The following is a 288,358-nucleotide window of genomic DNA, read 5'->3' on the forward strand; positions in this document are numbered from 1 at the left end:
GCAGATTTTGAAGCAGTGTCTGATTTTAAAATATGGTGAATACATTTAATTAATTTCATATTGTGGAACCCACGCTTTCTTTTTACTTAGAAAAGGGGGGGTGGGGGGGCGACAAAAAAAAAACAAAAAAATGTATTCATTGTTCAGTATCCTAAATTAATTGGCATTAGTTTTATCAGGATGTGGATTTATTACATTGAATCAGTTCTTTCAGAGTTACTGGTATTATTGCATGCACTTTAAAAGACAAATTCAGGTTGTGAAGTGGAGCATGAATCTGTCAGAGATTTTAGCCGTGTACAAATAAAAGTGGTCATAGCAGTTTTGTTTTCATGGCTATTGATACTGAACATAAGCTTTATCTTTGATATAAATACCCGCCAAATTGCCAGATGCCTTTAAGTTATGTTGATGAATGTTTTTCTTTTCCTTATTTTGCACAATTTGTTGAATTGTGATTCATTCAATGTGGACTTATCACTGCTCTTGTACAGGGAAAATGTTGCAATTTGTGTTGAACAAATTTTATATAAATATTTGTATATGATAACCTAAATAGGGTTTACATATGTATTGATCAATCATTGCCAACAAAGATCTATGGAACTCTTGTTCAGTGAAGGCAGAGGAATGCAAACTTATTTTTGTAAGTAAAACAGAAAGTAACTTATATTCTCGTGCATCATGTGACAGCCTACATGTCTGATGGAGCTATAATGCGAACACCTCTGTGTAACAGAGTTCATGGCTTGCTGTCATTTAAGAAAGACACCACTCCAGCAACTAGTAGAAGGGGTTCAGTTGATTCTAAATTCACAACAACATGTACTTTATAGGCAGATTTGTGGTGTGTAATAAAAGATTCTTTTGGCCTGACCAACTACTATCTTTTATAAACTCTTGACATTATTCCTGAGTGTCTCATAATGTTTTATCAGTGATGATCGGGATGATTTCCTGCTACTGTCATTTAAGGCCTCTTCTCCGGCAAAGCCATTGTTTAAACTGCAGTTGCACAAATGAAATCATGTTTAAACAAATAAACACAATGAAGTTTTGATCGGCTAATGGCATGCTGAGAAATATTGAGCAGTTTCTTTAAAGCTAGAGACCAAGGCTAGGTATTTATTTATTGTGGTTGCTGATCTGCATTTCTGTGTGTTTTCTAGTGCATACTGTTCAGTAGTTATGTCTAGTGCATGATAAATGTTTGCTTGTTTGTTAATGTAAAAACCTATAAATTAAGGAAAACTATAATACAGAACCTTAATAGGCCTAATGTTTATATAATAATCACAGGGTTTAAATAATAATAATAATAATAATAATAATAATAATGTGAACACCTGGGAAAGATTATGGGCAATATATTTTATTATTAAGGTGTTTTACCATCATCCAACATTCTCAGAATAGATTCATACAACTTCTGAATAGTAGAATGTCGTCCATCAAAAAAACTGCTAATTGATTCAGAGAATCAGCTTCTTACTGTTCTCTCCAAAACTGTCTACAGTGGTTTGATGATTTTCATGTCAGATGATTTATCTGGCCAGGGCAGATGCTAAATTTCATCTTGATGATCCAACTGTCCAGGTTTTAATTAATCTTTTCTGCTCTTTATTACTGGTGTCTGTGTTTTAAGTTTTAGCATTTGCAGCTCTTTCATGGATTAATTTTTTTTTTTTTTTTAGAAACTTTAGTGTGAATGATTTGCTGTCACTCTTGCTGCAGTAGTTCTGTTATTTGGACACAGTCTTTCTTATAGTGTTTGAAGGTCCCTATCATTCACTTTCAGTTTTCGCTCACTATTCTTCTTCGCTGATGAAGTCTTCCTATGCTTTGTGTAGACAGTCATAGACAGTCATAATCATAAAGACTGTTGTTCTTAAAACAACAAACACTCAGGCTGATAAAGGTTTACTCATTCATTTCATTTTAATTTTTTCACTCATTTTACACATAGCCTACATTACTACAACACACACATACATTACTAAACACTGCTGAACACAACTATATACAAACTACAGAATATAGATAATAAAAAAGAAAATAGCAACGTTTTTTTCCCCACTGTAGTCTAATCAAATGATATTAACCCCTATAAAAATTAGTGTTCACATTAATAAATCGAATATGCAGCCCCTCCACTGACCACAAGATGGTGACATACCTTAACAATGAGACAAGAACCATCTACTTGGTTCACTGATTACAGAAATAGAAATATTCATACCTACCTCAAAACATCCAGTTTCTTTCTAGAGAAACTTATATTAGCAAATACAAAATGTAATTAGAAGGGTAATGTACATTTAATGGTTCAGTTGCAATCGGACAGTGCGTGGTTGCTATTTCTCAGAGCTGGTCAGAATTAACTTTTCACAGAGGTTTCTGGGGTGGATTTCCAATGATATTTCATGTACCAGTCCTTCGACTAGTTGTATGCACTGTATAGAAAATAATATGTGATTTAAAGTAGTGTTTGATTTTAAGTTTTTTTGTTTAAGTATGTGACTTTCTGAGGCCCCATTGCGCCCCAGCTGGCGGACATCAACTTTCTCTTTCCAACAGAAATGGCTGCAAGCGAGTAAGATTTGCCATTCAATCTAATGTTTCCTTCCTCACAGTTACACTAGTTGACCACACGAGGGCGCAGGCTAACGTTTCTTTAAAAATGTGATGTTTACAAGGTTCCAGCCAAAAGTTGTGGTACGCTCGACTAAATATGTTTCTAATTATTTGAGCCTTTGAAATACTTATACTTGATGCTACACAATATACTATACTATATACTTATATATAAATATGTATACTTAAATGCTTAAGGTTTAAAAAAAAAAAAAAAAAAATGAATTTAACAATTTAAGAATGGATTTAATTATTATTTAATTATTACACTTCTATTTTTTTTCTTTACCATTATTCTTAAATATGGTCAAAAGTAAAAATGAACATGATCTTTTTTTCTTTAATATCCTTATGATTTTTGGCATAAAAGAAAAATCAATCATTTTGACCCATACAATGCATTTTTGGCCATTGCTACAAATATACCCCAGCGACTTAAGACTGGTTTTGTGGTCCAGGGTCACATTTACACTGCAGCAGTCCACTTATTACCTCAAGTGTTGAAGTGTTGAAATCTTTCACTAGAGGTTTACTCATAAGCAATTGTGCAACAAATTAGACTGATTAGTTCAATACAACAAAAATCGTGGGTTTGAGTCTCTGTACCAGCAGGGATTGTAAGTGGGGGGAGTGAATAACCAGCACTGTCTTCAACCCCCATTACCACGACTGAGGAGAGATCCTTGAGCAAGGCACCGAACCCCCAACTGCTCCCTGGGGGCCGAAGCACACGGCTGCCCACTGCTCCGGGTGTGTACTTGGATGGGTTAAATTCCAAGTATGAGACACCATACTTGGTTACACTTCACTTTCACTGTCACTTTCACCTAATATAGAGTTTAATATAGTCTATACTGTGTCTTTAGGCTTATTATCAATACACTGAATTTGTAAAGGTCCTCAGACTTTATCATGTTATAGCATCTGTTGCTATTAATAATTTATATTAAATTAATGATTTAGTGTACAAATATGCAAAGCTCAGAACTGCAGTAAACTAAGTTAAGCCATATCTATGAAAGGTAATGAGTTGATGCTGAGCTAAGCTTGCAGCTGTTTGTTCGAACTCCATGTTAACAGTTGGCGTGGTCATAAATAAATGTAGCTTTGACAGCGGAAACCACATAGGGAAAAGTATGTCAGGTTCAGATGCTTTTCACACGTCAGGAGGCATATAATTAGGGTTACTGCACCGTATCGTAATTCAGGTCCTTGTATGGATCATGGCCAATTAAAGCAAACCCTGGATGTCTTGATGACTGTGGTGATAAAAAGATTTAGACTTTTTCCCTTCAAACATGTAAGATACACAAAAATAAAACATTTAAAGCTTAAAGAAAATGTAGACTAAAAAGATTATTCTGTCTATTGCAACCTTATGCAGCTGAATTATTCAGTTTATGGATGATAGTTTAAAAAGTTGACTTTGATTTAAAAGTTAGCAATGGTTACAAAGCAAAATGATAACTTATCAGCTCTAAGTGAGGGCGCTTCCATGGGTTATGACACTTAACATTTTACAATATTTAATGTACTTCTTTTAATTTAAAACCTTAATATCACTATATGCTCTCTATAAATCATGTTTTGCTTTAGCTGTTTATGTTGGAAATAAACACTATATCCCCCCTAGGTTATTTAAGACCGTGAGTGATGAGAAGCTGGATAATCGTTGGCTGGTTTGTGGCTATCAATTATTGCTGTAGAGAAGCCTTGATGGCCTGCTGATCTCAGACTATTTACAGCTATTCCAAACAGTAAAACACAGCAGGTGTGAAGTTGTCAACTTCATCCTAATGCATTTTAAATTTAAAGTCTGTAAAGCCAAGCTGCCCACTGCATACTCCTCCAAAGCAGTTTGCCACGTTACTGACAATGCTTTCATATACAGAGTTCTTTACAGCAGACTATGTGAACACACCCAGAGGGCACTGAAATTCAGACCTGAATGTACTCTACTTGGCACACATCTACAGCTCATTCACACTATTGTGCCTTACAAAAATTGTCACTAACATGCCTTGAAAATGACTTTCAGAATTATTTACCTACTCTTTGCCTCAAATGAAAAACAATTTAAATTTAGTTTCAGGCAGGATATAACCGCCATAGAACCATTGCCACCAATGATCTCTACGATCAAATTAGCTCACAATTCTTTTGAGAAATGCATCCCAGAATAGTGGTTGATACTTAAACACATTTTCATATATTTTTCTTTAGGGTTGTTCACCATAAATGAACAAAGATTGACCCCACCCTCTGACTTTTTTTGAATCACTTGCACCGTACAAACATATGTAACGTGTCCTGTAAGAGATATGGACATGTGAGCAAGTATATATATAGTTCAAGTCTTTTGTAGGCTGTTTGGCTCAGACAAGACTGAGCTGCGTGGGACAGCAGAGCGGTCGTCATGGTTGGCATTTGGCAACATTTGCAGGAACATGCAAATAGGATGCCAAGCAAATTTTGAAACATTCAGGAAATAGCTTTTTAATGCGGTAAAGAGTTTAAAGCATAGCAGTGTCAACTTCTTTAATAATGTTCAAGTTTTGCATGGAATGACAAATGTAGTTTATTACTCAAAGCCAATTAGTATTGAATGCACGAGAAAAAAATATTATTAAAACAATAATATTTTTATTTGATCATACTAATTGGCAGTATATATATATATATATATATATATATATATATATATATATATATATATATATATATAGTAAAAAGTGTGATATATGACTTTCCCACAGTAACTGTGTGTTTTGTGTGTAGTGTGTTTAGTGTTTGGTGTGTTGTGTATTTGTGTGTTGTCTGTGTAATGTTTGGTGTGTTTTGTATTTGATGTGTGTGTGTGTGTGTATAGAAAAAAGTATGTATAGAAACATACAAACAATTATTTCACAGGAAAAAAAAATACATTTCATTACATACAGTGACCATTTGTTATTGTTGTTTTTGTTACATTGTTCATTTCATTTCACAGTAACTAAATCTGTTGCAAAATACAATTTGTAAAAGTAAAAAAGTGAAAAAAATAAAATACAACTAGAATTTTGGAAAGAAAATGTTGCATGCCCTTGTGAATCTCACTGTTACAATGCTAGATTGTTCTGGGTGCCTGCCAAAGTGTTACTGTCCAGCTGCTAAGGTGTTTTTAGTTGTGGTTAGTATTTTAATGCAGTTGTTACAGTGTTCTGGGTGGTTGCTGGCCCAAGTCAAAGGAGCCCACCCCAAAGTCTCAAAGACATTCCCTGTATTAGATCTGGCTTGGGCCCCTCCTTCAATGCAAGTACGAGTACATGGGATATACTGTATATATTTTTTGAAAGGTTTTAAATGTGAGTGATTGTTTTGGACAACAGAAGATTTGTAATTATTGATTTGTATAAAATTACAACAGAAACAAATAAGAAAAGTGTGTTTTTGTGTGAATATGATAAATCAGTGTGACAACTTATGAGAACAATATTCCAAATGTTCACTTAAATGGTTAATAATATAGTTGAGCCTTGCCTTAAGTTAACTCAATAGTGGTTACCATACTCTTTTGCTTAAATTTGGAAAAATGTATTTTAAATCAATGTAGATAACTTGCTAGGCAAAAAGCATTTATGCAGTAGGGTTTGGGCACAAATATGTATAGACTTGTCTCATAGGAGTACACATATGCCCATGCACTAATAGGATATGTGGCCTTATGTTCACTTCTAAGACAAATGGTTCTAAAGAGTGTTAGATTAAGGTTTTTCGCTTGTTACACAAGCAGAACCCTTTTAAATGCTAAATAGAACTCTTTATAAGGTTCAATAAAGAACCATGTTTTGAAAATGCTATATGACCTTAATGGTGAGATAAAGAACCTTTTAAATAATAGATTGTGTTTTTTAACCCCTCTGTCTGCCTGGTTTTATAAGACCTTATAGCCTCTATTTAGGGTTTTATGTTTAAAAAAAGTCATGTCAATTAGGTCTAACAACAGTTATTAAATGATTACAACTGATAATTGACAATGAACATGAAGAAATACATGAAGAAATAAAACAAGATAGAAAATCTAAATATATAAAAATGAATGCCAAGTTCAAGTGAAATATCTTCACAATCCTCTATAATGTCTTTACATCCATCATTATTTGTGTATTTTGGTGTAAATGAGTGGCAATCAGTGTTGTTAGGTGTGATTGTCATCCCTCTCTTCCATTTGTTTAAGTAAAAGCAGTTGTTTTTATGAAGGCCAAAAGTAGCCACTGTGAATGGACAGTATGTGAACTCTTCACAATGTTAAAAGAAAATAAATAAATAAACAGTCAGAGGATAGCTTTATAGAGTTTATGCTTAATAAATGATCATCAATTCAATATCTGAGGGAAGTTGTGGCCTAATGGTTAGAGATTTGGACTTGTAACCCGAAGGTCACAGGTTCGAGACTCGGTGCCAGCAGTAGTTGTAGGAGGGTGGGGAGTGAATGTACAGCGCTCTCTTCCACCCTCAATACCCATGGCTGAAATGCCCTTAAGCAAGGCACTGAACCCCCAGTTGCTCCCCGGGCACTGGATATAGCTGCCCACTGCTCCGGGTGTGTGTTCACAGTGTGTTCACTTCTCACTGCTGTGTGTGTGCACTTGGATGGGTTAAATGCAAAGCACCAATTCCAAGTATGGGTTACCATACTTGGCAAATGTCGCGACTTTCACTTTTTCACTTTTCATCTCTGGGGGGATTGGTAGGAAACCAGTAACAATTTTAAAGTTAAAATTTGTCAATTTAAGAAGGATATCAAGTATCTATTAAGAGTGTTAACATAAAATTTTCCGCATAAAAAAGTTTTTTTTCAGGATGATATGGTTCTAAATGGAATTATCACTACATGTAAGGAACCTAAGGAACTAGACTGGTCTGCAGACACTCCAAGATCTGAACACCGACCCCATCACCCAACGTCAATGCTTGATCTTCCTGATGTTCTTGTTTCTTGTTAAACATTTTATTTCAAGCACGGCAAAAAGCATTAAACCTAGTAAACCCATTGGGGATTTGAGCAGGTCAGTTAAGTTCTTCTGCTCTAGACTTAGTAAATTATTTTTACTGTATATGGACCCAAACAGTCCAAACAGTTGCCTCAAAGTTGAAAGCCCAAAATTCTCTAGAATGTTAATTTATTGGAGCATTCGAATTTGCGTTTTTTTTTTTCATATTCATGATGGCGTTTTACTATTATTATTTGATGTATTACTGAAATAGCCCAACCTATTATTTAGAAGGGGGTGTCCTACTTCTGGCCAAGTGTACATTTTCTATTCATGCATGCAAAACATTTTGCTGCTGCAACAATACGGCCAATTCACACTGCACCGACAAACAGCATCAGACATGTTTGTCCGGTTTTGTCTGATCAGTGTGTTACCCCTGTCTGTGTCCAGCATCTGTTGTGAATTGGCCTAAAGATGTGTAAAGCTGAAACTATACACTTACAAATAAAGTGTTTTTTAAATGATTATCATTATTTTTATCTTCAACATTATTAACAGAGGTACATTTGTTTAAGCTCCATGTATATACCAGACAGACAGACTGACAGAAAGTTCACTGAGTTCAGCTGAAGAATCATCATCTTTTCCAGCAACTGCAGATCCCAGTCAGATCAGAAAGGGGGCCTTGGAAAGAATGTGTGTTTTAACCTGTTTCAGGGCCCTGTTGCATATTATTTAAAATGTTCACTAAATGAATGACAGCATGACCAGTATATCAGGTGTATATACTGCTGAAATTGATGAAGCCATCAGATATTTGATCAATGTTGACTAATAACATGATTAACTGTTTACAAATGATTGTTGTATTTTTCCATGCAAATCATGCCTAAACTTTTGCTCATTTCTTCCTCAGGATCATGTTCTCATTGGTTATAAGCTAAAGAGTTTTTTTAACAACATATAAGAAATGCCAAGGCATTCGTTCAACAGGTTAAGCATCAGGAACAGAAACCAACAACTTGAGTGTATCCCTGTACCCCCCCAAGGATCATAAAGACTGTCTGTGTCAGTTTCCAGCAGCTGAAGTTTAAATTGGAATGAACTAGATACATCGTTTAAATCATTCTTTTATGGCTAAAACTCTAAAAGGCAATGTCCTGGTACCCTTGCCTCAAGTAACATCAGGTCATTTTTACCATCATGCAAATCTTTACCATCACGTATGTCCAGTGTCCCCTGTATCAATCAACCCCTGCTGTGATGATTACCTTTCTTTCACATTCATACTGTACATGTCCAGACAGTCACTAGCTGCTTGATGATTTAGCTACTGTATTAAAAAAACTATTGAGTATAAGACCCTTGATATTGTAATTATGATAAACTCACTGAAGGTCCATGTTTCGCTTACAGTGTATGCTGGGTTTTACCATCTACATTAAAAAACTTTAGTGCAAGATCTTTTGAATCCAAAGATAGTTCCATATTAGTGCCGATGCCTTTCACTGTGGTCAGTTGATTATTTTGTGTGTCTTTCATAGCCAAACAAAGTGAAACACACACAGCAAAAAAAAATGTTAATTTAACACTCTGAGTGTGGACTCATATAAACACTGAAGTAGTGTTAAAAGTAACCCTGAAGCAGTGTTGAAGTTAATAAGATAATTAGGTGATTAATTGAGTGATGATTTACCATTATTGAAGACACCTGATGTTAACAAGCAGAATCACCAAAGAAGAAAATCACAATTTGCTTGTCACCATTATAGTGGTCAGTGTTTGCTTTAGTTGGGATCTTGACCCTTGACTTTTTAACATGAAATTTTGTTTGGCTGATATAACAGACAGATAAGCCGAGAGTGAAAGTCATCAGGTTGTGATGATTATGTTTTAATGTAATCATTATTTGACACTGAATTCATTCAGAGACTTTTCTCTGAGTTATATTTCCTTGATTGAATATAACAACTTTCGTTCCACAGTGAAAGAGTCTGTGTTTACTATACATTTTGTAAGGGTCCCTTGCAAACTGTTCTGATTTTAAAACATTCGTTGTTTTAGGCACACACAGACATCAAGAATCAGTGTATGAATCTCAACAACGGTGACAAACAGCATATTCAGATAAACAGATCAACTCTGAACATCACAAAACTACATACTTAAAAGTCAAATAAAAACTGCAAAAATTATGGGTTTTTATTGGTTATAACATGCTTTTTTGATGGTCACCATTGTTGTGATGCTCACGCTGATTCTTGATGTCTGTGTGTCTAAATAAAGAACTCTTTATTTATGTAGAAGTAACTTTTAAAAACATCTATCTGATTAGGACAAAAATGAAAGATATTGTATTTTTTTTAACCTAGTTTATGTAATCAATAAAGAAAACCCAACTCAGGTATTCATGTCACTACATGAAAATTAGTCCAAATCATAATAAATACCACATGATCACATTTCCTCTGGTTTATCTGTCTGTTATAACCTCAGTTATCACAGCCACACAAAACCTAAAGTTAAATACTTAAGGGTCAAGATCCCAACTAAAGCAAATACTGACCACTATAATGGTGACACACAAATTGTGATTTTATTCTTTGGTGATTCTGCTTGTTAACATCAGGTTTCTTCAATAATGGTCAATCATCACTCAATTAATCACCTAATTATCTCATTAACTTCAACACTGCTTCAGTGTTACTTTTAACACTACTTCGGTGTTTATATGAGTCCACACTCAGAGTGTTAAATTAACACTGGAGATTTTGCTGTGCATATAACAAATGTGTTGACCAGACTGCTTAAAAACCTATTAGGAATGACTTTTGTTACTGAGAGACTTTGGTTTGCCATTTTATTCATGCAGTGTTATATGACTTCTTGTACCTTTCTATTTCTGGTCATTGAGTCTGCACCTGTTTTGTAGATTAGGCAGGAGAATGTCTTTATTCACTTGCTGTTTGAACCTAAATAGAATTTCTTACAACAGCTGACTATGTTCTGAAAGTCTGCTTTGCTCTCCTGCAAGGCTGCAACAGCTTTTACTCTCACTAGGTTTAGTTTTATGGTTTTGCTAAAATCAGGATTCAGTCAGCATGCTTGTGTTTAGCATTTGGTTTTATGGTGATCATATACGATCAATTTTGAGCATATATTGAGCATACATACAGTGAATCATTGTTGTACTTAGTTATACTTTCAAGAATGATGAAATGGGTTGCATGCTGGTAAGACAACATTAATTTCAGCACATCCTTTAAGTTCCAGAGTACATAATAAATTTGTGCATTGGCAATGCAAAGGCTTTCCCAGGCTTTTTGCTTTCAAAGGCTGATGATAATCATTAAATTATAACAAGGTGAGTTTCTGTTGAAAAAAAAAAAAAAAAAAAAAAAAAAGACACTTTATAAGAGATTTAAAAAAAAATAAAGGTTCAGAATTGAGGTAGTTCCAATTTTTTTTTTCTACTCCAGCAATGTTTTTTTTTTTAGGACCAGATTTTATTAAGTTGATCTGCTATTTAAGCTTCTTCTTTTTCTTCTTCTGAGCCAAAATTTAGTCAGTATCTCCTCCTAGAGCTTATCTATCTATCTATCTATCTATCTATCTATCTATCTATCTATCTATCTATCTATCTATCTATCTATCTATCTATCTATCTATCTATCTATCTATCTATCTATCATGTAATATTTCCACAGAAGGGATGAGTACCAGTGCATGACCCAGAAACACATGAAAGGCAACACTCATTTCACTAGAGAGAACTGCCAAAGAGAAAATGTCAACACAGACTCCTTTCTCTTTAGCAACAACCTTTCCCAGCTAGGTGATTACTTGTTTAATAGGTTGTCTTGACGACACCCAGATAAGTATGTCTTTCTTGCTCATAAATACTTTCTGTATACACATTGTTAAACAACATTCAGCTTTTTTACTTATTTACTCAGTGCAGCTTATAACATCCAAGTGAAAGATATAACACGAACATGTCAGAAAAAAAAAAAAAAAAACAGAATTACTGAGTTGGAAAAATTATCACTCCCCTCTAGGAATGGGCATGATTAATCGACGATCGATAATTGATCGTTAAGAATTTCGTCGATCACGTTAATTTCTTATCGATTAATCTAATGCATTTTTTTTTGTATCTAATGCAGGTTGCGTAGTGTGAGTCTTGAAGCAATTAAATGAATTTCACTATGTGGCAGCAATTAAATATTTTACCACCAGCGTGCAATATTTGACACCATACTCGGTTATCTGTGATCTTCCGTTTTGATTTCAAAAGAATAATCATGAAGAGGTCACAGCGAAGTGTGTCGTGGGACCATTTTGATTTAAAAAGCGAAATAGTTCACTGCAAACATTGCGATGCCGTGTATAAGTACAACACGGTCACGACTCAAATGATGTACCACTTAAACAAAGTGCATCCGTCCCTGGTTAATGTCGGTGGCGGTGCATCCTGCTCTCAGTCTCAACCTAGCACCAAGTCGGCGTTAGCAAGGACTCGGAGCTGTGATGCACAACGAGCAGAGAAAATTAAATTACGCAAGAGATCTGCAAGTTCATTGAGATGGATATTCTGCCCTTAAGTGTTGTTGAGGGCAATGGTTTTCGAGAACTGATACATTTATTGGAACCAGCATATCAAATTCCATCACGACGTAGCATCACCAGACTGGTAAAACTCACTACGAAGAACGAAAGCAGCAGCTGTTAAAATAATTACGCGAAGGTACCTGTGCATCCCGGCAACGTCAGTCCCCTCAGAGCGGGTGTTTTCGGCGGCTGGACTGACGGTAACCAGGTTGCGGTCGCGTCTGACCCCAGATCATGTCAACATGCTTATATTTCTCAACAAAAATCAGTAGACTGGTGCAGAAGTTGTATGCCAGTTACTAAAGTTAATTATTTTTCACGAGGCTTTAAGTAACGTTAGCCTAATTTGTTAAGTTAGCCTAATTGTTAATATCTGGCCCTTTCTTCTGGCTTGGATAGTTTTGAGTTACATTTGACAAAACCTGTCAGATCTAAGTATTATTATGTTTTTTGCTTAAGTTATTGTTTAACATGATTCTTTTTTATTATTATTTTGGAACAAATGAGGTCTCTGTTTAAGAACGCCGGCTCGCAATTGCAGGTTCCGCTGCTTAGAGCACCGCATATGCACGCGTATATATGTTCGGTTTGTCTAACTGAACGTAGTTTAACTGTCTGCCACAAGTTGATCTTGTAATAAAGGTCTCATCGAGGAAAAACATGCTGTATTTTTGTATTCATTGCATTTTTGAATTATAAAAGTTAAATAATTAATTTTGTTATAAAATATTAATGATTAATCGATAGTCGATCGTTAATTCTCCCGACGATCGACTAAGAAAATTTAATCGAATGCCCATCCCTACTCCCCTCCAAATGAATTGTAACTCAATCCGGCGTAGCTAATCACCTTCTCAATGGCACACAATGCCATTTGACTTTCAGCTGTGATCAGCTGTGTCATTTCAATTAGCTCAGCTTGAAAAGCGCTTTCCTGAAGCATTTCAGTACTTGGTAGAGCAACTAAAGTAAAGAATCAACTATGGGTGGGAAGGCACAGTCAAAAGTTCTCCGGGATAAATTTGTGGACAGACACAAGTCAGTAGATACAAAAAGATACCAAAAAAAAAAAAAAAAAAAAATTGGATGGATTTATTTGTGTATAGAAGATTTGTGAGGTTTTTTATTTGTATGTGGGAGGTGTTTGGTATATTATTGACCCTCCCTGGATCAGGACGTCGCTCCAAACTGGATGAAAGAGCAGGAGGAAACTGGTCAGAGAGGTTACCAATAGGCCTACAGCAACTCTGAAGCAGTTGCAGGAATTTATGACAAAGATTGGTCATTGTGTGCATGTGAGAACAATATCACAAATTCTCCACAAATGTGGCTTGTATGGGAGGGTCGTGAACCTAATGAAAAAAAAGCCACTCCTCAAGAAAGGCCACATGCAGTCACGACTGAGCTATGACAAAACACACCTTGTAGATTCTGAGGCAGATGAGACTAAAATTGAATTATTTGGCCTCAACATCAAACCATACGTCTCACTGAAATCCAATACAGCTCACCATCCAAATAACAGCATTCCTGCGGTAAAGCATGGAGGTGGTAATGAAAAAGTAAAATGTGTTCTGATTCGAATAAAAAGAAATAAAACGCTGTTTAAGATTTTTTTTTTCTTTTTCAATATTTTTATCATTGTTTTTAATAAACAGGAAAAGTCATACTGCAACTCTCAATGAGTCACTTTACTTCTGTACCTTAAATGCTGAAAGGTTGCATTTATCACTTTTTAAACAGGATGTGCCGAATACAGAACATAACAGCCAAGACTATGCTAAGTGTGATTCATGTATCAACACTAATGAGTTCTGAATGTACCCATTACATTTCAGATGGACTACTTAGTGGCGTTAGTGAATGTCAGATGCTCTTTTAAAATAATAAATGAAAAGATTATAAACCAACTGTGAGATGGAAGCTGCAACCTTTAATAATTAGAGGAATATTTTTAACCAATAAAATTTGACACATCTGATTCCATCTGGTAGGCTGTCCATAACTTTTTCATAAAACATTGTACATGTATAGATTTTGCTTAGTGTGCATAATCAACTTGAATAAAAGCTAAGTGGAGAGAGCACAAGAGCTTCAGAGGAGACTTCAGAAGTGGTAAGCACCTGTGCTGACTTTGACTGAAAGGTTTCTAGATTATAATCATCATTTATGCACATGTACTTTAAGTAATTTTGTTTTTATATAAATACATTTTAATGAATTGTTTGTTTTAATTGAAGGGTGGTGAAAATGTCATCTGGTCTCACAGGACAAAAGGTAAGCAAGTTTATGATTCAGTGTGTGAGCATTATGGTAGAGGAAAAAAGTTGGTAGAGTGTGTATTATAGAAGACAACTGGTGAAGCATGCTGTTTTCAAAAACTTTATTTACAAAGAAATTATTGACATGTATTAGTTAGCCAAATCTGTCCTAGGCCCTCTGGTATTCTCAAAATACATGTTGCCCCTTAGTAATATTATTAGAAAATACGGGAGTAGTTTGCATTGTTATCCTGAGGATGCTCAACTATATATTTCAACAAGACCAGATGAAGCTTCTAAATTATCTAAGCTAACAGAGTGTGTTAAAAACGTAAAATACTGGATGACCAATAATTTTCTCCTATTAAATTCAGATATTTTAGTTATATTACTTACTGGACCAAAAAACAGTACACAGAATCTCGTAGATTACAATTTACATCTTGATGGATGAACTGTTACTCCCTCTTCAGTCAAAAATCTGGGTGTTATATTAGACAGCAACTTGTCTTTTGAAAATGATATTTCCCATGTTACAAAAACAGCATTCTTCCATCTTAGAAACATTGCCAAGTTATGGAACATGTTACCTGTTTCGGATGTATGATATTTGGTTTATGCATTTATGACATTTAGACTGGATTTTTGTGTTTGTGTGCTTGTTGTTTGTCCTGCATCTTCAATAAACAAGCTACAGGTAGTCCTATCTGTTAGAGTCCTTACCAGGTCAAGAAAATATTGTCATATTACTCCAATTTTACATTCTCTGCACTGGCTACTTGTTAAGTTCTATGTCAGTTACCAAATATTTCTACTTACTTTTAAGGCCCTTAATGGTTTTTGCTTTGTTGGAACAGCAGCTACGCTAATTGTTCTCTATTTCCTTCTCTGTTGTAACTAGGAATTACACAAGCTTCGGTCTGTATCCAGCCCTTACAAAGACCTGAGATGACCAAACACCTGAGAAGAGATGATGCCAACCACCCAAAAGACCTCAGATGATGCCAAACCCCAGAAAACATACAAAACTACCAAATTTTGTTACAAGTTTGATCGCAACATATAATCATTGCTGTTAATAGTGTTCACCGTCTGTTTGATTACATGACATTAACTAACTGCTTGATTCTTACCGTACATTTCTGCCATATGGACATCAACTTGAGATAGTCACCACTGAAAATCTATTACTAAATATAATGCAGAAACTTTAATTTTCTGTAAAGCTGCTTTGCAACGATTTGCATTGTGAAAAGCGCTATACAAATAAACTTGAATTGAACTGAATTGACAAATCTTACTTCCATAGAATATTGTTTTTAAATTAACTTATAGAGATTTTTACATCTGACACAGTTCATCTAAATCTAAACAGGTGAGTTTGGCCATCACCTGGACAAGGAGGCTCTGATTTCTCAGCTCACCAGAGGCAAACAAGCTTTCACTTGCAAACTGATGAGCTTAAGAGACAGATTGAAGAGGAGGTGAAGGTAATACATTTTTTCATACTTTAAATACATATTTTCTACCAACTTTACAACATAGCTTATATTATATTATGTGACTTTGTCTCCTAGGCTAAAAACGCACTGGCCCACGCTGTGCAATCAGCCCGTCATGACTGTGACCTGCTCCGTGAGCAGTTTGAGGAAGAGCAGGAGGCAAAGGCTGAGCTGCAGCGGGGAATGTCAAAGGCCAACAGTGAAGTTGCTCAGTGGAGAACCAAATATGAAACTGATGCCATCCAGCGCACTGAGGAGCTTGAAGAGGCCAAGTATGAACTGTACACTATCGCAACACAACATAAATATCTGGTGTAAATTATTAAACCAAACCATATCATTTACCATGTGTTTAATTTAAACTCTTAAAGGTTTTATAATAGTAAAGAAAAGATTCCATAAAAATATGAAATTTCATCTTTATAGAATGTATTTGCACAAACATTTTTGATATAAAGTTTCCATCCTTGGAAACGCTATATTCCTCAAGCAATTTCATAGAATAATCAACTCAGCCAACATTTCAGTAGTAAAAACAGAAATCAAACCATACCTGTCTGTATATAATGTAAAGCTTAAAACTGGACTACTGGACTAGTGTTCTATTAAAAGTGTGAAGTGATGTGACATGTAGCCAAGTATCGTGTCCCATACTCGGAATTTGTGCTCTGCATTTAACCCATATAGTGCACACACCCACACACACACACACACACACACACACACACACACACACACACACACACACACAGCAGTGAGTAGTGAACACACACACACCAGGAGCATTTGGCAGCCATTTTTGCTGCAGTGCCCCAAAGAGCAGTTGTGGGTTAGGTGCCTTGCTCAAGGGTCTCACCTCATTTGTGATATTGAGGGCGGAAGAGAGCACTGGTCATTCACTCCCCTCACCTACAATCCCTGCAGGTACACAGACTCAAACCCACGACCTTTGGGTTACAAGTCCGACTCTCTAACCATTAGGCTCACGACTGTTAACTAGCCTTCCATTTAGCACAATTAAGCCTCTACAGATGATCCAGAGATCTAACAGATGAATATATTATTGGGAGAAAGTTATCTGTTAGCATTCCCATTCATCTCATAGCAGTTGCTTCTGTGACACAGACCCCCTGCAGAAATATGCAATTTGAAATCTGATGGCTCATCAGTCATAAATGCAATGTGATTAAAGATTCTAGACACTCCCTGGCTGAAATCTCTTTTCTCTTCTGCATTTACACTTATGCTTATCTTATCTGCCAGTCTGGTTTGAATTTTAAAATGTAGTATTCCCATATTACTAAAATTTCCAAACTGCTAATTGAATAAATGTAAACACTCACTATTGCTCTTTGTACTACAGCAATATGATCAACAAACTACAAGACAAGAGCTGAGGTCAGTGCAGTTGCTAGGTTTTCTTGTCTCCTTTATATAGTTTATTGCATACGGCCCCTTGTAATAGCAGTCTGGGGGGTTGGTGGAAACTGTGGTGGCCCTGGGGGAGGATCGTTTTATGCATATGATATGTTTACTAAGTGCAGCTTACGTAACCAAATTCATACTTTGGGTCTAATTTGCCCCTTCCTCATTTCCCAAGCCAAATAAGAGTGAATCTTTAAAAGTTGAGCAATGTTTTCCCCCTAAGTCCTATAGTTCCTTTTATTACCACATAACACTATCTTTGGAATTTGAGGTAGGACATAATATTTTACTGAAAGACATGTATAAATTGTGGGATGACTAATTGTAACAATATTAATAAGAATAATAATTTTTCGTATTAACTTCAAATTTTTGTTAAAGTATAGACTACTTTGAATTAGTGCAGATTGTATGACCATAGTCTACTAATTAAGTTTAAAGATGCCTTACATTAAAATGCAGAGACACTGCAGTAAATAGCAATAAAACAGCAAATGAATGAATCACTAAATCTTTCCCCTTGTCAAGTAATATAGTTTACCCATCCCAATCATAAAAAGGATCAGTTTGGATTAGGTATAAATAGACACTTTAGTTCTCATAAACTGGCAGAGAACTAACTGTATTTTTTATGAGAGAAATAACATTTATCTATATCTGCTATATTAAATGTTCATGTGTTACAAAAAAATGAGATCTCAAATGAGTCATATGTTTTGATATAATTCCAATTTAAACTACAACAAAAATTATTATATAATATATTATTAAATCATTTAATTTCCCAATGAAGATAATTAAAAGCAATTACAGTCCTATGCCTATGCAGAAAGGAAATTTATTTTCTTGTTAGTCAATTTAAAATGTAAGAATATAAATGTAAATATGTAAACAGATATGGAAAAATATGTAAATGTAAAAGTATTATATGATGATTCTTATGAAAGATAACTATATTTAAACTGATCATGTAATTTAATCCAAATGTGAACATCTTTTTGAAGTATTGTGTGTCAAATTCATGGGATAACTATAACTGTGTTAAAGGCTGTCATATATGTTGATAACTCAGAATAGATGTAGCTTCTTACCATAAAATAAGACTCTAAAGCTTGTCTATATATAGACTCTGCTTGGTGTGCAAAACTGACCTCAATAAAAGCATAGAGGAGAGCATGACCAGGTTCAGAGGAGACTAGTGGCATTCCAACTTGTGGTAAGAGGCTGAAGCATTTTGTATTTGATATTGTTATGTGTGTGAGATTGTACTAAACAAATTGATATGACAGAGGATAAAGTCTTTAATAAGATCATAATTTTAAAATAAAATAAACATTTATATTACATCCACATTCATATAAACCATCTATGTCTAAATGTTGTTTATGTTTAACTGAATTTCTTGGCAGGGCTGTAAAACATTCATCTGGTCTTAAGAAGCAGGAAGGTAGGTGGTGAAAATACATTCTGTTACTGCATTGGAGATTTGGTTGAATATTAGTAGGTCTTTGGTCAAATGCATGTAGACTGATTATTGTAGATGTGGTGATGTTTTTGGATAAATGAGTTCTAAGTGTTTTATACTTGTCCAAGAGCATATTTTAAGTGGGACTTGTGACACTTTTAACACATAACATATGTGCACTGTGGTACACAGAACTGAAATAATAATAATAATAATAAAAAACAAATCTGTTTAATTTGTGTTTATACAGTTTGTTTATGTGTTACAATGCACCAGAAAAAATGCATCTTGTGACAGCAGAGCTAATCAAGGACAGAATCAATTAAGGACTAATGTGTTCACATTTTCTTTTTATTATTTTAATAAACTTTTTTCTTTTTAATAGACGTGACTTACATAAGACCCTAGTTATTTCATTGATCCAAAAAGCACTACAATGTTTCTTTTTTACAAATTTTAGTGAGCCGCCACCATGAGTACGGACGCGGAGATGGCCGTTTATGGCAAAGCTGCCATTTTCCTTCGTAAGCCAGAGAAGGAGAGAATCGAGGCTCAGAGCAAACCATTCGATGCTAAGAGTGCCTGCTATGTGGTTGAGCCTAAAGAGCTGTACGTCAAGGGAACCATCAAGAGCAAAGACGGTGCCAAAGTCACTGTTATTGTGAATGATACTAAGGAGGTGAATTTTTTTTTACATATTTAATTTTACACATTTTTCTGGTCTTTCTGAAATCTAATGGATCAAATTTATAGGAGAAAGTTGTTAAAGAGGATGAAGTCTTCCCAATGAATCCTCCCAAGTTTGACAAGATTGAGGACATGGCCATGATGACCCATCTCAATGAACCCTCTGTGCTGTATAACCTCAAAGAGCGGTTATGCCGCGTGGATGATCTACGTAAGTTCTGGAGCAAAGTAAAACAGCATTTACATTCATTTTGTCAGCGTTGTTGCAATCTGACCACGTCTCTGCTCATTTCAGACCTACTCTGGGCTGTTCTGCGCTACTGTGAATCCCTACAAGTGGCTCCCAGTGTATGATGCAGAAGTGGTGGCTGCCTACAGAGGCAAAAAGCGTATGGAGGCCCCACCTCACAACTTCTCTGTCTCTGACAACGCCTATCAGTTCATGCTGACTGGTAAGACCTTACGGAATTTAATTCTATAGATTTAAATAAGAGTTGCTGTTAATAAAAGAGATTTACTGGACATTGTACACATTGCAATCAACAGATAGAGAAAACCAGTCTGTCCTAATTACGTAAGTATTTTCATTTCATTGTTTGGCAAATATAAAGTATATATATATATATATATATATATATATATATATATATATATATATATATATATATATATATGGAGATGTTTACAAAATAGAATATAAGAATATACTTCTGTATTCTTTAATAAACCAGTGGAGAGTCTGGTGCTGGAAAGACTGTGAACACCAAACGTGTCATCCAGTACTTTGCCACAGTTGCAGTTCATGGTGATAAGAAGAAAGAGCAGGGCCCCAGCAAAATGCAGGTATGAGACTATGTAAAAATATAAGTGTACTTAAAAATATATGTATATTTTTCTGAAATAAAGACAGTTATACTTGTCACACACAATATTTAATATATTGAATTTGTGAAATGGCTGCAAAGAGTATTTAGAAATTATATAACAACAACAACAACAATAATAATAATGATGATGATGAATAATCTTTAAACAAAACAGGGCTCTCTTGAGGACCAGATTATTGCTGCCAACCCTCTGCTTGAGGCTTATGGTAATGCCAAGACTGTGAGAAATGACAACTCCTCTCGTTTTGTAAGTTTACCACTTTATATTTACATACAGTAGAGTACAACAGAGATTTCTATAAAGAGATTATTATTAATATTATTTATGTATTATCTTATTTTGTTTCAAACAGGGTAAATTCATCAGAATTCACTTCGGTACATCAGGAAAATTGGCTAGTGCTGACATTGAGACATGTAGGTGTAGATGATTTCATTTACCAATCCTGCACTTTTATCTTTGTCTGCCACTCTTCAGATGATTGTGACTCAAGTGCATTCTCTCAACAGATCTGCTGGAAAAGTCTAGAGTGACATTCCAGCTTCCAGATGAGAGAGGCTACCACATCTTCTACCAGATGATGACCAACCACAAGCCTGAGCTGATTGGTAGATACACATAGTTTTATTCAGTGTCTCAATGCTTGATAATAATTATTGTAAGATACTTAAAACCAACAACAACAATAATAGTAAATGCTCTGTGTGTTTTACAGAAATGACGCTTATCACCACCAACCCCTATGACTTCCCCATGTGCAGTCAGGGTCAGATCACAGTAGCAAGCATTGATGATAAAGAGGAGCTGATGGCTACTGATGTGAGTCAATGCTGTTTGAATATTAACATATTCTATATAAATATGACTGATCAACGAGCTTATTCTACTCTGTAATTTCCAGTCTGCTATTGACATTCTGGGCTTCAGTGCTGAGGAGAAGATGGGCATCTACAAGTTCACTGGAGCTGTGCTCCATCATGGTAACATGAAGTTCAAGCAGAAGCAGCGTGAGGAGCAGGCTGAGCCTGATGGCACAGAGGGTGAGACTAAATAATACCAATCTTTGTCATCACACACAGTGCTTTGATTTGAGAGATCATTGTTTCTATTGAAATAAAGAAAAGCTGGGGTTAGTTTTCAAAACAAGAAAAGGAATGGATATTTTTGTAACTTTTTATTTGCAGAGGCTGACAAAATCGCCTACCTTCTGGGTTTGAACTCTGCTGATATGCTGAAGGCTTTGTGCTACCCCAGAGTCAAGGTCGGAAATGAGTTTGTGACCAAAGGCCAGACCGTACCACAGGTATGTATTAACATATTTCCAGCTTGTCAATGTATTTAACCTGAAAATTTATTTTTACTAAAAATTTCACTCTATTCTACTTACAGGTTTACAACTCTGTAAGCGCCTTGTCCAAATCTATCTATGAGAGGATGTTCTTGTGGATGGTCATTCGTATCAACCAGATGTTGGACACAAAACAACAAAGAAATTTCTTCATTGGTGTGCTGGATATTGCTGGCTTTGAGATCTTTGATGTGAGAATGATTCTTTTATAATTTTCATGGTAAACTGTGTCATATTCAGTAGTAAGTAAACTGCTTTTCTTCCTGCAGTTCAACAGCATGGAGCAGCTGTGCATCAACTTCACTAATGAGAAACTGCAACAGTTTTTCAACCACCACATGTTTGTGCTGGAACAAGAGGAGTACAAGAAGGAGGGCATTATTTGGGAGTTCATTGACTTCGGCATGGACTTGGCTGCTTGCATTGAGCTCATTGAGAAGGTTTTTACTGGTTTATGAACTTTTCAGTTTTCATTTTTCATTCTCAAAAATCACTTATTTGTAGCAATAAACAACATTCTTTTATAAACAGCCCATGGGTATCTTCTCCATCCTTGAAGAGGAGTGCATGTTCCCCAAGGCTACAGACACTTCCTTCAAGAACAAGCTGTATGATCAGCATCTTGGCAAGTGCAATGCTTTCCAGAAACCAAAGCCTGCCAAAGGCAAGGCTGAGGCCCACTTCTCTCTGGTCCACTACGCTGGAACTGTGGACTACAACATTTCTGGCTGGTTGGACAAGAACAAGGATCCACTGAATGAGTCTGTTGTGCAGCTTTACCAGAAGTCTTCTGTCAAACTGCTGGCTACTCTCTACCCACCCGTTGTTGAAGGTAATGAGGAAAAAAGTGTTACTAATATAATTACGGACGTTAATTTAACCAACCTTTGACTCAGTTTTGCACTTTCGTTCTTATTTTTGCACTTCTATTTGTTCATTTGCATTTTTACCTCAATAGAGACCGGCAAGAAGGGAGGCAAGAAGAAGGGTGGCTCCATGCAGACTGTGTCCTCCCAGTTCAGGGTATGATGTCACAGCAATATTGCTGTATTTGAAGGGAAAAAGAAAAACAAAGCATGATGTCCCTTTTCTGTTCTCCACAGGAGAATTTGGGCAAGCTCATGACCAACTTGAGGAGCACCCACCCTCACTTTGTGCGTTGTCTGATTCCCAATGAGTCCAAGACTCCAGGTAAAGTAATAAAGGGCTAACAGATATTCTGGCATTAATACAATATTTCATATTAATCTTAATTTACCTAGCTCATGATGTAAACTGTTTTCTACAGGTCTGATGGAGAACTTCCTGGTTATCCACCAGCTGAGGTGTAACGGTGTGCTGGAGGGCATCAGAATCTGTAGAAAGGGCTTCCCCAGCAGAATCCTCTACGGTGACTTCAAGCAGAGGTAAATGGGAACGCATGAAAACACCAATTACTGTATGAGGCTCTTAATTTAAAAATATGAAGCATTTTGTTCAATTTAACACAGATACAAGGTGCTGAATGCCAGTGTAATCCCAGAGGGGCAGTTTATTGACAACAAGAAGGCCTGTGAGAAACTCCTGGGATCCATTGATATTGATCACGACCAGTACAGATTTGGACACACAAAGGTTCATATTCTACTTTACAGCCTTTCAAAGATTCATTAATCATGATTATTAAGCCTATACAGGTAAATCAATGTCCTATGATTTGCTGTTATGTATAAATGTAGGTGTTCTTCAAAGCTGGTCTTCTGGGTACTCTTGAGGAGATGCGTGATGAGAAACTGGCTGCTCTGGTCACGATGACTCAAGCTCTTTGCCGTGGTTACGTGATGAGGAGGGAGTTTGTGAAGATGATGGAGAGGAGGTGAGTAATCTCATAAATAAAGATGACTATGTGATAACTGTGTGAATGGTAAATAATGATGATTATGGCATTTAATGATGATTTATTCATAGGGAGTCCATTTACACCATCCAATACAACATCCGCTCATTTGTGAATGTCAAACACTGGCCATGGATGAAAGTTTACTACAAGATTAAGCCTCTGCTGAAGAGTGCTGAGACTGAGAAGGAGCTGGCAACCATGAAAGAGGACTTTACAAAATGCAAAGAAAATCTTGCTAAGGCTGAAGCCAAAAAGAAGGAGCTTGAAGAGAAGATGGTGGCACTGCTGCAAGAGAAAAATGATCTGCAGCTGCAAGTGGCTTCTGTGAGTTTTCCTTATTCAATTAACTGAATTTTGGCTCCATTAAAAATAGCAATGTGGTTTCCAGTGATTATAGTGATCTATTTTCCTAACAGGAATCTGAGAATCTCTCAGATGCTGAGGAGAGGTGTGAAGGTCTGATCAAGAGCAAAATCCAGCTTGAAGCTAAACTCAAAGAGACAACTGAGAGACTGGAGGATGAAGAAGAAATCAATGCTGAACTGACAGCCAAGAAGAGAAAACTGGAGGATGAGTGCTCTGAGCTGAAGAAAGACATTGATGACCTGGAGCTCACCTTGGCTAAAGTGGAAAAGGAGAAACATGCCACTGAGAATAAGGTTGGAGTTTGAGTTGGTTTAATCTTGGTCTTATATGATGATATAGAAAATGAATTGTAAAAAAATAAGCTCATTTGGAACAAAACAAATCACACAGGTCAAGAACTTGACTGAGGAAATGGCATCTCAGGATGAGAGCATTGCCAAACTAACAAAAGAGAAGAAAGCTCTCCAAGAGGCACATCAGCAGACCCTGGATGATCTTCAGGCAGAGGAGGACAAAGTCAACACCCTGACCAAATCCAAGACAAAACTTGAGCAGCAAGTTGATGATGTGAGTTACTAATTAAACAAGTCATTAATTCATAAATTCATACAAGCTTTATTTTTATTTTTTGGCCCTGAACATATTTTATATATCACTCTCCAATAGCTTGAGGGTTCCCTTGAACAAGAGAAGAAGCTCCGCATGGATCTGGAAAGAGCAAAGAGAAAGCTTGAAGGAGACCTGAAATTAGCACAAGAGTCCATCATGGACCTGGAAAATGACAAGCAGCAATCTGACGAGAAACTTAAAAAGTAATTAAATTAAGTCTTTGAAATCTTTTATTGATAACTTTTTTGTTGTTGTTGTTGTCTTATTGTTTTACAAAATATTTATTATTGAATAACCACAGAAAAGACTTTGAAACAAGCCAGCTGCTCAGCAAGATTGAAGATGAACAATCTCTGGGTGCTCAACTCCAGAAGAAGATCAAGGAGCTTCAGGTATTTCTTTAGATTTTTTTTTTTTTTCTTTAATATTGTTGAAGAAAAAGGTAAAATAAAAACTAATAAGATTTCATTGATTACTTGCCACTGTAGGCTCGCATTGAGGAACTGGAGGAAGAGATTGAGGCTGAGCGTGCTGCTCGTGCCAAGGTTGAGAAGCAGAGAGCTGATCTCTCCAGGGAACTTGAGGAGATCAGTGAGAGGCTTGAGGAGGCTGGAGGAGCCACTGCTGCTCAGATCGAGATGAATAAGAAGCGTGAAGCTGAATTCCAGAAGCTGCGTCGTGATCTTGAAGAGTCCACCCTCCAGCATGAAGCTACTGCTGCAGCCCTCCGTAAGAAGCAGGCAGACAGTGTGGCTGAGCTGGGAGAGCAAATCGACAACCTTCAGCGTGTCAAGCAGAAGCTTGAGAAAGAGAAGAGTGAATACAAAATGGAGATTGATGATCTCTCCAGCAACATGGAGGCTGTTGCCAAAGCAAAGGTTGGTAATTTTGTGTCTAAAGTATATAAAACATGTCTTGATGTTTTTCAGACATCTAATGACTTCTGTATTTGCAGGCTAATCTTGAGAAGCTCTGCCGCACCCTTGAGGACCAACTTAGTGAAATTAAGTCCAAGAATGATGAGAACATTCGCCAGATAAATGACCTCAGTGCTCAAAGAGCGAGACTTCAAACTGAAAATGGTAACCCAATGACAATCATGATGAAATTAATACTACTTCAGTAGTAATTGAGTATGGTGTATCAAGATTATTTAGCACTGAATATCTGACAAAGTCTTATTAAAGCAAGCACACATAATTAAATTTTGCTTTCAAAGAGTTTGTTTTGATTTTAACTAAAAGAGATTTTGCACAGTCTGACAGAGTGAATCTAAATCTAAACAGGTGAGTTTGGCCGTCAGATTGAGGAGAAGGAGGCTCTGGTTTCTCAGCTCACCAGAGGCAAACAAGCTTTCACTCAGCAAACTGAGGAGCTTAAGAGGCAGATTGAAGAGGAGGTTAAGGTAATACAGCATGATCAATACAAACACATATTTTCTACTTACTATACAACAAAGCTAATATTATGTGACTTTGTCTCCTAGGCTAAGAACGCACTGGCCCACGCTGTGCAATCAGCCCGTCATGACTGTGACCTGCTCCGTGAGCAGTTTGAGGAAGAGCAGGAGGCAAAGGCTGAGCTGCAGCGGGGAATGTCAAAGGCCAACAGTGAAGTTGCTCAGTGGAGAACCAAATATGAAACTGACGCCATCCAGCGCACTGAGGAGCTTGAAGAGTCCAAGTACGTAGATTACTGAATATTATTCCTGATTCTCACAGCTGTTTTATGGCTTTGAATACAATGCAATGTGTAATGCTTAACAGGAAGAAGCTGGCTCAGCGCCTGCAAGAGGCAGAGGAACAAATTGAGGCTGTGAATTCCAAATGTGCATCTCTGGAGAAGACCAAACAGAGACTCCAGGGTGAAGTGGAGGACCTCATGATTGATGTGGAGAGAGCCAACTCTTTGGCTGCCAACCTTGACAAGAAGCAGAGGAACTTTGATAAGGTAAACTCTTTGGCTGCCAACCTTGACAAGAAGCAGAGGAACTTTGACAAGGTACACTTTCTCTTTTAAAATTGCAAATGAAACCTGACCCTAAAATATCTTCATCTAAAGGTCCTGGCAGAATGGAAGCAGAAATATGAGGAAGGTCAGGCAGAGCTGGAAGGAGCCCAGAAAGAGGCTCGTTCACTCAGCACTGAGCTGTTCAAGATGAAGAATTCCTATGAGGAGTCTCTGGATCAGCTGGAAACCCTCAAGAGAGAGAACAAGAATCTGCAGCGTAAGAATCAAACATTATAAAGTAAACATATATGATTACTGAATATTCATAATGATACAGATTATATTTTTCCTTTGTACAGAGGAGATTTCAGATCTGACAGAGCAGTTAGGTGAGACAGGTAAGAGCATCCATGAGCTGGAAAAGGCCAAAAAAGCAGTGGAGACTGAGAAGGCAGAGATTCAGACCGCCCTGGAGGAGGCTGAAGTGAGTATCTGAAGATCAGTATTTAAATCTGGCTAAAACCATTGTACTGTCTTTCAATGTTGTTTTTATTATTAATAGGGCACTCTGGAGCATGAGGAGTCCAAGATTCTCCGTGTCCAGCTTGAGCTAAACCAGGTCAAGGGTGAGATTGACAGGAAGCTTGCAGAGAAGGATGAGGAGATGGAGCAGATCAAGAGGAACAGCCAGAGAGTCACTGAATCCATGCAGAGCAATCTGGACTCTGAGGTCAGAAGCAGGAATGATGCCCTGAGAATCAAGAAGAAGATGGAGGGAGACCTTAATGAGATGGAGATTCAGCTGAGCCACGCCAATCGGCAGGCTGCTGAGGCCCAGAAACAGCTCAGGAACGTTCAGGGACAACTCAAGGTATGTGTCTTCTCTTTGACTTTAAGTTGCATTAGTATGTTTGTATAATCTAGCCTATGTTTAGTAAAGACCAACAGAAAGCACACTGCAAGCTTATTGTAAAGCTATTGTTATGTTCAGGACGCCCAACTGCACCTTGATGATGCTCTGAGAGGACAGGAAGACATGAAGGAGCAGGTGGCCATGGTGGAGCGCAGAAACACTCTGATGCAAGCTGAGATTGAGGAGCTGAGAGCTGCTCTGGAGCAGACAGAGAGAGGTCGCAAAGTGGCTGAACAAGAGCTGGTGGACGCCAGTGAGCGTGTCGGGCTGCTGCACTCACAGGTAAGGGCATATTGGTTTTACAATGAAATGAAGGAAATTGAGAGCCTCATCTAAAATACTCATGCTGTTGCTTTTCATGTTGCAGAACACAAGTCTCCTGAACACCAAGAAGAAGCTTGAGGCTGACCTTGTTCAGATCCAGAGTGAAGTTGATGACACTATTCAGGAAGCCAGAAATGCAGAGGAGAAGGCCAAGAAGGCCATCACTGATGTGAGAAACAGTAGCTGCCAAATGTTTCACAAGAGGTGTCCTGAAAAATGTGGATCTAATGAATTTCTGTATTTGTGCAAAGCTGCAATGATGGCAGAAGAGCTGAAGAAAGAGCAGGACACCAGTGCTCACCTTGAGAGGATGAAGAAGAATCTGGAGGTCACAGTGAAGGACCTGCAGCACCGTCTGGATGAGGCTGAGAATCTGGCCATGAAGGGAGGAAAGAAACAACTCCAGAAACTGGAGAGTAGGGTAAAGATTTTTTTTTTTCATATAAAATATAATTTTAGGATAAAATCTCTTGAAGATGTTGCTTAGACCTAAAATTAAAAGCACCATCTCAGGTTCCAAAAGTAGTTACTAGGCAATACCTACTCAGGTGTACACTTTGTCTGAAACCTTGTATGTGCTGTCAAAGGTCCGTGAGCTTGAGGCTGAAATTGAAGCAGAACAGAGACGTGGAACTGATGCTGTTAAGGGTGTCCGTAAATATGAGAGGAGAGTGAAAGAGCTGTCTTATCAGGTATGATCATACCCAACCAATTCCAGAGATTTATCCATGCAAATCTATGAAATATTTTTTATTGTTTGTAGACTGAGGAGGATAAAAAGAATATCAACAGACTTCAGGATCTGGTTGATAAGCTGCAGCTGAAGGTCAAAGCCTACAAAAGGCAGGCTGAGGAGGCGGTATGTTAAATTTATGAACTTTTATTAATTCATTAGTAATTTATTTACTGGTGCAATATCACTGATGTTCCACAGCTCAGTTAACAAACATGGTAAAATTGGTACTCTTTAGGAGGAGCAAGCCAACTCTCATCTGTCCAAGTTGAGGAAGGTGCAGCATGAGCTGGAGGAGGCTGAGGAGCGTGCTGACATTGCTGAGTCTCAAGTCAACAAGCTCAGAGCCAAGAGCCGTGATGCTGGAAAGGTCAGTTTCATAATAACAGAGTCTGAACTAAGTACAATAAATGATTTCTTGCACTTACTGAGAAGAAACATACAGTATTCAGCTTATGTACTGATCATTTACATGACTTCTGTATGCCCTTTTTTTCTGTCTCAGGCCAAAGAAGAGTGAAACCCTCAAACCTGATGGAAGGCTCTACTGAAGTCATATAATATGATTGTTCTGTAGATTTACATGTAATATTCCTTTTTAAATAAATCTGTGCACACTAGATACTTGTTTTGGAGTGATCTTTAGATGAATTTTATTCTCAAATAAATTAATTTTAAAAATGACATTATCACTTAAATATTGAAATATTCTAAAGTTCTAATACACATTATAGCCGTGTCAAGAATGTAAAAAAGCTTGTTCATAAAGGTTTCCTCCACTCGTGCAAGAAAAATAGTAGCTAAGTCATGAATGGATAAAACATGCAGACTATACATTGAATGTAATGTGTGTTGCTTTGGATAAAAGCGCCTGCCAAATGTAGACTAAAAATGTAAATGTTCAGGTGGAAATTCTGCTCCACACAAAGGTGGATGACACTAGCTCCACACTAGCTTACTGGAGTTGTTGAATTAATATCTTGGAGGGCACAATAGTGGACCCTTATGAGCTGAAAAACAGCCCATTAAAGGGATAGTTCACCCAAAAATGAAAATTTGATGTTTATTTGCTTACCCCCAGGGCATCCAAGATGTAGGTGACTTTGTTTCTTCAGTAGAACACAAACCAAGATTTTTGACTCAAACCGTTGCAGTCTATTAGTCTTATATAATGTAATATATAATGTAACACATACAATAAAACTAAAAAAAAAACATACACAAACAAAACCCAAATTAAACCTTGCGGCTGTATAAAAACATGGACACAGTGTCCATGACGTCACCCGCATATTTCTGAAGAGCGTATTTGAAGCACATAGTGGGCAGAAAGATTTTTGTGCTGCTGGGTTACTGTGCAGGATCGTATTTGTGTTTGGGTATGACTGCAATTCATCGACTGGCCGCTTGAGGCTGGCTGCAAAAGGGAGTCAGTCCCATAGACTCCCCATGTTAAAATTTTTTAAACCATAGACTCCCCATGTTAAAATGCCCAACTTTACAGCAGAAAAAAACATGTTTACAGCCTGGTGCAAAAAAATGATTTTGGTCGCTGAAGCCACGCCCACCTAGCTCGCCGGCATTGTCAGCGGCCACGTCCTTAATTATGCAGAACTTTAAGGCTTAATATAATTTAAACAGATGAGTTATAAAAAAAATTCACCCCCCTCACAGTTGTCACGAAGGGCAAAAATAGCTATATAGACCAAAACCACTTTTTGTAACAGGCTGTAAACACATTTTTTTTTTTCTGCTGTAAAGTTGGGCATTTTAACATGGGGAGTCTATGGGACTGACTCCCATTTGCAGACAGCCTCAAGCGGCCAGTCGATGAATTGTAGTTTTAGTCACTTCCTTGTTGGCTTCATGAGAGAGAGCGCAAGGTTGCTGCTCGGCATTGATCCAGACTTCAAAAATCGACCTGAAATAGTAGACCATCCGTGAACCTTTGGCATACACTTCAACATACTATGCTTTGGGGCACACTTATTCTAATCTTACATACTATTTAGGATGGATAAATAGTATCCCCCCCCCCTAAAACGCCCAAACCGCCCAAGCCTAAAACAGCCTGGGCTCAAATTGACTCAAAACGTAATAGAAGGGTTACATAAACATGCTCTTACACACTAAATGTCAGTCATTACACGCGCTACTCCTAGACCCGGAAAAAAACATTTATTTATTTTATTTTTTTCGTTTTTTTTAACCCCCCATGTCATCACATTGTTTAGAGCATATAAACAAATGGTAAAAAAAAAAAAAAAATTATTGAAAAATTATATTTTATTCATGTTATGCTATGGTCACTGGGACTCAGTTGTTTAAAAAATAAAATGACTTTAAATTATATGTATAGGCAAAAACAATGGGATTTTATTTTTTAATCATCAAAAACTTTTTGGGTTTCAGGATATTTTTCAACCAAATTTGCATATTAATCTAAATTTCATGGAGGAACCATTAGCTCTTTGGTTACTGCCTCAAATTCTATGCATGACACACTTTTAGTTATGACTTGTAAAACTATACTTAGCATACTGTGTAGCAAATAAATAGCAAATGTTCGTCTTTAACCTACAGATTTGAAAATGCCGTTGGTTATTTACAAGGCCTAACGTTAAACCAACTGATGGAAATGATAACTGAACTTGTAACAGTTTTATTGCAAAGCACAATATTATAAATTAGATCTCGTGATTGAGTTGAAACCAAATTATTTTGTATAAGCATAGCAAGCATCATAGCAAAAAGGCTAACAAAGAGTTATACCCACCACCAATTAACATTAGCCCTTCATTCATGACATGGATACTGTAATCATACAGAGAGAGAGAACATAGTTGCATACCTTTATCTTTTGCTCGTTTCTCCTCTTCTTCTTTTCCTTTTTTTTTCGAAATTGGGCACCTGGTAGCTTTGACCTTTTCTTCTCCATCTCTGTTTATTTTTTTTGGAAATTTGGAAAGTTTTGGCTTTGACCTTTTTTTCACTCACGACCAGAAGTCAAGACTAAACCAATTCACCTTGATGACCGCATAATCGTTTTGTATTACCTAGTTTCATTTGCAGGAACTATAGGCCTGTATTATAACATTATGAATGAAATGTGCGTTATTTGGAAGAAAGTCGAGGTGTGTGACTGACTTAGCCTATTATTAATTATATTACTAGAGTGGATCCCCCGTCCCCGTCCGTTCCATTTGAGAGAGACCCAGAGGTGAAATGTCGCCCGCGCCTCTCGCCCCACCCCCTTTTACACTTCTCTCACAACACCCAGCTTCTGTGCATGGTACATTTTCAGCAAGCAGGGGCGCTGGCAGCTGCAGGGAGCGCCAATTTGACAATTCCACACACAGTGAAATTATATAAATGATGAAAAACCGCTTCGCGACGCAGAGGATTTTTTTTTTTTTTTTTTTTTTAAATCTGCGCGTGTGCTGCCGCCCCCAATGTGTCACGAAAAAGGTTGGGAAAATGGCGGCTGGGGAGTTCGCCCGTGCCTAAAACCGCTACTGGATACTATGAACATTGAGACGCAGGGTCAGTGTTGTTTTCACTGCTTTCAGGTTTAGTCACTAAAATCACAGAAATAATACCTACAACTCTTCCTGACACTTTCTTACATGTGACTGACACGTTTCTTTTCAATATTTACTTTACAGAAATGGTTTAGTGTCTTCCCTTGTGAAAAAGAAGTGTGTTTAATTGTAATTGTATACTTCAAATCTTAAAAGTATACTTTTTAAAAAGTGCACTTGCAGATAATATAATATAATTTAAATTAAAGGTCACTAAAGAGAACTTAAAGAGAGTACACTTTAAAGACAATAGGTCTTAACATACTTAAGTGCACTTTATAAAAATGCACTTTATGATAATGTCTAATTAAGTATTATTTAAACATAGATTTTACATAATTATGATTTTATTGTTTAAAATAAGTGCACTTCTTTTAATATATTTATCAATATATTAAAGCACATGTGAAATAATTTTAATTTCAACTTAAGTGTGTTCTCCAAAATGTCATTTGTTAATGTATTTTAAATGTATTACTATTCAGTCTATAATATATACTATGTGCTTTAATGCAATTAATAAAAAATTAAAATAAACTTCAATACACTTTCTTATACAGTAGGCTATACTCCAATAAGGCTTATTGTTGAAATTTTCATCACCAGCTCCTGCGCGATGAACTCTATAAAGTTAAATTTTTTGACACATACAGTGTCATTTATGAGAGTACTGTATTTGTATGTAATAGTACTGTAATTTACATCTGTGTACAGAATACTTTCAATATCATTATGTTGTTCACTTAAACACATTTAAGTGCATTAATTGCAAGCAAAAGTTTAACAAATCTAAACTTAATTAATTTGAATTCAAATAGCCTACATTTGGTTTCTATTATAGGCTACGCTGCACTGTAAAAAAATGACTTTTAGTTAGGTGAATGAGTCTAACCATAGTCTTTGGACTAACTACACAACGAACTAGAACAACTTGAACTTGAATAGAAATGGAAAGCTTGAAGTAATACGCAACCACGCAGTGTCTCTTTTGTTTAATGCGCATGCGCCAAAATACTACATCATGACGGCACACAACTTCACCAGAGTTTGAAAAAATTCGCAAAAAAAAAAAGAAAAGTTTGAGAAAATTCGCGTTGTGCCATGTTCGTGTAATCGCGATGCGTGAGGGAACGAATGCTGCATCAAGTCATTAACAAGTTGGCATGTATGTTTTTTTCCTATGTTGAGTAGGCCTACTGGATCAAATTAACAAAGTAGGCTATACGTTAAATCCTTTAGTTTAAATGTCCTCACACGAATAGCCTATATATGGTTCTGTTGTGTTTATTTTGTTTATTCTGAGAATAGACATGATCTTCTTTCCTCACCCGAATTGCTCCCCAACTTGTAACATTCTAAATCAACATTTGGAGTTGATAAATACTAAGGCAATTATTATACAGCATTTTATGCGTGCATTTTATGCGGATGATCAATTTTAAAATATTTGAAATGTAACTCACGTAAAGATTGCTTTTAGTTTAATACTATCTCCAACCAGGAGAGGTCGCTAGTTTCCAGCCGCTCCCCGTATTAATTTCAGTGTAGTAGGTACATGCACTCTAATGTAAACATTCACTAACATTAGCAAATAAAAAATGAAAAACTGACCATGAAAACAGCATTTTCCAGTCAAGATGGTAAACAGGTTATCTTTTTACCAAGTTCAAGGGGATACTGATATGTTTATTTAAATCGTCATCACACCGCTACGCACAAACAACGGGGACGCCAGAGTTGCACTTGCCTCAAATATCAAAAGTAAAATGCATTGTCAACAAAAGCTTTTTGCCAAATGCATGACAGAAATGTTTGCACTGAACTATGTTCTTAGGGTTTCTGCTTGTCCTTAAAAAGTCTTCAGTTAAACCATTTAAATTTAAGGCATGTAAACTCTAAAATTATATAAAGTCTTAATTATAAGAGGTCTTAACTTTGGGGACAGAAAAACAAAAATTGCAATATAGATTAGTATGTAGATTAAACTTCAAAAGGTTATGATTTCACTGAATAAACTTGAGCAATGCATGTTTCAAAGTCAGGCGCGCTGCTTTGTAACATACTGCCGTTACCGGGGAAACTGCTAGTTCCGAAAGTGAAAATTGCTTGCCAGAGAACGAATTTGTTTTTTCAGTAATCCCGTCTACTATTTTTGCTACATATTTTTCAATGTGAACCAGTGGATCAACAAAAAGCTAATGCATTATAAAAATCTAAACAATTAAGACGTCACAATCATGGACTTCTATTCTCCTGTTTCTTTTGAGTTTTCCTTATTTGGTCATGTTCCTTTTCTTGTTTAGTTAATTGATTACTCCCCACCTGTTTCTGTTCTTCTGATTACTTCCTTTGTGTTTATAAACCCGGTCTGTTTAGTTCTACAGTAGTTTGTTGGTTCTTGAAGTATCATAGTGTTAAGTTAGGTAAAGTTATGTATGTGTTTGTTTTTCACCATTGTCATCATTAAAACCTCCCTATTTTCGTCTGGCTCCCTTCATCTGAAGACATGCACTTGTTACAGAAGAACTGACTGAAACTGAAAATGCAGGCTGAGGAAGAGCTAAGGTGTTTGAGGCAGAGCGGTTGGAGGTTGGGACGATAAGTAGGGGATGTCCTCGAGCTCGCAAACCAGGTGAGTTATCACGACTTGTTCCTGGGCGCTTGTTTTTTGCTGGACGAGGACCCAATACGTTGCACTCTTCCAGGTGGTGATTTCCCCTTGATTGAGCTTATTAATCTGGTCCTCTGGTTAAACAATTAGGACTTCGAGGTGGAAGAAGTTCATGAACAGCCAAAATTTCCTCGTCCAGTCCCCTCAGGAATGAGCCGTGTTGCGCCTGCTCACTCCGAGCAGGGAACCTCTACATACCACTCCAACAGCTCCTCCCGCCTGCCCAAACCCAACCACCCCAGTAGCTTCTCCCGAACTCCGCTATCTCCCTCAGCCCGCGGCCCGCCAATGTGGTGTAAGGAGTGAAATTATTTCCTTATGAAATTAATTCTTTGTGAAGCCAGACATTCAGGAACTCTCGCAATGATTTGATCAGATAGAAATCTGATCTAGAAGAAAGACCATTTATTTTTTTGATCTCTTCACCCATCCTTTCCCCCTGGGTACATGGTCCAGGTCACTAAAAGTTGACAGAAATGCCAAGAACTCAAGTTACTATTCTCACATAAAACACTTACTATATCTTCAGGATTCATGATTGTAAACTTCATGTTTGGTGTCATTTTAAAGGTCTCTGTGTGATTTGGTAAAATGGTCTCAATTTCACAGTAGTCATTTATATTATGAGAAAGATTTAAAACTTGTAGAATTGTGTTCTGCTGTGAAGGGTGTGTGTCCCCCTTTAGGGGTCTTTGAGAATGTTTATCTCCAGCCAGGTGTGACCCTGATGTGATCACGGGAACCTAAAGAACCAAAAGGACTTTTGTTTTTACAACTGATTTGAAGACTTCTTTGTTGTCTTGTCTGAGTATTTAAGGGAAGTGACAAAACACTACTAGGCGATTCTGTATCCAGAAAGCCCGTAGTGTGGAGTGTATTTCATATGCTCCATACTATGTCTCTTCCTGAAGTTAGGTATACTATTATTTATTCAAAAATGTAATTGTGTTAAACACATTGTGCCCATAGAGCACACTGTATAGTTGTTTGTGCTACTACAGTACATGTGCACATTAGCTAGTTAAGTTTATTCTCTAAAACACACAGTGCTTTGCTATGCATTTTAGAGCATGTGTCTTAAATTAGGATAACTGTTACATTTGTGTGCCTCCTGCGAGGATCACTTGGCCGTTCCCCATATGGCTACAGTGTCTATGTGCAGGAGCAAAGTTGCAACACGACTACAATGTGATTCACAATTGCGCTTTTTAAATTGGCTTCTAATTGTTTCATTATGTAATTGACATGATACAGTTTTACCTGACTAATAATAAATTGTTATATTTGATTTATCCTAAACTCTCCTGAAATCATTGACTACTAAACTGTGAGGAGGCTTTTGTTACCGCAAATCTACGACCAGGATAGGTCAAACTGAAGGCTCGAGAATGATAGAAGCAGTAGGCATGTCATCGGAGACCTTCTGATTTCTGTCTATCACTGCTGTTAGCAAGTTGTATGGGAAAAGACTAAATGAACTACACTTTTGTCATAAGCAAGCAGTAGGCGGCAGGCAAAACATGTATTAGTCTACCTACATCCTCTGACTACTGATACATAATCAACCTTTGTGATCGGTTTTTAACTAGAAACATTGTCTAAATTCAGTGATCACATGAAATTGGAGTCAGATTGAACACGGAGCTAGAATAAATTTACACTAAATTCTGAAATTCAGAAGCGCAAGTAAAAGACCGAATACGCATTAAACCTTCAACGCTGGATTCTGCTATTTGGCTGGAGGGTGGATCCTTACACGGCAGCCGGTGGTGAGTCATATGGCAAGCCATATATTAAACCGCCCTCTCCTCCAGATCACCCTCCATCACCAGCCCCCAACTATAGTGTCATGGATATGGCATTACCTCCAGATTTCTCCGCACCCATCCTCTCCCCAGATTTTCCTCGAGCACTTCCCTGAACCTCCTTCACCACGTAAGTCTCCTGTGTCTCTGCTGGTTCCGCCCAGCCTTGAATCTCCTACGTCTCCATTGTTTCCGTCCATCCCTTCCTCATCTCCTGAGCACCCCGATCCCCAGTTAAGCCCAGGATGGGCTCCCGATCCCCAGTTAGGTAAAGTTATGTATGTTTGTTTTTCACCATTAAAACCTCCCTATTTTGGATTTTCGTTTGGCTCCCTTCATCAAGACAATAAGATTAATATTTATGTAATTGAATATAATAATTGACTAATAATACTGTTTAAATTAATAATTGATACTTTTGACTCTTCCCTTTTCTTAAAAATTGTTTTGAAGGCTGAAATATGAAGTGCAGGTCTTAAAAGGTCTTAAAGCTCTCAAATTTTTTTTTTAAAAATCCTGCAGTTACCCAATTATTTTATGTTACCATTTGGAGTAACTATTTATTTTTAATGTTAGAAGTACCTCTTGCCTTCAGTAAAAGAGGCTGTTAAGACCTCCGTTAGAGGCGAAAACTGCGTCCGATTAAGTTTTTATTTTTTTTTTTAGAAGTACCTCTTGCCTTCAGTAAAATACTTTACATTTTTAGCCTTTACTTACCATAATGTCTTTCACTCGCTTCTCACTTTCACGCTGAGAAAATTCTACAATGGGTTACATTTGAGACCTCCTATTGAGTTAAATAGAGTAAATGAAAATCGCCTACTGTGATAAGTCTGATTAACATGGCACACACACAGAATGCCTTCAGTAAAAGAGGCCTTTAAGACCTCCGTTAGAGGCGAAAACTGCGTCCGAGAGAGAGAGAAAGTCACGTGAATATTAAAATTTTTTGATTTTTTTCTATAGATTTAAAAAATATTTTAAATCATACAATAGTACATTTATTTCAATCCCCTAATGAAAAAAAAATTAGAAACCATCACATAATTTTTAATGGTTTTACTGGTTATAATGAAATTGTATTGGTTTTAATGGAAACTGTAATGGTGCCTTTGTTGGTCTCTACTGTTAATTGGTTGCCTTCTGTTGGTGGCTTTTGTTAAAACCATTAAATCCTAATGTAATATGTCCCAAAAAAACACACTACATTATTTAATGGTTTTAATGGTTAAAAGTTGATGGTTTGTAGTGTAAATCATTAGAATTTCTGTGATGGTTTCTATTGTTTTTGTCAGCAGGGTCTGGTTTTTATTGTTATGGGTTTTGTGATTGCTGTAATTTGCCATAGAATGCGACAGTAGTTTGCTGTTATTTGTAGTTTTGTTGGGGTTGTTTGGGAGAAAATGCAGGGCCGTTTTTATATTCCGTGTAAGTTTATTTTTGGGTTTTCAATCATTACCATTAGCGCGCCACCCACAGGATAATGCAAGTACATCTCTGCCAATTTTTTTTATTAGGTCGCCACCCACAGGATATTTTCCATATAGTCCCAGTCCCCCACCAAAATTTACTATCATGCCGTGTAACATACTTTCAGAGATCCGCCTTGTGATATTTAATCAACATTATAACCAGCGCGCCCACCCACCTCAGGATAATGCAAGAATTTGAATCTCTGCCATGTTACTTTTTTTCCATGTGCCTAATATCTTTGTAGAGATTACATTCAGCAGGATCATACAGCTACAAAATGTTTTGTGGAAACACATACCAGTGCTGAAGATTATGACTTAATGAAGAGATTAGAATATAAAGCTTACAAAATGTTTTCCATATATTATCGCACAAACTAAAAGTGCCATTAACCTAACCACAAACCTTTTTTTTTTTTTTGTAAAAAATACATTTTGGGATATTTATCTATTATTTGGTAATTGATAAAGTTGTGTTTTATTCCCTGTAAAGTAGGAATAATAAATGTTTGTAAAAATGTTATCTATTTTTAAAGCCCAGTGTCAGTGTACAGTAGATGGTGTGGTCAGTGGAATTCTGCTGTTTATGTGAAATGTGAAGGAACATATCCCAGCATTCTACCACCCTGTTGCCCTGATGATTGAGGTTACATTAATTCATCTCTTAGGTGATGCAGATGTGGTCAAGTTTACACACCTTGCAGCATATACTGCTTCATCAGGGCAGTAATTGCAATTTACCCTCTTACTGCTTAAATTATTAACATTTTGCTGATGCTGCAAGTTGTATATAAACTTTGGACTGCAATTGTGTCTAATTGCTTTCACTCACACTGGATATGTTTTTTAACAATGGTTGTTCTGTTTTTATTTTTTATTATTTTTTTTTCTTTATTTTTTTTTCTTTCTTTCCTCAAGGTATTCTTTTGACTTTCATGCCTCTTTGGAACATTCCTGTTCACACAGACTGTGGAGAGATGGTGTGCAGCTTCATGAAATTTGAAGTTTACTGCCGATGGAAAGCTTCTGGGACACTGACAGACAGCACTTTCCAGCAAGTTTATTTGGATTTTTTTTATTTTTTTTATTTATTAATTTATTTAGTCAAACTTGCATTCATAAATGCTGGAGTAAGATTTTAGAAGAAAACTTTCTGTCCTGTTTAATGATGGTGCTAGTATAGGTTTGAGAACTAATGGCCTGGTTTCAGTCAGGACATTTAAGTAATTTTCATTAACATGCCTTAGAAAAAAACATTACTGGTGTGCATCTTGAGACAAAACAAAGGCACTGATATTTTTAAAGATCAGTCAGTGCAATTTTCTTTCAGTTGAAACCGCTCAGAATTACATTTTAGTCCAGGGCTGGTCTTAAGCCTTGTCTGTGAAACCAGGAATACAAGTAACGCAGTTTGGTAATGTTTTTCAATAAGGTCTCATTTGTTGTACATGGAATGATAATTCTCTTGATTTTTTTTTTTTTTTTTTTTTTTTTGCATTAAGTGTGTTTGTGTGTTAGTAATCCTATATATTATGGGGACCAAATAACTCTACAAGGATAGTAATACCAGTCAATTTTGACCTTGTGGACATTTCTAGGTCCCCAATGAGGAAACAGACTTATATATCTTACAGAATGATGTTTTCTGTCATGGCGAGTTTAGGTACTTTTGTATGTAAGTGATTTTTCCTTTGTTCTCCAGATTCTTTCTAATAAGTGAGTTGAAGTGTTGTAACTGAGTATAGTGTTGGGTTTTTCTTGTGCATCAGCAAAAACCATTTTTGTGTATTTGTTTTAGAGATTGTTTTGTCAATAAATGTAGAGGGTTTTCCATTTTGTGTTTGCGTTGATTGTAACTAGGTAATTAAGAGATTTTTTATTTTATTTAAATATACTAAATTTAAATTTAATTTCCAGAGATATATGACATTAAAGTATATTTTAGTTCACAGTAATTGCTTATTCAGAAGTACATATCTACCATATTTCAAAGTACATATAAAATATACTAAAGTCCCACTTGAGTGGTTCAAATATCACTCAAGTTCAACTAATTGCAATTAATGTAATTTTAAACTGTAATATATTTGAAATTAAGTACAGATAATATGCATGTATGTGGTCGAAAACATACACAATTAATTAACATTTAAGTATACTGTTAACTGACATTAAAGTGTATTTTAGTTCACATTAATTGCTTGTTAGTACTGTAGTAGTACACTTTAACCATATTTAGAGACACTAGAAGCAATTATGAACATATAATTGTACATATAAAGATGTACTAAAAAGTCCCACTTAAGTGGTTTAAAAAAATCACTCAAAAGTTAAGCTTACTGCATTTTAATATTACGTTAAAATGTGATTAATTTGAAATTAATTACAAATACAATGTACTTAAGCGGCGAAATAACATATTTAATTTGCACTTATGTGTGTTCTTTTAAAGTATATTGTTTCCGCAGTAAGTACACTTTATAAAAGTATACTTAAGTGCACTTCTTTTTCACAAGGATTCGGAAAAAGACAATTAACATCACAACCGTTAACTAACTATACATGCTAACTATAAGAGGTAGGCCAATTTGAGATCTTATTAATGAAAGTTTTAGCTTTTATTCACATCTAATCTAGGGATTTTGTTAATGAAAGTTTTAGTTTTTATTCACATCTAATTTGTCAATTGATAAATGAAAGTACATTAAGCTAATTAATTTAACCTAAAAGTCTGCACTGTCGAGTCTATTGGTGATGTCACTTACACGCAGGCTAAAATGGGCTGAAACTATTTCCAACCACTGTTTCAAACATGTTTTGATTTTTCATTGTAAACAAATAATGATAAAAATTGTACTGTGATTTCAGGAGCATCAGAAAAAAAAAAAAAAAAAAAAAAAAAACTCTTAAACTGAGGAGAAGTTCCAAGAAAATTTCTAATGGGAACTGCTAACAGAGATATAGGATTAGGAAACAGGTAATCTGAAAAAGCTTATTAAATAACTTCATATGCATTTTTCACAGTATATCATCATGCACAATATATCATAATGCAAAATGTGAATTCTGGTATCTTAAGATTTTTTTTGTACGTTTTCCATATTACTCTTTACTATTTCCAATAAACCTGACATTGTATACAATATATTGTTGGCTCCGTGACAAATTGTTCCTATATTTTTCCATGTTGATGGCCATGCTGCAGAGCTAGAGCGGATCTGTTGAAGAACATCTCCAAGGTGCTATGAACCATCTGACTAGTAAGTAGTAACATTCAAAAGTTTATCTAATATTAAAAAAATAAATCAAATAAATATCAGATATTTCCTGTATGTCCTACACGGCTATCTTGTTTAACTCTGCACTGAGGACACTTTATACACAACAACCTACAGAAGGGTCCAACATAATTTGAAATGAGACACAGATGATAATAATAATAAAAAAATCCTTGAAATGAAAATAATAACAGTAAGACTGAACCAGAGTACTGTGAACATGCCTCACTTCAAACTGTAACGGTGTGTAAAGGTTATCATCTGCCAAGCTGGATGGATGCTGAAGGTGAATTTGCCGATCTAACATTAAATGTAACTATAAACTTATAATGTTTTGTATTGTAAAGTTATTAGTTCACAATGTTTAATCTTATAATTTTCTGTGGGTTATTTAGCACGTGAAGCGGTCTGGGTTACAGCCTGAGGTAAAATTATATAGATCCATTTAGTTGTTTAAATATTATTTTCTAAACTTTAAATGCAGTAAGGTGTTTGTTCAAGTAGAATTTGTTGCTTGTGGAAACCTCACGGGAGTCTGAAAGGTACTTAAATCTTAAAGATTTTTTTGCACACTTGAAGGCTGTTCACCAAAGACTAAGTTTCACTCTGGCAGAATTTCCTGCACACTTCACCACCAAAATGAGCGGCAGAGGCCAAAATGAGCATTGTGAATGTTAGAGCCTCATGTTACATTTATAACAATCATTGTTAATGTTTGAATTGTATTTCAGGGCAATTTGTGAAGACAGAATATCAAGAGATGTTGTGACAACCTGTGCAGAAGTCAGTTCCAGATCCACCCTCCACACAAGATCTCGCTCTCATATGGATTGCATATTATGTATTCTCTTCAGACTTAGGTGCATGCAGATATTACTCAGGGCCATGAACACTTGAATGTTGCAAGAATAGGGAAAGTAAGAATTACTTAAGATTTAAGAATTTAATGTTAGTTGTTTAAACATTAAAATATATATTAAAAAATTTACTGTTTTTTTATTTTTTTTTGTCTTGTTTTCCAAAGCACTTAAAAGCCAATTCAAACTGCGATACTCCAACAGGGTGAACACACTGTCCAAACAAAACAAAATAATAAATAATATGTTTTTTTAAATAGTTTTTGTGGCAGTGTAAACTGACCATAATGCTGTATGTTACTGTAGGTGTGAGATTCAACTTGGTTTGCTATAATACATCTATTCATAAGTGCACCAGTGTTAAACACAATTCCCTGCAAATTTGCTTTGTATCCATAAAGTGATATCTTTGTCATAGTATTCTTTGAGTGGTTAACCAACTGATTAATACAGTCTCTGGCTGCCATCTACTGGCATAAAAATGTAACCTGCAATGAAAGAATCCCAGGCATGATATTACTTTTTTTTAATGGTGTATTGCCAATAACAAACAAACAAACAAACAAAAAAATATTAGCATATGATTTTCAATGAATTATTTGACGTGGCATGGTTAAGGGCGTGATTAGCTGATGTATTATTGTGGGAGCATGTGATTAGTTGATGAATTGTGTGCTTGGTTAATGATGGCTCTTAAATATTTAAATGCAGTATGTTGAATGCCTACTAAGACTTGCATATTTGACCTTGGATACTTACAGAAGGATAATCTTTTATTTATGTGCCAGAAACATCATGAGCATTCATAATTTTTGTTGGTTCATGCTGAACTGGTGTTGATAAATGTACTCTTTATATTAATAAGTGAATTCAATTGATATTGTCAGTGTTTTTAAATTGCATTGTCTGGAGATTTTGACATTTTTTTCAGTGTCCAATTTCTGTTTGATTTATTATGAAGGGGCAAATTATAATCTATATAAAATGAAAACATTTATATATGTGTAGATTTAATTTATTTAAACACAGTTTGAGTAAATGGGAATATATTCTGTGAAAACATGTTTAAGTTTATTTACTTATATGCAATGTACAGTAAAAAGGAGCATTAATGGAATATTTAAATGTTTTAAAATATTTTTAAATTTATAGAACTCTAATAATAATAAATGATGAATAATAAATGTAATAGGTAAACAAATATTAGAAATTAATATATTTACATAGTCTGATATCTAAATGTATTTATATATAAAGCAAATAGATATATGTAAATATTTCAGATAAAAATATATTTACATATGTTTAATATATGTGAAAAATATTAAATATTTAAATAAATTTTAAAAATATATTTACATATATTGTATAAAATATATTTTCTTCTATTTCAATTTAAGATATTTAAATATATGAAAATGTATTTATTATTAATTTCAATCTTTGTGGATTGTGTATGGGTAGTACATATCAGTAGACTACCTAAAAGGAACAAAAGTGTACCATCCCAGTGACAACTTTTGTACCTTTACAATTTTTTTCTGAAAGTAGGGGTTATGTAAAATGGATAGAGCCATGAGATTGAAATTTGAGTTGGAGCAGTATCTGCCTGGCATTCCCCATCCACACACCCCTGCTGCTGAATTTAACTGTGATATATTGGCGCCACCTTGTATCGCAGAAATGTATATAGGCTATAAAAAGTATAAAAATGTATATTAAAAGCGAAACTGGTTTGCTTTCGCGAAACAAGAATGCGATATGAGCCATCATCGGTTATGAACATAGACTGTTTATGAATCGTTCAATAAGACTTAGTTTGAATTCATCTAAATCCTTTTCTGAATGCCATATCGTTAGTAACATCGTGTCAACACACACATCCACGCTCATCTAAAACAAAAACAATCAAATAGATGTAGAAGGCATGGATATTAAAAAATGTAAAGTAATTTGTGCAACAATTACAGTGCAGATGTTGTGGTCAGTGGTCCTGTCTCACTGCCCTGGACATCACAGAAGAACCCTCTGAATCCGTCAGAGAGGTATCCATGTCGAGGCCAGTTTTGTGTTCTTAAACATCTGTAGCGTATTAGGGGCGTCGCTGAAGAGGGTAAAGGTGGGACTGGAGTTTCTCTCCGCCTGGCTATCACATAAAGCATTAGCTTGCGTGTTACACAAATAGAAACGCTATAAATCAAATATGCAATATATGGTGTTGAGCTTGTCGTAAATTTAACACAAGACATATATGGTACGAAATGGATCGAAAATATAGGGAATTATGTACATGCCTTCTATATTTCTTTGTTATAGCAGTTCAACTATGATAATTGATAACTGGTAACTTATTTAAATTTAAAACCCTTGATATTCCCGTATCAAAATAATGTATGATATATTTGTGTTTATATCCTATATAAGTTTATGTATAAATATCAATAATGATAATAATTAATTAATAATAATAATGTTCTGCTCATATTTAGTTTAATGACAACTTTATTTATTTTGGAACTGATTTCTAGCAAGGCCGTTATATGCTTTCCTTACTGTGGATGGACAGCTTCTATATACAGTAATTAAAACTGTAATGCCTGTCTATATTTAGTGTCTGCTTAGTGTACAAGTTCAACTCAATATAAGCGTAGGGGAGAGCATGATAAGACAGGAGCTCCAGTTGGTGGTAAGTTGCTTTGCAGTTTATATTAGCACACACTGGAATTGTTATTAATTTCATTTCAAACCTGAAGTGGAAGCAAAACATCTGTTGCTCTTTAGTTTGTAATAAAGCAGCATCAATTTAAATTTCTGCTGTTTATAAAATGTATCACTTATACAGTTTTAAACGTAAATTGTCTTGCAGGGGTGAATAAATTTTATCTGGTCACAAGGAAAGGGAAGGTATGTGGATTTCCCTTACATTGTTTGTGTTGATCAGATTGTTTTCATCTGTGTGTATGTAGCCCATTATTATATGCCAGATGAGTCTTTCTTTTTGATATCTTGGTTAAAATTTTTTATGTCATTTAAAATCAAAACTTCATAGGAAAAAACAGCATTTAAAATGATTTATGAATGTGTTTGTCTGTGTTAATAGATTTATACAGTTATATGGGGGTATGAAATAGTAGAGGGGCTGACATCTCATGTCAGCATTTCAATTGTCATTGCTATAAGACTAGTACTGTGAAGCAGTTTGTTTGACATTTGCTGGCAAGATGCAGGAGTTTTGGAGAATCAGCAGTGTAACATATATTTGAATCTTGTGTTTGGTGCTATATAATTTTATTTATTAAAAACTCTGCAATTTCCCTTTCCAATTACCAGTGAGCCGCCACCATGAGTACGGACGCGGAGATGGCCGTTTATGGCAAGGCTGCCATTTTCCTTCGTAAGCCTGAGAAGGAGAGAATCGAGGCTCAGAACAAACCATTCGATGCCAAGACTGCCTGCTATGTGGTTGAGCCTAAAGAGCTGTACGTCAAGGGAACCATCAAGAGCAAAGACGGTGCCAAAGTCACTGTTATTGTGAATGACACTAAGGAGGTGAATTTTTAACATTACATTAAATTTTTTACATATTTAATTTTAGACATTTTTCTGGTCTTTCTGAAATCTAATGGATCAAATTTTTAGGAGAAAGTTGTTAAAGAGGATGAAGTCTTCCCAATGAATCCTCCCAAGTTTGACAAGATTGAGGACATGGCCATGATGACCCATCTCAATGAACCCTCTGTGCTGTATAACCTCAAAGAGCGTTATGCCGCGTGGATGATCTACGTAAGTTCTGGGGCAAAGTAAAACAGCATTTATGTTCATTTATGTTTGCAATCTGACCACGTCTCTGCTCATTTCAGACCTACTCTGGGCTGTTCTGTGCTACTGTGAATCCCTACAAGTGGCTCCCAGTCTATGATGCAGAAGTGGTGGCTGCCTACAGAGGCAAAAAGCGTATGGAGGCCCCACCTCACATCTTCTCTGTCTCTGACAACGCCTATCAGTTCATGCTGACTGGTAAGATCTGATTTAGAAGATTTCAATTATGAATAAGTTGAATGTCATATTCACATTCATTTTCATTAAATAAAACATTTGCTGAAACATTATTACCTTCGAATTTACAGACAGAGAGAACCAGTCTGTCCTGATTACGTATGTACCTAGCCTACTATTAAAGATTTTGAGAACAGTTATATTTTGCTCTTGTGTAACTTCTATGTGTCTTATCATCTTCTGTCTTTTCATCTTTAATAAAACAGTGGAGAATCTGGTGCTGGAAAGACTGTGAACACCAAACGTGTCATCCAGTACTTTGCCACAGTTGCAGTTCAGGGTGATAAGAAGAAAGAGCAGGCTCCCGGCAAAATGCAGGTATGAGATACAAAACAAATATATTATTCTAAAAGATAGTGATTTACAGTCATCTCACACAATTTTTGATGTGTGAATTTGTGAAATGCCTGCAAACAGTGTTTAGACATAAAACCGAAAATTAATAATAATCTTTCAAACATCACAGGGCTCTCTTGAGGACCAGATTATTGCTGCCAACCCTCTGCTTGAGGCTTATGGTAATGCCAAGACTGTGAGAAATGACAACTCCTCTCGTTTTGTAAGTTCACCACTTTATATTTACATAGAGTCAAGTTGGTCAGTTGTGTTGAATTTTTTCTATACAAAGTTTTTTTTTTTTTTTTTTTTTTTTTTTTTTTTTTACTGTTTTAAAAGCTGGCTTCTTTTGCCTAATAGGAACTCAAATGATATTTTGTTTAAACAGGGTAAATTCATCAGAATTCACTTCGGTACATCAGGAAAACTGGCTAGTGCTGACATTGAGACATGTAGGTGTAGATGATTTCATTTACCAATCCTGCACATATGTCTTTGTCTGCCACTCTTCAGATGATTGTGACTCAAGTACATTCTCTCAACAGATCTGCTGGAGAAGTCTAGAGTGACATTCCAGCTTCCAGATGAGAGAGGGTACCACATCTTCTACCAGATGATGACCAACCACAAGCCTGAGCTGATTGGTAGATACACACATTTTTATTCAGTGGTTTCAATGCTTGATAATAATTATTGTAAGAAACTTAAAAACAACAACAACAATAATAGTAAATGCTCTGTGTGTTTTTACAGAAATGACGCTTATCACCACCAAACCCTATGACTTCCCCATGTGCAGTCAGGGTCAGATCACAGTAGCAAGCATTGATGATAAAGAGGAGCTGATGGCTACTGATGTGAGTCAATGCTGTTTGAATATTAACATATTCTATATAAATATGACTGATCAACGAGCTTATTCTACTCTGTAATTTCCAGTCTGCTATTGACATTCTGGGCTTCACTCCTGAGGAGAAGATGGGCATCTACAAGTTCACTGGAGCTGTGCTCCATCATGGTAACATGAAGTTCAAGCAGAAGCAGCGTGAGGAGCAGGCTGAGCCCGATGGCACAGAGGGTGAGACTAAATAATACCAATCTTTGTCATCACACACAGTGCTTTGATTTGAGAGATCATTGTTTCTATTGAGACAAAGAAAAGCGGGGGTTAGTTTTCAAAACAAGAAAAGGAATGGATATTTTTGTAAATTTTTATTTGCAGAGGCTGACAAAATCGCCTACCTTCTGGGTTTGAACTCTGCTGATATGCTGAAGGCTTTGTGCTACCCCAGAGTCAAGGTCGGAAATGAGTTTGTGACCAAAGGCCAGACCGTACCACAGGTATGTATTAACATATTTCCAGCTTGTCCATGTATTTAACCTGAAAATCTTCAGTCAATCTGACTATTTATTGCAAAAGCAAACATTTTTACTAAAACATTCACTCTATTCTACTTACAGGTTTACAACTCTGTAAGCGCCTTGTCCAAATCTATCTATGAGAGGATGTTCTTGTGGATGGTCGTTCGTATCAACCAGATGTTGGACACAAAACAACAAAGAAATTTCTTCATTGGTGTGCTGGATATTGCTGGCTTTGAGATCTTTGATGTGAGAATGATTCTTTTATCTTTTTTCCTGACAAACTGTGTCATATTCAGTAGTCAGTAAACTGCTTTTCTTCCTGCAGTTCAACAGCATGGAGCAGCTGTGCATCAACTTCACTAATGAGAAACTGCAACAGTTTTTCAACCACCACATGTTTGTGCTGGAACAAGAGGAGTACAAGAAGGAGGGCATTGTTTGGGAGTTCATTGACTTCGGCATGGACTTGGCTGCTTGCATTGAGCTCATTGAGAAGGTTTTTACTGGTTTATGAACTTTTCAGTTTCCATTTTCCATTCTCAAACATTACTTATTTGTAGCAATAAACAACATTCTTTTATAAACAGCCCATGGGAATCTTCTCCATCCTTGAAGAGGAGTGCATGTTCCCCAAGGCTACAGACACTTCCTTCAAGAACAAGCTGTATGATCAGCATCTTGGCAAGTGCAATGCTTTCCAGAAACCAAAGCCTGCCAAAGGCAAGGCTGAGGCCCACTTCTCTCTGGTCCACTACGCTGGAACTGTGGACTACAACGTTATTGGCTGGTTGGACAAGAACAAGGATCCACTGAATGAGTCTGTTGTGCAGCTTTACCAGAAGTCTTCTGTCAAACTGCTGGCTACTCTCTACCCACCCGTTGTTGAAGGTAATGACGAAAAAAGTGTTACTAATATAATTACGGACATTAATTTAACCAACCTTTGATTCAGTTTTGCACTTTCTTTCTTGTTTTTGCATTTATATGTGTCCATTTGTATTTTATCTCAATAGAGACCGGTGGAAAGAAGGGAGGCAAGAAGAAGGGTGGCTCCATGCAGACTGTGTCCTCCCAGTTCAGGGTATGATGTCACAGCAATATTGCTGTATTTGAAGGGAAAAAAAAAGAAAAAAAACAAAGCATGATGTCCCTTTTCTGTTCTCCACAGGAGAATTTGGGCAAGCTCATGACCAACTTGAGGAGCACCCACCCTCACTTTGTGCGTTGTCTGATTCCCAATGAGTCCAAGACTCCAGGTAAAGTAATAAAGGGCTAACAGATATTCTAGCATTAATACAATTTTAATATTAATCTTTATTTACCTAGCTCATGATGTAAACTGATTCCTACAGGTCTGATGGAGAACTTCCTGGTTATCCACCAGCTGAGGTGTAACGGTGTGCTGGAGGGCATCAGAATCTGTAGAAAGGGCTTCCCCAGCAGAATCCTCTACGGTGACTTCAAGCAGAGGTAAATGGGAACACATGAAAACACCAATTACTGTATGAGGTTCTTAATTAAAAAAACATGAAGCATTTTGCTTAATTTAACACAGATACAAGGTGCTGAATGCCAGTGTAATCCCAGAGGGGCAGTTTATTGACAACAAGAAGGCCTGTGAGAAACTCCTGGGATCCATCGATATTGATCACGACCAGTACAGATTTGGACACACAAAGGTTCATATTCTACTTTACAGCCTTTCAAAGATTCATTAATCATGATTATTAAGCCTATACAGGTAAATCAATGTCCTTTGATTTGCTGTTATGTATAAATGTAGGTGTTCTTCAAAGCTGGTCTTCTGGGTACTCTTGAGGAGATGCGTGATGAGAAACTGGCTGCTCTGGTCACAATGACTCAAGCTCTTTGCCGTGGTTACGTGATGAGGAGGGAGTTTGTGAAGATGATGGAGAGGAGGTGAGTAATCTCATAAATAAAGATGACTATGTGATAACTGTGTGAATGGTAAATGATGATTATGGCATTTAACTATGAATTATTCATAGGGAGTCCATTTACACCATCCAATACAACATCCGCTCATTCATGAATGTCAAACACTGGCCATGGATGAAAGTTTACTACAAGATTAAGCCTCTGCTGAAGAGTGCTGAGACTGAGAAGGAGCTGGCAACCATGAAAGAGGACTTTACAAAATGCAAAGAAGATCTTGCCAAGGCTGAAGCCAAAAAGAAGGAGCTTGAAGAGAAGATGGTGGCACTGCTGCAAGAGAAAAATGATCTGCAGCTGCAAGTGGCTTCTGTGAGTTTTCCTTATTCAATTAACTGAATTTTGGCTCCATTAAAAATAGCAGTGTGGTTTCCAGTGATTATAGCGATCTATTTTCCTAACAGGAATCTGAGAATCTCTCAGATGCTGAGGAGAGGTGTGAGGGTCTGATCAAGAGCAAAATCCAGCTTGAAGCTAAACTCAAAGAGACAACTGAGAGACTGGAGGATGAAGAAGAAATCAATGCTGAACTGACAGCCAAGAAGAGAAAACTGGAGGATGAGTGCTCTGAGCTGAAGAAAGACATTGATGACCTGGAGCTCACCTTGGCTAAAGTGGAAAAGGAGAGAGAAACACCACTGAGAATAAGGTTGGTGTTTGAGTTGGTTTAATCTTGGTCTTATATGATGATATAGAAAATGAATTGTAAAAAAATAAGCTCATTTGGAACAAAAAAAAAATCACACAGGTCAAGAACTTGACTGAGGAAATGGCATCTCAGGATGAGAGCATTGCCAAACTAACAAAAGAGAAGAAAGCTCTCCAAGAGGCACATCAGCAGACCCTGGATGATCTTCAGGCAGAGGAGGACAAAGTCAACACCCTGACCAAATCCAAGACAAAACTTGAGCAGCAAGTTGATGATGTGAGTTACTAATTAAACAAGTCATGAATTCATTAAATTAACACACTTTTTTTCCTGAACATATTTTATATATAATCTTCCCATAGCTTGAGGGTTCCCTTGAACAAGAGAAGAAGCTCCGCATGGATCTGGAAAGAGCAAAGAGAAAGCTTGAAGGAGACCTGAAATTAGCACAAGAGTCCATCATGGACCTGGAAAATGACAAGCAGCAATCTGACGAGAAACTTAAAAAGTAATTAAATTAAGTCTTTGAAATCTTTTATTGATAACTTTTTTTGTTGTTGTCTTATTGTTTTACAAACTATTTATCATTGAATAACCACAGGAAAGACTTTGAAACAAGCCAGCTGCTCAGCAAGATTGAAGATGAACAATCTCTGGGTGCTCAACTCCAGAAAAAGATCAAGGAGCTTCAGGTATTTCTTTAGTTTTTTTTTTTTTTTTTTTTTTTAAATATTGTTGAAGGCAAAGGTAAAATAAAAACTAATAAGATTTCATTGATTACTTGCCACTGTAGGCTCGCATTGAGGAACTGGAGGAAGAGATTGAGGCTGAGCGTGCTGCTCGTGCCAAGGTTGAGAAGCAGAGAGCTGATCTCTCCAGGGAACTTGAGGAGATCAGTGAGAGGCTTGAGGAGGCTGGAGGAGCCACTGCTGCTCAGATCGAGATGAATAAGAAGCGTGAAGCTGAATTCCAGAAGCTGCGTCGTGATCTTGAAGAGTCCACCCTCCAGCATGAAGCTACTGCTGCAGCCCTCCGTAAGAAGCAGGCAGACAGTGTGGCTGAGCTGGGAGAGCAAATCGACAACCTCCAGCGTGTCAAGCAGAAGCTTGAGAAAGAGAAGAGTGAATACAAAATGGAGATTGATGATCTCTCCAGCAACATGGAAGCTGTTGCCAAAGCAAAGGTTGGCAATTTTATGTCTAAAGTATATAAAACATGTCTTGATGTTTTTCAGACATCTAATGACTTCTGTATTTGCAGGCTAATCTTGAGAAGATGTGCCGCACCCTTGAGGACCAACTTAGTGAAATTAAGTCCAAGAATGATGAGAACATTCGCCAGATAAATGACCTCAGTGCTCAAATAGCAAGACTTCAAACTGAAAATGGTAACCCAATAACAACCATGATGAAATAATAGTACTTCAACAGTAAGAGTGTGGTCTATTAAGAATATTCAGCATGAATCGTTGACAAAGTCTTATTAGAGCATGCACACATATTTAAATTTGGAAAAGAGTTTGTTTTGATATTAACTAAAAGAGATTTTGCACAGTCTGACAGAGTGAATCTAAATCTAAACAGGTGAGTTTGGCCGTCAGCTGGAGGAGAAGGAGGCTCTGGTTTCTCAGCTCACCAGAGGCAAACAAGCTTTCACTCAGCAAACTGAGGAGCTTAAGAGGCAGATTGAAGAGGAGGTTAAGGTAATACAGCATGATCAATACAAGCACATATTTTCTACTTACTATACAACAAAGCTAATATTATGTGACTTTGTCTCCTAGGCTAAGAACGCACTGGCCCACGCTGTGCAATCAGCCCGTCATGACTGCGACCTGCTCCGTGAGCAGTTTGAGGAAGAGCAGGAGGCAAAGGCTGAGCTGCAGCGGGGAATGTCAAAGGCCAACAGTGAAGTTGCTCAGTGGAGAACCAAATATGAAACTGACGCCATCCAGCGCACTGAGGAGCTTGAAGAGGCCAAGTATGAACATGATAAGAGCTGATTAATATATTCTCATATGGAAAAAGGCTTTCATATTAAAATGTTCACAAATTCATAACAGGAAGAAGCTGGCTCAGCGCCTGCAAGAGGCAGAGGAACAAATTGAGGCTGTGAATTCCAAATGTGCATCTCTGGAGAAGACCAAACAGAGACTCCAGGGTGAAGTGGAGGACCTCATGATTGATGTGGAGAGAGCCAACGCTTTGGCTGCCAACCTTGACAAGAAGCAGAGGAACTTTGACAAGGTAAAAAGTTTGAGTCATTATGTAATATTCTCTTTTTTAAAGTATTGCTGGAATGGACTTTGATCAACATGTTGCAAACAAACCTGACCCTGAAATATTTCCACTAAAGGTCCTGGCAGAATGGAAACAGAAATATGAGGAAGGTCAGGCAGAGCTGGAAGGAGCCCAGAAAGAGGCTCGTTCACTCAGCACTGAGCTGTTCAAGATGAAGAATTCCTATGAGGAGACTCTGGATCAGCTGGAGACCCTCAAGAGAGAGAACAAGAATCTGCAGCGTAAGAATGAAACATTATAAATTAAACATATATGATTGCTGAACGTTCATAATCATACGGATTATATTTTTCCTTTGTACAGAGGAGATTTCAGATCTGACAGAGCAGTTAGGTGAGACAGGTAAGAGCATCCATGAGCTGGAAAAGGCCAAGAAACAAGTGGAGACTGAGAAGGCAGAGATTCAGACCGCCCTGGAGGAGGCTGAAGTGAGTATCTGAAGATCAGTATTTAAATCTGGCTAAAACCCTTGTACTGTCTTGTTCATTTTGAAATTTAAATGTTGTTTTTATTATTAATAGGGCACTCTGGAGCATGAGGAGTCCAAGATTCTCCGTGTCCAGCTTGAGCTAAACCAGGTCAAGGGTGAGATTGACAGGAAGCTTGCAGAGAATGATGAGGAGATGGAGCAGATCAAGAGGAACAGCCAGAGAGTCACTGAATCCATGCAGAGCACTCTGGACTCTGAGGTCAGGAGCAGGAATGATGCCCTGAGAATCAAGAAGAAGATGGAGGGAGACCTTAATGAGATGGAGATTCAGCTGAGCCACGCCAATCGCCAGGCTGCTGAGGCCCAGAAACAGCTCAGGAACGTTCAGGGACAGCTCAAGGTATGTGACTTCTCTTTGACTTTAAGTTGCATTAGTATGTTTGTATAATCTAGCCTATGTTTAGTAAAGACCAACAGAAAGCACACTGCAAGCTTATTGTAAAGCTATTGTTATGTTCAGGACGCCCAACTGCACCTTGATGATGCTCTGAGAGGACAGGAAGACATGAAGGAGCAGGTGGCCATGGTGGAGCGCAGAAACACTCTGATGCAAGCTGAGATTGAGGAGCTGAGAGCTGCTCTGGAGCAGACAGAGAGAGGTCGCAAAGTGGCTGAACAAGAGCTGGTGGACGCCAGTGAGCGTGTCGGGCTGCTGCACTCACAGGTAAGGGCATATTGTTTTTACAATGAAATAAAGGAAATTGAGAGCCTCATCTAAAATGCTCATGCTGTTGCTTTTCATGTTGCAGAACACAAGTCTCCTGAACACCAAGAAGAAGCTTGAGGCTGACCTTGTTCAGATCCAGAGTGAAGTTGATGACACTATTCAGGAAGCCAGAAATGCAGAGGAGAAGGCCAAGAAGGCCATCACTGATGTGAGAAACAGTAGCTGCCAAATGTTTCACAAGAGGTGTCCTGAAAAATGTGGATCTAATGAATTTCTGTATTTGTGCAAAGCTGCAATGATGGCAGAAGAGCTGAAGAAGGAGCAGGACACCAGTGCTCACCTTGAGAGGATGAAGAAGAATCTGGAGGTCACAGTGAAGGACCTGCAGCACCGTCTGGATGAGGCTGAGAATCTCGCCATGAAGGGAGGAAAGAAACAACTCCAGAAACTGGAGAGTAGGGTAAATATATTTAAAAGATTTTTTTTTTCATATAAAATATAATTTTAGGATAAAAAGATGTTGCTTAGACTTATTCCTAAAATTAAAGCACCATCTCATATTCCAAAAGTAGTTATCAGGCAATACCTACTCAGGTGTACACTTTGTCTGAAACCTTGTATGTGCTGTCAAAGGTCCGTGAGCTTGAGGCTGAAATTGAAGCAGAACAGAGACGTGGAACTGATGCTGTTAAGGGTGTCCGTAAATATGAGAGGAGAGTGAAAGAGCTGTCTTATCAGGTATGATCATACCCGACCAATTCCAGAGATTTATCCATGCAAATCTATGAAATATTTTTTATTGTTTGTAGACTGAGGAGGATAAGAAGAACATCAACAGACTTCAGGATCTGGTTGATAAGCTGCAGCTGAAGGTCAAAGCCTACAAAAGGCAGGCTGAGGAGGCGGTATGTTAAATTTATTTGAATATTTTGACACATTTGATTATTAATTAGTAATTTATTTACTGGTGCAATATCACTGATGTTCCACAGCTCAGTTAACAAACATGGTAAAATTGGTACTCTTTAGGAGGAGCAAGCCAACTCTCATCTGTCCAAGTTGAGGAAGGTGCAGCATGAGCTGGAGGAGGCTGAGGAGCGTGCTGACATTGCTGAGTCTCAAGTCAACAAGCTCAGAGCCAAGAGCCGTGATGCTGGAAAGGTCAGTTTCATAATAACAGAGTCTGAACTCAGTACAATAAATGATTTCTTGCACTTACTGAGAAGAAACATACAGTATTCAGCTTATGTACTGATCATTTACATGACTTCTGTATGCCCTTTTTTTCTGTCTCAGGCCAAAGAAGAGTGAAACCCTCAAACCTGATGGAAGGCTCTACTGAAGTCATATAATATGATTGTTCTGTAGATTTACATGTAATATTCCTTTTGAAATAAATCTGTGCTAACTAGATATTTGTTTTGGAGTGATCTTTAGAGGAATTTTATTCTCAAATAAATTAATGAATTAATTAAAAAAAATTACATTATCACTTAAATAATGAAATATTCTAAATTCTTGTCAAGAATGTAAAAAAGCTTGTTCATAAAGGTTACCTCCACTCTTGTAAGAAAAAAGGAAAGTTTTAAATTAAAAGTTAAGCAAGCCTGTAAGAACTCACACTTAGGTGGTCACAAACAGACAGTTGATTATTTAATGGAATTTACCTGAGTGGAAATTCTGCCATTATAGCAATAGCGCCAGAAGAAATGAAGTGGTTGAATAAATACCTTGGAGGCCACAATAGTGGACTCTTTTGAGCTGGAAAACTACCCATTAATGGTTTCAACATATGTTGCTTAATTAAACATTTAATTAATCCATTAAGATTTAGGTGTATGAGTTTCGGGATTAAAATTGAATAAATATGCAGTAAAATTGATCTAGGTTGACATTACATCCATTTAATTCCTTTGAAATACATAGTGCATACAAATAATCTGTTTTAATCAATAAACAAAACAACAACAACAAACGTTTTGTCACACATATTAACATCATGTTCTATTCAATTAGCCTATTCTAATAAAAAAGTATAAATAATAATAATAAAATAAAATAAAAACTATAGCTACAGTAGCCACAATTTGACCAGGGTTTTGCTCACTAACCATAGTTTAATCATGGTATTTAAATATGATTATACGAATAGTAAACCGCAAAAAAAAAAAAAAAAAAAAAAAAAAAAAAAAAAAAAACCTTGATATTACACTTTTACTATAGTATATTAATGTTTTTTTTTAGTAATTTCATGGTTATTTTTTTTATTTTTATTTGTAAATTTAATTTATATATGTATGAGTAAGATGTAAATGTAAGCGCTGGACCTCGGCAGGTTAGTGGGGAAATATATTTATTTATTATTCAGAATGCTTATTTGGAAGAGAAATATATTCATAGGAACATTTCAGCAGGTTGAAAATAATTAATGTTAACGCAGAGAATATGCTTGTTTTTAAAAATTGCCAGCCCTAAAACGTAGTGCTTTCTCATGAGAAATGGTCTGTATGTAGGTGCAAATGCTGACCGGAAACTCCCAAGCTGTACTGTGTAGAACGCAGAAGTATTTGTGCAAGTTGTCCAAATTTGTTGAAATGGGGGTTTAATTATGTGTCTAATCTGTCTCAGGCAATACACATGATATGTCCACTGTGTCATTTGAATGTGAGATTTTGGATATTGCAAGATAATATTGCAAGATTCTGTGAGTGCAGTCTTTATATGTATTAGTTACAAACAAATGTGATATTACAGAAAGTATGAACAAGAGGGTATAAGTTTTTATTACAATATTGCAAGTGTCACAGTTGCTGTGGGTCTTTTACTCAGAGGTCTCCTTACCCTTAATAAAAAGAGATGTCTTAAGGTGATGATATAGACTAAACTTTAGCCAAGGTGAGCTCCAGGTCATCAATGTCTTTCTTCAGCTCAGAGCACTCATCCTCCAGTTTTCTCTTCTTGGCTGTCAGTTCAGCATTGATTTCTTCTTCATCCTCCAGTCTCTCAGTTGTCTCTTTGAGTTTAGCTTCAAGCTGGATTTTGCTCTTGATCAGACCCTCACACCTCTCCTCAACATCTGAGAGATTCTCAGATTCCTGTTAGGAAAATAGATCGCTATAATCACTGGAAACCACACTGCTATTTTTAATGGAGCCAAAATTCAGTTAATTGAATAAGGAAAACTCACAGAAGCCACTTGCAGCTGCAGATCATTTTTCTCTTGCAGCAGTGCCACCATCTTCTCTTCAAGCTCCTTCTTTTTGGGTCAGCCTTGGCAAGATCTTCTTTGCATTTTGTAAAGTCCTCTTTCATGGTTGCCAGCTCCTTCTCAGTCTCAGCACTCTTCAGCAGAGGCTTAATCTTGTAGTAAACTTTCATCCATGGCCAGTTTGACATTCATGAATGAGCGAATGTTGTATTGTTGTATTTAGATAATTATGTCAAAGTTTTTTTTTTTTTTTTTTTTTTTTTAAGGCACTTAGTTTTATTCTGGTCAACAAAATACTTCCTTCACTTTACAGGTCATACATACGTTTAAAAAAAAAAAAAAAAAAACTAAGGAAAATTTTTGATGTTTGTTTTTGTGTGATGACAAAGATTGGTATTATTTAGTCTCACCCTCTGTGCCATCAGGCTCAGCCTGTTCCTCACGCTGCTTCTGCTTGAACTTCATGTTACCATGATGGAGCACAGCTCCAGTGAACTTGTAGATGCCCATCTTCTCCTCAGGAGTGAAGCCCAGAATGTCAATAGCAGACTGGAAATTACAGAGTAGAATAAGCTCGTTGATCAGTCATATTTATATAGAATATGTTAATATTCAAACATTGACTCACATCAGTAGCCATCAGCTCCTCTTTATCATCAATGCTTGCTACTGTGATCTGACCCTGACTGCACATGGGGAAGTCATAGGGGTTGGTGGTTATGATGGTGAGCGTCATTTCTGTAAAACGAGTATTTAATTTTATTGTTGTTGTTGTTTTTTTTTTTTATTATGATGTGGTAGCCTCTCTCATCTGGAAGCTGGAATGTCACTCTAGACTTCTCCAGCAGATCTGTTGAGAGGATGTGCTTGAGTCACAATCATCTGAAGAGTGACAGACAAAGACAAATGTGCAGGATTGGTAAATGAAATCATGTCCACCTACATGTCTCAATGTCAGCACTAGCCAATTTTCCTGATGTACCGAAGTGAATTCTGATGAATTTACCCTGTTTAAACAAAATAAGATAATACATAAATAATAGTAATAATAATCTCTGTATAGAAAAATCCACCAAAACTAACCAGTTGTACTCTACTGTATGTAAATATAAAGTGGTGAACTTACAAAACGAGAGGAGTTGTCATTTCTCACAGTCTTGGCATTACCATAAGCCTCAAGCAGAGGGTTGGCAGCAATAATCTGGTCCTCAAGAGAGCCCTGTGATGTTTGAAAGATTGTTATTAATTTTCTGTTTTATGTCTAAACACTGTTTGCAGGCATTTCACAAACTCACATATCATATATTGTGTGAGATAACTGTAATTCACTGTCTTTCAGAATAATATCTTTGTTTTGTATCTCATACCTGCATTTTGCCAGGAACCTGCTCTTTCTTCTTATCACCCTGAACTGCAACTGTGGCAAAGTATTGGATGATATTGGATTTGTTCTGCCAGCCAAGCAGAAGTTAAATATGGCTAACTTATGTCTAATATGGCATGAATGAGAGTCAAAGGAATTGGTCAGGTGAAGCACTTGGCACTGACAATCATTTTGAAGATGGAAAAGACTAACTGTACTGCATATGTCATTTTTCTTCCAGAACATAAATACTGTAGACCTACTTGTGTTTCACTGTTTGTCTATGAAGTTTAGATATGAAAGTTTATATATAACAAGGCCTATGCCACTGGCCGGACATGATAAAATTTACTGGCCAAATTTTTTTTTTACCGGCCATTAAACACTTTTTGCAAAAACAGGATGTTATTACTATTACAATGACTAAACATATTTACATATTTTTATTTGTCCTGCTGGTGCATTTTCCCTCAATTTTACCTATTAATTATAGCTTTTCAACATTACAGTATAATTGAAAGCCAACATTTTACTGGCTCAAAAGAGGGGGGTGTTTTATGTTATAATACATCGTGTATATACTCACTAAACTAAGAGTGACATCTTTTTAGTGGTTGAGCACTCTTTGCCAGCTTTCTAGTCTATAATCCATTTGAAATGTAGAACTTGCACATACACGTTGCAAAGTTTCGGGAATGACGTCTGCATATTTATGCGGGATTCGCTCGCAAAGCAGCAGTGATTTACATAGCGATTTACATTGAGCGTGTACACACAATATCTGAGCGAGAGCAGAGATCATTCATAAAAGAACAATGTATATTTAAAAGCACACGTCCAGTTTTGTGTGAGTGAAGGAAATCCGCTCGCGAGTGGAGAGATTCTTGCTCGTGCATTACATGGATCACTTAACATTAATGCGCTCTCGATATTAGTCGTTTAGGTCACACTATAGAAACCGCCTAAAATTAAGCATAAAGAGGAGAAGAAAGCGGCCCTAGGTAGCTGCACATGCCAGGATCCGCCACTGCCAGATGCAGTTAGAAATTTACTAAATCAGAATCAGAATCAGAAAACAGAAAACACTAAAAACAAGCCTATCGCAAGACATATGGTAGGGGGGCACCTGGGGTGGCCAGCCAAACATTTTTTTTGGGGGGTGCTGGTCACCACGTAGACACGCCCTTGAACCTACCATGTCACCATACGGGCACCGTACTAAGGCTACAGACAGACAAGTGAGGGTTTTTCAGGGTTGGAGGCTTGGAGCTAAACTCTGCAGGACATCGGCACTCCAGGACCGACGATGCCTTCCCCTGCTTTAAACCTGATATGGCGCAGATCTGACACACATATCCGATATTCTCCCAGCTCCTTTCGGTCATTTAAGACTTTATGACTCATTTAAGACTACGTTTACGAGGTAACTCGACAAAATCGCGCATTTTGACATAATTGTGTGTGTTTCCGTGCGTTGAAGTGCTACTGGTGAGCTGTCTGAATCGTATGTGTACAGCCGACCGCGCACACTTTCAAACTGTACATCTGCACCGTTTAGGCAGCGTGGTATGCGTCGCATCATTATCGGGTTATAAAGCATAAAAAAGGGAAAGGTTAATCTTCCGAAATGAAGCACCAAAATCTTCAAAGTTATTAAAACCGTGTCTCGGGTCAAGCATGATACTTTTGTTTTGAAAAAAATCAATTTTGCAACTGATTTTTGTTGACACTACCTAAAAATATGTAGGCTATGGAATGTCAGCAGATGTATTATGATACACCATTGAGACTGAAAACAAGACAGGCTTAATCATACATGGATTAGTTCTTATTTAATGTTAAATGTCAAGGAGACATATGTATATAACTGCCTGGCTTTGTCATCACTATGCAGCAGCATCACTACTGGATAATGATTTTTTTGTTTGTTTGTTTGTTTGTTTGTTTACTTTTTTAAAGTTTTTAATAAGAAAAGGTTATGGAAATATATTGTCTCAATATTAATTATTTTGTGATATTTTTAAGTATGTTAAGATGTTGACAGCGTTATGTAATTATGTAATTGGGAGTGTCATTTTTACCTCCAGAAAATGTTGGAGAACTAATGTTCAAATGACAGAAATATAGCTTCAAATTGTATAATTCAGCATATATATATATATATAGTGGCCCCAAAAAAACATTTTGAGTTAGGAGACATGTAAGTCACTTTTTGTATAAATTTCATTGCATTAGAAACAATATCAAATCAAGTGGCATCTGTACAACCACAGGTGTAGTTCATCACATTAACTATTATATGTTCTGCTAACATTTGACAACCATAGTGTACAAATACCTGCTTTTTTTTTAAATAGCATATCTATTGTTTAATCATTGTAAACCGTTTTCAAAACTGTCTTGTGAAATGTTTTGCTTAAAATATGTGTGCAATTTTTATTTCTTTATTTATTTTTTCAAAATACCACTTATTTTATTTCGTTATATATTGAGAAAACATCAAATTTGGCTTAAGTGTTGAGAATCATGCTTTCTCATGAGAAATATTAGATATTAACAATATTGTAACATCACCTCATCATATATCCCCCTGAAACGTGTGATGCTCATTCACTCAGAAACTGACATCAACACTAGCATAACATTTGCCAGATTTTTTTATAGCAGGCAAAAGAGTGTAGTGCTGAGCCCTGCACTTTCTCAGCATGCATAGCTTTTAGTAGGTTAGGGCTCTATGAAGATGATCATGGAAAATCCCCATACAGTGTTATTAAACTGGCAGAAACAATCTTTGGCAAGAACAACATTCATTCAGTGTAATTTTATGGTAGGAAATAATATAAAGTTAAGAGTCAATGCCATGCCAACTATTGATAAGCATTTTTTTTTTATCTTCTGAACATACTGTATGTAAGATGTACTGTATGCTATAAGTGAAACTTATCCTCTCACACACACACACACACACACACACACACACACACACACACACACACACACACAAAACACCAACTAGACTACCCTATATGCAAATAACAGATATGTTCACATATTTATGTTGTGCACGTAACACTGAATTGTGAACATGTTGACAAACTAATCTTTTATTGTGCCATAAATCTTCATTCACTCATTACACTTGCTCATACTACAGACGGTGGAGAGTGGCCCCTGCAGTGCTCCCTGGCATTATCACTATTTCAACACCCTCTTTCCTCCTGAATATCTTGAGACTTGTCATGTAATTGGAGACTCCCTGGGCCGTATTTCTGGCATGTCCACCATGTGTGCGCTCAGTAAGTTAAATGAAGGTGCCAAGTGGCGGTTCTACATGCCCTGGTGTTATATGGTGTATATTTACAGGCCTAGTTCCAGCCCTTAATTTAATCTGCCATGTACTAACAGCAATAATCATAAGAATTTTAATAGGCTCAGCCTCTGTAAAATACAACTGATGATGCATTAAGTCATAATTGACTTACCGAGCCAGGAAATAAAGAAATCCTTACTGTCAGGTTTTTAATAGCCGTTTACATTACCTCACTGTAACGTACTGTCATTTGATTGTGTAAATTCCCTCAACAACTTGTAGGAATGACAGAGAAAGCTGTTTTGTGCCCTAAATAACAAATTTAAACCAGCAACAGCTAGATATGAACACATACACACACACACACACACACACACACACACACACATATATATATATATATATATATATATATATACACACACACATATACATATGTATTTATTTATATATATATATATATATATATATATATATATATATATATATATATATATATGTATATATTATATATATATATATATATTTATATGCTTGATTATCTGTCAGCAACACAGATCTTTGAGTAAAAAGGATAAGTCATCTGGCCAATTCATAACTAAATCAAGGTAACAGAAATGGGAAAATACTGAGCATTTGTCAACACATTGCTGTTTTTACTGTGCCTAGTGTAAATGAGACATGTAATTTGATGACTGCTCCTGAGTAATGTGATGAAAGCTGTGGAACACATACAAAAATAGTCAAGGTAAAACTGTGGAGGTAAGGAGAAACCTAGTCTCGCCCACGGCCCATTGGCTGAAGGTCTGAATTCGCGAGACTAAGAGACACCTGCCTCCATACTTCTAAACACCCCAAGAAGGAAACCAAAGAAGGAAGGCTTTGGGTTTCATAACTGACTGTGTCATGACCTGCCTCACAAGCAGTGTAGTAGTGTGAAGTTAAAAGCACTGAGAATCTGGTGTCAGCTCCACAGCTTTAAATACCAGCACCATCTAGAGGATGTGACCTGAAGCTCTACTCAGCTGCATGATTAGATTTAGTTATTTACTTACCTATTTATTGATTTTCCCAGACAATCTTGTTAATTATATTTACATTACTTTATTGTTATATTATTTCCACCATTCTCAAAACAGATGTACTGAAATAGTCTCTCAATATCTGAAGGATTGTCCTAGCATTATATGACACGAGTATGAAGCCCTTTACTTCTTCTTCTTTTTTTTTTAATACTAGCCTGAGAATGAGTGAACTGGAAAATCAAATCTCTCTACTTACTGGTTACACAAATTATGTATTGCATAATGGTATTTAAACCAAAGTAACAGCAGAACTCATCAATTTAGCATATTACTGTCTCTAGTAATGTTTGGCAATAATTCATAACAAGATAAATATTTTCATGCAAAGCCAGTATTTACAAATCCTTCTAATATTAGCTATCAAAAACAAAAGGTTAACACATTCATTACTTTCAACACGTGTACACATACATATTAAATCAGATGGGCTATGCCTAACCCTTAACTAGAACTGCAAGTTACTTGTTACCAGTTAGGCACAGCTCGTCTGATTTTGCAGGTAACTGTTTGTCCATCATGTGAATAGGGATGACAATCTCTCCAGGTAGACTGATATTAGAGCCAGGTAATGGGGCCTCAACTGAGAGAATACCATCTGGAGACAGTATGGAGTTGATCTGTTTTAGGTCTAAGTCAGCTGGAAGCCTAAAGAATTACACAAGAGAAATGAAACCAGCCATGAGTAATGATAGACTAACATGAAATACAAAATTTTAAAATGCAACCCTTTTTTAAATACATGAGAAGTTACTATGAGAACACGAAAATAAAAAAGTAAACCAAAAACTCCCTTACTTGTATTTTCTTGTAAAGCTTCTTGAGATCAACCTGTGATTTTCCTGCCTTTCTTCATGATTACCTATGGAAGAAAACAGATATTGAAGAACATGCCCCTGAAGTCTCTAGGAAATGTGATCTGCATTATATGATGTCATTGCATAGGCTGGTACATTTACATAAATACCCGTGCATTATGAATTCTTCACACAGAATAAAGCCAGGCATATGAGGTTCATCATACCTGTTATCTCCAAATATCCATCCTTGGTTTTGATGTTTATCTCCTCTGGAGAAAATGGACTGACATCTAGACAGACTTTCCAGTTTTGCTGTCCTTTTATTTGTTCACGGACAGTTTCAGAAACACGTCCCTCTGATCCAGTACATGATTTAGGTGGAATCTCCATGCACAAAGAGCTGAAGAGAGGTAAACGCATAGACCCTGGCCAGGTTGAAGTCCCCAATCTTTTCCTTGCTGATTCTATCCAGCTAACCTCATCTGGTTCGAGGAAACAGGGGAGATCAGTGTTTTGGTCGAAAAGGTTTTGTGTCTTTTCCTGTAGAGGATCCCAGCAACCATTTCTTTGAAACAAAGGACGGGGCATCTTTAAACACAATTTCAAAACTGAAAAACACTTGGAACTTTAAGAATTTTCAATGCCTGATGCTGATACAACAGGAGTAAATCTGATTCACCAACTTGTAAAATGCTGCAGAAAGCTGCCGCTCACTTCTTTTATACTGTTCTTTTCTATTAAACCTTTATCCCAAATAATCCAGTTACCCAGTCCCAAACATCAACAAAGAGGCTTGGCAAATCTTTCACCCCTGTGTTACAATCTGACGTACACAGAATGATGCCATCCTCTCTGTATTAATAGAACTGAAAGGGTAATGGCAAATTCTTGGTGCATGACAATGGGCACACTGGCAATAGTGTCATTGCATTAATGGCCTCTGTAGTCTGGTCACATCTTGGAGCTCTTTTTTTCACTATAGTTACCAACTTTGTTGTACAACAGTATGTACTTTCAGCCTTTCTCTCAGCTCTAGAGAATTCCTCAGTCGTGTAAACAACATTTAGAGCCAGATATACCAAGATGCATTGCATAACACTAATAACTGCTCTGATTTTACTACCTGATGTTAAATTGAGAGCAGGTGACAAAAACACAAAAAAAAACACAAAAAAACCCACAATGCCAAATATTTATTCACTTTCTTTAATGACAAATCATTAGGATTAAGCCTTTTTACTTCATCATAAATGCTCGGGATACTTGCATACAGAAAAATCATGTACACAAACATGATCATTATCTTTTATTCCCTCTCCTTTTCTATTATATTCTCTAGAAGAACCCTACTTCAACTGTGCATCTTATTTCATGAGTGACTTGGGATTGAAATAAGTTCATGTGAATGGGCTGGAGAAGAAGGGCCGATCTGTGACCAGTTAGAAAGGCACAGAAAGAGAGGCTACAGCAGATACATAGTGGAAATGAGAACAGCGAAGCACAGAATACAAGCAAAGGGGTTTCTTGGACACATTTCTTTCCCATCTAGTAGAATGCTGATTGCAACTCTACAGTGCTTGTGTGGTCCTCTGGCTCAGTAGCACTGGATCAGTGGGAGTGTACTGAAATAAGAATATGAACAGGTCATGTATTTTTTTAACACATACTGCAAATCATGTTTCTTAGAGACTTATACAATATACAAAATAACCAAACATTTAAAGTAGTATTTAAGTGAGTGTCTTTATAGTTTCTCACCAACAGTGCTAAGGTTTCTCAGGCAAAAGGATTTCCACTAAAGGGGTCTCCAAAAGCATCTGCAAGGGCAGCAGTCTGAGTGGCTGGAGTGCTCTGTGGTAGAAAACGGGCAACAAAATTCATTCAGAAAAATTCTAAAGGTCAACAAATTTGCAATCCCAAAACACAGTATAAACAGGCAAACACAGTTTTACACATAAAACTGTCTTTTCAACACTATAAGCTTTTGGAATTCAAAAACTATGTAAATGTACATACTGTATTCATGGGCGGTGCTCCAAAAGGGTTGGTTCCAAAAGTGTCATCAAAAAGGTTTGAGCCTGCTGTGGGTGTTGGGTTTGAGGGTGCAGGGGCTGGATTAGGATTAAAGGCAGCATCCAAAAGCCCTGTGGCTGGGGCCAGGGTCGGGATCAGACCTGCTCCCTGAGGTACAGGGACTGGAGGAGGGGACTGCTGAGGAGCAAGTTTGGAGGTCCCTGGACAAGACAAAGAACTGCAATTATCAAACCATCAAAATTCCTGTGCCCCATCACTTAAATCATAAGTTACAGCTGTTAATTAAGTGTATACCATTTGAGTTAACTGAGATTTGGTTTATGTCAAAGTCATCATGATCTGCCACCTCCTGAGCCAAGCCAACCTTGCTAGAAAAGTACTGGTCAAATGAGCCATTGGTGCTCTGACCAGTTCCTTGTTCTACTTTCTGGGGCTTAACCATCTGGAAATTTTTGAACATATCTTTTCCGCTTGACTTCTCCTTCTCCCCTAGGGGGTCCAAAGCTGTAAAGGCACTTTTGACCACTGGAGGATCTTCTTTCACTGGAGGACGGGGTGGAGGTCGAGGAGGAACCACTGCAATCTGCTGCATACCCATCACTGAATTAGGAGGCATCATGGGAGCAAATTGGTTTGGTTGGAAAGGGCTGGCCACAGGACCAGAGGTGGGCCAGGCCCCACCAGGTGCTGCAGTTCCTGGTTGACCCCAGGCTTGAATGACAGCTGGTGGACCAAAAGGAGAAGCTCCTTGCTGCCCCCATGCAGGTGCAGGCAGTCCTCCAAAGGCAGATGGTTGAGAAAAAAGATTTGGTTGTCCTGGAACCGTTACTTGAGGAACACCTCCTTGAGGAGGAAACATTGTGGGAGTCTGACTCCATAGAGATGGAGCGGTCCCAGGAGTTTGAGTGACAGATGTGGGGCCCAGAGACAATGACCCTACAGAACACAATTACATGAATTACAAACAACATCAAAAAATAAAATCATGTTCACAATGTTTGAAATGACATGCAATAATGTTCCACTGAAACTGGGTTGTCAATCAACCCAAAGGGTGCTAAGAGAGGAAATTCAGGAAAAAAATGGTGATCTTACCATTTCACATGCGCATTGTTAATTTAAATTAATTGATAACATTTACTGAAATTAAATAGTTTTTATTCTGCTTTTAGAAATCATGAAATTTACTTACAATATAAAAGCAGATTATTTAGTTTTAAAAACACTGTCTTCATAACATAAAATATAATTTATTCACATAGTTTCCTCACAAAGTAGAAATGGGTCTTTATACAGGAAAAAAAGTACATTTAGATAAAGGTTTTCAATAGAGAGAGAGAGAAAGAGAGAGAGAGAGAGAGATCAGCCACTTCAGTTTCATAAGTGTACCAAAAGCATGCATTATACCAAGAGCATTGACGGTGGAGGATGGTGTGGTGTTGAAAAGGTCTGCTGGAATGGATGAGGTCTGATTTGAGGGCTGAGACTCTTTCTGGGCTGGTGGAGCAAAAAGTTCAGCTCCAAACAGGTCATTTCCAGGTGACTGTGGGGGCACGATTTGTTTAAAATCATTATAGTACTATGCTCCAAAGCAAAATTAGTATTACAGTGCCAAACAAGAAACAGCATACATTTCAAAAATTAAGATATAAGGTACTAATGTTGTCACTAAGAAAAAGACCAATTTTAAATCACCAAATTTTTGTCATGGGAAAACAAATCTGTATGTTAAGGATTAGCACACTTCCAGAATGAACATTTTGTCATCATTTACTCACCCTCCACTTGTTGCAAGCCTGTATGAGTTACTTTTTCTACTATAGAAGTCAGTGTTGCTCATCAACTGTTCGAATACCAACATTTTTTCAGAATATCTTCATTTGTGTTCAACAGAAGAAAGAAACTCATACAGGTTTGGAACAAGAGGAGAGTGAGTCAATGATTTTTCAAAACTGTCATTCTGGAAGTGAACTAATCCGTTAAGTCTGATATACAGGTAGACACTTGGTTGAACTTATACTTACCCTGCACATTTAAACTGAGGCACAAGGAAACAAACAAAATATACTGACAATCTGAAGTCTGATTTTCTATTAACTGCTTCTCTGAGTAGAGCTCATGAAATGTCAATGGCATGCAAAGTGAAGTCACAGTATTGCTTTCAGTGACTGTCATGACATTGTTGTTTACATCCATAATTTAATTATGTTAAAACAAGTTGGAAAAGAACCTTTTAGTATTGATGCATAAAGCTACTACTGTTAAGTAGTGAATAAGGACCACAGTCAGTTAGCATAAAACTTGGTAGCATTCTTAATGTGCAAAAAGTATATTATCAGTTAAGACACTGACAATACAAAGACAACAATGCCACGTCCCTCAACACAAGATAATAATGTGGCAGTTTCCATCCAATATTTCCAATGTGCAAAAAAAAAAAAATCTCCTTTAAACACCAAACACCTCCCTGAAAACCATAAATCCAACTATCAGTGATCTATAAGACAAACTACAAGGACTGTTTCTTATAATAATTAAACCATCCATGCATATAGGAAAGTGTGAACAGTAAAAACGTATTCTGTATTTTAAATCTTTTTAAATAAAGTTGCTGCCGTTTATGCCAAACAACACAGTCCTTCTAGTCTCTCTCAGCATTTGGATGTGCAGTAAAACAGACTGAGAACTCAGAAGTTTCTCTTGTCGAATGTTCACCTTCTCTCTCCTCCGCATGCATCCAGACTTTGAGCTTTGAGGTGGGGGGCAAAGGACTATCAAGCCTCCATTTTGAACAGAAGTTGGCAGGATGGTTTGAAACAATTCCACTGATTTACTCGATCCATTACATAAGAGAGGTGTTTGGAGGACAGGAGGACCTGACTTGTATGACATATTTAAGCTTGGTGGGTTGGTCATTGAGGTTCTCAAAAAAGGATTCTGGCTAAAGGGGGAAGTGATTTCATCATTCAGATTGCTTAAAGGAAGCTGGTTTACTTTGCTTTCATGTGACAACTGGGCATTGAACAGTCCATTAAACTGCTGACTGTTTGAAGAGTCTTCACTCAGGCTTTGCTGCAGATCTGGCCCACTCAAGAGGAAACTAGAAAGATCCGACTCGCTATTGGAAGAAAACATGGAATCTGACTGATCATTCAAGGGAGAAAAGGGATCAGAACTAAGAGTTGGGAAAAGATCTGATATGGATGAAACAGGTTTTTTATCTGGTGTATTGGAGAGAGTGGATGGGTATGAGATGAAAGGATTTCCTTGATTGTCATCAATCACAAAAGCAAAGTCAAGGAGCAGAACACTGTCAGGCTGGTTTTAAAAGGAAAAAAGATGAGATGAGATTAGATGTAGATTCTGTGACAAATACTGAAAGAAAATAGTAGGATAGTTAGAAAATGATTTCTGTGACTATAAATCATATAGCATTAATGACATGAACATTTCCATAGGAAGGGTCTCAAACACCAGTAATAGGATGTAATTGAAGAGTTCTCTCCAGATTTTCTTGGGGTTGGGTGCCATCTACTGGCCAATGGGACTTTCCCCAAAAGCATTACTGATAGTGAGGAAATATTTTCTTTGGTCATAAAAAGGAGCCAATCCTAATGCTTGAGACCCTTAAAAGAGAAATAAGGGCTGATAGATGCGTTTGGTAAGTTGGTAAGTGTTAATGAAAGATACTGGCAAAGCATTCAGTATGTTAGGAACTCAAAAAAACAAACAAAAAAAACAACATGCAACAAATCTAGTCCCATATATCAAGTCAAACATTGCTCATTCTAACTCTGGGGATATTTTTAAAATAAATATTTGATAAACCGCTGAAACCACATCAACAGAAGATCCATTGCAAAAATGTGTACTTTAGGGTCATTACCGTCGGAGAGTGAATGTCAGGTGGAGTGGACATATCACCAAACAGGTCCATCTGTTCTACAGTCTGAGGATAACACACAAAACATCCTCTAGGTTATTTTCTGAGGATTTGAGTTGAACTGTTCAATATTATAATTTTATATGAAGTTGCAAGCACGTACTTTTACAGCATTTTCTTTACCATCCAAGGTGAGTAAAGCATCACCACCATTCTGATGACAGAACATCAAGACAAACAAATTAAGGATTACATCAAAATAATTGACTGAAATATCACCCAAAATATTTATACCCACCTCAATCACAGTGCCATTTCCTTCACCCTGCAAAGAAGTAAAGGTTTCAGTCAAAAAAATGCATCCATAAAAACGTTTAGTTAAATATGTTTATGAAAACTGTTTTTCTACATAATTTATTTGAGAGGCATTCAATGTCTGTGAGCTGCTTGAACAAATCTAAATGACTTGAGTACTCAAAATAGCTTAGCTTACCAACAAATAGCCTACAATCTACTTGCATGAAATGTATAGCACCAAATTCATTATTCAATTTCAGACAACATTTACTTAAAACATACTATAATCTAAACAGAATTTCTTTTGTTATTAAGTAATAAAAATATATGCATCACCTTCTGTGCAGCCTCCTGCTCTTTCTTCTTCAAATTCAGTATCAGCTGAAACAGATCTTTCAAATCAATGACCAGAGGCTCAGCCTGTAGGAGAGAGGAGTTAATGCATTCTCCGTTTACACTTTGGAGTACATACCATTCCATTCACATTTACAACTGTAATCATTTTCAGCTGTGTGCAATGTTTGCTAGTGGCACCAAATAGAACGGCAAAAGAATGACAATCTTGCAATGTCTTCTTTTGTTCATTCAAACAGTCAGTTCCACCCCAAACCCACACCATACATTAACAGGTATTTATTTAACTGCACTTGAACATACATTATCCTGCTGTGCCCAGATGTGTTATCTATCATAAGATTTTGTGTCTGATGAAGAATCTCTGACCTGCTGAGCTGTCTTAACAGCAAAAAACTGGTGCTGTCCCTCTGCTCCGCAAACATATCCAAACGCCCGGTTATCAGTGACATCACGAGCAATGAATGAGATCTTATTCACCACATGTTCATGCGTAACCACCTTTGAGACAGATTTTCAATACAGAATTTGATGATAAATGAAGCAGCCAGTTCTCAACTTACAGAAGTATCCACAAAACTACTCACCCCAGTTTTCTCATCAACAATTTTGATTCCCGTTAGAGAGATGTTCACCCATATTCTTTGCTTGTGCTTGCCTTGAGATCGAGCAGCTATTGCCATGCCCTGTATACAAACAAGAACTGAGCACTTTATAATAATATCTGTACCAATAACTGAATAAAATAATAATAATAATAATAATAATAACAATAATCTTCATCATCATCACCACCATCACTTCGCCCCATATCTCCCCATATAAAAAAAAAAAAAAAACACAGAAATGAAGGAAACCATCTTGGATCTGCACCTTTAGTTTCATCATGGAATCCTGACACATTTTATCCCCTCTGGGTTCTGGGACATCATCTACACCAATGAGCTTGGCTTTATATCTCACTCCATCACCCTGAAACCTGGCCAGCAGGAACTCATCTGTCCTCTCTGGGACTGTAGAGGAAGAAACAAGCCTCATTATTTAAATTTATTTAAAACAAACAAGTAAATAAACCAACAAAAACTTTTACATGTTTGCTGTAGGTAACATCAACCCTATTTAAAAATATATTAAAAGAAGAAGAGGCCAGACTGTACTTTTTCTCCTTTCCCTCCAGAATGAAGTTCTGGTGACGGGTGCGGTGGGTGTTGTGGCAGATGCTGGTTCAGTGGTTGTTGCTGGTTCTGCTGGGACCACAGTAACGGGCTCTGCATCAGGCGGCTGTGACATGGTGGTTGCTTCGTTACAGGAGAATGAAAGCAAAAGATGGGACAAATCCCAGCCGAGAGGCAAAAGAAACTAGTGGACACAGACAGGTAGGATATTCAGCAAGCACACATTCTCAGCACTGAGCCTGGATGGAAAGAGAGAGAAAAAAAAGAATATAATAAACAAGAAGCTGATAGATGAGAGAGGTGAAACTTGACTAGTGTCTCTCTTATTCATGACATTCAGTTACATAAACAAGCATTTACTTATAAGCTTATAATCAGTTTATCCGATCCATCTGTCTATCTACAAGTACAAAGAAGTCAATTGTTCAAATTCACATCATTCGTTACATACACATCAAGACACGTAAAACTCTACAGACTATTGTAACTTGGCCCATAGATTCTGTTAGTGACAGAACGGCAGAGGAAAGAAAGAGAGGAAATAATGTCAGCAGAAAAAAAAGAAGAAAAAAAAAACACTTCCTGCTTAGTAGGCAAAACAAAAGTGCCAAATAAGTTTTCCATTCCTGAAATACAGGATTTATAGGAAAATTACATTCTTTACAAGGTTGCAAAGAAATAATCACTCTTTTCATTTTAATTTCTAATCTCCACATTTTAATTCCCCAATTCCAATCAATCAATAAAAATCAATCAATCAATCTAAATTTATAAGCTTTAGAAGAAGAAAAAAAACAGTAATCAATGTGGACTAATTTCAAAGATCAAGGGAAAGGCTGTTCATCTCAACCAAACGATTCACAGTCACATAAGTTCCCCCAACAGATGGATAAACTCAATCAGTTAAATTAAAACAGTGTCTTATTCAATGAAGGAAAGATAATTTGGCAAAGATAAAATATAAATGGTCTGAAAGACATACCTTGAGCAGCCAATAGTGTTTAGCAGTGTATTTCTCAGCAGAAAGTGGAAAGAGACAGCAAGAAAGCAAAGGTGGGCAGATCAAAGGTTGAGCAATTAAAACCTGTTAATCCTTTTCCAGCAGCTCATCAGCCCTAAAAACACATTTCCAATCCCATGATTCTCATGATTGCCCAAATGCTCTCCTTTCAGCACTTGTCTTTGGGCAGAATTACTTTTCCCAGTTTGAATTTGAGAAGAAAATCTGATTTGCTCAGATTATCTATTCCTTATCTGACATGAATCTGCTGTGACCACTATTTAGACCCAAGCTTATGAGTTTACATAATCGTAATGCAGCAGGAACCAAAAGCAGAGACAAGACAATGACAAAATAGATCTGAAACAGTTTTATAATTAACTCTAAGTTCTATTGTCATACAGGACCATGAGCAGCATTTGCATTATCTTTTTGCACAAGAAAAAAATAAGACAGCATAAATACACATTTATATAAACTAAAAAAAAATAAAAAAACAAACTTGGCAAATAATTCAAGAGAGATATAAATGGTATAAATTTTATGAACTCTCAACTGCTAGAAGAGTAACATTTTATGGCACTCAGCAGCTGACAGACAGAGATATGAATAGTTTATCAGTTGAGTTTTAATTATCAAGAGCTGAAAACAGTGGCAGAATTGCTATAAGGCAGTTCTCATTACTGCTCAGTGTTGAGGGTCATACGATGTGAAATGGCCTGTAATGTGGCAACCATAAAACAAGAATGATAAATGAAGATTCTTGTGCAAGACACATAATCATGAGTTTTTCTGCTTTACAAGCACCCAAGAAAATCTGCATCCTGTCTCATACAAGCACACAATAAAATGGTGATAAAAATTCACATAATCATAAAAACTTTTTTGCTGTGAAATGCCAATATAAAAGTTACTTTTAAACATGGGTTATGAGGGGCATTATATTCATACACAGACAAACACAGCAAGAAATCTTATGACTATCTACACATTAACCCAGATAAGGTAAACCAGGTGAGACAAGATGGAAGAGCACACAAGCTCAGAAGATGATGGGACACTGCACTGCTGAATTCTAACTCAAAATTCTTAGAATTTAGAACCAAGACCATACAAATCCCCTGAATGTTTTGAAAACACTTCAACAGATCCAGATGTCTGAGATTGGGATCTTCCGTTTAAAACTGAACACCTTTCAGTGCAGTAACATAATGGGCTTGTTTATACTCATATGTGGACTTGTCTCATAGCCCTGGCTGTTCAGTAACTTAATGAACCCAAAAGTCACAACAGTTAAGATTCATTAAAACAGAGGATTCAGCAACAGTTGAGGGTGTTCATAAACAGAGGCACAATTCCACATCAGCAGTATTACAAACATGGAAGTTACACATTAGCCATGCACAAAATACATTACTAGTAGCTGATTAGCATGGAATAAGAAAACAAACACAATAAAACATAAGTACACTTTAGTATAAAATGACACCTAAGACAACTGATTTTTCACTGGTTTTGACATTCTACTTTTTTACCACTTGATGCTGAAATTTATGGTAGACCAACTTTGTAGTCTACTTTTGTTTTCAAATAATTGAATAATAATTGAAGTTTACATAGTATGTTTCTAAAATTTAGCACATAACTGCGTAGCCTATTCGTATTTAAAAAAAAAAGAAAACACACTTGTTAAAATTGTTTTAGTCTCTCTTAATGAGTAGTTTAAAGGCTGTATTACTCCCGTGAAGTGATTAAAATTGCTAAATAAGACAAGAAAAAAATGCGTTCATAGTCATTTGATTTAATTTCTCACGCTTCAGCGTTTCTTTACTTTTGTTACCCTTCATCACTTTTCCTTGACATCAAGTCAAATACCAACACCTGCCACACTGACAGGTAAGACAACTAAATACATAAATATAAATATAAATATAAATATATATATATATATATATATATATATATATATATATATATATATATATATATATATATATATATAACACCACAGGTATTAAAAAACACCACAGGTAACACGAGGATGAATGAACCACGGAATCCGTCACTTACCGCAATTGTGCATTCTTGAGCTCCACACCCGAAACGCTGATAAGAAACTCCGAATGATGCAGATGAGCGCCGTGGACAGTTTGATCGAGTGAAACCTCCAAACAGGCGGTCCTCAGCCTCCCCAAACTGCTCCCGCTACCGAGCGCCAAACTGACGGAGACTCGAGCGCCTCCCACAGGTACCGCGCACCTTAACACGACCTTTATAACATCTCCTGCGCCTATGCAAATAGCCTACTAGTGATTGATCAACCTTGAATTGAAGATCACAAATTATTTTAGCAAAAAGCTCAACTTGATAATATTGCTTAAATATATTATGGACATATTTTTTTATATGGCAATTTCTCCTGAAAGATTTGTTAAAATTAGCAGGGGCGTTGCCATCTTTTCAGAAGTGAGGGGAACACTACATTTATTCCTATATTTTCCTAATGGAAATTTATTTTCATTTTTATCCCAGAATAAGGCAGAACATATATTTTATAGTTTCTATATACTACTGTAATAAATTCTATGACAGGTGGCACTGCATTATTATATAGGCTAATTTGTTTATTTAGAGACATACACTGCAGGAGAGTGTTTAGCGCTCCATAATGTTCACATCGCCTTATTTTGGATAGGCTACGAATAACATGGCAGGCCGTGCACGGACTATCTTTTCTCTTTCAATTTGAAAACTCTTTAAATATTCTACTCCCATGAAAATAATAGTTCACATAGGCTACATTTACATACTATGCAATGTGCAGATTTCCTTTTCATTAAACCCTAGAACATTCTTAAAGCCAGAAAAGAAATTCAGCTCTCTGTTCATCCTTCCTTCCTCACAACCCTTCCTCTGCTGACACTGCTGACATATAAGAGAAGGAATGGGTAAAGAAAATGCTTGCATAACAAAAGATGGAGAAAGGTAATTATAGAAATAAAACTACACAAACATATCTTAAAATATGTCAGTGCCATGGTATTTGATTTTATAGTTTCTTTTTCTAAGGCATGTTTAAAAGCTTCTTATGTCCTAATTGAGCTATATGGCCTAATCCTGGCTTAATCTAAGCCCTGTCTGTGAAACCAGGCCATATATTTTACAGGCTATTTGCATATGAAGTTCATGTATTTATGTTTTGACCATATAAAGTCTTAATCTAAAATGATCATTCTGATTATTCATAATAATAATAATAATAATAATAATAATAATAATAATAATAATAATAATAATAATAATGCATTTAATGTTTTAGAGCTTTTTCAGGGTTCCTTAAAAGATGCTTAAAGTCCAGGACTGAATAATATGGTTACAAAAAAAAAAAAGAATATTGTAATTCCAGATTAGCTGACAAAGTATTACTGTCTCTATCTATAAGTTTTACTGTAGTTTTGAGGCTCCAGATACAGCCAACATAGTACAAGTCTACTTTAGTGCCCCAAAAACAGGAAAAGAGGAGAGGAGTGCAGTTCATGCCTCTCCACCTTCCTGAGCGAGCTGAGGGGAAATGTCTGAAACATTAAAAAGTGGTGTTCTCAGCACATAGCTGTAGTGTACAGAACAGGATTCATGGACCTCCACTTTGCCTGACCAACATTGCCCTTTGACCCTGCACAAAGACCCTTCATCGGAGCTGTATTGTTTTGTGACATGGTTGAGTTTGATGAGTAAAGAAGTGCAGATTGCTGAAACTCTTACTGTAGTGTTGTTGAATATGACTGATTTGTACTTTATTACAGAGAATGCTAAAAGCATTTTAAAACAAGAATAATTTAATAAGAAAATATAGATTATAAGGTAAAAGCAGGCAAAAACAGCTTGAAATATGTTAGTCAGATAGTTTAACATTAGACAGTTATGGAAAAAGCCATTGCATCACATGATTTAGGATATCTGGGAAAGCACAAAGATTCACACAAACCTTTGGAGACACACACACACACATTTCCAAACCTCCTGTTAACTCTAAAAAGCTTGCCATTAATTATTAACATCAATGCTTAAATACAAGCGTACAAATTCCCACACAGAAAGGACCGCTTCACCATGAAGGGTTTAGCTGCTTTATATGTAACAATATGCATTCTTTATCACGTTAATGGAAAAAGCATAATGGACCATGTATGTATGCACAAATCCACAAAAAATCGGAATGCATGCTATACTGTTAGATTTGGAAAATGTTTCTTTTTTTGTGACAAACCAAAGTCAAGCACTAGAATGGAGTTGGAATCATAAGTGATTATTAAGCGGATCATTATTTATCTTTCTTAAAGGCAAGGGTCAAGACAAGAGGTGCGGAAATGAATGATCCTTGATCAATCAACTGCAAAATGAGCGCCTGGTCCCACTGGACATCCTGCGACCCGTGCACTAATATGATGGTACTCTGTCCCTCTCTCTATTTCAACACCTCTCTTGTCATCTGTCTCACACTCGTGAATGCCTTTCAAATTGTCATGTGAAGTTCTTCTGACTTAAAAATAATGCATCAAGTCACACACAATTAGTCAAAGATGAATAAATGTAAGCATTCACCTGTGTCTGTGTAACACAGCATCGAGGTATTGAGGTCTTTGGGCAGTTTAAAGATAGGTCTGAAGATATTTGAAGGCTGGAGTAATGGATGCTGAAAATTCACTTTGCTCTAAGGTATTGAGGTCTTTGGGCAGTTTAAAGGCTCTAAGTGCCTAAAAAGATCATCAAAGAATTCTGGGGAAAAAATGTATGACCGTTTCCACAAACATATTAAGCAGCACAGTTGTTTTCAATATTGAAAATTATAAGAAATGTTTTTTGAACATCAAATCAGCATATTAGAAGCATTTCTGAAGGATTGTGCAACACTGAAGAATGGAGTAATAGCTGCTGAGGAATATCATCAAACAGCTGTCAGAAATCACAATAACCAAGGTAAGTAAGATTCAGGTTTATTAGTTTATTCCTTGTTCTCTTTTGAGGAGCTATTTAGGAGCTATTTTTTTTGTTTTTTCTTTTTTGTTTTTATATCTCATATTTTTGATCATGATGAGCCATTTGCCTATAACAGGTTGGGTTTTTTATTTAATTGTAAAATGTAAAAAAAGTATTTTGCTCATATAGGGTCCGAGTATACATAACAAAGACTGCCTTCTTAGTCTACTTCTATTACAAGCACATGTTTTCTGACTGCCTTCTTAGTCTACTTCTAATACAGAAGTTCATTTGTAATGGTAATACTTCTATTACAAGCTTATTTTTTGTTTAAGGCAGGGAACATGCTTTACCAAGAATGGAAAGTGTGGTGGAGAATACAAACTTGTTTATATAACGAATGAGGATGTCCTCAGTCTAAAAAGTTAAAAAATCAAATTATTCCCCCCCCCCCTTTTTTTATTTTATTTATAAAATATGGAAACAAAGATGTGATTCAATGACAAGGCATTAATGAGAAGCATAGCACTTTATTTTTTTCACCCTGAAAGTCTCATTAAAAGATGACCTTGACTTTATTTGATGGTTCAACTTTATCTGATCGCAGAGGTCACAGACTCCACACTCAAGAAATGTTTAGAGGTTGGACTTAGGCAACTTCCAACTTTCTGAAACAGCAAAAGCAGAAGGACAAATTCAACCAAAAAATGACTGTGGTACTCTAACAGACAAACCCACAGGTGTGTATGTGTATATGTTTGTTTTAATAGTTTTAAAATAAAATGAAAGTTATGGGGTCCAGTGTTGGCCCCCTACTGACTATTATTGTATGAATAAAAACACTTACTACTACTTTTACTATGTGTTAAAGAAAGTATTATACTTAAGTGTGAGTAAATGAAGACAGAATTTTAATTTTTAATCAGACACAAGCCTTCTGATAATAATAATAATAATAATAATAAAAATAAATTGCTCACAACGTTGTTCACCAGATGACAGGGAAATGAAGGCAGTTATTGATAAATTGCCATTAAGTCTCAGCTCACTAAAGATGGCATTCTAGACTATAATCGGTAGCCTAAGTAGAATGGGCAAAACCCGTCTCTGCTCTGCCAGCTCTCCTTCAGCCATGTGAGACTCACCTCGCCTTAACTTTACTTGCCAGTGCATCAGTGGTAACTGCTGTAATGGAACTCAATTTGTTTTTATTATTGTGTTGACAAGAACCCATATACAACGCGATCCCTTTGGACCTTCCTGATGCTCAGCCGAGGTCTTGGAGTAATCTCAAAAGAAACCCTGGATGACTATGTGGCCGAGGAAAGAGTGTCTAAGTGCAAAGGAGACACAAGCAGTGAAGACTAGGCTACTGCTAGTGCTAGTAGTAATACAAATACACACATAATAATGGAATATTAAAAATGCTGTGTATAAAATAAGATATAAATGACAACTGTACGTACATTCAGATATTTCTCTCATAAAGAGAAGTTTAAAGAAAAACATGTTTGACAACACTGCCATCTTGTGGTAAATAGGTAGTGCAACCCAAAATAGTTGCATTACAGAAACAGCAAGCTTTTCTCAAATTACCTGATTTTTGCCCACCATAGCCGTACATACAGTGATGGTTTCACAAATAAATTTTATGGCACTTTGAAATATACCGTGGTAATTCATACTAAACCACGTGTTTCCTCCTCTACCACACCATATTAGTTGATCTGAGCAAAATCAAAGAAAAACTGGTGGTAATTATCCTTTCTGTCAGTAAAGCCACACGATTTACTCACATAAAGAGGAACTTACCAGAGGGTAAATGTCTGTGAATGAGGCTTTTGCATCTTTGGTCACTTTGTTTGTGAATTAATTGTAACCTTACCAACCAGACATTAAATTATATAACTAGAATCTACTTACACAATACACATTTTTTAATGAATTACCATCCTCATATTATTATACATAATATAATATATTGTATTATATGAATGTTTAATTTATAGAATAGCCTTTTTTAATGAGAATTAGTGTTTGGGAGCACACAATGAATAAATGAATGTATGAGGAATATATGTGATGTTGACGTAGATGGCTCACTTTTCACTCTTCTTGGGCCTCTAGAGGTCAGGTTAATTGAGTAGCACTCTTAACTCCCTATTGAGCCTCTGAGAAGCTCCTTTCAGCTTCAATAACCTTCAAGAGTCAACTTGTGGTGGCAATGGCTTTGGACTGACACCGTTTAAAAACAACACTCCAAACCAAGAAAAAAAATAAGAAAAAAAACATTATATTCGATTCAATTCATGTTTATATGTATAGCTCTCCAAAATTGTTTAAAATCAGCTTTACAAAAAAAAATGCATGTTTCTACATTACAACTAAGAGGAATTTGTTATCAGAGGTGACTGTCAAAGTGATGTCTATATGGCAGAAATGTGTGTATGTGTGTTCAGATGTAATAATATTGATCAGAGAATGAAAAGAGAAAGGTAAAATATCTCAAAGCAATGAGCTAAAAGTTGCACCTCCTGCTCCACCCCCAAAGAAAATAATAAATTGTCCCAGTGCAGTCAGATTCTAACTTCCCTGAGGTCACGGCATCCATTGAAGTTTCTAAGAGTCGTCACGCCACATTACCTTGCTCATCTGTCTCGGAACCGTGAAAATTAAGTTATGCCCCATGTCAGCACAGTTTTGTCTCTCTTCTCGCACTCTTTTTACTGCTCCCCTATTTTTCTTCATCCCCTTGATTGAAGAAAAATGGACATAGAAGAGCAATCAAGTCATATGCACCCATGCAGTCCAGCTCACTATTGCTGACTAAAGTATGCTGATGGTGTGGAGGGGTCCTCTGTTTGTCCATGTAGGGTCATTCAGAAAAGGACCTTCACTGCCTGCCCTTCCCCCAAATTCCTTCTTTTAAGAACCCCTTAAAAAGCAACCCCCTCTTCCCATCCACTGGCCTGACAATCAAACCTTTTCTTTCTCCCACATTCCCCTCTCAAAATGTTTTCTTGTTTGATTTATGCCCTATAGACAACAGCTGAAATGTACTATGGGAAACTTTTGCACAAAGAGAGACTGCTCCATGTGTCATTGTTTATGTAAAACCATAATGTTGATAACTGTGTTCAGCTGAGTTCAGATTTTTATTGCATCCTGAATCTTACATCAAAGCCAACTCCATCTATACACCATGCTGGCACACGTTACACAAGAGTAAAAAATATAAAAGTTATAGGAATCTTAAACAACATTTTCTGCTCTGCTGTGTTTCACTTCCCTTAAACTCAAATCTGTGGACATAACTGGATTAACAACAGTGCTGTCAATTTTAAAGAGGTCTGTTCTCAACAGAAACTGGATGTGACAGGTTCAACACAGCATGCCTGATTTGAGAAATGGCTCTCCTTTTACAAAGTCCCAATGGGGCCCTTCACCTGACGAGGATGAATAGTCAGCTCACCTCATCTTGTTACTTCAAACTGAGAGAAAACAACAAGCGGAAAAGTTCAGTTAGGAGTCAGTATGCATTCTTAGTAAATACACTCTAAATAACTGTTGGGTGGAGTCTGTTGGGTCATATGCTGAGTAGTTTTTGTGTGTTGGTAGCTGGGTCAATCTAGCTGAAACTACTCTCCTCCCCTCCCTTTCCCTCCGACGAAACAACCCACTGCGGGGTTACTTTAACTGCTGTTTGGGTTACAGTCAGAGCGGGGGATTTCTGCATCCTCTTCAGGAGAGAGCGGTTCTCTGCGCCGCTGGACTGATGCACTTCTTCAGTGAAATAAAGGTTTGTATATGTTTTATGCCATCTATAAAGTTTTTACTGTGCTATAAATGATATTATTTTACGCAACGCAACATAAAGGGACGAGATGTCAGTCAGCTAAATGCATCAGCACCGGTCGTTTTGCATGCCTTGCATAACAAACATTTTATTCCTTATAATACTGAATTTAACTTATTTTGACGTTAAAATATGTTGTAATCTCAGTACTGTTTGTATATGGGCAGGTTATGGAGTCAGTCACAGCGTCTTTCAGTGAAACGAGGTTCACAGTTCCCCCGCCGAACTGCAGCCCATCACCGGCTCAGATTTTGGTGACACACCGGCACGAGAATCAAAACTATTTTGGTTAAAAGTGAAAACAGAGAACGGTTGAATGATTTTTTTATTATTATTATTTCTAAAATGCTTGTTAAATGAGTGTATGTAATATTGTTAACTATGCTTTATTCACCCAAATAAATTCAATTTGTCTTTTTTTTTTTTTTTCCATGGGTGTTCTTGCTTATTAATAAATGTTCATCTTTTGATTATTGCAGTTGCTTCTATTAATTCTGTTTTTTTTTTTTTTATAAATGTCCAGCCCATTTTAAACCAGCAATATAGTAATTTTTAAAATAGTTGAGTTAAATAAACACAACAATACAAATAACTCATATGTGTTCAAAATAACCCAGTATGTGTTTTATAAAATAGGCTACTTACCCAGTGCTGGGTTGCCAAATATCCCAGCAATAATTGTTTTTAAAACAGCATTTTTAGATAGCACTTTCAGCATGAAACCTGTTGAAAATAATTGATAAATATCTGGTAACAAAAAATAAAAATGAAAGAAAGAAAGAAAGAAAGAAAGAAAGAAAGAAATAAATAAAAAATAAATACACATTTTCTGATAAAGTTTTACATCACATAATATGAAATCCCAAGGTTTCCTTACAAAACAGAAATATAGAAAAATACTGCTTATTTATGCAAAGTTTTACGCTCCCAAATTTTTTACTTTTTCTAGTAAAATGCATTGCTAACAGGTATAGATACAAATTTTATGGTGATTTTTGGTATCCCAAATTTTTTACTTTTTCTATTAAAATGTATTTTTTGAAGGTGTAGATTCAATTTAAGTGATAAGATTTATAGATTTTAATTAATACTATCTCCTCCTTCTGCTCTCTTAAGAATGTTCACTCTGCTCTTTCTAGAGATGTCAGCTAGAAGACAGAATGAAGTGCCAGGTCATTGTGTGTTGCCTCTATTGTGTGTTTAGTATTAGCATGACAGAAGTGCCACTCGACTTCTCTGTCATTCATTAAGACTGTGAATCCTTGTCCCGCTTCTACCTCGAAATGAACTAAGCACCATGGCTTCCATCTTGGATCTCTAGAACTCTTGAAACATAGCATAAAATTTCAGTGTTTTCTCAGTGATTCATTTCTGTGAGAGGCTGACCTTTTTTAAGGTGTTGCGGGGGAGGGCAAATTCTATTACATTTTGTGGGATAATACCTTATTGCTCTTTTGTATTTGAAATGCTAACTAGGTATCAAGCTGGTATTGTTATATAAAACGTAACTGAACAAAGAGGCATATGGAATCCAAGAGGAGATTTGTACTACCCAAGTGCTACTCACACTGAGTGCTACTCAAATTTTAAGCAGTGACAAGCCCACTTAAACACACACAGTAGCAGACTGAGTGTGTTTTTGATGGCTACTTGGGGCTTCATTCACGCAAACACCGCTTTTTTTTCCCTTGTCAGCCTGAGTGAAGACTTTAAATAAACACTCAAGCTTTGAACAAATAAGCCAGTCAAGGCCTTGCTTGGCTCATGCTCAACTCTGATCCTTTTTAAAGACAACCTCATTTGTTTCCTTAGATGTTGAGAGTCTCTGGGAACTTAAACTAACTCCCTCTGTAAACATTTATGTTTACAAGGTCAAGTGCAGACAGAGCCAAAATGTTTGACTAGCACATGCTCGTGATAATGCCTTTGGTAACATTTACAAACTGCAAGGGATGTCAGGTGGAAATTGCAGCTTTTTTGGTGATGGCAAACTGACAACTGATAAATAATACAATTATTAAAATCTAGCTGCAGATGGGAAATGTTATTAGACTATACACATATACATATATATATATATATATATATATATATATATATATGTATATATACATGTATATATATATATATATATATACATGTATATATACATATATTTATATATATATATATATACACTGCACAGAAAGTCTTAGGCCATTTGTATTTTCACCAACAAAAAATAGTATTAAGTCAGTTATTTCTATCTTTTGCTCAGTGTCAGTAGTTATATTTCTAAAAATTTATTTTGCCATTAATTGGAATAATCCAGTGATTTTATGTATGCACAAGTAGTCTGACAACAGCCAGGAGACCTGTGGCAACAACTCCGAGACACTTTAAGAATCCTACCTGCAAAGTTACCTGTAAAATATGCGCATGTGTAACCTATAGGACAAAAGCCTTTTTAAACGCAATGGTTGGTCACACCAAATGTTAATTGATAAATAAAATCTATTTATGACATTATTTTTTAAAGCATCCTCACTTTATAGCATTTTTACACAAGTGCCTTAAACTTTTCACAGTACTAGCTTTGCAGATTAGGTTTGTTGAATTGTCTTGGAGTAGATGCCACGGTTCTTCTGGATTTAATCTGACTCAGTTTTTTGTTTTCTTCGTTTCATTCCAGATGGACTGGATGATGGTGAGATCAGATCTCTGTGTGGAGCACTGGCTGTTGTCAAACTCCTTGTGCATTCAAAAATCTCAATTAATGGCAAAAGAAATGTTTGGAAATGTAAACTGATATTTCCTACTGACACACTACATCAAAAGAAAGACTTAAAACCATTTTGTTGTTGGTGGTGATGAAAAAACTAATGGCCTTATGCACAGTACTGTATATACATTGTGTTGGTTTGTATAGTGAAATAACCAGACACATAAGTCAGATGATCTTTGGAATAATCTGAAGCCAATCTTTATGAACATTATAAACAGTATTACATGGTTTTGTTTATCAACATTATTCACACAATAATATGATACAGAAACATTATACACATTTACAATAATAATTTTGTTTCCCTACAATTTACACTAACCAATCTTTCATACAAAAATAAACTTCCAGTATTTATCACTTTGAATAGCAGTTTGATAACTTAATATATAGCGGAGCACATATTTCCAACAGAAATTCTTAACATAAAGACAAATTACTCCTTTTCATGGTGTGCAGATTTTGGCAGCTCAACTAGGTTTTGAAAAACAACCTTTTACTATGGGATTCCGGTTTTCTTCGTCATTTTATCCAGTTGTCTATCTCTCTCATGAACCTGTACATTTCAAGCGTACAGTATTTAACGTATTTTAAGACCAAATAGGCCTACAATATGCGAATAACTATTCGAATACCCTACTCTTTCAGGGGGGCTACTTTTACATCAGTAGCCTAATTTATTTATAATATGAGATTCGTCTGGTGCAGCACGTCTCGTGGTACGACCGCACATTCAACTAGACATTTTAAACAAAACGAAAAGGGCCTTGTGATGTGTGAATATAAAATAAATTTTTAAGTTATAGGCTACTTAAGGTGGGAGGAGGGGGGGGGGGGTTGGTCGGAATTCCCCCCATTATTTCCACCCAGGGCAAATATGCAGTTAACCCACTGATCCATAATATAACATTATATAGCTAGCCTAGATCAGTGAGTTACCACTGAATTCTGAAAGCACGCCTTATCTTATTATGACAAGAGGAAAAATTGTCAAAACAGTGGACATCACAATCGAACTCTTTTGTGCTCTTAAATCCCAGGCATCATTCTCCTCGTCATCATATTCCGTCTCGTAATCATCCTCCAAGTCGTCCTCGGTATCTGAAAAGCCACTCCCGCCGTATCGGTCGTTAAAGCAGAAGTTTTTCATGCTGACTTTGACATACTCGCATATGGTCCTCTCTGTGCCGTCGCACACGCAAGTGTCCAGCTGTTGGGCTTTGGGAATGGAGCGCATGTTCATGATGACCCGCCGGCAGTCGTCCGAGCAGCGCTCTCCCCCGAACAGTTTCCTGCAATGATAGAGATAGTCCCGCATGGCGGTGCTGCACTCGGGGTCCTTCTCACACTGCTTGCGAGCTTCGGTGCAGCCCATGTGGCTCGTTCTGGGCATACAGGGCTCAATAGCTCGCTTGGTCATCTTGCATAGAGTGTCCGAGGCGCACTCGCAGTCCTCCAGTGCCGGGCCGTTCACAGTCAGATTAAGCTGAATGATGGAAGAAATGCAATGGCTGGGGCATTTCTTCTTGCTGCCGTTTATCACCGGACCGCACGCGTGTAGATACTGAGTATACGCGTAGTGACACTCCGGTTCTCCTTGGCACTTCATGATGGCTTGCCAGCATATCAAACGCTGATTGTGTGCCGGTGATGCGGTGGATAAACGGCTGTAACATATCAAAGCACAGCCAATGGACAAAATCATTATTTGCAGCCGCAGAATGACTGCAGAGTTGCCAGAGTTTGCCATTCCTTGATGTGCCAACATGCAGCAGGATGAAAGTTAATTTATTGGGTCAAGGAATTCCGTTTGTTGGTCCATAATCCATAATGTTTCTCCGCCAGAGATTGAGACAAACAGCTCCCCTTGTTCCATGCCCGCCGTCTAGCCGCGCTCTTCTGTTGACCCCTTCAAATAGTTCAGTGTGCTCATACTTGTTGCTTCAATATCCGCAGAAACGTGTATCGAAACTCCTCCATGGACAAAACACCAAATGGTTGGAAACTAATCGCTTTTGCTCATTGCCGCGAAAGCAAAACGTGCTGCAACATTTTGACGCGCGACGAGTCTTTATTCTCACTGCATGTTGTTGCAGTAATTCAGCAATAAATCAACGGTTTATAGACTATATCGAAACATCCAAAAAGCGATCTCACACTGCATCATGCTCAAATAACAAACCTTCTAAAAGTTCAGCTCACTCTTGATTCCTCTCTGAGATGTCTTGGTGTATCTGTTCAGTTACCCGGACCCCAGAAGTGTGCATGCAGCACACTATTGGTCGGGACAGTTGTTGTGATTTCTGACGTCACTTTGAGGGTGGAGGTCAGAACTTGATGAAGGTCGAGAATGTGGAGAGGGTGCGGGCCTTAATTTGACTTGATAAAGCATCAGACCCCGCCTTCAGTGACAGTGCTAGAATATTTTGGCTATCATAGTGCATTGCAGGTCTCAGTCGATATTCCTGACCAGTCCTCAGTAAATACAAACAGCAATGCTTAGCTATATTCAGTTCTATGTAATTATGACTAACTTATATGGCCTGACAGATTTTCAGCCTGACTTAAGTGTTTTCATAAGTATTAATAAGTACTCGTAAAATATTTATCTGCGCTCCAGAGAAATATCATGAAGGAAAATTTCTACGAAAATATTCAATAGTTCAAAAGATATTACAAAAGACCATCTGTTAATTTATATATTTTTCTTTGTTGTTTGATTTAAAAATGGAATAGCCATATGTTACTGATTCTTTGAAATCTCAGAAAAATAATGATCAATTACTTTCATTCCTCACGAAGAGGAAAGGAAATTGACATTTTTTAAAGGGAAAATTATCAGGTCAAGTTTGTTTTAAATACCCATTATTTAAGAAAATTAAACAATTCACTTTCTAAATGAAATAACAGATTTGGCAGAGAGTTTTGTGTGTGTTCTTATATTTAATATATGGATTAATTTTACATTGGTTTGTGTTTCTCCATGTTTGTACAATCCATAATGAATTTAACAAGACAGATGTTTTCTTTTGCTTTATTTGGAGAATTGGATTTGTCTGTTTAAGCAAAATCATTTCAAAGATGTTTTTGCAATAATTTCTTCTCCATTTTATGCATGATCGGACTATTTCAGTGTTAATATTCCAGCTTCAGATCCAACCAGTGGATCTCATTCAAGAAGTCCAAAATCTACACAACAGTTAGTAAAGATTTGCCCAAAAGTCAAGGCATCTCTATTGGAAACACTTTGGAAGTTCAAGACATTTTCTGTGATGACATGCATTGGGCACTGCATTTGGTCAGCAGGTGATTGTATGAAACATCCTTTGATCCTCTCTGGTTGGTTTGATTGCCTATGGAGCAAAATAACAGCTGTTCCAACACAGACAGCTTTTCTTTTTTCCTGCTGTTCTCACCCCAAAACTTCTCTGTCCCCTCGTACTCTACAGTATTATACAAAAAGCCCTTGCTCATTTATGCGCAACATCCAGATAGTAGCAAGTTTGCATTTTGAGAGGTTTAATGAGATAAACTATATATTTGATGCATATATCTTTAACATTGACATCCTAATTCATGTGCACATTTATGGAATAATCCTGTGCTTTCCATCTCTCAGTGACTGATTATGATCATCACCTGGCCCAGATCTGCAGGAGAAGGGGCAGTTTTTGGAGAACAGAGCGGACTGTGTTATCCATGCTACATTGACCCTATCACACTGCAGCACTCAAACCACAAAGCTTGGGCAGCTGGCCAAAACTGCCCCATACCCCACCCCCACCTTTCAACATTTTCTCATTTTCCCAATTAGAGAGATTAGATGGCCCATTTGGGAGGAAAGGAGCAAACAGTCTCATGCAAATTCTCTAACATTCCACAGTAAAACTGTAATAGAGCACATTTATTTATAACATAGCTTTTTCACAAGTATGTTGTTGTTGACGTGAAGAAATCAAGTTTTGAACTAATTGGAAATTAGGAAAGTGCTGCAGTTTTGCTATCTGGTGTGATTTACTTTAGGAGAATATGAATGTTTAAAATAACAGATCAATCAGACTTTCTAAAATCGCAAACTATTGCACAACAAGTAATGAAATGCTTGCCGAACACAGTGAGAAAACAGAATATGAACCCTGTACATTTTCCCTCACACACAGGACTCAACGCTTCACTCCTCACAAAGGATGAAATTGTTCAATCCGCTGAGACTATTACTGCAAGATGTTGGCATTTCCTTTTCTTATAGAGAGAACTGCTGTGAAATGTATTCAGAGTCTCTCTGAGGAGTCGGTTGTCCCCTCTTGCCAAGCTGTCAGACCTGTTTATCATTATTTGCTGAAAAGTAGCCCAGGCTTTGCGAACAGGGGGAAAACTAAAAGAGAACTTTCAGTGGAAAGACCTGGACCCGAGATGTGTCTAATTATTTGTATAATTTAAGTCCTAGAAAAGTTCTAGCTCTTTTCATACACGCATGCTGCTGAAATCCAGCCTGAAACATGTCAGTGTTGGACGCAGGCCAGAACTGAAGTGGGCCAAATTTTCTCTCGCTCAGATGAAGTCTGAGGCATGAACAGACAGCTCTGTCCTTCGTAACTTTAACCAGTTCCGTACTTAATACTATTGCAAACTACAAAGGTGTCGTTAGTTTAATCATATTACATTGTACAGTGAAATGCTCATTTTTTTTTATGGTCAAAAGAGCTATTAATGAGTACCAAAGTAAAGAAATCACAATGCATAAAGATATTTACTTTGTATAACACAGCATTTCCTTTTCCCATTGAAACGTTTTTGTACAGTTGCCCACAGTGACAATAAGTCATAACAACTAGAATAGGAATGCTGAGGGTTTTTTTTGGAAAAGGGACACATTGCTTTCTCAGCACTCAAGAAGTCTCAGTCTTCACGTCTCCACCACTGTCACAAATGATTACACACACCCAAGCCACTTTGCCAAAAACATATTCATCAGGACCTCCCTCGTCAAGAAGCTCTCAAAAGCACAGCAATGGCACACTACGACATTAGTTTGTTGCCAAAAAGGCCTGGCTCCACCAAGCTGATTTAATGGAAACAGCTGTTAACTCTCTCCGTTACTTTCACTGGTCTGTGTTTGTTTAACCGTCTGCTTTTTTCATATCTTAAGCAAATGTTTCTGAATGAGCTGTTGCAGCCATTTCCCGGGTCTTTTATTAGGAAGACCCTCTCTAAAGCTCTTCATACAAATACCATCTGTTGAACTGAGCAAATACTTCAGTTGGAATTTCCCTCTTTTAAAGTCGATGATTGTAATGTGTCACTATGTCCCATATCCATCTTGTTTATCATAATAAAACTTTTTCTGTGTGTAAAAATCCATATTGTATAGTCAGCCTTCTCAGCTAAAAGCTTTAAATGGATTGTTGGGCCTTTGCTGTCCTCACTTAGACAACTCGTAATGTGCACTTGACCCTAAAGTGATGGTCTGGTAATATTTAAACAGTATGGTCGTAGTTACAAAGCATCTGTGAAATGAATAGAACAGAACCGAAGGCTGATGTCACAGTCGTAAACTTGTTTTCTTGACCCGATTTTCAAAACATTAATAATGTGCCAAATTTGTAACCGCATGAAAACTTCTTTGTTTAAAGTTTAGTCGTGTGCTAGCCAGAATACATTTGAGCTTACAAATACTAATAAATGGAAGTCCCCAAAATATGCTGAATATTTTTCACTTTCTTTAGAAAACTGCTCATCCTTTTTTGAGATATGATGCTGAATAAAATTGACCCTAGATTCTAATTTTGTTATATCTGTAAATACAGCATTGTTCTGAATAGTCTTAACACACACTTATGCATTTTGAATGCAATTTCGGTTTTTCACATGACTTTGAAAGCTTTTAAAATGAGTCACATGCTTCTTTCACATCTTCAAACGGATGCATTTCAAATCCATATAAACAGTATAGCACATAGCAGGACACGAAGCCCAAAGTTGGCATGAAATGTAAATTGCGACTTTTTTTCTCTATTGTGAATCTAAGAGAAGTGGCTTATCAAACAACACAGAATACAGAGAGGGTCTGGATTTTGTCCAATCAGGAATTAAATGGATCATAGGAAGCTGAGTTGTAAACTAAATGGATGATTGTGAGTGACAGGTTGCTGGGGGGACGGATTGGCCCACATTCATGCTTGTATAAACGTCATCAGAGAAGAGACATGGCGTGTTATTGTATTTAATTAAACCTTGCGGGGCCACATATTTAAAAAATTGTGCACTGATAAATCATTCATAATAAACTCTGCATTTTCATCCATTTTGATGTTATCAAAAGCCTTATTCATTGCAATTGTATAGTTGCAGTATTGCTGTTTCAATATGCATCCGTAAAGATTTTCATATTTAAAAAAAAAAAAAAAAAATGCTATTTCAGTTAGCTGTTGCTAATTAATATTGACATTTAGAACCTTTCTGCAGAATGTTACCGATTTTTCTTCAAAGAGGAGATGAAATGTGTTCCATGTGGGCTAACTGACATCATAGCTCTCGTGTCCCAGGACAGTTTGACCCATTAAGCCTCAGTATGTTTCATGATTAAAAGAGAATTCATGGTGGTCCAGAGCGAGCTCTTATGCTCACACTGTAGATTGCTTTACATTCTTGTACAATTTGTATTGTTAATCTTATACTGTAACATATTTTTGTAAACTGACAGCTGTTTTGTTGGTCGCTTAGTTACAAATCAACACTAAGTTCTGGTGTAAAAATTACTATAGTAACTAATCTCATGATCATCACAACAGACAAAACAAAACAAAAGTTGTACCATAAACTGCCTTCATGTTTAAGTAAATATAAATCTCATATGCACAGACACTGAAAGTAAAGCAGTTAGCTTTAGATTAGAAGCGAGTGTAATAGCACCAGCTCTGTCTTATTAAGCCCATGTTTTTGTTGGTTTGTTTTGGGAGGGGATATGAGATGTAAATAAAGTCTCTGTTGCCTATTGTATCCTGTATCTGTCCCTCTCCGTTCCCTCCCCCTTCTGATTATCATCTCGGCTGGAAAGTTCCCACGCGGCCTGAATGTTTTTTTGTTTTTTTTACCATAAGCCAATCAAGACAGGGCAGTGTGAATGATCCATTGTCTGTCTGTGGAGGGCTGGAGAGAGGGGAGGAGATTGGAATTGTTTGGGCCTTTAGCTCGCCACCATCAACACAGATGACAGAGAGTTTCTGAATGGGTAAACGAATATAGACAAAACTCAGAGATGTTTACACATCTTCATTGCATCTGTGTTAGTTCCTGGCCTGATCATTACAGTATTGCAAAGGAATGGGTTTGAAAGACTGCTGTTTTTTTGAATTAGTAATTCAATTTAAAGGTGCTGTATGTAAGATTTTGACTCTACTAACGCATAACAACACCATAATGTGTTTGCAGATATTTAAGAAACATACTAAGTTAACATACTTGCTTATCTGAAAAACAATGCTACAGTCAGTAATTCTCCTTTGAAAATGTGCGTTCCGGGCCAGAATGTCGGTCTTTGTTTTGGTTTGTGAAACCCGCCCACTGCCAGTCTACCCAATTGTATTTCGGCACCCCGGGTTGCCAGTTGGTGGAAAACACAGCATATTTAATTTCATTCACCGTCAAGTGCACTCGTTCCTGCCTGTGCATCAAGTCTGAGGAGGAGGGGCCGGGTGAGAAAAACCCTCTCCAATATTTTGAATTTATATGCAATAACTAGTTCAACCACTCAGTGTCAATCCTACATACAGCACCTTTAAGTAATTTTTTTTTCGAAGGAATTAGCAGTTAATCTAGACAATGATTTCTTATCAGTAGATTATTCATCAATAAGATCAAGGGACTGAATAATGTTGAGCTATTTCTTAGGGTCGAACATGGTTACAGAGACTTATCCTCTCAAATTGTTCCACCACCTGTATTCTCTACAGCCTTTATCCTTCCGCTCTTTAAAGTCAACATCAGCATACCATGGTTAGATAAATGTCATCACTAGCACTAATAAATCGACGTGTAAGTCTGAGCTTTCCTTACAATACCCATTTGGGTTGTGCATTTGGAATTTAGTTCATGCTTACGTTAGTGTTTCACACACACTGTGGAAGTCTAGCTGCTGTCAGCCATTTTGAAGTGAAACTGCTGGGTACATTTTGTCACTTTTGCACACCTTTAAGGGTGCAAAAATAATCACTAGTACCATTAAAGTGACAACTCTGTACTTTAACTACCCCTAAAAGGCACTTAACAGTACTATAAATGTACATATTACTACTAATATGCACCTTTTAGGGGTAGTAAAGGTACAAAATTGTCCCTTTAAGGGTACTGCCCCAGTGACAAGCTGTTGTACCCCTACAGGAAGCATTTTTGCACATTTTTGTCCTGACAGTGTTGCTCAGTGGTACAGTATGTGCATGAAGGGTTAGACCACGTCTTATGTACATTGTCTCCTATCTGCAAATATCAGTATGCATCTGATCTTGGAGAGGGTTAAAAAGAAACAGAAACAAGTTATTAAATAATTACAGTTACATAAAAGTATTTAAGATGACATGACTGCAGGGGCACTGAGACGTTTTACTTTTAAATTTGATAGGCACTGTGTATGGGGAGAATGGGATTGGGAAATGATGAGCCAAACTCGAATTTAAATTGCCTACATGAGCACTTTATAGAATAACCATTTTGGGTTCTTCTATGTAGTGTGGAGAACATTTTAATAATTTAGAGAACCTTGGTCAACTATAAATGAACCTTTTGTGCAAAGGAAAGTTTCCACGGATGTTAAAGATCCTTCATGGATCCCTAGAAGCCAACTGTGTATTGTACAACATGTCAGAGCACATGCACTGACAACTATGACAGAAATGTCTTGTAGCGATTGCAGTGATTGCCATAGTACTGAGATCAGCTCAGTGAAAGTGGGAATATTCTGTCTGATGACATGCGCACATTGAGGCGAGGAGAATAGAGAGCATGGCTGAGGGCCTAACCGCAATATCTAAATATTGACTGTACAACTTGTAATCATGTTTGGTCTGTGGACAGGGTGAAAATAAACACCAGTGTGTGTCTATGTGTGTGTGTGTGTTCTCTCATCCCATAATAGAAACAGCGCAGACATGCCTTTTCAATATGTTTAGAGAACTCATAATTAAACATGCACAAATCATTAAAAGGATTAGAAGAGATGTATCTCATCAAGACTTAATATGCTATGTTTGCCATTGACATTTGCAATTTTAAGCATATGGAGCTCATCAGAGTGGTGCTTTGCATCGTAATTGCTTGTGGTTTCAGTGCATACTGATATAAATCTTTTTATGTGGGTGGTCTTGGAAATGGGAAGACCTTCTGCACTGAAACAACAACATAAAACTTTTTACTTTCATTCGAGGGGTATGCTTAGCTTTTCAATTTCTTCTCTGTCGTCATATCTTCATAATTCACCCTTTGCGGTGGGCAACAGCTTTCCCTGATCCTTCCAGTGCTGGACTGTCATAGAGCAAACATTTCTAGTAAAACAAAAACAAACAAACAAAACAACAACAACAACAACATTAATTTGGCAGAATAACACAACATAACTTTTAAGTAACTTCAACATTCCCCAACAATACTGTTCTTGCAGCACAAGGAACATATCTAAAATATGGAATCTAATCAAATTAATTTAGAATTTACTTAATTTCTCCAAAATAACAACTAAATACACTACCTCAAGAATAATGTCCTGACCATTAAATGTCAATTCAAGTAAAAACTCTTTACTTACAGCTTTAAATAGTATATTAACTAGTTTTACAATCATGTCTGAATCCCTCCCCCAACAATGGATATAACCATCTTAGCCTTAATAAACAGCATGAGAAAGCAGTTTACAAGAAGGAACCTTTTGAAGTGGATTATAAAATGTAGTTAAATTAAAACTAACCATTTATAAAGCATTTTTCCAAGCATTTTCCTATCCTGTTTGCTCATAGACCAGAAAAAGGTCTATTGTATGGCAAAATGGATGAGTAATTGTGATGTGAATTAAAGTTTTGGGATTACGCCATAATGCTTAGCTTAAATAGCCCATTAATTCTGCCCTGGCACTGAGACACAGGGAATAAGAGAGAGACACGCCATGTTTTTCTTCTGCTTTAACTCCTTCCAATGAGTTTTGGAGGGGCTGAGGGGAGGAGCGCGAGGGGGAGCGAGGGGGAAGAAAAAGAGAGCGAAGAAAGGGAAAAGAAGAGGGGGAATATAAATTAGCTGAGACAATTGAGCAAGAAGAGGGAAAAGTGAGATCAGACAGATTGTAAAGAGAGCGTCAAACTGTGGGAATGACACTAAAATGTGTACAAGCTCAAAATAATTTTGTTATACACACGTCTTCATCCCAGACAGAGTTCACCCAGAAATAAAAATCCATTATTCACTTACCAACATGTAGTGATTTTTTTCATCTATTAAACACAAAAGGACATCTTTTTAGAAACTTTTCAGCAATAGTGTTTTTATATATATATATATATATATATATATATATATATATATATATATATATATATATATATATATATATATATATATATATATATATATATATATATATATATATATATAGCAGCAGCGCCCTCTAGTGTGCAAACTGAGAAAACCATGCTTCTCTTAACAAGAGAAAGGCTACTGTATTTCTGGTTATCATAAAACTGTGACATGCATAGCAGTTCAGCAAACTAAAGATTATGTTGACAAACCTGGAAACCACATAAATCGTAACAGATCATAACTGGATATGCCACATAAGGAAAAAACGGCAAACATCACAAGTCAAAAAAAAAGTCAACTTCTATCATTAGCTACTGTCATTTATTTTTAAGACAGCATGTTATTTTGTTATACAAACAACAGACCTGAATTTTGCTAATGATGGATGGATGCCATTACTGTCTGTAAGTTTGCATTTCAGTGAAGTAACACACGACCGGTGCACACAGACATCATAACCCCTAATGATATTTTCATTTAATCAAAATGTTACCCACTTTCTATTTTCTGAAATGTGTGAGCAATATGAAGAATGCATTAAACTATCAACCCAAAATACTTTGTTTTGATGGCTTGGGAAAATAAAAAGTTATATTAAACTATGTCCCAGTGGGATATACAGAACTACAGAAGCAGCTTTATAAAGTGACAAAGGCTGGTTAGCCATGGATTATGCAAAAATAATATCAGTCTTTAAAAATAAAGATTAAAATTTAACATTCAATGAGATTCACAAGAAATACTTTTGTGTGATCTAGTCTGGCATAGTAGTGGTAAGACTAATTCTTACAGTATCAATTACATTAGGTTAAAAAACAAAAAACATAAAACTTATTCTTCTGTCACTGAGGGAGGACTGGACTTCAAAATGTGACACACTGTAAATGCAAATGGTTAATATTAAAACAAAGGCACATGACTAATAAACTGAATGAAAAATAAAACCAAGGGTCAGTAACAACAAGAAGCCACTTCTGAATGACCTTCATACAAAAGCCATTTGATTCATTCGGATAGCATTTTATCAGAGCCTTTTCAAGACTAAGGACCAAGTAAAAGGACCAACACATATGTTTGGAGCACAAGCCAGCGCCTATAGATGCAGAGGTCTGCAAATTCAATTTCTTCAATAGGAAATCACAGATTTAAGGCAACATTTCTGTGTCCAAAGGAAAATTCTTGACGTGTTAAGAAACACAAACTTGTTGAAAAGGTTACAAAAAAAAAAAATTACTTCATTGTCAATCTTGGTGATTGTGCTATAAAAACACGCCAACTCTACTGCTCATGCTTGCTGTGAAGCCATCTGTGCTCCGGTGGTGCAATGGCACTTCACTATCCCTCACTGGTGTGAAATCAAAAGGAGCGAATCTCTGAAGTTCAGTGGGAAATCTCTCTTAAATCTTCAACAAACAAAGACCTTGGATTGTTCACATTATAGAGAGAAACTATGGTCTGTACTGCAAATCTCCAGCTGTCTTCTTTTCTAAAGAGTGTAATGTGTTGAATGCGTAGTTTACAAGTGACTAAGAAAGAGACTGAAGCAAGAGTGAATCCCTAATGTGAATGGCAACAAAGGCAAGGAGGGGGAAAACACTTTGGTCCATGCATTATCTAACTGGGTTGGCTGTAATATTTTTCAAATCGAGAGCACCCTTTTTTCTTCTTCTTATGTTTGTAAACGTCCCGCCTGCTTTCAAAGCACAGGGCTAGTATTCACCTCCTCTGCCTTTCTACCCATTCTCTCTCCAAAGAACCAGATGAATGCTATGGTCGGGCATGCTGGTGGCAAACACCAGGCCCGCATCGTTCTTGCCGTCCAGTCCGTTGAGCCAGGAGGTGACGCCCGGTAAGAAACTAGAGCCACGCTTGGATTTGCGGTAGGCTGGCAGTGGCCAGCGACCCACAGTGACCTCAGTCCTCAAATCCATAACATAGAGGTGGTGGTTGTCAAAGAGCAGAGCAAAGACCTCGCCGAAACTAAGCAGAGAGAGGCTGGAGGGGTCCTGCTGTGGCTTGATGACTCTGTGAATATTAAACAATCAGTACATTAAAAACAAATGCCTATCTTTTGTTAAAGCAATATATACTTGCATAGATCTGCTTATTTGATTTATCAATAAATAGTGGCAAATATTTCATAACATTTCTCCATTTAAACTTATAGATTTAAATAGAAAAATAAATATAAAAAAAAATTACAGTTTGCTCTCTAAATAAAACTATTCAAAAATTCAAAGAATAATTGATTCAACAGGGTTATTGGCAGCTTGGTTAAACAATTAAGGGACAAATATTAATGTACCTGATGACATCAAAACTTGCGAAGTCCCAGTGGTATATGCCCAAGTCTGAACTACAAACAATGTACCGGCCGTCAAACTGTAATCGCGGCTGCAAGCAGACACTGCGGTCTTCTGATACGGATAGAGTCTTTAAGCACTTACAGTTGATCTCACGGCCTATTGGCCACACCTATGGATAAACAGAATCAAACAAATATTGTATCCATATGAAGTCAGAATATCACATAACTACATCAATGCAACTAAAGGTGTTGCAAAATACTGGTTTTGACGATAACACTTAACACTGGTTTCCACCTGTCATAAAATGGAGAAAAAGATGACAACACTGTTTACCTACTGCTGCCACACAAAATCATGTCAGAAAAGATCACAGGCACAAGCAAGACCTCTACCCACACGTTATTTTGCCAGTGTGGGAGTTTTTTGGATTCCATAAATGATGGTGTGTTAAGGTGCGGTCACATTAGCACAAATTATTTGGATTCCAGCAGTTGCAGATACAGAAAATGGTTGGTGGGTGGGCTGGCTCAAAAAAAAAATAAAGAAAATAAATAACTGGTCCACGTTGGAGATGGATTACAATTTGATCACGCAAAACACTTCAGGAGGTGGTTTGAGACGCATTCCAGACACAAATGTCTGTGTAAATGTATCGGGTTGTTGAACCACATTTTAATTATGCTCCTCCCAAAGATGTGGCAGAGTGTTATATTGTCTCCAGATAGCCAGATACCACTGTGCTACTGCAACACTCATCTCCTCCAAAATTACCCGCTGGAGATATACGTTTCTCGGCAAGATTTGCTTATTTTACCTATTTTTGACATCAACTTTTATGTCAGTCAGATGTCTTTTCAACATCAATTTCCCACTGGGTTGCTTTTGGTGATGTGAACTCTGTTTAATTTGCATATAGTACAGGGTTTGTTTATATTCATTTTGAGGAGACCCATTTATGTCTCCATGTCTAAATGGAACAGTTTTAACTAATCAGATAGCTTGCTGATCAGTAAAAACGCTTCTGAAATTTGTGAGGCTGCTCTAAAGAGTAGATATGTAAGCAACGGCTCATATCAATAGCAGTAGAGTCATTACTTTTACAAATAATTGCAACATCATATTAATAATATTTTAGGGCTGCAACTAACGATTATTTTGCTAATCGATTAATCGGTCGATTCTTTTTACGATTAATCGATGAATCGGTTTATGTACTTATATTTTAGTTTTGCCCATTTTTTCCCCAAGTAAATTATTAACAAAGGGTCTTTATCATTCAACATAGACTTTTTTAGAGATTTTAACCATTTTGCATTGTCATATCCTCATCAAAAACGTACCTGGAGTTGTGTTTTATTATGTGTTGGTTATCCTTTGTCAAACTCTTCTGCAATCAAAACACTGACCCATACATACTCTAGCAAATTTCACAAGGAGGTTTCAAGTAATGTTTTCACCATGACAGTCCTTAGGGCTCCTAAAGTAGTTTAACATCCCGAACAAAGCTTATTAAGGAATCTTTCAGAACATATTTTCACGAAGAATAAGAATAAAACAGAATTAAAATTGCAGTAAATTGCATTTTATTATTTTTTTTCCTGTAAACACACAGCTTATACCTGGGAAACAGCTTTATAGCTTATGCTGTGAAATTGTAAACAATCCTTCGAATAAAGTGCCAATGGCATGAAACCTGAATGGAACTCACATTTTAAAATAAAATTTAAAGTAAAATCCATCAGAAGGTTGTCCAGAAAAAAAATTGGACATACAAAAAACCTGCTGTGTGAAAAAGAGCAGTGAATACTTAGAAAAAAGTGCATTTCAAATACATTTAAACATTAACCTCTCTCAGTCAGTCATAATTAGGCTGCAAGACTGAATTATGAACTGGTAAACGACAAAGCTTTAAATGTTAATTGTTAAAAAGCAATGTTATCAGCTTTTATGACTAAACATTTGCAAACAACATTGTACTGCAGAATCTACACAAATAAAAGTATTTGCACACTGATTTTCATCGGATTTAAATATGTAGTGGTCCTTATAACAGTGCAAAATTCAAAAATATAATAAAGGGATAAAATGTTAACAAAACAGCTTATGCCTGAACTGACAGGAATTCGACTACCTGTGGGAAATGAGGCAGAACACTATTCACTCATTATTTGAGAAAAACTTTGCATTGCAGTGCAAAAAGGTCAACATCATGTCCAAATGTTCAGGGTTTAACAGTTAGGCTTGCTCTCTTTTTAGAGGATATGTTTCCTGTCGCAGAAATCAGCCGCGGTTTACAGGTTACTCTTCTTTTTTGAAGGCTCAAAGTAAAGTGCTCCCACACTTTTTTATGACTTCGTTCGATTAGTTTTATCTTCCGTTTTTTTCTTTTTCTTTCTCGAGCTTACTCCACTGCCGCCTGCCTCACCCATCACGCTGAATGCTGCAGAGACGCTGTGCGGGAAGCACGTGACATAAAACGAGGCCAGCTATTGGCTATTCGCTACTTCTCCTGCTGTACTGGCTGAGTAAAACCTCCGGTGGCTCATTACTGCCACACTTTGGTCACCGCAGATTTAAAATATGCACGAAATGAGCCGCTTACAGCAAATAAAAAATTATTTAGCAACGAATCGATTACTAAATTAGTTAACAACTATTTTAATAATCGATTTTAATCGATTAAATCGATTAGTTGTTTCAGCTCTATAATATTTTGATACAAAAATGTAAATGTTTCTATTAATTTAATAACCTGCATTTATATTGCTTTATTTTGACAAATTATATTTTTGTCCTGCCCATTGGTACTTCGGTCACTCACAAAATTTTACAGCATTTACGTAGACGTTAGCCCTCTTAGCACCACTAAATATAAACCCTCTATTGAAATTCTGAATGAATGAATGAATGAATATATAAAATATAAATTATGACAATCTATAGTATGTTGTAGTTAGCTCACATAGGTCACTTACTTCAGTTCATCGCAATCTCACAAAAGTTATAATCAATGAATCTCTCTACACTGCACAATGACTACTGTATACTCTTTCAACTGAGAATGCATTGCTTAGCACCCCTATAGAGCTGGGCCTGGACAATTGTAAACAGGCATACAAATGTATGGGGCTGCCAACTCTCTCATACATTCATGAGACACTGTTCTCACGCTCTCATGCCACATGACCATTTTCTCACACAGTCAAAAGCACCCTCAGTTAAAACTGGGTAAATAATATGATATTGGCAAAACAGATACAGGACATATTTGTGTTGGCACTCTAGAAAGCATCAACAATTTCTATTTACAATGTATTTTTGTAGCATTGAGCAATGTAGCCAATCACAGACATATCTGTTAATTTCTTGAACACCTGGGATTAGGGCTGAAACAATTAGTCGGCTTTATCGACAACACTGACAATAAAAAATATACTATTATACAAATATTTTGTTGTCAAATAGTCGTTTGATCTCATATGACCTAATGTAAGGGCCTGCAATAACACTGTTTGACCAGAGTGGCGCTGTAGTGCAAAACCTGTCAGCAGAGTTTTGTTTGACATCTGGACACACCTAGTATAGTCATGAGTAGCAGACTACTGTTTTTATCATACAATTCTGTAAAATAACTGTTGCAAACTTCAACACAAGAATACCAATGTGCAGTAAGAGAATTGTAAAATATATAATTACCTTTACAAATAATTGCAACCGCCTTTCAAAAATATTTTGATATAAAACATCACATTTTTTAATTAATCTATTAGTAATCCAAGCATTAACCTTTAACTGTTACTGCTCCGCTGGCGGGACGCCCAAGTTCACTTAAATATATTACAATTAAATCCTAATCTAATCATGACAAACTATATATCGTTGGAAAGGTCCAAGACTCCTAAATAGATATTTTATGATGTTTTTTGTTACAAATTATGTGGGAACAGTAATAGATTAGTTTATGACAAGAGTGCGCTTCTACATCATAACAAATCTACATCATAACAACACTTCTGTCACAAAAAGTATTTTTCATTGCCTCTTTCCATATCTCGTTTTAGTAATCATCATAAATCACATATCATTTGAAAGCTTAAAATCTCAAAATTCATCATGTAAAAACCATTTTGAAATCTGACATTGGGTTACCATAGAAATGGTGCTTCAAAATCTTTTAGAGGCATCCTCCCCCTTAGTGGGGGGTGTCATATTACAAAATGTATTATGATCTTTTAGAATCGAAACGTTTCATAATCTTGACAAAATACATATTGTTGGAAAGGTCAGAGTCTCAAGATTCCATATCTGTGGTTATTTTTTGATATAAGTAATACTGAGAGAAAAATGTATACATTTGTGACAGAAAAAGGCATCAAAAAATTCAATGGAGTTTGGGTGTCACCCGGTGGCTGTTTTTGGTATAACGCCTAAACAAAATTGCATTGGAACCTAATTGTTTTTAAATATCAACTTCAAATTTGGAACACAACTTATTTAGACATATGGCTCTAAGTTTATAACAATTTCGGAATAAAAACTATTAGGTAAAATATTTATTTTATATAAAATATAAATTTTCTTTACAGCAAATTTAAACTTCTATAACTTTTACATACTTTTATTTTATTTTTTTTTTATGATTTTTCTTCTGCTATAATTTGGTAATTGTCTTTTTTAAAAAGAGACCTAGGTCTGTATTCAAAAGCGTCCATGAATTATTATAATTTAAGTTTAGATGTGCACTTTCACGTCTATGTTCAAAAATGGTGGGTGACAGGTAAGGGGTTAATCTATTAAATCTAGCAATTTACCTTGGTTAATACACATCTATTCAGACAAATTATATTTTTCTCCCATCCATTGATGTTTATCTCAATCATTGCCATTTAAAAAGTGAATCCTGCATTTATATGAGGGATGAGGCATTTATATATCACTCCAGAAATTTTTCTGCATGTACAAGAAATCAACAGATATGTCTGTAGCCCCTTTCACACTGCACGTTGGACCCGGAAAATTGCCGGAACATTGCCGGGCCGCCTTCTGTGTGAACGCAAACACATCCCGGGATTGATCCCAGGTTGGGGACCTAGTAACATTGCCGGGTTCAGTCCCGGAATGAGCGCTGTGTGAACAAAAGAGTGAAATTATGCCGTGTCGTAGTGATGACGCACATTATCGCGCGACTCTTTTAGCGTGTTTCGAAGGCAGATCAACGTTTGCGAAAAAACAAATATGTGCAAACTGTAATGAAGCAGAGATCAGTTAGTTCCTCACTTTCCACGCTGAAGCTGAGATCGTTTGCCAGCTTAAGTCAAAGTTAAAGTGCCTAGCATTTTCGACTCGTACATTACACGTCACACCCTGATATCACGTGTCTTCACGGGACCTTTACGGGTTGTGTGTGAATGAACGCACATATTCCGGGTAATCACTGGCAGTGTGAAAGGGGCAAAATCTAGCGACCCGGGAACAATTGCTGGGACACATTACCCGTGTATTTTCCGGAATCACAGTGTGAAAGGGGCTTGTGATTGGCTGCATTGCTCAGTCAATGCTACAAAAATACGTTGTAAATAGAAACATGACGCTCTCCAGGGCACAGACACATATGCATTGGAGAATTTGCCAAATCTCCTTCGCCAACATCCTATTATTACAGTTTCAACCAAGGGTGTTCTTTCATTTCGTTGCTTTCATTTGAGGGTGCTTTTCACTGCGTGAGAAAATGGATATATGGCGTGAGAACATTCTCAACTTCTCAAGCCAAATGGGTGAGTCAGCAGTTGGCAGCCCTGTCAGATAGACCGATAGATATTTGGCAGCCCTGCTTAAAAGCTATATGATATAAAATTAGCAAAGCTATATATCTATCTATCTGACTGGGCTGCCAACTCTCACACATTCAGCTAGAGATTCATGCTATTGACACTGTTCTCACGCCACACGTCCATTTTCTCAGTCAAAAGCACCCTCAGTTAAAACTGTAATAATAGGACATTGGCAAAACAGATTTGGTAAAGAGTCCAGTGCTTATTTGTGTTTACGCTCTGAAAGCATCAAAAATTTCTATTTATGTTTTTTCGTAGTATTGAACAATGCAGCCAAGTCACAGACATATCTGTTGATTTCTTGAACACCTGTGATTGGCCATTGCGTTCAAGTTAGTCAGAATTCACTCAACTCTAAATGCCGGATTTTTTTTCTGCATCAGGCATGTGATTGGCCAAGGACAAAAAAGAATGAGTAGACACTTAAGATTTAAGTGGACACTTTATTCCAGCGTTACTTATAATCAAGTAAGACATTTGTACTGTTTTAAGCCATTAAATCTTGGTGTTAAAGATAATGCAATGTTGCAATTTCAGTCATCCTTAATGAGGCAGAAAGCTGAGGGCGCCAGTAAGAGAGTGTGAGTGACATACAGCCAAGTATGGTGACCCATACTCAGAATTCATGCTCTGCATTTAACCCATCCAAAGTGCACACACACAGCAGTGAACACACACACACCGTGAAAACACACCCGGAGCAGTGGGCAGCCATTTATGCTGCAGCACCCGGGGAGCAGTTGGGGGTTCAGTGCCTTGCTCAAGGGCACCTCAGTCGTGGTACTGCTGGCCCGAGACTCGAACCCACAACCTTAGGGTTAGGAGTCAAACTCCCTAACCACTAGGCCACAACTTCCCTTTTTTATTTTATTTTTTTTAGTCCAGGTGGATGACGATGATTGTGCACCTGATGCGCAATGCCATGCACAATTCAAACAGGATGACGATGACGGTGAGCGAGATACTAACAAATGCAAGAAAATAAAAAGAACATTAAAGAAAAAAAAACATCAGATCTACGTGAATCACATGGGTCGTCCCTCAGAGGTTGGAAAATACGGAAATCTGTAAAAATCTCATCCCTGCTGCAGACTTGCAAATCCTCTCATTGTAACAAGGTTTAGACAATGTAAATAAGATCTTCATTGATTATAATGGAACATTGTGAGATTGCGATAGTGAAATGAGTGACAGCTTTTTTTTAGTGATTATATGGCTACATATAATCCATTCAGAATCTGAACACAAGTTTTGATTTTCGTGTTGCTAACAGGACCAACGGCCACATACCCTGTACATGCAGCAAAGTTTGAGGAGTGACATATATCCCTAAACAAAACCCTCACCCATCTTGCCGTGGAAATTCTCACTCTAAGTTAAACTCAAAAGTTCAGTTTAGATGTACATTCAAGAAAAATCCTCTGCACACAAATGTTGCAATGCAAATACTGCATAACCCTGCCACGGCCTCCTGTAGGGAATCCATGCCATATTTCAAACGTAATAAACTTACTTCCGGTATCTGTCATATGCGGATGGCATTCTGGCAGATTATGTAGGACGCATGCACAGTGCGCACGCCTCTGAGATATGCTAGTCTCGCGAGTTTGTTTATAGGAGCAAAGGAAGCAAAGTTTCCTGTGGACTGTTCAACTGCAACACCCGCAGACTGCAATAATAGAGCTTGGAATAGCCAGGACAATTTTTAATATAACTTCGACTGAATTTGCCTGAAATAGGAAAGTCATATACACCTAGGATGCCTTGAGGGTGAGTAAAACACAGGCTAATTTTCATTTTTGGGTGAACTAACCCTTTAAGAAGTTCGATAATTTTATAGTAATCCAAATTTTCTCTTAGAACAGATGGCTGTTTTTATTATAAACATTCATGGGAGCTGCTAGTTGGAATTTCGACAGACAGAGCTATTGGTGTGAAAATCAATACTACTGGCGTAATGTAACTGAATATACCAATTAGTTAAGTAGTCTTTTTATGCTTTTGTACAGTTATGGTTACAAACCCTCTATGTGACACCCTACACTCATGTTTTGAGTGTGATTCATTAGACAAAAAAGAAAAAACAAAGTTATAAATGAATTAGAATAGGATTATTCGTTACTTTTTTCTTCTTCTACCCCCCCCCCCCCCAATTTCAATAGGTACTGCAATAGCATTTTTATAGTGAATTCTTTTAGCAAACATAATAGAATAGTGAATCTAATATTGCCACAACCCTAAATGCAACAATGAAAACGTGTGACTAGCTTTAAGACACCTTTGTGTTTAATTGTTTTAGATATTAAACTCCACAATGAACAACAACTTGAAAAAAAATCATGGAACTTAAGAATACATGCAAGTGATTTACCTTACCTTTATTTCATACTTATCAACACTCAGTAGTATGTAGTCTCCAGGACTGTGCATCATGGATTCCACTTGGCTTTTTTGAAGGTGCACCTAAACAAGCACAGATGTACCATATAGGTTCAATTAGGAAAACTGATCTACAACTCTAAAATAAAAAAGGCTAAATAAAACACTAGAATATTGCACAATAAAATTTGGCCAAGAGTCTTACCTTGGTGACCCACTCTGTGTGCCCAGTGAAAGTGTTGACACAGGTTCCTGAAGACAGGGACCAGACTTTTACTGTGAAGTCTGCTGAGCCGCTGACCAGGGTGTCCAACTCATCATTGTAGTCTATGCTGAATACTGCAATAACAGCAAATCTTTTGGATTATGTATAAGCTATGTCTTGATGTGATTATACAACCATGAAGGACTGCACTGACTACATAGAAATAATAAGCAAAAACAACTATTAACGTTAATTTTCTTTGTGCCACTAGCTGGGAAAATGTTGAGAACTTGACACCAACCCGCCCCAGTATGTCCTCGAAATTGCTGGATTTTGGCACCAGTGCTCCATTCCCAGCATGCAATGGTGTTGTCAAAAGACCCTGTTACCAGTTTCTGCTCATCAAATTTGACAGTGGCACAAGTGTGGGTCTGGATGCCATAGACACACTGCCCTGTGCGGACATCCCATAGTTTGGCTGACAGGTCATCAGAACCTAAGGGAAAGGATGTCTTTGATCAGTGCACCACCAAACATGATCTTCATTTAAAACAAGTAATATCTTAAGTCTTTTACCCATGCTTCACCAGTAAACCAACTGAATTTGATTGCTTACTTTGCTTCCCTCACAAAGAAGTGTTGCTTTAGTGCCACAGAGCAAATATGGCTTAGTAAAAAGAACAAAAACTACAGCCATATTCAGTTCAGTCTATAAAAAGCCAAGATAGAATAGCTTTACATAAAAAGTACTGGTGTGACCACTGCGCTGTCTAACTCATAAGCACTGCATATGAGAAACATCAAACGGCAAACGAAAGCACGCAACTTGTTTGAGCTGCGCAGTGCAAACCATTTATCAGCTCAGACTACTAACTGAGTGCAACACAGCGCAAGCAAACTGCTCCGAGCTCAGAACAGCTTTAATCGACAACCAGTGTTGCATTCAAATTCTGCACAGAATTCTCTGTAATAAACAGGTCAAATAGTGCTGACATACATCACAAAGTGCTTTGAAAAACAAACTTTTCTCCAGCGACTAAATCACACATAAACAGTGTTCCTTTTATATTCACTGAAGTTATCGGTAAGTTCTGCATTTACTATAGAAGAATAATGGTACATTTAATAAGTGTAGAATATATTAATTTTCTATATTTTGTATATTAATGTTGTTATTAAAAGTACATTTTGTATGCTGATAATTGAGCTCATGTCTGGGTTAAAAAAAAACATTTAATATTGTGTGTAATGGAAGTGGCGACAAATCTTTTCTTTTGGTATTGTGACTTACATCAGAGAGAAACAGACTATCGAAAAATAAAAAAATATGGCAGGGTCTTGGTTCTACTCATCGATAGTTGATTGGATGGAGGCAGATCTGAATGCAAGCTTGAGGTCAAATTTTAAAAAAGGGTAGAGGTGGAAAAGATTGGAGAAGTCTGATGCTTCACTGGAGGATCAAGCTAAAGAAACTGGATTAGAAATAACGAGCTCAATGCAGAAACATATGCATGGATGAATTACTCACAACAACATCAAATAGATGCATTTAGAAATTAGATAGGGACAGGAATTTCAAGCAAACTTTAACATTACAACAGACCTCCTTTTCACCACAAAACCAGGAAAGACAATTATAAAAGTAATGCACCTGTGCAGAGGAGCCCATCCCGGTAGTAGAGAGCATATACCCGAGCACTGTGTCCAATGAGAGAGCTTGTCTCAAAAGCATCCTCCTCCCTTAGTTGCTTCATGCGCAGTTTGGCCTTTAGATAAACACCTTTCCAGTGTGTCGCATCCTGGATGGACTCATCGATGCGCCAGCCGAGGTCTTGACACACACTCTGCCACACTTCTGTACAGGCACTGATGACTTTATTCCACTGCTTGCACACCAGACAGCAGGTGAGCAGGGTTTGGGGGTCCAGCCAGCGGAGCAGATAGAAGGCCAGCTCTAACGGCAGCAGGCGCAGGAAATCCCGCTTCAGCAGCGCTTCCAGCCTATTGGACAGGTGTCGCAGTTGGGCAGCACCGCTCAGTGAGATGAGGTGATCCAGCGATTGGTTGCGCTGCTGGTCACTTAGCGCCAGGAAGGTGGTGGAAACTGAATAGTGCCTTTTTTCGAGAGCGGACTTTTTAATGGGCACATGAGGGCGTCTACCTGTTAACACATAAACCGGTCAGATCAGACTAACTACACTGCATCTGGAAAGCAATGAGGTGGGATAAACAGTGCATTTTATACAAAGCAAAAACAATACTACAATAGCTACATCAAGAGCAATACAAGAAAAGAAAAGGGGAAAAAAAACACTTTCAGATTACATGATGGATGTGATCAGAGAAAACGACCACTTTCCACTCTCATGCAACCTTTGAGTAATGTTAATGTAATCTGCATTGCTTTAAACCCTATAAAACATAATGTAGAGGAACTCATTTATTTGAAGAACCAAAACATGACGGCAAAAGACAAGAGTGCCTCACAGACAAATACGTGAGATCTCCATGATTACTTGGCTGACATGCTAACACAGCTTTCTGCACAGAATATGACAAGCTGTCATGTAACAAGAATACAGCTCTCCGGTTTCCAAACACACCTGCTAAAACAAATTCGCTAGCTGGAAGGCCAGAGACTTAATAAAACAATGATTTTTTTTGGCTAACCCATTCTCAAGAACAGGACCAGTGGCTATTCAATAACAAGTTATCTTATTAACCCAAGCTTAGCGGTAAAACTTAAATAGAGAAGACCAGAAACACTCACCATTTCCAGTAGAATCAGTGTGAGGAGAGCGCTAGCTAGCCGCGCTAGCTAACAGGTGTCAACGCAAATCGATATCGCTCTACAAAAGAGAAAGTTTAATTTCTGCAGCAGAGTGACAATCTGGCCTTGTCGGGTGACGATCTAGTTTTAGCGACACAAAAAAACAAACAACAAACAAAAACAAACAGTGAAACTCCCCGCTAGCTGCCGTTTGGCAAATCTGTAAAGTCCTGAGCTAGCATTATAACATACATAAATACGAATCTAACGGAAACGATTTGATACAGAAAATGAATTAGCTCTCTATTCGTTCACATTTTAACGGCTGTATTATTCTGAAACGTAGTGTCATACGTTAATTTAAAGTACATTTATTGTTGTTCTTTTCTGTTTGTGGAGTTAGCTAGCTAGGCTAAAATAGGGAGCCTCCGTTAGCAAAGAGGAATTACAGCGACAGGAAGTTGCGGGATGAGCACGCGGGAGGAAGCCGGGGGGAGTGTCCGCCGCCTGTCACTTTTTCAAAACATGACATTGAATGAGTTTGCACTCCTTTAATACTGTATGCAAAAAGTCATTAGAGACAAGAGTCATTATGCATGAACCTCATACGATGTTGTGGCTTAAATATTTTAAATGTATTTAAATTGTTTATGTGGCGCACGTCGATTGATGGTCAACAGGGGGCACACTTTGCCAACAAACTGTGAAGTTCAGTCAACCGATCAATGGCGTGGTGGCTTTAATATATATACATTTTTAGTAAACCTAAATACTCGTTATATTTCGTATATAGTTTTTTTTTTTAACGTGCTTAAAAGTAGTCTCCCTATGCTGTCTTGATCAAAGCAACAGTTAGGGCCATAATATTGCAAAATATTATTATAAATAACTGCTTTCGATTTTAATATATATATATATATATATATATATATATATATATATATATATATATATATATATATATATATATATATATATATATAAAGTAAATTAATCTTGTCATGACAGTTCAATTTTCAGCATGAATTTCCCAGGAAGTTCAGGGAAGCGTGTAAGTATTCAGAATGCCTGAGCATCTGTTAAATAGAGATAGTGTCTCTACTGCAGGTAAACACAAAACAGTCCCACCCTGCTAAACTGATACCTACCTACTGTTAACATCATGTCCACTGAGGCATGACATGACAGAAGTGAGGTGACCCTACATTCCAAAGGCTGAGGGTATCTGAGCCCAAGCAGCCCATTAAAATTGATGGGCTGTCAGGTGAGGTGGCTGAGCCCAGATAGCAAGAAAGTGGAGATATCTGGTATAATCAGTCAGTGTAGTTCTCATATGGGTAGGAGGATAGTGGTGTTTGCATATCCACAGGATTTATTTAGTATCATGGCTAACCAGATACATTTGACCATGTGTTAAGTATGGGATCTTGATTGTTTTGTAACACTACATATTTTATACATCTGCTAGTATAACAGTATAGAAACGGTCAGACCAAAGGTTGAAAAGGCATAATTAATTTTCTCTTTCACTGTCTGTACCAGCTTCCTTTATTATTCATGGTTTTCCATGAATAAAATCTGGTTGGTTTAACTGATTATTGAACAATGCCAAGTGTTCCATTGTGTTATGCAAGCAGTGAGGTACTGCCTGCCTGCCAGCTTGAACCTTTTCATCTCCATTTTTGGTCCTTTTAGTCTGGAATCCTTTATACTGCATGTCCATTACACCATTTCTATTGCAGCATGGAGTGTGGATGTTTGAAGCCATCATGCAGAATATATTCATAAGCCTTGACTGAATAATAATATACAGACATTTGACTGAGAGGAAAATTAGCTCCAATCTTAAAATATGATGTTGTGGCCAACCAAAAATGTATTTTCTTTGGTTTGATCATACCAGTATTGTTTCTGTTTCTACACAAATAAGATATTGAATTATCTATTCTTTTAGAGCAAAAGTGGTGATTATTAGATAGAACATGCAATATTCAGGTGAAATTACTTCCTTTAGTGCTATGGCCCACCCACCGTAAACAGACCTTAAGACATTTTTTACTTAAAAACGTTTTTATTTAAAGAGACCCCATTATCATTTCATTAACATTACCCCATAACCACAATATTTCATCTACTGCAGTGTTTCTGACATTAAGACAAACTCAGCAGTGCATTTGCAATTGGAGAACCGATAGACCTTGTAACATTTCCAGATGGCCATATTAGAAAGATGAAATGTTGGGCTTAAAAAAAAAAAGACAGTGCGATTTTAACCATACCCGTAACATTAGCAGTAATCTAAATACACCAACACTTCAAACACTGTGGGCATGGGCAGTGCTGATGAATGCTGTATATGGTATTGGTACAAAATGAATCTCATACTTTCAAACAAGCCAGAGGTGCAACACAATAGCTGTCTGAGAAGAGCATGTTTTCCAGCGCTGATGTCATCACATATACGCCCACACCATCACGACAGTCATATGCAATACTGTAGAAAATTTGCATTCTACATCACAAGGTGTATAGTGAGACTGCCTATGGGTCAAGCAAAGCAGGGGCATGTGAGTAAATACAGTCTCTGTATAATACATCATGGCTGTCAGACATTAACTATCAGGTCTCAAGAATAAGCATGATTTATAAGGAGATTTATAAGTTTTCGTATATTTTTGAAGATTGCTAATTTACATAGAAAGGTTATATAAATAAATACAGCTAGATGCATGTTGTTCAATGCCAGTGCTTGCTGAAGCCCCATGGAACGTTGCAAATGCATCTTTGTTCATCATGTAGTGAAGGCTAGACCAAAACCCGGCTGGGTCTTATGACAAAGTCCACAGCAATATAAGGAACTCATTCATTGGTGTTTCGAATATTTGAGTTTTACATTTAATAACACTGATGTGGATGCCCTCAGAGTCACTGTCCATATGAGTGTCTTCTTCACAAAAAGGGCACTGAACCCATCAGACTCTCATGAGGTTCTTTTACTGTATATTACTCATCCCAAATGAGTTCTGCAAGGGTTCATGTTGTCTTAAGCGAATTTTGGATTTCCAGTGACAGTGGAGATGAGTGACTGACAGTTGATCCCCTCTTAAGAGCAACACCTACAATGCACCTTCATGTTGGCACTTGGCAGGTCCAAGAGGTTGGTGGCAGGTCAGTTTTCCTCTCACAGTGCCAGCAGGATGACAAAAATGGACTGTATTGATTACCTAGTATATGGATAAGAATGAAAAACAGAAACTTTAAATTCACACTGAGTTGGTATATGAATAATGAACTGCAGTAATTGCAGTTAATCTAATTGGTGCTTTCAAACAGATGTGACTGTAAAAGCCTAAAGTGAATGATTTTAAAGGTCCTGACATCATTGCTTTAGAACGTTAAAAAAAGGCAGAGAGCCTCTAACATTTTGAAGTACAACCTTTTCTCTCTTTTTTTTTGTTTGAACTGAAAAGTATTGTAAAGTTTTTTGTAAAGAATTGTGAAGATGTGCCAGTGATGTTCTGTTTATCTCAAATGAAAACTACTAACAATATTACTCTAACTAAAATTAAAACTGATAATAATGAATGATAACCCAAAACAATACATAATATAACAGTATATAAATAATACTAAATTTACACTGATGTGCACATTTAGAATATTCACTGTAGTCAGCAGGCTGGTTCATGGCTGTTCTCAGCATTTGGGAAAATGGGAAATGGGACTCACTGAACGCCACTTTGAGATGGGCCTACACCAGGCCGTCATAAAGGGAGAGTGCTTGTACAATAGAGGGGTCTGCCTTGGAGCCCTCCTGAAACTCATGCAGAGTCAACATCCCATCTGCATTCTGTTGACAAAAGGAAGACAATTAGTCATAAGTCACGTCACTGTTTTCAAACACACATACTCACATTAAGTGCATACAGTTGGTGGTAGAAGATATGCATGGAATCAAGTAGAAAGACAGTTTTTAATGATGAATTCAAATCTCTTCTTTCTCTCTATAGCTGAGTGTTCTTTCAAAGGCTATTTTATCAAAGCTTTCCAAAGGGCCTCTATAGAGCTTCTATTTTGTGTCTTTCATGTGGCACGCCTTCTGTGTTTCTAGTGCCTTCCTGACAATCACAGCAGAAATAAGCCATTGCATTAAACCTATTGTTATGAATATTCAGTCATAGGAAGTCATGGGATTGGAATGTTGTTTAAAAAATGACTGAAAATTCTTATTTCACTATAAATGCAGTACATTTTCCATATTTATTTTTACACATGCAACCATTTCTGCAAGTAATGTTGTGTATGAGAGCAATGAGGCAGCGGAAGACAATAAGTACACAGCAAATAAATACACAGAATTCACCTTATCCATCATAGCAAAGATGCGGTCGACTCTTTTCTCTGGTGTGTTTTCCTCCTCAGGTAACTCCACTGTGTTCCCCTGCCAGACATAAACAAGGCATATAGCAGGATAAGAAACAACCCAGTTGGAAACAAATCATCTATGTGTGTAACCTATCATGGGGGTAAACAAATCCTGGGTGCCAGAAAATCATTTCTGTGTGGAAAATAAAGATAAATGTGGTTATTTTTATATTTTTGCACTTCAGATAAAACCAAAAACAGTTTTTACCAGCCAACTGAACAGAAAGAAAGAAAGAAAGAAAGAAAGAAAGAAAGAAAGAAAGAAAGAAAGAGAGAAATAAAAGATTGCAGTGAATACAAGCAATTCAGCTGACTGCATCAGATCGAACTGAAGGGGAAAAAAATTGATCACTGTAAGTGATATGGTAAATATAGAAAATATGGTGAATTATGTTCATTCAATAGCATCCAAGGGCAAAACACAAGTGTTGTGCTGTTTGTACTGTAAATGGAGCTTCACAGTAAGTGTCTATATGTTAATTTTAATGTATTATGCATTAGGTATCATGAATTAAAAATTAATCATTTTTTATTTATCATAATAAATTTAAGAAAATTCTGCTGTTTAGTATTAATTCAAGTTAGTCCAATTAAACAGTAACTTATATTAATGAACACAACTTTTACAATTCCAATGTCTATAAAAATTAGCAAGATTAATAAATGAATGAAAGTACTGTTTATTATTAGTTCATGTGAACAACCTCATTATAAAGTTACCCTTTTTTCAGTACTCTTAACTTACTGAAAATATTCAAAGTAATGTCTACTGTAGACATGCACAGTATGTAAGATGTTCAGTATGTAATATTCCTCAGGTGTTTCTTGTTTTATATACTGGGTTCAACATATATGCATATATTTGGTTGACAGAAAATGGAGGTGCACAAAAATATGTTTTTACTTTCACAAAAAGCCAAATCTCCTGGAAATGTCTTGTTGCTGTTCTCACAGAAATGAATGGGTAACTTTGATCATTTTTACCACACAGGTGAATGGGATCTCTTTGCCAACTGTATACAATCAGAACACCAAGAACACATCTTGTTTATTAAAAAAGCACCCAATGCTATTATGGAATGCCAATGCTTCCTGGAAGCCAGTGTTTGAAAAGGTATTCATTGCAGGTATTCATTCTTTATCAATTTGACAGACCCTCATAATCAATTTTCAGAGTTTGGCCTTACAATAAACACCATATTGGCCTTCCAAGAAAGCTCTTTCATTAACTCAATAGAAATAAAAAGTTACAGTTCAGTGAGAAGCAATGACTCACCACCATCTGGTAGATGGCGTCCACGATGTTCAGCATCTCATCTCGGGTTATGTAGCCATCATTATCAAGATCATAAAGTTTAAAGGCCCCTGTGACAGCAACAACAAACAAACACATTAAGAAAACTCTCTATCTCTCTCCCTGTCAGTAGTAACTTCAGAAGAGATGACAATAAGGGCAGGTTCTCATTAGAAAAATTATAGACTATTTTACTGTTTATTTTGACATGCTTATCTTTTCATTAGTCATGATGATAAATTAAAATGAAGCGGCAGACTTGTTCAGATCTTTTACTAGTACATTTAGTGTGGGTAACATCTGTTTTACTATTAGACTCTGAAATATCTTCTGCATATAAATAAAAACATCTCTGTTGCACAAACAAACAACTTTCGAGTTACTGCTGACATTACGAGATATATAAAGCAATTCTGGTCTTACATCTGAGTTTTTCATCCAGCGTCCCTCTGGATGTGACGGACAAAGCTTGAATAAACTCTGAGAACTCGATTCGTCCATCCTGGGGATGCACAACAGAAAGACAGCATGAGATCGGTAAAGTGTAAAAAGGAGTCTAAAGGAATGACAAAAAGGGTTGATTTTATAAAAGTTTGTTACAGCCTCCTATCAAACTGAAATAAAAGAGACACCAAAGATGGCAAACAACTGCAGAGTGACACAGCAAAAAACTGCAGTTAAATACAGCAGCAGCAGGGAACGATATTATCTTACCTGTGTTCATTACCATCTCACAGAAGGTTTTACATATTGAAAATGTCATTTTGACATAGTGATTCAAAAGTGTCTAAAGATATGATTTAAGCAGACAGTCCCGCTGAGAATCTAGAAACATCTGAGTCTGAGAATAGTCTACAGGGGCATCAGACCGGCAATGACTCACTCACACACACACACACACACACACACGCACAGTGTTTCTTGTGTGTAATATTCTCTATAAAGCTTTTAAATACATAATTTTTGCTCAGACTTGGAAAACAAATTGTTCTATCACAAAAATAAATTTAAAGTAAATAAATCTGTTCAAGCTACATTTCTACAACTAAAATGGAATGTCCCTGTCGCTGAGTAAATGAAAATGAATGTAGTGTTTACACACGGTATTTTGCTATTCAGCCAAACAGTTCTTCAGGGAGAGTTTCTAGTGGTGATAATTTTCCAACTCGGTAAAGAAGATAATCAAAACATTTGTTGGTAAACTGCAACTTTAAAAAAAGACCCATTAGGCTAATATAACAGTGCTTTCCTTTTAATGACTTTTTTTCAGCCTCTTCTTACCTTGTTTTCATCAAAGACATTGAAGACAAAGGTGGCAAATTTGGTGGGATCACCGAAGGGGAAGAATTGCTTGTAGATCTTCTGAAAGCCAGCGCTGTCCAACTGACCACTGGGACAATCTTTGATAAAACCCTTATACCTGCCACACAGACAGGCAAAATCAAACAAGATAGAAGTGAGGGGGCAGGACTGAAGGAAAAAGAGAGACTTTAAGAATTTTGTATTTAAAGAACTGACATTTTTATTTAGTAAAGTTTTTGAAAATAATAAGTTTTAAACATCATATAAGATTATAGAAGAACACACAAATATACATTATTATTCAAATGTTTGGGGTCAGTAAAGAAATCACTACCAGTGGAAAGGGAATTGGGGGGAAAAATAAACATTTAAAGTGGTGTCAAATACATTACGCTTTTTCTCCACCTAAAGTCATAACACAAGACATTGTTCCTCCAGTATATACCCCCCTGTGAAGATAAAGAGTCTGACTCTGGCCCAACTGTTAGCACTCAGTGTTACAGAACATGTGGTCCGGGTATTTCAGGATAAATGAAACCTCTGTCACTCTATCCAGCAATTTTCCGAAACAACACATCAGCACTGTTTGCTTTCTGTATGCTAATTGATCCCTGACAAATCTGAGAACTATCATTGCAGATCATTTCCGAGCAAATCGAGGCAAAGGGCGAAATGGTTGCCCAGGATATTACAGGGTACGTCAGTCTTCAATTGCAAATTCATTTCCAGGCTCATCAGTTTAGATTCTGCATTTTAGACTTCATTCTAGGAATCTCTCTCAGTATTTGTGGCCCAAACTTGCTAGCTGCAAGTTATGTGAACTGGACTATCTGAAATATTGAATACTATTACCAGTACTAGGATGAAAAAAGCTCATTAAAAACAGTGACATAAACTGAAAAGACAATTTTCTGTGAATATATAGAATTTAGTCATTGTACGAAATGGCCCTCATAATAATTATAAAAAGCTCCAGCATATGTTGCGGTTAAAACCCCCCCACTTAATTAGCTTGCAGCTTGGGCTTGCAGTGCAAAGAGAAAGATTTTTCACATTATGCTAATTTACAGTAGCTTGATGACATAATACTGACATGGCCATATGTGCAGCATAATTTAATAAGCGACTTGGTTTAAATAATCAAAACTAAATAGCTGTTATCAGGAAAAAAAATGTTAACTTGTTTTTCAGATGGACACTTTTTGGGAAATTATGCTATCATTTGTCATATACTACTATCATATATTGTTCGCAAAAATGTTTCAGAAACAAAAATGTTTAAATGATGTTTATTGAACAGTTGTCTAGAGTACTTAATTTGATTTCTATATTTGATTGTTTTCCCACAGACTGACCTCTAAAACTTATACTTTACCGTTGCCCAAGCAACCAATCTCTTAAACAAAGCTCACATAATTTTTAATGCTCATATTTTTTTTTTTTTTTTAATAATGGCTCTTGGATCACTCAATGCTCTCTTTCTATTAACATGATAATAATCTAAATTTAAGCACTATTTAATGTACATTGATTTACTTGCTAGCCATGTAATAAGTGGTATAATATACAGTTAGTCAGTCATTATCGTAAAATAAATGTCTTTAAGATGACTAACTGTACTTTATAACTTACCTAGAATCAAAGATCTTTTTCTAATTTAATCAACACAGCAGCTATAATTCCCAAAACTCTCTTTATGTCACAACAACTCTTATATTAGTTTTGATTATCCCAAGCACAATTCAACCACTTTACCTAAGAATCTATAACAAAGTTTAAGACTTTCAGCTCCTGTACACAGGTTTAGTGCATCTATTGTCAAACAAGTAAACAGACAAATCGCCCCACCACTATTATCTGATGCACTTCCCAAGGAATACTTTGAAAGTGCATTTGTAAGGCTCTGTCTACTGATCCTCTGAGGACTTGATATAGATAGCTCAAAGGCAAGTTTACTTCTGGTATCAACAAACATACTTCTATCATCAGAGAAACAGAAGAAGAAAGTGATTCGCACTTTGAGCTGCGTGTGCGCATGTTTGTGAGCGCGACTGGCAGGCATGTCTATGCTTGCTGTTTAGCGATCTGATCAGCGCTAGACTGAGCTCCAAGGGGCTTTCAACACAAGACAGCTGTGCCTGTCTTTACTCTAGTGAGATGCCAGTGAAGCATATCTACAAAGTAAAGTGCAGTACATCATCTCTGAGTAGAAGAATCAGACAAGGCGTAAAGGTAGGGTGTCTGTTGGCTTGCTCTAATACATAACCATATAAAATACAAGGTTTTCTGAACAGTCACACAAGACTGGCCCCTCTTTGTAAATGTCATAAAAGCAGAAAACTTTCTTTTCTATCCTGTGCGTGCTGTATTTGACTGCCTAAACATTAGTCGCACTTCTTTGTTCCTTAATTTTTGTCTTCTTTTCTTGCTCTTTCATTCTCTCTTTCTCTCTTCATCCTTCACTCTTTCCTTACTGGGCACCCTGCCTAGAGTCAACCATTCCCCATCTGCCATGAGTGGCATAGAGCAGCCAGGAGGAGTATAGATGTTGGCATGTGAAGTTAAGAATTTATGGAGAACAGGGGGGAGACAGAGAGATAGGAGACAAAGAGAGAGGCACGATGATTTAACACAGCCAAAATTTGTGCTCCAAAGAAGCACAGAATATCTACAATGATGTTGTACTTTAGTAAAATATCATCCCCTCCTGAGACATTCTCAAGATGAGTCAGTCAGCATGGTAAAGAATAGAGGTGTTTGCTATTAGAAGCTCATGCGAATCCCCAAAACATAATGAAATTTGTCAATTAATAACATGATAAACAAAAATAAATTATGATATATGATGTATTTAAGTATAAAGAAACTATTTCACCCTCTTTATTTACATTTTCACATTTTTACAAGATTTTTCATTCGTCATTGACTCCCATAACATAAGTAGTGCCAAGTGTCCAGTGAAACCACAACCACATGAATTCATACTGATCTACAAAAGCAAATACTTTCTGCCTATATGTTAGAACCATGCACTCAGTATGGCTAAGAATACAATAATGGCCATTAGTATTAGTAATAATGAAGAAGGGTGGAAAGTTACATCTTTTCAAAGTTTTAGAGATTTGAAATGATTGATTGATTTCCTGTATATCTCTCAGTTAAACTCATTATGAGGAAAGGTAAGAGAGAGAGAGAGAGAGAGAGAGAGAGGGATGGGTACAGAGAGAGGACATAAAGAGCACACTTACCACTGCTGAACTTCCTTCTCTGTGACTGCAGACAGAACAAGAATGAAGAGTTAAAATTTGTCATTCTACAGTGTATGAAAACTTTACTTGCTAGTTTAGGCTGGTTTGTGCTGGGTAATGCTGGTTTGGTGCTGATCTAGCTGTTGGACCAATGTAGTGACTGTGAGTTGAACTGAAAATAAAGTTCCAAATCAATTTCTGACCTGAGGTAGTGAACAGAATGCTGAATTATAATTTGAATTAGATTAAGGAAGTAGAAATAAAATGTGATTTATATTCTAAAGAATACAGAGTCCTGGCATGAAACTCTAGATGGCGCAGTCCGATAGGTCTAACTTAATCTGACCTAATGACATCATTATCACATGGCACAGCTGATTGGTTGGTTTTCTCCTGTATTAGTAGCCAATGAGCTCACTGCTCAATATTCAAATACCTGGCTTTTGTTTGCTGTAGCAACATCTAAGATAACTGAATGCTCTTTTAATCTATAGTGCGTATATAAGCGTGGTCTGCCTAATTGAATACAAAATATGCAACCATATACTAGTTTAAACTAAGTGTCATGTTAGCAGTTTGCATTGTATGCATCAGCAAAATAGTAAGCATTTTAGCAGCAGCATTTAGCATCTGTGTTTACAGCTGGAGCAAAGGCAGTATAGAGCATGTAATTGCTCCGAGGAAACAGGTTAAACAAAATAAGCATTCTTGAGTATGAATTTCAGCTGGGGTTACCATATACATTGGCATAATCTCAATGCTCACGTTCATTTTTCTAAGGTCAGTGTTTTCATCGTGATGAGTGTGTTTTTGATTTCAGCTGCACGCAGCGTCAGAAGCACGTGCTTATCGCAGTCATATCAATGACAGTGTTGCGGAAAGAAGGGATTTTAGAGTTATCGCTTAAGATCACTATCTATCGTGATGTAATCCTGAATGAAATGCATTATGGTTAGTGTAGTTCGGAGAAATGTGCTCGTTGTGACGTATGCTCTAGCTGTGCTAAGTAGTTCAGGAACTGGAGAAAGGACATTCATTTTCTGCTTTTCATTTCATTCCAGTTCAGTCCACCCAGGAGTTTCGTGCACTGTAACCCTAATAACTTTTATCTACACTGGAGAGAAAATGGCATGCATTGGCTAACTTTGTCAGTCTCATCTCATGAATTAACCAGCTGTTATTCTGCTCCTGGGACTGAAGAAGTGTAGAAAATAACAGCAGATATCAAATTACTAAATTATGATATTTGCTCAGGTGGATGCTGAAGTCTTATCTTTTGGATTGCAACATATATCCATTTTGTTAATTAACATTAAACATAGTGCATGTCTAATTAGAGTTAAGCCCATTTGGCTTGGTAGCCCAAGCACATATAGTCGTAGGCCACTATTGTTAAGCCAGTCAGCATGGTAGCCAAGGCTCACATAGTCATAGACCACAAGTGTTAAGCCGGTCAGCATGGTAGCCCAGGCTCACATAGTCGTAGGCCACTATTGTTAAGCCGGTCGGCATGGTAGCCCAGGCACAAATAGATAGTAATACATGCAGTTCACATGGCTCTTCAGAGCAGCAGCAGTACATATGTCTTGGCAATAGATCTGCTTTGTTGGGGAGTGTCTTGTCTTTCCTTGTCTGTTCATCTTCATGTGCGTGGATGTATGTGTGTCCACTGATGCAGCAGTTTATCCTTATATATTTAGCAGCATGCATATATTGGCTTGTATTGTATTGTCTGTTCATCTTCATCTGTGTGGATGTATGTATATCCACTGATGCAGCAATTTATCCTTATATTCAGCGGCATGCATATATTGGCTGTATTGTGTTCCGTGTCTCCTGCTTTGATTGGGGGTTATTCATATGTGTTATATGTGCAGCAGCAGTATTTCCTACATGCTCACAGCAGAATGTTGTGGATGTATTGGCAGTAGCAAGTCTCAGTACTTGCTCTGCTGCAGCAGCAGCAGCAGCGTAGCAGATCTATTCCACCAAGACCAAATACATTAATATTGTCATGTACATTACCATGCCAATCTCTCAGAGAGTTGTTATGACAGAAATACAGAGTTCTGGCGTGAAACTCTATATGGCGCAGTCCGATAGGTCTTACTCAATCTGACCTAATAACATCATCACATGGCACAGCTGATTGGTTTTCTCCTGTATCAGTAGCCAATGAGCTCACTGCTCAATATTCAAATACCTGGCCTTTGTTTACTGTAGCAGTCTGCAGCACACTTCAGAAACCCTCCACCATCCCCAGCTCCACCTGTATAGGTGATTAATGTATGCTATAGGGGTTATTCATATGTGTTATATGTGCAGCAGCAGTATTTCCTACATGCCCACAGCAGCATGTTGTGGATGTATTGGCAGTAGCAAGTCTCGGTACTTGCTCTGCCGCAGCAGCAGTGTAGCAGATCTATTACGCCAAGACCAAATACATTAAAATTGTCATGTACATTACCATGCCAATCCCTCTGAGGATTCTCTGTTATGACAGAAATGTATACAAATAAAATTAATGCAATTTTTAACAAGAAAAGGAAAATTTGTAAAGTAAAACTTTAAATGATGGTTTGGCATAGTGCTATTTGAAGGTTTAAAAAAATCTTGTGGTTTTATATATATCAGAATTTTTGAAATATAACAATGTAAAAGTCTTTACTGTCACTTTTGCTCTATTTTATGCACCCTTGCTGAATAAACTTTTTTTTTTTTAAGATTGAAAGACAGACAGATCAGGGAATGAGTGAATTATTGGTATTGCAATTCCAGTAAATAACCAACATCATATTGCTGCTGAGTAGCTGAATGGAGACTGGGAAACATGGAAACCTGACAGGAGATCTGCTGTTGCTGTCTCTTACTGCTTAGAGGCAGACTGCCATGTCAACACAGCTAACATCAGGCCTATCACTACACTGTCACTACATTTGACAGCCTCTGAGCCACTGCAGAGAGAGGTTTTTCCACAAAGATTTATTCCTCATACATACGCATGAGCAAACCCACACTTTTAGAACCAATGCTACAGTGGATAGACCTGTAAATGAAAATGCAGTTATACATTATATGTATTCATTCAGAACTTTTATCAACTGAATTTCGAGGCTATTTTATACATATGCACTAGCAGAATGTGTTTGGCTTTTTCTGAGATCTCGCTGTATCTAAAGAAACTTACATCATAAGTTCAGAGTTCTTATGTTTACATCTTTGAACAACGTTTCTCGAGATGCCCTAATAAGATGATATATTGGAGGATGGTGCAGATGCAACACTTTTTTACTTATTGACCTGATATTCTCAATATGCCATTGGCTCAGATGGTCATTGCAGTTTGTGTTCATTAAATGTTTACAACTTAACACTCTTGAGTACTGGACACACACACACACACACACACACACACACACACAGAAAAAGCTCTTTGTCTGGGGCAGGAGTATAGTCATTATCAAGGTCACTGATGTGCATCCATGTGGAGCGAAAGGTAGAGCAGAGAAAAATAAATAGCGAAAGAGGATAAATTGTATGGAGATATTAAATATTTCTTTGATTATGGATGAAGAGAAAAAATAATTTTTGAAACAGGGATATGCACAAACAGCTCTTAGACCTTGACAAGGAGAGAGAGCTCTAGCTGAATAAGGAGCCAAATATTATAATAAAGGTATAATGGATTAAAATATTTACGTAACTAAAGGGTAACAGAAACCCAGTGGTATAACAAAAAGATGTCAGGACAGGGAGAGAAGAGGGCAGAGGGCACATGGTAACACAGGTGTATCTCATCAGTGTATATGACCCAACATGACTCCATCTACTACATTCTTCTCCATCTGCTACAACAAAGAGCAAAAGATGAAAAACAAAAACACTAGAAGAAAAACCTCCTTTAAAATGGAATAAATATGTTACTCAAGATACTCCCCACACACCATAATAACTCACACAACAAACCCCCAAACATCTCATCTAATCTGTCTGTCACGCTGCAGGGCACTTCTACTTATTCTACAATACCACTCCACCTCACTGTCAGCTATCGTGGGCCGTGGCAGCAAATTAAGACCAGCAAAAGAACAAGGCAAGAGCAAAAGACAGAGACAAACTAAAAATAATGAACAATCCACTGCCTTGGGATCCAATGCACTGTCAGAGCTTTTTATATGGCTGATTTAAAACTCAAATGAATGGAAGACACACTAGTAAGGTGCTGACACAAAAGCATTTTTGTCCATATATATCTTCAAAAGAGCCATAAACAAAACATTAACTTATTAAATTAAATGATCATTCTGCTAACTACCTGGACCCTTACGGTAAAGAAACACATGTCTTTTTGTAATAATATTTCACAATATTTTTTTTTACTGTATTTCTCTTTAAATAATAGTTTGATCTTACCACTTACAACAGGAGGTGAAAATTAGGCAAATTAATGACTAATGGAAGTTTTCCTAGGAAAATGCACAAATGTAAGACAACAACAAAAAATGCAATCCTACAGTGATCAGACAGCTTCTGTTCATGGGCATTTTTCCACCTTCCTGTGCACTGGAAGTTCTCTGAAGATGACAGTTCCACCTGCAGTCACCCATAAAAATAACAAACAAACAAAAATCGGACAACTTTTGCTACAGCTTACAAACTGCTACAAGCCCCACGGGGAACCCAAACGGTAGCAGGCAGTAGTAAAACAGGCCAACATACAAAATCCCATGAACAGCATGCCTATAAACACCTGGAACATAAAACGAATGGCGGTACTCTCCTCGATGCACAAACAAGAATTACGACACAGCTACTCAGTACTCGATTTATCAATAGAAACACCTCATGAAACTACAGCTAACTGCAGTGCATAGCTGATTCCGTGAATCAGAGGACATCCCCTGCCAGGCTGCCTGGGTGGGCCACATTCTGTGAAGCAGACTCTCGGTAAATCTCCCTCCACATCATGGCTGCTGTATTGCCTCTACCCTGGGCCACCCACTGTGATATTTGATTAAGCCTATTTGTGGACATTAACTTGATGTGAAGGCAGGGAAGGAGACAGGGCTATACTGGAGACTTCAGACCAGCTGACAGACCTGGTTGCCATCACTGCCGGTGAGTTATCCTGTCTATCTCTTTCCGGATCTCCAGATGTCTTCTCTTGACTCTCAAACATACACACCTTTATGCATGTGTATACAAACAAGGTACAGCGATCACAGCATGAGGCAATGAAGGAATAAAATTGCCTTTATCCAAAAGATTTGTCAGATAGCCTCTAAAGGCTTGTTTACACCGAAACAAGTGTCTGGCACCAAAAATTGGTACGATTTAGCAAAACAGTCAGTTTTTGAGTGCAACCAAATCATGGTTTTATGCAACTGCAGCGTCACAGGGCATGTGACAAAAACCACAAATCATATTGGTAGGCCAATTTTCTTTGCAGTTCAATAGAAAAGCAATCATAACCCTCTTTGCGAAAAACAATGCATGTGTTTGTGTTGGTCTAAACCAGGGTTGTCCAATCCTACTCCTAAAGGTTCCAACATTTAGCTACAACCATCTCCAACACACTTGCCTGGACATTTCTAGTGGCTGTTGCCCCCATAACCTCATTCCACTAATATAGTCCAGTTGAAGGAGCTGTCCAGTTGAAGGAGTTTGTGATTGTTGTTTATGGATTTTTTGAATGTTAGCGAAGTGAGGGCTTTTGTCCAACACTACAAATGGCTGGCCCCTCAAATAGTGCCCTATAAGGATAAAGGGAGCTATTTCAGACACAGCCAGTGATTCTGAAGACCATGATTAGTTATCAAAGTACCGCGAGAGCCATCTTCTCACTATAGCTCTCACGGTACTTCGATGTCACCAATCGTTCTGCGCAGTGTAAGCAAAGACAAAACCTGGATATTTTAGGCAATATAAAAACCCTGGCCAGGATGTGTCTGGGAAAAATTTTACATATGTTCACCCTAGTTTAATATGGGTTCATTCAAATTAAAATATTTATTGCACCGAAAAGTTATTGTGTTGTGAACAGGCTTTTAATGCAATAAAAAGTAATGGGACAACATGCACCCTATCTGTGGAATGTACTATGAATCAGTGGCTCAGATAGATGTCAATAACTGTAGTCCGATAAAAACAGCTGATAATTGGCAGAGCAGGCGGAAATACTTCTTATTAATCTGCAGTCTAGCAGGGAAGGAAATGTATCATCCTATTTCTACTAATTGAAACAGTGGAAGATGTACTCACAATCTTTACCGGATATAGCTCATCATCATGGTGACCATAAAAGATAAACTAGAACAGTGTGTGAACTGATGACAAAAACAATCTGAGTAAAATATTATGATATTACAGACAGCTTGTGGATATGTTAGCCTAAACAGACAGCTGTCTGTCTGCAACTAGACAAGTAAATCAAGCTAAAGAAACCAAAGGTTACATTTCTGGATAAGAGAAGGGGCAGAAGATGAACATAGCTGATGTGAAACCAGTGATAATGACAAAGATTGAGAAGTGAGTGGAACAGACAGTGTAGACACTAGGCAAAGAGAACAAGAAGAGACAAGATGCAACCAGGCTGAAAGAGAAAAGAAGAGAGAGGACTGGAGTGGAGAAAAACTGAAAAAGGATGTGAGAACAGAAGGAGAGAGAGAAAAGAGAGGTTACAAGGCCTGTTAATGGTTGATTACAGATCGCTTGTTTGTTTTTGTGTGTGTACATAAAGCTGTTTCTGCAATGCAAATATTTTAATGCTTCATTCACTCTTAATTCTCTGTATGCAACAGAACTGGTATTTGTGTATGTGTAAGGACTCTCTGCAAAAAAAAAGGCTTGTTCCATGATGTGTGTATTCTATTTATTGTAATGACTAAAGGGCAAAGAACTTTATTCCTTAAAATTACAATGTAATGGAAGTAGCAGCAATAAAGAAAAATACATATAGAGCAGGGACTTGATTCTATTGTTTGGTAGTTGATTGGATAGAGGAAGATGTGAATGTGAGCTTGCATTCGATTGTAAGAAAGGGGCAAGAAGAAGCATGTATGGATGAATCGTTCACAATTACTACTTAATTTACTTTCTTAATGCACATTCCTGGTCCTCAACAGAAGACACATTGCTTAAGCAGAAGCAAATCATTGTGCACTTTTTTTCAGAACCCAATAGTTTTCAAAAATATATATATACAACTTTCCTTTTCCACTGACATCACCTTGGCCAAGCAGGCCAAATGGCATTTTAGCCATTGTGTTAGCAAATGATTTGGCTAATTGTCGTATTTAACACCCACTTTTTACAATCCTATCAATTCCAAAATCAAGTCCCACCCTTCATTTTTACACATTGAACATCCTATTGCATTCGGAAAAGCATAATTCACATTACGGAAGTAAAACGGGGTGCAGACATCAATTTACATTGAATTGACTTTGATTATCCTGTTCAGTGGCTCAATATAGAAGAATAAGGCACAGAGACCACAGAGAAAAACGTAACTCAAACTCGATTCTTATCTTGGCACACTTTGAATTCCGAGATGTGATATTAGGTTGATATTCATAAAAATCTAACTTTTCAGTGTAAAACATTCATGTAGATTTTTCTAAATTTTGCTAACAGGTCAGAGACAATTGGTGTACAGCCAGCTCACAGCATAGAAAGAAGAAAGAGGGTTGAAATGGATCTCAGTTAGACCAGAGCACTTTCAAGCAATCTCTCTTTGTAAAAACCTAACCAATGTTAAAAAAAAAAAAAACCTTCTTCAGGTCACTTATGTGACTAGTGCATCAAAACACTTGTTGTCTAAATAGTGACACATGATTCTTTGATGTCTGGCTTCTATAGCAGACATTGTCTCATTGAAAGCCTGTTGGATTTGTGCACTGCTCACACACTGATCTAACCCTGCAGCGAAGGAGCAGGAAATTATTTCCTGACAGCCCTGCTTTACCCCCCACTGTGCACAAAACCCAACCTCTGAAGATGCTCATTAAACATGAACGGTTCAATACCATTCGGAATGTGCTTAAATTCCATTGAAGTTTAAAGGAGAACATGGTAACCAAGTTGATCTTGATCTTTGACAATGCCCTAAGAAACTGATACATTAAATTGTAGGCCTAGTAGAGAATCATTAATTTCTTTAACACCATAGTTACTAACTGCTGAACAGAGATGTAACTAAAGCAGTAGTAAGAAGAAAAATACAAATCCAAGTTGATAGGTCATGTATGTTTTGCAAACCAAAAGGGTCAGATCCCTCAAAATTTAAATTCTGTCACCATTTACTCATACTCATGTTGTTCCAAATCTGTATAAATTTTCTTTCTTCTGAAGACCACAAAAGAAATATTGGTAACCAAATAGTTTTTGTTACTATTGACCAAAAAAAAAAAAAAAACCCAACAACAACAACAACAAAAAAATTATCTACTACAGTCTATATACTACACTTTGCTGCAATGCTGCAAAGCATGCAGCTGAAATTTGTATTCTTTGTATCAAGCCAAGAGGTCAATCTGTGACATTTAGATCCTCTACTGGTCAAATGTCTTTGTGATATAAAATTCACAGGTCAGAGGTTCCCAAACTTGAACTTTGGTATGTTGCTTAAAGTTGTAGTCACAAAAGACATCAAGCTTCACTGACTTCCATTCATATACATGCAAGTTCAAGGCTGAGTGGCTAAATTTAAAAAACACAAACCCCGAAAGCTGCAAGTTTCAGAGAAAGTAGAGATGGTATATTTTCACATTTTAAATGTATTATTTGACTTTTTTTAATTAAATACATAAGCCCTAGAGTACAAAATAATTTCCTATTTACTGAATATTCTGAAAAAAAATGCACACTGTGTAAATGCAACAAATAGTGAAGTCTTTTTGCACATGCTTGTGTTTTCACTCTCTTGTGTTTGTTTGTATGTGTATGAATGTAAATGGATTAAACACAAAGTCTAGTGTGATCGTGGCCGTACACTAAAGCAAAACGTAAACAGTTGTTGCTAATCTAGTATGAAGACATACAGGTAAGTATATCATGATTGTGATGCTTCTCTACCTTCCCCTCTAAAATTTGCTTCACCGATTTCGCACTTTGATTAATGTGCAGTATAATTAAAATAAGTCAAAGCCAGTTGATGTGATAATGATAATGCTAATATGCTTTCTCCACCTCGGGGAAGGATTGTTGCAACACAGTTTGCAGTTAGCCCCACATCTTATTGACAGCTGCCAGCTGTTCATGAAGGCACCTTATCTTCTCACAACATGAGAAGATAAGGTGCAAGCCAGTCAAAACACGCTTAAAGATTATATGATTAGTGATGGAGGAGAATCAATGACCCCAGAGATGAAATGATGATCACATTCAATACAGAGGTACATGAACATAATTGCTCATAAGCAGGCAGGTAGGACACACACACACACACAAAATCAATAGTGCAGTATAACAGCTTGGTTACATTAAGCTTATTCTTCAGTCACATGCAACTTTATGAAATCCACCAATACTTAATTTAGAAAAGACAGTTTTAAAGTAAATACTATAGCGGGCATGTTTCCACTTAAATTTAGAGAAAGAAAAAGGGAGAATAATAATTAGACATGACATGCAATTAACCAGCACACAATGGTACTATACATGGAAAAAAGGACTGAAGAGCAATACTCACAGTAGGTCTTTCTGCACAGCTCTTCCACTACCTCAGGCTTTAGTTTGCTGTTGGATTTGCCCATTTCTCCAGCTGGCCGCAACGGGTTATCCCCACTCCCCCCAATCTCACCTTCCACTTACATTTAAAGAAAGAGAGAGAAAGAAGGACAGAGGGGGAAAGAGGCAGCAGCACAAGAGACGCACAAGTCCTTTTGAATCGTGCCCTGCTTTTTCTTCAGACCGCAGCAGTGTAAAAACAGAGTAGGAAAGGACAAGTAATTGAGAGGAGCAAATTACACAGAAGCAATGTGATTACAGCATGCAGTGCCTAGAGTTGTCTCTCCTCACTCGGAGGGAATGAAAGAGAGAGAGAAACAGAGAGGGCTTTAATCTGTTAACCGGTGTCACTCCTCCCCTTTCCACCACCTCCTCCAGTCCTCCTGCCAGTGTCTGCTGTTCCCCTGTGGAATCAGTGGCTCTGAGCAGCGCTCGAGCCCAGGAGAGGCACTCTTCAATTGGGTGCCTGGCTCGGTCCACTGGAAGAGGAATCGATTCTCTGACTGACTCAAGACATGCATACGCATTCGCTGGCTCTCTCTCTCTCTCTGTGTGTGTGCGGGCGTGTGTTGTCACCACGCTATGTGTTGATGCTGTTGTCCTGGACAACAGAAGCCACTCCCCCAGTGCGCTCACTCCTACTGCCTGAAAATATCCTTGTTTCCCTAAATATGTCCATGACAAAGACTTTCTGGCTTTTTATTGCTAATTTCATTATAAATTTGTTTACTAAAATCTAATGTGATTGAAAGACCTTTGTATAACATTTGACAAATATAAAATGTGTATACACACATATACATACATGCATTTATTTTTGTTTATGTTTTTAAATTAATTAAATTGATCAAATTTAATAAACTGAATCAGTTCAAAAGTATGAACAAGCAAGTTTCTGTTAAAATGCATGAAATTTATAAATAATAACATTTATTGGGATGATAAATACATTAACCTGGTCATTGTGTATTAAACCCTTTGAGGTTATAAGTACTATTACATGAATCTGTTTCTATATGTTTCATTTATTTTATAATTTTTTTTTTATTTTTTTTTTTTTTTATGTTTATTTTTTTTTTTGTTAATAAAAATTTAAATAATATTTTTATATTATATTAAATTAAAAATATCTTAATATTATGCCTAAATATTGTATATACATATATAATACATAGTGTATATATACATTATCATAATTGGTTTTCCTTATATTTTCCAGCAATTACATATAATTTTCAAATGATGTATCTATAACATAAGGCAAAGGATAAAACCTTTAAGGACTTCATATAAATTGATATTCACGTACATTCATAAGAATAATCCCAAAATAGGATTATAGTTGGGATTATAGTGCAGCTGTACAGAGTAAAGGCTCATAGTCTTGTCATATTCTGATGAAGCCACAGCTATAATCTGCTGGCCCAGTTTAAGTCCAGGCCAATTCACTCCTCAGGGGAAGTTTAGTTTGTGCAGTGCTGTTCAAGCGTCAGAAAGAGAGAAAGGCAAATGTTTGATTTTGCTTCTAAATGAAGAAGGGGACGCTGAGTCAGCTTCATGCAGCTCGATAAACACCCAGCAGCCTTTGCCAACAGCCTCACCTGCTAGAGCACTTTCTGAACTATAGTGTAGACATCTCATACCATTTAGTAGTGGAACTATCTTGTAGATTTTAAAAGTAGGCTGTAGTCAGTTAAATTTGTAATCATCCTGTAAACCAAGATACAAGATAACACTAATTCTGTGATGTTATCATTTATAATAAAATAGAAAAGTACCATAGTTAATTCAAAATTAGTTTTTTTGACATGCAGCATGGTATACCAAATGGTAGATTACCATTTAAATACCATGGGATATAAATATGGTATTCAGAATTCAGAACCACAGTACTGTACACATCAAAAAACCATAGTATTACCATTGGATACCCTGATGGTACATACCAGTACCATTTCTTAGAGCAAACTATGAACTACACTGATATTGTAAAGCAGCACAGTGGTCTCTCAGACATATTGTGATTAATTTAGTTCCATTAGCGCATGAATAGCAATGTTCTCAAACAGGATCATTCTGGAAAACAAACAACACAGCCAAAAATAATTTGAAAGGTGGAAAGAGGGAGAAAATGAATCGATTTTCAAATTGACTTATGAGGTATTGCACAGCAGGAGAACAGACTGGAAAGTAGCCAGGAGTTAAAAGACACTTTTTAGTATTTTGTAAACGTCAGGCAAAACAAAGAAAGTATTTTTTCTCATCATAAAATGACATGTTGTGCAAAGAATTTGGCTTGGCAAGCACCACTTTCTAAAATGATGGAAGCTATATTTGGAAACATTAACACAAGACATCTACTGTAGTCTCTCGAGAGAATTTTATGTTAGATGCTTTCCTTTTAACTAAATGTTATGCGAGCTTTTTCCACTAAAGTTTCCCTGGCCCAGAATACAATAGCTTAGTGGAGTATTCAATCTGCGTCCGCACCTCAGAGAGAAAACAATTCTCTCTCAGAAAATGAGACCACAGACCACCTACAATATACCACTCAGCTAAACCAAAATTTTCATTGGGAGGATACGTGTTACATTAAGGTCGAAGTTATTTAGGACCACTTTTAAAGACTTCCTTTCTCGTGATTTGTCCTTGTGCAGATTCAATGCAAACACCCAAAACAGGCATGTGTCAGATATTTCATCTCAGAGATATTTAGTGAGCTTGCCACTTTCCAAACTTTCTGACTGTGATAATGCTTTTAATAAACAAGTTTAACTAACAATTAATTAGTAGTTTAATAAACAATAAATTAATATTGCGTAACTTACATTGTAGACACATTTTGCTCCAAAAGCCAAAGCAGAAGCAACCGTCCATAATTTCAGGGGGCGTGTCATAACACATTTGGACACCACTTGCAGTAATGAGGAAACATTATGATAAGGTAGTGGCTAACATGAATGGAATCTAAAGCCCAAAGTATAATTCAGATTTTTATGCGTACACTAGCGTATGAGTGAAGTGACAGTCGAACGCGCAGCCTTTCAAAATATATAGTCCATTTGATGGAGTGTGAGAACGCAGGCGGTCGACAGATGCGCTCAAGAAAGCTTCACCTTTATCCAGCGTCAGCTCTATTTGTCTCCAGAAGTTATGAACGATAAAAATGTCAGGTTCTGTTTTAAACTAAAGTTGCTGCTATCTCATAACCCTCACACACAAGCGCTTGTCAATGCTTATGATAAATAAGATAAAGTTTTATTTGTATTATGCTTTTTATTGATCGTATTTACAATTAAACATTCCTTTTAATATTTAAAAGAAAAAAATGTTCCAGTTTGCCACTTAATTCTGGAAAATTGTGATGGGGGGGGGGGTCTGTCCAGGTGTATTTAAGGAAGCATTTCTGATTTCTGTATTTAATATTTCTTAATTTGTCCTATTTGGATCATATATATATAAAAAAATGCATTGAATGTATGTATATGCGTATACACATATCCATACATTCAGCGCTGTAGCTGGGGTTTGTGGTGCCCCAATGCAGGCCCTGTTTGAAATCGTATAAATAGCACAAAAAAAAAAAAAAAAAATCAGGATGTTCAAGTGCAGAAACAGAATAATAAAATGTAAAATATCATTGTCTTCACTTACTGTATAAATTAAATATAGATTAATTATTGTTAAAGCTACAAAGTAATTCAGTTAAGAGCAGTGAGTCATTTTCTCTCTTTTATTTTCGTGGATTAACATTAAGGACACCACAGCAGCTAGTTAGGCTCAGTCACTTTAAGAGACGATGCATCTTGTATAATGATTCTTTCTCAACTGTTTTCAGGCACAAGAAGAGGCAAAACTCATTTTGGTGTTCAAGGGCTGTAGGTGAGATGCGTCTCAGTACACAGCACGCAGGTGCTGAATTAAGCTCTTTCGTGTCTTTTTGTGCTTGAATATTTAAATTGATGAGGTGTTTTTGTTCATTCAGTTGCAAGAAGACGCGAAGGAGAATTCAATTAGATGTCCGCACGTCTGAGACGCGGTTCTCTGTGTGTGCGCCGTGTGCGTTCCTTTTCATTTAATGGAAAAAAGAAAAGAAAAATAAAAGATTATTAATAGCTTCTTCCTAAACAGTAGACTTGAAACGATCCTCAAACCTTTTCTCCTAACTATGCTACTGCACAGACAGTTTTAGCCATGCAGACAACTAATCTTCAACCCCATTCACCCTGGGTATTACACTGTCAACCTGGGTCAACTGCTATAATCCTGCTTTTAGTCACTCTCTTTTACACCATGTGCTACGATCACCATCATAAAGCTTGCTAACCCCTGACCTCCTATAGTGGTAAGGTGAATACTGTGCAGTTAGCCTTTTAAGATGATAACCACAGCTTCAAATTGAGTAATTTAGCTTTAAATAATAAGTACAAGTTATTTTAATAATACAAACTTTTAATCAGGCAAGAAAAAAAGAAAACAAAAATACATCACAGCATAAACATAATGAACACATGTTAGCTATAATAATAACTAAAACTTGTTAATCACCACACTGTATAGTTATAAATAGACCATAAAAGTGACCTAAATTTCTCTAATCAAGACTGACAATAAACTGATGAATATGAAGTAATCAAGTACATAATCACAGTTCTTCTGGTAATTGATTATTAATGATTCCAAGCAAAGGACCAAATTTGCAAGACAGAACATCCAATGCATGTGAATGTTTTGTGCTTCACTACATTTCTTCCAAACTGCATTACTGAAGCTTGCATCTGTCCCTATTATTATTATTAAGGGATAATGGATAGGAAATAATTAAAATTGAAAGATTTTTATCTTGCTTTATTTTCTAAGCAGACACAAGGGTAATAGAATTAACATTTGCAATTCTCCTATCCTCAGCAGCCAAAGCTCTTCATTAGTTCCCCTTGACATTTTGTCAACATCATATGCTCTTAATAGCACTTGAGCAGAAGTGAGCACAGCACTTGGGACTTTGTGAATAAATTATAAGCGAGCCCTTTGCTTTAGTGCTGTTAAATGTTTACTGTGTCCAAGCATGACAAGATACCGCTTTATCATTACAGTGTTTGTTACGATCACTTCTTGTAACTATGAAGAGGTAGGGGATAATTTGTCCCAATGTAATACCAGTCCTCTTCTGTGTATACTACATGTTGAAAAACAAAATCTTGATGTACACAAAATGCTTAAAAACGCAGATACAAATTTCAGGGTTGATTTCTGATTGACTCTTTATCATATAGATTATCAACATGTGATTTCACATGAAATATACACACTTCTAACAAAATATAAAAGACAAATACAAATGAAAGCATTGCACAATTTAATACTGAAACACAATTTCATAAAGCTTGCTCAGAGATATCTGAAAATAAGCAAAATATTAAACATCAAAATAAAATCCTCCATTGCATTACCAGCAACCATATATTACAAGATCCCTGAAATCATTTTAATCCATGTTTAATACATTTGAAACAAGTTTCTGGACACCCTGGATCCATTTCATGAAAGTCCTTCGTCATCCATATTTAACAACCCACAAATACTGATAAAATACAAAGCAGCTGTCATCAAATCTGACTAAGCTTGAGAACTGTACATTTTATTTTTTGTAACATTAATCTAGGTTATGTATGTTTTAAGGGCCTGCATATCTACATAAAAATGATTCATTCTGAGAACTCAGAGCAGGAAATAATCACTTAAATAATAGCTGAAAGAGACGTCACTGGCACAGCAGTTTTCTACACATCGCAGTGACCTCACATAGGCTTTCTCTTGACTAGAGTGTACCTGTTAAAGTGCCACAGAGTGTCTAAGATCAAGAAATTCGTAGGAAGGTCATACATTGAAAAACAACCAAATAATAATAAAAAAAGACCCCCACACAATCAAGGTTAAATGAAAAAGCACGGCACCAAGCACATCAATTAAAACTAGAAATCATGGAGTGAAGTATTGTGAGTTCTCCAACTGTCTGTGCAAAATTTACAGAGATAGACATATATACGGATATGGAACACGGTGTCTTCACATGTGATCATGAGAGAATGTCCACTGGGAATTCTGGACATAAAGCCATTAATCGTTTCTTCAAGAATATCCCCCATGTCAGTAGCTGGCCACAAAGTCCAGAGGCACACAGAACCGGCAGAGAACCGTTTTTTCATCATGCAATGCTCTCCCTCTCCTCTGATGGTCCGTTTGACAGTTTCTTCACTTTCTTAACGCCCTCTCGAATGGCTGTTGAGGTAGTTACCCTGAAATGAAAACAAAGAGCAACATTAACAACAAAAACAGGGTTAATTTGTCATTTGCAGGTTAACTTAAATACTTAAATTCTCAACCACCCAACATTCAAGTGCTGAAATGGTTTCTGCAACAGATCTGGTTTTGTGCTTCTTGTAAATATCAGTGTGGACAAGAAAGAAGTTGAATCTTGGTCAGTGCTGCTGTTCTGAAAACAGGACCTCAAATAATTTCAGACTGTCCCAATTTTCTGAGGAAAGCCCTTCAGCGATCTCATGCATGCAACTGTTGTTTAATTCATAAAAGACTGAATGCGTGTCTTTTAAAACACATAGCAAAACAATATTTCTCTTAATCTTTGTTTTCAAAGAAGATTTGAACCAATGTGCAACAATTTTCAAAACAAGCAAAACAATATTTCTCTTAATCTTTGTTTTCAAAGAAGATTTGAACCAATGTGCAACAATTACTTTTGAATCTTTTCCCGCTGGGCCACAAATATTTGAATCACCTAAACCCCAAAATCAAATTTGCATTCATTCTTTTCTGATTTTACAAAAACAGTACCTAATTGATATTCAAGCATTTCCATTAAAAAAGTGACCATGAGTTTACTGGCTAAGCATTCTGCATTGGCGGCGAACATGGACAGAATGTTCTGAGCAGAAACTAAGATCAAGTGAGAGTGACACGCACACATAAACTCTTGCTATCATACTCTGCCCTTCTGTTCCTAATAATTATTTGAGCACAGATTGGACTGCATATGGCCACACTAGTACCAGCAAACTGTTCACGGCTCAGATGCACCACTCCTCTACAGTATGAGCACCTACTGCTGTTGAAGCAACATGACATTTTCTCATTTGAGGTCCATTTTAATTCAGGTCAAATGTATATTAAAGGAGGAGAAAAACAATGGATGAACACAATGTACTAGAGTAAAATTAGGTGCAAACTTCAGTAAGTTGTGAGATACAGTGAAGCAAAATAACCTTTTTCAGCAATTCAAACGCAATACATAACTACTGCTACAGAACTGAATCACAGCAGAGATCAGTTTCAAGTAATTGTGAAGACATTCACCACACGGCCAGAGACCACAGCACCAGTCCAGTTCCCTTTCGAGTGTTCACTCTGCATCAGTGGGAACTCCTCCCCTTCTCCGAAAAACCTGAAACCTTATAGATAACGGCATACTCTGCCATTGCAGTCCCTGGACCGCACGATCTGCGTGTGGCGACAGACTTTGCGCTGATGGCGATAAAGCATTCTGCTCAAGTCATCGGTCATTCCATGGGGTTCATGGTAGTCCTTCACAGGCACCTATGGCTGACCCTAGCTGACCTGAAGGACCCTGACTGCAAGACGCTCCTCATCACTCCGATCACTTCCTTCAGTCTCTGCGGTGAGGCCATGGAGTTGGTTATTGAGAGCTACTCTGAGGTGCAAAAGTGCGGAAATGTGATGAGTCACCTGACGGACCTGCCAAGAGGAGGAGAGAGCTCCCGATCCTGCAATTACATTCCCCTTGTTCCTGCAGGTGACAATTGCATTATTCATGTTTTAGTTTGTTCAATAAAAACACAAATGTCCTCACAAAAAGAGCTGTTTCCTCATTATATGGATACAGCATTACTTGCTCTGCCACAGAGCCGCTGTCTGTGCCTGTTACGGCTTCCCAGTGTTGTTTGGTTCAGATGATTTAGGCATCATTTGTTTGTCATGATTCATTGACTGGTGTGCGATCTCTTCAAGATTCATGGGTACTGTAGTTCTTCACCTTGAATCTGGCTATTAAACATTATGTTTTAAGAAGGAAACTGAAACAGCCACAACAGAAGCCTATCCTATTGATTACTAACCTCTAAGCTCAGGTCATAAATTTTCCCCCCAATAGAAAAGAACATGAATGGGAAGTTACACCCATACCATGCATTCACACCGCTGCCAGCGGGAGAAGTCATTCATTTTCAATGTGAGCTCGCCGCGGTGCATCTTGGACGGTGTGGGTGTCGAGGAGAGTTGAAGTCAGGTCAACTTTATGGTAGTGAGCCAAGACGCGGTACTGCGGCAACCAGTCGGAATGTAGAAGTCCTCCGCGTGAGAGAATTCCAGAGAACGCAGTCATGTAAACTTTGGTTCTGACCACATTAGTTCCCAAGCAAGCAACACTATTCATAGGCAACATTTTTGCACTAGAACGCTTGTCTTTCAGCAGAAATGCAATTCATTCGCTCAAAACAACAATATGGCCAATTGCATTAAGGCTACACTTCAACCAGGACAGTTTGTAATGTAGGCTGTGCACAAATTAATGTTAATGTTAATTAAAGACCAAGGCTAGTAAACGTCTCCTATAAACTGCATGTTGAAATTAGACTAGCACTTAACCATGAACACAAATGCCACACCACACAAATGGCTTTTAATTGATTTATTTTGTTAGCAAACATGTAACTATAATTGTTAATTTCTTTTCATCGATTTCTTACTTTCACATTTAAAATATTTCATGAGGTTAACTTCTACCCTATTTGTGGTCAGTCTGCACACGTTCAACAAGCTTGTTTTCTTTGCTGCCTGATTAAATCAAGTTTACAGGACCAAGCATTCCATCTACGTCATCGCATCCAAAAATCTTTATACAGTATTGCAGGGCAGCCAGAGCGAATTTTGACACTCTTGCTGTGTGAACGCACAGATAACCCAACTGTTCCACTATATTAAAAGGTGTCTGAATGAAAGAATGAATGAATAAAGGCACGCAGGGCAGTTTGGACCAAAACTCTGAATGCTCATGAGAGCAATGCTCTCTATTTTTGTGGTTACCATCATACATCTTATCTGTGTTCTTTGCGAGACTCAATGAGGACAGCTGAATTAGGCCGCATCACAAGTCACCCCAAAAAAAGTTTTTGGGAAAATAGGCCACAAAAAAGACCTCTGCCCATTCAGCTTGGGAGGAATACAAGTGAGAGTACAGCATAATGTCCTGTTCAAGGCAGGTGGGAGAGATACTGTGGGAGGAGGTGGAGGAGAAGAAAAAGAGGGAAAGTGCAAGCAAGGAACAAGGACATAAGGAGTCACAGGGCTATTTTGGGAAATGCCGGGGTGGGGGTGGATAGAGCACATGCCGCCTGAGGGGACGCAGAATGCAGGGTGAATGGGAGATGGGGACTTGGGGGAAGGAGGAGAGGATGGGGGTTGTCAAAGAAGAGAACAAGACTTGGACATCAGGGAGTGGAGAGAAACGCAATCCACCGAGACCTTAGAGAGGAAATCGCAACGATGGGGAAAAATGACAAAGCCTGAAGAGATGAAGCAAGAGAAAGACATTAAAACACACTGAACCATCTGACCTGATGAGGCCACTCAAATTGTGAGCAAGTGGCACAGCTTTGAAATAAGTAGCAAGCGTTTGGGTGTGCGTGTGTAAAGAAACGGGGCATGACAGGTGCTCTCAGCTATAGGGAACGTAATGATGATGGCTACCAGGTCCTTCAATCAGGAGGAACCCCTCTGGGGTGGTCATGGTATGCAAAAGAGCTGCGCGCAAAAACACATATAGAAGAAAGATGCTCTTATTATTGTAAAAAAAGCAAAAAGTCAGAGTAATAATCTTAATTTTAAATTGAGACAGTCATCTGTCATCACTGGCTCTCTGTGCTGAGAGTGAGTCACATTATCTTGAGGAATAAAACTGTCCTGAAACTTTTGAGATAAAAGAATTGTGTACTATGAAAACATGCCATGTACAGTCCATTCACTTCCATTCAAACTTGTGCAAACACTTGAGGGCAGAAACGTTCTTGAAATGTCCTGTCTTTTGTTACACCTTATTTTTCAACGTGGAAGTAAGCATTTTCCTGTGAATGTGCAAGACTTCTGATTCTTTTAGAAGACCAAAATGCAGGAAACAATAAAACGCTTAAAAGGATGATGAACTGAGAAATCAAAATTCTCTTGATCTTTTGACATATAACAGGTCAATGTACTATTAAAACATCCTGTAAGTTTCAAAACTCAAAACTTTTTTGTTAGTTTAAAAACAGCTTTTATTGACACCAAGCTCAGAAAACTACTTTTTTTGGAATGTGCCATTTTATGATGTAATAAGTGTGGCTAAGCACCACCTCCGCAGGAGAAGATCAACACCTGCTTTTACATCACTGCCTCTTTAGCCCCGCCCACTGATACAGGAGAGGAAATACTAGAGAGACGCAAGCACAGGTTTACTTTATCAACAGAACCATACAGATGACATTACAAGATTACAAGACACTGTGTAGTGCAAGTTGTGAAAAATAGTCTTTGAATAGCCTTCGTTGTGATCCTAACATATCTAGATGAGATGCAAGCGCTGTTGCGTCATGTCACGAATCAACTTCTCTTTCAGGTCAGAAGCGGCATGAATGCTTGTATGTCAGAAATAGAGTGAGGCATCAGTTTCCTGTCGGGGATTTATGATGTCAATCTGTGCTGCATTCAGTGTAGACAGAATCACAGATTATAATGGGTTCTGTTGTCTAGTTGCATTGTGCCGCTTGTCTCCAGTGTAAGCACAAGGTAAAATAAGCAAAGAGCTCCAGATCGTGTCAGTGAAACACTGTTTGGTTGTTTGCTTTACTTTGCTAAGGATTCATTTTTAAACAAGACAGTATGATGCAGGCTTTTCAGAGAGAGTGAAAGTAAACGATGATGCAGCGCTGAGTCTGACCAGAGTGGATCTAACAGTAATGTCACAACACAGTGTGACTGTGAGTAAATATGTTTTTACATTATCTATTCCAGACCGTTCCAGACAGTTTTTACCCAAATGACCCAAGTTGTTTTCGGAGTACGTCACAGCAGTCCATCTGTTATTTTAATAGCGAAACTGTTAGCCAATCATAGCAATGGACATTTACTTGCAAGTCTTGAATGCGCTCAGCCTATAAAAACAGACCATTCTGCATCAGTAGCTGTGTATTTATGTATGATTTCTTACACATCGTCCATCTCCACGTCTTCATCCTCCACAGATAACAGTAGGTAGGGGTTGTAGGAGGCCGGCCGGAACTTTTGTCCAGTTAGGAAGAAGAAGGTCAGAGTGGCCAGCTCATCCAGCAGCTACAAATAAAGAACAAAACACTAAATAAAACCTTGAATGGTTATATATATATAGGTGGAGGGCAGGAAATTTTGTAAAGTTTTGAATGGGCTGTTAGCTAACCCTTTTTTTATATATAAAATACAGTAATTCCACAAATATATAGGCCTATATATATATATATATATATATATATATATATATATATATATATATATATATATGTATATATAAAAGTAAAATAAAAAAAAAAAAAAAAATGTATAAAAAAATTATTATTTATAAAGAAAAAGAAAAATGTAATCAAACCAAACTAAAAAATCGTGTTTAAAATAGCAAAGCTGCAAGTTTATTTGGTGAAACCAATAATGACTTCAGTCTCCATTAACTTGCTTTAAATTTATAATGTAATAGAAAAATGTTATAAAATCTTGTTTAAAATCCTACACGCATCAAAAGAATGAGAAGAAATAAGGGCGATATGTCATTTAAAAAAAATGTCAAGTTATAGTGCTGCAGAGATATCAACCTTAATTAGCATTAGCATTACTAGCCACGGCCCGACAGGTGTCGTAATACCAGTTTCGGCCATGAGAGGCGGTATGCGGGCAACATAACCACCAGCCAACCTGCAATACACGAATAACTTACACGGCTTGTGGGCGTACTTGAAGCTGATGTCAAGCAACCGCGCTCGGAATCACAAATCAAATCCGATAAGAAAAGGAGCCGAAAACAGAGTAAACATCGGCACTGCTTTCCATCGCTGGAGACAACTGATGGACTTGAAAAAGAAATGAGCTTCGACTCCGAACTTGCAACATTTTTTTGGATTGGTTAAGTAAGATGCTGGTAGTATTTCGCTAGAAGTTTGTTTTATATGTTTGCGTAATTTTTTTTTGGGAAGTTATAACATAGAAATGTATCGAAGGCTGTTCGATAAACGTGCTAATGTTAGCGAGGCTAACGTAGCTGCGTTTGATAATTAGCTAGCTATAACTTACCCACAGATCCGATCAGGTTTTCACCTGTTATCTACCAAAGCCCGTCTCTACCAAGCTGATGCTAAAATGTAACATTACCTAAGAAGCTTGAAATGTCTTCGATGATAATGAACCCGAGAGAGAGAGAGAGAGAGAGAGAGAGCGCCCCGGCCGCTGCGCGCACTCACTCACTATTTCAGAGCGGTCAAGTTTTTGAAAGCGTGTGGAAAGGAGTTAATTGCGTGTGTCTCACTGTGAATGCTTTGAGAGTTGGCAGCTCTGGTTACGTTGGTTGGCGCTAGCTTGGTCAACATCATGATGTTGACCCATATGATGTTGACAGAATGCTGTCTGTCAAATTAATTTAATTCAAATAATGTGTATATACAACTCAAAAATGTAATCTGAACAAAACGAATATGAACATATTCACTGGTAAAGGTGTGAAGGGGAGTAGCTTGAAGATGTCATGTTTTAAAATCACATTGACATCACTCAACGTTCCTCTGGAGGCAAAACGTCCTCTTAGGCTTCGGCTATGGCTCTAGGGTTGTTGTGAAGGTAGGGGCGGAAGCATAGAGACTATGCCGTTTCTCGTTTGTTACTTGAGTAGACCAATTCACTTTATTGAGGCATACTGCCCCATCTGGTATGGAATGTGGAGTATGACTTGATTTTTTTGCCAGACATTACACATGGCTCCATTAACTTTAAACACTTGCAAAAATGTTACAGATATGTTGGCATGAACTTTTCTGTGATGTGAATGATAAAGAAATATATGCATAAAGATAAAGTCTTAAATGCACTTTTAGTATCCAAATGTTTGCCAGCTATTCAATTTGTTTTGTAAGTTTGAGTAAGCTGCCATCACTCACCTGGTAGAGCCACTTCCACTGGAAAGGAACAATGACCTTGATGAGACTGGCAATGATGCGGGTGAAATAAATATAGCATACAATCTGTGACACAGAAAGACACAGTAAGCAGAAAAGAGACAGAGACAGAGGAGTGATACACTTGTGTTTCAATGTCTCAAATGACCAAACACAATATACAATGTGTTCTAGTCTGATTTTGAGTCAAACAAAGTTACAACAAAATAAAGAAGACATTTAAATTAAGGTTTTGGACTATTTAAGTCAATAACGAATGAAGTAAATGTGACATTGATCAAGTGAACTCCTCATGGTCAGATGTTCTTGATTCCACTGCAGCAAACCACTCAGTAATAACTTACTGTAATTTTGTTTCTATTCTTAAATAAATAAAAAGATTGCTATTAAATGAGAAAAATGTCAAATAAAATAATTTGTTAGTGGTTTCAGACACACTGGATAAAGCTGGAGACACATAATGGCAAATCATGACAGAAGAAGCATTTTGAGTTATCACTGTGAAATAAATTATAATATTGCAATAAAAAAGTGAATTCAATGCATCCATGCACAAACTTTCATGAATAAATGCATTTATTCAGACAGTGACTGTTAAAATCAAGCAAAACTAATATCACTAATAATTCTCAAGCCATGACAGACAGTCAGAATGAGAATGACAGCAAGACAGTGAAGTGAACACATACCATCACATAGTAGTGCCTAAAAAGTTTCAGTTGAGCCAGATTGATGGCAGCTACAAAGGGAAAGAGAAGCCAATCATTACGATTAAAACAGAGCGAGAGAGGGGATGAGCTGTCCTTTCACCTTTCATGCTTCAATTACTGTGGTTCTCACTCCTGCTGTGAAAATTGTTCAAATCAGAAGGCAATCGGAGGGAATATCTTTGTGCCCCGCGAGGGACACGCAGAAGATGAAAGCAGGAAAAAATGTGATAGACAGCAATGAAACTGATTATTTGAGGGGGAAAAAGGAGAGAATATCTCCTCTTCAGTACAGGATTATACAAAGTCATACTACACCAATGCAACATATAGTAGTGCTGCAGTATATGTATCTCATATTGTGCCTAAATATTTCCACTTCTGTATCTTATAATAGTTCATTTTTCTGCAGTGGCAAAAATTGGGACACAAACAGTGGGGCTAAGGGAATAACCTGCTTCATTTTGAGTACTGATCTCCCTCACACACACCTAATCTTGTTCATACAGCCTCTAATATTGGTGGGAAAAAGTTACTGTAAGCATGCTAGCTTGAAAATAGACATCCTCAGGGATCACATCAAAGATCACCAACACCATCAGGCTACCAACCTGAAAAAGTCTCATTCAGCAAACATCACTACTGGAGAAGCACAAGGCACAGCAGGAAATTGTGATCAAGACCTACACATCTCTCTTCATTGTTTTTTTTCTTAGCGTGAGATTAAGGGTTTTATATGTAAGATTTAAAGCAGTGATCTGAACGCTTTTGCGTATTTTAATAAGAGTCAATGCAAAGAAAAAAAAAAGCCCTCTAAGAAAAACATACAACACAAATACAGTTAAGAGATACACCAGTAACTGTAAAAGTGCCCAAGCTATTTAGCCATTTATGTTACTGCTTAAAATAGATACAAACAGATTAAAAGTAGATCAGATTAAATATATATTGTGTATAAAGGTATGCAAGGAGAGCTCGAGGGAGAAAAAAAAAGTCAACTGGAGAGGATGGGTTCATGTAATGGTTATACTGTATGTGTGTGAATGTGACTAATCTTATCAATATCAGCAAGAAAAAAAAAGAAAAAAAAAAAAAAAGGGATGGTGAAACAGAAGTATTAAAGGGATACTCCACTTACCCCCATGTCGTTCCAAACACTAAAGACTGTTGCAATGACTGCTGAAAATTCAGCATAAGAGACTTCTTTCAAAGACAAATAAATAAATAAATAAAATAAAATCTTACCAACCTCATATTTATAATGTAATATATCTAGATGTTTTCTAATACTAAATTGATAAAACATAGGCCAACTAACCCTTAACACCTTATTAAACCTAAAGGGATACTCCACCCCAAAATGAAAATGTTGTCGTCATTCACTTACCCCCATGTCGTTCCAAACCCATAAAAGCTCCGTTCGTCTTCGGAACACAATTTAAGATATTTTGGATGAAAACCTGGAGGCTTGAGACTGTCCCATAGACTGCCAAGTAAATAACAGTGTCAAGGTCCATAAAAGGTATGAAAGTCATCGTAGAATACTCCATCTGCCATCAGACGTGCAATCTGGGTTATATGAAGCGACAGGAACAATTTTTGTAAGCGAAGAAAACTTTATTCTACAATTCCTTTGTCAACAGTCTCCTCTGTGTCTCTCCGTATCTCTGTATGCTGTGTATGCTCTTCTGTATCATCCGCGCCACAAGGATGCTACATGTATTTAGTTTTGATTTGAAAACAGTGCATCCTTGTGTCTGATATAGATAAGATTAAAATACTGTTTTATAATGAGTTCCACTAGGTTGATATATGTATTTTTGTTTGTTTTGTGGAAGACGGAGTATTCTGAGGACGACTTTCATACCTTTTATGGACCTTGACACTGTTATTTACTTGGCAGTCTATGGGACAGTCTCAAGCCTCCCGGTTTTCATCCAAAATATCTTAAATTGTGTTCCGAAGACGAACGGACCTTTTACGGGTTTGGAACGACATGAGGGTAAGGAGTATCCCTTTAGGTTTAATAAGGTGTTAAGGGTTAGTTGGCCTATGTTTTTATCAATTTAGTATTAGAAAACATCTAGATATATTATATTATAAATATGAGGTTGGTAAGATTTTATTTTATTTATTTATTTATTTGTCTTTGAAAGAAGTCTCTTATGCTGAATTTTCAGCAGTCATTGCAACAGTCTTTAGTGTCACATGATCCTTCAGAAATCATTCTAATATGCTGATTTGGTGTTCAAGAAACATTTCTTATTATTATCAATGTTGAAAACATGCTGCTCAATATTCTTGTATACAAAAATAAATAAACCTTTGAACAGTAGTATAAACACAGAAAGGCTTCAACAAATAAGAAATGTAGAAAGATCAGGGCTCCAGACTGCGACCACTTTTTTTTTTCCGGTGCCAATAAATTTTGTGAGCGGTCGCACCGTTTATCAGCTCTGACCAATAATTGAGTGCAGCGCAAGGCAAGCAAACTGGTCTGAGCTGAGAACAGGTTTACTCGGGAACCAGTGTTGATCTCATGACAGCGTTACAGCACAGAGCTGCGAGATTCAGTGAGAAGTGTTTGAATTCACCACAAAATGAATAAGGTTGCTGCGAGATCTAGAGAATTCCCTGTTATAAACAGATCAAACAGTGCTGACATAGAAAACAAGTAGTAGTAATGCTAACTGTAAACATGGTTTTGTGAAAGAAAGAGTTGAATGTCATTACATTATTAATTTCAGGGTTTGTACAACCTTTTGAGAGAGAAATTCAAGCACTTTTCAATGGCTTTCAATAAAAAAAAAAAAAATTGACTTTCCCCAGATGATGGAATTTGCAGAGATCCCTTGCTGCAGGGTCAAATCTGTCTACCCATTTCCTGGATGTGTGGGTACTGGGTAGGATAAAGTCATAACCCTGGCTGGTTTTTCTGAGCTATGACATTTGCAAGCTGCCTGGCATCTGCTGTCACAGCAGGCAGCAATGCACGGTCACAGAGCACATGCCAAAGAGAGCAGCTCTAGCAGGATCCATTTTTCCACCCTAAAACTATCCAAAAAAAAAAAAAAACCCATGGAAAAATAATATGTATGGTTTATGTTAGTAACAAATGTTTGCAGATGCGAAGAATTGCAGATGCAGATGCAGAATACACATGCACTGTTTGTTCAGAAGAATAAAAAACTAACCCTTGACCAAACTCTGACTGGCTCATGCCTGCATTTATAATGAAGACTAGATCCATCAGTGTTTTCAGCTTAGGATTAGTTCATATGACCTATGGCATCATAATACCATAAAATCAATACAAACAATTGGTGCTCATAATGAGCAAATCATTGGGAATGGACTGACTCCAAGAATTCTCCATATACAATGCATTCAAAAGTTTGGGTTCTGTACGTTTTTTTGTTTCGTTTTTGAAAGTAATGTCTTATGCTCACCAAGGCTGCATTTATTTAATCAAAAACACAATAAAGACAGTACAGTATAGTAATCTGAAATATTGTTAGAATTCAAAATAAAAAAATATATTTTAATTTATTTCTGTGATTGTAAAGCTGAATTTTCACTAGCCATTAATCCAGTCTTCAGTGTAATGATTTATGATTCATGGAACATTTCTTATTGTTTTCACAGTTGAAGCAATTCTGCTGCTTAATGCTTTTGTGTAAACTATCACACTTTTTTTTTCAGGATTCTTTGATGAATACAAAGTTCAAAAGAACAGCATTTATTTGAAACTGAATTCTTTTGTAACATACATTATAAATGTCTTTACTGTAACTTATAAATCAAATTAATGCATCCTTGCTGAATAAAAGTATGAATGTGTTTAAAAAAAAAAATCCGAGACTTAGGCTGTAAGTGAGAGCTGTTTTGCATTTACATGGCAGGATGTACTATTTGGTTAACATAGGTCTACAGCAGCATATCTAGAACTGTTGCATTCTGAAAGACAGCACAATTCAATTTCATCCTGTAAAGACCAAGTCTTTTGAACAGCATGTAGAGAACAGACAAATGTGAAGGAGGACAGCTCACATGACTAAGAAAAACATTCGGAAAGATTAAAAATACACACTTTCCACAATATTTCAGTTAAAATGGCTTAAACATTGTGACAAGACTGACGTCTTTTACAACTGGTCATAAAAAGGCCATTGAAAATGGTACATGTGATCATCAAGTTTTATATCAGACTGAACTGTTGACCAGAAAGTGCTCTGATATTGTTATAATCGACATACCTTTCCCATCTGTTGCTGATGCCTCCTGTAAATGTCTTATGGACCTATCAAAAACAAACAAACAAAAAAAAACAATAGTTTTTAGACTACTAAACTACTAACAATAAAAAGCCAAAACAGCCTACCATTTACTCATATAATACAGACATCAGACTCTGGTCTATTTGTTATATAAATTATAAATTATATCATTTATGGTATAGAAAATTAAATCTGGGCCACATCAAATGACAAAGATGGAGAGCACTTACCAGACAACTGGGAAGAGAATAGCCCCGCAGCACAGCAGATCTACCAGAAACAGGATCTCCATCCACAGACCATACTCGCTGGAGCCCTCCTCTGTGGACTCAATAATGATGTATGCCACATTGGCCAGAACCTGATATCACAAGGCCAATAAGATCGCATTACATACATAACTGTATTTATCATAGGACAGCATATAGTTCATCTTAAAAAAAAAAAAATCAATTAACAACATTCTCTTTAAAAAAAGAAAAGAAAAAAAGAACATGTGCTGTCATTGTCTTCCACGTTGTGTAACACTGTACTAATGTATTGACCAAAGTGTTTTAGTGTTTTGTGACCTGTATATGGTTTAATGCATATTCATACACAACACTTTGAGGCAACACTAGTAGAAACACTACTTTAAGATGATGCTGAAAAACAGTTTCAAGTAAAAAACAACAACAAAAAAACAACAACAACAACTAAGATCAATACCTGCATGGGAATGACGATCATGAAGATCTTTTTGTCTTTATCTGAGAGGATATGCTTGACAAAGGCCCAACCAGTTCCTATTAACGCTATAGTGATGAACAACAGCGCCCCCTTCAGCCTGCACAAATGAAAACCTTCAGCAAAAATAAACATCGCCCGCATTTTGCTGAATTGACATTATGACAGTACTTCACCCCATTCCCATCTTATCCAGTTACATACATATCTCTCTCTCTCTCACACACACACACACACACACAAACACACACACGTGCACACATTTTGTATTGGTGAACTTACAAGTGAGTAATGTAATAGACCACAGCCCAGCCTTCAATAGGAAAGCCCTGATTGGAAATGTAGTAGTAATCAATCTGTAAAATAGTTTAAAAAAAAGCAATGTCATGCTGCTTTTTGCCTTGGGTATCTGGCTAAAACCGTTGTGTGGTTCATAGAGCAAAATGGAACTGCAATTCAATCGCATTTCCAACAATTTGTTTTTCATAAAGTTTTTCATAAAAACTATCAAGGTTTGCTAATTTATGATGTGTGATTTGGATAAAAACAATGTTCCTGAAATCTAGAAACTTTTACTTAAAATATAAGCATTTTCCTTCAACATCCACACATAAACAAAGAGGTTAACACTCACTGCATGGAAAATAAGGGAAAGTGACTTTGTGAATGGAAGAGCAGCCATCAGCCAATGAATCTTGTAAACATCAGAACTAAAAACAAGAAGTACACAGTAATCTGTACACAAAATCTGCTTTACTAAATTTACAGGAGACAATCAGAGACATGATTTTGCTGCTCTCTACTGGTCATTTCTTGTAACATGTATGAAACTGTCAAATAGAAAATTTACATAATGTCTGTTATCGTAGCACTTACCTATGAGTACGCAAAACATGAATCCACAGCGTGCCGAGGAGGAAGAAGAACATGGACATGCAGATGTAAAGCTTAGGTAAAGGAATCTCTCCCGCTGAGAGAAAGCTGTCTGGATTCTTCTCCTCGATGTTGATCTGAAATCATACTTACTGCTTGAGTATAGACTGGTACTGTATGACTTGTACTTCATTACATTTATGGCCATTGCATTTTAGAACTCAGAAACACTCACATCAATGCTGAAAGGCAGTATGTCTGACATAGAGCTGTCCTGGTTTACTGGCATGGTGTAGCAGTTGTAGAAATAAAAGTTATAAAGGCCTTGCAGCTCATCTGTTGTGACATTGAAGTAAAACTAAAACAAGAACAGGTCAGTCAGTGGAGTGCGCAATTGGGAAGATGTTAAAAGAAGTACACCTAGAAATGGATAGGTATTAGTTTAGTTTTGATGTAGCCCCATGAGCTCTCAGCAAAACCACTTCATGTCATACCTGAAATGAGTAGATTTTGCCTTCGTTCTGAAGAGGATAGGTATCTTCTGCCTTGTTCTGGAGGGACATACAACATCACAATCAGTTAATGCAGAATTAAGACATTAAGACCCGGTTTCAGAAACGGGGCTTAGCTTAGTTAAATTAAGATATTTAAGCAACTTTTACAAAAATGCCATAGAAGAAAATATTACAGGTGTGCATCTTGACACAGAACAATGACACTGACATATTTTAAGATATGTCAGAGCAAGATATTTTCAGTTGGGACAGCTCAAACATGCATTTTAGTATGGGACTAGCTTAAGTCTTGTCTGTGAAACCGGAGGTAAGAGTTATTTCAGAATAAATGCAGTCATAAATAATTAAAAACAGATCTCACCTCAACATCTCGCTTGGATTTAGAACCTGCTACAAATTAATAGGAGAGAAACACAAAATCTAATTGAAAAGAAGACTGATAAAAACAGGAATGTAAAACCAACATTAAAATTGCATGAATTAAAAGGCTTTCATTTACAACACAAATGAGATGAGAACATATAGACTGTAGACTACTGTTTGAAAAGTCTCTCATGCTCACCAAGGCTGCATTTATTTAACCAAAAAAAAAAAATATATAAAATAAATAAAACAACTGTTTTCTAACTGAATATATTTTAACCTGTAATTCCTGTGATGACAAGCTGAATTTTCAGCAGCCATTTCTGCAGTCTTTCAGTGTCACATTGATATTGTTATCAGTGTTGAACAGTTAGTTGATGTAATATTTACATTTTCCCAGGATTCTGTGATGAACAGAAAGTTCAAAAGAACAGAATTTAGTTGAAATATAAATCTTTTGAAATCTTTATATCTTTACTGTAATGATGATCAATTTAATGCATCCTTGCTGAACACAAGTATTAATTTTATTTATTAAAAAAATCTGACCCCAAATTTGATATTGTACGGTAGTATATCCCATGATGTGATATACAGTTCAAGATAAGAAAGACTTACTCTGAGACTGAGATTCGTCATCTGGCCCCTTGTTTTGGAGATCTTGCACCTTTTCAGCGTGCAGCTCCTCTGCAATGTTTTTGGGCACCACAGGTATGATGTTAGGAAACACGCCAGCCTCTGCTGAAGTCTTCTTCCTCACTCTGAGGATATTGCAAGTCATGACAGAACATTCATAAACTGGATAAAACTCCCGAATTCATCCTAATAGTAAGAAATGAGGAAGAAAAAAAAAAGTTTAAAAAGTAATACTCACAAGTTATTTTTGAAGTCCAGCAAGAGAAGCACCCCTGCAAAATTAGTACCTGGATTCTTTTTCAGGGGACAGTAGTCAAGACCCTCGTCCTGTGTATTCATAAGAGAGGTCATCAATTATCTGACTCCGTTTGATTGAAGATCATACAATGAATGACTGAATGCAATGTTAGCTTTAATTCTAATAATTACATCATACTGCACTGCTATTATATCCTTAACTGACAAGACTGCCAAGTTACAGCAGTTCATTTATACTAATACTAACTTAAGCTTAAACTAACAAAAACAATCTACAGACACATTTAGTACACAACACTGATCCCCAAACTACACAGCAACAGCACAGAAATACATTCAGATGCACATTCAAAGGCAGATACTGACCAGATATGAGGAGAAGCCATTATTGCTCGCACGATCTAGGCTAAAACCAATCTGCAACAAATAAATAAATGCATTTACAATAAAAGACCGATATAAATTAGAAAGATTATTTCAAGAAGAAACCCTACAGCCAGTTTTTCCTCATCAACATACTGCAGGTGACAAATATTTATTTACATTTTCTGACAATGAGAAATTGTCTCATATATGTTGAGATCCATTAATAACATCCAAGACATTTTCATATTGGTTTATTTGATCATATTATTATGGCGCAGTGAATCAATCTCATTTGACAGACAGAGGAAAGAGAGAAAGAGAAAGAGAAAGAGAAAGAGAAAGAGAAAGAGAAAGAGAGAGTCTGACCGTGGAGCTGTCAATGTTGTCCGTCCTGCCATTAGTGAAGCTGAGGCTGTTCATGCTCATACTCATGTAACCATCTTTATAAAAGCCGAAAGTGTTCAGATGGACCCGCTGACGGATGTCATCCTGATACAGAACGAGTCTGTTTAGCGGCGCACGAGATGCGTTTACTTCATCATCTGACTAATGGCACTTTCATTATCACAATAAAACTGCTGTGACTGGTTAATCATAAGACAGCATCCGTTGCATTAAACAATAGTGAAGGAAACACGGAGACTATAATAATATCCTACAAAAAAACATTTAAAGCACAGAACACACGTACCTTAAGTATGAGATGATGGAGTCGACATTGACTTTCTATGATAAGAGCCGTTATAATCGCATTAATAAGTGTAAACATACACCTCCTCCCGGTCGCCATTTTTAAAACCGCTTAAAAAATAAGAACAGGTCAATCGTACTATTATTTCCGGTTCACATGTTTAAAGAACGACGACCTCTAATGGAAGAAAGAGAGAGTTGTGAAATAATTCCAGTCAGTTTGCATATAAAAGTTTCTAATCACCCATTTAGCAACAAAAATTCATTCCAAGTATACGCCAGCAAATGATCTCGGATCAGTTTTCTTAATTTTGTTAACAACTGAAGGCTTTTATTCAGAAGGGATGTGTTAAATTGATAAAAAGTGATAATAAAGGCTTATATATACTTTTTTTTATATTTCTGTTTTAAATATATGCTATTCTTTTTAAATTTATTCATCAAATAATCCTGAAAAAAGTATCACAGGTTCCAAAAAATATTAAGCAGCATAACTGTTTCCAACACTGATAATAAATCGGCATATTAGAATGATTTCTGAAGGATCATGACACTGAAGACTGAAGTAATGATGTTGAAAAATCAGCTTTGCATCACAGAAATAAATTATATTTTAAAGTAGGCCAATATTAAAATAGAAAACCATTATTTTAAATGGTAATAATACTTTACAATATTACTGTATATTTGGTCAAATAAATGCAGCCTTGATAAACAGAAGACACGTCTTTAAAATACGCTAAAAATCTTACCGATCCCAAACTTTTGAACAGCAGTGTGTGTCGATTAAGTGATTAAAAAAAAAAAAAAATTCATTTGTTTGTTATGTTATTGTATTATATAATATTTTTATTTTTATGATGTGATGTTCATGTTTTTGGCAACACCGGAGTCTGTATGTTTTTAAATAATGTTTGTTGTTTGTAAACGTATGTTTTTACTTTTTTGACAATTACCAGAGGATCTCTGCAGACTGTTAAGGTGGACAGACCATACATATCTTACAAATAGCGCATACAGTGGGAGGTGAATATTGTGTTGGAGAATAAGGTACGCTGGAGTCAAAAATGTTGAGAACCACTGTTATAGACAAACACCGTCATACAAAAACTGTTCCAAAATATTAGTTTATTCAAGGCAAAATACTGCATATGGTTCAGATAAAGAGTTTTCTGTCAACAGCTGTAAATTCACGCGTGAAACATTAACCAATATAGATTCAAATTGTCATAAAAGTTATTAAAAGGTTTTACAAACACCATTCAGTGCCATAGACTCAAACTAAACTCTGATTAAACCATCTTAAAAAGGAAAGTTCACCCCATAATGACAATTATGTCATCAATTACTCCCCATCATGTCGTTCCAAACCTATTACTTTCTTCTGTGGACAACATTTTGAAGAGCGGTGGCAACCAAACAGTTTTGGTGACCACAGACAAAAACACAGACATTTCTATAAATATGTTCACCAGAAGAAAGTCAGTCATACAGGTTTGGAACCAAATGAGGGTGAGATTGTGACAATTAAAATTGTTCAGCTATCCCTCTGAGTCTTCAGCACACCCGCTGCTATAAATGAAGCAGTGTGTGTGGTCTACGTTTTTTCTTGATTGTTTCTATCATATTTATTTCCACTGTGATGAAAGCAGTCAGACAGAAGACTTCAAACTTAGAATAAACTGGAGTGTGACACTGTTTGAATATCTGAAAAACTACCATTCGCCACTTTTACATTCAGATTCAAAATAGCAAAGAGCCCTATCTGTCATATTACAACCTCTAGACGTCAAGGAAAACTCCCCTGCTTAAAATCCCAATGTCACCAAGTCTTGTGCCTCTTTTTAAATACGGTGATCAAATTGGCAGTAACACGTAGCTTCTTGTGTAGCTAACTTTGATCTTGACTTGCCTTTGCATATTATTGGCTTCTGAACAAACACATAAAAACACTCTCGTTGAGTGCTCGCAGCTATCTGAGCGCTAGAGTGTGGACCTGGTAGATTTCCTCAGGGAAGTTCTGCTGCTGCTCCTCACAGATGATGCTGAGTCCGGCCCGGGCTACTAGGCGATGTAATACATTCAGGTCCCGACACACGCTGCTGTCTACATCATCAGGTATTACACCTTCATATGCAACATTATCCTTCACCACAATCAGGCCATCTGGACGCAGACCACTCCGGCAACGCCTCAGGAATTCCACCAGATGGTCATCGGTCAAGTGACCTAATGGAAGATTCATTTGGTCATTCTAACCATTCCTATTAGTAACAATTTTAGAAAACTTATCATAGATAATGTAGTGAAAGAAGTGAATAACATGTCTTACCGATCACCCACTGGATCCAAATGACATCGTAGCGTTCTGGCTGGGGCTGAAAGTCTTGTAGGCCACAGCAGAAGTAGTTCTCCACCCGCTTGGCTTCCTCACCCAGGTAGGTACGAGCTTTATCCAGAAACTCCTGTGTCACGTCCACTAGATCCACCGTACGGAAGAGGGGCAGGAGCAGCCGCTTGGTGATACGGCCGATTCCAGCACCACAGTCCAGAGCACAGCCTGTCCCAGTCTTACCCTGGCCTTCCTTAGAGTAAAACAGGAACCCAAATGATTGTGTTTCTCGTGGACTTTTATTTGTGATTAGGTGAAAAGTTGAGTAACTGTGGGAAAGATTACTGCCTTACATTCCTTTCAAATATTTAATTTTAAAAGACCTGATAGTGAACTACAATTCAGAATCATAGACTTGCAAAAAAAAAAAAGAGTTTTTTTTTTTTTAAACATGTTTTTAAAAGAAGTCTTCACCAAGGCTGTATTAATTTGACCAAAAATACAGTAAAACCTATAATACTGTGAAATGTTATTGCAATTTAAAATAACTGTTTTCTATTTTAATATATTTAAAATTGTAATTTATTCTTGTGATGGCAAGAACTCCAGTCTTCAGTGTCACATGATCTTTCTGAAATCATTCTAATATGCTGATTTGCTTATTAAATGTATAAAAAAAAAATAAGAAAAAAAGCTGTGCTGTATAATGTTTTTGTGGATACGGTGAACATCCAGGTTAAAAGAACAGCATTTATTTGAAATAGAAATCTTTTGTAACATTATAAAATGTCTTTACTGTCACTTCTGATCAATTGAATGTGTCCTTGCTGAATAAAAGTATTAATTTTCGGTGCATTAATGTAGAATTACTCACCCCAAGGAATTTTTGAAGAAACTTTTTGGAGCCATTAATGTCGATGCTGGAAATGCTGCCATAACCTCCCAGCATTCCATCCACGGTGGGCGAGACTTCCTTCCAGTAGTGTTCTGCCTTTGAGTAAAAGACTGTCTGGTTTTCTATCAAACAGTCTTCCATCTTTGCACAACGCCTGACCTCAGATATCAAAAGAAGACAGAAGACAGAAGTTTTAGACAGATCTGAGTGAGAAAGTCAGATTTCTTGTTAACCATTTATAATAATTTTTTATCGTATTTGCATATTTGTAAAAGTATACAGTACATGCAGTCTCTCAATTCTGTTGCACATTTCTATATACATTATTTCATTTTTAAAACAATTTCATAAAATTATTTCTGTAATTGTAGTTTCTGTGTGAAAGCATTTATGCTGCCTCTAGGGCAAATGCACCGTTTCGTGGCATATATGTTGCTTCAGATAAAGCTTCTGTGCAGTGTAAAATGCATTTGTATCTAAATGCATAAAATTCATCAGTTGCAAACTTCTTATGAAACTTTTGTCCTCTTATTGTAACTGCTATTAGTTAAGTTTTGTTTAGTGCTTTTCACAATACAAGTTGTTTTAGCTCATATTTACAGAAAATCATTTATTTTATGTTATATGTGGGAAAACCCTGGGCACAACCATCATCATCTAGCACAGCACACATTACAATAAATATACAAATGCCAAATGTTATCAGTTTCATAGTTTATGTAATACTAGTGCGTTCACTGAATAAATTACTTAATGTCAGTATGACAATGTTTGAGTTGTATGGATAATGATAATGAAAACATAATTCAATGAAATAAATGGTCAAGAGCCAAATGTTCAGCCTGTAATGAGACCTAAAGAGCTGAAGCATATGTAGCTGTAACACTGTCATATTCAGACACCTGGGTCCAAATGTAGCTCTGCTGTCTGAGCTCAGCTGTCACTTCACAGCCGACACATGACTGCTAAGATAAGTTATTACAACATGTGCTCTTTCAACAACAAAAATGTAACTACTGAAAAAATATAGGGCATACCGAATATATATATATTCTTTCAACAACAAAAATTTTAATATACTGCATAGACTAAAAAATAGGCATATTTAGAGAGTAATAAATGGTTACTGAACAATGTGAGCTACAGTTAAGTTTATCCTTCACTCTCATTACTTACTGGATTGACTTGGACCAAAAAATATTACACACGTAATCCTGCTACCGTACAGTCGTCAAAGGTATGGGGTCTTGTCTTTCGGCTATATTTGGTGGTGACAAAACGTTACACGTGTTGACACACGGCCAGTTCAAAATCACACGCTTCCGCTGACTCTCGCTGACCTTTTTATGTCTTAACAGTAATTCAGACAGTGAACACTGACGTACCTTTGCTTTCGTGCTCTCGCTGACTGTCGTTTCTTACAATCGGTCATGTCACAACTGAACAACTGTAGCAGAACTGCCCCATGAAAGCTTTTCCAGCTCCACTGGCTCCCCAAAGCAGATATACTGCACACCTCACGTCATTTCCTTATTTGACTCCAGTGTTTCCCTTCAGCGTTTTGTTTTTTATTTGTCTCCATCTTGTGGCCGCCCTTAAACTTGCATATGTGGCTCAGAAACTGTCAAGTAAATATGTTGGGAATATATGAACAAATGAATAAACTTATGATAATATGATTTTTATTTGATGTATAGTAATATGAATTATGTTTTTTTTTTTTTTTTTTTTTTTTTTTTTTTTTTTTTATTAATTTTATGTTTTTATGTGATCCTGTTGGAAGTTTGGTGTTTTGCTTTGTGGGTTATTGGGTCCTGGCTGAGTGACTGTGGAACAGTGGTGGCATAAATATATTCACACAAATATCACAATAAATGTAAATTTTTTTTAAAAAAATGCTGTGCCGGATTGACAAGAAGAATATATATATATATATATATATATATATATATATATGTGTGTGTGTGTGTGTGTGTGTGTGTGTGTGTGCAGAGCCAAAACAGAGCAATATTGACTTTAGAAAAAAAGTCTAAAGAAATTATAGTGCCTTTTGTGAGACACTAAAAGCATGACTTTCTTATATATATTGTTTAAGATAGACTTCTTTATATCCCTTCTTTGCCACCAAAGCAATGGGTTTACACAAAATAATTGGTACTACTGATACTGAATAACTAGTTAGTAATAATTGGTACTATTGATACTGAATAACTAGTTAGTAATAATTGGTACTATTGATACTGAATAACTAGTTAGTAGTGTTACTTTTCTTATAAGGATCAATTTAATAGTTTTTTTGTCAAATTAACAGTAACTTACTGGCAACAATTATTAGTTTTATTTTTTATTTCATTCAACAATAAAATTACTGTAATACTAACTACAGTAGTGTTTAGCTTACTGTAATATTGAATACAGCATTTTACTGTATTTTTTTACCATTTCAAAAAACCGCATTATACTGTTGATTTTTAATAATACTGTATACTATTATACAGTTATGAAATGTTATTTTAATTTTTTTTATAGTGCTACTGTATAACGTTTAGAATTTGTAGAAAACCTGTAAAAGTGCTATTTCAACTGTTAATGGGAAATAGGAAAAAAAGGACAATTGAAGCTTTAATTGCAAAAAAAACAGTTTATTTAAAAAAAATTTAAACAATACATTAGTAAAAAATCAATGACAATAATAAAAATCTAACTACTTAAAAGACCAACAATTTATGATTAATCATTAAAATCACAGAACAATACATTAGTAATAATAATAGCATATAATACAACAATAAAATATGTTTTAAAAACAAGACTAACAATTTAGAATAAAAAAAAAAAAAATAAAAAAAAAATCACAGACCAATACATTAGTAATAATAATAGCATATAATACAACATTAAAATGTTTTAAAAAACAAGACTAAAGAATAATTTATAATTAAGAATTAAATTACCGTGACATAATGCAACAATAAAAATCTGTTTTTAACCACGACTAATTAATTTATAATTAATAATTAAAATCAGTGAACAATTCATGGAAAGATTAATAGTCAAAATACAAACTTACACACAGTTGAACAAAGAAAGAAGTCAAACAAAGAAAGAAGGTGAGGATGAAGGCCAGGTGAGGAGGGCTGGTGTCATGTGGAAAAAGTCGCACTTCTGATAATCCTGCAAGAAATGATAAGCACAAATCAATCACTGAGTCCAAACATACAACTAATCATCAAAACCTCACATTATCAACACCTTTAAATGATGGGCAAAAGCTTGTGCATAGGGCCCCGCAGCCACTGAAATTGACTGAAATTTTTTTTTCATTAATATTTTTTAACTCAAAAGTAAAACATACAATGTACATTTTGATGGATAATTGCAATCACAAAAAAAAAAAAAAAAAAAAAACATTTGTAGATCATCCAGGTAACCACACACAGTATTAAGAATCAATGGTTCACAAACTTTTGAACGGGGTCATTCTTAATAAATTCAGTTATTTTTTGTCTTGTGGACTTAATGTAAACATCCTTTATATAAAATATCTTAACCAGGACAGTACTATATAAAAAATAATTTTGTATGATCTCTTATTCTGTTAAAATTTTTCACAGATTCTGCAAGGGGTTCACAAACTTTCAGTCGGCACTGTAAATGTATTAATCATCGATTTTCAGTAAGATTTACTAAATATAACATTTATGCTATTTTCTTTTTAATTTGAATCATGCTTAACAGATACCGGTTTCTGGCAATTCACTCCTTGATTTGCTTTATAAAAGCAGATATAATGCATTATTTTCAAAGCATTTTTATTGTTAGTGTGGCCCTTAAAGGATTAGTTCAATTTCACATGAAAATTACCCCAAGCTTTACTCACCCCAAGCCATCCTTGGTGTGTATATGACTTTCTTCTTTCTGATGAACACAGTCAGAGGTATATTAATAAATATCCTGATGCATCCGAGCTTTATAATGGCAGTGAACGGGACCAACGAGTATGAAGCTGAAGAAAATGTCTCCATCCACATTCATCCATCATAAACCTTCTCCACACGGCTCTGTGGGGTTAATAAAGGCCTTCTTATGCAAAGTGATGCATTTGTGTAAAAGAATATCCATATTTAACAAGCTATGAAGTAAAATATCTAGCTTCCACCAAACCGCCTATAACTTACGAAGTAAGTGCAAAACTCTCGCATTTCAAAAAGCTTAAGCTATGTCCTATGCCTTCCCTATTTAACTTATGGGAAAAAAGTGTAACTAATGTGATGCCAGTTCGTTTTTTTTCCATAACTTGAATTCGTAAGGCTGTCTGGCAAGAGCTACATATTTTACTTCATTACTTGTTTAAATATGGATTTTTTTTTTACACAAATGCATCGCTTCACTTCAGAAGGCCTTTATTAAACCCCCACAGGAGCCGTGTGGAGTACGTTTATGATGGATGAATGTGGATAGAAGCTGTTTTCATCAGCTTCATACTCTCGTTGGTATCACTCACCGCCATTAATAAATTTTGGATTCGTCAGGATATTAATTAATGTATCTCTGACTGTGTTTATTTTCATTTGAAAGTGAACTAATCCTTTAAAAAGTAATTCACATTGTGATGTATTTGATTGCCAAAAACAGAAAGCAATTAATGTCAAGCAATTTTACACTTACCTCAGGAAAGACATTTAATGAATATATAAACTGATATGACTGATATGAAACATTTTATCAAGATAATTTTTGGCCATTTCAATCAGCCCTATGAAACACAAATGAGTGTAAACTCCATGAATGAAATGAGCACAGCACACCTGGAAATCAAATAACCGCACTGCTGTTTCGGTGTGTCTTTCAGAAATCAGGTATTGTTTTACTTGTTTAAAGAAATGTTACAATTATAATTTAAAATATATATATAAATTCTGTGAGTTATAAAAAGCATATTTGTTAAATGAAAACTGTGATGAGAACAGAATTACTTTTTCAAACAGACTTCTCTTTTTTTTTTTTTTTTTTTTTTTTTTTTTATTTCTGGCCTTTTCCACCATTTTTAAGATTTTTCTAAATATTCAGACACAAATAATTCTGAGATTACTACAGATATTGGCTCCATTGCACACCCCAATTATTACTCTTACCTGAATGATTCTGCCAGTCATATTGTGCAAACTCCCGAATGAAAGATGAAACTTGTGGGTTTCGTCCTAACAATCCTCCCGCTCTTTCTGCTCACCTGGAACCCAGAACTGCATTTCGAATTTCAGGATTTATCCTGACAAGAAACCTGTAAAAAAAAAAAAAAAAAATTAAAAAAAGATTTGTGATCACACTATGTAGCATCATCTCTAATAAGTCATGTCACAATAAGGGATAAGCTCTAAACATTCATTTATGCAAAAGCCCATTGGTGTTACTAATGGAATTTAATTTGTAACAAAAGTGTATGAATGAAGTGAAATTTGTGGAGCCTAGTCGTCTGATCTTTTTTTTTATTTATTTTTTTCAAGATGGAGTCTCATGAACCTAATAATAACATCCCTCCCGACTGGTGTTAAGTTGGGTTAGTTCACCCAAAAATTTAAATATGTAGTTTATTACTCACCCTCATGTCGTTCTACACCCGTAAGACTTTCGTTCATCTTCGGAACACAAATTAAGATATTTTTGACTCAGTGAGGATATAACTATAACTTAATATGTGTTCCGGAGATGATATTATTGAACAGGGGTGGCGAACGCCGGTCCTGGAGAGCCGCAGGCCCTGCAGAGTTCAGCTCCAACCCTAATGGAAAACTCGCCTGTCTGTAGCTCTCTAGTAACCCTTCAGACCTTGATGAGCTTGTTCAGGTGTGTTTGATGAGGGCTGAAGCTAAACTCTGCAGGGCTGCGGCTCTCAGGACCGATGTTCGCTTCGTTACCCCCGTTAACATCAACGCCGCGGGCAGTTAAACTAACATTAACACTATTACTGACATTTTGGTTTGCATAAAAAATAAAGATCTTTCACTTACAGGATATTTATGGCAAACTTTACAGACAGCGACGCGAGGCGAAGGCGCTACGGAGAACTGAAAGAGTTCTTCACAAAATGGCAGTTTTGTGGTTGTGTTTTCGCGGTCATTTCGTATTACTGTATTTAAATTTACAGTAACATGTCGCAGACTACATTGAAAGAGTGCTGTACACAGCTTATACACTAGTAAAATGTTGAGTATAAACCTTGAATATCGAAATCGCGGTCAGTTATTCTAAACTAACATTAAATCTATTAGATAGAATGTCTGTATGCATGAAAATATTAATATTTATTACTCACCAGATGAAGCACGTTTCCAGGTCGCAGAGAAGACACGCTGTTTCCGACATTACAGGAAAAACTCTTTCAAATGCGCTCTCTTGCACCCCCCACTAACAGATATTAAGAGTGTTAATGCATAGCACCCAGTCCTGAATTATTTTTATGTAGAAATAGGAGTTTTACCTGCGAAATTCTGTGTGGTGTTTTTTCGCGGTCAGTTTGCACTGCTGTATTTTGATTTACAGTAATTGATAAATTTCCCAGAATGCATTGAAATTCTACAGTAACATACTGTCAACCGTGTACACAGTACCCCACTGTTGAGAATACAATATAATACTGTGAAAACAACCAAATCTACAGTAACACACTGTACACAGCTTATACAGCAAGAAACTGTTGAGATTAACAGTATAATACTGTGAAAACAACAGAAATCATTTACAGTGTAGGTGTTTGGATCAGTTTTTAAGTAGGTTTTTACAATCCATAGTTTCATCTCCACATTGTTTGTAAGATCTAGATGTTGGGGTAGTTACACTGGTATACTCTTATATACATCCTTTCTCTCTCATTTCCCAGAGATCTCCAGCCTCTTTGATAAATGTTCATCTGAACGGTCCTAGTTTCGATCCTGTATTTGTTTTGAATTCCTTCCAGCCTCTTGTCCAGCCACTGTTGCTTTTTCTTTCTTCTCTTCCCATCTTTTATTTTCACTCCCTTCATTACATGACAGCATGCTTTCTGTCTCGCCTACTTATGCTGGTCTTTCCTCCCCCACAAGGCCAGCATTTCACTGCTCTCCTCACACTCCCCTGGGTAACTCCTCTCTTCCTCTTTCTCCCTGCCGGCTGTGTCTGCTCATCCTCTTTCTATCTCTCCTTCTCAGCCGAGCTGGCAGGGTATACAGATGATGACTCAGTACACTGCCTGTCTGCATCAGACAGCCTGAAGTCAGTCGATATTTAATCTGATCTGCTCTCTTTCACCCTATCTTCTTCTGTCTACTCCCTCTCTGGCTCCTGACACCTTTTACACTCTCATTAGAATTACAAAGAGGCTGGAGAAATGGAGCAGAAATCAACACTTTTGAAATGTCCTGAGTCAGCAGAGCTGGCCGGCTCTTCTCCTCTTCTTTTACCTGTCTCTGCCTGTAGTCCTCTCTATCTCTGTGCCCTCTTCTCTTCTTTCAGATTAATATGTTTGACAGTATAGTCACCTAGATTTGACTTAAAAGGGCGATACATACATAAGATACATACATAAAATATATACAGATACACAAAAGGGATATTTCAGCCCAAAATGACAATTGTCTTAATGTACTGAAGAATACATTTTTAAAAAAAAAATATTTAAGGAAGAAAGTCATACAAGTTTGCAATGACATGAGGGTGGGTAAATGTTGAGAAACTTTTTCATTATAGGGTAAATTACCTCTTTAAGGCGGAGAGTGTAGAATGCAATAAAATTAAGAATCTGTGATTTGTTAATTCTCTTTAACTTTTATTTAATTGACAAAAGAACAAAGAAAAGAGTTTTCAATGACCAACTCTGTATTTTGCAAATATAAACAAATTTTTATTTTGATGGCTGCAACCCACTCCAAAAAAGTTGGGACAGAGACAAAATAAAAGTGAAAAGGGTATAAAATATCCCAGTTAAACTGCTCTGAAACAGTTCACAGCAAGCAGGTGAACTGGTAATATGTGAGTTGGCCAGTGAAAGCACTGGAATTCTTTCCAGTTAAAGAGAATTAACAAATAACATATTCTTGATTTTATAGTATTTCGCGAAACATCCCAACTTTTCTGGAATTGGGGTTGTATATTGTATATCAAGATAACATGCAGATTAGTATGCATATCTCATAACTTTCTCTGATATCAGGTCAGTGTAACTTGTATGTTTGGTTCTGTTTTGGTTTTGTTCTAGGCCTAGTCCATAAGTACGCAGGCATTTTTTTAATAAATGTTTAAAAAAAATCTCAGTCCACATGAAATGGCAAAAACAAATTATGAAGCAATGTCAAGAGCATGCCAAACCAACAGGTGGTGATATAACCCTAACCATAAAGCCATGTTGGCCAATCAGAAGCCTGGAAAAAAGTTTAGCACAATTATTAGCTGCAATATTTTGGCTACGTCCACCATTGCACAGACTCACCTGATGTAAGGAGATAGAGGCGCACAATCTGACGTCAAACAAAGGAGATAATAGTGCGCACTTAAACATCATAAACCAGGTTTCACCAGGGAGATAATAGTGCGCACTTAAACATCATAAACCAGCTAAGCTAACAGTTTACTCTTCATTAAATGAAGCTTCACTGACTAAAGCTACAGCCCTGTGAAATGTAGCAAGCTAAGCTACAACAACACGGCAAAAGTAGTTTACTACATCTAAGCTTTTTTTTAAAAAAAAAATCATTTTTATATTGAACCAACATCATACCAAGTCAATGCTCTCTCAGTGATCAATACAACTGTCAGTCAAGCAGATAGACAGGCATAATAGTTCAGTTTAGTTTTTTATTCAACAGCTGTTCCAAATCAATTTGGCACACAAATATCAGTCTTAACCATCTTCAAAAATCAAGAAATAAAAGACTTGCACTCTAAAAAACTATTTTTACTAACTGCTTGTTTTCTAAAAAAAAAAAAAAAAAACTTAACACTTGCTTCTCTAATCTTTTTGTATTCTATCTTTTTGTTTTCTTTTTATTTCTATACAATTAACAAAAGCAAAAAGGCCTCTAAATTAAAAAAAAAAAAAACCTTGCTACATGTACTGTGTTAAGCTAACGGAGACTTTTTTATAGCACTTATATATCATTGCTCTTTTGTTGATTTTGATTTCTTCCATTGTGCTCATTTGTAAGTTGCTTTGGATAAAAGTGTCTGCTATATGACTAAATGTAAATGGTAACCCTTCACATAAGGTTCATTAGTTAAATTAGTAGTAATTAGTGTAGGTAACACGAACTAAGAATGAACAATACTTACAACATTTACTAATGCATATTAAAATCAAGCTGTGTTTGTGTCATTAATTAATGCACTGTTAACATGAACTACAAATGAACGACTGTATTTTCATTAACAAAGATGAATAAATACTGTAATAAATGTATTTTCATTGTTACGTTCATGTTAGTTACATTAGCTAACATTAATGAAATCTTACTGTACTGTATAGTGTTACCATACAGATGTATAGGCCTACAAATAACTTAGGCTACGTTTATTTGCATCGTTGCATGTGTCATTCATTATATTATTAACGTTTCACCAAAATCAAGTTCAAATACTAAGTTTTTGAATGTTTCGAATGTTTTCCCCCGTCATTAACGCCACATTCGAAGGCAGCATGGGCATCTACGGGCATCATGAACTTGTAGGTTGTACAGTTTTCTGTCGCTATGTGGGCGCTCAGTTTTTTTTCTGTTATTTGGCCAAAGTATCATATTATAAAGATTCAGCGCTTCTCACAAGTCTGACTGTGACTTCACAACAAATGCTAAGACACTCTTCTCCGCTCCTCAAATACAAAAAACATAAGCCTTTATAAATATAGTGTTTCTTGAGTAAAGAGAACGCTGTACTTATTGAACGCCTGTACTTATTCAATCAACAGTTATTTTATTTACCTTCATCCTGCAAAAAACTAAGTTGCGCGCCGCACTTCCATTCACGAGAGAGGCGGGAAGAATAATGAGGTTTGACTGACAGTTTGAGGAGCCAATGACGTTACGAGGTTTAGTGGTGGTGGCGTCACTTTTACTGGTCCAGGATCAGTGATCCTTAGCAGTTATATTTCCGATTTGAGCTTGAGTTTCAGAAATGCTTTGGATATTGTAACGTCAGCTTTTGATGACGCTACCACGCTACCTGATCAAAAAAAGAGCTTAGCTACCGAAAAGCTATTTGATTAAGAAAGCAGCGACGCTACCACCACGCTACTAAGAAATGTAGTTAAACTACTAGCGTCACTTGTAGCGACGCTACTGCCCATCACTGCGCACAATCTGACGTCAAACAAAGGAGATAATAGTGCGCACTTAAACATCATAAAAGTTTTCAGAAAGGTTCAGATTCAGTGGCCTGATGCTGCATTTGCGTGTGGACGAATGGCCAAACCACATAGAAAAAGTTGCCGTTTTGAAAATACCCGTGTTTGTGTGAACAGGGCCCTAGTTTTCGTTGTTCCTGTATGTGACCCAGCTTCTTTTGTTCACATTTTTCCAGTCCGCTGGTTAAATTCTATGGTTTAAGATTAGTTCACACCTGTTTCTGTTCACCCTGATTAGTTCTCTGTGTATTTAAGCCCTGTGTTTGGTTCAGTTCAGTTGTCCATTATTGTTGTGTTTTACTTGGTTCTGTCCTGTGTTTCATGCATCCTGAGTTTTGTTTAATACATTTTAATATTGTTGTAAATAGATCCTGCTTCAACTACTTCTTTTGCCACCACCTGTGACAGAATAACGGACCAAATTATAATGGATCTACCAGCAAAGAAAATCCTTCTTCTCTCAAAGGGTAACCAGGTAACTAGAGAGGCACACAAAGGAGTTTTTAGGCCTTTGCCATCTTGTCCCATATGATGACGACTGCCTGTTTGTTTTTTCGGACAAACCTCAACGCTAAAACGAGACTGCGTGTGCCCGGAAATGAGCCTCTAGGGACTTTCTTGGAGTAAGTGGAGTGGATACTCCTCCACAACGGTGCCCCCTTCACCATCTATAAGAGTGGGGAGGAAGTTGGCGCTTCGGCCACTACCACCACCAGTGATGCCTGAGACCACCGCAGACAATGAGCCCAAGCCTGCCACAATAGGAGAGCCTGAGCTGAAGCCAGAACATGAAGTCTGACCAAATCAAAGAAGTCTGATCAGGTGCGTGAGCTGGCAAAAGTGCCTGTGCCAGTGGGATTACTGGTGGAGTACAGGGGGATGTTATGGAGCCCTACCCCCTCAGCAGCGGCAGAAGATGGAGTGCTAACGGACTGAGAGAGTGAGTGTTTTCTACAAGTTTCATTACCCATGTTTCACCTGGCACCACACTTTGAGTTTGTGTTTCTGCCCTACTCTGAATCTCCTGTGTCCCTGGAGATTCTGTCAGTCTTCGGATTCCACCGGGCTCCATTGTCCCTTCAGCTCCACCTTAGGCAGTTGTCAGCCTGCCTCCACCATGGTCTTTCCACACCTTTGGCTGCACCTTGTCCCTCCATCACTCTGGCTCTGTCGGGTTCCTTCTTTCCTCCATCTCCTCCTTGATCCTTGGTTACACCGGCTATGCCCATGCCTGCCGACCACTGTCTCGGCCTAGGTCCCATGAAACTGTTGCTCCCCCTTGGCCCTCCAGACCCAGGTTTCTGTCTCCTCAGCTTCGCCTGGGTCTCCACCCCCTTTGGCTCCCTCTCCGTCTGTTGTCTCCCTGGTGTTGCCTGGTAGGGGTCCACCCTCCCTCGACTCTGCTGTGGGTCTGTATACTGAATCTTATGACAGGAGTTCCACACTGACTTCTCCCTCCATCTCCGCTCTAGCTCCACCTGACTCTGCTTCCACCCTGGTTTCTCCTGTGTTCATTTCCGCCCTTACTCCTCCTGCCTCTGCTTCTGCCCTGTCTCCTCCTTCCATCACCTTCTCTGTGGTGGATCCCTCAGTCAGTTTTTTTTGTTCTAGTTTTCCTTGTTCCTGAGTTTGACAAAGACGTTTCTTTCATGCCCATTTTTTCCCACCACTGGTTAATTTCTATGCTTTCAGATTAGTTCACACCTTTTTCTGTTCACCCTGATCAGGTCTCTGTGTATTTAAGCCGTGTTTGGTTCAGTTGTCCGTTATTGTTGCATTCTATTTGGTGGTTCTGTCCCGTGATTCATGTATCCCGAGTTTTGTTTAAGACATTTTTATATTGCTATGAATATAGCCTGCTTCAACTACTGTCAAGTTGGGCTCGCTGCAGACCAAAAGATCCTGGGGGCGTGGTTGGATCCACATCTAGGAGGTAGAGAATGGTAGGTTTAGGGGTCAGGGGTAGGTTTAGGTACATGTAAGGTGGGAGTGGTTGGATCTAGATCCAACCACCCCCCCTGGATCTTGTGGTCTGCAGCGAGACGCTTCTCACTGCTGTTGCAACCAGCTGTGACGGTCAGTCAGCTTGAATGGCAGCTATTTGATGCTACCTTGTAACTAATTTACACTTCTAGACACTGGCTATAACACTGATCAGTTACACAACAATGACAACAGTACTACCTTTAACCCTAACCAATAACAGCATTACCAATAGTAGTTGATTAAAATAGCAGTATAAGTGATATTTAAAAAAAAAAAAAAAACCTATCTTTTTTTGTGCTCTAGGATGTGGAGTGATTTTCAGCTGGAGCTGAGGAGGTTGGTTTAAGGGAAAAGTGTGATTATGTGTCTTGCATAGGGTGGAGGTCACAAATAATCGTTCATCTCATCATTCTACTCATACCTAGACCTTCATTCACTCTGACTCAGACACAAGGACATATGTATCAGTCTATAAATATTCTGTGCTTACACCTAAAGCAAATTCACCCTTGTGCATTCTTAAAGGCATTCAGTTCATGTAAGAATGGAAAAACGGCCTCCCTGAAAAAGAAATAGATAACATAAGGGCACTTACAAACACGTGCGCACACCTTCAAACACTATGTTATTATTTGCATTCAAAGTGACTGTTAAACTTACTACTACTGACATGATGCTATACTACTATGACATAGTACTTGTTAAGCAGTGAATGAACCAAAAATGTCTCCTACGTTTCCTAAAAGTCTGCTTGGGTCATTTGTAGGACAATCTAGATATTTCTTTTTTTTTTAAATCAAATGAATTGTACAAAGGTGACACATAAGAATAAAATGTTATGTTATTAATGCAATCTGAATGTGTATATTTCTTATGTGTATGACAACTGTACTGAAACATTCCCCTGTGAAAGTATAAAAAAAAAAAACCCTTGTGCATTCATTAAATGAGCCACGTGATGGCACTGTTGTATTATATTCCAGCTAACTGGGGGAGCTTGAGGTTAAAATCATTCCTTCATTCAGTCAGTCAGTCAGTCATTTATACTTTTGTTAATTAATTTATTCAGTCAATCAACATATTAATTTTTTTTTATATTTAAACAGCCTAGGCACGACAGGATCTGTAGTTCTCTCAAGTAAACTAACACTAACAATAAACACAATGCCCCATAGTGGTCAGAGCTCAAAACACAGTGGATGACACTAACAGTGGTATTTCGGATACAAGTTCTATTTGCCCTACTACCTTGAATTGAACTATATGTTTTATTGAAGACAATATTATGAAATGTATATGTATAACATATGTTAATTGTTACAATAGGTTAACACTTAATTAAAAGTAGATATTATGTAGGTACCCATGGAATTGTGTTAAATATATTGGAATTATGACTGAGATTGAGTGTCTGTCACTCCACAGTTCTTACGTTAGATACCTCTGAGGACTCTTCATGCTAAACCTATTTAGACAGTTAAAATCACAATCTATATAACTTTACAATGCATGGCTGTATTGTTTAAAGCCATTTTATTCAGCAGATGGGTATTGTTAAATAATTCTAAATACAATGTTGTAAAATCCAATACTGAACTTCTATATATAACATAATAAACTAAAATGTGTATATGTGATCCTTATGTCTTTAGTGTAAATTTAGTTTTATCATCGGAAAGCTGAATAAATAAGCTTTCCATTGATAGGTGGTTTATTAGGATCGTACAATATTTGGCTGAGATACAACTATTTGAAAATCTGCAATCTGGGTGTGCAAAAAAATCAAAATACTGAGAAAATCGCCTTTGAAGTTGTCCAAATGAAGTTCTTAGCAATGAATATTACTAATCAAAAATTAAGTTTTGATATATTTACGGTAGGAAATTTATAAAATATCTTCATGGAACCAGATCTTTACTTAATATCCTAATGATTTTTGAACCTTTTTTTTTTTTGGCTATTGCTAAAAATGTACCCCAGTGACTTAAGACTGGTTTTGTGGTCCAGGGTCACATATGTGTAAATATTGCATATGATAGCACAGGCTTTTTAACATAATGATACAAGCTGTTATGAGTGCATATTCCTCCGTGTTTGCTGAATTTGTCTGTTTGTGTTCTTATTTACAGATAAATATGAGACAAACTGTTGTATTCCTGTCTGCCATTTGCTACAGTCATGTGACTGTGTTTGTGCATATGTGTATGCAAATGTTTGTGTTTATACACTTTGAAAGGTCACAAGGAGGTCTTATGCCCTATTCAAACTGAACCATATGGCCAGAATGTCTGTCACAGAGCCAAAAGGCAAAAACAAACAAGCTAACTAAGAAACGTTAAAATATCTTTAAGAGTGTTTTAAAAATGAATGACATTTTTTTTCCCAAAAAAAGGGGGAAAACACACATTGCAAAAGTCTTTGAAGAGAGAGTGTGTGTATGTATGTGTGTTTGTGACACATGACAGCTGTGTGGTTCTTTGATGTTTGGAATTACAGTTGGATTACATCAGGGTAGTTTGGATGGGAGCACCTGTATTGTGATAGGGAAATTTTTTTGTAAAATACACAGATGAAAATAGAGGCTGGACTGAGGTCTCTCTTGAAGCAAAAGAAAACAATAACACTTTTATTTATTTATTTATATAAAAAAAGAGTGTAGAGTTATGCAAGTGTGCATGTGAATGTAGGTTTGTTTCTTTCAATATTTTTGTCCCTGTACGATTTCAGTATCATGTTTGTTTTAGAAGCAGTAGCCATCAGGTAGCTAACTGCTATTATTTACACAGCCCTCTTGAATACTACATTCTAATTGGTCGATTATTAACTTGAATATTTTTGAATGATGAATGCTTAAAATGGATGATTCATGTTTCATGTTCATGTTTTATATTATATTATAATTTATTCAAAACTTCTTCTGGTCCTCAAATCTGATTGGATGAGAGCCTTTTCCAGCCGTGTGATATTCTAGTGATAACAGAACCGTTTGTTTTTATAAATAAAGTTTTTGTGTCATGGAATGTAGTTTTAAGAGTTTTTTAGGCAAGAAAATTGTTGTTTAGACTTCAAATATGCGGTTTGTTGATAAAGATGTGGTCTATTTGAAAATTTGCTTCAACATTTTCGGAGATGTGAGCTCCAGGGTGTCAGCGGCCGTTCAGTGCTCATGAACCCGCCGAGAGCAGCCTCACTTCGGCCAGTTCTTCTGGAATTTGCTGCTGGCTCTGATGTCTCTCTATACTGGTTAAACATGAGCTATAATTAATTTCAGGTAAATCTAAAGGGCAGTTTTTGGTCTCATTAATCTATTTTTTGTTCCACAGCAAATAGTTTTGGCTGATGACAAAGTCTCATAACGTTATATTTTATATAACTTTAATGCTGTATTTCAGAGCGCTGCCTTTGTACTTTTGACTGAATTGCTTATCAATTTTTATGATGGCTGTTGTTGTTTATTAAATACTTAATAAATGAATAATATTTTATATAAATAATAGTAATGTTTAATAACCCAGATAGCATACGTAAGTCTGAAAGATGTCTGTTAAAGATTGCTTCATCTGGAAAGCATCTGTTGTGTACAAACATCTGATAAATGTCTTTAAGATAAGCGGGGCCCATTTGCACCCCCCCCCCCCCCCATATATATATATATATATATATATATATATATATATATATATATATATATATATATAGTTTTAAAATCTCACCTTTTCATATTAATATATCATTTTAGTCCTTGTAGTACAACAATGTACACCATACATCAGCAGCAAACTTCAACCAGTCAACACCAGGCTCTTAATCGAAGCCAGAGCTCTGCAGGGCGTTGAGGTGAATGCTTAATGACTGAATAACAATCAGGACTGGGTGAGAACAGGATTAGTTCTGTCTTTGACGGTCTGAGGTCTGATGTGGTTTCTGGTTTCACAGTGCAGCAGTGCCTTGCATTTTGGAATATAGGCCATGTGAGGGTGTGTGTGTGTGTGTGTGTGTGTGTGTGTGTGTGTTGGAATGTTGTGTGTGCATTTATGGAAGAAAATAGGATTGAATGTTACACAACCCAGCTACACACCTTTAGCCTGTGCTGTGCTTGCCATGCTAGCTTCTTTCTCCCCTCTTTCTGCCTTTTCTCCTCTGATTTTTCCCCAATGTGAGCCTCTGACACCACCATCACCACCAAAAACTCTCCCTCCCTCCCTCCCTCCCTCTCTCTCTCTATCTATCTATCTATATTTTCTGAGATCAGCCCTGGTTGGGTAGATTGAAGTGGACAGCAGTGCAGAGCACACGCTCAATACTGCCTCTCTGTCTAATCCCTGACCTAGAAACAGAGAGAGAGAGAAAGAGAGAGAATACTAAAAGGTTACTGAGAGGATAGAAGTGTGGGTAGCTTTACTTAGTTAGTATTTTACTCACATATGAAAGATGCAAAGAATTGAGTTTGGGATGAATGTAATGGTCTGAATTTAAGACAAAACATATTATCAGAGATGAAACAGTGTAAGGCAGTTGGATCAGCTTATGAGTTACCAAACTACTCAGTTGCACAGGAGCTCCACACCTGGTCTGGAGGAGAATTTACACTCCTGTGAGAATACTTTTGGCTGGCACATAGTTAAAAATGCATAAGCCATTTTCTTATTAATATTTCACACAAGCAAGCTCCCTATCACCAGTGCAGCTGTAACCATGCAAGCAGTACAGAGAGCAGGAGAGAAAGAATGTGAGAGAGATATGGGAAGAGAGACTAAATAAGTATAAAACGAGAGAAGAAGAAAGAGAAGGGAAAGCAGTTAAAAAAAACTATATATGTAGAAGGAAATAGGATGGAATCCTGTTTCCCATTGTTACCAGACTGTTGTAATTAAACCAGTTTTAAGTCGAATCATATGAAACCAAACAAACTACTGGATCCCTCACATCCAAGTCATCTCCTTTTTAAACTTTTGCTGTCTGGCCAGCACTGCAGAGCACTACAGCACTACAGAGAAGGACAGCTAGGCACAAAAAAGTTTCCTCCCCAAGCAGTCTACCTCGTGAACAATTACATGCTCTCCCCATTGTGAAATAAAAATATGTGTAATACCACTTATATTTACTTGATACCACCCATCTTAGTCCACCCCTATCTTATTCCATCTATAGCACACCTGTTCATATAATTTTTGTTTATTTTTTGTTTATATATATATATGTGTGTGTGTGTGTGTGTGTGTGTGTGTGTATGTGTATTTTATTCATAGGCCTATATCTTTATTTTGTATTATCTGTGTGTTGTTGTCTCTGTGTACTGGAAGCTTCTGTCACAAAACAAATTCTTTGTATATGTGCAAACATACTTGGCAATAAAGCTCTTTCTGACTATCCTTACGAAAAAGAAGTTTATACAAGTGTGCTATTAGTATACTTCTGTTAAACTAAAAATAGCAAAGTATGCTTTTAGTTTACTTTTTATGTACTTCTCAGAAATGGATTTTATTTACTTCTCAGAAATATACTTAAAATGACATTTAAGTATACTTGACTTATACTTACAAAAAGTCTAAATATATTTGAACTATACTTGTGCTCCTAGAATCCGTGTTTTCATTGCTATACAGTAGAGGGCGCTAGTACACATCTTCTGTACAAAGTTTCCAAAAAAACACAAGTAAGAAGAAGAAACAACAGATGCCAATACATGTAATCTAACACGGTCATCTGACATGAAACAGCATCAAATCTGTAACGTTATGGAATAAAATGTCGACCGATGAAGAGGTAATAATTACAGTCAAGCTTTGGGGTGTTGATCGACTCCATCTACGTTTTGATTATCATTCTTATCAGTCTTTTTTCAGCTTTTCGTTCAAAATGTTATTTCTTTATTTTTTATGAAACTTACCCACATTAAAGTGTTTAAAAAAAGAATGCATGAAGCTAGAATAATGTTTTTGTTTACAAGCACATACCCTGTTCTTTCTTTGTATGTTTTGTATGTTCAGATATTCATATAACAAAATATATACAAATTAAAACCTATATAAATTATAACCCCCCCCCCCCCCCCCCAGGAAAGACATCTGTGTTTATAGTGCTAATTATTTGATTAAAATCATAATAAATTTCTCTACAAATAAGCAGGCTTGGCGACACCAAGGGAAAAGCTGTGTCCCCACAATTCTTTAAAAATGTCAATGTGTGCTGATTTCACCTGCTAGACACATTCGCTTAAAATCATGTATCTTCAGTGTCCTTCCAGTGACCGTCTCTAGTATAGTTGGTCTTCTCAATAGCTGTTTTTTAGCCATTCCAAGTTGATTTGCTGATACTTTCATTCTAGAATGTCTTTTCGCTAATCTGCAATGTATCTGATTCCAAAACAATAACTTTACACGCTTGCTGCTGTTTGCTGCCACCCTCTCAGTGCAAGTATCTTCTCAATTTAGCTCGGTAGCTAAGCTGAAGAAATACACAAATGAAAATGTGCTTTCAACAATGCAAGTGAAGTGTTTTGCTGTCACTATAAACGTTCATTTTCTGTTGCCAGCAAAGGTGAATTAAACAATGCAGGTCAAGATCAAGAGCATCTAACTGTTATAAGTGGAATTACATTTTATTGTTTATGGTGTCATATTTTGTTTTTGAAATGATTAAATGAGATGTACATAATGCATTTTTTGAGGAAAAACATTTTCTCAAGTTTCTTGCCAAAGAAACTGATGACAATGGGACATAAGATAACGTGATGATCATGACACAAGGAACAGTTGTGCTCATGGAGACTCAACATTTTGGTTCATTTTGCAGGACATACTGCATGATTATGACATAAATCATAATTGTCGATTATTCCCTTGAAATTGTAATTGCGATTATTAATTACGATATCACAATTTACATTGAATGATGTTTATACCATTGTTTGATGTGACTGCATGTTGTACTTTTATATGAAAATAAACAAGCTGAAAACACTAACCGAAAAACATTTAGTGCTTTTCTGTAGTATTAAGCCTCAAATGTCAACTATACATCGGATTGGTTTCTTCTTTAATTTATAAACAAGTAAAAATATGAATGGTATTATAATGTTATACTAAAACTAAAACAATGGAAAAACCCTTAAGACAACATGTAGAAAGAAAAAAGCATATCTTAAGCGTGCAGAATATCATAGGTGGACTTTGAACAAGTAATTGCCGCTTTGAATGATTACGTAATTTTGGCACCCATAATTGTAATCGCGATTAGAAATTTGATTAATTGTGCAGCCCTAGGACATACACACTCATATATGCACAGACATATACAAGAACAATTTCACAAAGAGGCCACTTAAAACACAGACAATTTAACTTGTAAAAACTCATTTGTAGTTGGACATAATGAAGCAACAACTATTTTGACCGATTCATTGATTCATTGAGATTGGACTGATTCAAACTGATAACTCTTCTGAACAAACTGGCTGCAGTTGTTGTGTGCAGCCAGTAAGGATACAATACAAGGATGAATTTCCTTTTTATTTTCTTATTTCATAACATCACCAGAATTTTCTTTGATCTATATATATATATATATATATATATATATATATATATATTAAATGCTGTTATGGATGTATCATGTATGTATATACATTGTCTTCATCTGTATTGCAGGTTCATCAACTGGTTTATCGATAACAAAAGACAGATGACATTTGCAAGTTTTATTTCTTCAACAATTCATTACAGGTAAATATCCACCATATCCAGCGCTCTTGTATTCTGTCTTATAAAGTATCCCATTACACTGTGAGAAACCGCTACAAACATTTCAGTGTGTGAGTGAACTGTCCGAATGAATCAAACTGCATCACAAACAATTTCAGACTTTTTTTTGCAAAACCATTTGACTGATTTGAACAAAAGAGTGATTCATTAGTGAAACTGGCATCGTTCTAGTTCTAAACAGCTGATAGAAAACACACATGGCATGACTGTGGAACTATTATCAGGAAACTGATTGTCAGGTCGGTAATTGGTAATCTATATTGCCAAACAAGAATATTATCATTATAATATTTACCAGAGCACTTAAAGGGTTAGTTCACCCAAATATTAAAATTATGTCATTAATGACTCACCCTCATGTCGTTCCAAACCCGTAAGACCTCCGTTCATCTTCGGAACACAGTTTAAGATATTTTAGATTTAGTCTGAGAGCTTTCAGTCCCTCTATTGAAAATGTATGTATGGTATACTGTCCATGTCCAGAAAGGTAATAAAAACATCTTCAAAGTAGTCCATGTGACATCAGAGGGTCCGTTAGAATTTTTTGAAGCATCGAAAATACATTTTGGTCCAAAAATAGCAAAAACTACGACTTTATTCAGCATTGTCTTTTCTTCCGTGTCTGTTTTGAGTGCGTTCACAGCACTGCAGTGTAGTGATATCCGGTTCGCGAACGAATCACTCGATGTAACCGGATCTTCTTGAACCAGTTCACCAAATCGAACTGAATCGTTTGAAACGGTTCGCGTCAACAATAAGCATTAATCAACAAATGACTTAAGCTGTTAACTTTTTTAATGTGGCTGACACTCCCTCTGAGTTCAAATAAACCAATATCCTGGAGTAATTCATTTACTCAAACAGTAAACTGACTGAACTGCTGTGAAGAGAGAAGTGAAGATGAACACGAGCCAAGCCAGATAACGAACGAAAGATTGACTCGTTCTCGAGTCAAGAACCGTTTCTGTCGGACGCGTCCGATTCGAGAACCGATGAGCTGATGATACTGTGCATGCGTGATTCAGCGTGAAGCAGACTGACACACAGCGCTTCTGAACTGAACTGGTTCTTTTGATGATTGATTCTGAACTGATTCTGTGCTAATGTTATGAGCGCGGGTAAACCGAAGGCTTGAATCAAGGGCAATCATCGCCAATGACGTCATTACGTCGAGCGCAAAAGAACTGGTGAAACGTTTTTTTCAACCGGTTTATTGAATCGAACTGAACCGGTTCGCGGAAAAGAACCGAACTTCCCATCACTACTGGTGATCCGAAAACCAATGCAACCGGTTCTTGACTCGAGAACGAGTCAATCTTTCGTTCGTTATCTGGCTCGGCTCGTTGTTCATTTTCAGTTCTCTCTTCACAGCAGTTCAGTCCGTGTACTGTTTGAGTAAATGAATTACTCCGGGATATTGGTTTATTACACATTACAAAAGTTAACAGCTTAAGTCATTTGTGGATTAATGCTTATTGGAGACGCGAACCGTTTCAAACGATTCAGTTCGATTTGGTGAACTGGTTCAAGAAGATCCGGTTACATCGATTGATTCGTTCGCGAACCGGATATCACTACACTGCAGTGCTGTGAACGCGCTCATAACAGACCCGGGAGAGAAGACAATGCTGAATAAAGTCGTAGTTTTTGCTATTTTTGGACCAAAATGTATTTTCGATGCTTCAAAAAATTCTAACGGACCCTCTGATGTCACATGGACTACTTTGATGATGTTTTTATTACCTTTCTGGACGTGGCCAGTATACCGTACATACATTCTCAATGGAGGGACAGAAAGCTCTCGGACTAAATCTAAAATATCTTAAACTGTGTTCCGAAGATGAACGGAGGTCTTACGGGTTTGGAACGACATGAGGGTGAGTCATTAATGACATAATTTTAATATTTGGGTGAACTAACCCTTTAAGTATTTCACTAGGACTCCTGCCCGCCAAAAAAGGGTCTATCAATGTCCATTTCAGACTGCTGCAAGCTCACATCTCAGCTAATACATCACTTCTGTGGATTCAACACCAGGTAAACACTCTGTTTCCAGATCTGGCTAAACTTTTTTTGTCTTTAAATATTTAATATTTGTAATATTTACTATATATAAAATCAATACATAAACTACCGTATGACTAGTCCATTCTTGATAAAGAGTGACCAGGCTTTTTTTTTTATAATGGTCATCAGACACAATAGCCTCTAACACTGTTATATTTGGAAGTATATTTTATTATTTACGTTGCCATATTTTTAAAAAAAAATTTTTAATCAAACAAAAATAGAACCCTGTATACTACAATTGCCTGCCAAACGTTTTGGTCATCAGGCACTGTTTTGTGATTTAATTAATTATTTCTTTAACTGCAAGTTCACAAATAAATGTCAAAATGTACATTAACAATATTTTTATTCATTTGAGTAAAAAGTTTGAAGAAACTGATTTTTGATAGTGTTATAGATGCACACACAATAAAGAGCTGCTTCATCACTTTTTTCTGAAACATTATTTACTTGGATATGAAATGATTCATAATGATAGAAATAATTATAATGCACAATCACACACACACACACACACACACACACACACACACACACACACACACACACACACACACACACACACACACTCAACCAGCTTGCAAGGCTGCAGCAGTAGAAGTGACATGTCTTGGCATCCTGTTGCAGAACTCAGGCCTGTATGCCTGTATGCCTGAGTAAGTGCGTGTTTGTGTGCGTGCAGAGGATCGATCCAGCCATTGCAAGCACCAGGGCCCTGAGAGACATGAGGCGGGTAGAGCGAGGGGGGATGGATGAAGAGAGAGAGAGAGAGCAGCAATAGCTGCAGCACAGCTATTCAAGCTAACTCGTTATGTCCAGGGCTTATTGGAAAACAGTCTGACTAAGGCTCAGCACTGAAATTAGTTATTGATCTTGTCTTCCCATCCCCAACCTGCTTCTCTCTCGCCCTTCTCCTCCCCCTCTGCTTTGGGACCGCAAAAGCCTCTTCTGCTGATTCCTACTTTTTTTCATTTGTTCTCCTCTTCCTTGTTCATTCCCCGGCTCTCGCTTTCACCATACACCCCTTTTCGTTCCATACATTCATCCTTATTTTATGTTTGCAGTCCTTTGTTTCCAAGAACCAGCTTCCACGGTTTTGATCGGTTCTCTCTCTTGACAGTGGCTCTCTGATTGGTTAACCTTCTGACGATTTCTCTTTCTTCTTATATTCTAACTTCTTCTGTTGCTTTGCCAACCTATCACTTATTTGAATTCTGTTTTCTTTCCCAACCACTGCTTTCCCTCAACCCTCTCACTATCGTTCTCCCTTGTTGTTCTTTTCTCATCCATGAGTGACTCTTTCTTTTCCATTGATCTCTTTTTATTTCTCGTCTTCGTCTCCTTTCTCTCAGCTGCATCAATTCTGCAGTCAGCTGCACAAGCTAGTTATAATTTAAAGGAAAGCCAGAGCGAGAGAGAGAGAAATGGAGAGAGACAGAGCTGAGGGATACATGCAGATGTAATTGGTGCAGTGAGGGGGAAAAGAAATTAAGAACGTGTCATAATGGTTACGCCATAATCCCAGAACAATACACACAAAACAAAATGCGCATTCAAATATTAACACATACTACAACAATGTATTTGCAGCCAGTGCATAATGCCATTGTGACAGATACTAATAAACATATAAATAATCAAGAATATAAAAAATAGGGTCATTTGCAAATTGCAGTTCTTGAAGGAAATACCAGAACTTACAATGTAGCAAAAATAGTGTCAAACCTTAAGGTGAGTTTGTGTTTAAGGCTGTATATGAGCATCAACATGCACAGAAGTGCCATCTTTATGGTGTAAATGTGGCTATAAATCATTTAACAGATGCAAGAAAGAAAGAACAATTACAATTCTGTATGCAAATACATTATCGTTCAAAAGTTTGGGATTGGTGTGTTGGAGGGAAAGAAAACTTTGCCATCATTTACTCACTTTATTTATTCCTTTACTTAAAAACAACTTTGGGGGGCATTTTGTAGCACTGTCTTGTTGCTTTGGAGCTTTACCTTCAGGACAGACAGAGGCCCCCACATTACTCAATTTCATTCCTTCAGTTACATGAGTGCTTGACAAACAGATCAGGGTAGAGTTTCTGACTCAAGTTCCCAGACTGCATTGCTTTCTCATATCTACACCACTAGGAAGGCAGCTCGAAAAGGACTTGACCTCAGATTGGGTCATTAATTGGAGTGTCAATGACTCATGCTCAAATTACAACTGGACAACAAAAATTATAATGCACACTGAGGTGATTCAGTCAGGGAACGAGGGAGATTCTGTGCTTGGCAACAACATTGTTGGCTCATTTATTCTGCTTCTGCCATTTGGCCACCAAACCCACAATTCTGTGGGAAAACAGTTTTCTGTTCATGTTTGTCAGGATTCAGACTGAGGTTGCACAAATTAAAGGAAAATATATATACATACATATAATGTTTATTTCTCTTCTTGCCTATAAAAAATGGATTTTAGTTTTTCACTCATTTTCTAATAATGACTTTTTGAAGGGGCTCTTCAGATATATGTGATCCTGTTTAATCGTGACCCTTAAACAGTTATTATAATTTAACATTTATTTCTTATATTTTCTACTTATTTCACCATATGTTTGATTTAATTTATTGTTTAATAGTTGCATTTTAACATTTAATGAAGGTGGGTTATAACATTTTAATATACACTACCACTGAAAAGTGTTTATTTATTTCAATTTTATTTATTTTATTACAAGTAAATTCTGTTCTTTATGACACATTCATCAAAAAAATTTCTTAAAAAAGTTGTATCACAGTTTCCACAAAAATATTAAATGGATAGCTCACCCAAGAAATTAAAATTACCACATGATTCACTCACTCTCAAGCCATATGACTTCTTTCAGATGAATACAATCGGAGTTATATTAAAAAATGTCCTGGCTCTTCCAAGCTTTATAATGGCAGTGAATGGGTGTTGAGATTTTGAGGCAAAATAAAGTGCATCCATCCATCATAAAAACAGTAATCTCTAGCTTCCGCTAACTGTCATTCGCAATTTGACGAGAGAATGCAGAAGCGCAGAGGAGAGAGCAAAATAAAACACCGGTACCAATTAGAGGTACAAAATGAGAATTTGTAAAATAAATTGTTGGAGGGTTTCGATATAAGACAAGAAGAGACTGGTTTTCCTTTACCGGAAAAAAATTTGGTTCTTGAGAAACTAGCATATTCTCACCGGAGCTTACGCTACACCTACATCCTCCGTCATCCACTCTCTCGTAAATGCGTGTATGACACTTAGTGGAAGGAAGAGATCACAGTTTCTAAAGTTTTAAATATGGACACTTTTCTCACACAAATGCATCGATTCAATTCAGAAGGTCTTTATTAACCCTCCGAAGCTGTGTGGAGTACTTTTTATGATGGATGGATGTACTTTATTTTGCTTCAAAATCTTAACACCCATTCACTGCCATTATAAAGCACATATATTGACTTTTTTTAAAAAAAACTATAACTCCAATTGTATTAGTCTTAAATAATAAAGTCGTATACACCTAGGATGGCTTGAGGGTGAGTAAATCATAAAGTAATTTTCATTTTTGGATGAACTATCCCTTTAACCAGCACAACTGTTTTCAACATTGATAATAATAAGTGTTTCTTGAGCAGAAAATGAGCATATTAGAATGATTTATGAAGGATAGTGTGACACTGAAGACTGGATTAATTGCTGCTGAAAATTCAGCCTTGCCATCATTGGAATAAACTACATTTTAGAATATACTGTAATAACCTTTCACGTCATTACAGCTTTTTGATTAAATAAATGCAGCCTCGGTGAACATAAGAGAAACAATAATAAAAAAAAAAATCATAATCCTAAAAATGCAGTTTATTTTCGATTTGTTTTTATTTATTTTATTTATATTATATTCAGTTCACAAAAATGTTTTCATTTAATTTTTGTTAACACTGACAACATTGTGAGGCTGAAGCCACTGAGAAACTCCACAGCACCAGAAGTTATATTTTGGAGTCAAACAGGAAGTAGTAACCTCAGCTCAGTTAACCCTCAGCCCTCCTGCTCTTAGCGCTCCATACACTCTTACTCTCTTCGAATCTCACTAGGCTGGGAAACGGAGCTCCAGGAGGAGAAAACAAGGATCGGGAATAGTGAAGGGGGTTGGTGGAGAACACAAGAACAAAGCAGGAATTTAAATGGAACCCCTCTACCTCCCCCTCCTCATCTTCCTCCCTTCAAACCCCCTCCACACCCCCAGCCCAAATGCCTCCCAACCCCCGCCTTTTTCATGTGCCTGTCAGGGCTCTGCAGCACGGGGGTAGCGGTACAGTCTTCACAGCGTGCATGGATGTGGGATGTGGCAGGGAGGGTGTTTTAGGGTCATGGCGAGAGCACGATGGTGAGTTGAAAGGAATGTTTACATTATTGGGATCCCCCACTTGCTCTCCCAAATGAAAAAAAGAGAGTCCTTAATGGTACCTATACCACATATCACCTGGCTCTGGTTTAGCCTATATAATATGTGTGTGTGTGTGTGTGTGTGTGTGTGTGTGTATTGAGGGTAAAGTCCATTAGACCCCTAAATTCCAGTATGGTAGTCCAATAACCCATGTTCCAGAGAGCGGAGCTGGACTCATGGCTAACCAAGAGTAAAGATTAACTGTAATACATGCAGCTCTATAAAACAAATGGCTTACGAGCACCTACTGGAGAAATTACCTCTCTGTTTTATGAGAGAAATGGTATTCGTCCTTCTCAACAGATGAGATGACTGGTGATCTATAGGAAACAGGAGCTCTTCACTCTGTTCCATAAGAGAAATGACCTCCAGCAGTCAATGAAAGACAGAGTTCTCTACAATACAGAAATAGCAGCCTTTCATAGTGCAAATATATCAATGGCAAAATCTATTTGCTGGTCTTGATTTTGTTCTGTGCCGTGAACCTTTGCAGTTTAAGGGATAGTTCATCCAAACATTAAAAATCTGTCATCATTTATGCTCATGTCATTCCAAAGCTGTATGACTTTCTTTCCTCTATGAAACACAAAAGATATTTTTATGAATGTTTGTGACCAAGCAGTTTCAGTTCCGTTTGACTTCCACTGTATTTTTTTAATTTTTTTTCACCATAAAATGCAAGTTGGTGGAAACCAGAACTGTTTGGTTACCAGCATTCTTCAAAAGATCTTCTTTCTTGTTAGTCATACGGATTTGGAACAACATGAAGCTGAGTAGATGATAACAGAAATTTCATTTTTGGGTGGACTATCCCTTTAAATCAAAATGAACAAATATTTTCTCAAGGTTTTTAGCACAATAAAAAAAAGGAATGTCAGAAACATTTTCAACAAATGTACAAAGAAAAAAAAACAGCAAATAATGTAATATCTCTGAGCTGGAATCACCATGAGGTTCAGCTTCTTCATGTCATCTATTGTTCTGAGATTAACCTCTTTCTCCTTCCACATAATAGTGATGGAATCTGAAAATGTGAGTCAGGAAAACAGTCATCTCCTTCCATGAGTTCTCTCCTCCACCCACCGTTTCCCCCTATTGCACAGAAACGGTCAGGAAGTGCGTCATAAGTAAGGAAGCACTTCCATGAAATGGAGCAAATGCACAAAATGAGGAAGGAGCATATGAATATGGTGAAAAAATTACAATCCTTTCTTTTGCTTATTTGTTTCATCAAAGTGTGCATAAAGATAGAACAGAGCTAGAATTAAAATATTTAGGTAGGCTCTGAAAATAGTTTTATATCTGAAACTAAATTCTAAAAAGCAAAGTTGTTCTGTGGAAGAAAAGGTTCAGGCTAAATCACAGATGTGTAGTTGTGGCAGTTCGCCTGTGGTGGTGCTCTAGTTCCTATCAACTGTCATGTGATTAATGTAGTTGCAACTGTTAGCCATCAGGTGGCACTGTTAGTTAGGGCACTTCCCAGTACTCTGCCCTTGCAAGGTGTTCAGTGCTGCTAGCACAGGAAGAGATGAAGTGGACTATTTGGCCCATAAAAAGTACATGGGGCTGAGTTCAGTGACTGGAAATCACAGAGGAGATAGGGCAGGGAGCGGAGGTGAGTCAACCTCATCTGCCTCAGCAGGACCCTGGAGCCTACTCATGCTTTGATCACCAAGTAGATCAGTAACGCATTCACTGCCTCACTTTGCAGTTGCTCTCATTTACCAAGTAAAAATGTTCTATCAAATTCCACAGTTGGGAACAAGGACAAGTGATTCTGTTCAACCTCAATTAATTTGGTTTTTAGAACATTAAAAAAAAGTAAAGGGCCTTTTTATGCTTTTGCAAAAAGCTTAGAAGTCATAGTATGAAGCTACTCAAAGACTAAACCTCAACAGAGGTCAAGTGTATGTTTTTCTCTCCCTATTAAATGCAACTTTTGCCAGCTCAACCCATCGCAATGTTCTTCTACCACACTTGACTTCACTTTTAAGCGACCCAAGATGCCTTTGCAAAACATGGAGGCATAAAGAAGAGCTGGATGGTTGTGTACTGTAGGCAAGACTGTCTCTGTCAGAGTTAGCTTTAATGTGTGCTCTAAAACCTCTTCAGCTCCAGAGCAGTGCAGCTCTTGTTTACCAGGAAGAGAAGGAGGTGGGACGTTACATAAGATTGAGTCTGCCTTTCACAAAAAGCGGTATAGAGCAATCTTTACAACCTGCTCGTTGTATGTTAACTAGGCTTCACTACACCAAGCAACAGTATCACCTTCTGTATTGGGTGTGTGACATGCTAAATAGGCTGAATGACTCTTCAGGGTGTGGCAAGGGAGGTTTGTGTGTGTTCACATGTGTTGTGTACTGACTGCTGGTAATTTAATCTGAAGACTGTTACTTCTGATTTAGCATTCTAATTTTAATTATCTACACTTAAAAATAAAGCTTTAAAAATTGGGTCTTCTTAGCGATGACACAGAAGAAACATTTTTGGGTTCCCTAAAGAACCCTTCAGTAAACAGTTCTTAAAATAACCATTTTTTTCTTAGTGTGAAGAACATTTTAATAAACTAAGTAACATTTTCAATAAACATTTTAATAATCTATTAAATAACATTTTGTACTATGGAAAGGTTCCATGGATATTAAAGGTTCTTCATGGAGCCATCAATGCAAAAAGGAAACTTTACTTTTAAGAGTATGCAGTGCTTGGTGTCGTAGACTGTAATAGTACACAGATAGAGTCACAAAAGTTTGGTTTGTCTTTAATTTTTTTGTCGTTCAAAGTTTCAAATATGCAATCCTTGGGTGTGCAAAAGTCTTTGCTCCTAGAATGTGATGGTCAAATTACAGGTAATTGTCAATGACAAAAAACAAAAAAAATGATTAAGCATGTTTATAAAACAATCCAGGTTGACCGAATTGCTGTACAATATTGGTAACTACAGAAAAAAAAAAGTTGTTTTACGAGTCTTGGTTTAGGCTGGCCCTGCTCAATATATATCAGACATTTGCCTTTACAATTAGAATGAATTTGCCAGTACTGTGTTTGTGAAGTCAGGTGCATCTTACCACAAAGGAAGGAAATTTCTGCAGACTGCAAAAAAAAAAAAAAAAAAGCTTGTCAGCCTGGAAAAGTTTACAACACCATTTCTGAGGCTCTAGGGCTCGGAAGAACCATGATCAGAGCCATAATATCCAAATGGAGAATGTCTGAAATAGATGTGGATCAAGCTTAGCCTATAACAGTTGCGTAAGAAATTTGGCGTTGCAGTTGTGCAGTGTGATTTTGTTGATGTTGTACACCGTGCCATGGATTTCATCCAAGATCTCACTGGGATCATATCATACATTCAGACAAGCAACAATTGTAAAGGACTGTAAAAACTAAAAAGTTTTTGCCCAGCTTTAAACAGCTTTTCTGTATTTATTAAAGAAATGTAGGGAGATTGGTGAAAGTTAGGGAAATGGTAGTCTCAGCCTCAGAAGTCAAGCCCAGACCGTTGGCTGAACGTCTGATGCATACGGCACACAAAATTGGAAACACTTCAGGAGTTTCAAAGTCGTCATCGGTTTAGTTGCATTATACAGGATTTCCGGGAAACATGTGTGTCGTGTTCTTTAACGTTCCGCCTGGAAACAAAGATGCAGTGATTCCAAACCCCCTCATGGAAGAAGAAAGCCATCATGTTTACAACTGTAATGATGAGCGCTTATCAGGATCAACTAAATGCTGGTTTTTAAAACTATCTGGAATATTTCAATTTCGCGGCATCGAATCTTTAAAATATTACACTCCGGTCTGTTATTATAGGGATGTTTCCATCATTTCCATCAGTCTGAAAGTCTGGCTACGTGAGACTAGAGAAATGGAACACTTTTTGCTTTAACGTCTGCAAGTCATATCTTAAATGCTAATGTATTTTTTTTTTGTTTGGAGATCAGATGACATTTAGTGTAAAATTAAGCAAAAATATAAAAAAAAGAAAACCAGACACTTTTCAGAGCGCTATAGTTAATATGACTCTTTAAAGTAAAATTGTCCTCTCTCCCCCTCCCTTCTGGTGAGTCAAACTGTAACATTTCCTTCTCCATCTCAACTGCTTTGCCGTTTCTCTCTCTCTCTGTGTTTGGAGATTAAATGGGCATCCTGCCAGTTTTTCATATTTCCTGGCAGCAAAGGGGCCAGCCAACTTCCTGGAGGGGAGGGGCTTACTGAAAGGTTACATTTGCACAATGTGCCTATGGAAAAACACAGAGTGGGGAGAGAACACGAGAGAGAGAGGGGAGGGGCAGCAGGGGAACAGATAGGGTGAGAGAAAGGGAGGGGGAGCTTGAGAGAGCGTTAGGCAGCTTGGGCTAAACTAAACGACTCCACCATTCTGCTGTGCTCGGGTAATGGAAAAAGCCCTCCAGGGGAATATTCAGCATGCAAGAGTATCGAGTTGCTCTCCATCATTACAATGCTGCCTAACACCCTCCCTCCCTCCCTCCCTCCCCACACACACACACACACACACACACACACACACACACACACACACACACACACACACACTCTCCTTTCAGTCCCTCCCCCGCAATGGCCCATCCTCCTCCCAAGCTTTATTTTTCCCTCCTTTTTTTAACTCATCTATGCGTCTGGGAAAATGAAAAGGCTTTCTGGGAGGCTAGCTGAGGGCCACAGGAGGTTGCTTGAGCCTGGCCTATGTGAAGTCAGTGCATAGGTGTTCATGTGCATCTGTGTGTTTGTGTGAGTGGCAGGAGTTGGTTGGTTAGTTATGGGAATGGAACTGTAGTGCAACTGTATTGGTTCACATGGGTAGTAGATATGTGATGGAAACAGGCATCCTTGTCATTGTCTATTCATAGAGTGGGAAGAAAAATGGAGCGAGACCGATGGAGATAGGAATAAAAAAAAAAATGACTGCTGTAAACCCACTTGGTTGGTAAAAAGCCTCAGTTGGGTTTAGAATGGCAGAGTAAAGGCCTGTTCACACCAATTCAAAGGTTCAATTTGAATAAACAGGTGTTAATGCATTTGTTTAAACCAACACAAATTTGTTTGCCATCAACGCAATGTTTTTTTTTTTTTAAACGAAATATGTTCTAAGCTCTTTTCCATCGCACTTTGAAAAAACTCGCTTGCCAATACAATTTGTGTTTTGGTCACATGACAAGAGCTGCTGCTGTTACATAAAGCTACAACATGGTGGTGCTTATGAACAGAGTAATTTGTAAAGTAACTGAAAAGCAGAGGAAGAATTGCTTTATTTCTGCTAAATAAAATTTTTAAATAAAAAACTTTTGGATGGACAGAAATTGTAATTACTTTACAATTACTATTACTTATTTGCAGAGTTTGGAACACCATATTTTGATTTTTCTGTGCTGGTCAATAATTTAGGAATAACTGTTTTATAATGAATATGATGTGCCCCTGAAAGGCACATAAATATAAACTAAACTGTGATTGGTCGCTTTACGTGTTTGTCAGACTGCTTCTTTCTGTCCAAGTAGGCAGTTTTCAGCCCACAGATAGAAACCTGAATCTGAGACTAAGACTTAAGGAAAACAAATTCCAGTTATTATAATTATCCCCTTCAATTACAATAAAAACGAGAAATTCGGATATCCAAACAGATTTAACATTTAAACTCTACAATAGATGCTTATGAATATGTCTTTCTTGGCCAGAAAAATACTTATTTGTGGAGGTGCTCTGATATTCTTATGTCCCTTCTTTTATGTAATTGATATCTGTGACCAAATAGATTCGCACTAATGATAGTAGTGATGACATTTATAAAGCCAGGCATACTGCACACTGCTAAGAATGGACTGCACCACACCCTTCCCACTCTTACTCACTCAGTATTTCAAGCGCAAGAACACTGCTAAATTCTGTCAGGACTGGCAAACCTTCAAAGGACTTGCACAACCAAAAATAAACTGTATGTACTCATAGCGGCCTGAAGTGTCAGTGTAAACATTCTGAACTTAATATTGAATGGATAGTCTTCTTGAACAATAGTTCATTCACCCTTTTTGCCCAGGCATTGAAATGCCTATTAAGAGAGAGGAGGAAAGAGTTAGAATGAGAAGCAGAGGAAAAGATACATTTTTGTCCACCAAATCCTTTTCAAGTCTGTTTGAGCTCTAGCACTGCAGCCACCCACTGAGAGGTTAGTACAGTTTAGCACAGCATGCATCGTCCACAAGACTCCTGCACACTCTCATACTATCTTTTTTTCACTGTATACTTCATTTTCTCTCCATTCCTCACACACACAAACACACTGTATGTTCTTTGATGTTTAGAGTCAAAACTAGTAATTTGTATTGTGAATGAATCTGTGAATTAATCTCTTTTGAGTCAGTTCCGTTAAAAAAATTGGTCAAACTACTCTGAATTTGTTTGCGACCATTCACTCAGACTTAATCGTTTGGAGTATTTTTTCACTCTGTAAAAAGTTAACAGGATACTTTATATAGAAGAGGACAATAACACCTTTAAAATAATTATTATTAGTATTTATCGAAAATTAATTGAAACCAGTGATTAATTTTTTTTTATTAGAATTTCATTACGATACATATACACTACCAGTCAAACGTTTTTCATGTTTATTTTAAAGAACTCTTCTGCTCACCAAGCCTGCATTTATTTGATCCAAAATACAGCAAAAGCAGTAATATTGTGAAATATTTTACTGTTTAAAAGAATAATTTTCTATTTGAATATATTTTAAAATGTAATTTATTCCTGTGATAACAAAGCTGAATTTTCAGCAGTCATTAATCCAGTCTTCAGTGTCACATGATCCTTCAGAAATCATTCTAATATGCTGATTTGGTGTTCAAGAAACATTTCTTATTATTATCAATGTTGAAAACAGCTGTGGTGCTTAATATTTATACATAAGCTTTTCTAGTACAGAAAACTCAAAGTAAAATTGAAAACAATGTTGAGTGGCGTTTGAAAGTATATATATATGAAACTCAAAAAGGTCCAAGATGCAGATTGATGAGGTTTACTATGACTAGTGCGAAGAGACACTGAAGTGCTAACCAAAATAATGCTGTAGATGTGCAGACACCAACTTTCTTTATCAGAGTGAAAACAAAGCTGGTTTTCCAAAGCCAGGAGAACTCATTTGATGACCTCCATAGACCACAGGAGGACTGAAGCTGAATGAAACACTTCCATCTAATGCTTCTCTCATACTGTAAATCATCCACCCACTGCAATCAGGCTCTGACATCCTTTATTTCACTGGAGGGTTCCAGACTGTTTGTAACTCGTTTTAATCCCATTGCATTCTCGCTCCATCCCCCTCCCCCCTCTTATGTCTATTTCCCATACCAGACAGTGTCTAGACCAAAGCAATTACAGACAGTGCTTGAGCGCCTTGCCGCGGCCTAACGTTTGAGGGCCCTGGGACTGTCCTGGCAGCGGACAGTAAGAAGAGGGGAGGGAGGAGGTTTACTGGAAGGCCTTATCACCCAAACATTTCATTTGCTCATTTGGTTGGAAATATAGCTCTTTTTGTTCATTTCATTTCTTAATTTCACCTTCAAATCATCTACTTGGAGGATCAGGACACTCTTTTGGAGTCCAGGAGAACTGAGGATGAAGAGGTGAAAGATACGAAGGCTTCGCTGAACCGGCTCTCAGTGGCTGGGCCTACATCTTCAGTATTGTGCCAGAAGCTGAAACGAGAAATTTCATGTGCTGGAAATTCCCTGCTGTTATGGAGATAGAGGAGGGCTTTTGAATCTAAATATGAAGCTGTGAGATTGAGAAAAGTAACATAAATATTTAATCTTGAGCATCTCATTATGGGGCATCTAAGACTTTAATGCATTATGGAGCTTCAGAAAGATCACCTCTTAATTACAGACACAAAAGAAAATGTGGAGGACACTGGATTTACACATCTCTCAAGGTTCATGTACGTTTTTTTTTAGGTCAAATGTTGATAGAATTTTATCTGGTTAATCATGTGATACTAAAACCCATGAGAATGAATCAGTGACCCACCAAAACTATCGTCTGCATCAAGTTAGTTTTCGTTCATGGTTTTCAGATGATGTTGTGATCTAATATTTAGTTTGAGAGCCCAGTGCCAGCATAAAGATACATCATTCCTCACTGGAGATGGGAATAAAGGAATATAACAATTCTGCTTCCAGTTTCACTTACATTCATTTGATTCCTTAATGGTTCTGTAAATGATTCTATAAGCACTTTTGTGGAAGAAACAATAGACAAAATTGGAAAACAGTTCTTTCTGCATTCACTGCTCTCAGAAGCCTGTTGTCAACTTATGAGAGGATTTCAGATTAAACAGAACATTGACAAATCAGAATAATAGAATCAAAACAGAATTAAACTGCATATATTTATTTATTTATTTATTTGGGGGGGGGGGGGGGGGGGCTGTTCCCATTTATTGTATCTAATCTACAGTAGCAACTGTGCTGATAGTCATGACAATGGGTTTGATGCTTATATTATATTTTTATTACAGTACATTAGTGTTCTGCCTGCATCTGAGGAAGGATGTACGTTCCAGAACTGTTAAAGCAGTAATTCACACAAAATGAAAATTCATCAAAATGTACTCACCTTCAGGCCATTCCAAACCTGTATGACTTTCTGTTTTCTGAGGAATATGAAAGAAAATATTTTGAAGAATATTTCTGATCAGTGTTTGTCCATACAATGAAAGTCAGTTGGGGTCCAATGTTGTTTTGGACCCCGCAGACGTTTATTGTATGGACAAAGACTTATCTGAAACATTCTTCAAAATAGCTTCTTTTGTGTTCCACAGAATAAAGTCACACATGTTTGGAACGAAATGAGGGAGGGCAAATGATGGCAGAATTTTCATTTTATGGGTGAAGAATATAACTGTTCTTTATCAAAACACATGACACCACCATATTCTAACTTCCCATTTATTACCCCCTCGTTTATGCCTCATCCCACTTTCTTTCTGGTTGTAAAAACTTGCTCTCTCTCCCTCTTTTAGTCTGGCCTTACTGTAGCTCGCTTTCTCGTCCACCTCTATCTATTTTCAGTCTTATCACCTGCACTTGTTTTACCCTCTCTCTCTCTCTCTCTCTCTCTTCCACTATCTCTCATTTCTCTCTTATTTGTGTCTCTCTCTATCCATCCTTCTCTTTCCACTCTCTTTCTCTCTCGTTCTTTCTCAAACCAAAACCCCTGCAGTGGTGTACTCCCACCCACTCGCACCGACACTGACACACAGAGACAGCTGTGTGTGCGTGTGGACAGCATTGCTCTCCCATTGCCACAGACAGGGTGACTTCAGCGGGAAAGAATGTTCTCTCCTTCTGCTCTCTCTATGACTTCCTCCTTTTCCCAGAGCCCATGCCCTCCACCCCACACAGCACACACACACACACACACACACACACACACACACATACACACACACAAATTAACTTATAATTGATCTAGCAATATAGTTTGATTGTGTATAAGTAGTAAAAAATGTAAAAGAAATGAACCAAGGACACAAAATGCAAGTAACATTACTTGCATTTTGTGTCCTTGTTTCATTTATTATATATTTTTTACTACTTATACACAAATATAAAAGATTTCTGTTTTAAATAAATGCTGTTCATGCTATTCATTTGAATATATAATTATATAAAATATATTAACATAGAAAAGAGTTCTTTTGAATTGTAATAACATTTCACAAAATTACAGTTTTAGAAGCTTTTTACCAAATAAATGCAGCCTTTGTGAGCATAAGAGACTTTTTAATAAAACATAAAAATTTGACTGACTGCAAACATTTGAACTGATAGTGTATATATAAATAGCCAAATATATAATAAGCAAAATCAATGTAAGTACATAAGGCTTTATTTAAAAAATATTTCACAAAACACACAATGCACATTAAAAAGCGAAACGCATGAGCACCTCCCTCAGAATTAGTTTGGAGTGCGTACATTTAATATTGCTGACATAACCTTGGTTCAGATGAAATTCTGAAGGTACAAACTCTTTCAGTTTTCTAAAGTAGGTATTGAAGTGCCTCACCGGAACCCATTGTAATTTTTTTTATTTTATTTAATGTGTTATGTAATTTAAAAGCCTCGTCTGGAATGTAAATTAGGGCTTTGGTAATTGAAACATAAACTTGTCATGACATTTGTTTTTCTTTAAAGATTTATTTATATGAAAGTGAAAAAAAAGTGAAAGTCGTGACATTTGTCAAGTATGGTGACCCATACTCGAAATTGGTGCTCTGCATTTAACCCATCCAAGTGCACACACACAGCAGTGAGAAGTGAACACACCGTGAACACACACCCGGAGCAGTGGGCAGCTATGTTTCCAGCGCCTGGGGAACAATTGGGGATTCAGTGCATTGCTCAAGGGCACTTCAGTCATGAGTATTGAGGTATTGAGGGTGGAAGAGTGCGCTCTTCATTCACTCCCTCCCACCTACAACTCCTGCTGGCACTGAGACTCAAACCTGCGACCTTCTGGTTACAAGTCCAAATCTCTAACCATAAGGCCACAGCTGCCCCCAGCTGTAACATAATATAAATAAATATATTTATTTTATAGTGTTGTTTTAATATGTTTCTGTATTTTTCATGTTTATGATATTCTGGAATGACTGAAGATCATAGCAGAATTCAACTTCTTGTGGATGGACTGCAGCAAGTCCTTTTGCAGTTGTATTCATCAAAGTGCTATGCAGAAATAATGGGATTAGATTTAAAAAATACATTTGTAAGTAAGTAAGTTGTAAGTAAATGTATTTACTTTATAAGTGCATATATTTATTGGAGTCTGTAAGCGTTAAGATTGTAAGGAACATTTTAATTCTTCCTTTTTTTATTAAAGCACACTTGAGCAGGAACTCATCAAGGACATGACTGTTGGAATAACAGTTACGGGTGACCAAAGTGAGCATCATCAATTTAAATCAAAAATGATGTGGCCTGATAATAGAAGAAGAAATCTTGGTGATCTGGGGTTGTAACACGTTGTGTACTGCCATAGACTATCCTGGACTTGTCACAGCACTTAAATTGTCTGATTTTCATTTTTTATTTTGTGTTTTAATGTTTTCATTCAAGCAGTTAGTTTCATATTCATTTACACTTATATACTTTTCATGCAGTGCAGAGTTAATATGTGATTTATATATATATATATATATATATATATATATATATATATATATAAACATGAATGTTTCAAGTATGGTTTATTTGTGCTCTCTGTTACGCCAGGATAATAAGTTAACAAAAAAAGCTTTTGTCATGTTAACTTGTGTTGAAGTTTATTTAAGGGAACCATGTAAACGTTTTAAGTAATTGTTATAACCAGGGGGCAAGGAAGTCGACCGGAAGTTGAAGTCGGCCGCGTGCCGCCATCTTGTAGCAGAACTTCACTTGCGTTAGCATCCCATTGACTCCCATTCAGTCACTTTGACAGCGAATAACTTTACATCTGAAAAGACTCCATTTGTCCATTTCTAAAGAACACGACAATGTATAAAGGGCTCCATTACCTTCTATGTTACATTAGGGAACCCGTAGAAACACGTTTGTAAAAATAGGCTAATTGCGTCATAACCAACGAACACTAGAAAAATACCGTACAGACAGGAGGAGAAGCTCGCAGGCAATCGGGGAGACGTGATATGGCGTACTGGCGTTACATTTTAAAATCTATACAAAAAATTATCAGAATACTTATCCTGCTCACTTTCAAACGCGCCGTGCTCTGCAAGATTAACGATGGAGTTTGCACGCACAGCTACTAGAAGGTTTACATCTGTCAGACAGTTGCTACGTCATCAGCTTACAGATGTTCTAAAAATCGCTAAAAACGGGCTTCACTTGTCTCAATTGAGTTCTAATGGGGTCGCTGTGTCCATTTCTTTTACTGTCTATGGTTATAACAAACTATATGTAGTTGAGTGAACTTAAATCTGAAAAATTACATAATCCTCTTTACTGCTTGAATCAATTGAAACAATGTTTAATCCAAAGTTATGACAACAAAACAATCTTTAATTCTTAGAACAAAATATTTGTTGGAACAACAAAATCACTATCTTTGTAATAACTGAAATTCAAAACCATTCTAAAAATTTTAAGGCAAAAATATATAAAATATAATTATATATAAACATAAATCAATCTAATATGCTGATTCTAATCGATCTAATATGCTGATTTGGTCCTAAAGAAACATTTCTTCTTACTATAAATCCTGGACACAGTTGTGCTGCTTATTATTAATTAATTTTTTAATTTATTTATTTTTTGTGGAAACCGTGATATATTTTCTTAGCATTATTTGATGAATAAAAAGTTCAACAGAATAGCATTTATTTGAAACTTAAATCTTTTGTAACTATGTAAAAGTCTTTACTTACACCTTTAATCAATGCATCTTTGCTGAATAAAATGACTAATGCGGTAGTGTAGACGTCATCAAAATGCATTAAAGATACTCAACTAATGTGTGATTTTTAATGGCTGTTGGTTAATATCCTGTATTGGCTGGGTGTGGTGTGCCCGTGAAATATGTGACGTAAGAGCCTGAGTTTTTTGGATTATGGCATTACAAAAGAATTGTGTTTGCAGATTAGAGTATCTGGATCTCCGGAGTGTATATGTGTTGGACCGTGTTGTGTTTTTATCCTCACACTCCAACTGTGTGTGCTTGTGGGGGATTGTTAGTGGCAGCAGGGGGTTATGGGTAGCCCTTTTGATTCAATATTTACGGAGGGAAGTCGTGGCCTAATGGTTAGAGAGTCGGACTCCCAATCGAAGGGTTGTGAGTTCGAGTCTCGGGCCGGCAGGAATTGTGGGTGGGGGGAGTGAATGTACAGCGCTCTCTCCACCCTCAATACCATGACTTAGGTGCCCTTGAGCAAGGCACTGAACCCCCAACTGCTCCCCGGGCGCCGCAGCATATGGCTGCCCACTGCTCCGGGTGTGTGTTCACAGTGTGTGTGTGTGTTCACTGCTCTGTGTGTGTGCACTTCGGATGGTTTAAATGCAGAGCACAAATTCTGAGTATGGGTCACCATACTTGGCTGAATGTCACGTCACTTTCACTGTCACTTTTTCACTTTCTTAGTGGCAGCAGGGGGTTATGGGTAGCCCTTTTCAGAGCGAATCCTAAAGAAGGGAAATCCTGCTTTCATCCCATCGGTCGTGTCCTCAATGATATCAAGAGGACATCTATATTGGAAATGTAAATTCTTTCTTTGTGGTTATTTTCTCAAATGTATTCAGTGTAGTAAAAGCTGTAGAATAGTAAAAATAATCCTGTAATCAGTCAATGTACTGATACTGATAAACTGTTTTCAACATTGATGATACTAAAACCATTTTCTCAAAATGTTCTCTCTTACAAATAATGTGTTGTCCTTGAGTAGATGCAGTTTCGCTTTAATAGAATAATCATGGATTTGAAATTTGTCATGTGAGTCAGTTTTGTCATTGTTCTCATTATAGTCACGTTTAAAACAAGATCAAATAGAAGCACAGTGTGACATGTCACAAGGGAGATGACTAACATTTTTTAGCTGAAAGTGGCAGCAGACACAGACTTCAGACATGCTGCAATACAACAAACACTAAGTACAAATAAACAGAAAACACAAGTGCAAATCATATACAGTACTGTATACAGTAGAGCAGGGATTCCCAACCTGTTTTGTCAGCTGAACCTCTCTGACTGAAATGAGTTAACTGAAGCATCTATTGAGATTTTAAGTGATCTTCAATCTTAAGAGGTCTAATCTAACCTTTCACTACATGAGCATTTGACAAAATCATTATTTTACTGTCCTCACAGAAAAGTATTTTACCCCTTTTTTTATAATTTAAATGGATAGAAAAGAACATACACTGTATCAACGAAGACAGAATTACTGTATGTATTCATATTTTATTTGAATGTTTTAGCAATTTTAAATAACATTTTGAAACTCTTGCGATATCACTGTCCACATGAACTGTAAAATACAAACTTATCAAACTAAACAATGTGTACAGGAAAACGAAAAATATATTGGTATTATCTTTATGTGGGTCTACTTTCTAAAATGACTGGTCATTAATTTACATATTTGGAGTGACTCAAAAGTGTTTGGGGTGTGGGAAATGGAAAACTTGGATTGGAGTTGGAATAGAGTGATTACAGAACATTTCAATTTTGAGAGTTTCTCTGCATTAGTCTCAAATTGTTGGCACTGAGTGAAGTGTTGGTGTGCCTGGTAGATTTAAAGCAGATTTAGTTCTGGCAAATCATTTTAGTCAGAAGAAGCTGTACGAAGTAGCTGGTTTTAGGTCTTTTTGTTTGTCCAATAATTTTGCTCTTCATGTGAACTTTAAACTGCTTGCAGCTTGCTCTCTTTAATGTATAATGACTAGGTTAAAATCACCAGAACGACCCAATTAGCCACCTGACAAAACTCAACATCTATTAAGCACCTGAATCTCAAAAGAAGGAGGACTTAACCTCAGGTTTTTTTAAAAAAAAAAAACTTGAATTTAGCTTCACATTGATCTTTGAAATATTAGCCTGTTGACTGAGCACAAGTGAATCTGTGAGAATCCAGAATTGACCCCCTTTCACACCAATAATGGTGATACTCTGACCTCAACCCTGGGTCTGGACAGCAGTGTCTCAGGTGACCACTTATTGTCTCAACAGCCAAGATGAGACACACCAGCCTATCTATAAAACTTTCTCTCATCACGCATTCTTTAATTCTTTTCATCTATTCTCTCTCGTTTTCCTCTTCTCTGCCTTTCTTTGTTAATTTTTCATCCTGGAGTCCCTTTACTTCTCTTTTCCTCAGTCCATTTCCCTCTATTTCAATACATCTGTCATACAGCCACACACCACACATGAGAGGCAATAAAAAGAGGAGCACAATACGGGCTGCAAATACATGTATTTATTGCACGTAAAAGACAATAAACAAGAAAGAGCAAAGAGGTAAAACTCAAACTAACAAATAGAGAGTGTGTGTTTTGGTACTATCAGCCCACTTTTATTATGTCCATTTCTCTCTGTGTGTCTTTTTCTTATTATTCCGTATTTCATCTGGTTGAATTCAGTCTGAGCCCAACATTTGGAAGCACTTCTGGTCCGGGGTGTTTCACACTGAAACACAGCCTTTCCTTCTCCAGAACAGGCTGTTCTCTCTCACTCCATTTCCCTCCCTCGCAACTCTCCGTCTCTCGCATACACATCCACACAAGCACACAGCGCTCTGTTTAGATTCTGTTTATGTTTCCCACACAAAAGCCTCTCTGAACTAGATAGCGTGTTCGTTTCTAGCGCAGTGAGTAGAGAGGAGTGAGAAGCAGGAGGTTTACAGCGATGTGACTCTGCTATGCAGTGAGAGTTCACTGTGTTCATGTTTGCTCCATCAGGCCTCGGCGCACTGTGGGTGATGAAATAAACGGGGGGAAAGCAGATGCTTGGGTCTGGAATGCCTTCCGCAGCCTGAAACAATTTTAGGGTGGAGAGGAACGAACAGCCAGAGAGGGATGTATTGAGAGGGCGAACAAAGAGGAATGTGTGATATATGGTGGATTTATACATTCAGTAATGCCTATATGTTTGTGGTGCGAGATCAGACGCTTTGCTACTTTAGTATTATTTTTAGTATTTATTAATATTGTGAATTAGCTTTTTTGGTAACACTTTAGATTAGGGAATACACATTCACTATTAACTAAGAGTTTTCCCTCAATAAACTATTAATGACTGCTTGTTGATAGTAAGAAAGGTAGTTGTTGTAGTAGTTATGTAAAGATTTTGGGTATAAGGAATCTAAAATATGGTCATGCAGAATAAGGTATTAATATGTGCTAAGTACTATTAAACAGCCAATATGCCAGTAATATGCATGCTAATAAGCAACTAGTTAATGGTGAATAGTGCTCCCTAATCTGAAGTGTTACCAGCTTCTTTTTATATTTCAAATTTTCATTTCAATTTTAGTATTTTTTTTCTACATAGCATTAACATATTTTTATTTCAGTTTTAGTAATTCTAGTAGTTCAACTTACTCATTTCATTTGTTAGTTGCCAAGACATTTCTAATCTTCATTTTGCTTTTTCTAGTTTTTTTGTTTTAATTTTAAGTTAAAAGTGTTTTTAGGTTTTAAGTTATCTTTTATTTCAGATTCATTTTAATTACAGAAAACTTTTTTTTTTTGCAGTTTTAGTTAACAATAACAAAACAGTTTTTTCTCAAATTAAAACAATTTCTTAATTTTTTTTTTTAAAGGATTAATACACCCAAATTGAGAATTCTGTCATCATTTACATACCCTCATAAATTGCAGCCATGCACGATGAATGGGGACTGGAGCTATCAAGCTTCAGAAAGTTGATCATATGAGTCTGTGCCCTATATTTCATGTCTTTGAAACCGTACAATAATTCTGAGTAACTGACAGAGAAATGCAAGTCATTATCCAGTGAAAATCTTGCTCTAGCTACACTTGATGCATTCATGACTGAAGTGGCGATGCTGATTTGCGGACAAATCATTTTGAGTATAATCTTTAGAAAGAAGCATTTGATCCAGTTTTAAATGATTCATGTTATTCATACTTGCATTTGAGTGATTCATTCAAAATCAGTTTGAATGATTAACATCCATATTAAATGTGACAGCATTAAAAAGAAATGAACAATTCATTCCTCAAAATATCTAGATGGAGATGAAATAAAGTCAAATAAATGACAGAATTTGAACTTTTAGGTGAACTGAACCTTTAAAAGGAATTAGATGAAAGCTGTTTGCTGTGGTGTCAACATAAAGCTGCATTAAGAAAAAAGAATAAATCTGTCTAAAATAAAATTGAAATTAAACCGGCTTAGCCATAATCTCGAAAACATTACGCATAATACTATTGTGTCAACATCATCAGCGATTAAAACTACAATTGCCTGCTACGTTGACTTATTTATTAATTTTAGATGCAGGCAACAAACCGAGATAGCTAGCTTAGCATACACCCGACACCTCTGCCCGCTTCGCCTGTGTGGCTGTCGCTTTTGAAATAACAAGCCTTTTTCTGCTACACTCAATCACCCACACACATACACACACCAACCCAATCTCTCTCTTTCCCCCCGCTTGCCTGCTCTCCCACTCTCCCTATTTCTTGCTCGTTCTCTCTCTTCCATCCACCGCCCCTCCCGTTCAGCTTCTATAATTCAAATCCTGTCAGCCCTGTTCCAGACTGCTGGCGCCAGCCTCTCTCTCCAGGAAAAAAAAAGAGAGAGGGAAAAAAAAAAAGCAAAGGCAGAAAAAAAGCTCTTTGAGGGACAAAGCCGACAGAGCCACACACACACACACATACACACAGGCCGAAAAGCAGAATGAAGTTTTTTTTTTTTTGGTAAAAAAAAAGGAGGCAGCTGTGGGTGGACTTTTCAGGACCCAATATTTTTCCACTTTTTAACTCGCTACTTTTTCCCTTTTGTTTTAATCTTTCTCTCTCACTCTATTCCCCTCCGTTGCTCACACTCTTTGATCTTTCCACTGCCTGAACTGGACAATGCGTAAAATCCCACTCTGTGATATTTTCTTAGCTAGATTTATTGACCTTTTAAAATGAGTTACAACATGGACAACTTAAGCGAATGTTTTAAACTTGGACCAAACTTTCATTTTTCCATCCACATTTAATTTTGTCAAATTCAGGCTTTGGCAAATTGTATGGAGAGAGAGAGAAAGGTCCAAAAGTTAAATGCAGGACCTGCCACTGCTTGTCAGCATTTAAACTGGGCTAAATATAGCCCTTGAGACCAAACCCATCTATTTCGAGTCTTAATGAGCAGTCTAGTCATGTGACGCAAACAGGCAGCAATGACAGCCATCGTCTGCAACTCAAGCGTTCCCTCGCTCCACATCAGATTCTCCCACAAACCCTCAGTCGCGCGAACTTGCATGAACTCATTTTTGTCCTCCACAGGTGTGTGTGACACAAACACACCCTCGTTTACTTTAAAAGGCAGAGTCTCCCAAAAGATTCTAGTCCTTCATAACATCCACTGTACATGAAACACAAACTTGAGTTTGGAAATGCATGTTGTTGATTCTTTCTGGAACAATAAGTGACTTTGGCTACCACTTCTTCTCTCTTTCTTTATCTGCCCTCACACAGACCAATGCGGAGTGCTGCAGCTGCTTCTGCGGGACAGGACGACCCCTATGTGTCCTGCTCAGAGACAGAGCTCCCATGAGACATGAGAGAGGATGAATACTCTCTCCTTGCACCACACCGGCTCTCCCAGCACACCCCGTTTTCTCTCCATCGCCTGGATGGAGTCTGAGGCAGCCACAAGCACCGGCTGCAACAGTAATTGGAACATAATGGAACATTTTTGCCGACTGAACTGAACCCTTTGCCCCTATCACCTTCTGAACCACTCGCAAAATAGGCCCACACTCCACAGCCTACTGTGCACACACACACACACACACACACACACACACACACACACACACACACACACACACACACACACACCTCAGTGCTGATTGACCACTTTGGCAGGAATCATACAAGCACATCCCACACACAATGTACACCAAAAACTGAGAAACACATGTATGGTTTTCAGAGTTTATCTCTTTACTCTTTTTTTCAAGAGTTCTACAAAAGATGCCACAAAATACTGTACATTATGAGGAGATGTTCACTGGTGGGACTGAGTGAAAATCATGTTAAATTATGTTAATTTTTAATGATAAATAAAATCCAATTAATTCTACCGCTGATGTGGACAGAAGAATATACTATAATACTCTGATCCCTACATTAATATTCAGCACAAATCATACAGTGAAGTCTGATTCCCGAGTGAAAGACTTTTATGAGACGGTTCATTTTACTGAATCAAAAAGCTAAAGACTCATATGAACTGGTTCTTTTTAGTGAATTAAAATCACATTTTTGAATCACTTAATCTGATCTGCTTACTGAACTCAAATCAAAAGAAACATTAACAGAACTATAACCCCAAAATATTTATTTATTTTTTCAAAAATGAAAAATTTCTTCCTTCAGCGGAACAAAAAATACATTTTGAAGAATGGAGGTAACAAAACCATTTTGGTGACTAAAACCACTGAGACATTTCTCAAAAGACCTTTTATATTTCTCAGATGAAAGAAAGTCACACAGGTTTGGAACGACATGAGGGTGGAACATTTATGACATTTCATTTTTGGATAAACTATCCCTTTAAGCAACAATAATTATTCAACTCTTTACGGTTGTGTCATATTACACTTAATACACAACTATTGCTATTTTAAAATGTTATTAATGAATTGCCACAAAAGGCTTCTAAGAGTTATGGTTGTAGCCTACAGTATATCAAAATGGAACTAAGCGTATCATGACCTCTGCAAGCATCCCACCAACCAGCAGCTGAGCGAGAGGTGACAGGAGACCAAGCCTCATCTGGCTCCACCCCTACCCTCAATGTCAATTACCCATCATCCCATCAAACTTAGATAACCCTTTCATTGCTGGCTCATTCTGATATTCTCTCACTTCCGTCTCAAACCAAACACGGGGACAAACTCTACAGCCAAAATTGAGTTGGCCTGCACTGTTGTGCCCTATTACAGTCACTTCATTTGTAAATTGGCTTTTACATGGAATGTATCCCAGCTGAGCCTTGCCCTGCCCATCTCCCTAAAGGACCCCAGTCTCAGACTGGTCACTACAGCACTCAGTCAATGAGGGTATTCACCAGGGACACCAAATCACCTCTTTCTGTCTGCCTGTGTTTTGCTTGTTCTCTTTCCCTCATGGCACAAACAGGTACACAGAAGGACTTCAGCATTTCACTGGGTTTTGATTCAGTGGCCACTACAGTGTGCTGTATTTTGTGCAGACATTTTGTAAACACTGTAGGGGCACACTAATAATATATTGTTTAATTTATTTGGATGCAATGTGGGTGTTGTTTTAGCAGGAAATTATGCAAATAAGGCAATGGCACAAACTAAAAAAGTAGTGCAGAATGCAAATCGTACTGTACAATTTAAAATCTTGCACATCAGTTTTGAGTGTTTTGTTGCAGATGATGAAGCAGGTTACCATAATCTGGCAAACTTCACTGGGACTGTACAGCACTGCAATCCAAGCACCTGAATCAGATATTAAAAATGGCAGAGTAAAAACTATCTAGAAAAATACCTTACAAATCATATTACAATTATAAACAAATGAGAGCGTCACAAATATAAATATATAACAATTACTAATAAACATTATATATACACACACTACAGCTCAAAAGTTGGGGTCAAATAGATTTTTTGTTTAAAATTTTTTTTTATTCAAGGACGCATTAAATTGATTAAAATTGACAGTAAAGACTGTTACATTGTTACAAAAGATAACTATTTCAAATAAAGGCTGTTCTTTTGAACTTTCTGTTTATCAGCTATTAAGCAGCTCTATGGTTTTGAATGCTGATAATAACAGGAAATGTTTCTTAAGCACCAAATCACTCTATTAATGATTTCTGAGAGATCATGTGATACTGAAGACTGGAGTAACAGCTTTTGAAAATTCAGCTTTGCCATCACATAAATAAATTACAAAAAATAATTATTTTAAATTGTAATAATATTTCACAATATTGCTGTATTTTAGATCATACAAATGCAGTCATGGTGAGCATAAGATACTTCAAACATTTAAACAGCACTGTGCATATGGAAATACTTTAACATTTTAGATGCTGCCAAAACATTCAGATATCCAAACGTTCAAATACCTAAAATTAAAAAAAATTAAACATTTCTTTGAAAAAATAGACTTTTGTAACTGAGTTGCAAAGCAAGTAACATGGAAATTACCATGGAAGACAGTTTTCATCAGTCTCAGAAGAGGCTCATCCAAACAGATTTTAGAAACTATTTTAAGTCAAACACAAAATTAGAATATAAAGAAACAATACACTGAATTACTGGTGCGCTTACTAAGCTATCATCATGGCTATTATTATATAGATCTTGCCTGTGATTACAACAGCTGTGTTCAAACTATTCTTTCATATGTTAACATTACACAGATTACTTTTTTGAGTCATACTAAAATATTGTTATTCTTTTTTCAATTATAAAATAATTTGAATTTAAATTGTCTCTCATGCACACGCAGTCTCTTTGCTGACAATTACCATGTTAAGACTATCTTTATCTATTAAACAGTTCACCTGCTGCCTTACATCTATTATATTTTCTTATGGTAAAAATGTAAACACTCCACATGTATTGTCCATCTAGCCCTTCCGCTTTGGACAATCTGGTTCCAGCTCCGCCAAAGTACTTAATAACCAAGAAGGCCAAACATGAGGGCCAGTTGGCTGCAGCCTTACCCATCAGCCCCCACCCACAGGCCCCTGGACTAACCCACAGGCCTCTCTGTCTGCTGATCTTTGGAAACAGCTGTGCAGTCATAACAGAGTGTGTGCCCAGACTCAACTCATGTTTTTTGTTGCTTCAAAGGCAATCTGATACACCATCCCCTGAAACACGCAGACACAGTCACACGCACATGCTTGCCCACATATATATTCACAGTATGCACAAACAGTGCTAAGATGAAATGTTCAGGATACCCCTCTTCTGTCCTGCCAAAATCTAAAACCACATAATTAAGAGAAATTTTCTTTGTCCAAGGATAATTTACAAGTTTAAAGGGTTACTCCACCCCAAAATGAAAATGAAAAACTAGGGCTGTGCGATATGGACAAAAAAAGCCTATCACGATTTTTTTATCAATTTTGTGATTTCGATTTTAATCATGATTTCGACACACACAGACATGCTTTACAGTCATAAATGCATTCAGTATAAATTTGAAACATAATTCCAAAAGAAAACCAATGAGAAAAAAGTTGTAACATGCCTCTAGAACAGACATAAGCCAAAATAATCACTAAGTAAAGATGTCAAACAAAATGTCTAGACATATGGCAAAAAAAAAAAAAAAAAAAAAAAAAATTTGCCATGCATTGGTCATAGAGCTCATTGTAGCGGTGCCTCAGGTGTTGAAATATATTTGTTATACATTATACAGGTTCACATGTACTCCATCTGCAGTGCGTATACAGTATGTGTACGCGGTTCAGAAGCAGCAGCGATTATTGTAACGCGAAAGCACATTAAAATAATGTGAGAGCGTGAATCTCTCCGCTCGCACGCAGATTTCCTTTGCTTTGTCACAAAACCAGACACGCGTGTTCAGATACACGCTCCTCTCGTCCGGAGAGAGTGCGCACACTTAAAACATGTCTCATCTCACTCACAACTCTCTCTATGCTCATGCGCTAGATACTCATTCTTTTCGCTCCTCTCGATTTCTAACCTTTTCTGTTCATCTTTTACCGTGTGCAGTGTGAACGTTCTGATCCATTAACATGGGCTCGGAAAAAATATGCATCACAGACAGCGTGTGAACCTGGAGTATATGCCCAGTCTGTTCTGTTCTCGTGCTCCACTTAGGTGCGCTGCATTCTGACTGGATCGGTGAGCATACTGAGGGAGGTCGGGACCACAGAAAATCGTGCTATAAAGCGATTTAGAAATCGCGCACCCTCAAATCGTGATTTTATTACGATTTCAATTAATCGCACAGCCCTATTCCAAACTCGTAAAAGCTCTGTTCGTCTTCAGAACACAATTTAAGATGAAATGAAAGATGAAAACCGGGAGGCTTGTGACTGTCCCATTGACTGCCAAGTAAATTACACTGTCAAGGTCCAGAAAAGTATAAAAGACATCCTCAGAATAGTCCATCTGCCATCAGTGGTTCAACAGTAATGTTATGAAGCGACGAGAATAATTTAAATGGCTTTATTCAACAATTTGTCTCCTCTGTGTCTCTCTGCATCACCGTAGCACCATTTTGGAGAATATCCGCTTAACACAAACTGCGTACGCTATTCTGTGTCAGCCAAGACACAAGGATATGTTTTCTACATGTATTTATGCTTTGATTTGAACGAAAACAGTGCATCCGTGCAGCGCGGCTGACACAGAAGAGCGTATACTGCCTGCGTTCAGCTTGTATTCTCCAAAATGGTGCTACGGTGATGCGGAGAGACACAGAGGAGACAAATTGTTGTATAAAGTCACTGAATGGGACAGTCACAAGCCTCCAGGTTTTCATCCAAAATACCTTAAATTGTGTTCCGAAGACAAACAAAGATTTTACGGGTTTGGAACAACATGGGGGTAAGTGATTAATGACAAAATTTTCATTTTGGGATGGAGTATCCCTTTAAGGTGCATAACATAAACTGAACAACAAAGGTTCATTTGAAAATTTTCCTGCTTTTCTAACTACAAAAAATGTAGCTATACATATGACTCACTGTAGTTTCTGACTTAAATTAACACTTGTGGCAGGAAAACAACGGTTAATCCTTTTCACACAAATTATGTTTACAGGGGCTGGGGCTGGTTGCACCAACTATACGCAAATTACAACTTAACCTAGTTTTGACATAAATGGGCACTAAATTACAACTTATGCACTACAAAATATTTTTTCTGTTTGCAGCATTACACTTAGTTGAACCATAACTCTACATATAAACTATATATTTACGGAAGTGACCAGGCAAGAGTAACGGTTGGGAAAAAATAGCAGACTGAGTGAACTGCATCAATATGCTCTTCTTTTACCTGACAACCGTCAATCCTTTCAACATATATGATGTTGCTGACATTTACACTCACGTACATATTAAGAGAGAGAACAATATGTAAATAAACCTACTCTGTTTCTTTTTTTAACGCTTCTTCAACACCCCATCTACAGCGCACCTCTCTGTGCTTCGGTCCGTGTTGCGCATGTCAAATTAAATCAGCCAGATCCTTAGTCACTTCAATTACAGTTTCTGAATGTTACTTACATATAAAAATAGCCTACCTATAGGCTAATGTCATTCATGGTTAAGTAATACAGTTTTTAATGAAAACATATTTTCAGTTAGTTGTGTGAGGCAAAAGAATTGGGATAAATTGAAATTCACAGCATTTAAACAAGTTCTGCTTGCGTATTTGAAGGCATTTATTTGTTCATTTGATAAGTTTAGCGCCACTCACTTGACAATTCACTTTGAAAAGTGTCGCAAAACCTGCAATAAGCAACAAAATGTCAAACATGTCACCACAGGTGTGTTTTTTTTTTCAATGAGACTGGGTTGAAACTGGAACAGGATATATGAAAAGTTATGATATCAAAAATCTAACATTGCATCTGGCTAGTAAAAACATTAAATTTAGAGACATTCATAAAAAAAATGTGACTTTTTTTAAATGAGAGAAAAATGGCATGATTTTGGAGAGATTACTTTGTAGAGTTAATTATAATCACACTTTTAAAGACTGATTCATACATTTTATAGGCTTACAGAACTTCCATGAGCTTCTAATAGTTTTCAAATATGTTTAATTGGTTTCCATTAGCTTGAGTTCATTAACTGCAGGTAACTCATATTAGATAAGCTGGTGTGTTTCAAAGTCTTGACAGTCTCATTTAAACAAAGCTAACGCTGACAATGAGAAAAGATACCAAAAATGCACTCTGCTTGTTGTCTGCAGAGAGAACAAGTAGATTAACTTCCTATGCATTTTATAACTATGACCAGCAATAGTGGAATGCACTCTAAAGATAATCTTTATATCAAAAAAAAAAAAAAAAAACAATATTACAACACAATATTTTCAGCTACTACCTTATGGAAAATAAATAACATATTTTGTAAAATTTTGAAAAAATACACTTCAAGTACAAGTATAGATTAATTTGACATCATTTTACACCATGTAAACAAACTGTTTTATATTCAATGTGTCTTTAAAGTCAGCATGAAACGGAAGTTGAGACTGTCCTTTTTTCCTTGTTGTGACATATATCCGAGTGAAACGGCTTCTGAAACGGAAAAAAATGCAGGGCGGGGCTTGATTTCGTCCTTCGGTAATTGATTGGATCATTGGAAGATGGGCGTTGCTAACGAAATGGATGCAGATTTGAATGCCGCACACACAGATGCGAATTTGCCGTTATTCCTCCTTTTTCAAAGTGCAAGAATTCAAGCCAGCGGGCACGCAGACTGGGTTGTTTGGGAATAGGGAAAAGCACTTGAGGAGGAGCGCAACCAAAAATGCACCTAACCACCATACTGCCAATTGCTAATTGCTGCAATCTTCTCAGTGATAGGTTTATGAAGAGGCAGGGAGACAGACACCGATAGCCACGCCCTCGCGCCATTGCATGTGACCGGAAGAGAAGATGAGTTGTTTTGAGGGGGAGGGGATGTTTACACTTTTGATTAAAGATTATGAGTGCACATGAATTTAAAAAAAAAATAATGAAGTGCACGGATAAGTTATTTATAATAAAGACTAAAGTATTCCATTAAAAAATAAGACATGTCAATTTTGATTTCATTCCGACTTTAAACGCATTCGTAACTTCTAAATTATACTGCTACATAATTGCAGACTTTACAGCCATAATGATCATTATGAAAAAGAAGTGCTAAGAATAGGAGAAACTGCAACACACAATATGGTGGCTCCAAGGCAGCTCTGGTGATGCAAGTCCCGCCTTATAATTAAAAGAGCCAATCACCAGTTGGTATAGTCATTGCGTCACTGCAGCTACCATTGGAGGCATTAATTAACAGAAACCTGAGACTCGTGCTTAGGACTGCACATGTGCATTGGCATGACCGACCTGAAATATCCGCTTGAGAGCTACTTGAGTGTACTCAAAATAAGAAACAAAATTTCAAATCTGGAATAAAATTTGACATCAACTATCCCATAAATATGTTATTTAAATGTGAGTTTGGCCAGCTGTTATTTCCCCATTCAAATAAATAGGAGTTGGTCTTGCTCATCCAAAATAGCTGCCCGGAGGCTTTGCAAATATGGCTACAGAGTCAATTGAATTTTCTTAAAAGGGACTTTGTTTAAAACTAGTTTTACCATCATTAGTGTATCCCTGACATCATCTTCTACAATTAATCCACCTAATTCACAATGAAGCGGCCTTTTTGATTAAGGTCTAAAATTTAGGACACACTTCTTTTGTCAAACTGATACGTTAAACTCGTGCAAATGCGCCGAAATGTCAGCGTTAATCTCTAATGAACAACCCAAAGACAAACTGCTAGTTTAAACGAAGTGAAACGCTGGTAAAAGCAGCACGCTAGGCTTTGTTTTGCGCTCTCCTTCCCTCCCTCCCCCAGCAAGTTGAACACATAGTCAGAGAAAGGGAGAGATAGAGCGAAATACAGAGAACGCAGGCACACAAAGGCGGGCGCTAGCTTTCCATCGCTGGCTTACTAATCGGCTCCTTTGTTGTGCTCGATGCATGCCTGTCCCTGTCACATGACCGCGTTTCCATGGCTACCGAGGTCTGAGTAATCATTTGCGCAATGACCTTTATTCCCTTGAGGGAAGAGGAGGGGGAGGTTAGAATGAAAGCAGAGCCAGCAAAAGCAGGGAGAGGCGGAGGGAGGAAGGGAGGGGGGAGAACTGGTGAGCAGTGGAGCGAGGCAATGGGGACCTAGACAAGAAAAAGAGGAGAAGGGAAAAAAGCAAACTGATTTTCTCTTAGCAGTACTGAGAAGAATCCGTTGGGTTTGGTTAGATAACGAACAGAGTGCGCAAAAACAGGCTGAGAGGGAGAGGAGGGAACGAAGGATGCAGCGGCGCTGGAAGAGATAGCTAGAGATGGGCCAACTGTGGGAAAAGAGGAATGAGCTTTGCACTCAAGCCGCTTGAATGAAAGAATCTTATAAACCCAGCGGCAGCCTCTTTCTCTGGTCTGACGGTTCCCACGTTGAAGAAAAACACACTAGCTGCAAACGCTTGCTCTCCGATGCCAAACCAGCGCTGGACACGGTTCGAGCACAAGACTAATAGTCTACCAATGACTGCACAAACTCTGTCACGATAATCACTTCTGAAATCTCCCACACATGAACATTATGCCTGAGAGATGAATAATGATAATGGTGGAAAGTACATGCTAAATGGTTAGTGCTGATGAGCACCTTTGTTTACATCTACTCCTCAGTTATGCTGTAGCCATCACACAGAATGAGCCCGGTACAGATGACACATGCTGACAGTCTAAGCTCAGTCATGTTTGGGTCACTGAGTTTCTCATTCGTTCTCTTTTTCGCTTAGTTGTTTCTGCTTTGCTCTTTTCTGATGAGTATTATGCTAATGATTTTGTGAGAAAATTCAGTTAGCTGCTCTCTTTGCACACACAGACTCAAGAAGACCTCTCCTATTGTCTCTCTGAAATTAGTTTTTATATGTATACTGTATGGAGGGTTTATAAACATAAAATGCAGCTTTTTATCAAGGACAGAAGTTTTTATTTATTTCTAAGATATTCTAATTTTGCCTTAAGTAATCACTTCTTATAATTGAAGTTTCAGTAACCTGAACACGGCTACAATTCACACTCCTTCCTTAAGGGGGCAGTAGGCCACTTTTCCAACAGCTCTCTTAATGGTTCTTTGGGTCAGTGGAGAAGAGACACAAGGATGTAGTAATTTTTTGTTGTTGTTGTTGAAAATGCTGCAGTAAGGGCTGTAGTTTCACTATGATGTGAGAAAGTTACTATCAATGTGCATTTTGCTTTAACCCGATTTGAATTTTAAACAGATTTACATTTATCTTCAAAAAGAAAAGAAAAATGGAAAGGGATCCTCATTTACTCACTCTCATGTCGTGTCTTTCATTGTATAGGCAAACAGTAAAATCATTTATCTTTTGTGTTGTCCAGAATTCAGTCAAGCAGATTTGGAATGGCACAGGAGTGGGTACATTATAATTTTCATATTTGAGTAAACTATTCCTTTAAGGCAGTCAGGCATAGTAAGTTTAATTTTCCAAGACTTCATGAAAATTGTTGTTGTGGTTGTATTTCTAGAACACAGAAGGAAATGGAAGCACTTTGTTGTTTTCTGTAGTTTTGACTGCTGATAGTAGGCAGGCCATTGTGCCGTTCAGCCTTCGGCAAGGACACCTTCCCTAAGACCATAGATAGATAAGTATTCACCATGTAGACCTCAAGAGAATGAATAGCACCTTCCTTGAACACCAATCAGAGACACAATGCACACAGCAAAACACGTATACATACACTCTTTCTCTTTCTTCAGGGCAAGCGCCAGAGGGGGGGCCGGCCGGCCAGCCTTTAGTTTTGCGTGTATAATAGTCTAACTCATAGTGTAAAATAGTCTAACTGATTGCTTTTAGATGGAAAAGCTCATAGCCCATAACTCCTGGTCTAGGATCGGTTTACTTCGTAATAATAGCATAATGAAATAGATTTGGCAAACAATCCAGTGTATCTGCCCTTCTGTTTTGGAAAGTGTCATGCAATTTCACAGAGGGAACCAAAGCAGCCAATTACAGACATGTTTGTTGATTTCTACAACGCATTGGCCAATCAGATGTGTTTAGGTTGGAATCCACGCACTCACCTCTTTTTGTCCAGTGCTGAGTTCTATCATGCTCGTAACTTTATTTAAAAAAAAGGTTTCATTGGGTCACATTCATTGGTTAAAACAGAACTTTGTGAGATTGTGATGGATGAGTGACAGTTTATAATAAATTTAAAGGGAGCGCTCTTTCCATGCTGTATACGATAATTCAGAATTTTCAGATATTCAGAATTTAAATAAAACGTGTGTTTTTCATGCTTGACAAGCGGCCACGTATGACACAAAGATAGCTAACTACTACACTACATAGAAAAAGATAATAGTCTAGTTTTAGAAGCACAAAGTGATGTGATTCTGCAACCGAACCTGGTCCAAATGCAGGATTTAGGGAAGGAAACGGTTATTAATTATTTGTATTGGCTGCCATGCCAAATCATGCACCTGCTTGCTTTTCTGTTATTTTAAGTGTTTTTGTGAATGTATGCTTTAATAACAAATGATTGTAACATTTTACAATAAGGTTCCATTAGTTAATGTATTAAAGTGTTAGTTAATTATTGTAAAGTGTTACCTAAATAATGTATTTTGTGTGTTGACTTGAAACTAACCACAACCCCCCCCCCCAAATAATCGACCGAACCTGCTTTCTTGCTCTCTTTCATGCTTCTTCACAAACACATGCTCATGTGTTTCTGCACACATACACAAACAACAACCATGCTCTCTTCCATACAAATCACACAGACAGACACACACACACCTCCACACCATACTCTGCCTATCTAAAATGACACACCAGCCAGCTGGGACACTCAGTAAAGTAGAGAGAGAGAGAGAGAGAGAGAGAGAGAGAGAGAGAGAAAGAAGGAGGGGAGAATATTGGGCAGGAAGTAGCGCGGTTGGGTGTTTGATGGGGTCGGCAAGACCGTTAATCACAGAAATGGTTCTGTTAGCCATGACAGTTGAATCCACAGCAAAGCACACAGGATGACGCTGGCATACACATGATGTCATCCTTTCTTCCAGAGCCCCTGGATTAATATTCCAATAACAGGACAGAAGAGCTGGCTGAAGGTTGAGACGACATCCCTCCATGCATTACTCACCATTTCACCACATGACCTGGGCAACCCGGCACTCTCATGGCTTGGAGTTCTACACAGTGATGGGCTTTTCATTGCCAGTGTACAACATCAAATATAGAATTTGCTGAACTGTTTCTTGTAATTGTAAGATGCATCTTTATAGCTATTAATATAGGTTAGTAGCTTTTTGGTGTATAGTACATGTGTGCTTTCTGTTATGACTTATAAACATGATAAATTGTTTTTTTTAGTTATTACCATGCCTGCTCATATATCCAAGGTCTGAACAAGGAACCATTTATTTACTTTGTTGAGGGTAAGCTCACCTGAAGGCCACCCCTCCTCCAACACATCAGCTGTGTTCTCCCCCATCCACGCTTCCCCTGCAGCTGTCGACCCCCAGACCTCCTGGTCAAATCAATAGCTCTCCTCTTAGGCCTTCTGCTGGCAGGTAATTGCTAGTCTACATTTCCTCACCTAGACAAAAGCTAACCAGGAGAGATGAATACTTTAATGCAGTACAAGTACTTAGTGCAGTACAAGTAATGCAGTACAATGCAGTACAAGTACTGCAAATATAAATACAGTATATTTACTATATTATAATATTTTTTCTTTGAATAAATTAATAATTTTATTCGACAATAACTCATTACTTTGTAGTAACGGGTAAAATGCTAATAATAATAAGATGTTTGCTTGAGAAAAAAAAAATCATATTAGAATGATTTCTAAAGGATCATGTGACAATGAAGTCTGGAGTGGCTGCTGAAAATCAGCTTTGCCATCACAGTAATTATGTTACATTTAAACTAGATTAAAAAAGAAAATAGTTATTTTACATTGTAATAGTATTTCACAATACTATAGATTTTAACTGTATTTTGATCAAATAAATGCTGCCTATATATATATCTGACTGATGGTATGTCATTCAAACAGCTGTTTGTCTGTTGGACCAGTCGCTTTTTGACACCAGACAAGGTCACGTGCATAAAAAGCAGAATCTCACTGACTGAGGGATCCATGTTAAAGGCCTATGAGGAGCTGAGGAAGGTTAACTGATTATGTGGGTGTGTGTTCATGAGGAAAAAAAAGAGAGAAATAGTTATGTAAAGAGAGAGAAAAGAGAAAGAACTTATTCTGTTCCCTATGCCTTCGGTTTAAAAACAGAGCCTCCATTGTGTCACTACAGCCTCTGGCAAGAGTTGGAGCTCTAGTCTATGACTGACAATGAAGGGCCTTAGAGCCGTATGAAGTTCAAGCTGCAGCTCTGTGTATGTGTTCGTGCCTCCGCGTATGCTGGGGGAGGTGGTGGAGCTGGTTCAGACACCAGTGTTACATGATTCACTCTACAAGACATCTGGCAAAACTGAGCAATTTGGCAGTGTATGCCTGGTTTCCCAGCAACTCACTCCTGTGGCCCAGTTCAAGAAACCACAGCTAAAGAAGGAGATGAAATAGGCTTTTGGTTTTACTCCAGGAAGGTCACAGAGTGGAACTGGTCCTGTGATTGAAAGAAACACTTATCATTAACTAAATTCAATTAAGGCTGAGGCTGCATCTGACAATATCAAGCCAGTCTCTTTATATCTATTTCCTTTGAGCTAAAACCAAACAAAACTAACCAAATATTACTGACAACATGATGCTTACCAGCCTTCCTTCCTTGCTTGTGGTATTGTTTGATATCACTGCAAACATCTATGTTTGAACATGGTGCTGCAAACAAGTTTGTGTTACCTAAAGTTTGACCAACAGTATAGGGTTGTGACAAAAGATGATAGTATTGTGTAACGACGATAGTCAGAGATATCACCTGTTGCTGATGTCTTTGATGATATCAAGGCAATAAAAATAAAAATCATAATTTCTGTTATTATTATTATTTTTTATTAATAATACTAGCCTGGTAATAATATCTAATTAATATTAGGGCTTATTTGTTCCATCATATTTCTTTTACAGCGATTTTACAGTGTTGCTCATTATAACTAATCACAAACGATTTTGCTGAATTTATGAATGCAATGGCCAATCAGAGGCGTTCAGATGAGTTATCGCTGAAACACCAGAGTTGTTTTGTTCAGTGCGACTGCTCACTGACTGAATTCTGCTCTCTCGCGAATTCTCTCATTATAAACAACGAAGTGCAGGTGTAAATCACAGACCGCATATACCCCTCCATGTTTAGCAACACAACACCAGGAGGTGTAGCCGTTTAAAGGTCATTTCCAGTTAATAATGTCACAGAATTTACCAGTATTTTGAAATTGATGTGTAAATGGTGCTTTACTAAAAAAAAAGACAGAACACCGTTTATTATTTTTATTATATATGTAGAATAAGCATTTCAGTGACAAACTCAAATAAACATTAACTACAGAATTTCTGTCCCTCTTTTTTTGAATGGCAGTAGTAAGTCCAAATATCAAACCTGTTGATCATGTTCTCCAGTATAATTTGAGATGATCCGAAGAGCATAGTGTGCTTCTATACAAGCAAGAACATCTGACATCTGTAGTCACAAGGTACATGTAAATTTGTTAATTCAATAACTAAAATCTACATCAAATAACGTAGGTTTTTGACATTTTTCAAACCCAGCTTTGTTTATTTCCAACAAAGTTAAAATTAGATTCATTTTATGTGGTCTCAGACTTTTGCACCCTATGTCTACATTATCAAACTCATCTGTAAACTGCTTAGAAAGTGAAACTGAAAAGAGATTTCTATTCCACAAGAAAGAAAGAAAGAAAAGGAAAATAGAAGGACTGGGGTTTAAAGAAAGAAACAGTCAGTCCATCCATCTGGCAAGCTAAATCTGGTACCTCCCTCTATCCGTCTTTTGACCACAGCTGTTTAATCCCCCCCTTTCCAATCACTTGTACACGTACACGCACACACAATAAGACCCCCCCCGTCTAGTCACCACCCAATGCTGTTTCAGTGAGATAAAGCAGTCATTGACAGCCACGTGTCTCAGTGTTGAAGTCTGTGTGCAGGCCAAGTGTCCAGACAGCTGACCAGACATCAGTCTGCCAAACCACCCAGCAGACATACATACATGCAGCTCAATGGGACATGATGAACCAGGATTAGTAATGGATTTCTCTCAGACACTCTTATACAGTGACGATGCTGGTGTCTAATCCAGACCCGTTCTGTGCATTTCCACCATAGAAAAGGTTGCTCTGGGCCAGCTGATAGACATGCTGTTTATTATTAGTCATGCAGGACAGCTACTTCAGCCATGTTATTTTCTTTATCCATCTTAAAGACAATATTTTTTTTGGCTAGTGTATTTTTGAAAATATTTTCAATGGGAGCGCTGCGTTTTTTAAAATGCCAGGAGCGTGTCAAGCTTTGAGCGTATTTTTCACACTGATAGCTCAGGGCCGAGAGTTGAAGAATGTTCAACTTTGAGTAAAATGCAGGGCTCATCACTGTCACTTTTTAGTCAGATAACCAATCACAGTGGAGGAGGGGCGGGACTTATACCAACCAACCGTCACACCCTGCTTATACTACGACTCGACTGAACAACAATGGAGAAGTTAATATTGCTTGTCTCCGAGTATTTATGTCTTTACCAGATGGAATTGTCAGACTACCATATTATTGTTATGAAAAATAAGGCTTGGAGAATGCTTCTGCCATATTACTTCAGCAGATATTCCGTATCATAGCAACCACAACGTCTCAACTGAAAGAACGCTGCGCTCTCAAGCGCTCACAGCTGGGCGTTTTCAGCAGAGCGCCTGGCATTTTCAACACTTTGGTGGACATGCGGCCTAATACTCTAAAGAAAGATGAAGGCCAGTCTGTTTGTGGCCAGGCTAGTCAGGTCATTGTTCACCTCTCAAGTCGAAGGAAACATGGGCTTGGCTCTGAGAAAATTAAACAGATTCCTAGTCTCGGCAACAACATCGACACCAGCACCATTTTGGTGGAAAATGGGGTTGAGAATAAAGTTCACATTTCTTGTAGGAACAACTGTCTAACGTACATGTAAACAAGTGAGTTTACAAAAAACAGATTAGGTCACAATGAGCCAGGCTGGAAAACACTAATTTAATTATTGCCACAGCAATCTCCATGTGTATTCAAGACAGAAAAATAGTGTTTATTATAGTGTATAGACAAGCTATACAAATCAAACAGGAACAGGTGATTTCAGCCAGTTTTTGACATTTTTGTGTGCAATATTCATGTGACAGTAGAGAGAATGTACTGAGGGTGGGGTGCAGGTGTGGGGTCTGTGGCTGTGGCTAGCATAACTTCACCTCTTTTAATAGCTGTGCCACTATTAGCTGTAGTTTTAAGTACATTACATAATAGAAACTGTCTTCATCATACACTACCATTCAAAAGTTTGTGGTCAGTATGATTTTGAAAGAAATAAACACTTATTCAGCAAGGATGCATTGACCGATTGACCAAAAGTGACAGGAAAGACATTTATGATGTTACAAACATTTCTATTTTAAATGAATGCCATTTCTATTTGCCAAAGAATTCTGAGAAGAAAAAACAGTTTCCACAAAAATATTAAGCAGCATAACTGTTTTTAACATTGATCAAAACAAGGAATGTTTCTTGAGCACTGAATAAGCTTATCAGAATGCTTTTTTAAATGATCATGGGACAATGAAGACAGGAGTAATGGCTGCTGAAAATTCAGCTTTGCTATTTTAGGAATAAATTACATTTTTAAATATATTCAAATAGAAAACAATTATTTTACATTGTAATAATATTTCATGCTAGTACTATGGTCTGATTAAAGTCTAAGAGTGTCTTAATTTTGTGTAGTTTCATTACTGTTTTTTTTTTTTTAAATCTATTTCAGTATAGTACTAATGGCCAAATAATGTCATTAGCACACAGGTCAAAGGTGAACCTATGTACCATACCATGTCTCAGAAAGCAAAAAACTGAACATCCATTTCTCAGTCTTTCACTATCTCCTTCCCTCTCTTCCCTCTTGGTTGCACTGTGTACTCGCTCTTCTCCTTTTTCTCTGGAACGTTCCACCCTCCCTCCCTCCCTCCCTCTCCCAGTCTCCTCTACATTCACTCCTCTTCCTCTCCTCTGTTTTCTCCAGGGTCATTGCAATTACTCCTCTCTCCTTCACTCTCTCCCTCTCTCTGTCCGTTTCACTCTCCCTTTTTTTATTCTCCCATCGCATACATGTGAGATATACTAAAAGCATCCCTCTTCTTAAGTCTCTGCATCTTTCACCTCTCCTACTCTAGATCTTTTTGTTTTCTTCTCGTCTCATTTCTAATAGCCTGGTCTCATTTACTCTCCTTAACTTCTATTCGAGACTCTTCTTTTTTCACTTCCCTGCTAGTCTCTCATCTCTTTTCTTTGGACTTACACTACTAAAATCCTCACTTTTCATTCGCTCCTACTTTTCCTCCAATTATTTACCCTGTACCCCATCCCTCGTTTCATGCTTTCTCTCTCTCTGGTATGGGGAGGAACGCGCTGCTGCAGGACTGCAGGGCTCAGCAAAGCCACATTCTATTTTCTGCCACTTCCTCTTCCTCTTCTAACCGTTTCTATGGTTACAGCAGGAGCCCACAGAGGCCGCTCCCTCCTCAGTCATGGAAGAGGAGCCAGGGTTATCACTCTCCTTTCTCTAGAATTCTATTTCTTTTTCATTCTTATCTCTCACTCTCTCTATATTCATATCACTCCGTCCATCCATTTCTGGGTGTCCGCTCTCGTTACATTGCACTCGCTCACTCTCTGTGTCCTTCATTACTCCTCTCCCTCGCTCTCTTTTCTCTCTTGTACGTCCTCTATCCTTTATACTTTCTCCCATCCATTTCATTGATTTGACATTTCATCCGGCCTTCTCTTTCCCTCAATTTCCAATTTCAAAGTAAAAGTTCAAAGTATTTTATACATACAATATTATCAAGACATCACATATACAAAATAACAGTGGCAGAAGAACAGTAACTGTCCTTTCACCTTGACTTTTTTGTTTGTCTGTCAGCTGTTTGGGGCCAACATACATAGGAAAGATGCTTCTTCAAGGGTGAGAAGAAAAGACGTGACCTCTATTCCATTAGTGAGCCACACCAAGCCAACCACCTGCTGAGTTACACTCACAAACATGGAGCGTGGTGACATTTCTTGGTGATGATAGGGACAGGCAACCAACACCACTTGCAATGGATTTCAACAGGCATGACGATCATTCTAAAACTGGGCATGTGCAACACGCCGCATGAGTCACTGGGCAAAGGTCAATGACAATGAGAAGGTAGCAAACTCTTCTCCATCTTTGCTCACACAAGCAGCCATCAATGTGCATAAACACTGCTTCATGTCTACTCTTCAGGGTCTCTTGCTCAATAGTGCCAGTTCCCTTAATTAGTTCTATTTGAGCCAGATTGTAAAATGTTGTTGTGATTTTGTTGATGTTTTACTTCATGTCTTTGGCACTTTATTCTGTGTTGGAGCGGTGGCCAGTACTTAAGGTAGATCTCTTCTCTAACCGACAAGGTCCCCAAACAGAGAGGTTTAATGGATAGTTTTGATACTGCCTCACATTAAAATGCTGAGCATTTTTCAAGGATATTTCGACTTCTTTTTTACTTCAATGTTCAATTAGTTCAATGGGTCATATATTTCAAAACAAGTATACCAATTGTGTGTCGTTTTACCAGTATTAGAGTGTATATTTGTAAATTCCTCTCACAAAATTACAAGAAATGATTCTCACAGAGAGGTTTCTTGATCTCAGTCAAAGGTCCATCAGTCAACTTGAACAAACCTATTTGGACTACAGCTGCTCACTTGGATATTGAGTATGACATTGTAAATCAAAGGCCACACGACAAAGCTCACATGGAGGTGGGGTCGAGCCAATGGCTGCCTATTCATTTGACAGCAGTGGGCTTTCAAGTACTGACGGTCACATTGTGTCTTGATGATGTTATGAAACACCCCGCATCAGGTGGTGATTTATTGATGGTTTTTCTTGAGCTCATCGCTTCATAAGTTAGAGGGATAGTTAACCGAATGAACAGAAATTCAAATTCAGTCATTATTTACTAACCTTCATGTTTTTTCAAACATGTATGACTAACAAGATTTTTGAGAAAAGTTGTTTTGGATCCCATTAACCTTTACTGCTAGTATAAAAACAGTTCTTCTTCAGAACATTTTTGGTGGACTTGAGGAATGACATGGGGGTGAGTAAACGATGACAGAATTTTCATTTTGCGCAAACAATTTATCCCTACTAATCCCTTTTAAAAAGTGCTTGAGAGATACATCCAGTATGTCTGTATTTGTCTGTACAGATGAAGAAAAGTTTCCAACTTAGTCTCACTCAAAGCAGTCAAGACATGTTTTAATTATGTTCACTCAAAGTGCCAAACCAGTGACTGTGTATTTCTGTTTGTCTAAGGTGGACACCTCTTTCAAACTCTGTCTCTCTCTTTTTCTCACGTCATATGTAATGACCAGACAAAGGTGAGTCTGTGTTAGTTGTACTCTTATTTGCTTATTAGTACAAGAAATATGCATTACACTGTAATGTATGTTACTAATTACAAACAAATGAAATAATAGATATATAGGTCAGATATATTTCTAGTTGTATATCCTGCATAGTATAAAATTAGCTTAATTACAGGTGTCGGTTTTATTCTTTTGTATAGTCTCCACCAAGACTTTCTCCTTCAGTCTTTTCTTTGTATTTCATCTTCCATGTGCTTCATTTTCCCTCGTCCTCTGTTTGTCTGTGCTGCTTTAAGGACACTCATCTCAAGGTTGTATTTCATGTTGTGGTGTGAGCTCTTTTGTCTCAAACCTCTGCAGGTCTGGTGTTTATGAGGAAGAGGTATGGACCCCTAAATCAGTTTGTTTGCTGGTTTCGCCCGTGGAAATAAATGACATCAAACGACCTTCTGCTCTACCATTACTGCTCCTATAAACACAGAACACTGTCAGATATAAATACAGCATCATGATTTGGGAGCAGATAGAGGTCGGCCGATTGATCGGTTTTGCCGATTAATCAGCACCAATAGTTGATTGCTGGAGCTATCGGCAAAAATCCATGCTGATAGTTTCTCCGGGTTGCTTCCGTTACTGGAGTGGCTGAGAAGCTCCGCTGTCATTAGACCATATGAAAGCAGCCTCTAGAGGAGGAAATCACTGACCCCACATACTGTTTGTTTTGACACATGATACTGCGTGCTGCACAGAGAGGGACCATTCAGATGCAGATTTAAAACAGACTGTGAAACAGTGTGTATACAGTATACTATGCATGTTTTCACTCGCTACATCGTAAGAATAATGGCATCTACGCTAATATTAGTCTCTTTCATCTTTATTCTGAGGTCATCCTAGCCATACAGATCCAGTCTGTATCCAGATCAGATGGTCATCGTGGCCACCCAGATCCAGATCAATCGGCCCTGCATTAATGCATTAATGTTGAGTTTTATTATTTTTGTAAATTGTACTCTATTCACAGATTGGATTTTTATTTATTACAGTTTTTCACTTCTGAAAAGTGAATACAAATTATACTTGACTGATTTACAGCAGTGAATTAATGCCATTAAAAGATAATAAGGTATCACTGTTTATTGCTGATTTTAAAGCTTACTGAACTTTAAATGATTTGGACATCTACAGTTCTACATATACTGTAAATGCACAACATAAGATTGGCCCCTCTTAGAATCTCCCCTGGATACCTGCAATGCTATGGCCTTTGTGTAGATTAGGGGTGCATGATAAATATCGGCCGATAATTAATGCGCATGTCGTCAGTAAAGCCAGTTCTCTAATCAGCGGTAAATTCCATCAGGTGCTTGATTTCACATAGAGCAGTTGTTACTACACAGAGCCATTGTTAACTGACAATCTGCGCAAATCCACGCTGAAAACTGGCTTTACTGAAGAGATGCGCATTAATTATCGGCCGATATTTATCATGCACCCCTAGTGTAGATATTTAAAGATGGCCATCTTTAAGCATGACTTGAAATGAAATGGTAACACTCCATTTGTTACGTTAACCACAACAGCTAAAGTCTGTCTACACTGGATGTGATAAAGTGACTTTTGCAAATCATTTGAATTTTGTGTCAGTAAATCACCGCGTCAGATCCAGTGTAGACAGCATCACTGATTTTAATGGGTTCTATAGTATTTTGTTGCATCGTGCTGTGCCGGAGAAGACACGGTTTAAGACTATGTTTTTTAAATATGCCGCATATATCTAACAAATCTAATGTTGTTGTCTCTTATGCGCAAAATAGTAACTGTAATATTGTGAAATTTGAATACAATTTAAAATAACTGTCTTCTATTTGAATTATGTAATCTTAAAATGGAAGGCAAAGCTGTATTTTCAGCAGCCATTACACCAGTCTTCAAACATGTCTTAATATTTTCAATGTTAAAAAAAGTTGTACTGCTTAATATATTTGTGGAAACCACTATTTTTTATTTTTTAGGATTCGTTTAAAATATTTATTTTACTTATTTTATTTATTCAATTTATTTATTTATATATTTATCAATTCCAAGCAAACAAATATGATTGATAATGGATTAATCATAACATCTGCTATGAAGATTCTTGCCACATCATTTCAAGCCCCAAGTGCCACCCAACACAGTCCAAGACATAATGTAATTTAAATATTAAATAAATGTTCTTTCTCTTTCGAAAGCCTTGATTTTCCATCTACCCATCATCAGGTAGTAACAAGTTGTAAAATGTCAGTGCTGTTGCTGCTTTCAGTTGTCTTATGAAGATCATGGGCAGTGCATGTGTAGAATTTGTACATGAGTGATCAAGAACCCATGGGTAACAGCTAAAGATCTGCAGGCAGCTCATGTACTTCACAACATCTGCGTTCATGAATCTAGCATAAGAAAAACACAAGCAGAGTGGAGCTAGTTACCACAGAGGAACCCACTGCCAAAGTCGAGAGGATTTAACACAGCACTAGATAAAACAAAAAATTAGTTTTTGCAACATGATAATATTACATTGGGGTAATTGGTGTATAGAGACCATCCAGGAGATATTTATAACATGCAAAACAAACAAGACATTTCCACCAAAACACAAGGTAGACCTGTCTTCTACAAGAGAGAACATGGAGGACACCACAGAGGTGTCAGGTGTGTCCTCCTCCCCCTCTCATCCTGCTCAGACCCGGTGTGTTTGTTCAGCTGGGTCCCAAACACAACCAGGCGTCTGCTGCTCGCTGAGGAGAACCAGGGGAGGGGAGGACTGGGAGGAAACAAAAGGCAAGCGTGGCTGGAAAGGAGAGCCTCTCGCCGGGCACAAAGCGACGCTCTGAGTGGGGGTGGGTGGGTGGTTGTTGTTGGGGGTGTTGTTGCCAGAGAAGTGGCAGCTGAAGGGGACGAGGGAGAAGGAGAATGAATGAATATGAATGAGAGAGGACGGCTGTCCTTCTACAGGACCCCATGACCCAGTCAGGGGAACAGACCCTCTTTTTCTCTGTCTCTGTCTCCCTCTCATACTCTTCGGCTGAGTGAATTGGCAGCAGGTGGGGGCACAAGAGCACATACACACATGCATGCGAGAACACACAAACACATTCAGAAAGTCTGTCTGGCACTTGTAGCCATTGTCTCCAATCGAGGCCACACGCTACAGTGAGTCAAACCGGTAATGACGATTAGATGTACATGTGTGCGAGTGTGTATGCTGTGCGTGAGTGTTTGGGGGGCTTCAAAAACCAATGCTTTCTATCTAATTTATGAGGTGAGGGGTATGGGGAGAGAGAGAGAGAGTCTGACATAGGAGGGTCTGACAGTGGTTCCTCCATACAGGATTTCTGGATCGATTCTGAAGACATATAATCATTGATTCGGGCATGGTCTATGAAAGATGTGGGTGTGTGACAAGGATCCTCACAGCTACACCTCCAAACAAAGACTTGAATGTTGCTATATATATATATATATATATATATATATATATATATATATATATATATATATATTTATCTGTATATAATTCTATAAAAAAATAAAAATATAAAAAACACAGATATAAAATGTTACACATACCAATAAATAAGTAAATAATTTATTCAACACCTAAAATAATAAGCAAGTTCTAGATTTTTACTTTAATTTTTTTTTTTAATCCTATACAATTAAAATAAATATTAATGGATAAATAATTATATTTAATTTGTCCTAAAATAGTGCAGACTAACAGACCCCACAGTTTTGGTGTCATATATTCAACGGAGCATTTGAAGAAATAGATTGCATTGCATTGAATTCTTTTTTTTTTTTCAAATTATTATCGGTTTGCCTTGTTATTTCTATTATTGCTATAATGATGCTAGAACACCTTTATCTAAATCACAAAATACACTCATGAGGAGGGGGACAGAGAGAGAGTGCCAGTTGAACAAGTAGTGGATGAAAGGATCGCAGGACAGAGGATAATAAGGCTGCTGGTGCCACAAACACTCACACTTTTTCTTCCTTACACACACACGTGCACACATGCATGACTGACTTATGTGTGGAAGCCTTCGCATGTCTGTATGAGAGGCAGACACCATGTAAAACATGCAGCTTCAGGGAAAGGGAGGGAAGAGAGAGAGAGAGAACTGAAGACACTTTACTGCTTCTCTCTGGCGCTATATCTGTCTTTCTCTCTCACACACACACACTGGCCAGAAGGCTAATTACTCTGCCTCCTGTCTATGTTCAACAGCAAGACAGCATCAGACACAGTCCTGATCTAGCCAAAGGCCACACTCTCACACACACACACACACACACGCAGGCCCATCATCCACTAAGAGTTATACTCTGAACCACTACAGAAAATAAGACAGGCAGGGAATGCTAATAAGAGTTAATGCAGAGCTAATGCTAATAAGAATTCAGAATCCACATCTATTAGACAAGATGCACTTACAAATGGATGTATCACATCTATATGGGCCAGTTAGAGTTAAAAACATCTTACATTGGCCTATTAAGATTTTACTTACATCTACATTGTAAAAACATATTGTTTTTTCAGAGGTAAATCAATAACAATTAAATTTTTAACAATATTTCAAGTGTAATTTATGGGATTTGTTGTATTTTGAATCCAATTTTTCTTTGTAAAAGGCAAATGTTTGATCATACTGAATTCAAAATTAAGGATTCATTAGTCTGAATATAGATTGAACTAAAAACTATCATAACATCTTCGTTGATAATTCAGTATACTTTATTTTTGACAAAACATCCCATGTTACGGTAGTGACTGCACATTTTTGGCAGTGACGGTAATGCTCTGGTTGCGACCACATCACATTACAGAATTGTAACTTGCATACTAAAACTCCATAACTGTACTAAAAAAATTGTATTTCCCCCAAATATGAGGATTATGTGTTCCCTTTTTATAACTAATGAAACAATGATGACATATTTCGGTCGTGACTGTTTCGGTAGGGGCAATTTTTAGGGATAATCTAGCAATCTAGATGTTAACATGTCACCTGTAGGAACACACACATACACTCCTCTAACATGAACTGTCATTTATTCTTCCTGTAAATGCAGGCTCTGCTCTTTAGGGTTAGTCCCATTCCAGTTACTCTTCTTTTAAAAATAATTCATTCAATTTATTTACTCATAAATATGCATAATTTAGTGTAAATTTTGGCCCCAATTTCTCTGCAGCAATACAAACACTACTGTAAGTGACGTTACTGACAGTGCCCAATTGACAATGAAATTATCACTCACCATAGTGGCCCGGGCAAACAGAACATTTACTTGCATTTGACACAACTGGCATGTGTTAATTTTGTGCCTTGGTTGGTGTTCTGGGAAGACAAACATCTGTCTCCCCTCCCCTGGCGATATGGCCAAAAATATTTTAAGAATATTTTGTTTAATTTAAGGGAAAGGAAATGCTTTCCACATGTTTGTTAGGCCTTGAGAATTAATGTAAAGATAATTTGTTTGGTCACAATTAAACTCCAGAACTATCTTTTGATTAAGGGCCCCATGAAATATATTTTATTTTCCTGGATTCTGTGTTTTATGAATCAATACAAATTTAAATGATGACTGATTGAACTAACACAACTTTTAAAATGTAATGAAAAAATTAATTTACAACAAAACATTTCATTTTTATTTTTTGTCAAATAAGATGCTGCATAACAGCACTGTATAACTGTATAAATTAATGAAAAAATACCTTGTTTGGATATTCCTTGAAAATATTACTACTACTACCACCACTACTACTACTACTGCCTGATAATTACATTTTAGCATACTACAGTAATATATTTCTGTTATAATTTCTTCAAGTTAAATAAGACTTTTGTTTTGACAGGTTGTCGTGTTTTGATGGTACTTTTTTTTTCAAGTAAATGGTGAAAAGCTAATGAAGTGACTCAGAGCAGCTCTTAGTATATCACTTAGTAATTTTAAAACTGTACTCAGAATATGGCTTAAAAATCAAGTATCTGAATTTGTGATATTGTCATGTGATATTATTTTCTATCCCTCTCTCTCTCTCTCTCTAAATCATATTGTAATGGAGTGCTGTAATTTTATGTAACAACATCCTGCCCAGGGACTACAGATGCAAATTAGCTATCTAGCTGACACTGGCACAACATTTGTGTTGTGCATGGTCCCTGTTAAATAAATGAAATAAACTAAACTAAACTAAATTAAACTAAACTCTGGAGATTAACTTCATGTGTACACAACCTCATATACTGAGATGCAGACGCTGAAATTACCGCAAGCGTCACATGTGTTTCAGACGAAACCGTGGCATTCATTCACACACACAGAGACACAAGGAAAAAACAGAGTAGCCTATTAGTGACAAGCACTGACTGGCTGTAAAAATGTCTAGAGCTTATCACCATTATCGACATAAATTTTATCACGACTCCATATGATATTGCTTTATCACCCAGCCCTATGCGTGAAGAAATATGATTCTTAAGGCCCCGATATACTTCAAACGAACTCGAAGAATGAACTGATATGACGTCATTTTGAACAAAATCACGCTGAAACAAAGTTTGTTTTGAGTTTGTTTCAACAGTTCGAAACAGCTGACCAAAGCAAACTTTCTGGGGGAGTTCGTTTTGAGGTTCGTTCGTTCAGGGGTGTTGGAAAGTTTGGAAACAGGATACCGTCGCACAGTTTTTTTAAGCTTCTTTTTGCCCCCAAAAGAAGAACGAAAATGAACTTCGTTTGAAGTATATCAGGGCCTTTGCATTTCACAATGCCACCTGAACATCTTCAGTGATCGTCACGTAGGTGGGGGTCAGCATCTTACATACAGTGACCCTGCACAGTGTTGGGAAAATGTGATTGGTACAGACTAGCCCAATCAGACCGAATGGCATATGAAATCAAAATACCACGAGATTCGGTCTGCGCAGCACTTGGGCATTTTTATTTGGCGTGAGATTTACTTGGGCAGTGTGAGACATAGCCTGAAAGTGTGTTTCATGCTAAATTCATATATACTCATACATGCATTGTCAAATCAATTGCTATATAGTAGGCTAGCTGATAATAATACAATAATACATAATACTATTTCACAATATTAATTTTTTTTCCTGTATTTTTGATCAAATAAATTTCCTTGATGAGCATATGAAACTCCTTTAAAAACATTAAAACTATGTGTGTGTGTGTTGCAAACACCTTGCTGACCTTGTCCTTTACATCTCAGACACATTCTCCTGCAACAGAACTGTGATACAACGCTGCTACTCTTAGTAAATGGAAAATCATGTCAATAGTCTTAACTGCAAAATCATCAATTCAGTGTGGATACACGTGGTAAAGCTTATATTTGAGAAGTCCTCCTGCGCACACATTCACAAACACACCCAATTCTTCCCTCTCGTCTCCACATATAAACACATATGCACCCTGCACACAAACACACTGAGAAATTGTGTGGCCCTGAGTCCTCATTTGCATGGATTTGCATGAGATGCCGTATGGGGATTATTTATTCATGAGCCATCACTACATGCAGATTTCAAACGGACCGAGCAGTTTGCCGTCCTTCACCCTGACAGAACGAGAATACAGTGTTTGCTTCTGGAAAGTCTGTGGCCTGCATCAGTTGAAAATGAGTTCAATCCCAACCAACACACAAGAAAAGCTTTGTAATGGTGCCATGAAAACAAAGAATCACATATTTACACAAAGGACCTCAATGTTACTATTTTATGTTACATTTTTTTAAATACTTTGCAGTACCTTATTTCGTTTTTGCAGTTAGTTTTAAAAACCCTTTATTTTTGCACACAAGGAGAATCATGATTTTAGACACAGCAGCATGTTTAACAAACAAATAAAATAATAAGGAAATGACTAATGAAATGAGGATTTTGTTAACAGGTATCACGTGTTAGATAATATGAATGAAGGATGAAGGAAACAAAGGAGCAAGGAGCCTGTTCATAACCGTCAATCATAACCATTTGTGTAAAAACGTACCCTAAACTTTTTGACAATTCTCCTATCCCTCCTCCATCCTAACTATCTCTGTGTGTTTGTTGGGGACCTTGAGTTTATTGCTGTGTGCAATATTTTTAAAACTAACTGCAAAAATGAAATGAGGTACTGCAGAGCATTTTTTTTTTAAATGTGACTTAAAATAGTAACAAAGAGGTCCTTTGTGTAATCGGAAGTTGGAAATTCTGAGTTCCCAGTATGAACTTTTAACTGGAATGCCCTCCCAAGTCGAAGTTCCAACTCAGAATCTCAAAGGAATCGCAACAACTCCAACTTCATAAAATATGGGTGTGACGTCATTCAAAGCTCTGACATCAGACTTCCAAGGTAAATTGAACGCAGCATAAGTTAAGTAGAATTCACCCATGTAGTTTGACTGACAGGCAATCTGACCAATCATAATGCTGAATGTGCCATTATGTCCGACAAACTAACCAGACAGGAGAGTAGATTAATGTTGGTGGACTTGTACTTAAAAAAGGTACTGATGTCTTTCCATGGTTGAAACAAGATACCTGATGTTCTAATGTTCATTCATGTTTATTTCATGTTATAACGAGTAAAGAGGAAGAGATAATCGGTTCACGTGCTTCTTGAACTGAGGCGCTACAGCAATCTGTCACAACACATTAAAGAGTCACAAAACAGTATTTATTGTTTGAGAAACAACAAAATTTGTCAGTTTGTCAAAATATGGCACGTTGTCAGTGTCCTCTTTGCTCTGCAATGTATTTTTCTGTGTGTGTGTATTTGGTTTTTCTGATGAGTTGTTCATATTGTCGAAAGTAGCAACAGTAACTAAGAGGGGCGGGTCTTTGTGAAGAAGTGTTATTTAGTCATTCGTTTAAATAGGTAGAGCTCTGATAGCAAAGAAAATGGAACCACTCAGGCAAACAAGTGTTGAGCAAATATTTAAAAACTTTTAAATTGTATTAGGGTGCACAATCATTTTTATTAAACTTTTTAATAATAATCCAAACCTAGCAAATAATCAAACTTCTTTGGACAGATTCAAGTCAAAAATTCTCCTAAAATGTCCTGGGCAGACCATAAAACTAAGTTCCCAGACATGTTTTTTTTTTTTTTTTTTTTTTACCCTTGAGCAACTGGGGCTTTCCCAGTCTGACCTTTGTCATAATGGGCTTTCCCACACAAAGCTTACATCCTAGCAGGCTACTACAATGCTAACACTAGCTACCTGTTTTAAAGTTACATTAAGACAAGGTAAGACAGCTAATTTTAAATAAATTGATTCCACTGCAATAATAAAAGTTAGTACACATATTAAACCTGCTCAACATTTCAGAGAGGTTCTCAAGACAGTTTGACCTGATGTTAATATCAGTCAGAACAACACCTTGAATGTCAATACATACACTAATTTTAAAACGTACAATTGTTGAAAGTGCTTTAAAGGGATAGTTCACCCAAAAATGAAAATTATGTCATTAATGACTCACCCTCATGTCGTTCCAAACCCGTGAGACCTCCGTTCATTTTCGGAACACAGTATAAGATATTTTAGATTTAGTCCGAGAGCTTTCTGTCCCTCCATTGAGAATGTATGTACGGTATACTGTCCACGTCCAGAAAGGTAATAAAAACATCTTCAAAGTAGTCCATGTGACATCAGAGGGTCCGTTAGAAATTTTTTGAAGCATCGAAAATACATGTTGGTCCAAAAATATCAAAAACTACAACTTTATTCAGCATTGACTTCTCTCCCGGGTCTGTTGTGAGCGCGTTCACAACACTGCAGTTTAGTGATATCCGGTTCGCGAACGAATCACTCCATGTAACCGGATCTTCTTGAACCAGTTCACCAAATCGAACTGAATCGTTTGAAACGGTTCGCGTCAACAATAAATATTAATCCACAAATGACTTAAGCTGTTAACTTTTTTAACATGGCTGACACTCCCTCTGAGTTCAAATAAACCAATATCCTGGAGTAATTCATTTACTCAAACAGTACACTGACTGAACTGATGACCGAGCCAGATAACGAACGAAACATTGACTCGTTCTTGAGTCAAGAACCGGTTGCATCGGTTTTCGGATCACCGGTAGCGATGGGAAGTTTCTGTTCTTTTCCGCGAACTGGTTCTTTCGGACAGTTTGATTCAATAAACCGGTTGGCGAAAACGGTTCACCAGTTCTTTTGCGCTCGACGTAATGACTTCATTGGCGATGATTGCCCTTGATTCACGCTGAATCACGCATGCGCAGTATCATTAGCTCCTCGGTTCTCGAACCGGACGCGTCCGACAGAAACGGTTCTTGACTCGACCGAGTCAATGTTTCGTTCGTTATCTGGCTCGGTCAGCAGTTCAGTCAGTGTACTGTTTGAGTAAATGAATTACTCCGGGATATTGGTTTATTTGAACTCAGAGGGAGTGTCAGCCATGTTAAAAAAGTTAACAGCTTAAGTCATTTGTGGATTAATGCTTATTGTTGACGCGAACCGTTTCAAACGATTCAGTTCGATTTGGTGAACTGGTTTCAAGAAGATCCGGTTACATGGAGTGATTCGTTCGCGAACCGGATATCACTAAACTGCAGTGTTGTGAACGCGCTCATAACAGACCCGGGAGAGAAGTCAATGCTGAATAAAGTCGTAGTTTTTGATTTTTTTGGACCAAAATGTATTTTCGATGCTTCAATAAATTCTAACGGACCCTCTGATGTCACATGGACTACTTTGAAGATGTTTTTATTACCTTTCTGGACGTGGACAGTATACCGTACATACATTCTCAATGGAGGGACAGAAAACTCTCGGACTAAATCTAAAATATCTTATACTGTGTTCCGAAGATGAACGGAGGTCTCACGGGTTTGGAACGACATGAGGGTGAGTCATTAATGACATAATTTTCATTTTTGGGTGAACTATCCCTTTAAGAACCATAAAAATTAACCTCATTCAGCATGACATAGAACTGCTTGGAGAAGCATGAATTTGAGGGTCAGAACATGAGACGGAAATACAGAACAACAGAAGGAGAAAGAAAGAGAAAGGGTGTACAGGAGAGGTGAAGCTGAAGCAGACCCAGTCAGCCCATATAAGGCCAGTCTGAAGGAGGAGAGCAGCCTCCGGAACGTAAGCAAGAGTTTATGACCTCTACGCCGTAAAACCATTGGAAGAACATTTTCTACTCTTCCCATCAGCTCATTGATAATACGGTGCAAAAGATAATGCATTTACAGCCCAAAATTACCACTGCCAGCATTCTGCAGTAATATTTAATAGTCAAGAATGTTGGAGACAAAAGGCTGCAGGGAACTACATTTTACAATTTCTGAAGAAAATTTAACTGAGGCTTACTTGTGCGAAAGTCACTAGTATGATGCTAAGGTGGTTTCCAGTAAGTTGCTCTGCAGTCGCTAAGGAGTTGTTAAGGTATTTTTTATTGCATTGTCCTGGGGTTGCTTAGAAGCTCAGAGTGTTTATAACTAGGTCTGTTTATTTCATGTTAATTTGGTGCAATTAATTATTGACAAATAACACATTAAAATCATTAACACACCTCACCCAAACATGTATGTCATCTAGCACATGCAGTTGTTGATGAACATGATGCAGGACGATGACAGACTGCATGATGTTGCCTATTGGAATGCAGTCTTGTTTTTGCCTTACATTTATATCATATGATATAGTTTAGCAATATCACACAAACAAGAGTACTGTTTTTCCCCTAATTTCCCGAATATCTGAACAATTGCAAATGTCGTACTGATTTTAAACAATAGTTTAATAAGCAAGAAGTTAATGCTTTTCTCATCCAACACAATGAATTTAGATGATATTTTGGAGAGTATTTTCTCAGTTGATGTGTGATTAATTTGCGATTAACTGGATTAATTAATAGGCACATCATGTAATCAATTAGATTTAAACTTTAATAGCTTGTATTTTATTTATTTATTGCTATGTGGTTGCTAGGGTGTCCAGAGTGTTTTTAGCACCTTGCTATTGCTTGGTTGTTTTGGTGGTTGCTAGGGTGCTGCTAGTGGTTCTAGGTGTTTCCTTACTAGCTCAAGCAAAAGTCAATTCGATTTCTGGTCCTTCATATAGTTCGGTTACCTGCCTAAAAATAACAATTTGGAAAATGAAAATAGCCTTATTGTCCACAAGTTTTATTGCTGAAAAAAGTAAAAGCACATCATGAACAAACCATGTGATTTGAGGCATCATTTGCGTAACAACAACAGAGTGGGACGAGTTATGCAGTGGCCACTTGTGTTAAGCCTACCTCAAATATTCTCATGAACGTCTTTAGTGAGAGTGCTAGTGATGGGACCTGAAAGAGGCACATGAAAGACTTGCCAGTCTTCTTAAAAATGAGAATAATTTCCCTTCAGTTCTGCATCCCCTGGACTGCTATGCAAATGCATGCACATACGCTCACCAAGACGCACAGAGGATATCTGCAACTCAAACATATTTGATGGATTTACAATACAGTGCAATAGCCTCACACGTTCCTAAAAAGGAGATGTGCAAATACTCACATCCAGACACACACGTGGCAGCTATACATTTTAAATCAGCCTTCTCAGAAAATAGAGTGCGTTTCCTCTCTGAAGCAGAGCCTCTTTTTATTTCACTATTAAAAAACAAATTCCAACCTGCTGTAAAGACTCCCTCCTTCTCTCCCCCAATAATCCCCCCACCCTTCAGCCTCTCTTCCTCTCTCCATCATCATCTCCCTCTCTCCCTCTCTCCCGCTTTCTCTTCACAGTATTTGCATAATTCCTCTGCCGTATTCTGATGTATGCGTGTGAATAATAAAGCTCATGGGCGCGGCGTGCCAGGCTGCCACTGTTCATTACGACCGCGCACAGCAAAGCTAGGCTCCGCAGGGCCCTCATTAGCTATTCCACTCCGAATAAAGGCTCACTCACTCTCTCTCTTCCTAATGCGCTCGCTTGCTCGCTCGCACCCACAACCCTCTCTTTTTCTCTCTCTCTCTCTCTCTCTCTCTCTCACATACACACTTTTTTTCTGTCACTCACTTTTTTTTCTCTCTTTCGTATTTTACTTTTTCTCTCTGTAACTGATGTGTGTCTAAGTTTAGGGTCAGCATTGGGAAAACGTTAATATTTTAGTGTCATTAGTTAGGCATAGTTCATCCCAAAAAGAAAATTCTGCCATAAACCTCATCGTTTCAAAACTGTATGATTTTTTTCTTTTGTGGAACAAAATGAGATTTTAAAAAGTCTCTTTCTTTCTTTCTTTGACCCCATTGACTTTCATTGTATGGAAAAAAACACTTAAAACTAAATTTTCTAGTATCTTTCTGTGTGTGTGTGTGTGTGTGTGTGTGTGTGTGTGTGTGTGTGTGTGTGTGTGTGTGTGTGTGTGTGTGTGTGTGTGTGTGTGTGTGTGTGTGTGTGTGTGTGTGTGTGTGTGTGTGTGTGTGTTCAACACATTTGGAATGACCTGATGGTGAGTAAATGATGAATTTTTTGGGGGTGAACTATAACTTCAATTCATTATGACCTAGAATGTATCAACAATGAATAGTAGAATATTTATAAATTAAACAAGATTAATAAATGCTATAAGGCTATATAAATACTAAATTTGTAAATGCCATAAACCTCCTTAGTGAACTAATGTTAACTAACGTTAAGAACCTTATTATAAAGAACCAATTATTGGTCAATTGTCTCTTTCTATAGGTTTGCTATCAGAACAGCATTCCATTAGCAATGGCAATGTCGTGTTTGTACAGTACAGTGTACAGTTTGGGTGCAATGTAAGTAGCTGTGTATAAATGCATCTGACAAATACATAAAAAATGATGTATATATTTATTAAATCAAGCTACATACAAATGGTTCAAATGAAACAAAAATAAACAATTAAATCTGTTTAATCAAACCATTAACTGAACCACAGTTTAAATGCATTAATTTTATCCTCTGACTTTTCTCCTGGCTCAAAATCTTTTTTTTTTTTTTTTAACTTTGCACAAAGACAGACACCTCCAGGCCTGTAGATGGTGCTGTCCCCCCCCGCCCCCTTCTCTTTCTAACTCTGTGGTGATGGTTATAATGACCGTGTTAAGATTCTTGCCCTCATCTGACCTCCATTGCCTTCAGAGTGAAACGACCCACTGTATAATCCTCCCACCGCTCCAGTGTGCCACTTGAATACACACGCCCTTCCGCTCATACACACCCTTACACATAACCACCTAAAGACACACACACACACACTCTCTCTCTCTTCCCTTCTCTATTTCACCCATCCTCATTAACCACTGTTCTAGCTAATTAACACATCCAGAGAACCATTAACATATCATCCCTGCACGGGGAGACGGAAAGGAGTGAGAGGGGAAGTCCCCTGAACACTGAAGTGCACACATTCACGCACACACACTGTCCAGTTTCACCAGACAGTGGAAAGACTGGATATTGTCACCTCAGTGAACTTAACTGTTGCTTTGTTCATTCAAAATGAGTTGGTTTTGCAGTTGTTCAGGCACATTTCTTCTTCATTATTCAAGCAATACTTTGTGTCAGTCCAATGTGTTTTTTTATTTATTATTATTATTATTCCTAATAATTTCATCTATAGTGAGTTGGCTTTGGTGGTAGCATAATTGTTCAAGCTCTGGAGTGGTAACACAAACATGCAGGTTTAATTCTATTAAGAGACAACCCATAAACAGAGTTAAAAAAAAAATGCTCAACAATGTGACCCTAAATGAGGCACATTACCCCAGTCTGTATGAGCAAGAACCACCGAACCTGAACTAATGTACTGTAAATAGGTTGAAGAGCAAATTGAATGACAATTTACAACAGAAAATCTGAAATATAAAAAGAAACAGGGGTAACACTTCAAAATTTGTTAACATTAGGTAATGCATTATAGGTATTCTGTAGATAATACATGAGGTATTATGAACAAAAAAAAAGAATAATGTTTTTTACAGACTTTATTCATTTTGGTTAATGTAAATTTCAACATATACTAATAAACTGTAACATTTAAAGTTTATGAATACACGTGAATTAACAATAGCACATTTATAAATTAACCTACTGTAGATTAGAAAGTTGTAAAAATGTTACAAAAGTGTTGTTGATCAAGTCACCATACAGTCATGCATTTACTCATGTTAATAAACTGAAACTTATTGTAAAGTATTACTGAAACAGACAATGCAGAAGATATTGATCACTGAAGATAAATCAAATGAAAAGAATGAAATGCATTCTCATCTGCAACATTTGCTGCAGTTACCAATGTTATGATAGCGGAATGAGAACATTTCTGAAGATTCTGTATTTTACATGAAAATGCTTTAAAATAAAGACCTTTTAGCTATAAACTGTAAAAAGGATCAAATAAAACAAGCTAAATATCTATAATATATAAATTATAGCATGTGACATTGTGATAAAAGCCTATTCAGAATAACTTCACTATATCAGATGCTTTGATATACGTCAGAACAGATAAAGATAGCGACTGTAGATAGTCATAGAAACAAAGACAGAAAGATAGATAATCACTCATACTTGTAGACAGTATTTTATACAGATTAATAGCTTGTATTTAGCTATTCATTGTTAAATGTAACGCTTAAGATGGACAGTCCTGGAAATGCAGCTATATTGAAAAGAAAGGAAATTAAATGGGTCCTCCACCCTTGTTCTTTCCCACTGTAACCTTGCCTGTGTGTGTGTGTGTGTGTGTGTGTGTGTGTGTGTGTGTGTGTGTGTGTGTGTGTGTGTGTGTGTGTGTGTGTGTGTGTGCGTGTGTGTGTGTTTTGTCTGGTTTCGGTAGCCTGTGCGTGCACACCCTCCAGTGACAGATGGCGTCAAAGGATCATGGCTCTCATTGTCCTCTGATGGCTATTTGTGTGCGTGGAGGACAGCCCTTACTAAAGGGAGAGACTGAAGCAGCTCCGCACACCACTGAGGCCCCCTAGACAGTGGAGGAATCAGGGCTACTGCTATATTTACTGAAACACCTGAGAACACCATCGTCATCGACCCACTCCTTCTACTTTAATTAACCAGTATGCTAGGAACATGGCCGGCCATTCACATCTGATCAGTATTTTAGAAGCAGGAATTAATTCCTAGCAGCACACATCACTGTGTCGTACAATGTGTCATACAAAATTCTCTTTATAACAAAGACCTGATTTTTTTCATAATATTTCCATTTTGTTTTAAGCGTGGAATTACAGCATTATAACAAAGAATGAAACATAGACAAACATAATAATTTAAAAAAGTGAAAATAATTGACAAAGATACATAATATAATAATACTGCTCAACAGGCCAGTTACTACAATGGCAATTTTTAGTTGCTGTCATGTGTAGTGCTATTTAAAGTGCATGACAAATGAGTATTATGATGAATGAGTCTTTTAATTATAAATCCATAAGGAATAAACACAGGAGAATAGCAGGAACAAACAAACCTTTGTGGGAAAAAATATTCATTAAAAAAAAAAATTTGAATGCTAGTGTACATTATAACTAAACAGAAAAAAACTGCATTTTTGTTTGTCAGTTTGACTTGTGACCTAGGTCTAAAACTGGTGTTGTAAAAAATACCAGTACTTTGGTACCATGTCGATATTTACATTTGAAAAACATAACGTTGCCAGTACCAATTACCAAATCTGTCCGGTACCCACTAATAGATGGCTGCTTTCAAGCTCATCAAAGGTTTCTATTTACGTGTGTTTTGTGATATTTGATTTATATTTTTCATTTCACGGTTATTGTGGCCATAAGAATTCATGATATTGATATATGGTGATATCTATAGAAACCTTGGGGGGAAAGATATCAGTCAAATTATTGCTTATTACTTAATACTTTACAATAAGATGTCATTTGTTAACATTAATGTATTAAGTAACATGAATGAACAATGAACAATACATTTATTACACAATTTATTCATCTTTTTAATGTTAATAAAAATAGTCGTTCATTGTTCATGTTAGTTCATAGTGCATTAATGTTTACAAACACAACTTGTGATTTTAATCAGTTTATTTTAAACAGTTTTAATCGTGTAACTGTTAACAGATTTGAACAAAGAAATAAAGTGTTACTATGCACAGGCTGTATTGATTGCAAATACAAAAATAAAACGAGTAAAGAAAATGCAGTGCTTATTAAAATAATCACCCTTTATTTAAATATATGAACACAGAAAACCGCTGTTAACAGGTTAATATATCGTTTCCCATTCTATGACTAGTAAAATAATGACAACTTACTCTGACGAACAGGCTCTCCTCGGAGTAGCTGCGTGTGCTGCGTCTTCTTTTTGTGTGACAGTGTTGGCGTTAAGGCACAATACTGACACTTGGGTCAACCAGGTACTGGCGCTGGAGTATTTACATGTGGTGTTATCATAAGAGAACTGTTCATTTTAAATATTGCGGTATATCGTCACACACACTAAATTAACACGATATTGATAATTGTTGCTTTGAATATAACGGTTATCGTCAATACCGGTATATCGCGACACCCCTAACTTATAACTATTAACGGCATTAATAATAAACTAATATCATTTATTCAATATTTTTATTTATTTATTTTTACTAGTGTTGGTACCAACTACTTAAATTTGGTACTGTGACAACATTACCAGAAACATATTCAACTATGTGAATAAAGACACTTTCAGCTAAGCAAGATCAGTTCTGTTGTGAAATATATCAGACTGCCATAAGGGGCGCTGTAGTGGAAATTAGCATCAACTTTCTTCTTTTTCAGTCCATTTAGTCATTCTTTCAACTACTGTCAAGGCTTAGCAATCCCCTGAAAAGCAAAGCCAAAGTTAGAAAAGTCGGCATGTTTATAGCAACATATCTGAATAACACATCTGGTTAAATAAAAACATTTGAAGGGAACTCTATCGCCCCCTTGAGTACTGAGGTTTGTTACCGCCAGACCAACACAGCACATGTCAAGTATGTTCAACTGGACCACATCAGCCATCTGCATACTTGCGCCAAGTATGTTTCTGGCCTTACTGCAAGAGAACAGGTGAGGCCCTGTGATGAGTGAAAGAATACGGAAGTGAGCATGGGAAACTATGACTTGCTCAAAAAGTGCTGGAATGAAGGAGTGGCTGAGCAATGAGATGAGTGAATACCACAAGGAAGAAGCGATTAAGGGCGAGAATGAGCAGGTATTTGAGTACAAATGAGTGAGACAGACAGGCTGAAATAATCTGACAGTATTCTGGGCCCAGTTTCTAATTTAATTGTGCATTATTAAGTCACTCCTTCGGTGTGTCTGCCTCCTGGTGCATGCTGATTAAAAATTTAAGGCTTAGCCATGCAGCCAGTCTCACTCTAAGACACAGCTCTCTTTCTCTCATACACACACCACATACACACTTTTCCTCTTTCGCGTCCTCTGCTGCCTATTTCTTCCTGTCTCTGCTTCAGCTGAACTACACAGTCCCGCTTTACGCGATCCCTCTGCTTTCACTGTTTCCCCATATAACGCACACCCTCTTTCCTTTCCTTCGCTTTCTCTCTGCTGCTGTCAGGGAGCACAGAGCGCTTGAAGACCCGTGGGAATGTCGCCATGGTAACGCCTGCCACTCAATCCCATCTCAGATGTAAATGACCTCGAATTTTATTAGCGCACAATTTCAAGATCCTCTCATTGCTTTCTTCCCTCCCTCCCTCGCTCCCTCCCTCTCGCTCTACCTCTACACCCCCCCCAACCCATCTCTCTTTCTCTCCCCCCTCCAGTTCACTCTGCACCCCACAGCATTCTCCATTATTATTATGCTCATATGCAAATCTGGATTGTACTCTAACCCAAATAAGAGGAATATTATGAAAATCTACATGTTTTTCCATATTCATTTCTTTCACATAAGTCAAGCATAAGAGAAATAACTACATGTGCCTAGGATGATGTATAGCTTGTGGATGTGAAATGCTGCCATTTGTGATTGTACACCTACTTACACTGTTTTCTTGGCAAAAATATGTGAGGCTGTATTATATACTATAAACAGGTGTTTTGAATGGACTAAGGATGGTAAAATAGGGTTGACTGATGTGGTTTAGCATATACCGAGACAGCTTTAATATTAAAAGATAATTACAGTTCAGTATGAATATTTTTATTAATATAATAATCCACAGTTTTCTTGATCTCATAATGGTATTTCCATTTCCTTGTTATTCACATTTATTACATAAATATTATAAATAAGTCATCAACTAAGTACACTATACAATTAAAAAATACAATTAACCTAATAAATAGTTAAAAACAATCTTGAACATTGTCATAACAATTGTTCAAAGAACTTTAATTAAAAAAGAAAAAAAACTTTTTCAGTTAAAGACTAGGATACACTATACAACTTTTAAAATCTAAACAGATTTTAAAACATTAGACATAACACACTTGTAAAAAGTTACAGAGGAAAAACTGGGCATCATACACTAAGCGAATGAGGATCATACACTACCAGATTTTCAAGTCATTCCAAACAAACTCACACAGAAGTGTGCACCTCGTTGTTAGGAGAGGCATGGAAATGAAAACAATATGTGTTCTAAGATTAGCTCAAAATATCAAACATGTTTGATATCCTCCGACTGGATGGTATCATAGTCTAAAACTAATAATATAAAATATATATATATATATATATATATATATATATATATACAGGTATATATATATATATATATATAACAAGTTGTAAATTTATATATATATATTTTATATTTTCTTTAAATCGATCAGACACCGACTGTCCAAAATCTGAAGACTGGCTGTGACTTTCGGCAAGTAGCATCAACCCCTCTACACTAAAAAATTGGGGCAAAAATCTGGGGAAAAGTCATGTAGTCTATTTCAGCCTTAATTTAAGTTTGTAAAACTAAGACTTTAAAAGCACATTGAAACAAATAACATAATAATTACAATGTAATGTATGAGATGAGCAAGTAATAAGTAACAAACAAGTACTCAGTAACAGCGATTGCTCAATGAGTAAAGTTTACGCTGTGGTCATCATCCACCCTCAACCTAAGCACATGTTTGACCTCCGTGAATTTGGCGTCCCATAAAAAGAAATAGGCTAATCACCAAAACTATGCCATTCATTTGTGCTATTTTTGTGCAGCAAAAACAAACATTTTTGCTGGTTTGCTGTTTGAGATATTAAACTTTATTTTTTTGACTGTGTGACATCATTCTCTGCCTCATGTTGCCCAAATTGCTCCTAATCGGCGTAGTTCATTTGTGCATGGTTTGTCCCGGTTTGTGCCGTTAAAACAAACACTGTATCTATTTTCCTTCCTTAGATTTGTTTGTGCTTAATTTGTGCTTTCAATATGAACATTGCATCTATTTCTCCTTCTTAGAAATAACAAACATAATTCAGGGCAGTGACATTATTCTCCACCCCATGCTGTCCAAATCTCTCTAAACCAGTGTTGTTCGTTTGTGCAGGTTTGTGCCGTTAAAAGAAACCATGTAACTATGACCACTTCTTAAATATAACAATAAAAAATAAAAAACTTTTTAGGAACAGTGACGTCACTCTCCACCCCATGCAATCTAAATCATTCCACAACGGTGCCACTCATTAGTGCTCGATTTGTGCCAGTGTGTAAATTAACATTGTATCTATTTCCCGTCCTCAGAAATAATGAGTGCAATTCGGGGCACTGACATCACTCTCTACCCCGAGCCATCCAAATCCCTCCAAACTGGTGCAGTTCATTTGTGCTTGATTTGTGCCATTAAAATAAACCATGTAACCATAACTTCTTCTTTAATATAATTTCATTCATTCATTTCACTTATTTACAGTCAAACCAAAATGTATTCAGACACCTTCAACATTTCACACATCATCACAGTTTATTCGCTATAGTTTAGAAGATGGTAATAAAATATGACAAGAACTCAGAGTTGAACTGTGTCAGAACAAATTCATCTTAATAATCTCAAATGACACTTAAGCAAAACATGGTCAGATCAAAGTGTCTGAATAATTTTTAGTCCCAAATTTTTATCAGTTTAACTGGTAGTCCACTGTATGAACGTCACAGTTTACTTTATTTTGCTATCCTCACTTACATTAATGAACTATAGTGTCCTGCACCCACTAGAAAAAATATATATATATCAAAAACTATATCTGGTGTCTGAATTTCTGGTTTGACTGTATACAGCACAAATAAACAGGAGTTGACCTTTGTGCTTTACAGTGTATAAGACTAAGTTACATGATAAACAAAAAGAGAGAGAAAAAAAAACAGTAACACATAATGAAATAAAAACATAATTAAGATTCTTTTTAGAATATAACTGAATATCAAAAACTAACAAGTATTTCTCTTTACTTAAAAGCGTAAAATAATATTTAATTTCAGCATTTAAACCTCCAATCCACTCCCATGCAAACTGTGCTGTGAACTAGAAAACCACTGACAAGTTTCAGTTATTAACAAAAATGATTCACGCAGTCCAAACACAAAAGGACTAAATAAACATACATTGTATAAATGCAAGACTGAATGTAATGAAATTAAGTTACAACAAATTGTTCAAGAATTACGCAGCATTAGCTGATGTCAAGCCACATACTTCCGTTTGAGCCAAATACACATTCCAGAAGTGTTGTGTCCAACTTCAGTTTAACTTCAGGTTCTCTACACATTACGCTGACTACCTACAAGCACTTCACAACATTATTCAGGAGTGAATTTGGTTGCAGAATGCAGTTGTTACTCGTGACCAAACTCGTTGTGTACAGAATGAGATCAAGCACTCAGAACAGGAGTGACAACTGCATTTTACTGCAGTGTGCATGTGGTCTCAGACTAACTGAATCTGTGCAGTGTAGTAATTTAGCAAAACAGAGCAGGCATGCATTCATTGCTCAATACACTGAACTCCACTCCCACTACTTTATACGTATATCTGTGCTTCGCGACAGCTGAGTTTCTCACCCAAAGAATGAACTGTTTAACTGCGCTCCCACACAGCTCCACTTTGTGTGAAATGATAGCATTTTCTTTTTTATTTGGCTTCTGTGTTGGTCCCTCTATGACTAAGCCCTTGATTGCAAGAGGATGGTGTGTGGGGAGCAGTACTAGTAATTGCAGGATCGCTGATCAAAATGCTGATTTTATTTTCAGAATATGTACTTCTTTTGATAAAACTGATCTACATTTTGTCTAACTGTTCACCTGCTTAGATGTAGACTGACCTTATTATATATAAACTTAAATGTAATTCTGGTCCTCACTGCAGCCTATTCTGGCCAAGAACCACCAACTTAGACAGGAGGAGACTATTTGTGTGACTTGTAAAGCCAGTCAGTCATATGGGAACTATTGATTTGAGCCAACTCTTACTATTTCTGCTTGCAATATGCATCAGATGGTGAATAAACAGACTTCTTTGGTCCATGGGTTTGCTCTTCAGCTGAATAGCAAAGAGCATAATACTGTGTAAGGAAGATATGTTGCTATCCTGCAGGGATGAAAACACATGAGAAGTGAGAAAGTTGTTACTGTCACAAGTATTCTGGGTGAGAAAAGTATAAAGTATAAAGCTTTTTCAATTCAATTTAATTATTAAAATGTAGGTAGTTTAAGCTTTACTATTTAGCCAAACTCACTTCAGAAACCTTGCTGTTCCACCAACTAAAAACTAAGTAAGTCCATGACTAAAATAACTTAAGAAACATTAAGCATAATTTTTTAATACTGTAATCTTATGTTTCATAAGACACAATGGGAAAAAAAATGTGGTATTTACTTTGAAACCATTTTCACTCAGAAACTGCTAGTCAATTTTACAATATTTACAAAGGAACAGCAAGTAACACATTGAATTAAAAGTGAAACGAAACAAATAGTATTTTTTTGTAAAATCTTTTTACATTTACAGCATTAACATTTACAACAATTTACAACCTTGTGTTATTTACAACTCTGAAAAAAATATTTTTCACACTATAGTACAAAGAAGTGGTTTAGTTGTCATTATTATAGTGAAGATCTCTGACTGAAAAAAAAAAAAAAAAAAAAATTATATATATATATTCTACAGAAGAAAGAAAGTCATACAGGTTTGAAACATCATGAGGGTGAGTAAATGTTCGGGGTTTTTTTTTTTTTTTGTGGGGGGAACTGTCCCTATAAGTGAACTTCTGTAAAGTTCTAATTCTCATACTTCTCAAATGTATATAGGGAATACCATAAAAGAAAATATCTGACACAGTTCTTTACTCTGGCTAAAGAACCTGCTTTATGAGCTCAGCTAGCAGTGAGATGATCACATGAGTGACGTGACATTCAGCCAAGTATGGTGACCCATACTCAGAATTAGTGCTCTGCATTTAACCCATCCGAAGTGCACACACACAGAGCAGTGAACACACACACACACTGTGAACACACACCCGGAGCAGTGGGCAGCCATTTTATGCTGCGGCGCCCGGGGAGCAGTTGGGGGTTCGATGCCTTGCTCAAGGGCACCTAAGTCGTGGCATGATTGCTCATCATCAATGAGAAAGCATGTGAGAATGACCTCATCACTGCTGCACATCCCTATTCCCATCAACCAGAGTGTCATCGTTCTGTTAAGCAGTAGAATGGAGCTGCTCGTATGCGGCAAAGTCTCTTCTGATAAGTACTAACTGAAACTATTTTGTACTTTACTGTAACTTTTGCAAGGGGGTGTCATGAACGAGAGTAAGGTTCAAGACAGGAAATACCACAAAGGAAGGCAGAAAAGGAAGCAAAAAAAAAAAGAAACCCAAATGAAGAAGTAGCATTAAATGGTCAAGTTTCAGTCGTTTTTTTTTAGGCATTGCAGTAGATGGAGCTTGTAGTAAGTCTTCACCTCATAGAAGCTGAAGTGGAGCAATAGAGAGCTCATGAAACATTGATAACTCAGATATTTACTTGGACCCCCCCAAATAGAGAAGAGAAAAGGCACATCCCAAATCATTAATTATTAAGTCTCTACTTCTCACTGTGATCCTGACAGACATAACCTTCACTGTTTAAAGGGCTCTTACTTAAGTAGGTCAAATAATCAGAATATTTTACTATTATTATTGCTATCATTTTGAAGGATTCAGCTTTCTTTACAGTAACTCTACTGTTAATAAACTGAATAAGTTCATAATTTAATGCATACACAAACAGAAATACTGTGGCAGAAGTTGAATTACATCCTATAGTATGTACAATATAAAATACAATATCGAATACAAAAACACACACTTAACGAGACCACAGAGTCAGCTCATTCTCAAGAAATTTTGCCACTTCTCTCACCACTTACTGCTGATATAATTTACATAAATCACAGTTATAGAACTAAGTAACAATATTCAAATTATGATTTGTCATCTGAATATCAGCCAATTTCCTCATTCAATTTCCCCAATATCACCATCCATCACATGACTTTTTGATGGGTTCTGCAAAATAATAATAATTAAAATAATAATAATAATTTATTGTGGATTTTTTTTAAATGGTATAAACTTTATTTTAAGGACCAATTCTCACTATAAACTAGCTGCTTACCTAAACTTAACAACTACCTTACTAACTATTAATAAGCAGCAAATTAGTAGTTTATTAAGGGAAACTCTTAATTTATAGTGAATATGTGTTCCGTATTCTTTATTTTTTATTCAATATTCTAATAATAATAATAATAATAATAATATTAGTAATAAATTTTTTAAATCATTTTTGCCAACTTTTATTACAAAAAAGGTGAATAATGTGGTGTGGTGCCATTACATTTGCTAGTTAATGTTGTTACTCGATATTTTGGAACTGACCTTCAAACTTGAAACATTTAACCCCAATATTACTGATTCTTATTTAATATTTAAATTTGAATGTAACGGAAAATGGTGAAAAACTGCCTAAAATCACTTTAAATTATTTTTTCTATTAATTTAAAATAGTCTTGGTTAAATACAAAAGAGAATGTCACATTTACTGATATTTTAATTGACTGGACTCTGTAGGCAGGCATACAAAAAGCAATGCTTTTGGCATTGTGCTAGCCTGATGTTTCACTCTGCCAGAGTTTCATACTTAAATCTTACAGTGGCTTATCCTGATGATTCCTAGCATCATCATCATCATAATAACAAGACAGTTAAGGAATGATACACCGGGAAACTTTTTTTGAGCAATGTTGCTTGGGCACTTTTTCATTGAGAATGGGCAAAATTAAAAGTATCTTCCTGGATACTTTAGATCGGTCATGAACCCTGTGTCTCACCTAGTTGACCGTTGACAGCAACATTGCCCAGCAACACTGCTCAAAAAATTGCCTCATGTATCATAGGCTTTAGACACTTCAGAGATGGATTTAGGAGTAAGATTTGAATTGGTCCTTATTTTCAAGTTCATTTAGTGCAATCAGTTTCTACGCCAGTTGAACTGAACTGGTCATATAGCAAACAGCAGGGCCGTAATGGAGACATGATCATCACATAACAATGTCAAGCCATGGGCCCTCAATTGGAAGATCAGAAGCAGCGAACATTATAATCTCTTCATTAGTGTTAGAGAATTATGGTTATGAGAACAGCTGCAAAAGAGGCAGGGATGTGCGCTCAGTTTATCTGAAATCATTACATCATGCAAGAGAGAGACCATCATGACTGCATTCAGAGGTTGTGAGGTTACTCAATCTACCAGATTAACATACCACAGTACTTTTACCAGAAAACTCCCCTGTTTTCCTTCACTCGTGGATTTGCCTGACCACTTCTGTTTCTCTATGAAACCACTTTAGCTCTAATGGTTTATGCAAGATCTTTTGTCTTGGTTAAGAACAGCAGTCACTGTAATAAAATTTTATTAAATCAAACCAAATAGGCCAGAACAGTGGTTCCCCCAACACTGCACATTTTATATGTCTCCCTAGTCAAATACACCTGGTTCAACTCTAACTTATTAGTAGAAACTCCTTAGATAAGGGAGACCTCTAAAATGCTTACTGGACTAGACTTAACTCCAAGTATAAGCAATAGTTATTGTGATGCCAGCCGATACTAAGGCAGGGTTGGATCTGATCTGTAGGTAGATCTCCAGGAACAGGACTGGGCACCCCTGGTACAAAGTGTTTATTAATAGAGATTCCGCAATATTGTTTTTTTTTTTAAGGTATGTAAATATATCCACCTAGCACTGTATTACTTAAAGTTGTTGACATGCAAGAGTAACAAGAAACATGCAAGAAATGTTAAACAGAGTTAATAACTTGATGTTAAACAGAGTTATTAAGCGCAGTAAGCAGTGAAAAAGAACCCAGTGCGGCACTCTAACGCTAACTGACACAAATCCAAGGCACTTGCACTCTTTCACATCTTAATAAGCTTGAATGGTTAAATACACATGCTCAAAAGGCCCAACATATGAAGCACTTACATAAACAGTCGCTTATGTCTTAAGTAAACATAAACAGTTGGGTAAAAATTAGATGTGTGGCAGTACATTGCATTAATCTTAAAGTGACAGCAGCTGAACAAACCTGCTGCTCTGAGTGTCATTAATCAAATAACAAAAGACAGAGAAAATTACTCACTGCTCTCGAATTAATCACTTTTGTATTTTTTAATAAAAAAACAATTTATATTTAATTCATACAGTGAAGACTTAAAACAGCCTTAAATTTAAGTTAATAATACACTACCAATCATTCTGAAAAAGAAAATGAATTCATAGTTTTCACAAAAAATTTAAGAAGCACAACTGTTTTTAACACTGTTAATAATTAGAAATGTTTCCTGATATGTCACATGTTCTTAAACTGTAATGCCTTTAAACAACGATGATGTGATTCCTTCTCAGTACTGAGCAGAGCAGGTTCACATTGAAAGATAAATTCTCAGAATTAAAAGTGGGAAAGAACAGAAGAATTTGTGTATTTGAGATCTAAATTAACTGAGGAATGAGAAAGAAACCTGTACACTTAATCAGTATTATCTTTTTATTTTCTAGTAAAATTATCAAATGGTAAGATACATTTATATTTTTTTTTTATTGTGAAATTATCATGTGGTATGATAAAGTCAATGGGGTCATTGGGGTTTTTTCTAGTAAAATTATCAAATGGTAAGATACAAAAAAAAAATCTTTTTTAGGGTTAATAGTTCACCCCAAAATAAAACAAGCCTTAATAGTTCATCTCAAAATAAAAATTCTTGTTTAGATCAACATATATGTCAATAAATATATTTTAAGCTAAACAACCTCAAATTAACATATGCAATTTTTTTTCTTTGCCACTGACAATGAGAGAGAGAAATGTGCGCAGGTGGGTACAAAGCTCATTATTCTAGTCACTCATTCTCAGCACCGTTCCCCCTTTATACCAAAAGGTGGAGAGAAAGACTACTGACAGAGATTGCCCTACACAATCTCTCCCTCCATCTCTCTTCTGGCAATATTTCACAGCACCAGGTAATGCTCTCCGAGACCATTAGGGGAGTGCTATACAGACACTTCATAGTCCATCTGTTAAAAATACATTTACTCTTGAGCTTCTCTTCTTCTCTGATGCAAAGATTGGTTGCCAAAACATACGGATCTAGAATGACTAGGATAGACAGAGTTAGAGAAATATGCAAAATATTCTAGAGGAATACTTTGGGTTGAATGAGTTAAAATGCAGATGTTTCTATAATACCAGAACAGTGTTTCTGACTGTCCACCATACAGCTACAGTTTAAAAAGAATTCAGCTCAGCAACCAGAGCGAAAGGGGCAAGCTAGCAGCATCTAGTGAAAGAACTGGACAAAAGCAGATGCCACAAAATGCCTTTCTCATCACGCACGCACACACACGCTCCACTTTCCTCTGCTGACTCTCTCTCTCTCGTTTTTTCACTTGTGTGAGCTACCGAGGAGAGTGAAAACTTTTCCATCTTTGCCTTCTTTCTTTTTTCCTCTTCAGAACAGGAAACCAAGCATAAACTGTATAGCAAGAACCAATCTTCTACTAAACTTTATGGAGTCTTTATCAAAATTACAGCATACTTGGGCTGATTTACATATGTGAAACACTACAATGTAGCACAGTAATTTACCTAATTAATTAGAACAAAATGGTTTGGAATTAGCCCTGTTCTACCTTCTGATGAAAATGTTTCTGTATTTATTCAAACATGCATACACACATACAGTGGGTACGGAAAGTATTCAGACCCCCTTAAATTTTTCACTCTTTGTTATATTGCAGCCATTTGCTAAAATCATTTAAGTTCATTTTTTTCCTCATTAATATACACACAGCACCCCATATTGACAGAAAAACACAGAATTGTTGACATTTATGCAGATTTATTAAAAAAGAAAAACTGAAATATCACATGGTCCAAAGTATTCAGACCCTTTGCTGTGACACTCATATATTTAACTCAGGTGCTGTCCATTTCTTCTGATCATGCTTGAGATGGTTCTACACCTTCATTTGAGTCCAGCTGTGTTTGATTATACTGATTGGACTTGATTAGGAAAGCCACACACCTGTCTAAATAAGATCTTACAGCTCACAGTGCATGTCAGAGCAAATGGGAATCATGAGGTCAAAGGAACTGCCTGAAGAGCTCAGAGACAGAATTGTGGCAAGGCACAGATATGGCCAAGGTTACAAAAAAAAATTCTGCTGCACTTAAGGTTCCTAAGAGCACAGTGGCCTCCATAATCCTTTAATGGAAGACTTTTGTGACAACCAGAACCCTTCCTAGAGCTGGCCGTCCGGCCAAACTGAGCTATCGGGGGAGAAGAGCCTTGGTGAGAGAGGTAAAGAAGAACCCAAAGATCATTGTGGCTGAGCTCCAGAGATGGAGTCAGGAGATGGGAGAAAGTTGTAGAAAGTCAACCATCACTGCAGCCCTTCAACAGTCGGGGCTTTATGGCAGAGTGGCCCGACGGAAGCCTCTCCTCAGTGCAAGACACATGAAAGCCTGCATGGAGTTTGCTAAAAAACAGAGAAATAAGATTCTCTTGTCTGATGAGACCAAGATAGAACTTTTTGGACTTAATTCTAAGCGGTATGTGTGGAGAAAACCAGGCACTGCTCATCACCTGTCCAATACAGTCCCAACAGTGAAGCATGGTGGTGGCAGCATCATGCTGTGGGGGTGTTTTTCAGCTGCATGGACAGGACGACTGGTTGCAATCGAGGGAAAGATGAATGCGGCCAAGTACAGGGATATCCTGGGTGAAAACCTTCTCCAGAGTGCTCAGGACCTCAGACAGGGCCGAAGGTTCACCTTCCAAGAAGACAATGACCCTAAGCACACAGCTAAAATAACGAAGGAGTGGCTTCACAACAACTCCGTGACTGTTCTTGAATGGCCAGAGCCCTGACTTAAACCCAATTGAGCATCTCTGGAGAGACCTGAAAATGGCTGTCCACCAACGTTTACCATCTAACCTGACAGAACTGGAGAGGATCTGCAAGGAGGAATGGCAGAGGATCCCCAAATCCAGGTGTAAAAAACTTGTTGCATCTTTCCCAAAAAGACTCATGGCTGTATTAGATCAAAAGGGTGCTTCTACTAAATACTGAGCAAAGGGTCTGAATACTTAGGACCATGTGATATTTCAGTTTTTCTTTTTCAATAAATGTGCAAAAATGTCAACAATTCTGTGTTTTTCTGTCAATATGCTGTGTGTACATTAATGAGGAAAAAAATGAACTTAAATAATTTTAGCAAATGGCTGCAATATAACAAAGAGTGAAAAATTGTGGGTTGTGGGTTCGAGTCTCGGGCCGGCAATACCACGACTGAGGTGCCCTTGAGCAAGGCACCGAACCCCCAACTGCTCCCCGGGTGCTGCAGCATAAATGGCTGCCCACTGCTCCAAGTGTGTGTGTGTGTGTGTGTGTGTGTGTGTGTGTGTGTGTGTGTGTGTGTGTGTGTGTGTGTGTGTGTGTGTGTGTGTGTGTGTGTGTGTGTGTGTGTGTGTGTTTTCACTGCTGTGTGTGTGCACTTTGGATGAGTTACATGAATTCTGAGTATGGGTCACCATACTTGGCTGTATGTCAAGTCACATCAAATGGATATGCTTACATGAATGGAAAAACTTGCTTTCAAAACTTTCTCCTGAATTCAAAATCTGAACTCAAATCTGATTTTATGATTGCAAACATTTATCACATAATTCAGTATTATTGCTGAACTGTCTAAAGTTTAAGTATGGTATAAATAATTTAGCATATACAAAATTATATATATTTTTCTTTCTTGGAGATTAGTGTGGATGGTTGTCATTACTGTTGCCATATTTACATAAAAAGAAAACAACAACAACAAAAAAACAGTCTAATCTCAAAACTTTACATACACAATTCAGTTTACAATCCATAGAATCGTATCGGTTTGCTATGACGTTAGATTGAGTAAATGATGACAGAATTGTCATTTTCGAAGGAACCTTTCAAGTAGCAACTTTCAATTCTATTTAAAACGAGTGGCCAACACTGATTTTTAAGTGTTCGATATTCTTTTATGTTCAGCTCGGACAAGCTAATATCTGGTCATAACATCTGGAGAAAAAAATTGCACAGACACTACAAAGATGAAACGGTGTGGTTCGACTGTGTTCACACATGCTATCAAATGGTATACACTTTGAAAGGCTATGTGTTTAGCTGTACACAAAATATAATCGTTGGTGTCAAAACTGAAATATACTTGGGCTTAAAGGAATAATTCACCCAAAATGAAAATTCTGTCATCAATAATCTTTATTATTATAATTATTATTTGCTGTCATCATTAACCCTTATGTCTTTGCAAACCTGTATGACTTACATTATCCTGTGGAACATAAAACACGATCTTTTGAAGAACAATCAAACAACCACTGACTACCACTGTATGAACAAAAAACTTCTCTTAAAATATCTGATATAAAAAGAAAGTGATACAGGTTTTGAAGGACATGAGGGAAAGTAAATGATGGAATCGTAATTTTTAAGTTTTATTACTCAGCAATGCCTGTTAAATAACTGCACATAGAAGAGCATGTCTATAAGAAATAAAGATAAATAGGAACGATTTAATCTCAGCTTTGCTCTTAGATACAGACCAAACTATAAGAGTTTTAAAGTTTCTAGACCACAAGTGATGATCCCCACAATGGCTCTGTTATTACAATGTTCCATTCCACTAAACTGCACAGCGCTGCTATTGGTTTTTCTGCTTTAATGTGTGCAGGTGGTGCTCCATAACAGTTTTTTATGATGGCAGGGATCTGCAGTCAAGTGGACACAAATCGATGTCTGCCTTTTCTCCTTTCACACTCTGTTATGTGCACACACATGCACAGACACACAAACAGAAACTGAGGTGCCTTATAAACGAAACCTGCCAGACATCACCAAACCACTACACAAAAAATTCCTGACTTGATGCCTTATCAGTCCTTTTTTATGGTTGGCACCAGATTCCTGTGTCTCCTGAGACCACCAAATAAGCAGATTGAAACATTTTGCAATTTTTCCACCCCTGCTAATTAACAAACAGACAGAGGCAGTTGTAAATGTGACAGAGTATGCTTCTGTATGATTGGTGAATCAGTGAAACCCTCTGGTCATGTGACGGCAGTTTGCCAATCTGACATGACATGCAGCGTTTTCCAATTAGTGATTCTAGAGAGAGTGAAATCTTCACAAGGCGCTTGGTGGAGCCAGTAGCTTTAGCTTCAGGAGGACAGATGAGCAGAGATCTGTGAAGCTTGTGGGGAGACTTGCACTTTAAATGTGTGGAGGAATTCATTTGAATGCAATGAAAGCAGTCACGGGTTGGTAGTAAAGTTAATCAGGGATATGACTTGTGTTGGCAATGTATAGCCTGTGTTAGACTGATAATTTCTAATGCAATGGTCTACATACACACAAGACAATAATAATATGAAATCTGAATATAGAGTACATATAAAAAGATATCAAAACAAATATTTGAATATGTATTGGCTAATTATATATCAATGTAACTCCTGAATATGTATTTATACATTAATATATAAATGTAGCTCTGAATATATTCATTTAACTTTATGATCAAGAGAATTGATTGACAGACACTTGTTTTTCAGTTTTCATTTAAATGAAAGGTATTAGGGAGCTTCACGATTAATGACCCCATATCAATGAATTTCATAATGATTTACAATGACTTCGAGACTATGACAAGATTTCAATTTGTAAAACAAAACTTTTTCAATGCATCACTTGCTCATTATGGCCATCATATAGCTAATATACTAAATAACTTAATAGAGCATGCCTATTGCTTAAATTAAATATGGAAAACACATATGATTTGCTTTAAAGTTACAACATAAACCTCAATTTATGAAATACTTTGCTTAAGAAGTAGTTGTGCTGTCTTTAAAATTAATGCCACTTTTGAACACTTTCATAATGTCAGCCAAAAAGGAAAATTATTTTAGAGACAAAGCAACTAATTACATTTTGGTCTTTATGAAGCCCACTGAAATGCACTGGTTATATACATGATATTTCTGTTACATTATCTTCCCATCTCTCCTTCAGGGAAACACCTACTCTTATCAAATTAAAGAAGTTTAGAGCAACAGTACAAAATGACAACAAAATCCTGAAACAAAGCATTTTGTAACTTATCAACTCATTCAGCTGGTACAGACATAGCAACAAAGATGAGAAACTAGTGAACAAAGCTTATAAATATTTAAACACTATCTGTAGCACATTCTATAAGATGTTTTTTCTATTTCATTGATGCCCAGCAGTGAAAATTAAAGGGTTAAATTAATCTTCTGTTAAATTATTAACTCATTTAAACATAAGAATAAGGTAAAATACTGAACAATCTAACCTAAATTAAAGTAAAGCTCAAATTAAAGAAACCATTTAAAAGGTTATTATTTTCTCTGTGGAAAGTAAATGTAACTCCATATAATAACATGCAGTTGACAACTTGGTAACACTTTCTATGAAGCCCTTAGTTATTATATGTTGTATAATCTCATAAATAATCATAAGAACCATTTTAATGTATTATAATACCTACTTATTTGTGGTTATAGCTTTTAAGAGTATGATGATTTATAACACACAATGAACATGTTGCATCCACTTAAGTTACAATAGTATAATTATAGTGTATTATAAGTCTCATAACTTGCCATTGTTTAAGACCTGCACAATAACTTAGTACATCTTATCAGTGCTTTTACTGTAAAATGACAAATTGCAAGTCTTCATGAAAACATCCAAAAGACTTTATAATGTGGTCTTTTTCTGCTTTAAGTAAAGTAACTTCACATTACTTAAAAGCAGACAAAGACCACTTATAAATAATAATAATAATTATCTAAATATCTGCTAACACTTTATTTTGATGGTTCCACAGCAGACATTCAACTGACTATCGGCAACTTTGCAAGTACATCAACTTATTCTTCCAACACCAACCTTAACCTTAAGTCTACTAATACTCTAATGAGAGTTAGTTGGCATGTAGTTGCAAAGTTGCTTATAGTCAATAAACTAAGGGGACCATCAAAATAAAATGTAATTTAATATTGAGAAAACACACACACACTGCATTTTTTTCAATTAAAAGTATTACAACTGATCTTAAACTAGCTCACAGCAAAATTAACATTAACCCCACAGGAAACACTCAAAATCACTCACAAGATGTAGCAAGATACTGTGCAGATCTTAAATAAACAATGTCACGATATGAGATAATCCATTATAAATTAAGTGGATTTAATATGGTATTAATTGTGCGTTATAAATAATCAAACTATTAAAAGTTATTACCACAAATACCTAAGTATTACAATGTGTTATAATGGTTGTTATGATTATTTATGAGATTATACAACATATTATAAGGTTTTTTATAATTCATTATGCATTCAATATAATGCCTTAAGAATACCCTTATAATGTATTATAAATATAGGCTTCAAAGAAAGTGTTACCGACAACTCTATTGAAAAACTAGAACATTTATAATTCGGTTATAAATTAAAATTTACTTACTCAATTAAAATTTTGATTTGTGGGAAAGTACTTTGTGCAAGACTTTGTATACAAGACTGGGGGAAAGTAATTTGTTTTGGGAGGTTTTTCTTAATTTCACAGCAGTTGTTTTCTTTCTCAAAATGAATTTTCATTTTTTTTTTTTTTGTGCAGCAAAAAAAAAGGGGGGGGGGAAGAAACACATGGCAGTGGCATCATGCAGACAATAGGGATTGTGTGAGATTGTAACTCTGGACTGGAAACCAAAAGGTTGTATGTTTAAACCCTGTTCTGAGAGATCCATGAACCATCACCACTGTGCCCTTGAGCAAGGAACTTAGCCGCTGATAGCTCCTGTAATATGTGTACTGAAGCTGCCTGCTAAATTTAGGATTTTATATAAATTAACTAAAGTCTTCAAAAGATCACAAGGAACGATTCATATTTCTTGATTTAACTGCAGCGATCATATGTCAGCTACCAGTTTAATGACCACAGAAGAAATACTGATAATTAGCACTGGCTTATCATAGAAAACTACTTCACTGAAAGTCATAAAAATGTTCAAATGCACTGTTAGAATAAGATTCAAAACGATTCTGCACTTGAGTTCTAAACTGACACACTGCGCACTGATTTTCAAAACTATCTTCAGCTCTTAATGGAGTGAGAAATGGTAACGAAGACTTAGCGTGTGCTCAACACTGTGTGCTCAACAACATATTTCTTAGAGCACATCAATGTTGTTCATAACCAAGCACACACACAGAACCTAGAGCCTCTTTCCAGCGCAACCAATCAATGAAACGTTGCCTAGGAAACAACCTCTACCCTTGGGAGGCTTTTCATAGATTTCTCTCTTTCTTGATGTTCCCTCTCATTCCCGGAATACAGCAGTTGGGTAGAGTGAAGGCAGAACCGAAAGCTGGTTTTTAACATACGAAGTCAAATGTTCTTAAATGAGCTTAGTAAATGGACTACATGTTCTAGCTAGGGTTAGGTATCGTTTGAATTTTATTGATTCCGATTCTTTTTGATTCCTAGTTTTGGTTCCAAAAAGGTAAAAAAATAAATAAAAAAAGTCAAACATTTATTCTGTGCCTTCTTACAAAGCATTCTGTTGCAGCTGAACAACATGAGCAAAATTCATCATCCTACAGTTAGAACACTTAGAGGAAGACCTAACACCTACATTAGGAACTTTTGCCTACGGTTTTAAATACCACAGCAAAAACAACTAGACTAATATAAACTGAAATCATTAAATTGTTAAGGATAAGTAGACAGTCAGTAATAATAAAAGGAACAAACAAATTAATTAGCAATAGCATAAATAAACACACCTGAACAAATTTCAGATAAAGAAATTGAAATCAAACATCTAAAAACACTGCATAGTTTTCTTTTCATAAATAAAATATAGAATAATCCTCATTTACGAAGGATATTCAATAATGATCAGTGAATGGTTTTTCTTTTGTTCTTTGATTAATATTAATGACAGGCAGCACATTTATTAAACTGCTGTCTCTAAAATACACAGATAAAAATACTTTTATACATGCGTTTTCTTTTCTCATCTGTTTACATTCACTTAAGACAAAAACCGGCTGTGTTTATAAGGATACACTGACGTAATTTTGTGTATATTGTGAAAGAGAAGTCAGTTACAGCCCAGAACTACCTTTTCTGCAGTTGTAATGTACGGTTTGAGAATGGACACAGGCCAGGAACCTGCACCGGGACTGTGCTTCTCTGTGCTCGCGCTTCAGATGTGCGAATCGAATTCCATGTGTCTTATCGAATCCCCAGTTCTTGGAAATTTGTAACCAGTTCTCGACACCCAACCCTAGTTCCAGGGGCTACTTAAAATAGAATAACATGTTAAATGTATGTAAAGTCATTGTGTCCTGTGGTGTTGAAACACTTGCTGCTGGTTATATTTGCCAGTAGAAAACCGTATTAAGGTGACCCAGAAGCAAAGCAAATGAAACAACGTGTCTGGCTCCTTAACAGAAGTCTAGCTTGTAGACCAGTTATTGAATTGCAATAGAACAAGCTAGTCCTTGCCAGCAAAACCATTTTACCATGATAATATAGTCACTGACCTGACTGAAAGCATTTTAAATGTCCTTTGAAATTAAATAATTATCAATAGAAAGCACATATAGTTCATGAAACACTAAAGTATGTTTTTTGTACTTATTGAACATGTTAAAGGACAATGATAGCATGTATCAATATATGCCTGTGGACGAAGTTCACAAGCAAACAGTTTAAATTTAAATGCATTAAAAATGTCCAGTGTGTGTTTGTGGATTGCATTATGAGCTTCCAAAACTGTGAATAATGTACTTGTGCAATTTGTTAAGTGCAACTGCACATTTGTGAAAGGTCTTGGTACCATTAAACATGAAATAAAACTGACTGGACTGCAGATCGTTGTGCTCTGCCCTCATCCTCTCTGCAGCTTCAGTAGCATTATTCAAAAATATGGTGAGGATGAAATCATCCTGAAAATGGAGGTTTCATCACACTTTAAATTTGATGTTCATATTTAATAAGATATTTTGGCAAAAAAAAAGAATCGTCTAATGTAGAACTTTGTTTTTAGGCACTGGTGGAAAAACAACTGATTGGAGCAGTGGTACTCTTACCTGACTAAGGCTATGTTCACACTCTCAGTTTTTGGGACTGACAGCTGCTTTTACTTGCAGGTGCAAGTCTGGAAATGTCCCATTCACTTAGCAGCTTACAGTAGCTTCTCGAATGCTGTCTGTGGCCACAAACACACTGCAGATAAATTTTGTTGTCAGTTTACCTTTTACTCCTTAAACGTGTTCTGTACACACACAATTCACTAAAATAAGGGAATGACAACCACATTCGACAACCGCATTAACTCCTGAAAAATACAGGTAGTGACAACAGCATTTACTGAAATTCTATGAAGTGTGTACGGAACTGAACTGAACAACTAGTTGTTAATGATGATGTCACGAGAAGCACATCAAGCATCAAGTGTTTACCTCAGATCTGACAGGATGGCGGAGAGAGGTGTATTGCGGACCAACCAATTGACCTATTGGTAACCCCCACCCCCCTTAGTTACTGTTGCTCACTCTGACAAACAAACGGAGCTGCTCACTGTCTTACAATGACAGCTGTCAGTGAAAACCTTCTTCCAAGGTGTTTCTGATAAATTTGTGACACAGAAGGACTTAAATATGCGAAGGAGGGATATATAAAAGACATTAAAATAAATATGTAAAAATACAGATCACAATGCAAATGGGAGAATTACGTTATGGTCGTCGCAATGACAACATCCCAGATCAACACCGTTCATATACGTGAAGAGTAAGATTAAATTAATTTACATTTAACCAGATTAATATGGAGAGGCACTCTCATATAGACCTTTGTTTATGTGATTTGGAATTTCACTGCACTGTACATGACTTGAGAACAGACCACTATTTAGTTTTGTGCATGGAATCACTAACTTTTAGGCTAACGTTAGCTAGTTTTAGCCTGAGATACCTTGCTGAAGCTCAAGATGACATTAACATTCTGCTTGAGCAGATGAAAAGTGTAACTTAACGAGAGTATGACAACCAGAAAATAAACAGTTTTCATCTTCATTGTGATTGGGGTTGAATGCTTAGGGATATTTTGCTCTGTTTTGGTTGGATTTAGGAAGTGGAATACAATAAATTACATTGGCTATCATCTCAGGATAACTGGAATTAGTGTTACAAGTACCCCAGGCACATCGTTTTTCCATTTTTGTAGCATAAACCCCATAAAAATGATGCAAGCTTCGGATCTTCCAATGTTTCTCTATGGCGCTGAAACCTACAGATGTCCGAGTTCCGCTCCCTGTGCAACTGATACTCGACTGCCATTGGCTCATCTACGTTCGAGGGGAGGGGCTTACGATAGGTCAATTGCGATCAAGAGAATGCAGGCTGTTCAATAACAACAAAACTAGATTACGACGCCTCTTTCAACAGTGTTTTAATAAAGTTTTGTGGATTTTCACATGTCTTTGCAGTCTAATGTTTGTTTTGTCAACAGTTAACATAAAACTTGTTAATCTACAGGCCTCCATTCTCTCCAAGACGCCACAACATTCCTACGGTTACCACACTGCCAATTTTGGGAGTGAGTTATGTTCCATACACACATGGAACGATAATTTACCGGACTTAACTCACACATTTAAATGCGGTTGTCACTTCTGAAACTTGCAGTGTGTACTTGGCCAGTATGAACGTGCAATGGGAGTCAAGCCTGTATTTCTTACCAGTAACCATAGCAACAGTGACCAAAATAACATCAAAGATGGTGATGTCCATAAAACTGAAAGTCTTATCACATTCTAAAACAACAAGACTCCGATCGAGCCACGAGTTCATCTGTCAATTCTTTAAATCATTAACCGACAGCAGCTTTTATATTTGGGTGGAGAGCGGGGCATTTGAGTCGAGTGCAGAAAACAAAACTGACGGGAGCGGCTCTGGTGGAGACTGGATCAAAAAAAATTCTACGTCACTGTAAGTTACTGAACGTGGCCTAATAGAATTACTGGCCACATTCACACAGCACCAGAATACGGTTGTCAGTCCTGTATTTGAGTCCTTAAAACATTTACGCTCACACACAGTACGGTTATTTACGGGCATGACAACCGCATTCTGTAACTGAACTCACACCTGTAAATTTTTCAGGACTCACAACTGCATTCTCAGAAAATACGCGCTGTGTGCACGGAACATGACTGGACAACTAGTTGTCTATCACATCATAGTGCGAGAGAAAGCCACTCTGCTGCACAAACGTGTGTCTACCATAAAAGTGACGGAGATGTTTCACCAGAAAGTTTTAGATCCCGTCACTGTTTTTCTCCACCGGAGCCTCTCCTGTCAATGTTCTGTGTACTTCAATTGCTCCGCTCTCCACCAAAATATAAAAGCTGCCTGCCAGTTAATGAAGATTTGATGGATGAACTTGTGGCTTGATTGGACTCTTGTCATGTCAAAAAGTGAAAAGAATTTTCAGTTTAATGGACGTCACCATGATCTTGGACATTACTTTGGTTGCTGTCGCTATGGTTACTAGTAAGGAATATGGACTTGACTCCCATTGCACATTCATACAGACACAGTATTCGAGACTGTTGCTGTGTGAACAGAACATTTCAAGACTCACACCTGTAAATGCGGTTGTCAATCCCAAACACTGACAGTGTGAACGTACCAACTGAGTATTATTCAGTTAAAGGGGTCATATGATGCAACTTCAAATTTTCCTTTCTCTTTGGAGTGTTATGAGCTCTTGGTGAATAAAGAAGATCTTTGAAGTTGCAAAGACTAAAGTCTCAAATCCAAAGAGATATTCCTTATAAAAGTTAACACTCGTCCACGCCCCCCTGAAACGGCTCGTTCTAACACGCCCCCACATCTCTAGGTCAGTATGTGGGAAGATTTGCATAATGCCACCCAGATGTTCACGCAAAGAAAGAAGGTGTACCTTTTATTCTCGTTGTAGTATTGTTGTTGCCGCCGCTGCCATGCCGTACAGACGCTGTGTGTTTCGTTGTGAAAGCAAAACTACTTTGTTTGGCCTTCCAAAAGAAGACACGACTAGAAATCATATTTATATCACGTTTATAATGGGTTTTATGTTTATGTCTCATGACTCCGGCCGGACAAGGCATCACAATATGTTAAGAGGCGTAACATTTCCGTCACACGCTTGAGGCATTCGGCCAATCACAACGCGCTGAATAGCTGGCCAATCACAGCACACCTCGCTTTTAAGAGCGGTGAGCCTTGTAAAAATCGACACGTTTCAGAAGGCGGGGCATAGAGAAACATTAATGTACAGTATGTGAAAAATAATGCGTTTTTTTTTACCTTAAACCGCATAAACACATTTCATTACACTAAATACACAAAATAATATTCTTTTTAGCAGCATCATATGACCCCTTTAATCTTTTCCTCTTAATGAAACAACAAAATGTGCAGATCATTTAAAATCACTGACTGCTTTGATAAAGGAAATCTTGTCTGACGTTATGCTAGTCTGTTTTTTTTTATGATATGATGATATGATATATCACTTTATTGTCAGACAAGTTTGAATTTTTTCTTGCATCATAGTATCTATGTATCTTTTGTTGATGTTTTATGTTGTTAGTCTGCTGTCTGAACAGGACACATCCTCTCATCCTCATACGTCATTGCCTCGTCAGTACAAGTATTTAAAATAAAGAGAAATATCCCATTGATTTTATCATTTATAAAAAAAAAAAATCCATCCCAAAAATCAGTCTACTACTAGCTTAGAACAAAAAGGCCTATAATCTGTTGGATGTTTCTTGATTGTCCTCATAGAAATTAATCAGTAACTATGGTAAATTTAGTTATAAATTAGTTTTTCCTAATGGGTGGGTGCCAACTGTACATTAATGCTTTAATGTATGCAAGAAAGAAAAGATCACAATTCAGTATGCAGATATTACAACTGACTGAAAATTAGGATTGTCATTTCAATACAGGAACTTAATGTTATTAAAAAAGTAAGAAAGAATGGAATAAATAAAGTTAAAGTTACCATATTTAATCATGAACCCCTGACCACCGGCAAGTATCTTCACTAAACAACAAAGAGCAGGCAACACAGAATACTCTAAAACTCAATACAACATCTTAAAACTTGAAACTCATGGCTGCTTATGTACACAGACCAACAATTACAAACGTATGTTTATTGCTTGTATGTTCAATGATATGGAAACTTTATAACATTATAACTTCAAAAGCCACTTTTGGGATGTCTTTTAAATGTTTTACTCATCTACCACAACCTTGTAAATTCTGAATTATTTTCATTTGAGAGAAAACTATATTTTACTGTCTATACTAACGTTAATACGATTTCTGTAATCAATATGATTAAAATATAGTTTTCTCTGAAATGAATATAATGCAGAATTTACAAGGTTAACTGAGATGATGTTACCTTTAATATCATATCAAGGTTATGTGTTAGAAGTGCTTGCATGTTGCAGCAGCAGATCATGTGAGATCAGCAGCTCACATGGTGTTGATACACCTACATATACATATACATATATATATAGCTGAAATTTATGTAGAGCATAAAGAATAAAATGTAAAGGGATTTTCAATAAAGAGCTCAGTTATAATAACTGTAAAACATACTCACACAAACCACTATCCGAAAACTGATATGAAGACAAACACAGATATATTAATTTACATCCAAATGCATGATTGACACAAAAACATCCTCACTCACACCGCCTGTCAAAAACTCTCCTTTGTTATCTGTTTCCCATCATTTTAATAAGATTTGTTGGGTTTACTTTACATTCGTGAAGATACATTGCACAACACTCCAGCACATTAATTGACTGGAGTTCTTCTCTTTACTCTACATTTACATTCTCTTCCCATTTCTACATACTATGACACCATATTATTCAACAGCATCTCTACCTTCTGGCAATTATTGAACATGAGATACTGAATATCGAATTGGGCAGAACAAATAGACTCAGTGAAATGGCAACTATGCCTTTCCAAAAAAAAAAAAAAAAAAAAATTATTCATTTCTGCAAAAAGTCTGCACAGATGTTTTGAATGAACCTTTGGGGCCCAGCGAAAATAGTATGCAATACTTTAACAAAGGGAATCTGGTGCTGTATCAGCACAAAATGATGATTTCTATTCAAATATTAAAATGGAAAACTTATTTAATAAGGAAAATGCCAAAATACCACCTTCCCGAAACAGCTTGTTATGAAGGGGCGTTCAACACCTCAAACAATCAATGATAAATGCATATCCACCACACAGGGAACTATTATATAGTTAAAACAAGAACTAACCCAGCTTTCGCAGACAATTCTGCAGATATTTCATTTATATGTTGATTTAGTGATTATCAAACCAATAACCTACATAAATCTATACAAATGTCAAAACTCATTCAATCATTATGAAAAGAAAAGTTTCCCCTCACTACGTCCTCCTCTTCTAGGAAAAATGACTGCTGACAGATAGCTTTATTGTAAATCTTGCTGTTGAAATCACCATTGCAGGTGGCAAAAAATTATATATATATATATATATATTATATATATATATATTATATATATTATATATATATATATATATATATATATATATATATATATATATATATATATATATAATATATATATATATATATATATATATATATATTACCTTTAACATCATCTCAAGGTTATGTGTTTGGAGTGCTTGCATGTTGCAGCAGCAGATCACAGTTTTCAGGTAGATCGTATAGAAATAACATCACCACCACAAGAAAAGTTGCCTGGCATATCTATGAGAAGTTGAAAATAGCTACAGGCTATGGCAGATTAGTGCCAAGATTGTGCCAATTTAGTATGGAATTTGCAGTTGCATATTAGGAGAGAAGAAATAAAAGGGTAATTGTATTGTTTAATAGTACTTTCATTTCATGTCTCATTTTCTATCATATCCTATCACAGTTACCTAAATGAACCCCAACCGTTCTAGTACTTAAACATCATTTGATCACAAATCTCTCATTTCAGAATGCAATGCAATTTAATGTGTGTGTACGCTTATCAAAGTGACAGAATGGCATAACCCTTCCATAGCTTCCTGAGCTCAGGTGCAGGTTTGGTGATTCTGCCAGCAGAGGCTAGTGAGGAGAGCTGAGGCGCTGTAAAACACAAACACACACACTGACTGCTGGAAGCCAGACAATTAAGGGGATGGAGGACGGGCACATTTGCATACATATTAAAGTGAGACCGTTATAGAAGAAAAAAGAGGGAGCAAGCAAAAGATTGAGGCAGGGTGGTGGTGAAATGGGGGGGGGGGGTATGTAGCGATAGAGAGAAGGAGAGAGAGAAATAGAGAGAGGGAGTGACTAGAAGCATATGAGCGAGCCTTTCTCATAGATCTCTTTCATCAAAACACACAGGGCCCCGCCTTTGCTTGCGCATAAATCTGCATCTCTTTAACAGGAGGCTTTCTGGTCCTCTAGGTCTAGGCAGCAGAGTAAGTAAGGAAGGTCTGACACAAAAATGTAGAGACTGCACCATGGTGCTACACAATAGATCAGCAAAAACATGGTGAAAATAAACATCATGCCTAATGATCACAGAATATACTAAACAACATGGTATATCCTTTTTGAACAGATGCTGCTGCACCATATTAGTATTAATTCTACATAAGCCCAGTTCTGATACCAGGGATGTAATGCAGATAGTACTCACTGAGCTTTGGACGCAGGGTTAAAGTGTTTTACTGGTGGTAGAAATTAGACCATTTGAGTTTAAGTCTAGATTAGTACACTTGGATAGGAAGTGTGACTGTGATGTTGAATTCAGAAAAAAAGCTATCCCAAAGAAAAAACACAATGGGAGCAAATTAAACAATAAGCTGCATTTAATTTCATAATATTTCTTTATAATAATCGTTTTCAGTGGGTGGATGTGTGTTATTAAGTTTTACTGCATGATGGAAGATTTACAATTGTTTTCTGGTGAAAATGAAATCACAGATGAAGCACTCAGGAACTAATTATGAGCAGAAGATTGTCAGCTCTAAAATGAAACCAGTCTTTTCCCTAGTACAGGTCAGATATAGCTGTCCACATGTCCAGATTCATTGTCCAGATACGTAAACATTTGTTGAGTCAATATTTGATTGTAAGTTTCATAATTTTTTTTATTAATTTTTTTTTATAGTTTTTAGTGTGGGATATTTGTGTATGAACGTCTTATTAGTTTTGTTTACTATTATAATTATTGTGTGTCCACAGCTTGTTAGTGTGCTATAAATGAAGTCTAGAGAAGAGCATTTCGTGAAATATTAGACTATTATATTTGACTTTACCTGTTAGTGATGTCTTAATTATTTAATGTTTAAATAAATCTGTTATGAAACGAGTTATGAGAGGCACTGTATAAATTAATATATTTCAACAGCAAACAGAATTTTTATAATTTAGAAGTTAATTTAAAAACTCCATTATATGCAATTTACATGTCTGCATAATTTGTTTTTAAGATGAGTGTTGCTTGTTATATTTAAAAATAAATAGTAATTAAATTTAAGTTTGGGCTCTGTTGTTAACTATAACCAGATTCTCACCAGATTCTCCTATCCACCCTCAGAAAGATGGGCATCTCTGGAACCGCACTCCAGTGGCTTAACTCCTACCTGTCTGATAGATCCTTCATGGTGTCTTGGAGGGGGTGAAGTTTCTAAGTCACAACAACTTGCTACTGGGGTTCCTCAAGGCTCAGTACTTTGGACCACTTCTCTTCTCCATCTACATGACGTCATTAGGATCTGTCATTCAGAAGCATGGCTTTTTCCTATCACTGCTATGCTGATGACACTCAACTCTACTTCTCATTCCAACCAGATGACCCGACGGTAGTTGCTCGCATTTCAGCCTGTCTGAGTGACATTTCTAGCTGGATGAATGACCATCACCTTCAGCTCAACCTTACTAAGACTGAACTGCTGGTGGTTCCAGCTAACCCATCGTTTCATCACAACTTCTCTATACAGCTGGGTTCGTCAACCATAACTCCTTCCAGGACAGCCAGAAACCTAGGAGTTGTGATGGATCATCAGTTAAGCTTCACAGACCATATTGCTACAACGACCCGGTCCTGTAGATTTGCCTTATTCAACATTAGGAAGATTAGACCCTTCCTGTCAGAGCAATCCACCAAACTTCTTGTCCAGGCTCTTGTTCTCTCCAGACTGGACTATTGCAATGCTCTCCTGGCGGGCCTTCCTGCATGTACTATCAAGCCTCTACAACTGATCCAGAATGCAGCAGCGAGGGTTGTCTTCAATGAGCCGAAAACAGCCCATGTTACTCCTCTCTCTCATCAGGTTACACTGGCTACCAGTAGCCGCTCGCATCAAATTCAAGGTACTGATGCTTGCCTACAAAACGACCACTGGCACAGCGCCAACTTACCTAAACTCACTAGTTCAATCTTATGCACCCTCCAGAAGTTTGCACTCTGCAAGTGAACGACGCCTTGTGTTGCCATCCCAAAGAGGTTCAAAATCACTCTCACTGACTTTTTCCTGGACTGCTCCCAGCTTGTGGAATGACCTCCCGATCTCAATTCGAACAGCTGAGTCTTTACTCACTAAATGATTAAATGTAAATGTAAATGTAAAATGTAATAACCAGGGTTTAAATTGGGCCAGAGCAGTCCGATATTAATGCTTCATTAACGCCAGACAAGTAAGCATGCTGAGGTAAAAATTCAAAATGAAGTTTTTATATTTAAAATAGTTAGTTAGGCAACATCACACAACGTTTTCACCATTACAACTGTTTAATAGTTCAATAAGCAAATACAATAATATTAGGTCACTTACATCTTAGGCAGAATCACTGCTTCATCTCACAGCAACCAGCCGATTCATTGCTCAATGATTCCGTGTTCCGTGAATCAGCCCTTTGAACAAATCACTTGAATGAACAACTCAGTGACTCACTCATGAAACGCTCACTACTGGCATTTTAATTTAGTTTAAAAGTATCATTTCCACCATTAAAAGTATCATTTCCACCATCATTTCTTGTTTGTATATTCCAAAAAAATAGTTAAAACAATCTCATGACAGTATTATATGGTTTTTTTGTTTTTTTTTTTTTCAGTGTAAATTATTCATTTTTGATAACATATAGATAAAAATATTCACATTATAATAATTGAATTTATAGATTAAATGTAAGAATTTGAACTGAAAGATGAAGTATTAATGAGGTTGGGGGAAATGCCCTCTATAAAGGTAAAAAATGCCCTTGGATTAAATATAAAAAACATGCAGATCTATATCACAGCTGATAGAGATAAGAATATTGCTTCAGAATAAATCATATTTGCTATATATATATATATATATATGTATCACAGCTGATAGAGATAAGAATATTGCTATATATATATATATATATATGCTATGTGAAAGTTTAAAAACAGAAAATAATGTTTTTCATCTTGCCACTTTCTTGGTAAAGAAATCACATATGTACTCAAATTAATCAAAATGGATTTATAGCATTTTGGAATAAACTCTTCATATATATAAAACCTTTGTGCCTTATCTACCCCTAAATGGTGCATATATTAGTTTAAGGGACTAATATCAACCGATAAAGGGACAGTTCCCCCAAAAATGAAAGTTCTGTCATCATTTACTCTTCATCATGTCATTCCAAACCCATAAAATTTCTGTTCATCTTTGAAACTGAGGATGTAATGGGAACCAAAAGTTTTCTGTCTGTTCTTTAAATGTCCATGCAACCAAACTTTTGATCTAAAAATATCTAAAAATGTCATAAAGGTGTCATAAAACTAATCCATATCAAATGAGCGGTTTAATCCAAGTCTTGTAAAAAGATAGGATCGTATTTTATGATGAACAGACTTAATATGAGGGTTTATTTGACTTTATAATTTATGATAAAAGCACATTCATAAAATATGGTAAACACGGAAACTCATACATTCATGCGTTACATGCTAGAACAAACCTCTTTGGTTTTCAAGCATCACACACGGATGTTTGAGCTTCTTCATTTGCTATATTTGATGCTCTGCTCTATGTATGTTTATCTTAGTTTATCGATTATTGTTTATATGGGAATAAAAGCCTACATCAAATCTGTTCATCATATAAAGCAATACTTTCATTAAACTGCTCGAATGATATGGGTTAGTTTTGCTTGTATGACTTTTTTGGATCTTCAAAATTTTGGTTGTGTGGCTTTCATGTAAAATCATATCATATGGGTTTTCAAAAATCATATTTTTTTGCAGTACATTACGTAGCTATCCTTCAGTGTAAACCGTCTGCAAAGAAAGAGTCGATTCTGAACCACCTTAACGAGTCTTCATCTTTTCGAATCTGCTGCCTGTTACCTATATACAGGTGCATCTCAATAAATTGGAATGTTTTGGAAAAGTTCATTTATTTCAGTAATTCAACAGTAGTGTATTAAATAAATGCAATGCACACAGACTGAAGTAATTTAAGTCTTTGGTTCTATTAATTGTGATGATTTTGGCTCACATTTAACAAAAACCCACCAATTCACTCAACAAATTAGAATATGGTGACATGCCAATCAGCTAATCAACTCAAAACACCTACAAAGATTTCCTGAACCTTCAAAATGTTCTCTCAGTTTGGTTCACTAGGCTACACAATCATGGGGAAGACTGCTGATCTGACAGTTGTCCAGAAGACAGTCATTGACACACTTCACAAGGAGGGTAAGCCACAAACATTCATTGCCAAAGAAGCTGGCTGTTCATAGAGTGCTGTATCCAAGCATGTTAACAGAAAGTTAAGTGGAAAGAAAAAGTGTGGAAGAAAAAGATGCACAACCAACCAAGAGAACCACAGCCTTATGAGGATTGTCAAGCAAAATTGATTCAAGAATTTGAGTGAACTTCACAAGGAATGGACTGAGGCTGGGGTCAAGGCCACAAGAACCACCACACACAGACGTGTCAAGGAATTTGGCTACAGTTGTCGTATTCCTCTTGTTAAGCCACTCCTGAGGTGTCCTACCTGGGCTAAGGAGAAGAAGAACTGGACTGTTGCCCAGTGGTCCAAAGTCCTCTTTTCAGATGAGAGCAAGTTTTGTATTTCATTTGGAAACCAAGGTCCTAGAGCCTGGAGGAAGGGTGGAGAAGCTCATAGCCCAAGTTGCTTGAAGTCCATCCACAGTCTGTGATGATTTGGGGTCCAATGTCATCTGCTGGTGTTGGTCCATTGTTTTTTGAAAACCAAAGTCACTGCACCCATTTACCAAGAAATTTTGGAGCACTTCATGCTTCCTTCTGCTGACCAGCTTTTTGAAGATGCTGATTACATTTTCCAGCAGGATTTGGCACCTGCCCACACTGCCAAAAGCACCAAAAGTTGGTTAAATGACCATGGTGTTGGTGTGCTTGACTGGCCAGCAAACTCACCAGACCTGAACCCCAGAGAGAATCTATGGGGTATTGTCAATAGGAAAATGAGAAACAAGAGACCAAAAAAATGCAGATGAGTTGAAGGCCACTGTCAAAGAAACCTGGGCTTCCATACCACCTCAGCAGTGCCACAAACTGATCACCTCCATGCCACGCCGACTTGAGACAGTAATTAAAGCAAAAGGACCCCCTACCAGGCATTGAGTATATGTACAGTAAATGAACATACTTTCCAGAAGGCCAACAATTCACTAAAAAAATTTTTTTTTATTGGTCTTATGAAGTATTATAATTTGTTGAGATGGGTTTTTGTTAAATGTGAGCCAAAATCATCACAATTAAAAGAACCAAAGACTTAAACTACTTCAGTTTGTGTGCATTGAATTTATTTAATACACAAGTTTCACAATGAGTTGAATTACTGAAATAAATGAACTTTTCCATGACATTCTAATTTATTAAGATGCACCTGTATGTCACAATGTAACACATTCGCATAATCCCCACCTGCCCACGAAATATGAACACTCTGACCTGCCCACAGACACTTCCACTAGGAAGTGTGTTTACATCAGGTCGAGAAGGCGCTGTGTTCTGCATGGTGAAAGCAAGTTTGTTTTGTTTTCATTGCCCAAAGATGATGATGTGAGGACATCACATAAAATACAACATAAAGTTTAAACTTACCACTGAGAAACGTTGTGCTTGTGATGGAGTTTCCGGCTGAGCAACTGCATCCGTATCATCTTTGGACTTGGGCTTAAATTGATAAGGTAATATTGATGCCATTTTTGTAATCTTATTGCATCTTTGTTTACAAGTAACCCTCCGTAGCAAAAATGTATTATGGTAATGGGCGCTTCATTTCTGACACACATTCTATACTGAAAGACCAATTACAACAGACTTGGCCAGCTGACCAATCAGAGCAGCGTAGGCTGATGGAAGGGAGGGGTTTACAGACCTTAATGCAAGAACTGCTTTGAACGAATAATTTTGAAATCATTGAAAAATTATTCTAATATTAAATGTATATTCTGAGAAAATGACATGTTTTCTGATCTTAGATGCATTTAAACCTGTTGTATGGGAATCCAACATAATTTTAGGACACTTTAAAATACCATATGACCTGCTCTTTAAAATATCTTAATTTGTATTTCAAAGATGAAGTCTTATGGGTTTGGAACATCATGAAGGAAACTAAATGATTTGTCATTTTTGGGTAGAAATGGATGTAGTGACAGATCTTTTCTGCTAAATTGTGACGCACATCCAAAAGAAAAAAATGCATTGGGTGTTGATTAGATTGGTTGATTGGACATCAAAAATGGAGACAGGTGACTGTGGGCTTGCAGAAGCAGGGTTTAAATTATTAAGAGAAGTTATTAGAGAAGTCCTCCAAATGTCACCAGAGAGAAGTCCGTCACTTCCACCAGAAATTCCAGTTATGACATTTTGATTAAACATTGCAATTTTTTTAAAATTAAGTGTATACATGTATGAATAATAAATAAAAAAAGCTCTAAAACATGCATATGGAAAATAGATATGGTCAATTATTTAATAATTAGTACTTTTAGGTACTAAAATTGAATGTCCAGGAGTAGATAAGGCACAAAAAGTGTCCCTTTGAGGGTACAAGCTTTTGTTCAAATTTTAAAGCTTGTAAAGGTGAAATTCTTGCATTTTTTTCTGACAGTACAGTTCTCTGAAACTTTTGGCACAATATGTACAAAGCAACAGAGAAAGCATAATCACTTTGTAATTTTCTTGAACCGTGTAACAAAGGTGGGGTCTGCGGTACAAAGCGCTGTTGCCGTGTTCTCTCCTCCACAGTAACGGTTGCCGTGGAGGCTGCAGTTGATGGTTATAACAGCAGCTGTCGCTGCAATGCACACTGCAGCCCATGAGGAGCGAGAGAGAGAGCGAGACAGAATGTGAGAGCGACAGAGATAGAATGAGAAAAGTGGCAGAAGGGTAGAGCTGGTGAGAGAGAGAGGGAGAGCGAGCGATATTTAAAGAGAGCTGCAAGACATATACCAAGGGAGGGAGGCTAGGAGAGAGAGGAAGGGAAAGAAATCTGAAAAAAAAAAAATAGGGTTAGAAATAGCAAGCAAAAGAGAACTGCAGGCAGACTGAGCAGAGAGGGACTGCAAGGGAGAGAGAGCAATAGAAAAATGCAGTGGGAGCTGGTTTAGATTGTAATAAGAGAGGCCCTGCTCCACTCCGTCAAGCTAAACTTGCTCCACCACCTCCAACCTCCACAATCACACATCACACACATTCCAGCCTAACCTCAGAGACTGTGAGCGTGTGCGCCCGTGTGAGCATTTGTGTAGCTGTAAATGGTGGTGTACACTTTCTGTGTGAATATGTGTGTGTGTTGAAATCCAGAGCTGATAGAGGGTTTCTCCTCTCCGAGCGCAGAGGGATACAGAACAAGAGCAACTGTAGACAAAACAGGATGAGGGTGAAGCTCAATTTTAACTGTTCAACCTCAGATTTCAAAAGATTGTGTGTGTTGTGTATCTGTGAACGTGCGTGTATTTCCAGCACTAAACTGAGCCAGGCATTGAGGAAGACTGATGCAAACGAGCAGTGACTAACTATGTAAACACTACAAAAATAGAGTTGCAGCAATAGTCAGGGACACAAGAACGAGGAAGCTTAAACAGTAAATATACAAACGTGACCATATACCAAACAACACAAACAGAGACTCAAAAAGAGCAGTTTTTCAAATGAATACTGGCAATTTCATATGCAACACAATGTAAAATGAAAACATCAACTAAATTGGCAACAGATAGATGAAACAGGACACTTTATACTTTTATATACTCAAAAATACACACATGCACGCACATACACAGGGTGAGAGGGAGGGGTGAGTCTCCGGCAGAGTTTCCTGCCACAGGATTTGAAACTAGAGCTCCTTCAGCTGTGGTCTCCTGTTTCCTCTCCCCATTTCCAAACACATTCACACGTTGGGATGTAGTTCCGTAGCTGTATCCGTTAGGATCCACGCTTATTAAAAATTAGCCTTCACGTTTATAAGAATTTTGGGACAGCAAGAAATGGTAAGAAACAGTACTGTATTTTGTAACGCATTCCCAATTATTCCAAATTAGCATGAGGTTTCTTTACTTGGCCTATACCAATGCTAATCTGACCCAGACAGTGGCTGGGTCCAGAGCACAAGGACAAACATAGGCATCAGACAGATGGGGTTGTGCTTAGCCCAAGAGCACTGAAGCAGAGGTCAAACGAAGTATACTACAGAGAATCTGAACAGGAGTTCCTCCATTTGTAACACTATTTACTATTAAAAGTGCTTTTCCATGGCACAGTGATGTTATCAGCAACACCATGGTATTGTATCATTACCATATTAATATACTCCTGTAAGAATTTTTGTAGGAAATTTATATTTCTACTTAGCAAAGCAGCATTATATTGATCAAACATGATAGTTAATATTTTTTACAATGTTACAAAAGTATATTTTTTTAAATTAAGCAGCACACCTGTTTTTAACATTGATAATAATAATAAATGTTTCTCGTGCAGCAAATCAGCATATTAGAATGATTTCTGAAGGATCATGTGACACTGAAGACTGGAGAAATGGCTGCTGAAAAATCAGCTTTACCATCACAGGAATAAATTATATTTTAAAATATATTACAATAGAAAACAGTTATTTAAATTGTTATAATATTTCACAAAATTCATTGTTTTTGTATTTTTAATCAAATAAATGCAGCCTTTTGAATCATACTGTAGGTCATGGTGAAAAATGGTATACAAATCTAAGATGCTTCAAATAATACCATGGAATCACAATCCTGTCCAAACAAACGGTTTAAAAGAAGAAAAAAAAACATCTTTAAGAAGGTTTCTTTGTTTATATGATAGTTGAATGTACTGTACATATAAAGATCTGAGATGCTCTCCTTGGCCAGTGTTTCACTAGCTCCTTCAACAAGCACTACTGAATGAGGACTAGACCATTTAAACTGCCCTATCTAAGAGGACAATGATAAAAGAAATTACTTGCAGAAAAACACTGCAGACATTTTTTCCACAAGTTAAGGTCTCACAATACTTTAATACATAACACTGCATGTTATTAACGTCCATAACTTACCTCCAATTGTAACACAGGTTTATCATATTAGAACTCTAGAGTTCATGTACCTTTAGCAGATTTCACTTAGCTGTAGGCTGTGTGAAATTTAGGGGGACTAAAATTTCACTAGATTCTGAACACTGCTGGTTCTGTTCACTAAACTTAAACATTTCTGTACGCCTTGAAATCCTTGGAACGAGCCTGTTGCCTCCAGCTTGCATATTAGTGTCATGGCACATGATTGCAGCATTGAATGGATTCTAACACCTCATTTCTCTCCACGGGTTTCACCAAATCATCCAACGCTTGAACATTTTAAACCTTCTCAAGAATAGAATGATGGTTTAGAGCAACAATATTATTGCCACTGTATCATCCCAGGAGAGAAAAAATTATTTACAGGACATCTTCACATAAAACAACTGTGCTCTGCTCTGCTCCACTCAACCTAACCTATTTAAATATAACATCTATTCATTTCAGTAGCCTGACAGAGCAACAATTGGCTCAGCCAATGGCATGATTTTGAAATAGGGCTATCTGTTTTTCTGACCCTAGTCCAGAAATTACATACTTCATCTTTACATTTCTGTGCAACTACCCGTTCAGTAGCAAAATGTATAAATAACTGCTAAGTTGCTGCAAAATGAAGAGCAGATAAAAGATACAGGATAGTGTTGGGTAGAGATTATTCACATAGTCGAGTGGTTGTTTTTTTTACCTGTTATACCAAACATGAGGAAACATTTGAATCAATCCAAACTGAACCTAAATTAAAGGGATATTTCAGGCATAATTCTATCATAATTCAGTCACCCTCATGCTGTTCCAAACCTGTATGACTATCTTTTTATTGATGATACATAAAAGAACATGTGATATATAAAAAAACATAAAAGAAGATGTTTTGAAGAATGTTAGTGACCAAACCCTTTTGGTTACCATTGACTTCCACTGTTTGTGTTCCAGAGATGAAAGTAAGTCATGCATTTTTAAAATGTCATGAGTAAATGATGGCAAAATTGAATTTTTGGGTGCACTATCCCTTTAAACGTAATCATCCCGACTAAATATTTCTAAGATTTATGGGAACAATAAAAAAAATACATATGTGATACATTTTTAATGCAGGACATAAGAGCGAGAGAATTCAGTCACTCTCTTTCAGTCTAGTCAGATACAGATGAGCTTTGTGAGACCTGCGTCACTCAAGGAAGCAGACAGAAGGGAACCTTGTCTGTGTCTTATGTGAAAGGTCAAGGGTCATCACAGACCAAAAGGACAGGGAGCCCTAAAGAAAAAAAAAAGGGAAAAAAAGGTATTTTCCAGAATTCTGGTTGTTTTGTATATATTCTTTATTAAATCTTTTGCAAATAGGAACCAAACTGAAAAACTCCCCAAAATGTTGTGCCCTTTAATAGTGCAATCGAGTGACAAATGAGTATTTCTCTACTGTGCTAAATACGGTGTGCTAAATCCTCCACTGCGCTACTGTGCTACCAGTTTGAAGAGATACAGACCAATCTCTTTTCACAAACTTTTCACAAACAAATCAATTAATTAATGCCGGAGCTGAAGCTTATCATGTGTGGGTTATTCCTACAATCGTGTCTGAATTCATTTTATTCTACAGTGGACATGTTTAAATGGCTGATCCTGGCTATCATGTTCATCTTCATGGATCTATATCTTGGTGCTTCAGAATGCACGGTTTGTCTGTCCTGGTTCATCCCATAATAGGTTCTACAGCCAATGTCACAGAAAGCAGGAGGCCTCTTCTTTCACCCCACTTTAACTGGAGCTGGAACTAAAGAACCAATGGACTTTCAAAATCCTTGTGTTTCCCTCATGAAAAAAAGGAGGAGTAAATGGAAAAATAGAAATGGAAGCAGCATGTGGAAAAAAGCAACAACATACCAAGGAGGTATACAGAAATAAGAGTATGGGAAATGTGGAAATTAAACAGACTCAAGAGCCTATGTAGAGGTAAATAAAGTGGCATTAAAACACAACTAAAAGTTTCTTCAGGCTTTTTCATGGAAGAAAAATAACAGCATTACCACAACAATACTGTATCAACAATTTCTGTTTAACATTCTTAATCACTTTGAGCCATCCATGCTCTGCTCTCACTCTCTCCATACGTGTCAAGTTAAACATATGCACTTAGTGTGTTTGCCATATAGTCAATCTTCAATTCAGATCAAGCACATGTGCTCTCTTCCCAGTATCTCAATATAACTAATAAAATAACAATTCCTGTTATGGTTAGACTTCTTGACTGGAATCAGAAGAATCAGAATCAGAATCAGAATCAGAATCAGAAAGATCTTTTTTGGTGAGTGTGTTTGGTCATAATGGGAGTTTTTTTTGGTGATATAAGCTTCAGGTGATCAGAAGACAACAACACACAGTCAAAAAAATAAAAAATAAAAACCCTTTGCAGATAAATAAGTGTATAAACAATTGTGCTATAAATGATAATGGAATTGGATTGAGTAAGATGCAGGGATGTACTAGGATGAAGGGGTAACAATAAATATAAGGATATTGCACATTTTTATTGTATAAGTGGGGAACATTTAACTGTTCATGAGGTAGATTGCCTGGGGGAAGAAACTGTTCTTGTGCCTGACTGTCCTGGTATTTGCGGCTCTGAAGCGCGGGCCAGATGGCAAGAGTTCAAAGATGGGGTAACTTGGGTGTGAGGGATCCAGAGTGATTTTCTGAGCCCTTTTCCTCACTCTGGATGTATACAGTTCTTGAAGGGTGGGCAGGGGAGTACCAATAATCCTTTCAGCAGTCCGAACCGTTCTCTGTAGTCTTCTGATGAATAAGCTGCGATGAGGATCAGACTTTATAGTCTAAGATCTTGTTATGCAAAAGGATTGTTATGGAGATTATTATTGTCATTAGAAAAGAATAGATCACCACTATCTTTGTTTATTGTTTATCTAAAAGCAATTGCCCATTTAGATTTTGTTTATTTTTTGCGTCTCTTAATCAATCATAAATCAAGATACAGTACATCTTAATAGACATATTAGCATATTGTGAGGGTTTTGAATTGCAATCCAATGATCTAGCATGCTAATATTATCTAGCATGCTTTCATGAGCTGCTTGACACAAAAGTTCAACATGAAAAAAATTACTGGAAATATATATATCAAAAGAAAATGAATAAGATCCTATGCTACTGATAAAACTATACAATTATCACACTGTTAAGAGTTAAAATATTTCTGAGGGAGCCTCTGTTATTGTCTGTTTAACAAAACAAAACATGAGTATTTAATAACTAGCAAAAAATTATATATAGTTCATGGAAAAGAGCAGCTTGGATATTCTTCTAGATGACTTATTTTGTGTTAAATAAATAAATATATATACATATATATTTTTTTAGTAAACTATGAATTTAACACATATGAACTTTAAATCAAACATTGCATTAACAATTCACAGTTTTTATCCCTTCATTTTGAGTGATTTTTTTTATTTTGTCCTTCTGCTGTCTGCAATAAATCTGCATGTTGAGTGTTTAAAGATTAATGTTTCTCTCTCTCTCTGCATCTCTCCCTCTCCCTCCCGCCCTCTCTCTCTCTGTCCCCGCATTCTTTCTTCATTTCCACACCCCGGCAGTACCCTCACGTATGCATATGTAAATGGCTCTGCCTCTGAGCCGGTGGAAGTAATTGTATGCATTTTTAACTGGCCAATCGACTGACAGATAGGCATAGATTGTCTCGTCTACCTCTCTTCCTCTCTCATTCTCCCTCATACAAACACACGCTCAGTGACTTTTTTTTATTTATTTTTGTATTTTTAGCTCTGTGCCTACCCCTCCAGATGCACAGGAATCATTATGTGGTGGTCTGCTATAGGGCGATTAGAAACTAGAAATGTCTCACTCTCTTTCCCAACCATGCGATATTCTTAATCCATCTATTTGTGTTCTTTCATGAGTTTGCCTATTTTGGTTTTGATGAACTTTTAAAATAAGAAGGAAAGACATCATTAAGTGATCAGAAAGAAATACGCTTTTGAAAAAAAAAAAATTTTATATATATATATATATATATATATATATATATATAACTATATATATATATATATATATTTCACTTGAATATTAAAACTCTTATCATTCATCATGTAATTCCAAACCTGTATGACTTTCTTTTTTCTGCAAAACACAAAGAGAAACTCTGAAGACTGTGTGGGTCACTCTTTTGCTTACAATTACAATGAATGGAGACTGGAAAGAAGCACCATAAAAGTATCATAAAAGTTTGTTTAACTCCTCAAATTTTACATTTTTGGTTAATAACAATCTTCACTCAATTAGTGAACAATTCATTCAGTCTGGTTTTCTGAGACAGGTCAACAAATAATTGAAAATCTCAAAAGAAAAAAAAAATGCAACAACATTAAAGTTAGTAAATAATGACGGAATTGGATGAATTTCTGCTTCAAAGCTATACCACACATAAAAATAAACTCTGCAGCAGCCATTATGCTGCGTCTGCAACTGCTCAGTGAGTCTGTCAGTAAATAAACACTTGGTTTAGGTATAGTGGCAAGGAATTCATTTTGCATGATTCATTAAAGATCAAAAACTAAAACTTTACTGATGTACCTTCTAATTCAACAAAGTAGTAGAGCCTCTGGAATTTAATTTTCTTTAATGTATGAACTGATAAAACTTGTACCATTGCCTCACAACATTAGAATTCAGATTAGAACTCTGCATTAGTTTGCAGCTCTGCCTTAAGAGGTTAGCCTACAATTATTAAGTACTATACATGTTAATATAATATGTATGCATTCACATATGGCTTTTACTGGGGTTATTAAGTAGACCAACCTGCTTGCAGTCATCTTCTGGAATAATTCAATTATTTAATACATTCACACTGTGTGGTTAAGAAGGTTGTTTAAATGTCATTACTTTTGAGAGTAATGTGGTCCCTTGATGGAAATTAATAGCATACAGTGAGATAACTTTGCTTATGGCACACCAAGTCAGGATGCAAATCATTGGTGCTTCTCACAAGCTTTCTTGAAATCGTAAGCCTTTAATTTCTTTATTGCCATAGATTCAGTCTTTAACTGTCAGTAGATGAACGCATTTAGCATTTGTTGAATTTGATTCAGTGGATAATGACAATAACGGATCAACAATGCCACAATTTTCTGTTCTTTCGATGCTGTGTGTGACAGTTTTAGCTGTGGCACAAACAATGTCAACTTCCATGACAACAGAAGACATGTTGTAATGTTCCTTTTTGTAATTATTGTTTTCCAGTTTCTTTGTCAAATGAACAGCCTATTGTGGAATACGGCTGCATTCAGAAGAATTCTTCTGATTATATGGATGGATATGATATGAAAGAAACTAAACTCAGAGCTATCAAATATGTTACCGAATGAGATATCAGATTAACATGAACTATGTCCAGAGTTAACTTGCAAACCTGGACATTTCAAGCTTGGCTGCCTGTGACAAAGAAATATATCATTTACTGAAGAGAGCACTCATTATAACACTTTTCTGTTCCTTTTCTATTATCTTAAAAAGTGACAGGACCACTTTATGTTTGGGAGGATATGCAAGAAAATTCAGAGATGACTCCACTCAGACAATCAGAGTCACTTAATGTCCCAGTGCATTGTCATCGCTAAGGTTGTTTTAGGACATTTTCTGATAATCTCTCCTGTTCCACCCTCTTTCACTTTAGAACTCATTCTCTATCTTCTGAACATAAACAAACTTGAACTAAGTTATCAGAGAGCTTGGGTTGTATAAATAAAGTGACTGGTTCAGCAGACTACCACAAAATAATACAGGCTTTACTTTATTATTTTCTGCAAGACATAAAAACTTGTGTGTGTCTCTAAAACAACCATGTTCATATTTGAACGCTGCACATAGAGCTTACAGAAATAGCAAAACATTTGTCAACAGAATTAGCACTGATGCTAAAAACAAAGCTTTGTGGTGATAAAAAGGGGAGGACTTCACCTGGAATAATTAGAACCATTTGTTGATGCACTTCAATTGCTGGTTGCAGCAATTTTAGACTATTTATCAGGGTAATTTTACAGAGAATTGCTCACTATTCTAACTTTATATACAACATATATTATCACTTTAGGTGCAAGTAATGCCATCTATCTGACATTGCTTCACAAACACTGATAGAAACATTTAGGAATAAAATCGCATATGGTGTTGGCTGTAGTCCAAATGTGATTAAAATGTAATCTGTACATATCCCAGAGGAAGTGCACATTGTAAGTCTAATTTGCAGAAAATGATTTGGACAAGTTACACATGTTGTGGGGGCAACTGTGGTGCTCAGTGATTGAAGTTCATCACCTTAACCAGTAGGGCCCTATGATTTCCGGAAAACGCGGATAGAATCGCAGAATCCGGTCATAAAAATGGAATTTACTGTATAACGCGTAATGTCACGGAATATGCCATATTTTGAATTAATAAATTCAAAGTAGGTCAGTACACTTAAATCTAAATGCAATATGGACTAGTGTCTGTAAATATTAAGCTGCAAAATTGCAATTTAAATATGAATCCTGCATGTTCCGCGTGTCTCTGTGTGAATGAATAGCACAGACGAGCGGTTTCATTTACTACACACATACTGAAGCGTGAAAACTATTGTCATATCATATACAAACAGAAACGTACAGGTTAATTTTAATCTGAAGTAACTGTTACAAATATATAACTTAATAAAATATATAACTAATGTAATGATAGTACTACTACTAATAAAATTATTATTAAAACATTATTTTTAAGGAATAATCACACAATTTTTCTTCCATGTTTTAATTTTAACCATAAACCTCTGTTGTGCATCACTTTGTCTGCCAAATGTTTAATTTTCATTTGATTAAAAGATAAATAATGTTTTATGCCTTATTTTTACTAGAAAAAAAAAAAAAAAAAAAATATATATATATATATATAATATATAATATATATAATATATATATATATATATATATATATATATATATATATATATATATATATATAAAATCAGTTAATTACTTTGCTGTTACTTGCTTTTATTAAAATTTAATTAAACCATTATAATGGAATCCAGAAAATTACAACGAAAAAGAATTTTGTAAAAATAAAATGAAATTTGAGGGAAAAAATAGGGCCCTAAAAATAACCATTTTGTTACATTTTTAAAAAAAATTGTTGATCAGTTGTGTAAATTTCATGATTTCAATTAATTATGCATGCTTTTTGAGTAATACATTTTATTTTAACCATTAAAACAGTCTAGAAAAACTGAAACAGAATAAAACAGAATCCAGAAAAATTTAAATGGGAAAAACTGAATTTGGAAAAAATAAAACAGAATTTGGGGGAAAATAAAACTGATTTCATTGGGTTAAGTAGGTTTATCAGGGTATCAGAAGCTTTGGGTGTAAATTCATAATCTCAATCCATATTACATGTAAATACAATAATGCAAGACTCTTGTTTAAAACAATTGGAATTTAAATTGGAATGACAGAAAGTGAAATTTGCTCATTTGCTGGTAAATTAAGTGTTCTTCAACATTGGTCCATAAAATTAAAATAAATGTATGAAATATAAATCATGTACAAATTTCTTAGTGTCATTTCAAACAAATCTATCTGTCTGTAAGGCCTAACCAAATTTAAAAAAAATGACAGTCATTGAATTTATACAAATTCCTCATTTTCATTCTACTACCTTAAATTCAATGCTGCATTGTGTTTACAATTCTACAACAATTCAAATTTAATTCAAATTCACAAACTCAACTGGAAATTAAAAAGCATACTCAATTCATCTTTGAATGGTGCACAAGACCTCTTATAGCCTTAAAAAATAGCTGATCACGGGTTATTTCCACAATAAGGTTCACCAGGGTCTTGTGGGCCTTGAACAAAAGTATGACCCTAATATGTCCACAACCTCAGTATGCAGCACAAATCAAATGCAAAAAATCCTGAAAATTAGCTGACTTGAACATGTCTGTCTCCCTTAAAAGATATAAGTAGGACTGCATCAACTTCTAAACATTCTAGATGCGGCTTTCATGAAACTCTAGACTTCATTCACTCTCATTGAAGGATTTTGTATAGTTTTCAACAACATATCAAGCACATCACAAGACATCAGTGTACTGTATACAAAGTGGAAATCTCATTAGATCTTCATCTATCATCTTGTTTGTGTGTAATATTATGTGGTAGGTCTATTAAGGCCTATTGAGTTTAGAAAGGTATCTGGTTCTTTTGTTCCTTTTTCTTACAGCATATTTTACTTATGAAACCAATTTTTCATTGTCAAATAACTTCACGCCTTTCATTTTCAATGATTAATTTGCATATAAATGTCATGTCACTACCTAAACATCCTTCTAGATCTTCAAAATCTTCAAAGTATTATAGCCCATTGTAAAATTTTGCACCAGTGTGACACCATGCATTCTGACTTTAACAAGATATCAACCTCTTCATTGCAGCAGGGGTGGGAAAATGTACTTAAAACTACATGCTTTCAAATATAAAGACAACTGCATATCAGTTCAGAAAGGCTTAATTTCCATTGCACTCACAGCCACTACATGTGTTTAAATTAAGCAAATATTTCTGTTTCTCCCCATCGAAACACGACCACGCACCACTGCTGTGGACCATTTTCAGTGCCGCAGCAATGTACAGGCACCAGCGACACACAAGGTGTCATCACGACCACAAATCACTTTCTTGTGAGTGTCTCTCTCTCCCCCCACACAAACTCTCTTTCTCTTCCTCTATCTTCCTTTTTCCCCTCTCCAGCGCGCCATATAGGACGGAGTTAGTATATATCTCAATTAGAGAGCAGGGGTTGGAAGTGGCGAGGGGGAGGGCTTGTGTCCAGGCTGACTCCTCCCCCCGTGTCCCACACCAGCCCACTTAAAGCGGAAGCAGCAGCGCTGTTCCATCTGGACCCCTGTCAGTCAAAAGCCCCGCGGCCCTTTATGCAAATCAGTCTGTCTGTGGTGGACCAGGAGGGGAGGAGGAAACATGTCTAGATTTGTTTGTTATCCGTTATGCCCTCCCCTTCAATTCTTCCACTTCATCTTCTTTCTCTCTCACATACACACACACACACACACACAAAAGCAAAGACTCTCCTCTATTCCATCTTTCTCTTTTCTTCACCTTCCCTCATGGTATGCCTTGACACTTTTATTGCTCCTTTTCTCTCTCAGGTCCCATAACTTGACCATTTCTACAGCCTTGAGATGAGAAATTATGACATAGCTGTGAAACTGGGAACCAGTGAGGTGAAGCATGCAATGCTAGTGGGCTCGAGAAACTGGGTCGCAGAAAAAGGGAGGCTACATGTGTGTGTGTGTGATGATGTCTGTGCACATGTATAAAGATTGTAACACAGATCTTGTTTTCAAAAAAGGTGCAGACTGAACTTGATTGTATAGAGGATATTAATACATGCTTCAATTAAAGGGGTTTTAAAAATTCCCCAAAACTGGAACATAAATATAAAGTGTTTCATCACACATGCTCGTATATGGGTCAATTTTACAATTGTTAATGCACCTAGTTCTGGACCTCTTTGAAAAAGCAGACGGACTATTTAAAAATTCCTTGAGGAGAAAGACCACACAATTCCTCATTTCCTTCCCCCAAAAAATCCCCTTTTAAAACTCTAAGAAAAGCATCAGGTTTGAAAAAACAAGATGTCTCAGTGCATCTTTTTGGAATACCCCCTGTTGTGAAATTCCTCAAGATATCAAACTAAGACAGACAAGTGAGACAAGAGCTGTGATGTTCTTAAAAAAAAAAATTGTGACCAAACATCACCCATCACCAAAAAAAGCAGAATCTTCATCTGTATAAATAAAAACAGCAGGTAAAATTTAAACTAAATAAACATACAAATAGTACTGACAAATCATCTGCTTGTCTTATCCAAATCAGCAACTTCTAACGTAGTAATGCTAAGACAGCATTGTCTGTCAAACGACAACTGGATTATTGGATGTTGCCGTACTAAAGTACAGCACAAAAATAACCTGTTTGATTTATTTTTTTTTTAAAGTAGGAAGAAAGGTAACTTTATTTAACATGCTGGATGTATTTTCAGGATTCAGATGTCATATTATATTTTACTATATTTTAATAAGATGTATAACAGCAATTTATTCAATACTGCAGCATGTTACTAAAAATACATTTCATTGCTTTTAGCTTGAAGTTAGATTAAAGTGCACTCAACAGCATATTTTATTCAGAGTTAAATTTTATAGTGGCTGATTTTGTTTTTTTGTTTACACATTGTAAAGTCTTATACTCAAGGGTTAATATGTTAAAGGAAGTCAGAGTGAAAAGAAAAAAAAAATTGGCTGCAACGACATGCCTAAACTAGATCTGAAAGAGGGTGTGTGTGTTTGGTAGTAACAGCACTGATCTGTAAAGACCTGTCGTCTTTCCCATCTGAAGACAAGTATGTGAGCAGCACACTTCTGAAAGACCACATAATCCTAACTGTTAATCATGACTTCAAACTGACAAACTCTCCAAGAGTAACAAAATAGTCCTAAAAATGCTGTGATCGCAAGGCCCTGGCACACATAGCAGCAGAATACTGGTGCCAGTAAGTTACTGTTTTAGGAGCCGTTCACACAGAATGTGTACCGTTACATACGTCTTAAAAGCAGGATGGAACAACTTCTAACACAGGGGCATCGGACTGGGGGTAGAACCAGTACTGATTACCAGGGCCCCAAAGGAAGAGAGGGCCTTTGAAAAGTCTGGAATATATTTTATTTAACCTGGATATTTTCATGGGGGCCCATCAGGACTGCCTATGCATAGGGCCCGGGATTTTGTGCAACGCCCCTGTTCTAACATAATGCATCTTAAAATGCGCTGCCATTGCGCAAGAAGCTGGAAAAACAGCTAGGTCTATCTAGTATAACGTTACAGTATGTTTACACATTAAACAGGAAAGTTGGTAGCGTTTGCTTTCTATGTGAACTGGCCATAAGTGCTAAATACAGTTACATTCACACACAGTTCAGTAATAAACAAGCGTGACATTTCCAGGACTCACAAACATATTTTCTTTAACCCGTGGATTTATAACCCGTACTGGTTCATAATCACACAACTCGTGCGTGCGTCTCGTGTTTGATGCGTGTTTTTGTGTTTTGGAAACTTACAGAGACATATATGCATTATAAACTGTGTGTCATTCGAAGGTTTTATATCCAGTCTTCCACTGGAGCTGTTCCCGTCCGCTTTGTGGTCCAGCTGCTGCACAAAATCCTGCTTTCCGTTAATCAAGATCTGGAAGGTAAACTCCACTGAATATTAGCACATGGACACGAGGCCTCCAGCTATGGTGCTAATACAAGACGTTTGTGTTATATTGAGTACTATAAAAAGTGTAAAATATAAGCAAGTGATTCATTATAATTATTTCCATATAATTTGGATGTATTTACATTCTTTTATATTTATTAATATGAAAAAATAAACAGGAATTGACTTAAATGCATCTGGCTGAAGTATTAAAATACACTACTAAAATACAGTGGCGTTAATCATTTTTACAAATTGATTTGATTTTTCAAACAGTCATATTTTTAACATTTCAAATGGTCCTCTATGTTCTTTTCTTTTAGACATTATTTCTAAGAGTGTTGATTGGAGACAAACAGAACAGTCACACTGCTTCTTCACAAATGGCACAGCACTAGCTCCACCTCCACCTGCCGTAGCCATGGAAATGCCATCCAATCCAGAGACTAGGAAATGCAGGGAGGGTGGGAATGGCTCGGAGACCTCCTTCCAACTCTCTCACACACACACACACACACACACACACACACACACACACACACACACACACACACACACACGGCATGATTCAAATGAGTGAGGTGGATATTTACATGCATACCGATCTACACTGTCACTGCTTTCACCCTTTGTCTCATTCACTGACACACTCACAAAAACACTGTGATGTTAACACACTTCTCTCATTCTCTTTTTCATAAATACATGGCTCACAAGAATTTCAGAAAGACTCAAGGTTTTGACTGTCAGTTAACCAACATTGAAAACTTACCTTATAATTGGTATTTCATTCAATTCAATTAGTATCAAACATGGAAAAACTGTGTTTTTTTAAATGACAAGAATGCCAGTGTATTTCAGTTTTTACAGATGTGTTGCATCTGGATCATTTCCATCTAGGATCTAGGGCACTTCTTCCAGCCTCTGTAATATCTAGTGCTATCTTTCCTTTCTCTCACCAGACTACACTCTGCAGTAACCATAGCTTTAGCAACCGTCAAAGCTATTATATGGACAGATGGTCATGGGTGAAGTGTGTAATATTTTTAGTGTTAAAACAATATCTCCTAGACAAAAGTGTACATACAGCAGAGCAGTTCTTAGTATAATAATTGTGATGCTATTATAGTTTTTGTTAATATTTTGTATTAGATTTATTTTTATACATTCTATTTTCATTTAGTCTTTGTTAAAGATTTGGTGATTTAGTGCATTTTTTTTTTTTTTTTTTTTTTTGCTTTTGTTTTTAGCTTTTTCAAGTTTTTTCATACTTAATTTTATTTGAAGGGGGAATGTTGAGGAAATCTGGGAAGGAAAAGGATATTATTTATCAGTTGTTTTTCTCTCTTTTTTTAAAGATTGGGGTAAGATGTTTTTGAAGGAACGCTCTTATGCTCACCAAGGCTACATTTATTTGATTAAAATTACAGTATAACAATTACAGTAAAACAGTAATATTATGGAATATTATTACAATTTAAAAAAAAAAATCCATTTTAAAATATTTAATCATTCTTGTGATGGCAAAGCTGAATTTTCAGCAGTCATTACTCAGTGTCACATGATTGTTTAGAAATGATTCTAATATGCTGATTTGGTGCTCAAGAATCATTTCTTATTATCAATGTTGAAAACAGTTGTGCTGCTTCCTATTTTTTGGAGATTTTGTCAGGATGAGGAATAGAAAGTTCAAAAGAACAGCATTTATTTGAGGTGTTTTGTAACATTAGAATTGTCTTTAGTGGCATTTTTGAACGGTTGAGTGTGTGTGTGGTTTGTACATTAATAGATATTAAACTTGTATTTACATTTGACAACTATTTTTATCAGTTTTTATAAGTCAGCATCTGCAGATATCATAAATACTGTATATTACAGTTTACAACAGAAACATTCAAAGCTGCTTAAAGTGGCATAAAGATTGTAATGCTTGTTTAGAGCTATGATACTGTATGCTAGTCTTCATGAACAGTCCATCCAGTCAGTTTGAAATAACAGTATTATTCTGGATGGAATGCAGGTGTCCACATAGGTTTCTACAGCTATATCAAACCATTGATGTAACAAACCACTTTCCTCAAGGTGTATGTGGGGAATTATCTCCTTAGTGAAAAAAGTTTGAAGATTGTGTAAGCAATCAGCAATATGATTCTACTAATCTCAAAAGCACCATCTTCATCACACATTGACATTAAAATGCTAGGATTCTCAAGATTCTCATGATTCTTCAGGTTATGGAGGCAGGCTACGATCACAAAGTTTGTGAATTCACTCAGAATGGCCGCGTTACTGTGGCTATAATCACCATTATCACTCAAGCACACTGTACTATCTTTCCTTTGGATAAACAACATCTAAAGCTGAAGTATGACACTTCTTGCAGGTTGCCCATCGCTCTCTTCTTCTGTTTCCGTTGTCGAAGGCAGTGTTGCAAGCAGCCCTAGGCCTACAGCAGCCAGAAAGAGAGCCTGCCAAAGAGGCCTCCAGGACCCAAAGCTCCTTAGACCCCACATTGGTACCCAGCCTCCATGCCTTGTAAACAGAATTGCAATTTCTTCCCATCTCCTCTCGAACACATTCTGCAACACCAAATATAGCCGCCTATTTCCAGCTCCCCAGCTCTAACGCGTATCCTCCCCCTCAGCTGTCTTGCAAAGGGGGCGTCTAATCTGCTTTCTTCTTCACCACTCGCTTGCATTGTAAACCGATCCAAGAAAATATGAAGGGAGAGGGTGGAAGGTGCAAGGATGAGAGAAATAGTATAAAAAAGAGAGTGAAAAGAAAGAGAGTAAGGCCAAAAGAGAACGAGGGAGAGGAGAAGACGACCTACAATTGCCCACAGTGTGAACCATCTCCCTTTGAAGAATATGAAGATTGCAAAGAGACAAGGAAAGCCAGACCAGCCATGATGTGTGAAACACACAGCAGAAGAGGAGTGCAGATTGAGCATGCCTTGTTTTTGAAATCCTTATCACACATTCATATCTACATTTCAGTCAAGTGCACCAAAGGAAAGATTGTTAGCTGTTCCAGTGATGTTTCATTCAAAAGGTCTAGCTGTCACCTAAAAGAAAATGACCTTGTTGCATAGACAGATCAAATGTACCCTTGTCAAAATTCATGTTTTGTTTGGATAAGAGGTTTGAAAATAAACAGTGATTCATGTGATTGTCATACTACACGGCCCCCCTCAGGTCACCAAGCAGTTTTTGTTGGAGAACTGAGAATCACGATTTTATCATCTGTACTGTTTATCTTCATAAAATACATGATTTGCAAAATAAACAGTTATTTTTATTTTTTCAATTCATGATTTGATTTTTAAATTTAACTTGAATTGAAGTGTAATGTTATAGTGTAGGGTAATATATTGTGTTTAAAATATAAATATGATGCATTAAGTGCATTAAATATTATATTATATTATAGTAATGTTAATAAAATATTCTCAGAATGAATTTAAAAGTTCTGAATAGAGATAATACATATTTCAAAATCATGTACACGCTCAACTGTTCTCCAACTCAGCTGTTCCTTGGTTGCCTGATGGGGGTCTCCATAATGACTGTGTATAATTAAATTCTATGATATTGCCTAGATCAAATATGTAGACAGTATCTCCAATACAGGATGAAAATGCTACTGAAATGTTTTTTTAAGATACAAGCCCATAAAGTACATGCATGCTTTGATATATTATTTAGAGAGATTTTCTAAATCAGTCAAGAGTAGAGAATTTGAGGGGAGAGAATATGAATAAAATACAAACTTTTATCTATATGAAATTTGTCTGTTTTTCTACCTCTTTGACCTAATTAGCGGCAAATTCCCTACAACAACATTAATTATCCCTTTCCGATGATTCAACTAATTAGCTACACCTTTGAGTAAGGAGTGTGAATTCAGTCCAAGCCATCACATCCTCTCAGAATAAGAATGAGTCATTTGAAATAGTGTTTGGTCTTTTTCTATTGTTGGTGAATCAAGATTCAACCTGAATGCAACAATAACAAAGCCTGCACAGAAAGGATAAGTGCATGCATATATGAAGAAAATTTAAGGGGTCCACAACCTTAAGCACCATTGACATATGAACTATAAGAACAAGAGAGGTTAATATTAATTTAAATGTATTTATTTGATTAGTCAATTATTTTTAGATTCATTTTAGATTTTTAGATACATGTCAAATGACCCTTTACAATCCTTCCTCATAGTTATGACCTTGTTTTAATTAGTTATGAGTGGTATTTGGAAGACAAATGCTTCAAAAGCAGTTGTGATTCTCAACTTAACAGCACAGCGTGGACAAATGATCTGTATGGACAGTGCTCTTAGGTTAAACCACGGATCTTGTTGCTTTTTGTTCCAAGATTTTTTTAAACAATTTTTATACAACCTTTTGTATAAAATGGATATCACTGTGACATGTTTTTTAAAATGTCCACATTTTTTAAAATTTTTTAAAATTTTCCACACATAAAACACAATGATGGTGACACCCAAAATCATGTTATTTATAGATAACATATGACACATAATGGTAACGGAACAACAAACATGACAACACCACTGCAGATGCAGTAAACAGTGAAAAATAGTGTGGTGATTTGCATGATTTAGTCATACCATGTTGCATGCTGGGAAACTAACATGCTGGGAAACTGATTTCAGCAATGTGGTTTACATAAATGAGGTTCAGAGGTGAAAATTAGGGAATTTACTTAAAAAAAGTTTTTTTTAAAAAAACCTTCAAACCCTTGACACACATATTTTTGTCATCCTCACTTCTGGACCTCACCCATTCTGCAAAAAATGGCTTCTTCTTGCATTGCATAACTCTACGTGCTATCTGTGACTTTCAGTACTAAATACGCACACACACACACATACAGAGAGAGCGAGTTGTATTCAACTCACCTCTACTGAATTCCCAATGAAAGCCGTTTAGTATGGCTACAATAATGTATACATGATATGTTCCTCTTGACCTAACCGATCTTCAGTCATCATATACAGAGATCACCTTGCTAATAGTGAGTCTCTTTGAGATCCCTGAGAGGGTAAGCTTTTAACACAACATTTAAAGTGGCTTTTTGATATTTAAATGTAGGTCAGTTTACTAAATAGATGTTATAGAGGAAATCTCTAAGGGTGTTTCCCAGCTATTGCTGCCCATTTGCTGTTCATTTTCCTTCCTTTTCTGCATAGACTAGCCCACATTTGAATGGAAAAAGTATAAGATTGATTGCCATTCTGAAATAAGGCACGGATACACAGATAAAAACAGTGTAGTATTATAATGTTGATTCATCCCAACTAGACAGGTCTGGGAGGAGGCAAAATGAAATATTTAATGCGTTCTCTTCAACTTGACTGCATCTGTGCTGAGAGGCTGAAAATATCCAACTGGCTTATGTAAGAGCCTTGTGTAGCAACTGTAAGGAAGGAGAAGAATGGAGAGATAGAGGGTGACAGAGAGAATGAGAGAGGGAGGGAGAAAGAGAGACACAGAGTGTCCCCGCTCTGCAACAGCAGTCTTATCAGGTTAACGCCTCCTGTTCTATTTCCTGCCCCCTCGCTATACCGCTGGAGATTCATGGGTGATTCGTGCCCAGCTGGACGAGCTGTCCCTTCAGCCAAAGGCAGAGGAAAAGAACAAATAAAAGAAAGAAATTATTAAATGGCAAATCTGGTAAACAGGATACGTATAGCATTAGTCACAACTGTGTTAATTTTGCCAACAAAATTACTGACAAAACTAACAAAGTTTTTTTATTATTATTATTATTATTATTATTATTATTATTATATCAGTGATAACAGAGACAATATGCAAAATATGCATAATGATGATAAGGAGTAGATTTAAATTAAAACATACTTATAATGGAAATATTATGAGAAAAGATGGAAATATGATGAGAAAATTATTAATAATGAAATCTTTGTGAAGAAGAAAAATCTAGATAAATATGATTGTTGGTTGATGAAAAAGTAAAGCATCAAGAAGCGTAACATGGGTTTTAAAGAATGGTTTTCACAAGCTCATAAATTTTTACATTTTGGGGTCAGTAAGATATTTTTAAGCAATTAATTTTATTCAGCAAGGATGCAATAAACTGATCAAAAGTGACAGTGAAAACTTTTAATACAAAAGATTTATATATTTTTTTAAAAAAATGCTGTTCTTTTGAACTTTATCAAAAAATCCTAAAAAAAAAAAAAATTGTATCATGGTTTCCACAGACATATTAAGCAGCACAACTGTTTTCAGCATTGATAATAATAAGAAATGTCTCTTGAGCAGCAAATCAGCAAATTGGAATGATTTCTGAAGGATCATGTGACACTGAAGACTGGAGAAATGACTGCTGAATATTCAGCTTTGTCATCACAGTAATAAATTACATTTTAAAATATATTTCAATAGAAATCAGTTATTTAAAAAATGTAATAATATTTCACAATATTGCTGTTTTTACTGTATTTTTGATCAAATAAATGCAGCCTTGTGAGCATAAGAAGCTGTTTTCATAAACATTTTAAAACACTTACCGATCCCAAATTTCTCACTGACAAAACAGCATGACAACAAAAATGCATATTTTCATCGAAAGACCAAAACTGTGTAAAAATGAACACTGATATAGGCTGGTCTGGTACCAGTCTAATCTACCAAGTCCCATAATAATATATAACAGGAGAAAGGCC

General features: G+C 36.8%; 11 protein-coding genes and 3 long non-coding RNA genes across 23 annotated transcripts in view; 5 read left to right on the top strand and 9 right to left on the bottom strand.

Annotated features, from left to right (window-relative positions):
• LOC109096971 (serine/threonine-protein kinase TAO3-like) overlaps positions 1–884 on the top strand; it is a 6,956-nt gene extending 6,072 nt beyond the window's left edge. The window contains exon 8 of the mRNA XM_042756286.1: positions 1–884. This exon is cut by the window's left edge and continues 664 nt beyond it. The gene's annotated coding sequence lies outside the window, so the exon portion shown is untranslated.
• A 14,953-nt stretch (positions 885–15,837) lies between these two features.
• LOC122141871 lies at positions 15,838–16,248 on the top strand. The gene is made up of 2 exons (XR_006158162.1): positions 15,838–15,972; positions 16,060–16,248. It is a non-coding gene; the product is annotated as an uncharacterized LOC122141871 (long non-coding RNA).
• A 2,258-nt stretch (positions 16,249–18,506) lies between these two features.
• Positions 18,507–55,464, top strand: LOC109074077 (myosin heavy chain, fast skeletal muscle-like). The gene is given in 43 exon segments (XM_042756287.1): positions 18,507–18,625; positions 18,819–18,856; positions 19,335–19,553; positions 19,628–19,750; positions 19,752–19,772; positions 19,857–20,013; positions 20,108–20,135; positions 20,293–20,404; positions 46,758–46,850; positions 47,016–47,079; positions 47,173–47,271; positions 47,381–47,484; positions 47,567–47,705; positions 47,850–47,968; positions 48,089–48,238; positions 48,318–48,488; positions 48,580–48,880; positions 49,006–49,073; positions 49,161–49,248; positions 49,345–49,462; positions 49,548–49,671; positions 49,776–49,912; positions 50,002–50,257; positions 50,350–50,568; positions 50,571–50,594; positions 50,694–50,870; positions 50,957–51,102; positions 51,196–51,286; positions 51,388–51,777; positions 51,855–51,981; positions 52,178–52,296; positions 52,378–52,574; positions 52,657–52,840; positions 52,950–53,115; positions 53,198–53,322; positions 53,416–53,724; positions 53,845–54,048; positions 54,134–54,259; positions 54,341–54,511; positions 54,685–54,789; positions 54,861–54,956; positions 55,081–55,212; positions 55,348–55,464. Coding segments are annotated over 41 exon segments (5,802 nt in total). The 5' UTR covers positions 18,507–18,625; positions 18,819–18,856; positions 19,335–19,346; the 3' UTR covers positions 55,363–55,464.
• On the top strand, positions 45,052–46,630 carry LOC122134327 (myosin-4). The gene is made up of 6 exons (XM_042756288.1): positions 45,052–45,139; positions 45,566–45,784; positions 45,875–46,018; positions 46,096–46,252; positions 46,363–46,390; positions 46,498–46,630. The coding sequence occupies exons 2-6, from the start codon at positions 45,578–45,580 to the stop codon at positions 46,613–46,615; spliced, it is 654 nt and encodes a 217-aa protein (XP_042612222.1). The 5' UTR covers positions 45,052–45,139; positions 45,566–45,577; the 3' UTR covers positions 46,616–46,630.
• Positions 55,465–56,914: 1,450 nt separating the features above from the next.
• LOC109074083 (myosin-6-like) lies at positions 56,915–57,456 on the bottom strand. Its single transcript, XM_019090128.2, has 2 exons — positions 57,239–57,456; positions 56,915–57,146 (listed from the first exon to the last, which is right to left on the bottom strand). Exons 1-2 carry the CDS (start codon positions 57,287–57,289, stop codon positions 56,931–56,933), a joined length of 267 nt encoding a protein of 88 aa, XP_018945673.2. The 5' UTR covers positions 57,290–57,456; the 3' UTR covers positions 56,915–56,930.
• A 586-nt stretch (positions 57,457–58,042) lies between these two features.
• Positions 58,043–58,658, bottom strand: LOC109074065. The gene is made up of 4 exons (XR_006160047.1): positions 58,627–58,658; positions 58,386–58,478; positions 58,203–58,266; positions 58,043–58,109 (listed from the first exon to the last, which is right to left on the bottom strand). It is a non-coding gene; the product is annotated as an uncharacterized LOC109074065 (long non-coding RNA).
• Positions 58,659–63,020: 4,362 nt separating this feature from the next.
• hspb15 (heat shock protein, alpha-crystallin-related, b15) lies at positions 63,021–64,536 on the bottom strand. The gene is made up of 3 exons (XM_019091374.2): positions 64,039–64,536; positions 63,813–63,876; positions 63,021–63,662 (listed from the first exon to the last, which is right to left on the bottom strand). Exons 1-3 carry the CDS (start codon positions 64,400–64,402, stop codon positions 63,476–63,478), a joined length of 615 nt encoding a protein of 204 aa, XP_018946919.1. The 5' UTR covers positions 64,403–64,536; the 3' UTR covers positions 63,021–63,475.
• Positions 64,537–65,006: 470 nt separating this feature from the next.
• Positions 65,007–74,817, bottom strand: LOC109074063 (disabled homolog 2-like). Of its 3 annotated transcripts, none has more exons than XM_042756289.1 (15): positions 74,628–74,817; positions 71,540–71,796; positions 71,256–71,395; positions 70,970–71,068; positions 70,752–70,883; positions 70,365–70,448; positions 70,030–70,056; positions 69,895–69,945; positions 69,735–69,797; positions 68,564–69,166; positions 67,256–67,391; positions 66,143–66,784; positions 65,831–66,048; positions 65,573–65,665; positions 65,007–65,436 (listed from the first exon to the last, which is right to left on the bottom strand). In XM_042756289.1, the coding sequence occupies exons 2-14, from the start codon at positions 71,670–71,672 to the stop codon at positions 65,591–65,593; spliced, it is 2,403 nt and encodes an 800-aa protein (XP_042612223.1). In that variant the 5' UTR covers positions 71,673–71,796; positions 74,628–74,817; the 3' UTR covers positions 65,007–65,436; positions 65,573–65,590. The 3 variants fall into 3 exon arrangements, with proteins under 3 accessions (XP_042612223.1, XP_042612224.1, XP_042612225.1); XM_042756290.1 differs by lacking the exon at positions 74,628–74,817 and adding an exon at positions 72,540–72,670; XM_042756291.1 differs by lacking the exon at positions 68,564–69,166.
• Positions 74,818–81,023: 6,206 nt separating this feature from the next.
• Positions 81,024–81,808, top strand: LOC122145039. The gene is made up of 2 exons (XR_006160048.1): positions 81,024–81,333; positions 81,558–81,808. It is a non-coding gene; the product is annotated as an uncharacterized LOC122145039 (long non-coding RNA).
• Positions 81,809–84,326: 2,518 nt separating this feature from the next.
• Positions 84,327–86,674, bottom strand: LOC109074080 (growth arrest-specific protein 1-like). The gene has a single exon (XM_019090123.2). The coding sequence runs from the start codon at positions 85,920–85,922 to the stop codon at positions 85,116–85,118; it is 807 nt and encodes a 268-aa protein (XP_018945668.1). The 5' UTR covers positions 85,923–86,674; the 3' UTR covers positions 84,327–85,115.
• Positions 86,675–95,010: 8,336 nt separating this feature from the next.
• LOC122145170 (F-box/WD repeat-containing protein 2-like) lies at positions 95,011–107,945 on the bottom strand. The gene is made up of 7 exons (XM_042757393.1): positions 107,933–107,945; positions 107,087–107,596; positions 105,737–105,931; positions 105,436–105,569; positions 105,228–105,314; positions 97,017–97,186; positions 95,011–96,736 (listed from the first exon to the last, which is right to left on the bottom strand). The coding sequence occupies exons 1-7, from the start codon at positions 107,943–107,945 to the stop codon at positions 96,445–96,447; spliced, it is 1,401 nt and encodes a 466-aa protein (XP_042613327.1). The 3' UTR covers positions 95,011–96,444.
• A 3,352-nt stretch (positions 107,946–111,297) lies between these two features.
• Positions 111,298–131,433, bottom strand: LOC109080834 (neuronal calcium sensor 1-like). Of its 2 annotated transcripts, none has more exons than XM_042756293.1 (8): positions 131,032–131,433; positions 118,475–118,499; positions 115,206–115,344; positions 114,348–114,426; positions 113,907–113,995; positions 112,569–112,646; positions 111,935–112,055; positions 111,298–111,429 (listed from the first exon to the last, which is right to left on the bottom strand). In XM_042756293.1, exons 1-7 carry the CDS (start codon positions 131,105–131,107, stop codon positions 111,957–111,959), a joined length of 585 nt encoding a protein of 194 aa, XP_042612227.1. In that variant the 5' UTR covers positions 131,108–131,433; the 3' UTR covers positions 111,298–111,429; positions 111,935–111,956. The 2 variants fall into 2 exon arrangements, with proteins under 2 accessions (XP_042612227.1, XP_042612228.1); XM_042756294.1 differs by lacking the exon at positions 131,032–131,433 and adding an exon at positions 128,166–128,911.
• A 2,013-nt stretch (positions 131,434–133,446) lies between these two features.
• LOC109079201 (protein GPR107-like) lies at positions 133,447–151,029 on the bottom strand. 3 transcript variants are annotated; one of them, XM_019094368.2, is made up of 18 exons: positions 150,872–151,029; positions 150,547–150,669; positions 150,181–150,231; positions 149,795–149,883; positions 149,539–149,681; positions 148,919–148,944; positions 148,537–148,593; positions 148,278–148,400; positions 148,046–148,179; positions 147,804–147,879; positions 147,452–147,525; positions 147,152–147,269; positions 146,674–146,804; positions 146,423–146,466; positions 142,149–142,198; positions 141,442–141,525; positions 139,479–139,600; positions 133,447–134,499 (listed from the first exon to the last, which is right to left on the bottom strand). In XM_019094368.2, exons 1-18 carry the CDS (start codon positions 150,968–150,970, stop codon positions 134,409–134,411), a joined length of 1,635 nt encoding a protein of 544 aa, XP_018949913.1. In that variant the 5' UTR covers positions 150,971–151,029; the 3' UTR covers positions 133,447–134,408. The 3 variants fall into 3 exon arrangements, 2 of the variants coding, with proteins under 2 accessions (XP_018949913.1, XP_018949912.1); XM_019094367.2 differs by having other exon boundaries at positions 148,919–148,947; XR_006160049.1 differs by lacking the exon at positions 142,149–142,198 and having other exon boundaries at positions 134,472–134,499; positions 148,919–148,947.
• A 952-nt stretch (positions 151,030–151,981) lies between these two features.
• LOC109079202 (N-terminal Xaa-Pro-Lys N-methyltransferase 1) lies at positions 151,982–164,633 on the bottom strand. 5 transcript variants are annotated; one of them, XM_019094373.2, is made up of 5 exons: positions 155,483–155,615; positions 155,274–155,355; positions 154,077–154,256; positions 153,203–153,455; positions 151,982–153,099 (listed from the first exon to the last, which is right to left on the bottom strand). In XM_019094373.2, exons 3-5 carry the CDS (start codon positions 154,236–154,238, stop codon positions 152,843–152,845), a joined length of 672 nt encoding a protein of 223 aa, XP_018949918.1. In that variant the 5' UTR covers positions 154,239–154,256; positions 155,274–155,355; positions 155,483–155,615; the 3' UTR covers positions 151,982–152,842. The 5 variants fall into 5 exon arrangements, with proteins under 5 accessions (XP_018949918.1, XP_042612231.1, XP_042612230.1 ...); XM_042756297.1 differs by lacking the exons at positions 155,274–155,355; positions 155,483–155,615 and adding an exon at positions 164,563–164,633 and having other exon boundaries at positions 154,077–154,251; XM_042756296.1 differs by lacking the exons at positions 155,274–155,355; positions 155,483–155,615 and adding an exon at positions 164,563–164,609.
• Positions 164,634–288,358: the final 123,725 nt, after the last annotated feature.

Source organism: Cyprinus carpio, chromosome A5 (genome assembly GCF_018340385.1).
Source record: "Cyprinus carpio isolate SPL01 chromosome A5, ASM1834038v1, whole genome shotgun sequence".
NCBI classification, from domain to species: domain Eukaryota; kingdom Metazoa; phylum Chordata; class Actinopteri; order Cypriniformes; family Cyprinidae; genus Cyprinus; species Cyprinus carpio.

Coding starts and splice junctions, on each gene's coding strand:
- LOC122134327 (XM_042756288.1), top strand. CDS start 45,578: ATGAGTACGGACGCGGAGATGGCCGTTTATGGCAAGGCTGCCATTTTC. Junction 45,785..45,874: donor TTGTGAATGACACTAAGGAG/GTGAATTTTTAA, acceptor TCAAATTTTTAG/GAGAAAGTTGTTAAAGAGGA. Junction 46,253..46,362: donor CTATCAGTTCATGCTGACTG/GTAAGATCTGAT, acceptor TCGAATTTACAG/ACAGAGAGAACCAGTCTGTC.
- LOC109074083 (XM_019090128.2), bottom strand. CDS start 57,289: ATGGTGGCACTGCTGCAAGAGAAAAATGATCTGCAGCTGCAAGTGGCT. Junction 57,147..57,238: donor TGCAGCTGCAAGTGGCTTCT/GTGAGTTTTCCT, acceptor TTTTCCTAACAG/GAATCTGAGAATCTCTCAGA.
- hspb15 (XM_019091374.2), bottom strand. CDS start 64,402: ATGCCCCGTCCTTTGTTTCAAAGAAATGGTTGCTGGGATCCTCTACAG. Junction 63,877..64,038: donor TGGATATTTGGAGATAACAG/GTATGATGAACC, acceptor TTTCTTCCATAG/GTAATCATGAAGAAAGGCAG. Junction 63,663..63,812: donor AGCTTTACAAGAAAATACAA/GTAAGGGAGTTT, acceptor GTAATTCTTTAG/GCTTCCAGCTGACTTAGACC.
- LOC109074063 (XM_042756289.1), bottom strand. CDS start 71,672: ATGTCACAGCCGCCTGATGCAGAGCCCGTTACTGTGGTCCCAGCAGAA. Junction 69,167..69,734: donor CTGACATTCACTCTCCGACG/GTAATGACCCTA, acceptor TTTTAAAACCAG/CCTGACAGTGTTCTGCTCCT. Junction 67,392..68,563: donor GCATGCGGAGGAGAGAGAAG/GTGAACATTCGA, acceptor GTGCCCCCACAG/TCACCTGGAAATGACCTGTT.
- LOC109074080 (XM_019090123.2), bottom strand. CDS start 85,922: ATGTTGGCACATCAAGGAATGGCAAACTCTGGCAACTCTGCAGTCATT.
- LOC122145170 (XM_042757393.1), bottom strand. Junction 105,932..107,086: donor GGATGGGCTCCTCTGCACAG/GTGCATTACTTT, acceptor CCTTTCCCTTAG/GTTCTGATGACCTGTCAGCC. Junction 105,315..105,435: donor ACACAGAGTGGGTCACCAAG/GTAAGACTCTTG, acceptor GTGCTTGTTTAG/GTGCACCTTCAAAAAAGCCA.
- LOC109080834 (XM_042756293.1), bottom strand. CDS start 131,107: ATGTGTTATGACACGCCCCCTGAAATTATGGACGGTTGCTTCTGCTTT. Junction 118,500..131,031: donor GAGCAAAATGTGTCTACAAT/GTAAGTTACGCA, acceptor TTCTGTCTGCAG/TCACAGAGAAGGAAGTTCAG. Junction 113,996..114,347: donor GCTGGATGAAAAACTCAGAT/GTAAGACCAGAA, acceptor TTGCTGTCACAG/GGGCCTTTAAACTTTATGAT.
- LOC109079201 (XM_019094367.2), bottom strand. CDS start 150,970: ATGGCGACCGGGAGGAGGTGTATGTTTACACTTATTAATGCGATTATA. Junction 149,884..150,180: donor ATGGCTTCTCCTCATATCTG/GTCAGTATCTGC, acceptor ATGAATACACAG/GACGAGGGTCTTGACTACTG. Junction 148,401..148,536: donor GCAAAATCTACTCATTTCAG/GTATGACATGAA, acceptor TTCTTGTTTTAG/TTTTACTTCAATGTCACAAC.
- LOC109079202 (XM_019094371.2), bottom strand. CDS start 155,529: ATGACCGATTGTAAGAAACGACAGTCAGCGAGAGCACGAAAGCAAAG. Junction 153,456..154,076: donor TTCTTCAAAAATTCCTTGGG/GTGAGTAATTCT, acceptor TTTTACTCTAAG/GAAGGCCAGGGTAAGACTGG. Junction 153,100..153,202: donor TTGGATCCAGTGGGTGATCG/GTAAGACATGTT, acceptor ATCTTCCATTAG/GTCACTTGACCGATGACCAT.